The 288358-nt window shown below is 40.0% G+C and overlaps 5 protein-coding genes and 3 long non-coding RNA genes across 22 annotated transcripts in view; 3 read left to right on the plus strand and 5 right to left on the minus strand.

Annotated features, from left to right (window-relative positions):
* The window catches only part of LOC148184775 (uncharacterized), a 5024-nt gene extending 4767 nt beyond the window's left edge, over positions 1-257 (plus strand). Inside the window, exon 2 of the long non-coding RNA XR_015771989.1 lies at positions 1-257. This exon is cut by the window's left edge and continues 382 nt beyond it. This is a non-coding gene — a long non-coding RNA (uncharacterized LOC148184775).
* A 10728-nt stretch (positions 258-10985) lies between these two features.
* Positions 10986-13932, minus strand: LOC148184776 (uncharacterized). 2 transcript variants are annotated; one of them, XR_015772061.1, is made up of 3 exons: positions 13708-13932; positions 11867-11951; positions 10986-11071 (listed from the first exon to the last, which is right to left on the minus strand). It is a non-coding gene; the product is annotated as an uncharacterized LOC148184776 (long non-coding RNA). The 2 variants fall into 2 exon arrangements; XR_015772060.1 differs by lacking the exon at positions 13708-13932 and adding an exon at positions 12873-12927.
* Positions 13933-14649: 717 nt separating this feature from the next.
* Positions 14650-205085, plus strand: CASK (calcium/calmodulin dependent serine protein kinase). Of its 10 annotated transcripts, none has more exons than XM_088068968.1 (27): positions 14650-14799; positions 64552-64664; positions 94671-94776; positions 101267-101344; positions 102648-102720; positions 120734-120836; positions 130628-130803; positions 132897-133019; positions 135390-135473; positions 136914-137013; positions 142136-142153; positions 149770-149891; positions 165215-165292; positions 166669-166749; positions 171172-171360; positions 172268-172346; positions 174674-174759; positions 175783-175851; positions 181354-181422; positions 182801-182836; positions 185616-185812; positions 187081-187196; positions 191955-192035; positions 192126-192206; positions 193630-193832; positions 195619-195702; positions 201375-205085. In XM_088068968.1, the coding sequence occupies exons 1-27, from the start codon at positions 14741-14743 to the stop codon at positions 201549-201551; spliced, it is 2781 nt and encodes a 926-aa protein (XP_087925094.1). In that variant the 5' UTR covers positions 14650-14740; the 3' UTR covers positions 201552-205085. The 10 variants fall into 10 exon arrangements, with proteins under 10 accessions (XP_087925094.1, XP_087925095.1, XP_087925096.1 ...); XM_088068969.1 differs by having other exon boundaries at positions 191970-192035; XM_088068970.1 differs by lacking the exon at positions 182801-182836.
* Positions 108021-110330, minus strand: GPR82 (G protein-coupled receptor 82). Its single transcript, XM_088051921.1, has 2 exons — positions 110274-110330; positions 108021-109093 (listed from the first exon to the last, which is right to left on the minus strand). Exon 2 carries the CDS (start codon positions 109062-109064, stop codon positions 108021-108023), a length of 1044 nt encoding a protein of 347 aa, XP_087908047.1. The 5' UTR covers positions 109065-109093; positions 110274-110330.
* Positions 114281-119160, minus strand: GPR34 (G protein-coupled receptor 34). 2 transcript variants are annotated; one of them, XM_005526500.3, is made up of 2 exons: positions 119045-119160; positions 114281-117238 (listed from the first exon to the last, which is right to left on the minus strand). In XM_005526500.3, the coding sequence occupies exon 2, from the start codon at positions 117222-117224 to the stop codon at positions 116079-116081; it is 1146 nt and encodes a 381-aa protein (XP_005526557.2). In that variant the 5' UTR covers positions 117225-117238; positions 119045-119160; the 3' UTR covers positions 114281-116078. The 2 variants fall into 2 exon arrangements, with proteins under 2 accessions (XP_005526557.2, XP_087907704.1); XM_088051578.1 differs by having other exon boundaries at positions 114281-117233; positions 119045-119149.
* An 11262-nt stretch (positions 205086-216347) lies between the features above and the next one.
* On the minus strand, positions 216348-236862 carry NYX (nyctalopin). 3 transcript variants are annotated; one of them, XM_088051569.1, is made up of 4 exons: positions 236787-236862; positions 223202-223294; positions 222947-223019; positions 216348-218772 (listed from the first exon to the last, which is right to left on the minus strand). In XM_088051569.1, exons 3-4 carry the CDS (start codon positions 222966-222968, stop codon positions 217373-217375), a joined length of 1422 nt encoding a protein of 473 aa, XP_087907695.1. In that variant the 5' UTR covers positions 222969-223019; positions 223202-223294; positions 236787-236862; the 3' UTR covers positions 216348-217372. The 3 variants fall into 3 exon arrangements, with proteins under 3 accessions (XP_087907695.1, XP_087907696.1, XP_005526662.2); XM_088051570.1 differs by lacking the exon at positions 236787-236862 and adding an exon at positions 223430-223507 and having other exon boundaries at positions 222972-223019; XM_005526605.3 differs by lacking the exon at positions 236787-236862 and adding an exon at positions 223430-223507.
* Positions 236863-248667: 11805 nt separating this feature from the next.
* On the minus strand, positions 248668-265964 carry DDX3X (DEAD-box helicase 3 X-linked). The gene is made up of 17 exons (XM_005526494.3): positions 265790-265964; positions 263642-263699; positions 262630-262680; positions 257864-257987; positions 256558-256698; positions 256372-256471; positions 255742-255877; positions 255300-255385; positions 254513-254611; positions 254277-254437; positions 253954-254098; positions 253697-253841; positions 253203-253384; positions 252995-253112; positions 252423-252579; positions 251497-251624; positions 248668-251191 (listed from the first exon to the last, which is right to left on the minus strand). The coding sequence occupies exons 1-17, from the start codon at positions 265832-265834 to the stop codon at positions 251109-251111; spliced, it is 1959 nt and encodes a 652-aa protein (XP_005526551.1). The 5' UTR covers positions 265835-265964; the 3' UTR covers positions 248668-251108.
* Positions 265965-266082: 118 nt separating this feature from the next.
* Positions 266083-267315, plus strand: LOC148184778 (uncharacterized). Of its 2 annotated transcripts, XR_015774746.1 has the most exons (3): positions 266083-266758; positions 266839-266881; positions 267019-267315. It is a non-coding gene; the product is annotated as an uncharacterized LOC148184778 (long non-coding RNA). The 2 variants fall into 2 exon arrangements; XR_015774745.1 differs by having other exon boundaries at positions 266083-266881.
* Positions 267316-288358: the final 21043 nt, after the last annotated feature.

A 288358-nucleotide genomic window follows, 5' to 3' on the forward strand; every position in this document is an offset into this window, starting at 1 on the left:
CACAGTTGCCAAATGTTTGGGTTCAACTTTAACCATTCTAATGCTGGGCTGGGGGAAATTCTCATGAGAAACCAAATGTTCTTGGTGAACAAATGTTTTATACCACTCATCTTCCTGTTTTCTGTCTCAATAGCCCCCACTGTTTCCTGTCCCTTAAATGGTCCTTGTAAGAATGTATATAAACATTTTTTGTCAAATGTGTATCTTCCTTCTCAAATTCAGAACTTGGTAGTATTAAAGCACTGATATGCTGCAGATATTAGTTTCAAGGTCTTAACATGTTTAACATAATTAAAGAATCTGAACAGTTTGTTCCAGTATTGCCATTTTAGCACTGTATTGTTTTTTGACTACATGAAGCATTGCACAGTACCCCAACTACAGAAGGTCTGAGATAAATTATACCACTTGAACTTTTAATATATTTACACAGGCAGTAGCTTGGAGGAAAGTTCATAGAAGCAAATCTATTAGGTAAATTAGGGTTGTAACTTTTTGGCAGCTTCATTTAAAATATTAGTCAAAATTAGTGAAGCAATTTAGTCCCATTCAAAATTATGCAAGACCAATATGCAAATAGAAGAGAGAGAGCTTTAGGAATGTAGAACAATTACTATTTTAATACATATGCATTTAAATAAATGCACCACAGAGAGACCAGCCAATGACAGCTGGTTATCCTACAGTGTAGGCTGGCTTTGATCTCCTTATTCCACGTATTACTTTCCTTATTACAGCAGAACTTCTGACTTTCTCTCTGCCAAAGCATCTAAATGGCTGACTTCAGAGCAAACTTTTTCTTTTCTTTTCCACATGCTGATACTTGAATCAGAAAATATTATTCTGATTTTGTGTTATATTGTGTAGGACACAATTCTTCCTTACCTCTGTATGCTGTGTTAAAAACAGATTAGTAATATTGTTTGATCATTCATGCTGAGTTCCTGGCAACAGCCTGTCATATTGTAAAGATAACTTTTCACTTAGTATCTCTCTCATAAGTGTATTAGGAAGACAGGAGAAAAAATACATAGAAATGTGTTTGGGAGTAATAATTTCTTCATGTTTATGTCCAGTCAACATGACCTGAAAGTCCACTCTAAAGGCTTGTTATTCAGCAGCAAGAAGCAGCAGCAAAGAAATTATCCAGGGCAGGCTATATACTGAATTTGGTGGTGGATTCCTCAGTTAGTATTTCCCCTGCATTATCTCCCCCTTGGAGAAAGGTCTTTTTACCGTAGTGGTTGAAAATGAGCCAGGCATGCTTTCACAGGGTACTTGAATTTATTTATCACCATCCAGAGGGCTGACTCAGATAAACAGACAACACAAAGTTTTCAGATACCTAAACACACACTTAGCCCTACGTATTAGAGGTCCCAAGCTTAAGGAGCAGATTATACATGTGATCTTTCACCATGCCACAGAATTGAACCCTAGAGGTTTAGAACTGTGTGGGAACAAGCTTTCTCTGTGCACTTTCTCTGTGTTATTTCTCCTCAAAATGTTTTCCAGAATATTGTGCCTATCTGTCGAAGAATGACAAAGGTGCTTAAAATTGACCTTGAGTCAAACAAAGAGGAAAAAAGGAAGATTTAATTTTTAGTCAAGAACCAAGTTTAATCAATTATTTTAATAAGATTAATTTAAGAGAGTCTCATGAGCAATCTTCTGCTATATTTAGGGCTACTGTGTCATTTGTGTAACATGGAAAATCAAAGAATAAAGAGGAAAAGGTAAAATAAAAAATCAGGCAAATGCATAATCCAGTATCTAAGAAATGGGACAGACAATGTTACCAACTTCCTCTTATTTGAAGGGAGAGGTTAAACTTACAAGAAAACAAAAAGCCGAAGTTCTTTTAAAAACTTTAACTTTTTATTCCAAATGTAATTCTAATAAAAGCATGGTATGCTGAGTAACAGCACAGTGGTGTGCTGAGGGTGACAGCTGCTGAGACCTGTGATGTTTTTGCATTGAAGATGGAAACATTCAAGTGCTGAAATGGAAATGTTTTAATTACTATTAAATTGCCAACAGTTTTTTGCCTATCCTCAGCAAATTATTTCTGTAAACACTTTCAGCATTGGGGAGGACGTTTCAGAGACGAGTGATTAGTTATGAGTGACATCCAGAGACTTCAAAGTGCAAGACCTGAACGTTTTCTGAGCCACAGCCACTGTGAGCCGACAGTAGCAGCTGTAAAGTGGCCAGGGCAGAGAACCACAGCTTTCCAGAGCTCTGGAAAATGCCAAGAGCTGGTGCACAGAGCCAGGTTAAGCCATGGCAGTCAGAAAGAAACTAGACAGGAATGAATCACTCAAACATCTTGGCTCTGCAGGCTTAGAGAATAAAGCCCAGGACCAAAAATAAAACTAAGAGTGTAACTTCACTGAAGACCACAATAGACAGAACAGATATCTGAGGCAATTTGAAATCAGTAATCTTTCAGGGGAGCAAATCAACCCATGCACAGCTTTAGCTTTCATAGACAACTAGCTTAGCATGTGAGCACACTCAGAAATTTTGTCATAGCTGCTTCAGTTTATGAGCTTTAAACTAAGGCATATAATCTTACAGCTGGGTTGTGCTGGATGCTTAGGGACCAGTGAACATCCATTCTGGTTGTAGTAGTCGTGGCAGAAGCTCCTGTGTTCAGTCAAAAATGAGCTGGGTACCTTCAGCAATTTAAATAATAAGTCTTCATTAATCCATCTCATTTTCTAGAATGGTTTAGGAAATGATCACACGAGGGAGGTTGATGTTATCATTAGTATACCTAGCCTGACAGACAAGAAAGGGTTTAAAGATTCCTTGGAGAGACAAAGGTTGCATGCAAATTTGTGCCTGACAGAGCTGCCAGAACCAGCTTTCTAAGCCTGGCACTCTGCAGAGTATAGGACACAGCAAAGCACTCGAGAAACAAGTGCCACTGCCAGTGACAAAGCTCTTGAGAAGCTGAAGGAGAAAGAGGCCTGTGAAAGTAATCACAACATAAAGTTTTCTTCCACCCACTCCAAGAACAACAATGGTGCAAGTTCTCTAACAGTGATGGTGGTGAGGCCCTGGCACAGGTTTCCCAGAGAGTTTGTGGCTGCCCCATCCCTGGAAGTGCTCAAGGCCAGGTTGGAGGGAGCTCTGAGCAACCTGGTCTAGCAGAAGGTGTCCCTGCCCATGGCATGGGAGCTGGAATGAGATGATTTTTAAGGTCCCTTCCAATCCAAACCATTCTAAGACTCTGTGATTCTCTTTGAGCTGCATGTGGGTGTCAACAGTTGCACAACTAAAAAGGTTCATGCTCTCACTCCCCAGAGATAAATTTTAGCTGAAAAAGACATGGAAAAAAGTACTTAAAAGAACAATATTCAGCTACAGAAACATGATTTGCAAGTTAAATGCAAACCTAGGAAAGTTTTGGTGGCTGCAGGCACACTCACTCACTTGAAAACTGTGCTGTGGTTCAAGGTCCAGAGTCAGATTTTACATGAATGAAGGAGATAAAAAAAAAAACAACAGTAAACTCAGAATACAGACTTTGTTTGTCAAACCTGCTCTTACAAACAAGTTTTTTACAAAATGTAATTAAAACTATTTACATACTGTGCCCAGTATTTTATTCTGTCTTTACTGATAATCTTTATCAAGCTCGAATTGGGGGGTGCTCCTAATGTGAGATGGATGATTAAAGAGACTGGAGTGGTCATTTCTAAAATATCATTGAAAAATTATAAAATGAGCGAAGGAAATTCATTCAGGGATTGAAAATGCTAAGAAAATGGCATAGAGATTTGTCCTGATCCTAAACAAATGATTTCATCAAGGAAGTGGTAAGACTTGCCATATGATACAGCAAGTACTTGTTCCCAATGCAAAGGAGAAGCAAGCTTGCATGTCCTGGCTGGAAAGGAAAATCTCCAGTCAGCAGTCCCTTATCCTAGATGTGTATTGAGAATATTCTCATTTTCCTGGAACAGTGTTGCTAGAAATGACAACAGCTTAGAAAGATGACATCCCAAATTTGAGCCCTTATGCTAGGCCTGATACAGGAATGTCTGACATTTATCGGGGTCCTGCTTAACCATTCTGTTCTGAAATACAAATTTAGTCAATATAACCATAACCTCCATCATCTCCAGCCTCTACAGGCCAGCAGAAAATGTTAAAGAATACACAGGAATGGATGCCAATTCTGATCTGTACTTAGTGCTGTTAATAATGGAGTGGTACCATTGTAACATGACTTGTTACTTGCTTATATTTTACTCAACTGAAAACTGAAAACAAGAGTACCTGCACTTGAGTGCTTACGGGGAATTCATGTCAAAGTCATAGCAATCAGCAGATACAGGGGAAAAAAATATGAGGTGGGGGAAGGTAAAAGGGAAGCATAATCTGGGATACCAGGAGCTGTCACCATTTTCTAAGAAACAACTGTGGGAATGCCTATAATGAAGAGCAATGACAGCAAACAGCAATAATGTTGTAAGAAATACCCTGTGGCCAGAGACAAACTTGACACACCAGGTGGACAGGTGCAGAGGAATACGTGACACTTTGTCCAGAGGAAAAGTTCCAGCACTGCCATTTCACCTGAGAAATTCTGACAGCCGCAGCAGGCTGAGATGAATTCGTTTCAGGACATGGCACAAGTGGAGCTAACAGACTCGCTGCCATCTGACAGCAGGACTATTGATACGCTGGGAGATATTTCCAATTCCATGAATCAGTGCAGAGTACCTCAGAGCCTAATTGAACATGTGCTTGTTCATTAAGTTAGATTAAGTTAGGAACTGAACTTCCTTATTATGTTAATGTTTAATTTCATGATGCAGAGGGAAGTTGCTGAGAACCTTGTCTTTAAGAGGTTCTGGCTTGAACCAGTTGTTAAATACATGCTGCAAATTGCACTGCTCTTGTTAGGAGCTCACACTCCAAGTCAGACAGATCCTTATCAAACTCTATGGTGCCTGCTGCTTCCAGAACACAGAAATACCGAGGAGACATTTTTTCATTTCTGTGAAAGCCAGACAAGGAAAAAAATTCCTTTCTCATTACTTTTTTAAAAGTAATCTTCTCCTTTTGTTTTAGGGCATCTATTACTATATTCACAGAAGAGTTTAAAGCATCCCCCTTTGAAAGATCAAAGGAAAAAAAATCTCTAATTTTTTTGAGGGAAACTTGCTGGGGCTCCTTACTGCCTCCCCAGCATATCTAGACTGATTATGCCTCAGAAATGTCTCTATCTTTTGACTGTAAAGGAAGGCAATGCAATTAGCTCAGATGGAGACCACTGAGGTCTAAAGTTTATGAGATTATTTGTATATGATTCTTTGTTAGAAACATACAGGATGAGAAAACAAAATTGACTAGTTTGTCAAAATCTTGGTTTATCTGACCAGCTGGGCACTGGCTGTATCTGTACAGCAGAGGCAAGCCAAATGCATTTCCCTGTACATAATTCATTCCTGGTCTTTGTGCCCTTCACATCCTTGAGCTGACATGCTTCTGGACAGGTACAGCTACTCTGGGCAACATCTGCTCCCTGATTATCGTCATACTTCCAATCAAAGGCACCTAAGGAAGGACAACACAACCCAAATCACACCTCTCAATATTGTGAGTCACAGCTTTTCCACTTCAGGTAGGATTTACCCACTGATCTGACAATTACTAAGTAAATAAGTACTTAGAAGATTTTTAGACTTCTTCTGAAAGGAGAAAATACTTGCCCCTGCCTGGCTCTTGTTTGAAATAATAAATTATTATGACTGAACTCAAGCTTCCAGTCTAAGAGGTGTCCTTTACTGACCTCTGTAATGACTGAGCACAGGCACAGCTGAAGTCTGTGGGTATGGAGCACAAAATGGACACAATGGCACAGGAAAATCCTCAAAGAGAGCTCAAACAGCAAGGGAGCCTGAGGGATCTGAATGGTGGACACCATGGGAAGGACACCAGTGTGCATTTCTGCTCTGGGCTGGCCTCAGAGATGCTTCTCTGTCCCTGTGCCTCTTACAGGACAGAAGTTTGGGTGGACTGTCAGCAACAAGTGTTACTTCTGGCTATTTTCTTCACAGAAAAAATAATTATTCATAAAGTTTTGTCCTTCTTAAATTGCTGTAAAAATATAATCCTCAGAACTTAGCTCTGCTAGATTTTGGATTCTTTGTCCTAAGGACATCACCAGCATCAGACAGAGCTCCTGATTAGGAGTCATCATGAGTGAGATGAGGTTAGAAGAGGCATTTGCAGCTCTTTAGACAGTGTTTACATATTTCCATGAACCTTGGTTTTCCTCTCTTTCTATGATAACATATTTTGCATTGGTGAAAGACCAGAGAGATGTTTGATGATGCTGTACACCTGGAGCTGAGAGAAAATTGAGGGCAAGTCTTGTCTCCAGATGAGCACTGATGGCCCAAAAAACCCTGAAGCTGAGCATATTGGCCTGATGTAAAAACACCGAGCAAAGCATCACTGGGGACCACACTTCACTACAACATAAATAACAATTTGCTCACCTATGTGTCGCTCTCCTGTCCCTACATCAAGATCCTTCTCCCACTTCTTCCCACCTTCTGTTATATTCTCCACTGACATTCCAATAGTGAGAGCAAATAGGGCAGCAATCACAAAAACAGTCTTGCACTTAGCACACAAGTGCCTTTTCCCAAGGAAAAAAAAATTGCCTTTATAGAAGCATTTCTTTCTTCCAAATGAAAAGGCCCCAAGGACTCACTGCTGAGATTTGGACCATGTGCAGTGCACAGGTGATCATCAAGGGAGAATGGCTCAAATTGATTCAAAATAAAGGAGAGCCCATGAAGTGAGTGATCAGAGACATGCATGTACTGGGTTTAGAGAGAGCTGTTATAAAGTCTGGCAGTCTTTTTCTCTCTCTGCTGTCTCCAAACTTCACTTTCACAACAGCTTTTCAGCTGCAGCCAGAGAGTCAGGCTCCCAGCACAATGTGAATGCTGTGGACACTGCCAGGGATGAGCATGCCCGTGGCCAGTCCCCTTGGATGGCTGTCAGAGTGCTGTTGCCAACATAAGCAAAATTGGCATTTTTCTCCCGGTTTTCCCCTCTGACAGACCTGAATAGAATTTCATGGCACATGGTAAACCTTACACCTTTGCCCACCAGGAGTTTTCCTCCTGCTAAATTTCAAGGACCTATTGCAAACCATCTATGGCTTGGATTCCGGCAGGTAAAAAGTTTACAAGAATTTTCTCAATGGTTACTTGGGCAGTCTGAATCAGGAAGTCAAAAGCAACTCTTTCCATTGCAGGTGGTTTGGCTCTTGAAGTATAAAAAAACCTTGAAATTTGGGTGTGAATAATCATGTAATGCCAGCATAATACTCCAGAAAGGGAAAGCATAGGAGGGAGAAGGAAGCAGGAAGTAACTAAATGGTCAGGCAGAGGGTGTTCACACTTCTGTGAAGGTATTCCCCACCTGAAAAAAAAAAGTAGGTTGAGAAAACCAGGGGAAAAAGAAAAAAGCTGGATGGAAAAGATGATGAAATAGTAAATAATTATTTACAGAACTAGTATTCTCTTCTAAAGTTATAAAATGTGGCAAGCTTAGCTTACCCTGAGCCTATAGGATAAGTGGTAGAGCCATAGCTGTGTCTTAGAAGCCTTCAACTGTAAATCTTGTCAGCTTTGTATTGCATTACTTGCACATTAATAGAATAGTGATCTGGGAAATGCAGTAAGAAAAATTAGGTATCTTAAACCTCATAAGTAGCGTTTGGAAAATAAATTGGTGGCAGAATGGGGACAAAATAAAGGACAAAGTTTGGAATGAAAAATGAAACATGGAATAAAACTAAGAGGCTGAGAACATAAGAAATGCTCTAATAGGTTCACCTAGCCCTCCTTACCCAAATGGAAAGACTGAGATCAATAGCATGGCCTTCCTGGGTAATGATATGATTTGAATTCCAGATGTGCTGACTCTTGGGATTCACCTGAATGTGGAGAAGCTGACTGTACAATATAGTGAACTGACTGTACAAATAGTGAAAACTGAATATTTTCATCTTTGAAAATGAAAACAGAGCAGTGGCAGTAGGAGACAGCATGAAGGCCTGGTCACAACCTGCAACCCTTGCACTTCCCCAGCACCTACTGTTGTTGTACCAAGCCTGCGCCACAGCACACCCCTGCCTATTCCATCCTGGGGTTTTTTTTATAATGATGTGTCATCCCTGAAATTCTTTTATTCCTTTTTAGCCTCCTGATATTACTGGTGTCCACAGCTTCCTGTGGCAACAAGTTCTCAGAAAGTTTGCTGTCACAGCCTGGGCAGTGGTCCAGGCGCCGTGACCTTCCCAGAGAAACATCCTTGGAAGGACATGGGGTGCACAGGCACTCCCTGCCCTGTGGAGTGATCGCAGCTCTGAGGCCTGGAAGGGGCTGTTGAGAGATTGCAGCTCGTCAGGCAATCTCTGAGCAACACAGGATAGGAGCCTCGTGTTGTGTTCCACAAGAAATCTTTATTCTTGGTCCAGGAACAAGGAGAACTCCAGCTACCATGAAGGTATCAGGGACAAAAAACTCCAGATAGCAAAATGGAAACGGGGGTTTATATAGGAGCATCAGGACCAGTCAACTGAGGGTTTGGGGTGGAGCAAAGGGGAAGGACCAACAGGATACACAGAATTCGCATGCCATACATAAAATTTGCATGGACTGTAAGGCATGCTGGGGGCAACTCCTTTTGTTGCCTTAACAAAGAACTCATCTAGGAGCTTTCCCTCCAAGGGAGAGCTGTGGATCCTTTGTTAATCAGCCCCCTGGCCTCCACAGTTTGCTATCTAGTGTGTGCATATAGTATTTTTTTGAAGGTAGGGTCTGTCTTAAACTACCTTCCTACTTGCTTCATGGGTCATCCCTCAGTTTCTGTGGTGCAGGGTTTGAACTACAATTCTGTTTTCACCTTCATGCTTTTGTAAATGTCAAGTATACCTTATCTCAGGTGTCTTCTCTGAAAATTGACAAGTCCCAGCCTTTTGCCCTCCTGGCAAGGCAGCTGGCTCATCCCTGGGTTGTCTTTGTTGCCATTTTCTCTCTGCTCTTTTGCAAACTCCTTTGCCATCCTCCTGGAGATGGGAATGCCTCAAACATCCCAGCCCTCCAGTTGTAGGTGCACCAGAGTTTTATGTGGAGGCAAAATGACACCTTCTGCCTTGTTTTCATGCCTCTCCTGACACACTCAATACTGCCCTGGCTTTTTTCCTTTACTGTCTCTGTACCCTACAGCAGTGCTTTCAGTTTTGCCTGGCTGAGTCTGAGGGATCTTTCCAGAGCTGCAACCACCAGTTCCAAGTTCAGCATTCAGCATGGATAGTGTAGATGAGGATTTCCTCTCAATGAAGTTTTCCCTGCCATTTATCTACACCAAAGCTCCTCTGGGCATTTGCGCTGCTTTGTGGGGCCCTTCTAGAGTTTCTATTAGGGTGGCACCTGTCTAGTCAAAAGAGCTTAATAATCTTGTACAAAAGACAGGAGAGTGAGAAATGCAAGAAGGAAAGAAAGACATGAAAGGAAAATAAAAAGGTCATTACTTTCCATATGTTTGTGCTAGTACTTAGCATTTTAATATTGTCTTTATAATGTGTTTTTTAATTATTTTTTCTCTATACAGGTGCATGACTGTAGCATATGGTTGGTTGCAAATGATGAAAAGATAACTGGAATTTTCAGTTGGTTTTATTACCTGGTTTTAACCTCTCTTTTTAATTGTAAAAAGTTTCAATAAAAACATCCTGGAGAGATTTCCTCTACAGTTCTTATAATTTAATCCGATCAATGAGGAAAAGCTGCAGCTGGAGAGAAAAGAAATAAACACCTCCAGTAATGCAATCAAGACACAGATACATGGTACACAAGGAAGGGGAAAATCAGCAGAATGGCAAGGAATAGCTAAAGAAACTATTAAATAAGGGTTTGTGTAATTTTAAAATATTCCTCTCTCTTTTGATGTTTTCAAACTTACCTGGGACTGCTTCCCCTTTGGAAGTTGATTTTGAAAGGTAACTTGTGATAATTCTGACAGTATCAGATTGGGTCAGCTTTGGTTTAGTTTAATGCCCATCTTCAGTAGTGTTACCATAATTTCTGTTTAATTATGAATACAGTCTAATTACAGATGAGGAAAGTGACTCTTTCCCTCGACCAAGACCTGTCTGGTTACTGGTCAGTGTGAGCTAAGTGTCAGAGGAAAGGGATGTGATCACCATGTCTCAAAAGGGCAGTGAAAGCAAATTCCTCATTCCAAAGAGGCACCTCTCAGCCTGATGCTCAAGGAAAAGAGGTTTTTCCGTGTTCATACTACATGTAACTCTCCCAGGAACTTTTGAACCTGGCAGTCAACTCCAATAGAATTAGTGAGGGGCAAGGTACAGATCCCTGAGATAAGTTCCAACTGCTTTTTGAAGAGAAGTGGCTTCATTGAAGAAAGGTGGCAGTGAGAGTCCCCATCTAATTGAGCAATGGAGAATTGACACTGTGAAGGAACTTAAAAACAATTCCACTGGGGAAAAAAAATGCAGTGGGAGATCTATCTTCCCAGACAAACATCAGGCACCTGTTAAGATAAGCATTCGTGGGAAACCTGGCCTCCCTAATTACAGTGTGGCACAACTTGTGTGCTACACCTGAGCTCTGCAGCTGCAGCCTACCCTGCAACATGGTAGATTCCAAGCTGATTTAATGACAGACTTTTGCAAGAAGTCATCCAGACCTATTCCAGGTCAGCTAATGGCTTTTTAGGGTTCTTTTCACTGCCAGTTTTTAGAAGGAGTGAAAATGTCTGTGCCTGTTGTGATCAAAACACGTTCTCTTTTCATTTCAACCAAAACAAATTTCTACTGCCCGAAGTATGAACTATTTTCAGCTCATAAACAATATGGCAGTTTATCAGAAACCTGGTAGGCCTGCAATATTCTCCCTTACAGAATACTAACAGCTCATACTCACCTTCAAGTGTCATTCTCAAACTTTGTAAGAGGGAGGGAATTATTGCTGGGGTTACAGATCAAAGCACCGAGGGTCCTGTAAAACTGAAATCAGAGGAACAGGATTTGGTGCTTCCTACATCTGTGGGATAACAGAACACTGTCAAACCACTGAAATTTCCTGTTCTTCATCATCGTGTACCTTTTACATCAAACTTTTAAATGAACACAACATAAAGACTCTTTGGATAACTGATAACTACTGTTCCAAAACCAACTTTTGAACAACTTACCTGCCCTGTGGTTCATGCTGTGCAGACTGTATGAGTAAACCCTGAGAAGATCCCAGGCAAATAAAACTTGAAAATTCCACAAAATTTTAAGAAATAAGTTTTCTAGTGCTCAAGCTCACACTCAGCTACTCCTCAGCATTTTTTTAATGCAATAGTGGATAATCTAAACATACACAACCTTAACCAGCCTGTCCAAAATGTGGAAGACAGGCAGGTCAAACACATGCAGTGCTTTGTGGAAGGCTACCGGGGGCTGTAGGGCATTTCCTCATGTGAACACTCAGTGTACTTCTCTTGCTCTTTCTTGATCAAAAAGTCCCTCTCCCAGGTCTGAAATGACTGATGCCCTGATCTGTTTTCAGGCCATTACCTTGCCAGGAAATCATTTCAGGTCTCAAGTGCAAAGTTTCTTCTCCTCGTATGTCAAACATCATGGTTACACATGTTTTGATAAGATGTTACATGTATGTATTTCAGAATTATTAATTTAATCCCATAATCTATAAGGATCCATACTGGATACATGGGTGAAAATCAAGAATGCTTGCTTATGAAAGGGAAGGATTACTTTTGAACTCGTGGCTGGAATTTCTGATCACAAACATACCTGTAAATGCTCTGCTTGGATTATCATGCTACTGGGTCCTGGCTGCTGGCAGACTAATGCTCATATTTTCCTGAGCCCATTCAATCTGAAACAGAGTTACAGCACAGTTCTCAATTGTTCCAGTAACTGCTGATGCAGTGATGTCCTTGCTCACTATGCAACTTTGTTTGATCCAGATCTACACACAAATCCTGTTTCAGACAGATTCTTCTCATGCAATTCAAACGGGAGGCAGCACCCGTGCCCACTCTGCCCCTGTGCTGAGTGTGGACAACTGACAGGTTTGATACATCCACCTTGCTTCTTGTGATCCTAGTTAATGTTATGGCTGCTCTTAACAAGTGCATTATTTTCTCAAGGATAGGAAAAAAAACCCAAACCAAACCCAAAAGAACAAAAAAAAAAAAAAGGAAAAGAAAAAAGTTCAGCCTATAAAAAAGCAGCCACTACCCTTCCTCCTGCCTGGAAGGTAAGCAGGACCCTTCAAGTAGGCCAGATGCCTACTGGCATTTCCTGGATGCCAGGGAATGGACCACCTTTCTTCAGCAAAAGCCCATTTCTGTTTGGTGTCTTCCAAGAAACTTCCTTATCAGGACCACAACTAACCCCCAACCTGTGCCCCAGGATCTTGTCCTTTAGCAGAAAGCCATGCTCACATGCTGCCTAGCCCCAAAACCAACCCAAGTATCCTCTCAAGTTCTTAAAGGGTTTGCTCTATTACAATATTTTGGCACAAAGGCCACCATATTTTATGCCTGGTAAACTTTTATTCAGTTTAAGCTGTCACACCTGGGCAATGTGGCCTTGTGTGACACCGAGCACTTGGCATCCAAAGGCAACACCACCATCAGGTGATGCTGCTGGAGTAGCCAAAGCATTTGCCCCAGCTCAGGAAGAGATCCATCACCAGCAATTTTCTTCCTTGTGCACTTTTTAATTGCTTTTATGTTAACTTCTCACAATTGTTTTTTAGACTATTTCAGCTCAAAGCTAAGTGAACACTCACCCATATACTAAAAATTCTTACTGAGTGACCTGTGTGGGACTCAGCCTCGCGGGCCCGCAAAAGGAAAAGATGGGTGCCCACGTTTAGCTGTGTGAAATTTAGAGAACAGTTTAAATTTATCAGCTTTTTGTTTGCAGTCCAAAGAGCACATGGTGGTTTAAATATTTTTTAAAGGTTGGTATGAGATGGAGCACAGACCCACAGGAATGTTTCTCACCCTGTAAGACAGCACTGTGCAGTGATGTAATTATTAGGCATAATTAATTAGATGCAATTATTCTCACTGTTTTTCTTGATTTTTTTCCTTTTAAATTTGTCTGGAGACAGGAACAAGGTAAAGTGTTGTCAGCTTTCATGTTTTAAAGCCAACCCTTAAACCATTTCATCAGATAATTCTGCTCTGACAGTTTTTTTCTCTGTCTGGGGAACAATTCCATAACTTACCTCTGTCAATGAGTTTTAAGAAGCTGAATGTGTGCTAAAGTAGCTTGACAGACTACAAGAAAAAAAAAAAACCTGCCAGAGTTCCTGCCTAATTCCTTCAGGAGAGCTATGCTTTCTTCCACAAAACAGCCAAGTTTCCATAAACCTGGAAAAGCACACACGTGCAACGCGTTAAAAACCACGGAACAATGAATCAGGTAAGCATTCAGGCGTTTCAGAATTCACCCGGTGTCTCGCACATGGTTTTTAGGCGCTGCAGCGAGAAACGGCAGCGCCTGGAAGAGCGTCTGAAGGCGCGCTCCCAAAACGCGAATTCACTACTTTTAGGGACAAAAAAACCGGTTTTCCCAATAACAAAGGCGGTTCAGATCGTGCCGCAGAAAATACTTACATCCTGTTGGAATATACAGAATGAAAAATAAAGCACTGGACAAAGCTGTGCGTGCCCGGTTCCCGCAGAGGTTCTTTATTGCCACAGCCCGGTTCGTGCAAACGCGGGTCCCACCTGTGCGGCGGGCCCCCCCCCGTCCCTGCCGCGGGTGCTGCAGCCGCGGGGGCGATGGGGCCCATGGGGCTGTCAGGGGCCATGAGGGCCGTAAGAGCGAGCGGCACCCGCGCCCCGGCCCCCCCCCCCCGCCCTGGCCTCACCCACCCTCCCCGCGCCGTGACGTCATCGCGCCCCGCGCCTGCGCGGGCCCCCACCCCCCTCCTCCCCCCGCGCCTCCCCGGACCCCCCGAGCGGGCGGGTTTGGGGGCGGGGGTCCCCCGGGGCGTGGGCCCCCCCCCGCGCTGGCGCGCGCGCCCCCGGCGGCGCCCGCCCCCGTGACGGGTTTGCGTGACGGCGGCGGCGGCGGCGGGAGCGCGCGCGCGCCCGCCCGCCCGCCTTTCGATACCGCGAGCGCCTATCGCGACCGCCTGTCGCGACCGCCGCCTCTCCGCCGCCGCCTCCTCCTCGCGCCCGGGAGCGGGATCAGCGCCCCCCCCTAGACTTCCCCCCCCCCCCCCGCCCTTCCCCCTCCCACTATTATCCTCCCTCCCGGCGCTCCCGCCCGCCCGGGCACGCGCTCCCCGCTCCCGCCCGGCGAGGGAGCGACCCGGCGCTGCCGCCCGCCCCGATCCCCTCCATGGCTCCCGCGCCGCCCCGCTGAGCCGGAGCCGCCCGCCGGGAGCCGCGGCTGAGCGCGGGAGGGAGGGGGCGGGGGCGCGGGGGGTGCGACACGCGCGGGGAGCGGCGGCGGCCGCGGCAGGAGGCGGAGGAGGAGCGGCAGGAGCGGGGAGCCCCGGCGCGGCCGCGGGAGCCCCGGGCGGGCGGGCGGCGCTGGGAGCGGCCGGGATTTACCGTGGTGGCGGTGGGCGCGGAGCGGCGGGGGAGCCGGGCGCCCCCGGGGCCGCCGCCTCTCGGGCTGAGCCCCCCCGCCCGGACCATGGCCGACGACGACGTGCTGTTCGAGGACGTGTACGAGCTCTGCGAGGTGATCGGCAAGTGAGTGCGGCGGGGAGCGGGCTGGGCTGGGCTGGGCTGGGCTGGGCTGGGCGGGGGGAGCGCTGCCCGGCGCCCCCCGCCCGCACCGGGCACGGTGATGCTCCGCCCGGGACCCACCTGAGTCGCCGCCGCCGGCGGGTCCGTGCGGGGTCCGGGTCCCCCCCGTGGCCGGTGCCCACCGTCCTCATCACACGGGAGGCGGAAGGGGGAGAAGTGACCCCATGTTTCCTCAGCCACCATGATTAACCACTTCGCCATCGCTCAGCCTGGCTGCAGCAAGCGACAACCACTTCCCACCCCTTTTCTTCTCCTCCCCCCGATATCCCATTCCTGGCACACCCATCAAGGATTGCCTATTGGGGATGGGAAAGGGAAGACAGCTCTCCGTAGATCCACCTATTCACTGGGTGTCCGCATATTTGTGCGCCAGGTGTTGGGTTTTCCTCTGTGCTGCATGATAACCAGCTTGGTAGTGGCGCTCGGGTAGTGCTCGGTTCTCGTCCAGATCCATCACTCTCGTTCGTGTGGAAATGGAGATGTACAAGGCAGGAGGAGTGCTTGGCCTTTTGAGTCTTATTATGCAACTGCTGTTAAACCGATGCTCGAGGCTTGTGTGAAACCTGGGAGTTGAGGCAGTGGCTGGCGTTCCCCAGCTGCTGTTTCGGGTTACCGCTGTTGGATGAAAATGACAATTCGAGTCACCAAGAAAATGCAGACTCCCCCAAATCAGATGGTGATAAAGAATTAAACCTGAACTCCATTCTCCCCTGCCCCCGTATTTCTGTGACTACTCAGTTTTGAAGTCCTTTCTTTATTTCTTCATCCTCTTTCATGTATTTTCTGTAGTTTTGTCTGTGTTACAAAAAGGACACGAAAGATAACAGTGATACTGAGACTGCCTAATCTTCTGTGTGTCTGATTCTAAAGCTGAGATTGTTCTGCAAGCCTTAGTAGTATCACTGTTCAGTGTGCTTGGAGTTTTTCTTCGTGACAATGGATTTTATGAGAATAATTGACCGTGTTTTGATTTTAAACAGTGTTTCCTGCATGTATTCTCTTGTCCACTCTCTACCCCGATGCTTTTCAGTGTATATGGAGTGCTGTCTGCTTCTAAAGCCAGGGCTAAAAATATTCTAGAATTAATCTTTTCTCGGGATTATACTGAAATGCTGGTCTTGGACATAGCAGGTGGCTTTGTTGTTAGCAGAAGTTTCAGCACTCATTTCTGTCGTTTCACAAAGACACTACCACCTTGCTCCTAACACAACTTTTAAAATTATTAAGCTCCAAGGGCCTTGTTTGCCGTCATAAATGGTATATGATTGCTTTAACTTGATGCTGGTGAGTAGCTTCTGTAGGAGCAAAACTCTTGCTAGTAAAGGTATTTTGAAGACAATTTTTGGCACACTCCTTTCACAAGTGGTTTTATGCTAACCACTGCAGTTCACGCTCGGTTTTGTTCCTGCCGATTGCCATTAGAAGGAAGGTGCAGTGCTTATGCATGACCGCACACCCTTTCAGAGGACGGATGATTCACAGGGGGCCAGATGTTTGCACATCTTCACTGACTTTGTTCTGTGCCTGGAGAATTTCGAAGGGAGAGCTCAAAACCGGTGGGTTAGGTGTTAGCCGCAGAAGTTCCACACGAGATTTAGGTAGTATAGAGAGTGTTGTGATGTAACTAGATCCAACAGATAAATATTGAATCACAGTAGCATGATGATGCCAAGAGCACTGTAGCGAAAACAGGGTGTATCACTGAAAATAGCAGTGCTGGTGTGAAGGGCTGATAGCTGGTTGTGATTACTCAGGCTTTTCCACACAGATGTCAAGTCAGTCCTCTAAAAAAACCCAAACATTTAAAATAAATACACAACTTTCATGTACGATTTATGAGTGGTATTCTTGTTTCTTTGCAATGCTACACAGGTAAATTCCAAGGGGCCAGAGATGCAGCATCTTTATTTAGCTTACAGATTCTGGGTACCAGCTTTTCTGTCCATAAGAAACTTGAGGAAAGCTGCTGTATATCTGCTTTAAATTGCTAAGTATGCAACTGACCAAATATCTTTCAGTGAAACACACACGAAATGTCTGCGTGTTCCTGGGATTTGTTATTGATTGTTACAGTGATTTAGTTCTTGGAAATAGCACATCTGGCTCTGATTTGCATTTAGGACACATGAAATACTAAAATGTGTAATTTATCTTTCCTAAATAGGTAGTTACCACTGTCACTTAGGGTAGTAAAACATATTTTCATAAAGGGTGTGGGAAAGAGGTCTTTGCCTGTAAAATATCTGAGTGTTTAGTCAAAGTTCCCATATAGTTTAGTAGAGAAACCAGGAGATACTTTCTTGGCTGACAGTAGACAGTCCAATTTGTTGAGGCATATTCTGATCTTTAGGATAAGCTTTAAACACTTCTAAATACAATAAACTGATAAGACCGACTTTGAGTAAATGCAGCAATAATAGCTTTTGGTGAGGAACAATTACAGGGCACTAGTATATGAATGAATTGATGGGAATGACAATGATAAACTGTTTATTATGTGACATTTAGTGTGTTTAAGTTCTGCAAGTATGCATTTTTCATTTTTAAGGAGTGTGGGTGGAAAGAAAGGCTAGGAGGGATAGAGAGAAATTTTAGTTCATGTTTTCATAAGAAAAAAATGTTAGGGAAAATCTTACTTTGCATATATTTTCAGTATACCTTTCATTGCTGAAAGCTGTATGAAAATACAAATTGAAATAACAATCCAAATTTCTCATTGAACTTTTTAAAATGGCATTTATGACAGTAACATTAGTCATATATTTTTACTTAACCAGACATGTTATGTTTGAGGTTATTGTCTTTTCAACTTGGCTGGCACAAACATTTTTCAGCAAGAAATAAATTGAGGATTTCTTTATTAGTCTTCAAAAATGTGTGAACATATTTCAGGATAAGGGATAGTGACGAGAAATATGGGTGTGCCATTTTTTTTGTTTTAAAACTTGCTTCCAGGTGGCTTTGAAGAGATTCTCCCTGTGCATTGGTTGAGAATTACACAGTCTAAAATCTTTAAGGCTGTTACTATGTGGATCAGACCATGTGTTTGATTGACAGCTCACAGATAGTAGTGCTAAGTGTACTTGTTTATTTTTTATTAGATTTTTCATTCAAAATGCTTTGAGTAGTTTATAAAACGTAGTAGGTGTAAAATTGAAACATCTTGGCTACTCACCCGAGGTGCAGACTGTTCTGGGTTTATCATAGGAGCTCCACATAGACATAGCAGGAGTTTTCTTTATGCCAAGGAGAGAATGCCTGTCTTTAGTAGGTGTTGAAACTAGAAGAGTGAGGCAAGGTTTTTATGATAGAGCCTTTTCATGCAAGGACTTTATTTTATATTATCTGGTTTTACATTTCTGTGCCTCTTAAGATCCATATCAGTTTATGTTAGCATTAGAGGAGAACCATAAAGATTGTCCGACCTTTCTAACAATAGGGCTGGAGGTTGCTTAAAATTTCTCCAAATGTTTAAGTTGTAAATACAATGAGATAAAGATGATAGACATTTATTTGTGTTTAAAAGGGCTTTGGTCACAATTGAAGTAATTAATCCTGGGGTGTATTAGGAAGAGCACTGCCATCAGGTTGTGGGATGTGATCCTGCCCCTCTGCTGAGCCCTGTGAGGTTCTCCTGGAGTGCTGTGTCCAGCTCTGGGCTCCTCAGGACAGGAGAGACACGGAGCTCCTGGAGCAGATCCAGCAGAGGGTGACAGAAGATGGAGGGACTGGAGCATCTCAGTGAGGAAAGGCTGAGGGAGCTGGGCCTGTTCAGCCTCGAGAAGAGAGGGCTGAGAGGGGCCCTCATGCCTGTGTGTCAGTGTCTGCAGGGAGGGGACAGGGGATGGAGCAGGCTCTGCTCTGTGGGGCCGTGGGACAAGAGGAATGGGCAGATGGATGTACAGAGGATCCACCTGAACATGAGGAAGAATTTCTTTCCTGTGCAGAGACCGAGCACTGGAACTGATTGTCCAGAGAAGCTGTGGAGTCTCCCTCACTTGAGATACTCCAGAACCTGCTTGAGCAGGGAGGTGAGACCAGATGACCCATTGATGTTCTTTCCAGCCTTGTCCATTCTGTGATACTAAGGGTCACTTAAACTGTACATTTCTGTAATTTTTTTCTTCAATTTGTGGGCCACATGTGCCGTCATTGTGTGCGTAGTAGTGCAGTCATTGGCATTTCCAGTACCAAAGCCTAACATGATGTTTGGTGCTAATGCTGTCAGAGCTTTCAGGATGTTCTCTGCAAACTTGGTTAAGGCTAATCCTCTTCTGTACTGCACACATGAGGATTTTACTTTGTTTTCATCCCTCTTTCCACTGCGATGGGATGAATCTCTCTGCCTGGGCCCTTCTATCTAGTAAAGAGTAAGTAAAGGGTAAGAGCCAGCAGGCATTGTTCGCTTCTCCCTTCTTCCAGACAGCCAGCACTGCTGGAACACCACAGATGTGAGCTGAGGATGCAAAGTCATGGGACAGGGTTTGTTTTGGTTTTTTTTTTTCATTAAAATTTGAAGGCTTCTAGCCCACTGAAGTTAGGGGTGGTGGTTGAAATTTCATCCTAAGCTGTTACATAGAGTTGGAGGTGCTTTAAATTTATGCCTCATTCTAGGAGTGTTCAGGAAAAGGACAACAGAGCTCATGGATTCAGTGTCTAAGAAATACTTAAAACTTTTAATAATTGTAATTACTGTGGTAAAAAAAACTACGTAGAGGTATTTTGATGCTTTCAGTGGTATTGTTTTTCATTATTGCTTCCATTTTCACTCACAGGAATTAGAATGCTGTTGACTCTCAGACATACTTTTACTTTAGTACACTGTTGAGATTTTGCATTTCCTGTAAAACCAATGCAAATAACTGATGGGTGTAATTAATGACAAATCAAATGAAAATATGAAACAACTGTAGTATGTACTCAGTGTTTGAAAAGGGAAGAGTGGGAAGGGAACTTTTTTGGGATATGGCAACTGATTTGTCTAGTTTAACGTTTGAGTTTTTTAGTGCTGTTTGAAACTCTCTGCTAATAAAACATTCTTGGCTGTTGTCTCTGTTACAGTATGTAAGACAAACAGATTATAATAAATTTTTGATTTAAGCATGAGGTTATAATGTGCATTGCTTCAGGAAAATAGTGGTTGATTATTTGTAGCGTATAATTGCTAGAGTATATCCCTAGCTAAGTTATTCTGCTATTGATTTTAGCTGTGGTAGTGATCTGTTCCTACTTAAGAGGCTCTGCCTATTTAGGAGAAGCAGCTGAACACAGAATAGAATGAATAAACCTGGTTGCAGAATACAACATTTCAATCACTACTCTCTATTTGCACATCTTTTTCTAATATTGTCTTGATAACCAGCAGCATTCTGTGTACATCCTTCTTGAGGAAGAATTCCTTCACAGAAAGGGTTGCTAAGCATTGGAATGAACTGCCCAGCGGGGTGCAGGAGTCACCATCCCTGGAGCTGTTCATGAGATGACTGGATGTGGCACTCAGTGCCATCCATGGTTGAGTTGACAGTTGATCAGTCAGAGGTTAGAGTTGATGATCTTGGGGTTTTTTTCCAATATAAATGATTTTGTGATTCTTACAACGTGAACAAGACAGCTGTAGTGATTGGGAAGTTGAGACTTACTTGAGAGGGGAGTTTGGAGGAACTTGATCTGGGAAAATACAAGCTGAGAAAGATTGTGCAAAGGCTTTGCAAATATGTTTATATGTTTAAACACCCAAGAGAAGGAAGCCCTGAAAATGAGCAAATCTGAGCAGACTAGTCCTGTGTAATTTCAGCCTGAAAGTTTGAAGATTTTAGACCTATTCACTACTGAGATTCTGGATCAGATGTCTGTGAGAAGTTGTGGGATGATAAAAGTGACCTTGACTTGAAGATTTGCTAAGTTAGGAGTTTGATCTTTTTATTAAAATAGTGTGAAGCTTTGTTGCCTTCAGAAAAATGGGGGCCAGGCTTCAGGACCCAAGTGATTCCTGATTCAATCTTTTGCATTTCAGTTCAAACATAATACTTAAGATAAAATGCTTTAGGATAAAGAAATGTTAGGGAAAGAAGAGAGACACATTTTATGTCAACAGCCACTCACCTACTTAGCCCTCTGTCTGATACAGTGCACTTTTTTATAATCTTTTATACAGATGTCACTACTGAGAAAGGTAATCAAGCATTATTAACCTCAATATGATGTTTCCAAAGATCACTTCTCAGAAACTTGTAGTCATATTAAATGTGTCATCTAAAGAATGATGACTCCAGAAATGAGTGGTTGTTATAAGTAGGTATTTCGTGCCGAATTGTGGAGTTGATAAAAATAACTCTGATGAATGGAGTACTTTTATTTTAATATGCTGCATGACTATCAGCATAGCCAGAACTATCATCCCTACCTGTTAAAATAATTAGAGTTACCTCTTAAGATAGTGTAGTAAGCAGCTATTCTCACCTAAAGAACCCCAAGAAACTTTTCTTTTTCTTTGCCTACATCAGATAAGTGTGTAAGAGGATACCTTGGTTAGGCATCTAAAGCATGGTATGAGAGTTCAGCATAGCTGTAAACCGAACTGTGTTTTGTGTGCCAATACCTTCTCTTCACAAACTTGTGCTGCATTCAGAATGGGTTACAGTGTTCCTTGGGAGGCATCTGTTGGTGCAAGGAATGCTGCCCTTGTTGGACAGTGCACAGCAGAACTGTGGCATTGCAGTTACCTTTGTGTTAATGGGTATTTAAAAATGTTAAAAAGCTCCCTTTTACCAGTATCATTTCTGGAGGTGAAAACAGTGAAATAAGGTTCAAATAATTTTTGGAGCTTGACCATAAAAGACCTTTACATTGTAATAAGGGTTTATTTTTCACTTCAGTTTGTATGAGAAGCAAAGTCTTTCCAGAACTATTACTAAAACACTTTCACAGGATACATTTGAGAATAAAAGGACTGAGGACTACTGCCTAATGTATTCTCACAGGACAGAATTGAATGTCCCTTGGTTAACAAGTGCCTTGCTTTTTTACTTTCATCCCTTTTTTTCTAGAATAGGATAAGAAGGGGTAGCCAGAAAGTTAGTCCATACTTTCTGTCTTTTGTTGTAGTGTTCAAGGTGCAGTGGGGCTGTGCTTTCATTCCAGGCTTAGGATTTGTCAGAATTCTCATGTTGTCAATATTTTGCCAATTTCTGTATTGACTTAACGTTTTCAGAAGTCTGTAGTTAGAACATGTCTTCAGCACCTGAAAACATTTATAGTTGATGCATAGTTCTTACAAACTCATAAAGTTCATTGTTTAAGAAATTCACAACATTTGCCTTCCACCTGGGATTCTAAGTAGCGTTTGGTTGAATAGATTTTACTTGGCTCCTTCACCTGTTTCTTTGGCTACCCAGTGGCAGGTCACTGTTTGCAGAAACTCTGCTTTAATTTTTAACTAATGTCTCCATTTTCTTTTCTGTATTATTTAGACATAAACAGTCATTCCTAGCATTTAATATTGAGTAAAGTTCCTGGCATATATGAACTAATAAAGCTGTACAAAACTTTCCTCTGAACAAATTTTTGAGAAGTAAGAGCTGGGGTGTAGGTCCTGTACAGGTTTTTACAGTGGTTCAAAATGTGTTCTGTTCAGTTGTTTGGAAGCACTTTAAGGTAAGTTACAAAACTAGTTTTATCTTATCAAAGTGTCAGTTCTGCTGCAGCTGAGATTAAGAAACCCTTAGAATTTCAAAGTGTGCCTTTCTAGGGAACACATTATTCTTGGGTAACTTGTGACTTCATATAAATTCAGTTATCAGAGTTTGGAAGGTCATTGACTCTTGGAAATTTTTGATCCAAAGATCACTAGGAGTAAGGAAGGAAGTCTTAAATGTAGAGAGGTTGAGGCTTCTCAGGTACAGTGGTCTTAAAGATATTCAGAACTTCATGAAATCTTTTTCTAGGTGTCTTGTTATGTGGGTGAAGTAGACATAGCCACCAAAACACAACGACTGAAGAACTCCTAAAAGGAAGTTCAGCTTGTGCTGACCATCTCAGAACTTAGGCATGTTCCTCTATCTTCTTTTTTCTCACATTTCAATTTAGGAAGAGGGTCTATGAGTGAAACTTTTGGCTGTGTCCTTGATGTTCCAGTTTAGAGAAGCCAGCCAAAGGAATGTGTTAACTGCTTTACTTCCACACTGCTCCAGGGAAATCCTGATAATCCAAATGGAGTTGTCAGCTGCACACTTTCTCCTTTTTTTTGGCTCCAGATGTTGTTCCTGATACTGAACAGAGGGGATCAGTTCTGAACCGTGGGAAAGCACTCATTTACACTCAATTAGAGGGATCAATACACCTGTAAATGGAAGGGATAGTGAAGAGGCAAGTGAAGTAATCTTATCTCCCTTCTTCAAACCACTCCTCCACCCTCCTACTTCTGGTTAGGAGAAGATGATAGAGGAGGTGGGGGTTAGGGTAGCCTGTGAAGATGACAAACAATTTAGGGTATTATATATAAAGTGGTAGGATCTTTCCTACATCAGTAGTTATCAGAACTGGTAATTTTTCCTAGAAAAGAGCTTTTCGAGCTCTTTTTTTTCCCAGGTTTGAGCTTAAATGCAGCAGCAGCAGCAGATAGGTTGAGTTTGGATGGGTTTAGAGAAGAGACCTGTCTGCTCAGCACTGGTCTGGGTGCATGCAGAGCAGGAACCAGGGAGAGAATTGAGGTGAAATCCTTCGCCTTCGTGATCCTGCAGCCTAAGTATATCATGATTGGTGAAGGAGAGCTGTGACAAGTTCTAGCTGTGCTGTGGTTGTGTAAATGTGACAGCAGTAGCCTTCATCCTCCTTGTGCCCTGTGTGAGGAGTGTGTGAGGGCATCTTGTCTACAGGAGCTGAATCAAGTTTGCTGCTGCTGGAAGAAGGAGGTGTTGCTCTCAGAGATTCTGCTCTCTTTGTGTGTTTCCATGCCCTGAGTGATCCACTCTTCCCCTGTGCCAGCTGCTGTATCCATCAGATCTGTATGAGCCAGGTGCTCTACAGAAATCCTTGTTGGATGGTTATTCTGCTCTTTGCACAGGCTGGACCAGACCTACAGTGCAGTCAGGGCTTGCTCAAGGTAGGGGACTCGGGGATGGAGAGAGATAGTGTGCAGGCACCTCTCCCCTCTTCTCACCTTTGATAACTGTGAGTTGCTAAAACCGTATCATAAAATGCTTTGTTAGGGTTTTTTTTTATGGTTTTTTGTTTGGCTTTTTTTGTGTAATCAGGAAGTTAGCTTCCAAACCCCTTTCTGCAGTAATCCAGACAATGGTAAGGAAAGGGCAAGAAAAAAGGGAAACAGTTTACTTTTTTTTGAGGAGAAAGGAAATGTTCCAAATTAGCATGCAATAATTAACACATGCACGCAAAAAAAAAAAAATCAGTTGTTTTTATGGTCTTAATTTGTTTTTTCTTTCTTCTTATACACATAGACATTCCCTGTAATTAAAACCAAGCACTAACTTTACATCAGGATCTCACTTCATTCAGGATTTTAACTGGCAACACAGCCAATTAAAATTAGGAAGGCAACTTAGTCTGGAATTTTTATTTGTTGACTATTTGAATTAATTTTTTGAAGCATATTGACTTCTGACATGGTTAGATGTTCTTTGAATGTGCATGTGCCTTGCTGGGTCTTTCAAATGTTCACAGTTGAGTGTACTCTGAACAGCAAGAGTGCTTGGTGTTTGTGAGTAATTCTGATCTTTATAGAAATCAAATCTGTTACTTCTGGTTCTGGTGTGATTGTGTGCAAAAGCTCTGATAGCATGTTTAGGAATGTTCAAGAAATACAAAACCATAGTTTTCCCGAGCCACCTATTTTCAGATTTCGTTTTGCTCTAAACTTAAATGTAAATGTATTGTATTGATCAAGAATTTGTTTCAGTTAAAATATTTGCCTTTCTGTCTATTTTTTTTTGTTGGGGTTTTTTGGTTTTTTTAGGAAGAGTTCTGTATTAGTGCATCTAGATCAAGTTTAGATTGAAAAGTACCAACTTCCATTTACAGAAAACACTGTTTTCTTTTCTACAGCCCCAAACTAGAAGTAACCTCTTTCTTAGTGTGTTTCTGCAAGTATCTTAATTTCAGACCTTCAGCACATGAAAGGAACAAAAGGGGCTTTCAGAACTGAAGGTCAGACAGAACTGTTTTGCTCAGTTAGAACTATTAGATTAAGATTATTTTTCTTACTTTTTCCTTTCTGGAAAAAGTGGTTATCTGTTGGCCAGGTTTCTCGGATGTTCAGCCCTTAAGATTCAATTATCTTTAAAAACATAAAGTAAACAAGGTGCTTAAAATATCAGAAGTTCTTTCCCTAATCTTAGATCTCAAGTGTGTCAATTTTTTTTATCAGCTGCAGGCACTTGTAATTGTAAAGTATTCAAAACTTCATAGCTGCCATTGAGATACACTCTGAGGATACATTCTCATCTCTTGCAGATGAGTCTTACTTGGATTCTTAGTTTGAAGTTTTCAAAAGTTCAAGTTGTCTGTTTGCTGTGTTGATAAGGGATGTTTTCAAATAGATTGCTGACTGTAGAGTTGTTTTGTGTTGTATGTTTGAAATACTTAAAATTTGCTCAGAATAGTGACTGGGAATCAGATTTTTTTTTTTTTTTTTTTTCCTTTGGGAAGATGGTCATCATGGATGCTTAATTACCCTTCTTAGTGGATCTGGTGGCTTTCAAATGATTCCATAAAACATCAGCTGGGAGTGCTAAGAATACCTTTGTTTCCCATGTCTTCCAGCCTGGTGAGTGCTCTCGCAGGCACTGTGTGTTAGGGAGGGATTTTAATATGAGTGTGCTGACTTTGGGAGGATTGCTCCAAGCACTGATGGGTAGCAGCTGTCACTGCACTGGCACGGACTGACAAGTTCTGAGAACATGTCCCAGGTAGTAGCTAGCCAAAATCCACAGCAAAACTGTTGGTTTGGGTATTCTCCATGCTGGTGAGTTACAATGTCTCTTGAAATGATGATTTTCAATATCCAGTATCCCTTCGGTGTTGTCTTAAACAGCAAACTCAGAGGCATTATCTGAAATTATTCTTAGGGATGCAGTTAAGCAGAAGGGTGAGGTCACTCTGTGAAACTTTTGTGATTCTTTCCCTGAATGTTTGTCGTATTTCAGAATGGGACTTAGTTTCTCATATTGTTATTGTATTTTTTTTAAACTTAAAGTATTCCATAGAACTAATGTGAGAAATTCTCTTCTCCAAACCCAGGCTATATCCAGCTTCTCAGTATTTGTTACAGTTGCAAAGACAAGGACATGTGTAAGAATAATACCTTCCTGAAGTGTGGTTTCAGATATATGGCTGGCACATTCAGAAATCCGCGGTGACTTGTGAGAATATTGATGCATGTTAGAATTTCAACTTGTGTTTTGCTGAAAGCTGCTTAAAAATTCTTTTTCTCATATGTGCTAAAAAATGATCTGTGAAGTTTTTGCATTTAAAAATGGAAACTCACAGTGGTTTGTAGCTGTCCTTACTGATAGGTTTCCTTTTTTCTGTCAGTGTTTGAAAAAGGGAAAAAAATGAAAAACCAACTTGAAATGTTTACCGTTTGGACAAGGCTGTAAGAGTTACTCAGAACTTTCCTTTTTATTTAACTTTTCCCCTTACACTCAGATGCTAGCTTGAGACTTTGCTGCCATCTCTAGTTTCTTGATGAAATTTATCTTGAGCTGCTATTTGGTCCTGCGTTTTCATCTGTATTCTTAAAAAGACACATTTTTGTTGGATTTCATGACTGCTGTTAGAAGAATTTGTTTTGTAAAGCTTGTATCAGTGAAGAAAATAGCTGTCTCCTGTTTTTTTTTCCTCTGAGAATGCATTAGGGAGTTTTGCTGAGGAGAAATATCTTGTATTCTTTGTTTCATCTTCAGATACATATGAAGTTAATAGGCAAACTTCTGCATTTTTTGCTCTCATTTTGGCTGTTAAAATTTGTTATTCATGCTCCTGTTACTGTGTTTACTCTGATAAGGATGGTATATTCTGTTGGTTAGTAATTGAATATAAAACAGTTTTGGGTTTTGCTGGGCTCTTCAGTAGCAGCATTTCACTTCCAGTTTGCATGTCAATACACCTGAATGGTTTTTAAATGTTTCTTTGCCAGTTTTCATTCTTTTAGCATTTCTTTTGTAATGTGACGCTCCTCAGTAGCTCTGCCAAGGCTTCATTCTGGATTTTTTTTTTCCCTGCTTTGGATCACATTTCTTTTCCTGTCAACTAACAACTTTTCCTAACAACTTGTATATGTTGTTTCATATGGTGTATTCTGGCTTAGACTGAGATCTCCTTTAGTTCTCTTCAGACTCACTGGGCTCCCAGCAGACTGTAGGATGGCTGTCAGTCAGAATTTTGTGCTTCCATGGAAACTGGCTTGCTGCAATTTCAGTTTCTGAAACCTGAGCTAACAAAAGGTTTCTCCTCAGAGTTACGAGAAAAAGTGTCATCATTATAGTTTTATCTTTGAATCTGCAGCCAACTGAGACTGTAGTGTTGAGACCTGTGTTTGTTTTCTGGAGAGGGAGTGGTACAGGGTAACCTGTTCTGTTGCTGTCTCCTCAAAGTCCTGATGACAGTTCAGGTACTCAATGTGCCTTTTTTTTTTTTCTTATTTTTTCTTTTTTTTTCTTTTTTTTTCTTTTTTTTTTTTTTTTTCTTTTTTTGTTGATTCGTAGGGTTGGGTTATTTTTTTCCCCATAGTAGCTGTAAAAGCTGTAGGGGAAAGTGACTTTCTTTTCACAGGTTAACTTTTCCTCTGCAGCATGGAAAAAGTAAAGTTGTGTGCCTTCAGTGCTTCTGCCTGGAATTTAAGGAAGAGAGGTGGTTCTCTGCAGTTGAATTGTGTTCCTGTGAGCATGTGTGGAAGAAGGAAGTTCATCTGATCTCTTCTCACCAGGGGGAAATAAGATCTTGGCCTACTTGTCTTAGCAGCCATGCTTCCCTACCCAATCAGTTTCTGGGAAGAAATAAGGGTTTTTCAGTAGCAACACTTAAAAAACAAGTGTTTTATACCTAATAAGTAGAAACCTGCTCCACTCTTTCCTTTATGCTCTAACTAGAAAAAATGCTTTTTGTATTTTTCACATTTTTTACTTTATCTAATCTCTGTGATTTTTGCAGGGAATGGGGAGTGGTCCTCAAAAAATGATTAAAAAAAATTTGTTTTGTTTTGGTTTTTTGTTTTGTTTTGTTTTGTTTTTTTCTTGCTACTTACTTTAGGCTGATGTTGTTTTACAGGATAATTCCTGAAGTCCCAGGAAAACTTTCATACCTACTTACATACCTGCTCAAGTTAAAGACTTCCAGAAATACAAATCTCCAAGAGAAAGTAGAAAGTTGTATCTCCAAAGTCTGAAGCATGTCTTGTGCAGGAGTTCATGTTTTGTGGAAAATGTTGCACCAGTAAACTAATTTTAAGGGGTGTGTGATCCTACCCTGTTAGTATGTCAGAGATGATATCAACCCTGTATGTTGGGTTGGGTTTTTTTGAAAACATTTTTAAACTTAGCCACATGTAAATGGGCTGGTAAAATGCTTCAATTTTTTTGCCCATTCTCCTTCACTTCTAGCAAACATAAATATCTTCTATCAGCTTAAATGCTCTTTGGAAATGTGTTGTTTATAAAGCTTCAGAAAATATGCTGTTCTTTAATGATGTGCAAAATCTTTTAATCAGCGTTCCTTCGGAGGGCTCAAATGCACAGAGGTGTTCTAAGTCCAAAATCACATTTGACTAAATTCTAGTTAAGTATTTAATTTGTTTAGAGTTAAGACCATGCAAAACACCTATATTTTTGTCTGCTTTAATGGATGGGAGCTGAGTTGTTGTAGCCAGAATCAGGAGCAAATTGTTGATCCTGGCATACTTACTGCATGCAGTAGGAGTGAGAAAGTGGACTGTGTGGATCTGATGTGAAAGGATTATCTGTTTTTGTGGTTGTTGTTTTGTACCTCAAGTAGTTTCAGATGTTTTCACAGTCCTCCCTAGTCCTGTTTCTCAGTAGAGCACGTTCTATGTTACTCCTCTTTTTCACAGGTAGCTTGGGAAGGGCTATTATTCAGTATTAATGAGCTAGTAATCAACAAGGTAAATATGATGGTCTGGTTTGGAATGATCCAGTGTCCAAAATTCTCAGTGTATTTATATATGTTTGGTGCTATTCAGAGTGGACTGAAAAAGGGTTATGTTCAGTTTCTTAGTATTACATTGAATGTGAGTTGCTAATTAAAATTGATTAGCATATGCTCTTTTACTGGTTAAAATGGTTTCTTGATTTAAGTTCTTGAGAAAATGTGTCTTGTAGTAGAGATTCTAACTATAACTAAAATAATCCAAATAAAACTTATCAAGCTGTGTCCCTTGAGATGTGCTCCCCCACTATTTGTCATTTTTGTCCATGTTCTTGCTCTTTTGTGGGGGCTAAACTAGACTGACAAAAAAAAACCCCAGAATTAAAAAGTGTCTTTCTCCCCTCACCCCTTTCATAAGTTTCTCACTCAGTCATTCTCTTCAGGGATTTTGGCCAGTTTTCCAACTACAGTGCAATTACTCTTAAAACTTGAATCTTCGCCTGGATGGGAATTGAGGAGGAATGGAAGCCATGAAAACAGCTAAACCAGGAAACCAGTTTATCAAAAAAAATCTTTGGAAGGAAGGCACAGATTATACAGATTATAGTTTGGGTTTTTTTTATCTCCCAGACAAATATTTTCAGCTTCTCAGTGGATTGATTACATGTGGTTGTTGTGTGCTGGAAAACATTAATGGGAGAAGAGGCCTTTCAGTGATGCTGCCTTAGTAGTACTTGGAATCTAGTTTGTCACAGAGTATCACATAGTTAACACAATTATCTATTCCTTGAGTGTCACATGTAGCAATTCATTTGTTGAGAACCAGATCAGCACCTTTCTTGAATGATCAAAAAAATAAAATAAAACATGTAGAGGAGGATCAGGAGCTCATTAGTAGTTTTGAATACTCTTGATTTTTTTTTTAAAGTGCTTTTAGTTTGGCGTAGTATTCCTCCACCTTGAAGTCACATTTGGACTAAACCCTTGACAATAAAGCAATTGTTTTAAAGCTTGTTTGGGTAGGACAAGACTGTAAAAATGGAATATCCTAGCCATATGAAGGGAGTCCTTTCTCCTTAAGAGATGAAATGAGCAAACAGTTGGAAATAATCCATCTTGTAAGTGTGGCTCAACCCAAGTGCTGCTATTCTGGATATATAACTGAACTGTGACATTTGTGAACTATCTAAAATGATTCCTAGATACCTTATAGCACTCTTTTCATGGATTGTTTTCATTCTAGTTTTGGCCATATGATCTGGTTTTGGCTATAGCAGTTGGTATTGAGTAAGATTCCCATAATAAATTGGGGTTGGGAATCACCCTCTTGGAATTTGGAGAGAACAGATCAAGGCTATACAGGAGATTGTATTTATTTTGCATTCCAAATCTGCACCCAGAGGGAAGAAGCAAGATCTGAATCAAGAGGTGTCCAGTATTACTTTAGTCTTTTCAAATGAACTTCAACCTAAAAATGGGGAAGGGGGCTTTGATTATTCAGTCTGTAGTGTGTGTCTGCATTGAGAATCAGGAATGGGATCTCCATTAGTAGAGGTAGTTAAGGTGGCAGCTCTTGACCTCTTCAGCTGCTTCTCACTTGAATGTGGAGAGAAAAAGCAGATAATTGTAACCACCATTCTTCCTGGTTCCTTCTCAGATGTCACTGGGTCTTCAGGTAGGAGTGAATCAGACTTGTTTTTTTGCAAGGTAGGATAGAATTGAAATGAATGCTTTAACAAACTGATTAAAGAAAACCTTGCTTAGCTGCTGCAAGTCCTTATTTTAATTAGTGCATTAAATTCTGAAATATGGCCTAAGCTTACCCAAGAGAGTTTTATAATAAGCTGATAACTGTCTGTGGCGGCAAAACTGGGTTTGTTCATTTGCTTATTTTTAAGGCATGTGCATGGCATAAATTTCAGTATGTTGAGGAAAAGAAACCTGAGTCTTATACAAACTGCTTGGCCATAAATCCTTCTTTTCAGCATTCAACCTTGCTCCAGCTGAGAAGGTTCATCTGGTACAGCCTTGAAACCTTTTTCTACTTGTTGTAGTGGTACTGAAGCTGCATCTCTGCTGAAGGCTGTGTCAGATTTATCATCTCCTGCCATGTCTATGGAAGTCTTTCACCACCAGTCACAGTGCATATTTCAGTTGTCTTTTGCCAGTTTTTCATTGCCAAGACTGAGCCTTGTCTGCACCCAAATTTGAGGCAGTTTGATGCATTTACTGTAGCATCTGAAAGCCTCTTTATTTTTTGTCTATTATTATTATTATTATTGTTGTTGTTGTTGTTGTAGCTGGCTATTACATTTTGTGAGAATTTAATTCCATTTCTGGGACTTCCCCCCCTTGACTTGTCTTCAGGTCTCAACAGTGACTGAACACTGTCAGATACCTTACATCAGAAAAACTAATCTATATTCAGAGAAAACCACCTGCTGAAATACTTTCATGCTGCTCTGTCCAGGCTAAAGATGTCATTTTTGCTTTTTTTGGACCAATCACTCATACTGAGCTGCCAAGTTTTATCTTAATTAGTATTTTGCCATTGCTGCTTTAAGATGAATAAAGCGATTATGTTTTTCCAAATATCCCCAGTGCACATGTTTTTGGAAGATATTCACATCTCTTATGGGTTATTACACATAAAAGCAAATTAAAAGTTTGAGCTTTTATACTGTGACAAGCCAAAGGGATCCTTATCTGTGGTTTAATGGCATTGAGTTAGTCATTGGGCTTTTTGTCCTGATAGGAATGAATAGACAGTTTCTAGGGATGAAGTTCTACATTAAAAAAAAAACCCAAACTTTATATTTCTAAAATATCATTTCATTCTTTTCCCCCCTCAGAAGTAGCTTTAGTCATATAATGTGTCTGCTGAAGTCATTGGTGAGTTCCAGCCACTGCTTTTGTCAAAGAAGAATCTACATCTGTGTATTAAATGAAATTGATTAAGGGTTATGTTTTGACCAAATGTTTTGCCCAAATTCTACTTCAAGAAGCCTGGTGGAGCCTTGGCTGTAGGCTGTGGTTCACTTTGTGTGTTTTGATGTCATTATGTGCTGATTTAAAGCTTCCTGTGTACCTTAATTTTAATTGTGTTTGACTGTTTTGAAAAGAGTTACTAGTTACAGTCTGGAGCAGTAAGTCAGATGTGGAGCTCTGCAATCTCAGTGTTCTAGCTGGGTGATTCTGTACTCAAAAATACAAAATTCTACAGGTAGTGGGGGATTTAGGTTGTGTTCTTGCCTGTGAAGGAAACTGCAGTGCACAGGTTGGAGCTTCTTATGCTGTTTAATTCATCTTGTTCCATGCTGTAAGGGAGAGCACTTCAGTCTGTTAAAGTATGATGTGCTCCTTCTGGCTGTTTGTGTACAGTTCATCCCATGAATGCTGGTTTTTGCTTTGGTGCTCTGTGGTTTGGGTTTTGTTGGTTTTTTTTGGTTTTTTTTTTGCTTTTAAGAGTCAGTTTAGTTTATTTATTTTTCCAGGTGAACTGTCTTTTGTGCAATAATAGAAAACACTGTTTTAGCTTGTCTAAAATGACATAAGGTATATCATAAGTAGTAGAGGTAAAAAATGAAGAATGTCATTGAAGGTCATAAAGAGAGCTTTAACAAATCAAAAGAAATTGTAGGAAAAGGAAGAAGGAGAATAGGAGAATAGATGCCAATATTTAAAGAAAACTGACCTAGAATTCTGTGAAATTGATTATAGTTGCATAATAGATCCAACATACAAAACTTCTCTAAGGAGGATAAATACAAAGAAATTATGACTGTGGAAAAGTAGAAGAAAAAAGGTTCTAGAGCATACTAGCATAAAAACCCCTTTGTTTTCTCACTAAGAATGACTGTATTATGTTTTATGGAAAAGGTATGAAAAAGCAATCATTGGTACAGACAATACATTGGAAATATAATAATTTTAAAAGTTCCTGCAGCTGCTTTTAAATACATGACTGATTCATTGTTTATGTGTGTTTGGTAAGTGAAAGATTTCAAGGTTTAGGGCTTTTGTAGCAATCTCTGAAAAATCTACATATTTAATATAAAAACTAAAGCCTAGTTAAAAAAAAAAAAAAAAGTGTAACTTCTCAATGTTATTATGCCTTTTCTCTTTATTTCTGTTATTCCTGAAGGGGAGGGAGCAGAAATCATTGAAATCCTGGCCAAGTGGATTTTTGGAAGCTTTTTTTTTAATTGGAGCTTGGTCCAGCCTGCTTCTGCTGATGCTGCAGGATGAGAAAGGAGAGCAGAAGTTGGAATAGGAAGCTGCTGAGAGGAAGATTCCTACTCAGGGTGAATGTGGGAGGAAGAGAGAGGAAAGAAGATGAGTAAAGTAGGTTCACAGGAAGGAATAAGGAACAGAGTTTGAAAAGTGAAATTGTACAAACAAACAGATGATACCTTGTGATTTCCAGCTTGCAAGGATAGACAAGGTGGGTTGAGGGAGGGAAAAGCAGCAGCAAGTAGAAATTTATTTACTGGTTAATAACAGGATATTTGTAAATGTAAGAGGGAAAACATCCCAGATGAGCTAAAGGTTGTGGAGAAGACATTGCCGGTGCTGGATAAGAGGAATGGAAGGCAGATGAGAATCATGAAAGGCAGGATTAGGATTAGTGAGGTGATAATCTAGACACGAGAGAGACCATTTTAGCAAAGCAGAGTATGCAGAAGGATGCAAAGACTGATTCATGAGTAGGGGTGGAATGTTTGACAGGGTTATTGCCATCAAGTCTTCAGTATTCAGTGGCTTTTAAGTTGAATATTTTTTAATTGCAGTGATTTATTTCTTTGTGTGCCATTTAGAAGAGCAAAGAGTGTAGAGGTTCTTAGTTTGTTAAAATAAGATAGGAACAGAAATGTTGACTTCAGAAAACTGTACTGAGCTGAATCACAGGTAATTGTGTGTGGTAATAGTTGATTGTTGTCAGCCATCTCAGGTTATATTTTCCCTGTTTCTTTATATTTTACCTGATTCAATTACTCCTGCTAAATCTTCATTCTTGTTCTTCCTTTGTCTCCAGTGCTTGTGGCACAGCTCCCTTCATTTTAAATGAACTAGGTTAATTTAAATGTTTCAAAAATGCTGTGCTGTTAGCCTAGCTCATTCAGACTAAAGCAGGTTAGGGATCAATTGCAGGAATCCCAAGGTGAGGGATGGAATTGTGTTCATCTCCAGTAGAGGAAACAGCATTTGGTTATTGCTGTGTTTGACAGCTCTCTGCCAGCTTGGATTACCTGATCCTGTTTACATGCACTGTACTGCAGCTGGCTTGTGAATGCATAGAAATTCACAGTTCAGCAAAAGTCATTTGGGCCTTTTTTCTTTTTAAATGCAAACTTGCTAACATTATATGAAAACATTATTGGCACAACTGACCTTGAAGACATTCCCTGGACAAAATTTGTCAACTCACACGCAGTTAACAGACTTATTTTTAGTCAGTGTAGGAAATAGAGAAGAATCTTGTACCTCTTGACAGACTTTTCTTAAAATCTTGCTGTCAGAGCAGACCTTTCCTGTGTTTGTTTTGTTCACTTGGGTTTTGGTGGTTTTTCTTGGGGGTTGTTTTGGTGTTTTGGGATGGGGTTTTGTGTGAGGGTTTGGGGTTTTTTTTAGTCTCCTAAAGTTGAATGATCAATGTATTCTCTATTAACATCAAAATTCTGAATCCTGGGGATTTCATCTATCTACCTACTTACTGGTATTTCTTCTTTCTTATGAAAGAATAAGTTTCACCACTTTTTGAAATTCTTAGTATTTCGTTCTTTGTTAACATTTCCATATGACGCATGTAAGTCATTGGTTTAAGAAAAAAAACAAAATAATCCTGCTAGCATTGCAAACTTAAAAATTATCCAGGACTACTTAGTAAGTGTGACTTTTAAAATTAGCAAGTGTGACACTTTCTTCATTTCCTGTGATGTGCAGTGTGAATACTGTAACCAGACTGGCTTTTTAAATCTAGTGTCTAGACTTAAATGAGTTGCACAGGAATCAGCATAGGGCTGTTGACGTGGCAGTAATTTCCTGTGTCCTCTCCTCACAGTGTTCCTGAGTAAGGGTGGGATTGTACAAAGTCACCAACGGGCAGAATTCACCTTCTGCTGCTTTTGGCATCTTACAAAGAGAATTGATTAAACATTCTTAGAAGGATGTTGCCATGAAGGAATGCTTATTTTATGAACATAAACCTGAAAATTACCTTTTGAAGGGCTGCTTTTCTGTAAAAGAACCTTCTGTATAGGCATAATAAAAAATAGCTTTGCTCATATAGTATTTTTGTATAGTGGCTTAGCAGAAATCAGGCATTGTAGTTTTACATTTCCTTCTTGGAAATATGCAAGATACTGTGATGCCATTCAGGTTTCCATGTCCCTGTAGAATTGTGTGATGCTCTTACCTGTAACTGACAAAGAAGATTCCAGTGTATGGATGTAGTCAGAAGATGGGTTTTGTGTCAATCAGACAGTTATTTATATTCAGTCAACAATAGAAAATGGTGCTCTGTCCGTCCTCCCCGTGGATTTTTTCTGTCTTTTATGCTGCTGGAAAGAAGCAGGTCATTGTCACCTCTGCCTCAGACTAATAAGACTGGAGATGCTTAATGTATTGTATAGTAGGAATGCAGTACAAACTCTCTTGCTGCTGGTCTCTTTCAGTGTCTCAAGATTTATGGGTGAGAAAAAGAAGAATATCCCTTTAAGCCTTTGTTGCTCTTGCCATTTTCTCTCCTGTATAGTGACCCATCATTCCAGAGGCAGTAGAATGGATAAATAAGATTTTTGTTGCATTGTTCCTTGGGCAAAACAAACAGAAAACCTTTAGGACTCAGATAAGTGAATGAAGTTTTGTAAATGAACGAGTTATGCCATGCATGATCACTATGTGTGTGTGGTTGGACCAAAGCAAAGAGCTTGGCTGTGTCTTCCTGATAACCTCTTAGTTGCTGAAACCTTAGTGCCAGCTAGTCCTTTACACTTCCTCTTCTCTAGGCTACACAAGCTCATTTTCCTCACCTTGCCCTTGATTTGTCAGTTGTTTTTAAGGATCTTTGGTCCTTACTTGCAGCTGGCACATCTTTTTTTTTTCCTATTAAAAAAAAATAAATCATGTAGATGAAGAGAAAGCAAAGGATATTGTCTATCAAGACTTCAGAAGGGCCTTTGAAAACATGTCCCATAAGATTCTCAGAGAAAATAAAGGAATAGGGGTTGGTTGAGCACACAGCGAGGAGGATTGCAGACAATACTTACCAGTGGCACAAAGTCCAGGTGGAGGCCAGAAACCATCATTGTACCCGGGGGGTCAGTGCTGGGTCCAGTCCTATTGAACACACTCGTTCATGGTCTGGGTGATGGGACAGGCTGTGCCCTCCCCAGCTTTGCTGATGACACCAAGCTTGAGGAGTGGCTGCTACCCCAGAGGGTCCTGGTGCCACCCGGGGAGTCCCTGGCAGGCTGGAGCTGGCAGGAGCCTCACACTGTTCCACAAGGATAAGTGTGGAAAGTGCTGCACGGGGAGGGAAAACCCCAGGAACCAGAAGGGCTGCCTGGCTGGAGAGGGTGTCTGCAGGACAGGCCTGTGCTGGTGGGCACCAAGGTGAACAAAAAAGGGACAGCGGCATCCTGGGCTGCCTTAGGAGGAGTATCACCAGGAGGTTGAGGAAGGTGAGAGGAGTGACAAACTGAAACACAAGGCTGCCTGAATGTGAGGAAACATCGGGGTTTTTACTGTGAGGATGACTGAGCACTGTCACATATTGCTCAGAGGGGTTGTTGAGTCTCCATCCCTGGGGATGGTTCAAAGCAGATGGTTCTTGGCAGCTCACTGTATGTGGCCCTGCTTGATCAAGAGGGGTGGACCAGATGACCTCCAGGGTTTCCCTCGAACCTCAGCAGTTCTCCTATTCTGTGTATATGACTTAGAGAAACATCGCTCACCGGTTTTATAAGCTCTGGGACAGCTTTCTCAGCAGGAGGCTGAAGCATTGAGTTTTTAGTTGGATGCAACCGAGGTTTGCATGTGGCAGCTGCTTTTGATGTTTCTGAGGAGGAATGGCCTCTGATACTTTCAATACCTCACAGTTTATAAAATCAGTGGGAGTGGGAGGCACAATTCTACAGGCTCAGATTTGCTGAGATCAGAAATATGTTGAAAATCTGGCTGTAATATACCTTTAAGTTTGTCATCTTAAGTTGGATCTTTCATTTAGTACTACAGGTTACTAGATAGCACTTCAGACCTCGTATCCTTCTAAGCCCAAGGGCCATACACAACTTCCAGAACATTTGGAACTGTTTCTTATGATGTCTCGGTTCCTAATTGCTGTCTCATTCACTATGTGTATATGGCAATGCTTTCTCCCACAGTGTGGTGCTATTGTGTTTAACTCTGTAAAGCTGGTAACAACTGAAATAAATCATTCTTTAAAAGGGTGCAAGACAATAAAGCTACAGCTAACAAGGATCCTAATGTTTTCCTCCTTTTGAACACCACATTCCAGTTAACGTTTCTTGTAGAAGCTGTGAGAATGGACAAGGTTTGCATGGAGTTATGTGCTAGTAAACCTAATTATTTTTAAAGTTTTAGTGGCTTCTCAGCCTTCTCTAATTTTGCATTGTAAAGAGAAACAAAAACCAGTGTTTTTCAAAGCTTGTCTTAAACTGCATCCATCAGAGAAACATGAATGAAGATGCTTGTTCCCCTTGGTTTTTCCATGTGGACTTGTCTCAAGAAGGAAAATAACAAGATTAAGTAGAAGACCTGGGTACAAGGTAGCTTTTCCACTTAAATCTCTGCTAAATTAATGTAGACATTTGACTAGGCCATTGGACAACCGTTGCTAAAGACTATAAGTAAATAGTCTTCTGCATAGGAGTGGAAAAAAATGAGCTTAACTTAAAATAGTTAAATAATTATGGAGTATATTTCCCCTTTCCTCTGCTTCAAATGATAGTGAAATTTAAACTGAAATGTTAAACCACAGGTGGATGTTATACAGAGATACACTTCACATTGGAAGTCAGATGAAAAAAAGGAAAAAAGGGTCATCGTTAATTGTTTTATTTCCTGTAACAAAATGTGCCCAGCTGCTTGCAGTTCATACTTTGTTCTGCTTGTTCTTTCTTTTTGCTTTTTTTCAGCCTTAATTTGAATCAGGAATTGGTGTTTCCTAACAGGAAGTTGTTTCTTATGACTGATTTACACTAATGTGTCCATGAATAATTCTTAGAGCTTTCTGTTTACGTTTCTGGCATGTACTTCAAGTACCTTATTTTCACTCCATTGCCTAAATTGAGTTCAGATTATTTTTCTTTCTTTTTAAAAATCTGGTCATCACATTCTTCTTTATCTGAGTTGCATCCTTCTATCTCAAGTGACATCTGTGCAGCAGTAGTGTTTACTCTTCTCTGTTTTAGCCACGTGGGTCTGTGATTTTAAGTCTCTCTCCTGTTACTGAGACCTAGTGCCAAAGACCAAAATTAGCTTATTTAAATCCAGTTACAAAAAGGTATTAGTTCTTGAATTTGTCTTGCTGATTTAGTATGCACATGTAGGCTTTTACTTGAAGGTGATGTAATGAAAGGCTTGTTTGCTGTGATTGTTCAGTTTGTTGGAGCTCATGAGGTCCTTAATGCAGCAAGATCCTGCAGTTATTAAAGGTGTGAAAGGCTTTCAAGGATAGTGTTGCTAACAGCCTTAACAGGGTGTTGCTTAAGCTTTAAAACATTTTGAAGAAACGGAAGCTTATGCAGTTATTTTTAAGATATTGCATCTTAAATAAACAAATCTTCAAATAACTGTTAAATAGGCTAATAAGACTTATCTGGCCTTCACCATGTTTATGCTATAAATAGATCTAAAGCCAAGTCCTTGGCAGCAGGCCCCTTAACAGGCTTGTGAGTGCTTTATAGCCTGACCTGTGTGTCTCTGGGGGACCCACCTGGCGAGTAAGCTCACTTTTTAAATGGACCTTTTTTTTCAGTGGTTGAAAGTAAATAAGGAGTAAAATTTTTAGTCATGGGAAAAGAGGGAGGGGGATGGATCCATCTAGTGATTTTAGCTCTTATAATCTTCAAGAGTTAGCAGCATTCCTCAGTAATAAGTTGAATAAATTCATTGTCAAATATCCAGGGATTGTTCAGCTCTTCTCTGAGTATACCACGCTTCACCCATCACAACTAATATAATTTATGATTTCCTCAGTGATGAAAAAAGTTATAAATATAAACTGATATGTAAAAGAGCATAAAGGATCACCTGCTCCAAACTTGAAGCTCCAGAGGAGTAAATGTAAAATATCTTTTCAATAGTTAAATTATACTTGAACTTGTGTGGTAATTAGAAAAAATGTCCTCAAAATTTGTTACACGAGAATGGGAGACCAGAGATCGCCTGAACTGTTTATTTATATAATTTAATTTTTTCTAGAAATATTAAGGTAATAGGGAGGTTGTCAGATAGAAATAATTGTCTTGCCAAGAGAAAGAATTTAAAAATCCTTTTCAGGAATCTTTTTCTCTCATTTAAATGACCTTGTAGGCATTTGATGAGTAATTAGATCATTAGATCTTTAAAGAAGGACTGTTTAGATTAATTTCTGAATCTGCTTAAAGTGGTTAAACACACATGCACACAGTGTGGCTGAAGTGCATCAGAATTTTGTCTATTGTGCCTTTGCCATAGAAAAATGTATTTGTGATGATATGCTGTGCACTGTTATTACTTCATGCAAAGCAGCATGTCTTGCTTTCTGTACAGTACAGTGACACACAGAGGGAGGAATTTCTTGAGGGGCAAAAAAGTTTTTTCATTAACAGGACCAAGATTTGTGTTTAGCTGCTAGTAGTATTGAAACCTGTCAGTTATGTGCTGTCTGTAAGCTGTTTTTGCTAAATAGTGGAATTAGTTGTAGTAGTCACTTGCTTGAAAATCTTGACTGCTTAGGAGATTAAGGCATGTTTTTGATTTGCAGCCCAGTCACAGAGAAATCAATTTTAAAACAAAACTACTAAAACTAACAGCTAGAAAAGTAATAATATCTTATTATGTTTGTGAACTGAAAAATAGTATGGTAGGAGATTACAGGGAGAAGTTGGGGTTTTTTAATCTGTGCTCCTTTGTACAGTGAGTGTTATTAATGTGTGCTTGCATTTCCTCTGAACGTAATTTGTTTGGGGTTTAAGTGCATGGTTATAGCTTTAGTGCCAGCAATGATATAGAAAATAATGTTATTTTATAACAAAACTGTTTTATAACATAATTGTGGGAAATACTTTTAATATCAGTACATAAAGACAATTAATTTCAGGAGCACATTCCCCCCGCTAATTCTGACAAGTCCTGCTTTGGTAAGTACAGAGGGAAATAAAGAAAATAATTTCACTAATAATTGGAGAATGTATTATTAGGGTATTTTATTTAGAACCTTAAATTTTTTCTAGTATAAAATAAGTGAGAAATAAAAAAGATCCAGTTTTCTCAGCTCCACATTGGTATCTCCAAGCACAGTATTCTAGAACTGTGTTTGTCTTGTGTACTGTGTATACATGTAAACATAATTTATAGGGTAGCTAATCTGTTTCTTTGAAAAATGTATATAAATTTGTCAGAAGGTTCATCTTACAACTTTATTGAGAAAAACTAATGTTTGTCATTGCAGTTCTTGCGTGGTCTTGGGAGCTCTGTGTACCTCTGTGTCTAAGAGATTCTTGACAAGGAGCATCACTAGCAGAGGCAAATGAGTGTTACAATTAATCAGATTCCGTTGTTTTGGAAATAGTGTAGCTTATTAATATGGACACTGTTTAAGTGGCTTTGTTCTGTGTGTGGTAATGCCTTACACAACAGTCCTTGGACAGTAATTTTAGTGGTTTTATTTCTTGTGTTTAAGGTTTTATAAACCCAAGATTGTGGCCTGAGCAGATGCTACTTATGAATGGTGAGATTGTTTTCAATTAAATGCAGACAGAAATGAAATATTTTCCAATTCAGCTACCAGTGAGCAGTGTTTCTTTAATATAAATCAACAGTGCTACTGTTCTTGACTGCAAGCACAATGGTGTAAGTTAGACACACAGTGACAACTTTCTTAACAACTTCCTTAGCTCTAAATTTTTCTTCCTTATAACCTTTCCTGGAACAGCTTTTCTTATATTCCTTATGGATCTGTTAATCTTTTGTTCAAAACTGAAGAATAATTTGTCATACTGCATAAAACTAGATGTGGATATGTAGCAAAAAAGTTAATGATCATTAAAGTGCCTGTGGAATTCCTCTACAATTTCCAGGTAACTTTACTGCATGCTGTAAAAATTTCTGTACTACTACTTTTTATTAAAATAAACTGATCTCCCTACATCATCTTCAATGGCTAAAAGTAGTACTAAAATTGTTTTCTAAAAGCAAAAAAAGTTTGTCCTGTGCACAAACACACGCAACATACAACCCTCCCAAACCAGTCTGCGTTTTGTGTTGAAGAGCCACATTGTGTGTTTACAGAAGCTTTGCAATGATTCAAGTAATGAAATAACATTAAGTGAATTAGGTGACCATAAGGAATATGTGCAGAACTTAGTTCTATCTATTTAGTTTCCAGTGTGTCTCAAATTAAAATATCTAGCTCTGCAAGGGGCTTTGTCTTGTTGTGACTGTTGAGAGCAGCATATTATTGTCTGTGTTAGATATGCAGACTCCTGTTCTCTAAACTCCTCTTTTGTGTGTGGCTTTTCTAGCGTGTCCATGCACCGACAGATGGTTCTAACTGGACCAGAGGAGAGAGTGCCCCTCTTTGTGTCATTTAATGTAATCATTCCTGTCTATGAAATTGTGTGAGTGAGAGCTACTTAATTTTGTTTCTGAGACAAAACTGGCCTTTTTAATAGTTGGAACAAGGATTTTGGACTTCATGTGTGTTTTGGGAATTGAATATTAGAATTACTGTTTGTTCATGATGAAAGATTCTAACCGAATTGGAATGTAATCAGTAAAATGCATGTTGTTACAGAATTAGAGTTATATTAAACTCTACTGTCAGAACTCATTAGAGGAAGTATTGTCTACATGATTTTTCAACCTGTATGAGTAAAACTTGCATAGCTTCTTCCTACAAACACTGTTCTTCCATAGCTACTATGGCCTGGACATTTTACAGTACTTCTAGAATACTTGCTTTATTTCTTTAATGTTGCTAAGTCTATCATTCATCTAAGCAGTAGGACTGTAATACAGGTACACAGACATTTAAGAGATTTCACCGTTTCTGGACTATGGCTTGCTTTCCACCTGCACTTCACATTCTTTGGGTAAACTGAGTTACATCTTGCTCAAATAGAATTCTGTGTTGTATCTGCTAAATACATAGAAGTAAATATCATGTATCTCAAGGTTGTATGAATATACCTTAGTGTTGACATTTTCATTATAAAACATTCTTTAAATTAGTTGCATTGTTTTAAATAAAAACTGTGCCCTGCCAGTACTAATAAATTGAGAAATGTTACATCTAGCAAACTTGGCTTATTGATTTTACTAGCAAAACAGGTCTGTGTTTTAAATTTCTAACATCTAACATTATTCTGTTTCTAGTATTATCTGTACATAGCTCTGCAGTGCAAAGCTCATCGAGCATTCAGAGAAATACTTAATATTTTGTTCTGAGCGCTGGTTACAGCAGCTTGCTCTTTGCTTGAGTCTGACTTTTCAAACTGAAGAACAGAATGAGTTGTGTACTAATTTTGTTGGTTTTGTGGCACATCTGAAGTTGTTTTCTAGCTGAAAGATCTCTCTTGTTAGCAGATTCTTACATCCCAATGTTAACTGAGGGGAGAAAAAAAGCACATCAAGTCTGTAACTTGAGCAGCAGTGCCTAGGACCAAAACCATTTTCTACAAACTTCTGTAGTGTACAGCTAAACAAATTCCACTTTCTACGGTGTCATTTTTGGAAAACTTCTTTCTGCATTGGTCACTGCTCCAGGTTCAGCTGGGATCCTTTTCCTCCTGGAGGCTGGTACAGTGCCATGCTTTGGATTTGGGATGTTGGTGTTCAAGTTGTCGCTGAGCAGCACTTAGAGGGAGGCAAGGCCTTTTTACCTTTCAACCCATCCCACCAGCGAGGCTGGGGCTGCACAGGGAGTTGGGAGGGGACACAGCCAGGACAGCTGACCCAAGGGATATCCCAGACTGTGTAAGCTGCTCAGAGTATAAACCAGAGGAAATAAAGTGGCCGAAGGCTGCTGCTTGGGCTGCTGGATGTCAGTCAGCAGGTGGTGAGCAATTGCATTGTGCATCACTTGTTTGGCATGTAATAATGATAATTATTATAATATTATTAATACTGATTTCCCCTTTTGCTTCTGTCCTATTCAACTGTCTTTATCTCAACCCACAGCCTTTCTTTTTTCTCTGCCCCATCCCACTGGGGCTGGGGAGTGAATGAGTGTGTGTGGTGTTTGTTCTTTGCTGGGTTAACCCACAACAGTTACAACATGGTGCCATTATTAACTGGCACTGAGAATGTGAGCCAGTGAAAGTAGTTTTCTTACTTTATCTGTATTTTAATACTGATACAATAATTGTGGATAGATTTCATATAACTTGCATTCATCTTGCCCTCCAGATACTCCAGCTGTATATATTATGTTTTAGGGCATATACCCATGATCCTAAAAAAAAGACTGTTTGAAATAAGTTCAAATAACACTGGAAATGTGAAAAGGAGTGTAACTATTTCTGCCCATAGGTTACATGGTGTGTCTCCTAATAGAGTGTTTTTAGAAGATTACTGCCAAAGCATTGAAATGTTGAAGTTAATTTAGCATTCCATTTGTGAATTCAGAAGAAAAAAAAAAGAGGGGAAAATCAAGAGATTAATTAGGCAATGTAAATTTGAGAAAGAGCAAATTGAACTCATCAGTCACGTCTTATATTAATTCTTCGAAAGGGAAACAATTAAATTTTTAATGTGTTAAAATTTTTAATTTGTCTGATATTTTTTACTTTTAGTTATTGTTTTTTCCAGATGTCTGCCTAACAGTGGTATGACTTAATGTTTCCAAGTCACATCAGTATATATCTTAATTTAATTCTAAATGGTGTTTGAGAGGAGGATGGGTATTAATATAGTGCTTTATCAGAACAATGAAAACCTGTTTTCAGGACTTTCTTGGCCTTTCTCAAAGTATTTTTAAACACTCCAAAATTTACCCATCTAGTGCTTGAAAATGAGCTTATCTTTCCCTAAGAACAAATGTGCAAGAAAGATATAAGTGTTAATCCCATTTTGTTTTCAGTTTAGGTTGTTTTGAAATATGTGATGCATTTTTCTCTATATTTACCAATGTGAGATTTAGATTTCTTTGTAACAGAGAAATATTTTTAAAACCAGCAGACCTGCAGTATGGATGTGTCTCCATTGCTGTTTTTTCCTTTTTTCTCGGGTCATGAGTGCTCTTTTGAATTAAGCCCCTTGATCATCCAACCTTAATGTGCTTTGCTGCATTTCATATGGTAGAGTTATCCCAGAATGTGAGAACTGAATTAGTTTTGTATTAAACTATGTTGAATTATGCCCTCTGAAGGTGAACATAATGATCTCCAGCTACTACTGTGTGTTTAGTCCATGGGACTAGAGTAACCCTTGTTCAGAGCAAGACCCCTGAAACACTTCCAGTGTGAATGTTTGGATTCTCGATACTTTATTGTTCTGCCAGTCTATTCCTAATGCACTGCACCTCTTGCTAATGTAGACTTGAGCTCTGGAACAGAATTGGAAGTGATTTTTTGGCTGGACAGGAGTTGCAGCAAGTTTACAGATGACACCAAGCTGGGTGGGAGTGTTGATGTGCTGGAGGACAGGAGACTCTGCAGAGGGATCTGCACAGACTGGGTCCATGGGCTGAGGCAAATTGTGTGAGGTTTAACAAGGCCAAGGGCTGGGTCCTGCACTGGGGTCACAACAACTCCAGGCAGTGCTCTAGACTTGGGACAGAGGGGCTGGAAAGCTCCCTGGTGGGCAGAAAGAGCTGTCAATATGGCAAGGAGGCCAATGGCACCTGGCCTGTGTCAGCAATAGTGGAGCCAGCAGGACCAGGGCAGTGATTGTCCCCCTGTACTGGGCACTGGTGAGGCCACACCTCGAGTGCTGTGTCCAGTTCTGGCCCCTCAGCTCAGGAAGGATATTGAGGAGCTGGAGTGTGTCCAGAGAAGGTCAGCAGGGTTGGAGAAGGGTCTGGAGCACAAGTCCTGTGAGGAGCAGCTGAGGGAGCAAGTGGGGCTCAGCCTGGAGAAAAGGAGGCTCAGGAGAGATCTTAGTGCTCTCTGTAACTCCCTGCCAGGAGGCTGTAGACAGGCAGGGGGCTGTGTCCTATTCCAGGCAACAAGTGAAGACAAGAGGAAATGGCCCTGAGTTGTGCTGAGGAGGTCTGGATTGTTTTAGGAAACAAATCTTTACCCAAAGGGTTGTCAAGCACTGGAATAAGTTCCTCAGGGAAGTGGAGGAGTCACCATACCTGGAGGTATTTTAAGACGTAGTTTCAGTACTTAGGGGAAAAGCATGTGGGTTTGTCTTGGTTAGTGTGGACAGATTTAAGCCTTACCACATTTTGGTCATATCTCAAATCAGAAGAATACCTTTGAAGCTGCTCTTGCGTGCTTTTGTAATTTCAGGGAAGAGTTTTCAAACTGAGTCTCCTTTTGCTGGCATTTTGGACTTCACAGCATTATCTCAGTGCAGCATCCTGTGCTAGCCAGACTAGATGTCAAAAAGAGACTAAGGAATTTTGTTCTTTTGACCCTGGAGTTTTATCTTGACAGACATAATTAGGGTTACCAAAGGGTTTTACAATGTGGAAAAAAATTGGTGGGGATGGTACCTTACTCTTATTTCTTCAGAGAAACTGTTCTGCACTCTGTCTGCATGTAACTGAATTTTGCCAGGATGAGAGAGCTCTTGACAGACAGCTTTTGATTTGTGATAGCCCAGATGTTGGTTGTGATGTGTGCCAAGACCCACACAAACCTGATGGAGTGACGTCAACACAGATATGAAGAGACAATTTAATGTCTCCTGTTAACAGAACAAAACAATGTGGTTTGATGTACTGTGCATTATATTGTGTAACTGCTGTGACATTACAGTAGAGCTGGGCCTGTTGAGCCTGGAGAAGGGGAGGCTCAGGAGGGATCTCACTGATGTGTACAAATAGCTGGAGTGGGGGTTCAAAGAGGACAGAGCCAGGCTCTTCCCAGTGGTGCCCAGTGACAGGACCAGAGGCAGTGGCACAAACTTCAACACCAGGAAACACTTTTTAACTGTGAGGGCCCCCAAGCCCTGGCACATATTGCCAGGGGAGATTCTTGATTGTTGGAGATACTCAAAAGTCACCTGGACATGGTCCTGGGCACTTTGCTGTAGGTGGCCCTGCTGGAGCAGAGGCTTGGACCAAATGACTTCCAGACATCACTTCCCACCTGAGAAATGCACTTTACAGTAAAAAAACAAATATGGAAACAAATGTGGAAAATGCAGGTGGTCTAAAATCTGTGGGAAGTAACACTGGATTGCTTTAAATAGTTGATTCTGTTCTAAATGCAGGGGTTTGTGCACATCATTTAGGAACTTGTTCATATGTACATATTGGAAAGTCTGCCAAATACTGCTCACTTAAAATTATTTTCTATTTGGCTTGTGACTAGGGAGATTTTTTTCAGGTAGGTGTTATGTGTTATGCCTCTGAACTTGCTTAATTACACAAGTGCAGTGTGGGTTATCTAATTGATAGTGAAATATGTGTTTTGGAGAGCTTCTTTGTAGTGACCATCTGTTTGTATACTAAAACATTAAAATTTCAGGATTTTTAATAGCTGTAGGAAGAGCAAACAGGTTTTGTTTCAGCATTTTGTGTCCTGTGATTCTCACCTAATTTAGGTGTGTTTTTGAATGATAGGTTAACTCTTCGAATCTAAACTTTAGGCAAAAGTGAATTAGCTTTTGATAGAAACATCATGGGATGTGAATTTTGCTTTCATGAGTGAGATCTTAGCTTTTTTTTTTTATAATTAAGCTTCTGGCTGGAATAATCTTAGTGAAATTTGAATTAGTGTAAAATAGAAGAGTATCAGTATAAAAGAGAAGAGAAAACTGTTTTGTAAATAAAATTCTTTAAGTGTTTGTGAGACCTGTCTGATTCTGCTAACAATCTTTTGTCCTTTAACATTGGCAAGCACTCAAGTTATGCTCTCCTTTCCTTGTTTCAAGCTGATTGAAGTAACATCTGTTTCTGAAGGTGATCCCTTCTAGGAGCCAGAAGAGAACTGAAAACTGACTCATAAAAGCCCAGTTCTTTCTGCTGGGTTGTTTTTCACTAGATCCATTTCTTACCTGTCTCACCCCTGTGGCCACACCTCTGCCCAGGATGATAGGAGGAACCTGGCAGAAGTGGAAGGACAGGATTTCCTCATTTCTTGATTACCTGTATAATAGTTCTTCTTAAAACACTCATCCAGCAATGGTCCAGGTGGCAGCTGGTGTCACTTTTGGCATTTTCCCAACTTTTCTGCTCTTGTAGAATGTCCAGAGGTGCAGTAGAGCACAGAAAAGAGTCATTGAAGTCTGGCCAAAATAATCTGCTTGCATGTTAAGGAGGTACATAGGAGTGGAAAGCTCTCTGCTTGTGCTGGAAATTCATGTTAAGTAATAAGGTTTTTTACTGGTGGTATTTGGTTTTGACCCAAAACAGTGCCTAAATTGCATTTAAATTACTTTAAGGCATGTATGAAAATGTTTATACTATTTTTTTAGTAAATTTGTGTTCTGTTTGTTATTTTAATGCATTGAGGGCAGCTGCTCCTACAGTCTGTCCAATGCACAACCTGTTCTCTGGGTGTTCCTGGGAAGGAAGGTTACAGGGAAAGTAGCCAGCCTTGAAAGACTTCTGTTCAGATGCTGTGTGAAAGTTTTTGTGCCTTTAGCTTTGTTTTGTGCATTTAACTTTGTCATTCAGTCATAGCTGTAATGTTCAAGCACTTTGGTGTGAACTGTGCGAAGAAATATGCTCTGTGCAAAGCAGAGGTAACTTAAAATTGAAAGCAATGCATTTCCAGGAACTGCAGTTGATAACCTGTGACTAATTTACTTTTTTTTAGTGTTTAGCTTTTAAGGATAGCTTTTTGTGTTACAAATATGAGGGAAAAAACATACACTGAAACCGTGGCTCTTGCATATAGGAAGTGCCTTCATTAGAAAGGCATCCTTAGTCAACTACTGAAGGAGTTTATCACTAAAGATTTCAAGAGAATATGGTAGCTTTGAGTGCTGCAAGGAAGTTTCGTGTTAAGCTTCGTGACCATGGAGAGAAGAATTTTAAGAGCTTACTACAAAGTTCTAATATAAAGAAAGTCCAAGCAGATTCTCATCTGTTGCTGTGTTGGCAGTTCTAGTTGTTTTCATAACTTCCAGCATAACTTTTTGCAAACAGCAGAAGACTAAAATGCTCTGAAAAAAGGAGCCTCATCCGTTTGTATTTTCTCTGTTGGTAAACCTGTGATATCTGTATTTCTTCACTAGCATACATGAAAGCACAGGAGATACCTTTTTCTCTGTTGCTATCACAGGACTGCTTGAATTCTAAATTAAAAACTTCATATACTGCTTTTTTCTTCTCCCAAAATGGCCTTATTTGTTCTCAGTAGAGCAATTGTAAACTTTAATTTAGGCAGGCTATGATGTGGCTTTTAAGATCTTTGCAGATTTTAGGGAAATTTTTTAAAAGTAGGGAAGGGGCTCTCCTATGTCATTTTGGTAGATGGCAAGGTCCTGTAGCTCTGCATTTCACTCTCAGCTCCTGAAGAACTGAGAGGTGAAGGAGGGATGTCTCCTGTAATTTCCTTCTGTAGCTGAAACCAGGGGTTTAGGCAGGGAGAGGGGATGTGAACACCAGATATCATTGCATACCTGCAGTGAGCTCTTGTGAATATCTGTGCGTATCAATGCGGAAACATAACCAGTTTTCAAAGCCTTTAGAACATCTTTTCTGTAACAACTTTGGAAATGAGACTTTTGTGGTACTCAGATAATTTGTCTCTGGATTTAAGTAACTCAGCTGTTGCAAATAGTCTTCATTCTAAATGTGTCTTTCTGTTTCACTTCTGCTGTCTGTAGAGGAATTTTCTTTTAACTGAAATTCAGGGCCTGTTGTTCCCAGATAAAGATCTGATACACAACTTAAAAATATTGATTAAAATATTTGTGTAGGACTGTCTGTTGTTAGATTGTTATCTGAAGCTAAACCTTTGTCAATAGGTGGGAAAGACTGATAGGCAAACAGAGGAGATGGACATAACTGTGCATTCTAACCAAAAATCCAAGTCTGTGCTGGATTAAAGAAACTCTGTATTATAAATCATGAATATAAATTTCACAAAACTGGAGTGGGCTTCTAAATTGCTCTTCAGCTTGCAATTTGCAGTAGTAGAGTTTTCCATGTGCTAAAGATAGTGATTTCTACAAATTACACATCAGTAATTGTCAGGAAGAGTGGTAAATTTTAGCAATGCACTGAATTTACACTTTCATTGGGATTTGACTTTTTTAACTTTCCTGAAGAAACCAAAAAAGTCTATCCTTGTTTTTCTATTTGCACTAACGTGCAGATTTTAGCTAATAGGTGAAAAGAGCAAAGAACAGACAACACTAATGAAAGAGCTTTTAGCAGCTGACAAGAGGTATCAAAGTCAGTCCTGCTGAACTGGATTTTTGCTGTTCTCTGAAGTTAAATCTTGATGTGCTTCACAGAGGTGAGCACTTCTCTGTCTGTTAGTCAACTGAAGTCTGTAACTGCTGAATTTTGCTCAACACTAATTTTTACAGGAAGGCTCAATTTGTTGTCTGATCAGCACTACATTGTTGATAAAGGCTTCCGAACACTATCACATTTAATATCACTTAAATTACTGGGGTTGTTGTCATTGTTGACCCATTGTATGAGATGTTTTTATGCTGGTATGCTATAAGAATTAAAATATCTAAGGTAGGGGAAATTGATACCGCAGATATGGGTTTTATGCAAGAGTAAATGAAACCGAAAATTTATTATGGTTGTTATCAGGCTTTTTTGTTTGATTTTTTTTATCAGAAGGCAATGACTTGGTCTGGTATCTTGTGTACTTGGTCTTTGAAGAATAGGAACTTAAGTAAAATTAAATTTAGAAGAATGATCTGAGATACTTAATGATGGCCCAGTAATACAGTCTCAGATGCATGTAATTTTCAGAGAAGAAAAGCAGATTTTAAAATGACTTCGAGAGATTTGACAGGAACATATATTTGAAATGCTTTGCTATACTGCATTTTCATTATGTGTGTATATATGGGGAGAGGTGTGGGGTGTGAATATACACATAATATATATCTATGCCAATATATATTATAAAAAATGTATTCGTTGGAAAGGCTAAATCTGGCTTGGGTGTCTCCTTGAAATTGGTGTTGTTTTGAGTGAGTTTTGAATATTAGAGCAGTTTTACCAGGGAATTTAGTGTAGGAATTTCTCATGGCATGCAGGAACCACTGCTTTAAGTATGTTGCCTTGTGTTCATTTTAATTAGAAACTTACTTCAGTACTGTCAGCCAATAAAGTTTCAGTCTTCAGGGGATTGCTGAGGTTTCAGTGAAGTCATAATTTGATGGAGGAGTTTATCTGGGGACACCTGACCTGAAGTGCTGCTTCCAGCTCTGGGGTCCCCAGCATGGGAACAATGTGGGCTGTTGGACGAGCCTAGACGAGGAGCATGAAGATACCCAGAGGGCTGCATCATCTCTGCTGCCAGGAGAGCTGAGGTTGTTCATCCTGGGGACATTGTTGTGGCCTTGCAGTACTTCAGAGAGGGTTGTAAGAAAGATAGACTTTTTACCAGGCCTGTAGTGACAGGAGTGAGTGTAACAGTTTTAAACTTTAATAGAGCAGGTTAAAATTGGACATAAGTTTGGACATTCTTTGCAGTGAGGGTGGTGAGACATTATGCTATGGTCCTTGTTTCTGTCTCAGTCCCAAAACATAGCCCCATATTAGCTACTCTGAAGAAAATTAACTCTCCCCAGCCCATAAACAGCACATGAGCGTAAAGTGCTCCTTTTCCAGGGTGATCAGCCTGTTGGCAAAACTGGTTTGCCCTCGTTTTGAGGAACCTGTCCCTTCCTAACAGGGCTTAGCTGTCACTTAGCTTGTGCTCCTAAAAGCCAAATAAACCCTTGCTGTCAGCTTCAACTGCATAAACAGTTGCCCAGTTATTGGCTCAAAAAGTGTTGGATGGGTGTTTGAAGGGACTAACAACTTGTAAGCTTTCTTACAAGTTTTGAAGGTTGGTTGTGGTTGGATTTTGGTTTTCACTTTGACGTGCATCACCCAAAGTATTGGATGTTCCGTATTTATATTTTTGCATCTTTACAAGCAGTGTTGTGTAGTTATTTAAAAAGCATGCCAGCAGGGAGCTGTGTTCTGTAGTTGAGCAATGCTCTGTATTCTCTGCAGTCTGTAGCACTTGTCTTTCTCTTTTGCTCCCTCTTCAAATTGTTTTGACTAGAGAAGCATAATAAAGAAAATATAGTATGATAATTTGATTTCTTCTTCCCATTTCCCTCTCCCCCATCTTCAACTGTCAGCCTGTTTCTCCTCATTCACTTTTTCCTAAATGTTGCCTTTCTTAACAGTTAACTTCTGGTTCTGTTTTGTGTAGCCTTCAATTCATCTAAAAATATGGTTAGACTTGAATTTTCAATGCAATTTCTAGTATAAAGCAGCAGGCTGCAATGGTAGGGTTCCATAATGTGGATATATACTATTAGTCCAAAAGCAATTGACACTTTTAAATCCTGGTTTTGTTCACATTTGTAACCCTGTTTTTTGATTACTTGGGATTCTTCATAGCTTCAAGAATGCGCCATCATTCCAACCAGATGAGTACTTGAATTCTGTGGTTTTGCCTTTTTACTGCCAGGGAAGCTGGTGTCTAGATGTGCTTGTTTCTCCATGTGTGTACAGCCTGGAACAAAGCTGGAAGCTGCATTTCTGCTGCTGGTCTCCTTTCCAGTGACAGCAGCACCAGCTGCGTGTGGCAGCCAAATGAGCAACGCTTGGGAATGCCTCAAATAGGCAGCAGCAAGTTTCTTATTGAGCAGTCTCCTAATTCTTCTTTAGGACTTCTGCCAGTGTCACTGGATATTTTTAATTTTGTTTTATTTTAAGAATTGGTACACAGGTGGTTTGGTGCTTTGAGACAGTAACTCAGGGAAGGAATTTGATTCTGTGGTCCAGATGAGGAACCACAGCATTTATCACTTCAGGTGAATTCACTTTGATTTGAATTTGAGGTGGCATCACTGAAATACTTCGACTTACTGCTTTTTTGGTGTAAGCACATAAGGAAACAAACTGAGATCTTCTCATGGACCCAAGGTGTTGCTTGGCTGCCTCATTTCACTGTTCAGCCCTTGAACATAAATAAAGGGCAGCTGGAACCTGGTGAAAATGTCAGATGCTGTTCCTGACCTGGACCATGGATTTTACTTCCTATTTTTGTCTGTGTCCCAAAGGTCAGATAATCACTTGCAGGAGTGTGGGATGTTTCAGCATGAGCACTTTATTTGGTTGTGCACCAATGGAGTCAATGCTCTGGTTCCTGCTAATTTTGTATTTACAGGAGTAATCTGTTGGTTGGTCTTTTTTGAAAAGCAGTAGTAAAACCCTTGTCCTCTCCTGGCAGGCTGCTGGCACCCTGTGCTTTCCTCACAGTGGTTCTGGCACAAACTTCAGTACAGCTGTGCTCAGAGCTCACTGGGAAATCCATCCAGGCAACTTTCTCTTTTTGTAATGGAAAAAAAAGGAAAAATATTTTATGCGGCTTTTAAGTAAAGGCTTTACTTAAACTAAATTAATTTCAGCTAACAGTTCTGTTAAATGTTTAACCATTAGAAAACATTGTGGGTTTTTAAATAAAGGAGTTGTAGAATCATCATGTGATGCATTATGCTGCATGTGTACTAATAATTGTCACGTGGGTGGTTACAGATCACACAGGAATAATTGTCCTGCAGTTAATATGAGAGATTCTGTGTGGCTCAGTCTTCATGATGGCAAGATTTTGCTAAGGAGAGACCTTAACCTTTACTAGGCACATGAAGAGAAGAGCTGAATTTAAAATTCATGAACAGTTATTTTACAGAAGCTGGTATTTTATGTTTAAATACTTAGGGAGGGTATTTGTTACCATCCAGATGTTTAGTTAGGTAAATAGTTGTTTTCAGTTTCAAAGTGTTTTCTAGTAGTTGCACTAGCTTTTCCCAGGACTTGTAGAATCATAAAATAGTTTTAGTTTAATTTTTGAAGTTAGCAAGAGAGATGATGCTTCCCAGAATCACAGCATATTCTGTTTTGGAAGGGGACCCATAGAGATCATTGAGTCCAACTCTAAATAAATGACTGAAAATTAACTTATTTCAATGAACGAAAAGGCTGAACTAATACAGATAGTGTATAGACAAATATTTTTCTCTTTTTTTTAGACTAGTATTAGACCAATATTTTTATATTTTCTAAGATTCCTAGAATGTTAAAATATAATCTATTCTTAAAAAAAATTCTAATCTATACTTTAAAGAAAATTTAAAAACCCCACCCCAAACCAAAAAAAATAGCGTTGTTTCAAACAGTAATTTAAATATGTAAAAATACAAGGAACGACTGTTCCTTGATAGAGAGATCCAGATAGAGAAACTACATTTTCCTCATCTGTGACAGATTTTTCATTTCATTACATTGTTGAAAACTTCAGACCTTAAAAGGTCAGAATTCATTCATTTCTCCCCTGGAAAGAAACCTTCTATAAATATCATAACGAGAAAGTTTTTTCCCAATATTCAGCTGAATGTTCTTAATAAATTCCATAATCCTTCCATAATTTAAAATGTTAGGAATGACCCCAAAGGCTGATGATTTGAATAGTAAATTCAATTTCTGAAATACTGGAAGTTTTCCAATATTTTTAAAATAAAACTTCAAGTGTTTATGCTTTCTGTCATTTCATACATAATTTTGATGACAACTTATGAAATTTAATAGTTTTGGAACACACAAGGCAGACTTCATCTTCAGAATACTTTTCCTTTTCCTAGCACATTGGCAGTTCAGAGGCCACACTCCTGTAAGAAGTACAGGAAAGTCTGTGTGGATCAAGATGTTTCAGATAATTTGGCTTTATTGATCAGTGCTGCAATGGAGAACTTTCTCATTTAGAAACTTGGTTTCTCTTACTGGCCTCAATAACTTCTCTTTATTGCTTCCAAAGGGTCTTGTGAATTGATATGCACATAGAAATATCCCTGAGCCTGTGATTAGTTATGTTAGTGACAGCCAGACTGAACTGAGTTGTTTGTTTTGGTTTGCTTTTGTTGGTTTTTTCTTAAAAAACAAGAATTAATACTGAGCTATACAGGAAGCAATTTTGATTAAACTGACTATCAGAGTGAATTCTGTTTAGCTCTATGTGTGTGTTATGAAAATATTACTTTGTTTGACCATTGCTGTCTTTCAAGTTTTAGGCTTTACTGTATAGTGGTAGGAAATTAAACATGACTTTTGTTGTTAGTTAAATATGGGGAATGGAGAGGCCTTTAAAAAAGTACTGATTTTTTTGCATATAATACAGTATAAAGGTGGTACATTTTCAGTTTTTAGGAACTGTAATATGTTACCACAGACATAATAGCAATATTTAAATGAGGTTTTTTCCATTAAAAATGTTGAGTTTCTTCTCTACTTTTGTATGTAGCCTATGCCAGTTAGGTCTACCTTTGTCCTTTGTAATGAACGTGTGGGAAGCTTCTGATTCTGTAAGGCAGTAGTTTTGGGGCAGCTGAATTAGTGCTGGTGTATTCCAAGCAATGAGAAAAAACACTTTTATGAATCAGATCTTCCAGTGCTTCTCTGTGACTTTGCTTTTGTACTTTGAGTTGCTGGCATTTTTTAAAACAAACAGAAGGATAGTAATATCCTAAATCTAAGTAGTCTGTATTGGATTGAAAAAAAAAAAAAAATCAATACAGGCCATTCAAAGAAACAGTGTGAAAATGAAGTCTTGTCATTGGCCAGTTTTGGATTAGATGTCTGTCAGATTATTTTAAAATTAAAAAGTGCTAAATTGAACTATACTATTACAGTTAAAGTACCCTTCTTGCAAGGAAACATTTGAGGATAATGCAGAGGAGGATCTGGACACCATCCAGAAAGGACTTTCGTAGTGGAAATAATGAACTTCTAAAGTTTTCACCACTTGAGAATGGAAAAAATAACAACCTGTGGGGTAGACCAAGGAACAGAGCTGTGGTAGATGGCTCAATGATCTGTGTGTCAACAAGGCAAGTACAGGGTTGTGTATCAGGCACAATATTTTCAGCAGAGAAGAAAGTATTGTTAGCATTGTGCAAACTCTTGCTAAGACCTCATCTGGAGTTCTACTCACAGTTCTGGTTGCATTTGTTAAGAAAAACTAGAAGTGGAAAAGCACAAGGAAGAGATTCTGAAATGAGAGACCCTGTCATTAGGGATAAAAAAGCATATTGTTAGGCTTGCATAAATCTGTGAGGGAGAGTGGAGGAAACAGTGTTTAAGCTCAGTTTTGTTAACAGGACTAATGGATTTCAAGTGGACATTAAAAGTCATAAAGGGGAAGTTTAAAACACAAACCAGAATGCAGAGGGAGAGATGGTGTAGGGAGTGGTTAATGCATGTACATTCACCTGAGGGTGTTAATTTCATGGAAGAGTTTTTTGGCAGCAGTGGTGGCTGACGTATTCCTGTTTTTATTACTCATCTTGCTGTGTGCACTGCATGCAATCAAAACCAGTTGTAGTTGCAGCACAAATGACACAGTGGAGGCAGCTGTATGTGGATTTACCCAAGACTCCCAGATCAGTTCCTCTGCTTCATTGCATGAGTGCAGGTGTGAAGGACTGGTGCAGATCCCAGAGGGAGCTGTAGGACCCTGTGAGAGATCATTGTGATCAAGACAAGATCATTGTGATCAATATTCTGAGATGAGGTTCAGCTTTAGCAGCAGCAGTGCTGCTGAAGCACCTCCTGTCCCAGCTGTTCCTTCCTGGGTCTTCCTGTCTGGACAAAGCTCTTTGCACAGCTGTGCTTTAAGCTGAACCAAGCATCTGCCCTGACTGAAAAACAACACAGTAAAAAAGGGAGAATTGGTTTGTCTGGGGTATTTCTGAGTAGTTTTAGTTTCTCCTTGGATTTGGTTGAGTGTAACTGTGCCCAAGCTGTTCTGGGGTGACACAGTAGCCAGAGGGACTGCTCTGCTGAAGAAATGCTGGTGAGGCCACAGTTTGGGATGGAACAAGGCTGTGGTACACATGAATGAAATAAAAAAGTTCTCTGAATGGAAAACGAGAAAAATAGCGATCATCATCTCCACCTGATGAGCCGAGCCTGAAGGTGCTCTACAGCATCTCTTCTTTTTAAGACAAAGCTATTATTTTTAATATAATCCCTTTCGTTCCTGTAATTGAAGAGCTTTTTTTGACACATTTGTTCATTCTTGCTGCTTTTCTTCTCGTTGTTGAATGATTTAATACCTAAAGTAGTTTTCCATTTTTTTTGTTTTCATTCGCTTCTTCCTGATCTTCTGTTCTTTTTGTTTGCAAGGAAGAGAAACAGGCAAAACACTTGGTCACATATTAAAGAAGTCTGCTAGGAGAACAGCAGTTTTAGTTTTTCTGAACACTCTTGAGCTGATGATTTTGATTCAGCTGCTGGCTTGTGATTTTCTGTGAAATGTTACAGAATGTTTGAGTATAAAAATAAAATTTTGAGGATTTTGTTCTATGCATTTATTCCAGTACTCATGGTAGAAATGTATCAGTGGACAAGGCTCCTCTTATTTCTCCCCTCTCCTGTTCAAGTACTAGAATCTGTGCTTTGAATACCAGTCTTTTCTGGCCCAAAATAATTTCTTGCATGACGTACAGATTCGCATCTACCTCAAGGTGAACCAGAGAGAAAGTTATATTTGTCATCAGTTTCTTGAGTTCTTTATTGCTGAGGGGGCAGAATGTTTCATTTTAGCTTAATGAACCAATTTTGATTCTTCTTTCATACCAAGAGTTAAAAAACTAGTCAAAAAACCCTTATTGGAAAGTTCCATGTTCTGAGATCCTCATAATTATTTATACCTCAGGGAAATGTCTCATCATTTACCTGTGTATGCTTAGTACATACATGCCTAAAAATCATTCTTGTTCCTCCTTTCATCCATCTGGAAATGGGACAAATAATCAGTCACTTCCTTGAAGATTAATTCTAGAATCATAGTTTTGGACCTATATGCTGTTCTAGTGAAAAAAGTGCCCAGTGTGTAATCTTGCAGCAAAAGCAAATTAATAGTGAATCATTGGAAACGTATTACCAAGGAAGAAATGAGTTTAAAAAGGAATCTCTGGAGCCAAGAGCCTGAACTCTTTAAGAAGTCTACTCAGTAGTTACTTGAATTAGAGGTCTTGACCCTTCGCTAGGAAATGACCTTTAATGAGTTGAAAAATAGGAAGTGAGGGGAGATCTGAGGACAGGCTCTTGTAGGGTTGCTCTGTGTCAGCAGTAGCTGTTGCTTCTGTTTGGAGCGGTCCCCAACTTCAGTGTCCGGCAGACATGACCTCGAAGTGCTGTGCTGTGACCTCCTGTGCTGTGCCATGTGGCCCTGCCACCCTGGGAAGCCACCCAGCAGCTCCTGGTGGACCTTTCTCCAAAAGGCCTTGACAAAGTGCCTTTCTTATTTCTGTACCTGCTCTACTTACAGTCTTCAGAACAATCCTTTTAAGACCATAAAACCTCTTACTACAATATTGATTGAAAACGGATTTTGCTTGTCCGTATGTTGAAATAAATAATTATTGGCTAATGCTTGTTTTTGAAGAGGAAGATAGTTTCTGTTTTCTTAAAAAAAACCAACGAAAATGGAAGTATAATTTTTGATAGCAACAAGTACATGTTCTGATAAAATTTATTAAGCACATCCCTTCAGAAGGACCCTCCAAACCCTTTTGTGACTCTATGAATAAAATAGCAGAATTGACAAGGGTAAGGTCAGTGTTAACAGGTAATTGTGGAATTCAGAAAATGAAGTATATGTGAACATAAAAATACTTTCTGAGTCCTTTGTATATGAAGAATGTTGTAGGTGCCTGGTGCTAAATATTTATTTCATGGTAATAGTACAGCAAATTTAGTGAGCATCTTATCTCAGTGTTCTTCCTTTACCATCCCCACAATATCCCAGCCAGTCAGTGTTAAAGAAGAGTTGTTTACAAACTATAGATACATTAAAGATACTTTTACATACCAGTATCTGTTTATAATGTATGTATGCCTATAATGTATGTATGCCTAAGAGATTTGGTAGGTATACAGAATGACTGATAAAGTGATTCTGATTTTTTTGCTCAGTAAGAAGAAAAATCAGACCACAAATCTGTAATTTTTATTGGTTGAAGTGGCTGATCATTTAAGGATAGCTTATCCCCCTTTTAGCTTGGAGATATGAAAGACAGGACAGCAGAAGAAATCTTTCTGTGTGTATTTTGCTCTTACACTGACAAAACCATGGAAAAAAACTTACAAATTACTTCAGAGAATCTCTAAAATTGAAGGTAAATAATTTTTCAGTTTGCTGCATGAATTCCAAACATAACCTAAGGTTTTCTTGGGGAGCATTTCCCTTTCACAAGCACTGGAATGCTGCTGCTTCTCTGGTTTTCTTGTGGATGGAAAGCAATGGTTAAGATTTGGTGTTATATTACATATTTTTTTTATTTTTTTTCTCTTGGATTAATATTAGAAAGTATCTATTAATATATATTAGGATGGGATCCAGTGAGCTGCTGCCTTGTGCATTTTTCTTTGTAGGTTTCACTCTAAAGCTGAGTTTAAACACAGACTTGGTTTCAAAGATGTGAGCTGTTGAAAAGTAGAAATAGAATGTGATAGAAATATTGCTGTCTGGGAGCTCAGTTTTGTGACTTGTACTGGGATATCTAATTTTCTAAAGTATCAGCTCTTCAACCCAAATGTTCTTCTGTGCCACAGTCATCATAATGCATTGTTTTAAATTTTCCTTTGAGAATAAAACAAAAAGTGTCAAGCCAGCATTGCCAGTGATGGCTTTCTAAATGTGGATGCCCTCTAATCTGAAGTGCTATTTCACAGCAAGGCTCAATCACTATTTTAAGCTGCAGTGCCATGTGTAAATGAGCTGATACAGTGACTAATTGGAGGTTTAATTAATTTTGGGAATGCTTAATTTCTGAAAGAGGTTCACTTCAATTAAAGGCAAAGGGAAAGTTAAAGAACAAATATGTGCTATAAATTGTGTGGATGAGTGAAGAGAGAAGAAGATATGTCTCTTTAAATGTAGTGGTAAATTGCTCTCTTTGCAATAATTGTCATCAATTTGAATACAATTGTTTTGAAAGTATTAATCATGTTAGGACAAAGCAGTGTTTGCTGCTTAGGTAAGCAAATGTACAACCTTTCAATAAAAAAAGAAATAAATGTCTTCTAGTGTGTATACAGCTATGGTATCTTATTGCATCAAACTGACAAAGCCATTCTTAGAGAACACTGATGTTGATCTGAACACTTGATCTAAAACGCTGAATTAAGGTGGCTTTAAGACCTGTGTTGCATGTTTCAAGTTCTTAACTATTAAATCTTGTTAAATAAGGAAAAGGAGTCCCAGGTGTTTTACTTCTAAATGGAATTAGTCAATTTTAAAGGATCACTCTGTTCAGTGGAGGAGGTATTGCTCATTATTTGGGTTTTTTTTCTATCAAAACGTTTAATTTGTTTTTCTTACTTTTTTTTTTTAACTTAATGAAAAAGAAGTGGAGAGCCAAAGCACCTTGTTTTATATTAAGTTCCTCAAAAAATTTGGACTCACTTGGAAGAGATGTTGAGCAAGTTCATGATGATCTGATATGATCTAAGGCTCTGAAGCAAGTGTGATCTAAGGAAGTGTGTGTTTACAGGGATTCCATTCCCATAGGTTGGCTCAGTTCATTGAGGGACATGGGAAGAAAACAGGCTGTGGTTTATTTCAACCACAACCAGTTCTCCTTGCAGACCACCAGGGATTGAAGGGAAGGAGACGGGAAGCAGAACAGACAGATAAACTGACAAGATTTGAGTATAAAAAGATAGTTTGCAATATATCAGTTTATGATCATTGTCCTTGAAGTCCCAATGACACACAAAGTAAAATAATTTAAAGTGAAGGAGATGATAAAAAAGGCTTTCATGTTATCAAAGTTTTAGGGTTTTATCCTAATTCAGGTGTTGTACTCCTGAAGGAGAAAGTAATTAATAATTGATTTTCTTCAAGTTTGTGTCTGTCTGATAGAAAATGAACTGCTCTGTGCTAGACAGTAAAGTTATCATCAGAAAATAGTTTCAGTAGGGTTAAGGTTACATCAGGCTTGCTCTGGTAATTTGAAATTTTGGGCTCATGAAAAGACATGAAACAACCTCTTTAACATTTCAGTCCACATTTTCTGGCTTGTATGTACTCACTAACTTCCTCAGTAATGTAACACTTGGATTTCCATCTGCTCAAGAGAGCAAAATCCATCATGCATCCCAGCTTCAGATTAAGTTCATACATTTTGGATTTTGGCATACATTGTAGGTGGAATTCTGAGTGTTCCAGGTGTTGGAGTGTGCTGCTGCCAACCCTGATAAACTATCAGTGAAGGAATCATCTGTCCTTACTGCTTGCTTGCATGTTTTAAGGCTCCTCATATTTGAGCTGGTCTGCAAGCTGACTGCAGAGAAGGATTTTGCAAGCTTGGGTTATGTTTGTTAAAGGTAGCATAGAGAGAAATCAAATAGAAAGCACATAACATGATTACAGTTTGCATGACTTAGAAAACGAAGTCTTATACAACTTAATTCAGTTACTCTTAAGAAATAAGCAGTCTTATCTATCCCTAACAGCTTTGATGATCTGTGTCTGAGGTTACAGTTGTTCCTTCCCCAGTCTGTGTCACCTCTGTACTTTAGACCTGTAAAATTCGAGCTGCAGGGTTGGCAAAATGAGCTTTAGAAATTGTCATTTAGCAAGAATGTGATACTCATTTCCCCATCTGCAGGCACAACTGTTGAACAGCTCCTCATATCAGCTGAGAGATAAATTGTTGTGGTTCCTTTCCGCACTGGATGGTTTCAGTGCTGAGACTCAGCATGACCTGCAAGACTTTTGCTACTCAGCTTCTAAATAAGGCTTCAAGCTCTTGTGCTGGGAAACACAGATTTTTGTTTTCTGACTCAGGTTATACAGCATCACTGTGAGCTGTTTTAACTTAATTTGTAAACTTGCTGTGTGCCATTGCAGCTGGAGAGGACTAACTGCAACCGTGATTTATTTAAAAGTTCCTTTGTGTTACTTGGCACGTGGAAGTGATGATGTCTGCTTAATTGATCAGGGCATGTCTCGTGAATGATTTAAAATTTCCTACAGTTGGACTAGTCAAGCTTTTGTTATGATGCTATTGTCATGGGATGCATTCATCTGATATAGTGTCTTAACACTATTTTGAGGCTGTGTGTAGCTTGGGTATCAGAGAGAGTGTTTTGAAAAAGTTGGAAGTCTGAAGTTTGTGAATAGCTGAGTCTTTCTTCAGATTGTGTTTAAAAGTATTTTTATTTCTGTGTGAAATTGCTGTATTGTTTCAATAGAATGAGTTAATTGTGGGTGTCACTGAATTCACAGAATAATAAAATGGATTGGTTTGGAAGGGATTTCAAAGATCATTTAGTTCCAACCCCAATTCTTGTATTCTGTGCTGTACAGCACATTTCTTTTACTTAAGAGTCTTTGGCATTCCTCAATCCAAGTAGAAAAGTCTCTGTCATAATCATAGTGAAGTTTCAATATGGCCATAAATTCTGAAACTGTAGGGGTGTCTCTGTACCTTTTCTGTTACAGAACTGAATACGGTGCTCTAAATTTTTTGTCCCAGATTTAATATGCAGGAAGGAAATGACTCAAGTCAGGATTTTAAAATGTTAATGGAAGGAGAAATCAGGGCATGGCTGTACAAGATAAAGGTGGGTTACACACAGATCTGATCGTCTCAGAGCTGCAGTTTGTAGGCTGCTTTTTGTTTTATGATTCCTCCGACTCTCTTTGTCTGTTCAAAGCACATACACACACTGTGGTGGCTGGGCAAGCTCTCCTGCCCAGGCTTGGCAAAACCAGATCTAAAAGTAGCTCAGCCAACATTGAGAAATATTAATTTCTCAATGTTAATCATTGAGTTTGGATGAATTAACAGAATTTGGGGATCTGCCTGCAAGTAGAAATATGGTCTTGTGAGGTATCTCTGCACTCAGGTGATCTGCTCTTCCATATCAGAATATGTTAAGAGCATTATTTAATGTCTCCAGAAATGCTTGGGGGGGGGGGTGTGGAACAATGACAGTGGAAAGAAAAAGGATTATTTGAATGAAATACATTCGATTTCTAGTAATTTATGACCAATTAGGAATGAAAGGAGGTGTTGCCAACATTATTCCAAAGCTGCGGTTTAGGTTTTGAAATGTTTTTAGATTAGCATAATCTAAATGTATTTATACTATGGTAAAGGAATTTTACTTTGAATGCTAAAAGAGGAAGCAGGAACTTGGAATAAGAAGGTGACACTGATCAATATAAAGTGGAACATTTTCATAGAAGATCGCTTTTGAAAGTGGAGAAGGGATTCTGAGTCAATAGCTGTATCCTTCCAATGCCAAATGAAGTCAGTTGAACCTTTTTCATTTAATGATGAAGGTGGATTTTTATGTTTTAGAGTCTTAATTGAACATCTGTTTAAAAATATCTGGGGTAGTTTTTGGTAAAAGACCAAACACCAGATAATAGTGGGGTGTGGATTCAGAAGAGAAAATTGCCATCAGTATGGGGGATTTCATTGTGTGTTTGGAGCAAGGGAAGAAGAAAACAAACATGCATTTTCTTGACTAGTTTCTTCTGAGTACATCACGTGTCCATCATTGTACTAACAAATACCTTCCTTACTTCTCAATACTTAGATTTGGATTCATTGACTACTTTTGGTATTCATGTTCTTTGTCAGATATAATCCTATTTCAAGAAATCTTTGCAAGTATGTTGAAAGAATACAAAACCTGGATTTTAGCTATGTGAGTACAGGTCTAGTAGTGTGATGAATTACACACTTCATATCATCTGGTGTGTAAAGGAATACCAAAAGTCAGTTATTAAGGTTTGTAAGTGCCCTCAGAGGGACATTTCTGCTTCCTCGGGGTACCTTTTATTTTGAGAATGGTGTTCCTTTGAAGTCTCATTGCTCAGAAACCTGTCAGCTAACTTCCAGTTCATTGTTTGAATGGAAGAATTTGTCTTTCAAGCTATATTAAAGCATTTATTTCACTCAGCAGGTGAATGCTCACTCAGTAGACAAACTTGTGAACAAAGGCTCTTTCCATCCTCAAATTTTCCCTCACATCTCTTTGAGAAGTCTTCAGCTGGGATTTCTTTAGAACTCACATGTCTGTCATTAAATAAGTAGCAGTAGAAAAGGATTGATTTGCCACAGTTAGTGCACTCTTGAAACAATCTTATTCTATTTTCATAACTTACTAATATTTCATGTTTGAAAGCTTGACCTACCGTGTTTAGCTGACGGTACTGGTTGTTATTAACATTGAACAGAAGTTTCATACTGTAAGTTAAGGCACCAAGGACTGAAATTGTCTACTGAAAGGTGCTTCCAAAAATACATATTTGTGCTGGTGGTTTTCAAAAGGTTGCCATTGCTCTAACTGATGTTTTGGCAAATACAACTTCAGTTTCAAAAAACAACTACTCTTTTTTATTTGAGTGCAATAGTAACATTTGTCTGAACTAATTCTAATATTTTCATCTGTAACTTCTGGGATTCTCTAAGTGCTGTAGGTGAAAAAATATTATGAGCTTTTGTGGAATTTCAAAGTATTGTAATGGAGGTTGGTTATATCTACTGATACCAAACTTGAAATAAACCAAGTTTATGTAAAACAGACAGACTGAAACAGCTCAGAATTCTGTTACTCTTGTCATTGTCCATTATCCTTTCTGATTAGGACTGAAAGAAGGAATGGGTTTCTCACCTCTATTTTTCCCCCATTTGGATTTTGCATCTAAATAAGGCCCATTTAAAATTTAATAATATGATAAGTTACATATTACATAAGGTGTCTAAGAGTAGTTCTAAAGGGGCAGGGTAAGAGAAAATGTCATTAATACAGGAAAATGCAGAACTCATGCAATGTTCTTTACACCAGTCTATAGTCAGAGCTATTAATTTTACATTCAATGGGCAGCAAGGACGAGAGGTATATTCTGTGTAAATACTGCACTTAAATGCACAAATCAAAACCTTGTTGAGAAGTAATGGAATGTAGCACAGTGAGGAGGAGAATGGTAATTCATTGCTGGTTTCTCTGCGTTGCAGGGGTCCCTTCAGCGTCGTGCGGCGATGCATCAACAGGGAGACGGGGCAGCAGTTCGCTGTGAAGATCGTCGATGTAGCAAAATTCACTTCAAGTCCTGGATTAAGCACAGAAGGTAAGAATTAATAATTAAGCAAACTCCCAGCAGACAGGTTTTATTGATTTGTCAGCCTTTCCTATGTTTGTTCTCTCCATGATACTTTCTGTTTTATATTTTCTTTTCTAGTAGTTTTAAAGCAAGGTTGCATATCTCAAAATTAGCTTAGTGCTTGAATCTCTAATCTTTAGTAGTTTCTACAGATCTATACAGTGGTAATCATAAATATTAGAAAGATAGTTAGGTCTAAGCTATTTCTATTTCTGTTTGGATTTTTTTCTTAAGAGTGTGAATTTTGTAAAGAAAAAAATAGTTCTGAGTCAAAAAAGCATGCACAGGAAGTAAACCAAGAGCACATGAGTTGTGTTTTTACTAGTCTAGATTTAGCAAGTAATTTTCTATAAATAGATGAAGGCTTGCTATTAAAGTGCAAAATTATATAAAAATATATTTTTCATACAGTCAAGATTACAGGCAATGCTGCAGAACTGCTACAAGTGTAAACACAAGGCTGTAACTCTCTAACATATCCTATTTTAGAGTGAAACAATCTATTTTTTACAAGTTGAATACACAACTTGTGTGTGCATAAAGTTCTTTTACCCTATATCGAGAAGAGTGTTGCCAGCTGAGTGATATTTGCTGTATTCTCAGTGTCCTGTATTTATTTTCTGAAGATCATATTCTTTTGTACAGTAATGTTTTTGGGTGATCCACTGATGATATCGAAGTCCTCATGAACCCAACTTCAGCAAAAAAGGCTCAATGACTTTTGTTGGTTTTTATAACAAATGGTACCTTGAACCTTAATGACTAGCTTGATTTGCAGGGTAAATCATAGCTCTTGCTTCAAATTTTACTAGATATTTTCATTTAATAATGCCTTTTTTCTAGCCCTCTAACAAATTATAAGCCACATTTTCTACAATATTCGTCTTCTGATTAGCTCCATCATGGTTTTGGCATGTTATACCAAAACCATTGCATTCTGAGCTAGCTCATTAAAATGCTTTGATATCTTTTAAATCAGTTGTGTCCATATTCTTTTTTTTTATTCTAAATCTCATTCAAACTGCTGATGATAAGACACATTTCTGCCTTTGGTGGAATATTGCCTTCCTGGCTCCATGACAGTAAAATTCAACCTTTTGGAGCCATGAAGAATTTCTGAAAGGGAAAAGTTACAGGCAAAAGAGAAGGGACTCATCAGAAGGAGAAGAAAAGCCAACAGTAATAGTAGATTCACTGAAAAAAAGGGTAAATGTGGGTGGTTTGAGATTTCTGTCTGAGTCAAAAGAATAAGCATGGGAGTGTATTAAGAAATCTTGGGGTTTTCCAATTCTGCTTTTGTTGTATCATTGTAATTTTAATTCAAGGTAGCAGGTCATTGAGGTACAATCATAAACATTTTCTGGGTTTAGTGGTGCTTTGTTTTGTTTTGTGGTTTTGAATTGTTGTTTGGGTTTTTTTGTACTTGTTTTAGGGTTGGTTTTTTTAAAGGTTTTGAATTGTTATGCCTTAGATTTGTAATATTAAGACACAAAGACACATAAGTATGTAAGTGGGTGTGGAGTGAGTTCTCACCTCTACATAAAAATGTGAATTTTTCATTGATTCTTTCCATCTTCTGCGCTCTTTGTTATTCCTCTGTTTTTCATTTGGCTTGTTTTGTAGTTGGGTTTTTTATTTGGTTGGGTTTTTTTTGCATATCTACTCTATTCAGGTTCTAGGGGGTGTTTAAAGATTTTTTTTTTCCAGTTTGTTCATTTCTGAAGTGGCATTCCTTAAGAACATTGGTGGGCAGCCATGATGGTGGTATTGGTATAAAGTAAATATACCTGTGAAGAAGCTGTGTTTGTAAACTGTGTTAAAGTGTGAGCTGTAATGAATTGATAAGGTTAACCCTTGGAGGTATTCTTTACCTTGAAATTTTGACCTCTGCAAGTTCAGTTTGCTCTTAAAGGTTATTTTTGCACAACTCTCCACCTCCAGGCTTTCTTTGAGACACAGGAGTGGGAGAACAGGGCATTCTGCATGTAAGGGAGCTGATGACAATTCCTTCCATTAATTCATATATATCTAGAGTGCTCAGAGTAAAGATCCCACTATGCCTTCACACTTCCAGATTAAATCTAAAAGGTCTTTGTTCTTGAGTGCTTTTACATAAATACCCTTGTAGGATGATGTGTTAATGGGTAAGAAATTCATTTTTGTTTGTCAGCAGTGTACTCTTGTGGCAAAGGCAGCCAACTGCAGAGCACTGCAGAGGGGTAGCCAGCAAGGCAAAGCAAGTGATTGTTCCCCCTGTTCATCCCTTGTGAGGCCACACCTGGAACGCTGTGTAGTGCATAGCAGAGCTGGCCTCAGTTGGTCAAGCCTTAATAAGAGAAACTGAGATGAGATCTGGTGCTGTCTTCAATTAGTTCATAAAAGGATGTAGAACAGATGGAGCCGAGCTCTTGATTTGGGCACATAATGAAAAGACAAAAAGCCATGTGGACAAATTGCAACATGAAAAAAATGCTAATAAGAGACAAAGAGAAGAAAAATCTGTCCCTGATTGCATGGAGAGTTCGTGGAGAACATCCTCAGAGATGCTCAGAAGTGAATTGCACAAGGCCCCAAGCTGCCAGGTCTGTTTTGACCTGCTTGGAGCAAGAAGTTGGACTAGGTCACCTCCAGAGGGTATTTTCAACCTAGCTGATTCTGTGGTGTTTGTAACAACAGTCTGTGTGTAATCTGTGGGCCAATATAGTTGCAATATTATATAGGGAGAAAATCTAAATTTTTCATTTTTTAGCATAGCAGTACTGTGCTAAAAAAGAGATAATTTAAAATTAGTTTGGATTGAGTTTTTAAAACCAGTCTTGGTTTCTTTAACCTGTGAGGCAGCTGGGTACCAAATATGTTTTTTCAAGGGACTATTTTCTAAACAATTCATTTAGAAAAATGCATACTGGTGTCTTACAATAATGGTATCTCCTTACCCCAGAGTAAGATAAACTCAAAAGCTTCTCTAGGCTGATGTGTTACCAGCTGGTGTTATTGTGGGCATTTGTGGCATATGATGGAGAAGCCACTAGCTCAGAAGACAAACTTCAATCAGGTATGGTGTTCTTTCCTTAAAGCTGCTCAGTACTCATAGCATGTATAGACACAGACATCTCAAGTGATTTTTGTGTCTCGCTGCATCTCTGCAGTGGTTTGATAATAGCAGGGAAAATTAATGCTATGTAATGATGCCTGACAGCTAGCAAATCTAATCTAGGCTAAATTCTATTGGATTTATGTATTAGTATTCATGGTCTTGCGTATTGTGTATCATCAATCCCTGTAGTGTTGTAATTCAACCATATTAATGAAGTATATTGACACCTTGTCACTATTCAAGTGGCCACGTGATTTTGTGTATGAATGTTGGATATTATATATGTTGACAGATTCTACTACAGTTCACTCATATCACAGAGAAACAAAAAAATCAAAAATAAGAAAATGTGAAGGTTGAGTATTTTTAGCCATAAGAGTCTCTTTTGTACGGTGCAGCTGAGAGAATCCATGTGGAAGAGTATTTGATGCTCTCAGAAGCCAGTAGTAGTAGACTCATTGACTATAAAAAATATCAGTGTAAATAAACTTATTTTCAAGTGCAGCTTTTAGTTGCTATACTCAGAACATTTGGTATAGAAAACTGTGAGAAGCACGTTCCTTTATACTGAATTTGTTGCAGCTCACATCTTAGTTTGACTGTCCATTTCCTCTGCTGCTCTCTTTACATCCCATGCATTTGCTCTTGTCTTTTGTTTTTATCTGCACAGCTTGCTTGTCTGATGTTTAGTTACCTGCTTTAACACAAAATATCTCTTAAACGCAGGCACCATTTCTCAGGAAGAGAATGGTGATCAGTCCTTACTACTTAGTAAAAGCCAACACACATTACTTATCTGCCTTTTTTTAAATCCAGATTGCTTTCTTCTAACTTGCTGAGTGTTTTTTGCAGCAGTTTAAAGGGCAGTGTTTTGTGCTTACAGTGCATTGAAGTTGTTTTTTCAGGATTTAATTCAACATATATTGGATTCTCTTGCCTGTAGTTTGTTTCTATAGAAATGTCCTTACGAAGAAATTGATTCTAAAGTGATCCAGCCTTCTAAAAGTCTACACCTTATTTATTAGATTGATGTGTGTGGTTGACATACAGGTTTGTATGCATTCAGGCCACTGTGAGACTGAATAAATAAGCTGATAGGGAAAGACTGAGGTTTCCTTCAGAAGCCAAACTGGTTCTTCTGGAAGCAGGCTATGAAGACAGTCTGCAAAATGCTTTTGTCTATGACAAAGAGCAAAACTGTAGCCAAGAAAGCAGTGTTTTAAATACAGTTCTTGAACTACTTCTAGCACAGAGGGGCAGGATTATTGAATCAAAACTGGCCTTGCTATGGATCATCCACTTTAGGAGAAGAATTCCCAAATTATTTAATGGGGAATTGCAATAAAAACTGGGAAGGTTTTGTTGTGTTTTAGTTAGTCTTGTGGGTTGGTTTTTTTTTTTTCCCACAGAGGGGCCCCCAGATCTTATCCCTGATTAGCTTTCAGATTGTGAGTGATTTTCTTAAAGTTGAGAGCTTAGTTTTGTTCTGCTTATTTCATTAAGCAACTTACCCTTGTTGGTTTTCTTATTTTTATTTACGTAATTTATTTAGACTTTAATTTTTTAGAATCATTTTGTCAGGGCAGTGTTTTCAAAAGGCTTTATTGAGTTCATTGTGAAGTTGCATGACAGTATGTTTAAATTTTGGTACTGGAAGGCTGTAGTGAATCATAAATTATTTTTCACAAAAGTATCTGTAAGATTCTGCACTTCCTTCTCTGTGTGTTTTCAAGAGTTCCAGAAAAAAATGTGCTGTCAGCTTTAAGCTCATCTCTTTTGAGTACAAAATACTACAAATCTGTATGTCATCATATTTCATGGTACTGTACCATATATAGACTGGATTCAAAGGAAGAACGAGTGACTCATTGCCTTTGATTTGGAAATACCAACTAATCTGGAATTTCTGGTCGTTGTCAGGTCTGTGTTGCACCATATTTCACAGATCAGGAGCAGTGACTTCCTTGTGTGTGACATTATTGTGCCCACATCTGAACTCTTGTGCCCACTTTGGGGCTCCACAGTCTGAGGGATGCCACAGAACTGGAAAAGTCCCTGCAAAGGACAAGATAATCAGGTCCCTGCAGGACATGATGGGCAAGGAGAGGTTGAAGAAGTTTATTTAGTGTGGTAAAGAGGAGGCTGAGGAGGTGTTATATAATGTGTTCTTTAACTACTTGAACAGCTACAAAAATGTCAGAGCCAGACTGTCCTCGAGTGGAAGCTACTGAACCACAGAGAAATGGCCAGGAATTGTTGTTTGGAAGGCTCAGGTTCAGGTTGGACATGGTTTTCAAGAGTTTTCTCAATACAATCACACCAATCTTGACCCAGTGTGTGCAGTAATCTCACCCTGAGTGGGGATTGGAGCCAATGTCCATCACAGGTCATTTCCCACCAGCTTTTCTGTGACCTAATGGAAACAGGAGGAAGGCATCATTATAGGTTTCATTTCATTTAAGGTACAAAATATGAAGATATTTCAGAGTGTGAAAAGCTCTGGAGACCAGCTTGACTTTGCTTTTGAGTTACCATTTTAATCCTATGAGAAGCCATAATCCAAGTATTTAGTGACTGTGGTGTTGGAGGTATAGCTATTAAGATTCATCTACTGTGTGTGCCTCAGTAGTGAAGAGTTTGAGCCATCTTTTTATAGACCACAAAAATCACATGGCATTAGTGACACCTCTGGTCATAAGAAAATGCACAAATGTGGAATTTTGAAAAGAAACTCTCTAAGGTTTTGATAGCTGACTGTTATGGAGTTTATGTTGCTGGTACTTTAAATACCACTATAGTTTCTGTGTTTGCTGTACAAACAATAAAGCAAGTAAAGCGGGTAAAGAGGTAGGAAGAATCTGAATTAACCTTGTACCTGTGGTAATATAAAATCAAATATAAAAGTAATGCTTTTTAGGATTTTTTTTTATTTTATTTTTTTTTAAAACTGTCTGTGTCATGATGGGAGGGACCTGTAGTAGTTTGTGCCTCTAAGAAAGACTTGAACATTGATACTTGAAGTCACTTTTGATGTTTGTAATTTCAAGAGTCTGCCTTTCTGGGGAATGCATTGTTCCTATCTCGGTTTGCCTTCTTTCACAAAGGGGTAGAACTGGCCCTGTTTTGGTCCAGGGAATGTTACCTGAGCCCTTTTTGCTTGTTTTAACTTAATGAAGGATTTGAGGTTTCTTTGTTTTTCTGGAGAAGCTGTTGGCTGGTTCAGTTATAAACATAGTTCTACTCCTTTCTATGAGGAGTACAAATTTCATAAATGTCTAACATTTATAGCCCTCCTGTAACTTTCATAAACAAAGCATCATTAGTACTAAATACTTGTATGTGGAAATGTAACATAAAAGGTGGAAGCAGGCTTTCACCCCAGCAGACTTTTCTGTAAGTGTGGCAGCATGTTAACCATATAACAGAGCCAGTGGATCACAGGCGTGCATTTCACATTTCACCTTTATTTTTTTCCCCAGTGTAAAATACAGCATTTTACACTGGGGTGTTTTTTGTGGGGTTTTTTTTTTTTTTTTAGGATTTCCTGGTATGTGCCCAGATACAGGTTTCCAGGAATGAGATACTAAGTGTCACTGACCAAATTATCATTGTTTTCACCTCATTTGGAGTCACTCATGCAAATTTGATCCATCTCAGGAAGCAAATATGATGTTCTGTAGGGAAATACAGGCTATTATGCAGATCATAAGCAAAGAGTTATAGAGATCAACTATATGGTATTACTTTACTTCAAGAACATAAAATTTCTGGAAATATTGATGCAAGCATATTAACAGCAGTGTTCATTAAGCATTTTTCTTTGCCATCTTCAGCAGGGAAAGCATAGCTTGGGAATTTATTACACGCACTTTAAAGCATAAAAGGATATTTACCTAATATTTTTATGCACTGTTGCTTAAGTAGAAGGAAAATCATTAAGTTTTTATGTGTTGCAAGCAATTGGTTCTTTATTCCTTCTAATCTGTCTCCAAAACAAGGACAGCTTTGTTTGCTGCGTGACTTCAGTCCCTTGCCTTTAACATTTAAACAAAACCTGATTTTGCTGGGTTTAGTGCAGCACTGAACACACAATGGCTCTGCAGGAGTGCACCTCTTCCTCCCTCTCTTCTAGTCTTTACTGCTTGGCTGCGTGCTGGCTCTGACAGCTTTGTTCTTCTGCTCTTGGTTTCACTGTGATGCCAACATTGTGAAAAATGACTGTTGTGTCCAATGATTGAAACCACTGTGGACTTGTTGCCAGATCTTTATGAAACATTATCATGAAGCTCCTTTTTGAGAAAGGTGTCATGCAGCTGAGCAGCAAGTGCAGGCAACATTTCCCAACTTTCTAAATGAAAATGGTGCACTTTACAGGTTTCAAAATGCAATTACATCAAGTGTATTTAACTGCCGTTTTAATAAATATTCATTCTAAGAATAACATATTAGAGGGCTAATTAAAAAATTGCTGTGTCTTGGAATTCTTAGAACACATATCATAATGGAAATGATTATGTAATTAGCACTAAACAGAATTTATGCAGCAGATAATAGATAATTTAACTGTTACTTTAGTTACATAACTGAGTATTCAGTTGGCCTCATTTGGGGTTTTTAAAGTAATCATAATTGACTGAAAAGTGCTCCTATAGTAACATCTCTGTAATCCTTTTTCTCACTTTATATGAGAGGCACCAGAACAGGTTACCCGGGGAAATTTTGGATGCCTCATCCCTAGAAGTGTGTTTAAGGCCAGGTTGGATGGAGCTTTGAGCAACCTGGTCTAGTGGGAGGTGTCCCTGCCCATGGCAGGAGGTTTGGAGCTACCTGGTCTTTAAGGTCGTCTCCAACCCAAACTATCCTATGACTCTATATCACACTTCCATATATGTGAAATATGAAAATATATTCACATTTGTGATCAAAAGCATAGGAGCCAATAATATTAATTAAGAATAAAACAATAATGCCAATAAATATTATTATGAAAATTTCCTTTAAATTTTATGTAATTTAACTCAGCGAAATAAGGTTTGTCACTTAGAAGTTAATTCCTCTTTATACATACAATATAGGGCTTAGGGACCATTTGATTAAAGTCTTTACTGAGGTAACTAGTGAATCTATTTGGGTAGTGTAAAACATTGAACTATTTTTCATGGAAATAAACATAATTTATGCCCGTTTTGGTCATTTCAAGTGTTAACAGGATATTTGCTAATTCAGGAAAATTTCAGTGAAGACTTGTGTTTATACATCACCTCATCTGGACAAAAACTGACTGGTCCTTGAAATCTGTTGTTTGAATCCCATCTGTTCCCAGGAGTTTACAACATTTAGAATGCAAGTTTCACTGAAAACTAAACTTTAAAATACTTTAACTTAGTAGATTTGGCAAAAACATTTTCAGATAGTGCTTGTGATCCAGCATGAATCACAGAAGTGAAAAGGTACACTGCAGTTAATACTACTTATTCCAAACAGAGTGATGCCTGTGGGTGTACTGAGTACCGTACAAAAGTGTTGGAGGTGGCTGTCCTAGGTCTGTTTTGTGGGGGTTTTGCCAGTGGTAAATCTGTCATTGAAATGCTCGTGCCAGTCAGCTACAGGTGCATCCTCAGTCAGTCACTCTGGATGTGATTCTGCTTTGCAAATCATATCTCCCAAACCACAGTGTGAAAGATTGGAGTTTAGCAGGATTCTAAAGAGCCTAATCTTTGCTCTACCCAGAAATCAAATATCACAGACACACTTCACTATTACTGAAAAAATACTTTAAAATCTCATACTATTTCATCCTTGTCTGTCCCTTTACTGAATATTTAGTTGGATGCATAGGGCTTTTAAGAGTACAATAACTTACGTATTTGCATTTAGTATTTAATTATGTGTAGTATACAGTAAGAGATATCTAAGAATTCTGTGTTGTGTCAGTCCAAAACAGGCCTGAAGCACCTGAGGAGAATGAATTGTTAAAGTGTATTTACACAGATACACACCCAGAAGTGCTGATGGAGCGTAGAGATATCACTGAGGGGACATTCAGGATAATCTTTGAATGAACAAGGTGGCTGGGAGAGATGTCTAAGGACTGGAGGAGAGCAAATGACTCTCCTGTGCTGGTCCTGGCAGGCACCAAGGTGAACACAAGCCAGCCGTGAGCCCTCGTGGTAAGGAGGAGCCAGTGGTATCCTGGGCTCCCTTAGCCCAGGCGTTGGCAGAGCTGGAGGGAGGTGGTCCTGGCCCTCTCCTCAGCACTCCTGAGGCCACACCTGGACTGCTGGCTCCAGTTCTGGGATCCCCAGTGCTGGAGGAACATGGAGGTGCCAGACAGAGCCCAGCAAACGGCTGGCACTAGGGTGGAGGGACTGGAACATCTCTTCTGTGAGGGCTGTTTAAGCCTGGAGGAGGAAAGGTTCAGGAGGGATTTGTGGATGTGTACAAATTCATGGAGAATACTACAAAGAGAACAGAGCCAGCCTCTTCTCAGTGGTGCCCAGTGACAGGACCAGAGGCAGTGGCACAAACTGAAACACAGAAGGTTCTGGGTCAGCACCAAGAAACACTTTTTTAACTATGAGAGTGACCAAGCACTGGCACAGGTTGGCCAAGGGGGTTGTGGATTGTTGGAGATACTCAAAAGTTGCCTGGACAGAGTCCTGGGCAATGGGATCTTGGTGGCCCTGCTTGAGCAGAGGGGTTGGACCAGATTCCCTCCACAGGTCCCTTCAGCCATTCTGTGATTCCTCACAGGCAGCTTCATAACTTCCTGAAGGGCTGGTGGCTCTCCTGTGAGGACCTGTCAGCAGCTGATCAGGGTGGAATTTGGGCTCTCCCCTGCCCTACATGCCATTGTTTCTCTGTGCTCCTTCGTGGGTGCGCAGATGAGGTTTTATCACATAACCTAATGTTTTTCTTCTCTAAAACCCTGCTTTGATTATAACATCCTTCTTGCTTGGCAAAACAAAGTGTTTGAGACAGAATTTAAGTAAAGCAAATTTGTTTCAAAAATAAATTTAGGTTGGAGGGGTAAGGAAAGATATTCCTGCTCCAGCTGTCCTGGGGCAGTAAGCAATGCCTGGAGCTTTTACCAGTATAATAAGCCAGATGACAAAGATGTGTTTCTTCACCCTCTTGGAAAAGCAAAGTCATAATTAAATTTATTTTTAGAAGTCTGGAAGTACGTTTTTAAAAAGATTTATTTTATAAAATTTATTTCATAAATTCTCAAGTCTTCATTATCAAACATAGTTGTCTTTAATTTCTGCAGAACTCATGAGGTATGTCCAACTCCTCTTCTGAAAAATTAAAATGCTTTCCAAAACACTTCTGTCTCTGTACACACTCTGTACTCATCTAACAAATCCTGATTTTTGCCAATTGTCCAGAAATAGGCTCTAGCTGTGCTTTCTGGAATTCAGTTACAAACACAGGGAAGATAATAAGCATGAGCTGTATTTTTAAATATTTTCTGTTTGAATGCTAGCGTGTATTCTGTTCTGGTTTGTGCAATCAACAAAACTCAAAATTAATTGCAGCTGAGCTGCTGTTTCTCCTAATTCATTGATCCAAAGAGAACCGTTTTTGACTCTTAAATGCTGGGGTTTGTTCTTCTGTGAATCTAAAAATACATGTCACCGTGGTATGATAAATAATGATCCTTGTGCAATAGCACTGTTGGAATGGCAAATCTGTGTCCTGCCATAGCAGTAGGACATGGGTAAAATCCATCTTTGGGTTGTGTGGTTTTGGTTGGGACAGTTTGAATCCTTTGCAAATCTTGCCTAAAATATTTATTTTATTTATTTTATAAAAGCAAGATTCATGGTTTGTGATCCACAGATTCCTATTCTTTTGTAGTGTCCAGACTTTTCTGCTAAGTTTGGTAGGTACATCACAGTCTTGGGCAATTTCCCCATCAGTCAGCTCCAGACATTCCTCTTGGAGCTTTTCTGCATGTACTGGTGTTTTAATGCGGTTGGAGATGAACGTGGTTTTTGAGCTATAGTCAGTGGAAATTGGCAGAAGTACAGATGTGTTAACAAACCTTAATGGACCCTCTAAATAATCAGTTGGAATGAGAATTACAGAGTTCAAAATGGGGGCATATTTTTGATCTGTAGTGCATATATGTCAGTATATTCATAATAAAATGAATACACATAGCATAATCCTCCTCCTATGATCTGGCTGGTCTTCCAGCTGAAAAATTAAGCATGGAAAAAAGAGTGAAGCTGAAGAACAGTGACAAACTGCCACAATCTGTACTGCAGTTGTAGAAACTGCACACTGACCTCCATGGAAATTTTCATTCTAACATCTGCATCACCAAATACTTATGAGTAATAACATGAAATATGTAGAAGCTGAGAGGTCTCCACAGTATGTCATTATGTGGGAGAGTGTTTAGTCCAGTTGTACGTAGTGCTAAGCCATGGCTGTTTCCCAGGGTAAGAGCTGCTTCAGAAGGGGGAAAAATAGATGTGTAGTCTTTTTGGGTAAGGAAAATCTTTGAGAAAAGACAAATATTAAAGGAAACAATTAGGTCTACTTGATATGAAAGCAGAAGGAAATACTTGTGTTTGGAAGCTGTTGTAAAAATATATCTTGGCTAACATACACAGAATACTGAAGCTTTTTAGCTGCTCAGTCAAGAGAAGCACGAAAATTTAAATAAGTCTAAGACCTGAAAGTCCTGAGGAGATCTATGAACTTGTTTCTTCAAGACTTTCTACATTTTATCTGCTGTTCTAGTTCTACCATCTCTACCATCAGTTTTCTTCCAGTATATTACTTGTTTTAATGACTGAAAGAAGTTAAGGTACAAGCAATAAATTTTTGTCTATATAGTTACAGTTTTTAGGTAGAAATCCAAAAAAATTAATAAATGCTTGAATGAACATACTTTATGTTAATTAAATTTTATCTTTAATAGTGCATTGAATATTTTTCTAGTTCTGTGTTTTAAAACTACTATATGTATAAGCAGTAACTTAGCAGAGACCTGTGTTAACCATCTCTGTGTGTTACAGCTCTGTGTTACTGAGCACTTTGTGGCATGGCATTTTCCAGCTATAAGCCATTTATTTTAATGATGACATTTATCAGGGACAGTCTACTCAAACTGAATATATTGTATCTATTTGATTTCCTAACATGAATCCAACCAACAAATACACACAGTGACAGTGAGTAAATTGGCAATGTAAGTAAAATCACTGTGATCTATGGTTGGTTTACTTAAAATCTATGCCAGATTTTCATGGGAGGTTGTTTCTTAAGATCACTTCATATGAGTAAGATTTATGGTGTGTTTCTTGGCTGGGGGAGAGGGTTGTCCTATGCATTTCTTTTGCCTAAAATATTCAGTGTCAATTTTTTTTCTGTCCTTGGAAGTTGCTGTGGAAGGAAAAGCCCAATTGCAAGAGACTGTTTCTAAAAAGTAATGTTCTGTTGTTTCAGAGTGTCATAGCATTTGTTAAGGCAATTAAATGGGAACTTAATTTTAATACATTAAATAACTAAAAAATTATTTTACAGATACATTCGAAGTTCCACTGAAAGCTCCTAGCAGAGCCAGCAGTATAAACCCCAAGCTTCTTGATTTCCTTTAGAAGACTAACTAAATAAAGTTAGATTTTAAAAGTATAGTTTTATCTACTGTGACAGAACCAGTTATTGTAGATTTCTTAACGTCTGTCACTTTTAACATTGCCTGTGATGAAGTGACAATTTACAGTTGCAGATCTTACTGAAAATATTGCCTTAGTTTATAGCATTATGAGTAGTGAGAATGACTTATGCAATACTACTTTGCCTGAACAAAGTAGATTTTTATTTTTCCTTTGCCAAATCAAATTAGGATTTGAATCCAAGTTGCCACCACAAAAATGTTGCTTACAATATGTACACGTCACACATCTGTTTTCAGGTCTGTACAGATCATCATTGCTGTATCCTTTTGTGTCCTCATCATTGTCTTTGAAAAGCTGTACCAAACCGGAGCCTGTGTTTCCAGCACAGGGCTGGACAAGTGGGGCTGACAGGTTTGCAAAGAAGTTTTTCATCTCTGATGTTTTAGTTCTACAGGTTTGCAAAGAAGCTTTTCGTCTCTGATGTTTTAGTTCTACAAGAACTAGTCTTGTAGATTGGGCACCCACCATCTCCATCTCTTAATAGCTCATTTGATTGAGGGGAAAACCAGTAAAGGAACCGGGATGCCCTGGAAATGTAGAATGGTAACATCTAGCACTATTAGATGCCACTTACCATCTGTGCAGTGTGTGGGTGAGTATCACTGCTTTGCATCTCCTCCACTTTCCCCCTCAGGAGGACTGAACAGCTCCTGGCTGCTGAAAGGGGATGGAAAGCCCTATTTCTTTGCAGCTTCATTACTCTGCCTCCTGTGGCTTCATTTGCATTTGCTTTGGTACTTTTTATACCTTTTGGCTTATTTATTTTAACTCAAGTTGGGGAAAAAAGGGAATAGAGGACTTGCACCTTAAGTCTCCAAGTCTTACTGTCTTGTTGATTGGCTTGCTTCCTTTTTTAAATGCACCTTATTTAGAAACCTATTAGGATTGAAGAGGAATTATCCTGTTGAGGGGAAAGCACAAGCAGACAGAGTTTGAGTTTATTCCGTTGAGAATTTTGATATTCCCTTTAGGGGACGGTAGTTCTGTCTGCTGTGTGTTATTGTGGAGTCTGAGATAAACTGGTGTGAGAGGGTCAGAAAATAGAAGAGACTTTCCCTTCTTCTGCCAGTGACTGTTTAAAACAGAAATGCAGTCTGAGGTTGGAGTAGGAACTATAGGACCATGTATTGTAAATAGCCATGGCTGATACCTCAGTTCTTTCCTAAATAGCTTATAGGCTATTCTGGGGTGGTTTTTTTTTGCTTTAAACTACAAACACCCTAGCTGGAGAAAGTGCTTGGACAAGGTAACACAATGGAGAGAGAGAGGAGAAAGCCTCAAATCTTATCAAAGCTGCAATGGCAGCTTATCTGTGTTCCTGTCTACTTGGTAAGACTGGTCAGCAAATAAATACCAATTAAAGATTAGAAAATATGCACTTCATTCAAGAAATGGTCTGGCCTACCAGGCTTTTTGCCACCAATTTCCTTGTTTTGGTCATGTTCTGTTTAGTTGGTGTGGTCTGTCTGTAGGATTAACTCCTCTTACTCTGCATTACTGAAGGCACTTATTCAGCTCCTTTTGTATCATCATCCCCTCTTTCCCCCATCACATACCCAAATGAAGAGTTTACTAATTTGGGGGGAATTTCAATCAAATTAATTATTTGTCACTTAAAAGACTTTTAAGTACTGATTCTGGTATTGAAACAAACACATTCAAGTTTAGGCAGAGCATCTCTTGTCTCCCTCTCCCTGGTCGTCATCCCACACGTTGGCTTTTTCACTCCTGTATGAGGATTTGGTCATTTGTTGATACAGGGCAGTGCTTTGTTCATTGCTTATCCCTCTGTGTTTTATAACACAAGAGAATCTTCTGCCTTGGTTCTTTTGTATTTAGTAACTACTGAGGAATTATGGGCTGTAACAGTCAGAGCAATTCACAGCTTCAGGGCATGTTAATCTGCGTTGCAAATGCTGGTCTGAGGACTGAGGGCACTTACATGTGCCAAGAGCTTTGGAGGAAAATAATACTTTAATATCTATTCTGGAGGGTTTATTTTCTTTTTATAAAAATAATTTACATTTTGAAGTATTTTTCTGTCTTCGGTGTAGGAATAACTACTGGAAAAAAAATTGGTTTCTTCAATGTTATCAACCCAGATGGGGAGAGAAGGTCTCTTTATAAAATTGTGTCTCTTCTGGGTTAGTATTTAGAAATGTTATGTTGTAGAACAGAGCTTAAAGCTGGTCATGCTGTGGTGTGACAGTTTGTTTGCTGATTGGAAGGCAGATTCATATCCTGAATCAAATCTCTATCCTTATGTGGCATTTCAGTAATTTGATTCCCCCTTGCTCTCAGGACTACACTTCACTATGATCTTTGCCTCTTGCAAACTGATTGCTGGATTTGCACAAGAGAACTCGCTCCTCTGAAGAATGGTGTGTCAGGTGAAGAGGATTCTGCAATCCTTTGTTTTGCAGAATTTGTGATTTATCTTCTGAATAACAAGCCTTGGACCTTCTGTACCTGTACATGCTTTGTTGCCTCAGTTTGAATTTGTGTTTGTGATTGTCCTGGTTTGTCTTCTGGCCCAAAACAGAAATCAGTTACAATTGGTTTGGTTCTGAGGTTACTTGTAACAAGTAGGAACTGATAAATGTGGGGTTATAAATGTGGGGTTACTGGCTTTGCTGAGATAAGGCCGATTTCAGGATTTGCTTCATATGTCTTCGAAGACTCTGCCCTCCTTTATCAGTCGGTACAAAACATCTTAGTTTTGCATCACCCCTCTCTTGTTCCACTTCTGTTTTGTTGGTTCTGGGTGCATGGTTGTGCATGTGTGCATAGTTTCGTTTTGCCCTTGTAATTAATGAGGAGAAGATAAGAGTTCCTTACTTCACCAAGTGAACCAGATTCTGGTTTTGTGTTTCTACAGATTGAACTTTCCACTGCAGTTGTCTGAGATTGTGACAGCTTAAGGAATTTTGTTCTTTTCTTAGTTGGATGGAGCCTGTCTGGCAGCAGAATCTTTGCTGTGTTAGTAGTAAGTTAATTGATGTCACTTTTACATTTGCACATAGGAAAAGTTGAACTGACTGAGGAAGAGCCCAATTCCTAACAGGATTTAGTGATTTTAAGGACTACAGTGATGTAACACTGATTTTCTTTGCAATGTGGTATGTGTTATTTGTTTGTGTAAATGGAGATCTTGGTAGCTGTTGGTTCTCTGAAGTGCTCCGGGAAGGTCAGAGGAGCAGTTTTGTCTGTTCCTAAATTACAGAGGTGTAAATTGTCATTTTTGTCTGGTCTGGAGGCTTTTACACAAAGGCTGACCCAGAAAAGTTCTGGGATCTGGCAGTTGGCTTTGGTGGCATTCTCCCCACCTGATCTGTTTCCAAAAAGGACGGTGTGTTTCAGGGATCAGGACTCAGGAAAGCTTGTTTAAACAAGCCAGCTCTGTTCTAGGCCTTGCCTGAGCCTCCTGTCTGGGCAGGGCTCTGGTGGATCCTGTTGCAATTCCATGGTTCCTTAGACCTTGAAAGATGATACAGTTTTTACCCTTTCATCTGATACGATCCTGCTGCATTATTTCAGTGTCCAAGTCCACTCTCCAGCAGATTTTGCCCATTCAAAAAGTGATCAAACTTCAACTCAAAGATCAATTATTGCTGAAGGTTTTGTAACTTGTAGTATCAGGTGAGTACACTGAACATGTGTTATAATAGTGAGGAAAATCTGTATACTAGAAAAAGAAGATAATTATGTAACTTTCAAATTTAAAAAATTGACTCTTGTAAATTTTCTTACGTGGTTGGGTGTTTTTTGTGCTTGCTAGTTATAATATGTGTATATAAATCTATTGATTTGTATCTCAAAAGTGTTTTCCAAACGAGTCATGAATCAGATTTCAGAGCAGGCTACTCGTTTTGTGTAATTTTTATCATGTGAATCTTATTAGTATTAGAAATTTGCAGTTACAAAACAACAGAACAAAGAAAGTACTCTGTAGAAGAAATGGTTGCTACATTTGTGCAATATTTACATTTCTACTTCCATACAGTTTTCATTACAATCCATTGTTGTAGTCCTCAAAATTTAATTTGGTACATGTGTTTTTGCAAAAGAACTCTTAAAAATTGGTTATGACAGATGTGTTGTTTGTTTTGATTCCAGTATTCATTGCTGACAGCACACAGTTATTTTGTATCCATGATTGTTCTTAAGTTGGCACAAGTATCACTTGAATAATATTGTTTGTGGTAACAAAAGGTTTAAATGGATTCCAGTTTCATGATTTTCTGTAGCATTTGGGAAAAAAAAGAGGAAAGCAAATTTAATTTAATAAATTTTCAAGAAGGCAGAAAAGCTCAAAGCTTTAGGCTCAGGTTCAATGCTAAAGGCTCAAAGCTGTAAAAAATGTGTTGAGCTTTAATTATTTTTTCAGCTTAAGAATGCTGTGGTACAATTTAGTCTGTTTTTAAATCCTATTTACCTAGGAATTATGAATAGGCTATCCAAACTAACTATAATATGTAATTTATATATATAAATTGTATTAATTTCTCTGTGCTCTGAGGCCATTTTATTTCCTTATTTAGTTGTTCATGACTGATGATTTATGAAGCAGGATGATTTAAGCAGCCAAGTCTTAATTCTCCATGGTAAATGGAGACTAAGGTGTACTGTAGCTAATAAGAAAAAACAGGTGCAATAATACAGCTGTAGTTAGAAAGCATTTGGATGTGCAAAACATGTACATTGTGTTTTTATTATCAGTCAAGGTTTGTGAGCTCTACCGTAGCACCAGTCCAGAACTGACCCTTTGGAGAGTGTCAGCCCCATTTTCCTGGCATTCCATTTCAGGGGGTGTTCATTGGCATTTCCACAGCTTGTGTTTAACTGGGCTAATAAATCCTCAAGAATCAGGGTTCCTGTGACTTTGAGGTGACCTTACATGGTGCTCACTCAAGTCCATCATGGTTTATTAATCCAGGTATTGACTGGCAGAGCCTCTTCTGTATCATCATGCCCTGAAGCAACAGAACTGCTGTGCATATCCTGCATTTAAGCTCATAAATTCTGCTGGAACCTGAGCTGACTTTTAATTCTGTTGCAGATGCATATACAACCTGCGTAAACAGCTCATGGGTTTGCAAATTTGAGTTTTTATATCAAAGTCTCAGGTGTATAATTCATCTCCTTTCTAGAGTGGAGTGTTACACCCCTCCCTGCCTTGGTTTCTTGTCTTCTTGCTGGAGCATTCTGGGAAAGAGCAGGTTGTGCAGCCCGAGACACACTGGGTAGGTTGCTTCACCAAAAGAGGTTTGTGAGAGGAGGAGGTCGAGCTCAGAAATAGTGCTTGCTTCTTCCCTCAAGAAAGGGCGGGGAGAACACCTTGTCCTTCAGATTATTTTCAGAATTCAGACAAGGCTGCATTCAGCCTGAGAGTCATGCATTGTCGTGTTAAGAAATAGTTTTAATTTTTGTTGTGCAGACAGGAAAGCTGCTCTGAAAGGTCTGTGTAATGGGTCAGGGCCTTCTTTAACTCAGATGACTGATGTGTCACGTTTTATATTTCCATGTACCCTATCATGTCAATGATGTTCTTTATCCTTGACAGGCATTTAACTTGAGAAGAAAAGAAATGTGGGTTTCTTTTAACAAAAGAACCCTGCTAACACTTTCTTACAGTGCTCTTGCAAAGCTATTTTGCAGAGAGGATGCGAATTACTATCAGTTGTTTTACTAATGTGGACTTTTAAAATACAGTTCTGGATATATGTTTCAATAATTTCATATATATGCAAGCTTATTGAACTTTTGTGCTCTTGCACTTTAGAGTAAGAAAAATGGGCAGAATTTATAAAGGTTTGTTCTTTGTCTAAAGTATTATCATTTCAGATTTGGACACCCATGAAAGAAATCTGAACAAATTTGAGTCAAACCTTTTAGCACCTGAAAAACGTTCATTCTGTTTAAAAGGGGTTTATATGCAAGTACTTAAACAATCTTTGCTCTCTCTAGCAGGAGGAGTAATCCATTATTCACAGCTGGGTACTAAAAGGCTTTGTATAACCATGTCAGCTCCTCAGAATGCCCTGTGACAATGAAGGAAATTGTTGTGCTTTACAGTGTGATTCTTGCTGTTGGCATCACATGAAATTTCAGAGGCAGTGGGAAACTCTCCCAAAAGTTAGGTAAAAAGCCATGCAGGTGTACTGCTTGCAAGTCCAGTCTCCTACTTTGATACAATTTCCAAGTTCACAGATTTTTTAGTTGATCAAACTGTTTCTAACTCAACTTTCACTAGGTATGAATTTTAGGTATTTTTTTGCTTATCACCAGATAATACAGAAGGGAAATCAAATATTATTTGCCTATTGCTTGGGTGAGATTAAAGAAGAAAACTCTTCCTCTGTATTGGTGAAGAGAAATTGTCCTTTAAATAACATGAAAAGTGTGTGAATATTATGAAAGCAAATATTTCTCTGATGACTTGTAATTGTGCTAGGACTCAATTAATAGTCAGAGTTGTCACTGGATTGGTTCTTTATGGGGATATGTTACCTCTGTCAGTTTAATCTGTTTTACAAAGGAAAGCATAAGTGACAGTTTGTAAAGATTTGTGGTGTTTTCAGCCTGTTGTAAGATCAGAGACAAGTCAGGGAAGTTAAAACTTTATTCCTTGAGCTGTGACCTCAATGTTGCTAGAAGCAGGTTTGAGCTCAGTTGCACTGCTTACATCATTAACATCTGATTTCTGTGGAATGAAAGGGGGGAGGATGTTTTAAGAGCATTAGTTTCAGAGGCTTGGAGGAGTATTGCAACTGCACAAGCAGAACAGGGACAATGTACTTCTTAAAAGCATTACAAACTGGGTATGCAGAAGTACTTTATGGATATTTGGCAAGTAGCAGCAAGTCTAGTTAAAACTTTGTTGGTTTGTTGGTGTGGAATCCTGAAAGTGTTGCTAAAAAATTCATTCTGTAGTGAATTTTTTTAATGGCTGAACTAAGATGCATGCACACCAGTTTTACAAAACTTGCTTTATAACATGTCAGCTAAAAAAGAAAATAAAAAAAAATTCTATGACTTTTGGTAATAATTGCAAAGAGAAGCATGTGCAGAAGTGGAACAAACCGAAATTAAATTTTCTTATATCCTGGATTATTGCTGCTTGAGAAGAATTTTCTGGTTCCTGACATTATTCTGTCACTGAACCAGAAAACAAGTTTTGCTAAGGTAGTTGTTCTCCAGCGTTCAGACATCATTCCACTACAGGATTTCCAAGAAGAACAGAATTGGCATCATTCTTACATTTGCTGGGTTGTTGTCTGTTACTCAGGGCTCACTGTAGGTGCTGTTTGTGCTGAGTTCCATGTGCTGTGCAGGGACTTTCAGAATTCAGCTGTCCCTTACAGCAGCATTTACTGCAGCTTGTACTATTTTACCTGAGGAAAACTGTAAATTAACCTGAGCTGTTTGCCAGCTAAAACACTGTCAGTCAGTGAGCTCTGTGGCACTGTGGAGTTGGAGTAATTTTTAGATGCTGCTGTTGTTTGGTTTGTCTAGACTTGGGCAAAGTAGATGATTTCCTTTCTAGCATTAGTGTGCAACTGGTTTGGTATTGGCTGTGCAGAGCCCAGCAGTTCAAGACCATAGAAACTGTGATCAAAGCAAACAAGTACATTTTGTCTGTATGAGAAGCATCTTAGGCAGTTTAGGCAGTCAGTTCCCTTTTTGGGTGCCTTTGGGCTGTTCCTGACTATTAGTATTCAGCAGCAGGAGCAGTGTAATGGATTATTTAACCCTTCCTTGAGTAGGAGTTACAGACAGTTTGTCTAGACTAGCTGAATATGTTATGAAGAGATTTTCTTTGTATTTAAAAATACTAGAGTTTTTCCCGTAGAACTGAGATAAGTTTTTTAATATCAAAAAGTGAATTTGCCTGTCATTACATTTAGGTAAAGGCTAAGTCACATAAGAAAAGACATTTCAAACAAAGAAAACCCAAAAACCTTCAAGTGTTAGAATGATCAGCAAGAGAAATCACTTAATTTTTCAGAATCAGCTAACATCCTCTTCTTGATAATGTTCCATTGCCTCCAAGGGCACTTACTTGATTTAATGTCATTACATTTTAGTGCATGAGTACTAAACACTCACTTAAAGGACTGCAGTGTCTATAACCTTTAGTTAACCTGATCATCCTAAGTGAATTCCGGCCAAAAGATGTCAATGCTTGGCGTAAGAATGTTGTGCCAATCTAAGCATAACATTGGTAATAATGCTTTTAGCACATTCTGAGATAATACATTGCCTCTGCTGCCATGGCCAAAGGCTGGAGAGAAACCCTGAGCACACACATACATAGACACACACCTGCAGCAAAAAGAACCCACCAGAAATGAAAAAATGTACAAAAAATGAAATAAAGAACTTCACTCTGGGTGATTAACCTTTAAAAAAGGAGAAATTCAAGTGATTTAAACTGAACTACTTGCAGGTTTTAGCTTTCTAAAGCTTTTTGCAAGACTTCATAGCAATAAACACAGACTGCATTATAGCCTGTGGATTAAACTGAGAACTTCTAGTTTATGAGAGCAAACTAAATGTATTCTAATTGTGTTACACAACCCTCAGTGTGTGCAGTGTAGTAGGATACTGGTGTGTGACCATCAGCTCCAAAGGGGCTGGTTAGAAGAAGAGCAGAGATGGGTCTTGCACAGAATCTGGATAAAAAGGCGCTTGGCACTCGATGTATCTTAATTACTTCAGAGTGGCATCTTCTCTTTGTTCTTAGGCCTGAACTGCACTCGTGGTTAGTCAGATCAAGGGCTACAGAAGTGGCCAAACACAAAGCTCTCTGTGGCTGAATCAGTGCAGGCTCCCTTTGTGTTCAGCTGCTGACTCTGAACAGATCAAAGCCGGAGCTGCGTTGCCACCTAGTGAGAAATCTGCAGGGACACATGTCCAAGCAGGACACTACAGAGGGAGAAAAGAAACATCACCTGACTCACAAGTTAATGTCTTCGTTTTCATTTGAGGTGCAGTTAAACATATGAAAACATAAAACTAAGGCAAGTTAGCACTTCCTGATAATATTGTGAAATCTGGTTTTCAGGCTTCTTGACTCTTCAGGAGAAGAGTCAATGTACAGACTGTTGAGATTTGACACGTTGTCACATGTTTTTTGCTGCTGTAATCTGGCCATTCGTTTCTATTGCCAGGCTGTCAACACTGTCGTGCTCAAAGGTGTTTGTGCAGGTTCCCAGAAGTCACCAGGACCAATCTGGTGGAAAAACAGCTCCACCAGGGAGCTCCACCAAGGGAAGAGGGAAAAGCATAAAGGGAAAAATGGTGCAGGAGGGGAGAAGCAGCTGACATAAAAGGGAACAATTGCTGCATTTAATGGGGCTGCTACTTTAAAGTGTTAGTTTTCACGACAAGAAAGCACAATCAGTGTAACTTTATGAAATCACAGCTTTCCAATTATTTCAGTGAAGTCCACTGTGACCATACAGCTGAGAATTTTCCTAGTTCAGTGCTCCAGCCAGTGTGTAGAGTTGTTTTATTAAATACACACCTTATGGCTAATTGTTTCTCTGTTTTATTTTTGTTTGTTTTCAAAAGAAATTTCACGGCATCCTCTTGACAGATCTGCTGCTGCACTTCCTTCTTTTAAGGAACTCATTGTATCACAGAGAGTTTAAAATTGTGGTTTGCAGTGTAAAAACCTGTGGTCTCTGGTACTTGGGAAGGTGTTGGATTTCAGGCTTTAACACAGTGCTGGGAAACAGGTAGGAACATGGAATTTAATAAATGTGGTTATCAGTAGTGAACCTGCTTTCATAACTTGATTGATCACAACTTGTGAGTCAGTGACTATTTTCAATTTCCTTTCATTAATTATTGAAAACAGTTCAACATTAGAAGTGTTTCAGATTTTACAGCATGGGTTGCAAAATATCTTCAGCAACAATTCCATTTATATTTGGAAGGCCAACCTCATGACAGAGAGGACCCTTCTTACTCCTTTTTTAGTTAATTTATGGAGTTTGTAACCCTGCTTCTGATTAATATATTCATTTGTTTGTGAAGCACTTCAGAAACTGCTACTTTGCTGTAGAGAAAAGACAGACTGTGCATATAATTAACTAAAAAACAATAGCAACCCAGAAAGCATTGCTTTCACATTCTTATGTTTCCTCTTTCCCTTTTCTGCTACCTCTGAACCTGGTGTTGAGTACTCACCAAGAAGACATAGAATGTGGAAAGTCTTAGATGAAAGATATCTAATCTTTGTTCTTCCTTGAAAAATGTTAGATTTTTTTTTTTCCAGTGTGGTGGGTGCTTTGTAAAAAGTTGCTAAGAATTACCATTTAATTAAATTAAATGGGTTTAGATTATCTACAGTAGGCAGCTGTTAAATACTCTTGGGCATTCTTAAACATTTTTATTAGTTCAAGTTGATTCATTTCCTAAAATACACCATCTTATTTATGAAACATTGCTTATTTGCATGTCAGTAAAAATGAGGAAGTGAATAAAAGAAGAGAGAGTTGTTTTCATGGACAAAATCATGCAAACCATCTTACACTGTCAGTCAGATACTTGATTCTGGACAAGCCTTGTGGATGTATCAGAAGTTGAGAGAAAAGTGGTATTTTTTCACACCCAGTTTCATGTTCATCATAGCTGATAGAGTATAAATTGAGGAAGGAAAATTGCCTTTTAAGTCTCCCAAGACACCTAGCTCCAGCTAAATGTGTTTATATTCATGTCCAAACACTGAGAAAGAATAGAGTGGCAAGTGAAAGTTACTCAGAACTTGGTGAACATCTACAAAGTCTAATTCCACAAAATGAAGATTTCCATAGGTTTCTCCATGGAGGTCTCAGAAGGGGAAATACTAGCTGTAACTGCATTTTGTTGTTCTTGTTCCATGCCAGCATTTTGTTTCCAAACAAAAGATTCTGACGGGAGATGGCTTCTCTCACATTGCCACTGTACTTGTTGATTCCCATGGCATTTTTATCAAGGGCCACTCACAGCTACATGCATTTATCTTTTCATGGTGCATGTTTCAGGCATGTTTGCTAAGGTGTAGATGGATTATGCAATAAAGATTTGGTGACTTTCAGGGAAAGGTATACTTGCTTTTTGTAACATCATAAGCAGCTTTAGAGGCTGCTGTTCCCAGCCTTTCTGTCTCCTTCCATATTCCTTCTTTTTCTTTTGAGTCAAGTTCTGTAATTGAGGTTGCTCATGAGCCATTTCCCGTGCTAAAACTGCAAAACAGTGGAGCCAGTGGAGCCAAAAATAAATTTATACTTTTCTTAACTGAGTTAGCACTGAAACAGTTTTGGTGTGTGGTGTGACAAGCTGCAGGCTGCTGGAGCAGAGGGCAAGAATGTGTGTGGGATGAAGGGGGAAACAGCCAGCAGTTAAATCAGCTTGGCTAACCCAGAGCCTCAGCCACCCCAAAATGAGTGGGAGGAGAGGCAGGAAATCTTTTAGTGCTTGTTGAGGCAACGAGTCATTAACTGGTCGGATGTGTCTGTGCGATGAAAGTTGCTCACATATCCCAGAAAGACAGGAAGTGCTGTTTTAATTAAGGGAAAAGGGAATACTCTCTCGTGGAAGGAAAAAAAAAATACTTAAAAAGAACAAATCTTTGGGGCAGAAACATTGCTGTGTTTCTGTAGGATAGGAGTTTCACTGCCAGTGTCAATACAGGATGTTCCCACCTCCAGCTCCTTGTTCCTGTTGCAGTGTGTTGGCTGCACTGAGAGCTTTTATGACTTCCCTGATGTATTATTAGAATAATAAAGCCTAGAAGTAATTTATACAGAGCAGCAAGAATGGGCAAGGAGAGGAGATAGGGAAATTTCCCTGGAAGTTCACCAGTTTTGGAAGTGTGACCTCAGGTAGGGTGTGATGGGTTAAACTGGAATCGGGTGTTGAGCAGGATGTTCCACGGGGCTGCTGCAGGATAATTTGAAGCAGAGGTGTGTAGTGTCTACAGCAGAAAGGGAATTAGATCTGGATTAAATATAAGTAGCAATTTTTTGATAATGGGAGGGTGCAGGGACAGCTTTTGTGGGAAGAGGCTTGGGGCTGTGGGTTCCCAGACAGCTCCAGTGGGCCAAAGCTGAACCCATCAGCCTTATGTGTGGTGCTTCATTGAAAATGCATTTAAGGATGGGTAGGAAACACTGGAGCAAAGTGTAGGGAGTGCGGAACAAAAAGAGGGCACAGCAAAGTCAGGGAAGGAGGAGATTTACCATGGCAGAGCAGATGGAGGAGGAGGAGAGGAACCTCTGCAGTGTGCTGAGCATGGCCCTCACCCCTGCACCCCTCACAGCTGGGGCTGCAGTGAAGCAGTGGAGTTAAGCCCATGAAAGGGGGGAGGAAATTTCTTGGTTTCATGTTTATCTTCTTGATTCCCTCTACCCAAATCAATAAGTACTCGTTTTAATTGGCAAAAAAATAAGTTAATTTCCTCAAGGCTGCTAGGCTGAAAATAGTAGCTGATAAACAATCTCCCTGTCAAAAAAAAAAAAAAAAGCATGAGTTTTTTTGTTCTTGTTACTTGTATTTTCTACCCCTGCCTGTCTGAGCGGGAGCCTGAGTGGGAGTTTAATATCTAGCAAAGGAGAATACTCCACAGAACAAAACCCAGTGTGTGTAGGGTGAAACTGCTGGGTCTGAGATCTCAGTGTCTCCCTTGTCTGTGCTTCAGGCTGTGCATCAGGCACATTTCCAAGGCACACAATTCAGTTCAGCTGTTTCTGGAAAAATTCCATTTGGGTGGTCAGGAGCTTCTCCATGATGCTCACCAAAGGGTGATTGGTGAGAATGGCATAACGAAGTGAACAAAGCGTATTGATTACCCTTTAAAACTTAGTACTGTCACTTCTATTTAAATTACATATAATCATATCTTGGTGTACAAAACACATAGAAGCATTTTAAGCAAGAAGCTTACTGATGCAGATACTTCCTTTCAAAATACTGTCATACCCAAGCTGTGGCTGGAAAACTAATCCTTTAAGGGACTGAACCTGGAAAATCAGAATGGTGTATGTATAAAAATTAATTGTGTATACATAAAAATGACATGTGTCTTCTATCTTGCTAAGAAACTTGGAGCTGTCTGTCCCAAAAAAAGATGGGGCTGCTACAGTCTGTGCATGTCACTTTTAAAATAACAAAATGGTGCTATCATGTAGGCTGCTAGAGATCATCTAATTCTTCCATGAACATACTTTGAAAATATGTTCAATATTTGAGATGTTTTAGAACCTTGGTTATCAGATTTTGAAAGGAAATTAGGCATTTGCCAGAATTGTTAGAGATGTGTAGGATATTAGGTTGTTAATTCCCATGGGAATTTTAAGTGATACTCATGTTTTATGTTTTCTATCAAAGATATATATCTTTCTGTGCAATTACATAGAGCAGTTAACTTTTTTTGTGCTTCCAGCAATTCACTTTCAGTGTTGCTGTCCACACACGAGGCTGCATTTTCTCTGTGTGGTGATTATGGCTGAGAATTCCCTTTTCCATCTTTGAACATTTTTCTGTTACTGTAGTCTGAACTTTCCTGCCATTTTAACAACTTTGATGCCTCTCTAAATATTTAGCCAGGTCTAAAATGGTAACTTTGACATGTCTCCAGTTGCTAAAAAAAACCTCAAAGTTTTGTAAACAGACTGAAATTCTGGAACATTTACTGGTAACAGTTGTGTAAAAGGATAGCTTGTAAATGCTTTTCAGATTATGATGGAAAGTATGAGCCTGTGTGGAACACAAGTCTTTTTCCCTGTTCCTGGTTGTGGGACAATACCTTTCATGCAGCTGGCAGTGAAACTTCTAAAGCTTGTGCTTTTAAAACTTGCAGTTCTATTTATTATTACTGTTGTCAATTATGTTTAATTTTGAAAAAAATGCTGACAGGGAAGGCTTAAAGAATGAACCAGAAAGTAATTTCTTCAGCCATATCAAGAAGAGAAAAATGAATAGATGAAGGGTTCAGAAGGGATTCAAATGAAGTTAAATAGTCCAGCCAGTAAAGGATGAGTTTGGTTTAGATTCCACGACCTTGTCTTGCCTCAGGGGTTATGTTCCTCCAGCTGAATTTTGTTTACTAGTGAAGGAGACTGCTGTAAATATGGGGCATATGACCCACATTGGTAAATGACACATCACCTCTTAAAGGCAGCTTACTCCACTGGCAGATTCTAGAGTTGTCTTGAATCTTTTGTAGGTGTCTGGAATATGAAAGGCTAATTTGAATATGGGATGTGTGTCTGGGACCTTTATTACTACACATGTCTCAAATACTCAGCAGAGGTTTAGAAAACTTAACAGAAGGTAGCAAATTGTTCATACAATGTTTTATGCTGAATGATAACACAGATAATAATACGATAATAATGGGATTTTTCTCAGGAAATCCTCAATCACCTGCTGCAACCAAACATCTGTTTGGGTTTGTATTGCATTTAAAATTGGAATGGTGTCTGTGGGTACTTGGGATTTTATTTACCTCTTGAACCTGCAGAGGTAAAATTTCATTCGGTCTGGAAAAAACATTTGATAAAGGACTGAGTAGATGCTGATGTAATTTTTTTCAAGTGAAAACAGTGAAACGTATGTGTCATCTCTGCCTTTCGTCCTCCTCCCCTTTCCTTTTTACTGGTCTTAAGCATGACTTATTTTGACCCTTGGGTCACGGTCCAAATGTACTTCAGAATCCATCATCTCTTTCCTGCCCTGTGGCTTTGTTGAATCAGTGTGGTATGTACTTGTCTCTCTCTTTATACCTTATTTTCTTTTTCTTAATAGGCCTACTGTTGAACAAGTCCCTGCTGTGTTTAAAATAGGACTTTGTTCTGCTCTTAGCCCCAAGACCCCTTAGTCATAAAAGTCCTTGTTCTGTAACTTCTGTTCATTTGTTTTCCTGTTTGGAGATTTTATTTTCCGCTTTGTTTCTCCCTCCTCTTGTGCTGGTGCTCAGTCTGTGAGCAATTGTTGAACTCATCCAATATTACACAGAGGAATGAGGGAAATGGCACTGTATACTTTCTTCCTTTCAGTTCTAATTCCTTTCAAATAAAGCCCACAAAATATTAATAAAGGGAGCAGCCAAAATAAACTATTTTGAACACAATTTTTGCCTGTAAATAAAGCAGAATTTTCCTGTAATTTCCTGTTGGATATTTTTACTTGACTTTCCATCTGAAATAGATATTGGATGCCACCAATACTTATCCAATACCATTTGATAAGTGTGGTGGCATTAAAGTTGTTATAAAGCAAGAGACAAAAGAAAAGCTGCCTGTTTTCTGAAGATCATAGTCATTCACAGAATCACAGTTTTTCTTTCTCTTACACTGCTCCTCCTCTGTGTGCTCATCACTGATCCTGGTTAGGAAGGACTGGATGTGTACTTGAGTGAACCTCTCTGCCTGGAAAGGGATGGGGAACCATTTAGTGTCAAATCATTGCCTATTATGATGGAAGGGAAAGCTACAGTGTGGCTTTAGTTGTAATTCTGCATTAAGGTGGTGTAAGAACTGATAATGTATTTTCCATAGTGAAAGACATGCTGCTATTTTCTTAGGTTGTAGAATTTCATCTGCATAAATAGATGGACAAATAAAGGCCAAATTTTACATTAATTTATCAAAATTTGTCTGCATCACTGAATGATATTTCTGTTCGCAGTTCTGCTTGCACTTCCTAAGGTGCCATTACATGATGGTTTCTAAAGGATTGCTCTGTCATTTTGCTTTTAGATTGTATTTGCAAGGTTGTGAGGGAGGGGAAATGTAATGCAAGCATAATATGAAAGTTCTGGTAACAAAATTTGCATTTTGTGAATCTGAACATCTTTCTTGGATTGAAATTCAGTCATTTCCAAACTCTCAGCTTTTCATCTGAATTTATAGATGGTTGAAAGATCCAGAGTCTAGCATAAATCTGAGTTACCTGTTAAATGCTTCACATAAAAGAATGTTCATCTTGGCGCTTGCATATTTCAGTATAATTGATTCATGTGAAGAATGTAGGAGGGCACATGTAAAAATAGTGCATTTTAAATTTCTTTCTAGTGGAGCCCAATTATATGGTAAATATTCTCATATTTTTATTTCTCCATAAAGGCATGTGTAGGTCATTCTTGAGCAATGATCAATTGTATGGAAAGAGAATAGAAAATTTCTGCTTCAGAATTCAGACTGATGTTTTCCTCACTTACCAAATTATCATCAAAGCTATTCATTCAAGATTTTATCTAGAAATATCTTTCTAGAGTACAAGTAGATAAGTTAAAAGAAAAAAAAAGTTTAAGGATGATTAAATAATAAAAATACAAATAGTTTCAACAAAGAAGAAAGAAAATTAATTCAGTGTAGTCTGATTTTTTTTGCATTTCTTTATCTGCAGAAAGATTGATTTGTGATCAGAAAAGGAGTGTTGTTTAAAACAAAATTTCTCAAGCTTTGAGATATTTTAGAGTGGTTTCTGCTCTTCTTTTAGTTGCAGCTCTTTCCTGCTTTATTCACTCTTCTCTAGAGCAGAGATGCAAACTAATATATGCTTATTAAAATTTATGTTAGTGTCATTTCATATAATGTGACTTTAAAATAAATAGTATTAAAGAAGTAAACTGCAAGAAATTTAAGCATAAGAAAAATACTTCTTTGCTTATGAGGATGATCAGGAACTGGTGTGAGTTTTCTGGGCAGGTTGTGGAGTTTCCACACCTGGACATGTTCAGAGCTCAGCTGGGTGTGGGCCTGCACAATCTGCTCCAGTTCACCTTGCTTTGAGCAGAGGATTTAGAGTAGGCACCTCCAGTTATTAATCATTCTCTAGTGTGGTGAAAGTCTTGTCTTCTGCATTTGGAGGTGATTCTGCAGTGTTGTTAAATATTTAGGATGAAAATCTCAGTGTAGTTTGCAGCTGTACGTTAAAGGAACTTACTTCTGTAGAGTTCTTCAGGCTATGACCAAGGAGATCTATTAGTATGTGAATTCAAGAATCTGTTAAGTTTTGAGAGATATGTGTGTATTTGAATTAAGCATAATTAAATATAATCTTCTCAGTGTTCTTTGTAAAGATTAATGAATTTATTAGAAAGTTCAAATGTTTATGTCTTTCCAAACATTGTGTTCTAAACAGCTTGAATGTATAGCTAATCTGCAACTACCTTCTTATCTTCCACAGATCTGAAGAGAGAAGCCAGTATTTGTCACATGCTGAAGCATCCTCACATTGTTGAACTGTTGGAGACATACAGCTCAGATGGAATGCTTTATATGGTCTTTGAGTTGTAAGTTTCTCTCCTTGATTCTACCTTTCTGTGTTGTCATTTGCTAAATAAAATCCTAAAAGAATGTCTGCTCACACCTGTAGGTTTTGTAGCTCAGAGGTCTTGAGTGCTTTGAAAATAGTTATTTCTGGCAAGTCCAGGTTGTCCCAAATAAAAAAAGAAAGTTGTCCCCCTGTCTAAGTGGTGAACACCAGGGCTTTCTAAAGACAGGCATAACCTTTTTTGATGGCTTCAGGCTAAGAGGACAAGTTGAAAATCTGCTGGTAGATCTTTGTCATCTTTGGGTAACTTGGGGGTATTTTGTTGCAGCTGTAAAATTTTCTTTATTTTTTCCATGCTGTTGTTTCTTTAGCACTGCTTTTCCATTATTAGATAAGAAAGCAAGATTATTAGTCTATTTAAGTATTCCTCTAAATCAATATACCTGTTCACAATATATGAAAAGAGGCTTTTGTCTAAAACATTTGTTTTGGAAATTTGAATGCAAGAGTTCAGTTGTAAGAGGGAACAAAACAAAACTTTTCAGCAATGGACATGTATTTTTATTCAACATCAAGAAACAAAGAAGGGGGCAGCCCCAAAATTACCACATTCTTTCTTTGAGAGAAAATTATTAGTTCTTCCTGAGTTAGGTTTTATCTGAATGGGAAGGATAGAACCAGACATGTGAAATTATCTTTTGTGCATATTCTTTCTTTGATCTTCTCTTCCTACCAGCTCTTCTTTTTATGCTCCCTAGATAATCATTCTTAGTCAGTCTGGGCATATGTATTTGTACCTCTTAAATTCCTCTGATCCTCCTCCATTATGTTTTCTGATGGATTTGAGCTGGTGATGTTGGAGTAACCACATCATACTGGCTTGTTAGGTAAAACTGCTTTGCCCACTAGAGCCAAGAATTTGATTTGAGATGTCCACATAAAAAATACCACATTTTGACATGTTTTACCATTTTGGTAGTAGAAAAGCCACAACAAAAACATTAGGTAAAGCAGAAAATTGTTGTTTGCAAGTCTTCTGTGTTTTTTAGATGAGTTTATAAACTTACAGTTTTGTGAAATAATTGTTTTGTGCTTTACATTTTGATTCAATACTGACTTTGCTTTTTATTTTGAAAATCCCAAAGCATGAACTAAGGGACTTTAATTACCCTATTATGAAATAATTATATATACCTTGGGTAGTCATACTCAGATAATTAACAAGATTTTGAAATGGAAAAAAAAGGGTTTGCTTCTATTTTTACCATGCTCATAGCTCAGAAATATGAGACAAAAGCAGTAATTATTTTTTAATGGCAACCCTATTATAATTTATGTTTGTATATATAAAAAGCAAGTCTGAACAATTAGAATTACTACACAAATACTGCACCTGACTTCAGGCCACATGAAAGAAGGAATTACAAAGCTAAATTATTTGAGGGATGATGATTGTTTATCATATGTATGTCCTTGTCTCCTTTGTACATAACAATCGTCAGTCTTTTGTAGCCCTGATAGAAAATGTGGCAGTGGGAACACCTGTGCTCAAAATGTGGGAGGGAATAAAAGAGCTGTGGCAGGATGTGTTGTTGTGCTGGAGGGGATGCTTTGGTAAAGTGATTCAGTAGCAGACTGGTGTTTGTGTGGAGTGAGACTGGGTCTGAGCAGTTAGGGGCACACTCTGTAACTGTGACCACAAAAACAAACTTGGAGTTGGCAGAAAAGCATCTCTGTACATGTAATTCATTTCCCCCCATACTGCTTTCTGTTCATTATGCTGTTATTGTAAGCAGCTCAACTGATTCACAGCAAATTTCTGTCTACAGCAATAAAATACATTTCATAGGGTCTGGTTACTCTGAGGTGACTGAAGGGGAAGACAACACAGATCTAGAGAGGAGACATAAACCCAGCTGTGATGGGTGATTTGTGGGCTGGCAGGTGATTTACATGAAAACCAAGGCAGGTCCAGCAGATGAAATGCATGGAATGACCAAACCTAAAACTTTGTGCCATCAATTCGTACGTAAATGATGCATCAGTTCACTGTGGTTTCATAGGCTGTGAGCTGCATGGGGCAGCTGCTAGGGGGAGGACCCTGAATCTTGCCAAACCTACTGATACAGGAAAAGTACAAGTGAAATAAGAAAATGTAGCATGTACCTGGTAGCAACTGGTTGAAGCACTCGGGAAAATGTACAATTTGTGCCCAATTTTGAAAGCTTTTGTGAAAATACACATTTTAAAAATCAAACCGTGATTCATTGAAGCACTGATGAACAGTAGCAATGAGGTTTAACACCCAAAAAACGAGCTCTGTTTTGAACCCCTTACTCATACACAAACTCAAGTGCTCTCTAGAATGGCCTATATCTCAGATTAATAGGCTGCACGGTGCTGCTGTAATAAACTGCAGTGAAGCAGGTGCTCATAAGAGACAAAGTGTATGTGTAGAATAAGAAGCAGACCCTATCCCAGGAGGTCTTATTGCTAAGGTGAAAATATTATTTTAAAAGTATTTATAAAAATAAACGCATTTGTAATGCATTGTTACTGCATTACCGATGAGAGAAGATCTGCCTGTGCAAAACGATTTCCCTCACAAACATCTCAGCTGCCCCCCAGAGGGACTCTTTACCCTGAAGGAAATGATCCCTTGGAGGCTCTGGAGACACCTTACAGCTGAGAAGGGCCAGTTCTACTCTCTGTAATAGAGTTGCAATTTTCTTTCCCATTCTTGGTGTTATTTGCTGGCAGCTGTATCGAATCATGGGGTCATTTAGGTTGGAAAAGACCCCATAAGATCATCGAGTCCAACCATTAACCCAGCAGTGCCAAGTCCACCACTAAACCACATCCCTGAACTTCACATCTACACATCTTTTAAATAACCCTGGGGATGATGGCTACACCATTAACCTGGGCATTCTGTTCTCATGCTTCACAACCCTCTCAGTGAAGAAATCTTTACTGCTATCCAATGTAAACCTCCCCTAGCACAAATTGAGGCCATTTCACCTTTTCTGATTGCTTTTGTTACCTGAAAGAACAAACCAACCCTGACCTGGCTACAACCCCTTTCAGGCATTTGTAGAGACTGATGAGGTCCCCCAAAAATCTCCTGGATTTATTTGGTATACAGATGTCACTTAATATACTCTATTGCTTATTACATTTTTCCCTATCAGTGAGAATACTTTGAGAAGGGTCACAGCTACTTGGAATATTTCTTAAAGAAAGCAAATACTCATTTTGAAGGGTCTGAAAACTAGATTTAAGACTTATGAGTACATTATTTTCAGTTTATCCTCAGTACATATGGAGTTGAGAGTATTTCCATGCTGAAGAGCTCAGATACAGGAGCAGTGAGTGCATTCCAAATGTCTTGCTGTCTGGTCATTTGCAGAATATTGTCTCACCACTGTACATAGGTGGGTTTGTTTTTCTTGGTGCATTCTAAGAGAGATTTGTATCTTGGGACATTAGAAGAAGTGATCTGTTAAGATTTAGCAGTTAGGATATATAAATAGCTTATTTAAATATAAATATAGTTGTATGCATATAGCTTTGCTGTTAAATGTAGCTAACATGTAAAAATGTTTCAGGTTTAAAATCTCAAATTCATAATAGCAGTAGTTAACAGAGTTGCAGTTGGCTTATTTGAGGTAAGTGAAGATGACAAGTATAGAAAAACTGTCCCATTGAAGGGGAAAATGCCATCATGCACACGCCTTGAACATGCATGGTACAAAACTCAGTAACTCAATTATGAGCAGCATGTCATCTCTGAATTTTTTATCTTATTTTTATTAAGTAATAATTTACTTCCCTAAATTTTAGCACTGTTTCTAAAGCTTTCTCATTCTTCATAAATAAATTAAGTTGTAGGCCACATCCTATTAGGTCTGCAAATTCACAGCTATCATACCCCAGTATGAAAACACAGATCTCTTATGCAGTGTGCTGTCTGTTCTTCAGTCACTGCTGGTGTCAGAGCAGATTTCTGTGTACATACATACATAAATATTTATATTTACTACTGTGTATGTATATATATATATTTAAAATACATTGGTCCTGGACAGTTCATGTCCCTTCCATGAGCTCCCTCTACTGGTGTCAGGGAATTCTCTCAGGTTACAACTGTTCTGATTTTTCCCAAATTTTTTTGCATCATCCAGTCGTACCTTCAGCATGAATATATTTGTATGTTTACTTCAGTGGATTTTAACTTATTTTTTTATTATTTTTGTGGTTTTCACATGCTTATGCTGATAGTTGCAAAGCCTTGAGACTTCCTGAACTTCCATTCTATCAGTATTCTAAAACTTTATTGCTCTTATATCATACAAGGCTTTCAGTTTCTGCAAAGTCATCTTGTAAGTGCTTGAGCTATTGATGAGTTTTTAGTCTGTTGGTTCACTGAATTTTCTGGGATTTCTTATAACTGAGGTTGACTCTGCCTTTTTTTCAGCCTCAGCTAGACAAAAGTCTCATGATTTTCAGGTAAAATTCAATATCATGTATTAAATATATTGTATCACACGGAGTGACACAAGCCCTCTTTACACATCAAAATCTACTCCTTAAAGAAAAGATTTTGTCTTGAAAAAAAAAGTGAATTGAAGTCAAGTGTTAAAATACACCTGACTCATATTTGTGCTTGGTAAGCCAATAGAGTTCATCTTAATGGAGTAAAACTTTCAAACATATTTGCCAAGAAGAAATTCAGACTGGCACTTACTGATACAAAATTTCAATGGGAAATGCTGGCATCTGTAAGTGGGATGTAGAAATACATGTTAAAGACCATGCTGATTATAAACACCTTGTAAAATAGAAAAGTTAATGTAAAAACATTACACTCCTCCCTCCGTGTCTCAGAAACTATTGATGCTGCTAAAAAGCTTCAGTGCCTCTGGATCTTTAATTTCACTGCCTTGTTACAAAGTACAGATAATTAGTCTTCTAAAGGGTTCTGCTGCTTCATGAGAATGACATATCCTTATTTTCGGTTGCTGATCATATATTTTGTACATTCTACATTTGAGAAAGGGTTGAGAGGTTGACATGAGGGATTTTTTCCAATGAGACCATGAATTCCAGGTTTATGCTACTCTCAGTGAACCTGCACCATAGCTGCTGTATGATCTCTGTGATATTCTCTGAGTGATACTTAGCCCTGTATGTGGACCTGGCGTCGGGAAAACTGCTGGGAAAAAAACCTACAGATGAATGCATATTGATGCAGTGAATAGCAGATGTGGTTTGGCAATATGGAGTTCTTTGCAATCTTCAGTGTGCTTTTCTTCTGGTCACCAGTCCCTTTTCTAGTTGTCAGTGCTCTATCCACATGACAGTGTATTTTGCATGAGGGAGACCTTTGGGATTTATTTGGGAATTAACGCTTCTGCACATGGCTTGTGACTCCCTGAGCAGAAGTTTGGCATTGCAGGTATGTAACAAAGCAGAAGTGATGATGGTATTCTCAATGGCTTACTGAAACAGCCCTGGGGATGTTGGCTGTTCAGATGCCCTGGAAATTCTGCCTTTTGGGGTTTTCCCCCCCTTGATTCTTTGTGAGTAAAAAGAAAAGGTGTGAAGGCTGAGAATGTAATGTTACATTCAATATTCTTGCAAGTGCTTTATTAAACATGAGTTATGTGATTTCTATTGTTCCTGTTAACTCTTGTTACTCCTTCTTGCCCCATCAGGCTGTGAACATTTTTAGATACCAATCTGCCTTAGGTCCTTTTAGGAGAGGGAAAAGGAGGGCAGCAGCAGGCTGCTTTCATTTTATAGAAATGGCAGCCTAATTTCAGACTAAGGTCTATGAATATATCTGCATCTAAAGTGTTATGCTGCTCATTGTGGGAAGTTAGGTGTTCAGAAAGATGAGGGAGTAGAGGAAAATGGTATCAAATTTCAGAGCTGGTGATACAGTTTGTGGACTGTCAGTGTTCTCAGGTGTCTGTGAGCTGTAAAATTGCCTCTTGGCTGCTTAATTATCCAGAGGAGAATGCCAACTGGCAAGAGTGCTGTATAGAATATTTTTTTAAGTCTTCATTTAAAATTCAAATTGAATAACATTTTTTTATCACTGCACTCATTAGTATAGAGTTGCACTTGTAATGCTTATAAGAACACACTTAACCTAATATCAGAAGCTAATTGTTAAATTGCAGTGTCCATTTTGCAGGGCATTGACTTTTCTTGCACACCTTGTTCAATGAGCAGTTTAAGCAATAAAGTAAATGTTTGGTATTGGTAATGCTTTAAGAGAACTGCTACATGACTGGAGGGACATAAAATGGTTAACCTGTGGCAAACCATTTTCTATTAGATTACCCATTAAATACTGTTTTAGTGAGTAATGCACTGTACTTGTAGCTAGAGTACTTTATATAAGATTTGTGTAAGGGAAATATATAGATTTTATTTAAGCATTTTTATGAAATTGATTATAGTTATCAGTTTTAAGCATTTTTGCCTCTTTTTACCCGCAGTATGGATGGAGCAGACCTGTGTTTTGAAATTGTGAAGAGAGCAGATGCTGGATTTGTCTACAGCGAGGCTGTAGCCAGGTATTTATTATAATTTTAATTAATCCCTCAGGATAAATAGAAAAGAATGGAATATACTGTTGTACAATCTGTTAGCTAAAAGTTGAAAGTTGGAGTACTATAAATAATTCTGTTTCCACACTCTAGATGTTTACTGCAATAATTAGCACAATCAAAGTAGAATTTTGGAGCATTTTGCCATTTACTAGTTACAGATTTGGATGAAATTACTGAGTAAAACTGTATTTCACATCCAATACCTAATTGGCTGTGTTTGCCTTTATGGATCTCTCATATGATGGCATTAAGTGACTTGCCTGACAGGGTGAGAATTTTACTGGTCTTTTTAGATGGAGTTGGTTTGGTTTTTTCTTTCTTATGTATCACTGTATTTATGGTCACTTCACCTTTTCACTTATGTGATTAACTAAGATGAAAGAATCTATAAGATTGCAAAAGGGTAATGAAACCCACTGTCCTAGTGGCTTGACAGTTGAGCCCAGAGCCTGCAGAATTCTTTCTTTGCTTTTCTCAACATTGTAGATTTTCTAGCATCACAGAAACCAGGTTGGACAGACATCAATGTCTGTATTTCAACCTGCTGCTCCAGGCAGGGTCTGCACAGTATCTGTGTCGTGTTGCTCAAGGCTTTGTCCAGTGGGGTCTAGAATACCTCCAAGGAGGGAGATTACACAGCCTTCTGAGCAGCTTGATCCAGTGCATTGTTACGTTCCTATGGAAAAAAACATTGCCTTTAACCAGCTGGAGCCTCCAGAGGACGAGGATTGCCTCTCCTAGCCCACAGGAATGCTCTGATGCAGCACAGGATGCTGTTGGATGTGTTGGCTCTGCTGTGGTCAGTGATCTGTTAGGGCATCCTGGGGACACAGTGGAGAAAGAGGTTGCTCTCCAGTCTGCATCAAGCAACCCAAGACCTTGGTGCAGTCCTTTTCCAGATAAATTAGGCACTGATACTCACTTTTTTCTTTCTTTTTTCTTTTGTGTTTTGTTGCTAAAAAAAAAGTGGAGGGTCCCTGACTTCCTTGTCATATCAAGCAGAATTATTGAACATTCGAAACCTTTACAAAAACCTGAAAAACACTGATTTTTCTTTTCTAATTTCCCTCAGCTTCAATCAGAATAATTCTCAAACTTTAGATTGTATTATTATAAGCATAAACTCCATTCTATTGAATTCTGTATGTTTGAGGTTAAATTGGTTGATTAATTTTATACAGTTAGACTCTTAAAACTTAGATTGTTAAATGTGTTTTTAGTAGTTTTTCCTGCAGGTTTGTCATGCATAATGTGTTTGTTTTTTCAGTCATTACATGAGACAGATACTGGAAGCTCTACGTTACTGTCATGATAATAATATAATTCACAGAGATGTGAAGGTAAGGGGGCTTAATTACTTTTTTTTTTCTCCACCATAATAATGCAAACTACTGAATTTCAATTTCTGTAGTTTAGAGAAGGGAGGAGCTATAGAAGAGGAATCTCTATTTGCTGAGTGTTTCTTTACTCTTACTGTGTCATGTAAGATTAAATCCCACCCTAATTCCATCAATACAGAACATTTAGGAGGTCTGTATTCACAAATTATGCATGCATTTGATTACAACTTGCTTTGAAAGTCAGTTTAATTTCTAGTTTTTGAATATTCATATGGAATCTGCTTGCATTTTTTTCTTGTTAGGAAAATGTGTATATAAATTAATTGCATAAATTAAACTAGAATTGGTAGTTTATTGGCATCAATTTGAAAGCATAATGACAGCCTTCATTCACACTAAGATTTCATAGAGATGCACACACTTAAATGCTACAGTATTAGTAATATTATCTACTTCTTGGAGATAGTCCAATAAACATTTATTATTATGAAAACTTCTTTAATATAAATAAGTTTGTGAGGAGAAATGCAGTGTTTAAGACCAGTGTGTGTACATATTGTTTTTGATCTGGTAAACTTTGTACTGTTTCTATGGATATTTATGGATGTAGTTTATCCCAAAGTACTTTAATGTAGCAGTCTGGGAGTTTTAACCCACTTGACTCTCTTCAATTTGAATATGCATATTTTTTGTTAATGTCATTGCCTTAAGAAGCTATTCCCACTGCTCCAAGAGTTTGGTTTCACCCAAAGAGAGTCAAGCACTGTAGGAATTAAGGAAAATTCTAGCAAGCTCTTATGGTGCAGTTTGAGAAGTGACTCTTGGATTTTAGTTAATAGAGAAGATTGAGAGAGTGTTTACTGTGTTCAAACTCCTGCAGGTGACCTGCGAGGGGAAAGAGTACAGACATTGAACTGGTGTTTTTTATAAGGAGTCGTTTGGTCTTCTGTATCCAGACATTACAGACTATTCCCAGCCTCCTACTCCTTCCTTTTAAAATCAAGGTTATTATGTAACACACTTTAAGTTTCATGTTTTAATAGTCATTTCTTAAAACAGATTCTAAAAATGGGCTCTTAATTGCTGGTAGAATATCTCATCTTGTTCTGTATTGATGATTCTAGGTACTTTCAATTGTTTGGTTTTGGTACCAAATGAATTTCAAAATTAACCTCACCTTGATGTTGCTGTGTCTTCATGAAACCTCCATCTGTCTTTCTTGGACCATATTCTTGAAAACAAAAACCAAGTTTTAGCTTCAAGGGCCTCTGAGGGAGGCCCATTTCACTAAGGGTAAAGTGGGAATTTATTTCAGTGCTTATCCTGCCTCTTAGAACCTCAGAATCACAGGGTTTTTTTTATATCCTTATAAATGAACCCGTTCAAATTACATGGGTTAGGAAAAATGTCTGAGGTATCAGTCTAAAGCAGTGTAAAGCAAGTTTTGTTTTGGCAAAAGCAGTGCAGAGCTGTAGGGCTTGGGAGTAGAACACATTAAACTAACTGCAGTATCCAGGCTCTAGATGTCACTGTAGACATTGTTTTGAAAGGAAGTAGACTAAATGACCTCTTTAGAAATTACGAATGGATGAAAGTGCTTTAATAAAATCTGTAAGGCTGATACAGTCAGGCTACATTTTTCTCCCTTTTAGACTTTCTGTGAATGTTATTTTGAAATGTGAAATGGCTTGGTTGTTTTCTGCTGCACAGGAAAATCAGCACCCTATCGCCCATGTAAGGTTTAGGTGTCTTTCAGCTGGTTTTGTACTCCCTTAGCTCCTGTCTGATTAGAAAGTTAGGCAGTTTAGGGTAGACAGAATTCAAGTTTGCTGTTGTCTGTTGCCAGAAACTTCACCTGACTTTTCCAAGTGACTCCAGTCTGGGACAAACTCCCTGTGCCCCACATTCACTTCTGATAACAGAATCAAAATGTGAAAGCCTTCACAAGATGACCTGTACTTGTCCTAATTGCTCTCACTGCTCTGTGAGACCAGGTGTTTCTTGATCCTGTGCACATCATTTGACCCCCTTCACCATTGCTTAAAGGCTTTATAATCAGTGACAATTGCACATTTGCTTCACCCTCAGTTAATGTGATCCTGCAGTGCTTGGCAGCTGGATATGGTAAGGAAAACAGAAGATGCAGGAAGGTAGAAAACTCAAGACAGCTGAGAATCAGAAATGCAAATGTCAAGAACTTTTTCCCTCACCACAATATTTGTTCCTGTTCAGCCAACCTACTGATAGAGGACTCAGCCATTCCTTTTATTCTGTCATAACCATGCTGTGTCAGGGATACCCAGTGGTGGCTGTTGAAAGTAGCAGCATTGAAAGGGAATCTTTTCCATTACCAAATGTTATTACAGAGCAGTTTGTGTACAGAGAAATCTTTATGTAAGAGAACAACAAAAGGGAAGGGGGAGAGATGTGGGTCTGAAATGAGATTCTTGTCTTTTCTTGTAAAACTCTTGCCTCAATTTGAGTACCATTTGTTACTGGCTTTTTTTTTGCAGAAACTTTCTCAGAATGGTTTTTATCAGTAAAACATCAAGAGGTTTTGCAATCTTTTGTGAGCCTCTATTGTTATGTAGAACTTTCCATAGTTGCAAAAACCCTGTTACAAAAATACCTTTTAATATAACGGATGTAAGAATAATTTAATCACATCAAGATCTTTAATTGCTGGGTTTTTTTCCTTAATTCATTCCAAGCACTCTAGCTTTGTTCTGATTTCCATGTAGTTTGAGTATCTGTATGTGTTACTGATTAGAAGACTGGTGTGCAGATGGGGTCAGAGTGAGCCTGTCAGCAAAATGCAGACTTCCAAAGTTTTCATTATGGCTTTATCTTAGTAGGTATGAATGCTTGTTTCTTATATGTGATAATCTAAATAGATAAGCCTGCTAAAGCAAAAATGCACGTATTCTGCCTTCTCTGTCATTAAGATTAATGAATGTTCAGTAGTTCTGTGACTGGGAGTCAAAACCAGGGAGTTTTTGCAAGGAATGGGACCAAGAATTATTCTCTGCACTGTGTGTCTTATACACATCTGAGTTGGTCCAGGTGACCTGAGACTTGATCTGTGGATAGATTTGCATGGTGATTTTTGCACTGTACAGAACTTAACCTGTGACACAAATTCTGAGAGTGCACTCAGTTACCACTTCTGTCTTTCATTGCCTGAGCTGCTTGTAGTTCAGCATTTCAGATTTTGCTGGTAGACTTCAATACTCTTACACTTCTGCTTTTAGGCATATCTAAAAATGAGTAAAAGTAGTATATATATGTTTATGTGTGTTTATGTAACTTTATACTGACTATTTAAAAGATAGCCAGAGTGGAATCTATTCTTTAAGACGATCTTCCTGTTTCAATCTTTGAATACCCAAAACAAGAAATCTGTTGCATGTTACTTTCCTTCCACTCTTTTCACTTTGAAACTTCTTTTACACTTTCTGGGGACATTCAGTAATAATTTTTTTTTTTGTATTTGCTAGAACTTACTAGATCCTTGAGATCCAGTATTAACGTCTTGGTGAGGATTTTGTTACATATTGAATTGTTGCAAAGTGATTAAGGCTGCAAAATCACTATCAGAGGTGCAGTTGAAGTGTCCTACCTGGCCACATTTTTTTCTGAGGAACACTTCCTCATTCAATGGACAAGAGACTACAAAAGCAAAACTTTCAGTACTTTTTCTCAGTGTTTCTTCAGGCAGTGCTCTTTTCCCCCTGTTTATTTTCACTCCTGTGCCTCTGCTTCCTGTCTCAAGGTCCCCATGCTTGTTTTGTCCAGCCTTTTTCCTATTGACCTGTTAGTATGTTCCAAAGCAGATTTTCTGAGAAGCATATTTATTCTGCTTGGCCTGTCTGGAGTTGAACATTTACAAACTTTCTGGTCACTAAGTTTATATGTTTCAGTCATTTGCTCACACAGTCAAAAAACTCATGTCTTCTGATCAATGAGCAGGCTTCCCATGCAGCACATTTGAATGGCTTAACCAAAAATTTGAGAGATACTTGTGGTCTCTAACCTGCTTTGCAAACCAGGTGCTGTGCCTATTTGCCTTATGATTTTGTGCTCACTGCAGTAGAAGTGAATTGTTTTATTGTTTTTATTAAACAATTCATGTGTCACCTGCTAACTTCTGATTTTGGCACCAGCATGTCTAAGCAATGCAAGAAGTTTGCCACATGAGCTGTGTTTTGCTGTAGTGTTTCTCTTACTCTCCCTCATGCCTTTAAATTTTGGGGGATTTTTCCTCCATTAACTTTTCTGTCAAATGCTAGACCAGTGCAGGACTCAATTTGTAGTTTCTCAAATTGCCTGTACTGCACAAAAGTTTTTTCACTATTTGAAGCAAGAAAAGCTTTGATGCATATAAGAACTTTACAGGACATCATCTTGGGCAGATTATCTAGGAAAAAAGTCGGGCATATGTCATGTTTTGGGGCTATTTAGAAGTGTTGGAGTGGGATCTTGCTCACAGTCTGTCACAAAGTTATATTTGATTAATAGTTCTCAAAGTTTCATTCATTTTCTTGCCTTTTTGATAAGCAATGGGGAACAAGTGATTATGACTAGGAAAGTGTAGAAGGAATGACTTCAGCCTATGGTGGCCTCAAAAACTGTGTTTAGAGAAGCAACCCCAGGCAGGCATTGTGCTGAGATAGCTGCAGCTACATTCCCTATGAAATGTACTTCAGGAAAGGACAGAAGTGGTTTGGTTTGAGTTTGTGTCTGTGCAAATTAGAAGAGCACTTTGGTAGTGCTCACCCAGACTTGCAGCTGATGATCTAAAACCATTCCTGCCAGCAGCACTTTGCCATCTGCAAAACTTGGACTGCTCAGTTCTGTCCTGCTGCAGTTACTTGGCCACTGGATGTGTAGCACAGTTATGGTTCAGCCATCCCAAGGAAAGTGTCTGTGCTTTGTTCAGTATTCTTGTAAAGGGAACCTGTGTCCAGAACACCTACTGATAACAAGAGAGACATGGGTCCTCAACTTCAGCCTAGATTTTGGCTTCTTCCTTGACTCTTTTAGGTAAAAGGAGCTGTCCATAGGTCAAATGTAAAATGTCTTTTGTATTACGTGGATGAATGGGTATTACACTGTTCACTGTACAAACTCCTTGGATTAGTTTGGGTAAACACATTGGATTTATTATGGCTAATGTTGGTGTAGCAAGTAAGATTATATGAAAAGAAAATACAGTATGTTACCATTTTATTTAAATATTTACCATTTTATATCAAAGCCTGCCTAAAGGTAGTTAGAATTTGTTTATTATTATTTACAGTCTATGAAAATCTTTCCATATGCCTTCCCATTTCAGTGAAAGTATCATCGTTACCTTTTTGATGTTCTGGTGTGGATTTTGTAAACAGGCCATAAAGACTTCTCTTAAATGTTTTATCCAACAGAAGGGTTATAACTGGATCTAAACTGCTTTTAGCAGCAGCAAGACAAGTAAGGAAATTTTTAATTTCCACTAGATAGTTTAACCTTGGACAGTCATTATCTGTAAGCAGTGCATAGAAAATTGGCCTAAAAATATGGTGTGGAAGAAAGCAGACAGTTAATATCATCTGGATGACAAGAATGTTTCTTTTCACTGTTCTGTAAATTAGATGTTTTTCTCCAATACAGGTATTTTTTTGTATTCTGCTCAGATGTCTGGTAAGAGAATAGTACGACCACAAAACGGTCATAAAAGACAGAAAGAAGCACACAGTGGCAAGGGAACCTGCAATCATTGCAGGACGTTCACCAGCTTCTACCCTGATGTTGTAGCACGTGGGGAACTCCGCAGGAGCCCTCTCCTGGACGTTGTACGTGATGGCTGTGACCGTTATGCACATCACAATCAGCCAGATAACCACGCACAAATATTTAGCGAATTTTGGCCGCCGGAACTTGTGCAGCAGGTGCCCGTGGAGGTTTCCTGGGAGAGCTGGGGACTGTTGTGTGCCGCTGTTCCTCTTCAGCGTGGCGTACTGGCTGAGGGCGATGGAGCACAGGATGGCGATGGTCACGTACATGCTGACGTGCATCACCAGCGTCCCCAGGTGATGGGCGATCCTGCACGCCACCGAGCCGTAGGGCCAGCGGTGCCCGTCCACAAAGTAGGCAGCCAGGAAGGGCATGGTGCTGCAAACCAGCAGATTTGCAGCCACGAGGTTGGCCAGGTAAATGTACTGTGTCCTTCGGGTGGGCGCTTTCCGTGAAAATATCCAGGCGGCCAGAATGTTTCCAAAGATTCCAGGGGGAAGGAGGCAGGAGTAGATGATGGGGAGAGCTACGGTGGTAGCTGGCGATGGCTGAAGACACGATGAATTGTTCATTTATGGCAGTGTTTCTTGAGTGCTCAGAGCTGAAACGCAATTTAAAAATTAATATTTCTGTAATGTGCATCTAACATCTCTTTGCTCTTATCTCAGCTGTTTCTTTGTCTCCCCAACTTTCCAGTGTTCCTTTGATGCTGTTACCTTAAGTTTACATGAAGTTACACTTTGGGCATTCTCTTCCACTGAAATTTCATGAAGAGAAGTTAAATCTCAAAGCTTTTATGTGCATAGAATCTAATGAAATAAATTGGGAAGCTGAAGGTTCAAGCTAAGGTCTGGTAATATCTTCTGTGATCTTGGTTTATTTCTCAGTCTTCTGAAACATCTGTAACCTAATTTGGAAACCACTTACAGACCATTTAAGATTAAATAAACAAATTAAGGGCAAAGAATTACTTTAATTCCAGAAATGCAGAAGAGTGTCTGTACCTCCATTTAACTACAAATTGGTCTGTATGCTGCAAGAATCTTGCTGTTTATTTATTCTCACTGTATTTATTCTGTGCTCATGTCTGTATATGGTGTTACTTTATCACAGCTTAAATGTCAGATGTACAACTCAGCAATACTTAGCAACTCAGTCTGTGATTTTTAGCATATAAAATGCTTGTTAAAAACTGCAGTACATTAATTTTTTCCAAGTTAGTTTTTCAGTCTTTTCTCAATTTCCAAACTGAAAATAAGAAATGAAAGGTCTGTGCAATGACTCTGTAAAAACTGACATTGCAGCTTACAAGCCTGTAATGGAGATTTGTTACTGCTGTATGCATACATATGCATACATGTTTTAGTGGAGTGTATCCTAGTTAGCTTTTTTTTTCATATCAAATCAAATGGAAAAAAATACGATTTCAAACACAGATTGATAATATTCTTGTTTAAAAAACTGTAAGCAAATGAACTCAGATGCTAAAGAGGATTCAGTGTAGGAATGATAAAAAGCCCAGACACCAAGCAAAAAAACTGTGCTGTATGTGGTGTTTGACAAACTTGCAAATTAACCTAACTTTCACAGCTCTTGCATTTTAGCCTACACTAAGTTCCATATGTATTGTTGAACTAAAACGTATTAAATTATTTTATTATAATGAGTTAAATGAATAAAGTTGCTGCTGAATTTACTCATTTTAGCAGTCTAATGAAAATTTTTGTATCATTGACCAAATTTCATCAGGTAAAAAAAAGAAGTTGTAATTTTAAGCTTACCTATACAAGCTGCAGGCACCTTCCTTTGCCGAGAGGAAATATTTCTGTCTGGTGTCTGTTTTATCTCCACTGCTGCAGTGAAAATGATGGCACTGGAATCTGGAGTACAGTTAAAAATTTATCTCTGACATAAGTAGGTTTACAGAGTGTACACTTTCCTTTTACAATGTCAGGAGGCAGGTAGGCATTTAAAGTTCAGAAAAGGTGATGTCTGTCCAAAAAAATTAAGTCAGGATCAGCTCCATTAAGGAAAAAAAAGAGATAGAATAGAAGAGCAGCTGTAACAGTCCTTAGGTACAGCACAGAAACACCTTGCAATCCTTTATATAGTGCTTCCCTCTTTGGAGGGGTGGAGGGGTTCTCTTTAGGACTGCCCACTTTCCATCCTGCTGCTATTTTATGCCTTAAAACTTGTCTTTTCAGTGAGATTTAACAGCTCTTGAGCATCATGAGCCATCACCAAGCTGTCTGTTCCCAAAGCCCCTGTGCAGTAGTGCTGTGTCTGTGTCTGTGCTTGCATGAATGACCAAATGGACACACCTCTTCTGTCTGCTCAGGTGTTGGGTTTTGTGGAAGCAATTTACAGCTGATGCATCCAAGGGTTCCGGCAGGGAAAATGGACTCAGTGTCCAAGAAGTGCATTTTACACAAATCAGCCAGAGTTACACACAGGACAGTTTCCTTCCTCCACAGCATAGGAATGATCACAGGTCAAACTCTGTTTAGCTCTGCAGAAGTTGAGACTTTTGGGTTTTCTGCTTTCTTGTACGTCTGTGGTTGTAAGATAAGGCTTTTCAACACCTATAAATAAGTTCCTTTATGAGAACAGAAGTCTGGTAAGGTTCTTGTTTTGCTGGTTTGGCTTTGTTTAAACATGGACTATGAGAATTCATCTCATGACCTGTTATCATTGTTCAGTCTCATTATTACTAATTTTTCTACTAAAATAATGGACATGTAAGCTGGCTTCCTATTCTGAATTCATAGCCAAACTCATTTGCAATTACATTTATGCTGTGGAATATTAGTAATTAGGCTGTAAAGCTGTAATTAGTTTTCATGTACTTTAATTCTAGTTCTTGTTAAATTTAATTATACCTTGTTTTCCGCTTTTGAATGTATAGTTATATTAAAAATCATTCTAACAGAGAGTATTTTGCATTTATTACATGTTTAATAGTTTCTTAATTAATGTTAGAATTCCTTGTTACTGTGGTTGGTGTTCCACTGAGGTTTAGATACAAGAATGCATATCCTGTAAAGTTACTGAGAGTGGTGTGAACAATTCCAGTTAGCAGGTTTTTTTAAATTACTATTATTATTTGGTTGGTTATTGACTGTTGCCTGTAATATTTATAATTTAATGATAATAACTCATGCTGTAAGAGATAACTGCTACATTTTTTTTCTACATTATTATATGATAATAGATTGTTGTAATGAATTAGAGTCTATTAGACTTTATTTTGTAATGGATTACTGAGAGCAATAGCAATGTAATGAGGTATTACAAGTTTTTAAAAATGCCACCTGTCCCAGGAATACAGTTACAATGGGTTCTAAGCTGTAGCAAGCACCTTCCTTATTCTTTTAGTAGTCTATTTCCATTCACCTAACTTAAAAATGGTGTTTTATCTAAAATGTATTTGAAGATACTCAAATAGAACACACATTTTTATATGCCATTCACCCTTAAGTTCTTCATAATTTTTTTTTATGTGCATCATTCACCTCAATGATTTATATTTTCTCTATTCTCAAACCATGTTCACTCTTAATTTATACATGTACTAGATTTTATATTGCCAATAAGGTAGCATATGTTGCATTTCATCATTATATGCAGACAGCTTGTTTTCTGGCCCTAAAAACACAAAACCCAGGAAATTCTCAGTGGTGAAATTCCTCGACTTCAACAAGGCTTTGACACTCTCTCTCACAGCCTGTTATGTGCTGTCAGAGCATCAAACTAAAGCTTCCATTTGTGAACTTCCAGTTCTGGAATAATGTGATTCTTACTTGTTTTTCAGTGACATAAGTTGCACTCCTCTTTTATGGTTTCATTGACCAGTGTTGTAAGGAAAGTGACGCCATTAAATGTTTCCATGTTGTGTTATCAAAATAATTGCTATTTATCTGCCCTCAGAAACACCAGTTTGCAAGTTAAAACCATAATTACTTATATTTTCAGTGCAAAAATGAAAGTTGATGTTGTGGTTTAACCCTGGTAGGCAGGTGAGCCCACACAGCCACTCACTCCCCCTCAGTGGGATGAGGAGGAGAATCAGAAGGGTAAAAGTGAGAAAACTTGTTTATGATTTTTACCTCTTCCCCCTCTTGTTCTTGTGACTGCTGTGCTGAAGAACAGACCTCCCTGTCTGGTGCTCCCTCCTGCTTTGTCTGACACACTCTGATCAAATCTGCTGGTATCTGGATGCCAAAGTATGTGGTTGTGGTTTTATCCCAGAAAGCACCTAAATCACTCACGTTCACTTACTTCTTCTGCAGTGGGCTGGGAGGGAGGATTGGTAGGGTAAAAGTGGAAATTCATGGTTTGTGATAAGGAGTTTAATAAGCTTAAAGAAAAAGATACAGGCAGAAACAAAAAAAAACAGTGATAGAAAACAACCCCATCTGACCAGTGCCCAGTGAGTTCCTGAGAAATGGCAGCATAGCCAAGCTTCCTTCTTGGCTTTTGTTGCTGAGCATGGCACCACGTGCTCTGGGATATCCCTGGGGTCAGCTGTCCCTGCTGTGTGTCCCCACCATGTCCTTGTGCACCCCCAGCCTCTCGCTGCTGGGGTGTCCTGACAGACATTGAGGTCCTGCTTCTTGTGCAGGTGCTGCTTAGCAATGGCTGAAGCTTCCCTGGGTTGGCAACACTGTTTTGATCACAAGCCCAAACCACAGCCCATATCGTGAAATCCATCCCAGCCAAAACCAGCACAGAACTGGTACATTTTGGTACACCAGTTGAAATTCAAGTATGTCTTACAGATTTGAGTACAGAGGAAAATTAGGTTTGTGCTGTTTTATGGGGATGTGTGTTGAGTTAGCCTTTAAATACAGAAAGCAAAATAAATAGAATCACCTTCATGTTAAAATTCACCTGAGGACTCAGGTAATTGGGAAGCACTGGGAAAAGGAGAAGTAAGACACACTATTTGAGTGACTTGATTCTATAGTCATTTTACATGTCACAGTGTGACTTGCAGCAGATCTCCCAAGATGTTTGTTCTTCAGTGGTATTTTTTGTAAGGCCTAGCATTTTATCCTCAAATTTCAGAAAACTGATTGCAGAAAAAATACGTAAGGATTAAATGTTTTTCTAAAAGAGTAAAGAAACCTGCTTTTGTTTCTTGGTCAGTAGTAATTGCTTCCTACATGGCAGTGCTGTCTAGTTTAAAATCCCTTTCTGAGCCAGTTGATACATCTGCCTTTAGCATCTTGAAGCTTGAACTTAACATCTTGAACTGATTTATACAGTTGTAGAAATCCAACAGTATTTTCTGATTGCTTTCTGTGGTAGTTTCTTTGTTCTGACTGCTACTCCTTTAATGCTGCACTTTGTCAAGATCATATGGTCATTCCTATTCCCCTCTTCTGTGCTATGCCTGTTCTTAGAGGTTTTTTTATAGACCTGGTCCCTTTCAGATTTTAATTTCTGGGCTGGAGAGTTGAGTTTAATGCAGTTCGGATTTTCAGTATCAAAACCTTGTACTACTATTTGATTCTCTAGAGAGATCTGAGGGAATTTTGGCAATACTGCCGTGTCCATGAATTACAAACCTTGTAAATGAAAATTCTGATCTAACACTTTTTTCAAAAGAATTTTAGAATTCACATTTTGTTCAAGCTGGTGTTGTTCATGCCTGTCCTCTCCTGAGTTTCCCAGCCCACACCCTCACCCCAACCTGCTGTTCACAGAATAACCAACTGCTCACAGAATAAGCATAGAAAAGAAAGAATGATGAGATAATACATACATCTTGTGAAATTGTGGTTTATAAACTCTGCTAGATGTACCAGAATTCATGTAACTACGTAGAACTACAGCATTACATAATAAAATTGCACTGTACAAATACAAAACCAAGAGAATAATTAATAAAATAGGATGACAAAATGATAGATAAAAGATCATGAAATGCAATTGCTGTGAGACTCAGAAATTATTGTACAAACACCTCCATTGTATGCTGAAATGTTCAAGAAAAAGGCAGTTACCATCATATCTTTAAGAAATTACATTTGTGGGAATCATTCTTTTGAAGATTAAGAAACAACTTAATATTACCCAAAAAAATAATAAAAAACTAGACTGGCTAGTCATTGTAATTTGTTTAACATGTTTATATCCAGTTCCATCAAATCTGAATGATGTAAGATCGCATCAAAATTAAATCAAGTTTATATCTAGAAGTCTTACCCTTACTTTGTTCAATCAGAGTATTATGAGTATCTTCTGTAAAATCAGTATGGAATTAGTAAAAATCCACACATTTTGGCAGATTTGGCATTAAAAATCACATGATCCATTAGAGAAGTTACATATTAAAACCAACTTCTTTGCACCTGCTTACTTGAGCAGTATTTGTATGTGTCAAGATAATAAATCCTTATTTTACAGAGCTCAATGTCTGGCCTCTATTTCTTTCGACTTTCTGGTCTGTTATGCCAGACATTTGAGTTGTTCATGGTTGTGCTGCTTTAGTCATCTTTGTGCCAGACATCCCCCACCTTCAGATCTCTGTTTTTTGAGAAATGTTACAGCTTGAAATCTGTTTGTGCCTTAATAAATAAAGCTGTTTAGTTTTAATCTGAGAATATAGCTGCAGCTATGAAACGTTGCTGTTGCATTGCTGTTCACATGGCATCAGCAATTTTCAAAATTGTTTTAATCACATGGAAAGAAAAGTCTCCTGACAGGGAAGAAGCATGCAGCTGGAATGAGTGGCTTTGGAAATCTAGGAGCAGACCAGTGGCTGAGCCTGGCTGATCTTTTTGGTTCTGTGAGTTTATGTTCCTTGCTGAGCTACTTTGTGTAGCTGCAGTAATCAAATTTGTCATTTCGAAGGAAATCTTAGGAAATACCCACATATCATCTCTCCTTGATTTAGTTGAAATTTTCTGAGAGCTGTGCTTGCGTTTCCTCAGGTGTTTGACCTTGACACTCATTAAAATGTTGGAAATACAAGGGTCTTAGTAGGATTGAATACTTTAACTTTGCTGCTTAATAAAACTTAGAGTGTCTTCTGTACTTAAAACTGAATTGATAGGTGTTGTATTCTTTACCTCATTTTTAAGACTCGTGTTGCTAAATTCTCAAATATATTCTTTAAAAATTTGTTTGTAAATGTAGTTAAAATACCAATCTCTTGGGAACCTGTTAAAACAGAGAAAACCATAAAATACATAAAACCTGCAATGTTATCTGGACTTTTCAAATAAGACAGAATTTACTTTTTGTAAAATTCATCTATTATTTACATACACAAGCTACTAATATTAATGTGTATATACAAATTTACTTTTACCGGTTCAAACCCCTTCATGGAAATCTCCCTAAAGAGTTAGTGTTCTAGTTTAGTCCAACACAAAATGTCTGAGAACTTCCTAATTTGTTTTCTTGGATAAACAAGAGTGAAAAAATGCTTCTGAGAAGTAAGTTCTCATTTGCACAAACAGAAGTAAGACTTCTCATTTTTCTTAACAGGAGGAAAAATGCAGAATTAGTAGCTGTAGAGTAGAGGATTTTGTGATCTGAAATTGGTGACCTGGAGGGACAGAGATTCATTTAAACATTCAAATCATTGACTTCTTCCTTGAGTAGCTGGAGTGAGGAGTGGTTGTAGATAATCGCTCTTGAGCGTATTGGCCAAGTTTTATGTCTGAGGTGCTCTCCAGGTTTAGGCTTGACTCTCCATGAAGTTTTCTGCAAATCAGTTGGAATACAGTCTTACGGACACTCCTGGACATTAGGAAATACATAACTGGGTCTAGGCAGCTGTTAAATGATGAAAAGATGAGCATCACCTCATTGCACGTGTGAATGATCTCCATCCAGTAACAGGATGGGGTTTGTAACTGTGATGTGATGTAGACAAACCTGAACATGTGATAAGGTACAAAACAGATGGTGAAAATTATGAGAACAATGAAAGAGTTTCTTGCTGTCTTGGTGTATTTTCCTGCATTGGGAAAATTTGCCCTTCTCCTTGAAATTTTCAGAAGGTTCTTGGCAATTTTAACATAGGAAAGTATCAAAAGGAAAAAAACTATCCAAAAAATCAGTACAGTGATATAATTTAAAATTGCTTCTGTCTTCTCTGCATTCTGTTTGCTTCGGTAATGAAAGCACTTGGTAGAGTTGCTGTCCTCATTCTTAAAGAAAGATGGTGCAACTATGACTATAAATCCTGTCAGTGCAATCGCCCACACCGTGCAACAAATCTGCACACTCCGGGTAGTGGTCAACATCTTTGGACGCTTCACAGACTTATTTATCTTTATATAACGATCCAGACTAATTAGTCCTAACAGTACTATGCTAATGTACATGTTCATGTAAAACAGCGTTCCCACAACCTTGCAAAAAATCTGCCCAAACATCCAGTGGTTGGTGGCATGATAGAGTATCCGGAAGGGGAGACAGAAGATCAGCAGAAGGTCTGCAACAGCGACGTTTAGCAAGTAAACTTGGATAGAATTCCTTTTCTGATGAATGCACAGGAAAGCAAACAGGGCTATAATATTTCCAACTAATCCAACGACAAAAATAATGGAGTAAAAAACTATCAAAGCAAGTGACAGTGAGTTGTTGTCATCCAAGGAACAGCTGGCATCATTGTGGCTTTCTGAGGCATTTGTGGTCAGGTTGGTTTGGTTACTCCAAAATTCTTCCTTGTGTGGACCAATGGTTGGTAAATCAGCTGAAGTTGCAGCCATCATTTGCAAAAGCTGTTCTGCAAAGAAACAAAAAGAGATTTTAAGAATTAAATCTCCATTCATGTGTCTGTTTGCTTTATTGCCTACAGTCTAATGTGATACAAACATGAAAGGCAGTAGCTAAAAGGAATAAATGCCCCAAAGTATTGGTGTAGCCAAATAAAAGGAGCTCTTGCCAGATATCATAAAATAATGTAAGCCTAGGTAATGTGCAGGCAAGAATGATTAGATAGAGTACTCACACAGATAACTATTCCTGTAATTACAGCATTATTACTGTCTTCTGTTATTTTAAAAATTAACTATTATATTTTCCTGAAAACTTAAGAATTTTTTTTTATCCATATGAACAAGTAATTTTTTTTAAGTTCGAGTTTTAGTACCAGCATTTCTCGTGCAGAAAAATTTTTACCTAAAGTGCAGGGATATATAAACATAACTAAGTATTCTCAGTGCTGATACAAAGTACATAGACATATATTAAAAAAAGTCTTAACTCATCTGTGTTAATTTTAAATAATTCAGATTTTTCATGTGGGACTCACTGGTCTTCAATTAAAAAAGCATTCATTGATTAGTATTTATTTGGCTATGTACTGTGTTAAAAGTAACCCTGTGGGACAGTGTTATTGCAGTAGCTTGTCTTTAATAATCTGTACATTCACATAAATTTAAGTGGTTTTTTCCTTTTCTTGACTATTCACAAATCAGTATTACACAGATAAACTTCTGTTAGCTGGAAATCACATTAATGCAGTAACAGGTTGTTTACAAACCTTCCTTGTGTTCATGGTTTTCTTTGTTTTCACTGGATAGTTTTTAATTTCACTAAGCTTACTGCTGACCAGGAAGGCAGAATGTGAAAGACAAAGGTCAGCCTTGACCAAGGAAGGAAAACCAGAAAAGTGTGTGGTTTGGAGAGCAGTCATGTGAAGGCATTTCGAGAGATGGCTATCACTGATAAGTAATGATAAAACTTTACTCTTCAACTTGTTTGTCATAGCAACAAAAAATGCTGCAAAAAAGTTTATTTAAGATATTTTTGTTTTGCAAAGGAAACAGGTTTTTTCCTGGTAATCTCACAAAATTTTCAGAAGTGGTTTTGGCACTTAGTTATCTGGCAACTGTCACAAAGAAAAATAAAACAACAAAAAAACACTGTTGTATATGTTATCTTAAAAAAGCTTTTATGCTCGATCTTTGTCTAGGCCGTGCAATTTGCATGCTGGGTCTTAAAAAATACAAATTTACATTTAGTTCTGTGATGCAGCCACAGCAGTAAAAATTACGACACACTTCAGGTAAAATTTTTAAGAAGACCTAATGTCCTTACAGAATCTGAATCCTTGAGAGAAGAGTCTAAAATATTTTAATATCCTATGTTTTTTGACCCTACAATTGCATTAAACTGGAAGGGTACATTAGCAGTTTCAAAAACAGCTGTCCTCATACTTGCCACTTTGTCAGGGCAAGTAATTTTGAGAGGTTGATTTGAAACTGCGATGCTTTCAAATACATCTTGAAACCCATCTCCTGCTATGACTTCACATTTAAGTTGCTTTTCTATGAAAATGTTTGATATGGGAACTTGTATAAGCAATGATAAGTTTAGATCAATGAGGGAGAAACTTGGGTTATGCTGCAAATGGTTTGGAAACAAAACTTTTCACTGTCCTAAGTTGTGTCACCTCTAAGGAAGCACACACACTTAAACCTGGGTGTGCTTAGAAAAGGATTTGGAGGTCAGTAACACCTCTGCAGTTAAGAGAAACGTTAGTAGAGATCCATTTCACAACAGCTTAAGTATAAAAGAAGCTGCTTACCATTTATGTGTTAGGAAGTTCTGGTTCTGAAAACTGCTGGTGAAGACAGGGAGGAGAAATGTGCAGGTCCTCTTATTAGAAAGCTCCAGCAGCTTCTCTCTGAAAGTGAGCTCCAGCTGACTCTACAATTGGCAACAAGAGGAAGTTTTAGCTGGTGTTGCAACTGGTGTGCTTTGGTTTTTTTTGTGTTTTTTGTTTTTTTAAAGGCATATTTAACTACCCATTTTATTTGGGCTCTGCTGGGAGAGGTTCTGTAATAAATTTTTCTCAGTTTTGCTCTGAACTGGAGATTCAATTCTTTTTTCTCAGAGAATTTGTTTCTGGTGAGCAATGCCAGTGGCTTTTTGGGTGATAATGATGCTGGTACTGTCATCTCTTTAATACTTCATGAAAATAGTGCCACTTTTTCCAGTGTAGGATAAAGATAAATCAGCACCACAGTGGAATGGCATATTTTGTTAAATTTTATATAGTTCTCCCATCTACCTTTCTCCTTGCCTGGGATTAGAATTGTTCTTTCTCACTCAAAATGACCATGTCGAGAGGATGTGAAAGTACCCAAAGTATGCACTTAACCATTTCACTAAGGCAGAAGTGAAATACTGTATGCAGCACTAATGCCACCTGGTAATACTCTTTCAAGTGGGGCATAAGGAATTGCAAAATTACATTTATAAATTTAAAATTTAAGAGTGGATTTTAGAAGACCTGATATGACAAAGCCTAAATTTAATGAAGATCTCAAGAACATTATCTTGAAGGTCTTCATTCTCATATAATGTAAACTTTCACAAAGAGATGTGGGTGGTTAGAGATTATGACTTTACAGGTAGTCAGATTGAACTTCTGGTAGCTCCTGTGCACTCTTTGAGTTCCTAGTTTTGCAATTTAAGGAGTAATGTATTCTTGGGAAGTCGTATACAAATTTGAGGTTTTTCATTTTAAATAATATGGTATTGAAAAGAGAGACTTTGGGCAAATGCAGGAAGTTCTAAATTAAATGCAATTGTTCAAGTATGTGTGTTTAATACCAAATTGTGTTCTAATAGATTTTGTGTGTATGTTGCTTCCTCCTACAGCAGTCAGTACCCATCTGAATTGTTGTATATTATTTCGCTTTTGTATGTTACACTTCGTTCTTATTTGTGGAAAATCAAAGGTATAGATGACTGTGGCTGGAATCCAGTTTAGACACCTAAAGAATATCCCTCACTGGAATATCCCAGGGGTATTCTGCACTTGAGAAGTGCTGTGTGAATTCTATGATTAAGACTCAAAACAGTGTTTTATGTTCTCTGTGGGAAGGATAAGACCCCCACAAAACGTATCATAGGCAGGATATTTCAGCTGGGGAATTGAAACAGTGTAAGGGTTAATAGGATGAAAGACAAAAAAGAAAAGTAATGCAAGGTAAGAAATTATAGACATGAGTTTTTTATCTCCATTTTATCGTGATTCACTTTGTTTTCCATGCTAGTTCTGAAAGGATTTTGGTAAGCCTGGGGCAATGAAAGGGAAGCTAATGTAGAAAGAGGAGTCCATGCCAGAAAAGAAGATAACTGAAATTAAAAGATTATTTAAACAAAACAAAATCTAACTTCTGCTCAAAGATTTATGAAAGTAAGTTCTAAAATACAGGTTGTATTTCTCAAACAATGTAATAATTTGTCTGGATTTTTGTCTTTTCAGCCACACTGTGTACTGCTTGCCTCAAAGGAGAATTCAGCCCCAGTAAAGCTTGGTGGCTTTGGGGTAGCAATTCAGTTAGGAGAGTCTGGGCTAGTTGCTGGAGGTAAGAAATTTTCCTTTCAAGTTATTTAGTATTGTGCATGTTGTACTGCAGAGTTCTGTTCTTCTGACACAGCCTGGCCTGCAAAACAAAAGCTCAAAAATAATCTTTCACTAAAGGCTTTGTTAACATGGTAAATGCACAGAGCCAAGCTAAATTGGTAGTGGAATGTAATGTGCATTCACACATTGAGTATTAAATCTTTGTAAATGTTACTCAACAGGAGCTCATGCTGGTTTGATCAAAATAAAACTGAAAAAAACCACAAATAATTTTCCACTTTAATACAAGTTTTGGCTTAATTCTTCCATGCTTTGTAAAGCAAAGAAAATAAAAATGCAGTCATTGAAGCACTTGAGTAAGAACTTAGTGCAGCATCATCACTGCTCCCCTGTTTGATAGGCAGATTCTGTCAGAATGCTGTGCTGTTTAATAGCAAAACCTTACTAGTTTTCACAGGTGATTCTTTTCTGTGTTTTAAAATTTCATTGTAATTATTGCACAAGACATCAATATCTTGATACGTATGTATATTTTTTGACTGTGTTTTGTTTTCTGTGGATTTTATTTCCTCTAGCTGCCTTCCATATTGTTCCAGACAATAGGGTTATGCCTTAATCAGCCTGCACAGATGAAGACCCAATCAATTTTCTGATGTTTTCATTGCCAGAGTAGGAGACCACAGCAAAACATTTTGTTAGCTTTAATATTTTTTCTTCAAAATTAATAACTTCCTTCAGTACCATGCTACTTCAAAAACTCAGATTTCCTAATTTAATCACTTAACATTCTGTGTCAATTTGACTTTTGTATGTTTTTTAAAATAAAAAGCAAATCAAATTTAACATACCAACAGCTTCCATTCCCTTCCAAATATTGCTGATACCTTGGAAATATCCAAGTATCTTATTAACTAGAGACATCTTTTCCAAGAAAATACCCATTCAGTTAAGCTGTAATAAAAAGGTCATTCCTTTATTTACATTCCTTGTGTTACTCAATTTATCTGTACTTCAGCCGCTGCTTTTTTTAGTGATAGTTTCTACACTTTTGTTTATAATTATCTCATTTTTCTTCTTTATGTTCTGCTGAGCGACTTTACCCACTTCTTCTGTTTCAGCCACTCTTCTGGATTTAGTCAGATGCACTTCTTGTACTTTCACATTACCAATTTCACATTACCAATTGTCTAGCGAGAAACATTCAAGTTCAACTTTGAAAAACAAAAAATTACTGCATTTTTCCCAAAGTTTGCCGTGCCCTTCCTTTTGTGTTACTGTTCCCAGTGCTGTGATCCCACTCACTGTTCCTGTGCTCAACCTCCATGCAGTGATCAGTGCTGGGGGTTCTGTTTGCAGCTCTTGCAGAAGATCTCAAAGCTCCTCACTGTGATATTTATCAGTATCTTGTGCTTCCTCCACCTCAACTTCTGCCATGTTGGTCTGCCTTCAAACACTTTTTTGTTTTCCTTTTTCTCAACTGGGATTTTCAGTTTGCAACCTTTGCATTGGCACTTGTTGCTTTCAGCTTCAAATTCCACTCATTTTCAGGGATACCCAGAGTAATTCCACTTCATTTATATACTGTGAAAGTCTCTTTAAAAAACTCTTCTCCTTCTTCTCATCTTCCATTCCAGCCTTTAAAGCACAAACTACCTCTGTTATCTGGCAATTCTTTTCCCTGCCAGAATCCTACCTGAAGACAAATTACTAGACAGTTCCCTACACATAATTGGCAAGGTCTTATTTATTGTTTTACAATATAACCCATGTGTGTTATATGAAAGCTGTCAGTACTGGCTATTTGAACTGGGCTATAAATTTCTTATAAGTCAGTGTTTATCTACACATTTGCTTAAGGGTGTTATTCACATGCCCTATGCATAAGTTTTGTCTTAATAGTAACAATAATTTACAGGCACTTATTTAGTAGAAGCTCTCCAAATAGAGAAGTCTGAGCAGTATCATAACCAACCTGTTCATTTTCACATTGCTCTTCTAATTTTTAGTGAAAAACATAGATTCCTCTTGACATAGTAAATTGTTTCCCTCTTAGCATGGCAGTGCTTGTGTTTGGTGGTTAGTACATCGAAAAAGAAACTCTGTTAAATAAAATCTATCATGGCATAAAGATAATTTTACTGATCTGAAATCCCCCGTGCTTGCTTTGTGCTGTTTTTCCTACTTCTGTACACCTTGACACACCTGTGCCTGGCAATCCCAGATTCTGTGTAGCCCCAGGAGAACAAACTAAAGGGAATTTTCTCCCTCATTGTGTTTGAAGCCTGCCTTCAAGCTTACAGCTTTTGCTTTGTTTGGGACTGTAACATTTTTTGACTTGACAAAGGCATTTTTATCAGAGTGTGCATAAATTGCTGGGGAAGGAAGTCAAATTAAACCCTGGGTATTAAAATCTTTTGATATAAGTCCAAAGACAGATTTGTGAAGTTTAGAAGGATTGTAACTACAGGGTTCTTTCAAGCAGCTAGATGGCTGTTTTAACAGAAGTGTAAGAGAGCTCATGACAGCAAGCTATGACATCATACTAGATATCATTAATGAAAATGTGTATGGAGGAGAATTTAGGAGTGACTGTATTTTATAAGCTAGCAACTCTGTTGAGATTATTTTTAAGAAAGTTTAATTATGAATTATTATTTACTTTATGTAAGTAAAATAAAGTACCAAAAAAAAGGATGTAGCCATAACTCATTTCTTCATAAGGCCAGAGGGTGAAACATAAGGAACTATTCTGTTCCACTCCATTTGCCCATAAGCTGAAATAAATGGGCTAAGAATCATGTGTTGTCATCTGAGCTACAGGGAACAGGTTTCATGAGCTACCAATCTCTTCTTGCTTCAGTTCTTATGATCAGAAGTGGAAAATTGTGCTAGAGGCTTCACTTGAAGCCTTGAAATAGGTACTTTTTAAAGGAACTCTGGCATTATACACAGGAGCTAGAGATCATCATAATTTATAAGTGAATTCCTTTATGGAACAGCATGTTGGACAATAAACAGTCTGTGTTGCATTGTTATGATGCAGCTGGAGTAGTGGAACCTCTGGGAAGTCATTGATTTAATAGACTAATCTCACATTATGATCTCTGTCTCCTTCCTTGGAGATTTTTTCTTGCAGAGCGTAGTATGAATTGTCACAATATTTTCTTAAATGTGACATCAGATTTATCTGGTATCAAATATCTTAGATGCTAAATCTTGGCATTTTTTAGCTAGTATATGGTATAAAAGTCTGAAGGAACAAAAAAAACATTGAGTTCACAACTGGTATTTCCTTCACTTAATCTACTTAATTTCTCCTGGTTTTAACTAGTGCAAAAGAAGTGAACTGTATAGACCAAGTAGGGTGAGATTCTTTATCTGTGGATAGTTAACTGCTTTTCACATTTTATCTTCAGCTGCAAAATGTCACAGATACCATAATGCTAATCCAGTCCAGTATTAATTTTCATGTATTATAAGTTAGATGCCATAGGCTGCCTCAAAGTCCTGTAGTATCCTAATCTAAATTATCATTTTATTGGAGAAAATCTTATGTGTTCTTAATACAGCAAATAAATACCTAGTGCTCTTGGTTCCTTGTGAGCTGTGTTTTTAGACTTACTGCAAAAACAGCAAAGAAAAGCATTGCCATAAATTTCCCTCCAAATGAGACTATGGAATGGCAGGGAAAGGGAGCAGAATCTTTTAAGGTCCTTATTTTTTGTTTTGTTCTTATCAAAGTAAAAATGATCATAGAATGGTTTGGGTTGAAAAGGGACCTTTAAAGGTTGTCCAGTCCAACCCCCTGCTATGAACAGAACACCTTCCACTAGATGAGGTTGCTCAGATCTTGAATGTTTCCAGGGATGGAGCATCTGCCACCTCTCTGGGCATCATCTTCAGTGCTTCACCAAACTGGATCTTGGTGGTTTTATAAAGCTCAGGTTAGAAAACTCTTTTTTGTGTGGGGGGGTTTTTTTGTTTGTTTTTAATGTTAGAGGGTTTTTGTACTGCACAGAATTTTTCCTTTTCATCATCAGTCTCTGGTATTTTGAAGCTTTCATTTGTTTTCCAAGGAGAAGTAAAATTTTGAAAGCAGAGGTCCTATGCTAGTATTCTTCTTTCTCTTCCAGGGTAGTGTTTTCACTTCCATTTTTTCCTGAAAATTAAAAGAATGTGAGTCCCTTCACAGCTTTGCCTTTAAAAGACTTTGTTTTCTTTAAAAGATATAGCTGTGGTTTACTGTCTCACAGAAATTCCACTTCACATCTGAGCTGATTTGAGAGTGCTTACAGGAGGCTAATGTGTTGAGAAATCATTTAGGTTCACTTCCTCCATCATAGTTTTATGGCAGAAAAGGCCATTGAATTAATTATAATTCGTCTAATTAACATGTGAGCTTTGCTTTGTTTGTTTTCTGGACACTCATATCCAGTTGTCCAGTTGTCTGCTGATGCATCTTTTAAACACATTTTCTTCAGACAATCTTCTGTGCTGAAGCTGAATTACTCCCCCTCCCCTTTTTTTTTCCTATTTTTTTTAATCTACTCATCTTCTCTGTACACCTGCTTTAAACATCTCTATTGTCTGGAGTAATGTGGAAAGGAATTAAGAGTAGTAAAGTACTGCCCTATCTGATCTGTTGTGTGTGATTCTTTGATTCCTTCCACATTATTCTGGACACCCCACTCTTTTAGAAACACCTTAATTTATGAGCATATTTCTTATTACACTATTGTGAGAGGTCAGATGGTGATGTTGATTAGTACCTTACATTTTTTTTCCTAAAAATTATTTGTTCCAGTTGTTTCCTTATACATCGTTCAGATACTACTGCTGTTGAAAGACTCTCCTTCTGATATCTTGGTCATCAATCCCCTGCCTTAGGGATGACAAAATCTGATTTGGTCTCTGTATATACTCTTCTTCTTGTGGAAAGCATAGCCCTATTGTCTGGAATAATATGGAAAGAGTCATAGAAACTAAATTATCAAAGGTAAGTCAAAATTTATCTTTAGTGCTTGTAAATGATATCAGATTGACAGCACCTGAAGACTGAAGCTCTCTGTTTCTTCACAGGGAAAATCAGCAAAATTAGCAACTTTATAAATTTACAGGCAGCCAACATGCCTTAAAAACTGGCTGGTAAGAAAGTTTACCTCTAGAAATGAGGTATCCTTACCAATGTAACCTGCATGTCCGTGTCCAGGCACTGAGTGCTTCGTAACTCAGCAAACACTGATGTAGGCATTTACAGTGAAATGGATGGAGGCAGGTATCACATGGACTACATGCCACTGCTGAGTCCTTGTATAGTGATAATTTTCAGTTAATGCCACTCTAGAACAGAGAAGAACCTAAAAACACTCAGACAGAAAATTGATTTCAGTCTTCCACATGATTTCTTCTCTTATATGGATACAACTAAAAATCCTCTCTGTGTTCATGCATGCAATCTATATTAAATTAAAATGTTGTTTTTTCATGCAGTCATTTGAATATATCTATGAGTGTGCTTATATTCTGAAGAACAAAAAGGCTGTGGAAGGCAGAAGTTACTTGTTCCAGAGAAAAGTGCCTTTGCTTACTGTTCTTTCTCACACTGCCTTCAAAAAGATGCAGTTTCTCCCAAAATACCAAAGAAAATTCAGGAACTTCAAAAAGTATTTTAAAACTGAACTGTTGAGAAGAATGTTTAAATTTTACACTGGACATGTTTAGAAGGCAGATTTTCTACTAAATAATTTTCAGCAGAAGTGATATTTGGTCTAAAGGGCAGTGAATATCCATGGTTTTAGACAACTTTGCTGTCTTTTGACTGTATTTATGCTGTTACAGATATTCCTTACAGTTCTTGTAGTTGCAACATAGAAAACTCCCCATCTGTTTAAGTTTTTGTGTGCACTTGGTTCATTTTGCTCAGCTAAGTGCAGTTCAAAGGTGCAGCTCAATAGTCCTTGCTCAGGTCAGTTTTTAGAATAACTTCAGAATCATCATTTACTCCTTTGATGAACACAGTCAAAGGATAACACCTGGCCCAGAAATTACTCTTAAGATTTCAATACATATGTACACATATATATGCATTTTTTAATCCTGTTTAACTAGACAATTCAATCAAAACCAGTTAAGTTTTGGCTTCTTCTGGGTTTGCTTTTTCATGGACATAAAATTATGATTTCCACCACCATAAGTATCCACCTCATCCCTCTCATCTGAAGTATCAGGATCTTGTGCTCAGCATTAACAGGGTTACAAAACCAAACCTGTATCTAACTGTTTCTACTAACTATAATCAAGCAGTGGTAAATGGCAGGATTTCGTTAACCTAGCCTAGTCATCTTTTTCTTTTCTTTTGTATTTTTGGAGTTCTCATTTTAAATTTAAAAGTGAGTATTACGGTTTAGTAGCACTGATTTTTCAGTTTAAGTAACATCCATTTTTCATCTGGTTTATGGCAGCAGCCTGGTGGGGCCATAAACATCTGTGCAGTGTTTCCTTTTACTAAACCACTCTATTCCTTCTGCTCCATGACATGCAGTTCATCAGAGTGGGTTTTTACTGTGTCCTGGGTTTGGACTGGGCCAACAAAGATTGTGTTCTTCTACCTGTGATAGAAGAAACACCTTCTAAGTTGCAGGGGAGCAGAAAGATGTGTGATGATCAGAGAGGAACTGGTTTTTAACCATCACTTGTCTCTTTGTAAGAGCACTTGAGTGCTAAGTGAAGGTGCAGCCTCACATTCTGATCTGAGGTCACCAGATGAAGCAAAACAGGAACTTGGAAGTATCAAATAGATTTGGATAGCAGGAAACAAAGACAAAAATTAAACCACCTCCTCTCCTCAGCTTCACTCCCTCATTCCTGACTTACCCCCCAAGCCCAAGTGGCTCAGGGAGGATGGGAAATGGCAGTTCCCAAACTCCTCACTTTGCTGGGCAGTTTTTCCCTTTGTTACAAACACTTTCCCTGACACCACTCTCCTGACTGCTGGGCTGAGCAGTGATCCCATTGGAGCTGTCTGTGTCTGGCATGGGGCAGCTCCAACCCCTCCTCACAGAGACCACCCCTGCAGCCCCAGTGCCAGCACCCTGACACCTAAATTCCTACACTCCATCATGCTATTGGACTGCTTTTACAGCATGTATTGCTGAAAAATGTGCTATTTACACCAGGAGAAAATGTAACTGTTTGCAAGGATGCAAGATATTCTGTAGGTTACCCTTCACTGTACTGAAATGCCCAGCAGACTTAGGTGCATTGATAGAAAAAGGCCAAAACTCAAACCTTTAAGCGTTGTTCTCACAGCACATAGTCATTTTTGTACCATGTTCACATTTGCAACTTCTCATTGAAACCACAAAAAGTTCCTGAGCTGAGAGGTTGGCACATAATCGTTGAAAATACACATTAAATCAACTTAGATATCATTTGATATTAAGGTTCATGGTTTCATTAGCTACTTTATCCAGACAACTGTACCTTAATGCCTCTTTTAAATTATTGTTACCCCGTGTGATATTTTGGCTTCTGCTGATTTCTCCTGTTTGTCTTTGGAGTAATCCCTCTTCTCCACACTTGTCAGATTTTATAACAGCAATTATAAAGCGTGGTGGGAAGGCAGAATTTTCAAAAGACTTTTTTTTTTCCCAACATGTAAGAAAGGTTGCACCTGCTCCAAAATTGCAAACGGGTTCCTCTAAACCTAAGTCTCACTGAGACAAACAAGACTTGGGTAAGCCAGGCTGCTCTGTGGTCTCTGATGATCCCCTGAGTTAAAGGTTTCCAGTCAGTGTTAGGCACACCACAAACATCACATGAGCTGTCTAAGGGATAGAAAAATGCTCTTTGAACAGGCTGGTATTGCTGCTTATGCACAGGCATAGCCTGATACAGAGCTAGAAATGTTGATTCTTTTCCTGTCACCAATGATGGCATCCAGAGGGGAAAAAAGTGATGAAACTTTATGGATATAATTTCTTTAGGAAAAATCACAGCAACTTACGTATACTGGATGTGTACATGATTTCAATTTTCCTTGTCTTCCCTACCACCAGCCATCTAAAAGAGAGAGGGTTATCTAAGGAGATAATTCTTTACCTCATATATGAGATCTTGAATATTTGGCTTTGAGGTTTCTGAGTCAAGCTGAAATTACTCCATTCACCTACCAAGTGTGTACAGCCCACAAGAAGAATGAGTCATCTTTCCCCATGTGCATCTCTTACTCTGTCCAGACTAAACATCCTTCATCCTCCCCCTGTGATATGAGGGATGAGCTGGACTTTTGCAGCATCTTGATGGCTTATTCTTTTTTAGCTGAGGAAGGAGCTGCCCTTTGCTGTCAGGTCAGCCTGGACTACAGGGACTTTTTAAGATGCCAGTCTAGCTTACTGATGAGGCAACATCCCTCTGTCCCAGACAGATCCCCAGCATTTATTTGGAATAGAGGAATTCCCTGATAAAGTGGGAATGAAAAGGTTTAACAGAAAACCATGTAGAAGAAGTTTGACAATGGTGATGTTTCTTCTTAAGAGTATGGTTAAAAAGCTGCTGTCTTTCTGACAATATTTTAATCCTTTAGATGCAAAAAGGACTAATTAACAATATGGTCAGACCATATTCCTGCATTAGGTGGGATGAACAAATGATGGTCTTTACTGAGGAAGCTACTTCTAAATAGTCTCCCAGGTGTTTGTTCCCCATGCTGTGACTTAGCTGACTCCCATGCAGAGGGTGAGCAGGTTAATCAAGTAAGAGTCTCTTTACAAAGACAAAACTGAGTTAAATATGTGCCCTGCAAACGCCTCGGATTTTCTGGGCTGCATTTTAGGCTCTCCTAACCAACAGGTGCTGCAAGCCTGGAATGGAGCCTCTGAGATACACTGCAGTAAGGAAGAGTAATTTATGAAGGGGTATTAGTGGTGACAGTTTGCTACACTGATGTTCTGTTTCTTCTCTTGGTACTTAGTAGAACCAAGATAGTCCAAAGACTTCAGTGTTTGTGTCAGTGATAACCTGAGCATTCCAAGCTTAATTTTTGCAATAGAAATAAAACTCTTTACAATGGGAAACATTTAAAAGGAGAGGTAAAATGTTTGTTGCTTTTATTTGGCTTAATGTGCTACATAGAAATTTAATTAAGTTATTCTAATCAGTTTTATCTGCTCAAAAATCAGTTGGTACTAAATTCATTTTGTTTTCATGGGAAAACATTAATTAAACTGAATGAAAGCAGTCTGTGAAAGAAATTAGCATTATCTTTTCATCTGCAGTAAGATACTGCCCTCTTCAAATAAATTAATAACACATATGCTGGCATTTTGCATTTTTGTTGGCAGTTTCAGTAGACCAGCCAAGGTATGGGCAGAGCGTCAGACCAAACTCTGCTCTTGCCAATTAGATGTAGCTTTTTCAAGTTACAAGTGTGGACTAGAACTCTTCAGTATCTTTGATTTGCTCTCTGAATAATTCCTGTTTCAAAGATTTTCCAAATTGATGGGTTTACTTTTATATGGCAAGTTTCACTGAAGAGTCTTAATGCTCTTACGGTCTGCCAGCTAGGGTAGAATATTCCTCAATTTATAGAAGTAAAAATGAAGCAAAAGAGAAAATGCTGATTTATCTCACTGCATATATATAAATATATAAAATTTAGGAAAAAGAAATTGTGTTAAGCTTTAAACCATGAACAAAATTTATTAAAACTGTTTTTGTTTAATGCACTGATATTATTTATTTCCATGTTTGACACACATCACTTTGACTCAATTTATTTTTATTTCCATTTAGGACGTGTAGGAACACCTCACTTCATGGCTCCAGAAGTGGTAAAAAGAGAACCATATGGGAAGCCTGTAGATGTTTGGGGTTGTGGTGTGATCCTGTTTATCCTGCTAAGCGGTTGTTTGCCTTTTTATGGAACCAAGGAAAGATTATTTGAAGGCATTATTAAAGGCAAATACAAGGTAAATGACAGCATACATGAATCCTTTTCCAGTGAGATGAGCCCTGTTGGTAAAATTTCTGGAAGCTGATTTTTATATTTAGCTTGACTTAAATTTAAAGCTTATGGAAATCTGTCACACAGGTAGAGAGATGATTTTCCCTCCCCGGTGTGCCTTGTGCCTGATGAGTTTTGTATCATTGCTAGGAAATAGAATATGAAAATATTTACTCAGATGAAATAATAAATGGGTGCTACAACCAGCTCCTAACTGTACATTGAGCCCAGCAGGAAGGCAAGAGGTTTAGCTGTGAAGAACATACTGCAACCTCAGATTTATGGACTGCTTAAATTTTTTGATCAACTAACAGAGCTGTCATAAACATCATTATATTGCCTTGATTTAAAACAAAATGCATGTCATTTTACAAATGCAGGCAGGCATTTTTCTTCTTAGTACAGTGTGCAGTAAAATGCAGCTGTTGATTCAAAAGGAGCCACTTGCAACCAAGGGCACATCAGTGTGCACACAAGAGAAGCTCTCACAGCTTCTCAGCACACAGACCATTGTGGAGACAAATTTAAAGCTTCAACTTCACTGTTTCTGCGGGTTTGTCCAACATCAGCTTTGCTGTACTTTGAAACCAAGGTCATACAAGAGTTCTGCATTAGCAAATTAGAGATGGAAACTCCCAAAGCTGTCTGATAGTCTGATTTATTATATCACCTTAATAGCCTGCTAGAATGTAAGTGACAGCAGTGTTACTGTGCTTGGTCTGGAGCATGTATTTCATTTTTTAAATTTTATAATCCTAGAAACAGCAGCATTTCTTCATGGCACTAGTTTTGGGATTGCACAGACTGACAGATGTTCCACTTTATGTAAGATTTCTTTATGGAATCTCGTAAGCAGCTAAAACCTTCTGGAAGGATACTAGTTAACTTCTCTTTTTTAAAAAAAAAAGTTACAGCCAGCACATTGTGTCTTCTTAGTTCTTTTTCCGTTCCTGTTTCCACAATAATTTGTCTATTCAGTGAAAATCCTGTCAAATTTGCAATTACCTTCATTTCATTAGAGCTGAAAAAGAAATTATGAATGGCAGCTTTAAATGTGCATTTCATAGCCAGATAATGTTGCTGAGTGCCCCGATTCAAAGTGATCATTTTTTGTAAAAACTGATTTTAAATAAAATGAACCTGTTTAAATGATCAGAACGTAACATTGAAAGGAGTCTGGTTATAATTTTGAATTTGCATTTAGTACTTTGTAAAGTTAGCTATCATCTAATAAAACTTAGCTTCTTCATAAATTAAAGAAATACTATCAATATCTTAAAGATACAATCCTTTATATCGCATAAAGAATTTTCTTACTTTGGTATGGTTTTATCAGGAGTACATCATTTTCACTGGTTGGGCACAAACCTGCATATATGCACAAAATGAAAATATATTCTGAATCATCCTTCCTGTTGTATCTCCTGAAGATGTAGTTCTGCTCTGAAAGTGTTACAATTCCTGGTATTGTCTTATCCTTTTATGCTTTCCTAGTGGAAAAACTTTTCCTGTTGTGAAGTTGAAAGGAATTTATTGGGAAGAGCCATTGTCCATAGCACCTTCAGGACAGGACCAGAGTAGTTTGCAACAGACATTCTTTTAGTCCCTTCTTACCCAGAATCACTGCTGTGAAACTGTGGGTTGAAACAGATAAATTCTCATGTCATATATTGATTTCAAGAGTAGATTTCATTTCTGCATTTATTATACACATAATTAACAGTTAAACAGAGCTTAATTGTTTTTTGCTTTATCTAGTGAATGGTCACTTTGATTTGAGCAGAATGTAGACCAGACAGAAATTATACTGTGATTATAACATAGTACTAAGGACATGTCAGGGTTTATGTTTTCAAATTTTGTGCCGTTTCAGTAGCAAATAATGTTCAATTTTTACAAGTTATTAAAAAACTTCGAAGAAATTTCTTTTACATTCATTACTTGGAAATGTTTTCTAGCACCAAGCACTGTTAAGTCTCTGCAATAATTTTACATAAACACTAGGTTCTTTTCTACATCCTTATCACTAATTTAATTTTTTTTCTTGTTCATAATCAGATGAATCCTAGGCAATGGAGCCATATTTCTGAAAGTGCCAAAGATCTGGTGCGCCGCATGCTTATGCTGGATCCAGCAGAAAGGATAACAGTGTATGAAGCACTGAATCACCCCTGGTTAAAGGTAGTAAAAGCAGCTGTTTACGTGCTAGTTTCCTGTACAAGGGATAAAAATATGTATTTCTTTGTTCTCCTGAGCTTGTCAAAGTAGACATGAACTGTACAAAATGTGGGATAATGTGCTTTAAATGCTTCGGAGGATTTGAGCCTGAGATTTTTAGAATTGCCAGGCTTAAACTTTTGCTTAAAAGCAAACTCAGTTGAACATCTTCAGCAGCACCAGAGTGCAGGGAGTAGGGCTGTATAATATGAAGCTTAAAGGTGGTGTTAAGGTGTCTTTCTGTGGCTCTCAAACTTCAGAGAAGTAATTTCTGATGTCCTTTTCACTCAGTCATATCTAAACCTCTTTCCTGTTACTCAGAGAGCCATGCACTCTGCTGCTGTAGGTTGTGCTACTGGGCTGTGCTGTTTCCTTACATTAAATACTTGAAAATATCCCAGCAAAAGGGAAGGAAATGGTGGAGTGTTGCTCCAAGGCCATTGTGACTGCGTAAAATTATATGACATCTGGTAATCAAACTATTTTTCAGTGATGGCAGAATTTACAACACACTTTAAGCCAGTGGAAGAGCAGTTGCTGCACACTGAAGGTTTACAACAGGAGCAGAAGAAAATACGCCTGTAGCTTCTCAGCAGTCCATCACTAGTCTGTGCTAAACATTGGGGTTGGAGAATGATGGGTTGTGCTGAAGAACTAAAAAGTGAAAAGTACTGGTTCAGAGCATTGTATTTTCTTTGGCAGAAGGTGATGAATTAACTATTTTCTTAGTTATCCTTTGCTTCTTTTCTATAGTGGGTGTCCAGGGTAGAAAGAGTCATAATATCATCAGCTTAAACAGGGCACTTAATTTGAAAGGGGGCTAATCTGGTGTCTGCTGCTGGACTCTCTTCATGCTCTACATGAGACAAAGAGAAACCCACAAAGAAAGAACGTGGGAAGAACAGGATCATATAGTCTTCTACCTCTAAGTTAATGGTGTAACCACCAGTGAATGGAGTTGTTTTTCCACTTCTCTGCTCTCTTTCTGCCTCTGATTCTTGTATTCCAAGCTGCAGAATGGTCTAATTTTTAGAGGAGGTCAGGGTCAGGAGTGTCCACCTCTCAGAAATGACAGTGGTTAAGGCAGGTCATCTGGGTGCTGGGAAACTGCAGGTTCAAGCCATTCCACTCAAAAAGAGGCCAAGTTCTGCCTGTTCATCTGGGTCATACACAGTGTATAAAATATCGAAGAGTATGGAAATGAACACCATTATTTTGGAATCCCAGAATATCATACAAATACAGGTGATCTGCTTTTATCTGCTGGTAACTGGAATTTTTCTTCACTTTGGGAGCATATCCACATTGAGATGCCGAACCTAGAGTTTGGTTGAGGGTCATTTTGGTAGAAAACCTGTAATTTTTGTTTTTTGAGCAACTGAGCTAATTAGGTTTGTTAAAAAAGACAATTCTGTAATGTGCATGTAATCAGATGAAAAAAGCAGCCTGTGCAGCTTTGCACTTTTGGCATCTGTGGTCTCTTTCTGATCAAGTTGTTACTGGTTGGAAGTCACATGGATTAGTGTACGACAACTTTATTTGCAAGCTCAGGACAGGCATTCTACCAGTCAGTCCTCTCAGTTTTGCCTACAATAAACTGCCTTCTCTGCTGACTCAGAACTTTCTAAACCATTTATAGATAGGAGTAAATGCAGCATGAGGCACAGACCTCTTTAGTGCCATAGAGATAGTGCTGTGATTTCACTCTGATTCAGGAGAAGCATGTGATAAACACATTAAATGAATGATTTTATGTAGCTTCAGGGGGAGAAGTTAGTTGGCTGCTGCAAGTTTTGTCCCTTCTGTCACTGCAATTGTTCATTGGCAAATTTTTCATCTGCACCTGCAATGGAGAATTCTTCCTGTACCATCCCCTGACTGGCGTTGGGTTAGCACTTCCTGCCCTGTTGGACATGTACCCCACCTCCCAAACTTACCTGAAGTATCCAGAACCCTGTAAAAGAGTGCTTGAGCATGTTGCTTCACTGAGGTTTGTGAATTCCAAAAAGCAGAACTACTTTCTGCTTGCCAGCTTCAAAGTTCAGTGCTAGACACAGACTGACAGCACAACAGTAAAACAAAGGACTGGGGTCTTACTGCAAGGTGGGAAACAACTGCAAAAAGAAAACATCTTTGGCCCAAGTTAAGAGTTCTGTCAAAGTACTTGAATCCCTCTTAAGTTCTTGAAGTTTTCCTTAAGTTGCGAAAAAGTCCTCATTCTCCTTAGGATATTTATGAGCTGGTACTTTTCTAGTCTGGTTTCTTAGTGTCAAGAGGATACTAAAAGCTTGTATTTAATGTTTTTTTGGTTTGTTTTTTGTGGGGTTTTTCAAGGAGAGAGATCGCTATGCATACAAGATTCATCTTCCAGAAACAGTAGAACAATTGAGAAAATTCAATGCAAGACGAAAACTAAAGGTAAACTGAATGTAGTGTTAAAACAGTATAATTAATTACACAGCTATAATTTTGTGTGATACCTGATTAATTTAAAAAGTGCTAAGAGAAATCCATGCTTTGAAGTTGGCAGTAAAACAAAAAGTTGCAACAGGCCTTCACAGATGTTTATTGAAATGATGTCTTAGAAAGGCTGTTTGTCCTTTCTTTCTTTCTTTCTTAGTGCATGGTTTTCAAATTTCAGTGCAAATTGTCTGGTAACAACCAAGGTGTATATGAGGTCTCCATCTTCAGTCAATTCAGTAATTCTGTGTAATATGAATTACTGGAGAGAATCGTGCAATCACTTCTGTTATTATTGTGTTATATTTTTATTATAAAAGGAACAGTAATTTTTAATGTCATGGAGTCTTTAACATAAACATTTCTGTATTCACGGAAAGGATCACAAAATTATGACACAAACATGGAGTACAGTTCATGGGCTATTTTACAATTTGTAATAAATCAGAATCAGGTATTCACACTGAGCTGCTGCTTTGCAAAAATTTCATGTAGCTGATGATGAGGATGCACAGTTGCCACAATTCATGAACAGCTCTTTTTCTTAGGTGGTTTGTATGTCTAGGTAATACTTCCATTAAAAATGCTATCTAGTACATTTTGATTCCTGTTCTAGATGCAATTTCAGGTATTTCCCAGATTTCTTCCTGGGGAGGCCTCTATATTTAGTTTCCTGAGCTTTTATACCTTTTTTTTAAATTTTTTTTTTTATGCCATTTTATCCAAAGCACTGTTCTGCAGTATGCTTCGTTAAATTTGTCCATGCTTCCATAACTGTGAGGCATTAAAACCTCAGTGATTAAAGTGCAATTTACTCGAATAATTATATATATGTCAGAGCGGGTAAGCATTTTTCTAGGTTTGTAAATTCTCTGTAACACTCATTCTGGGACTCTGCAACTGTCTGTATAACTCTGTTATTTTTATATTGATGCATTATGGGTGTCAAAGTATTCTAGTGCTGTCGGTGTCAAGTTATGACAATTTCTAAAATAAAAACGAAGTGTTTTGCTTTAAAGAGTGAATTTTTATTCCTGCTAATTCACTCAGTCTAAGTAAGAGGAAAAGATAAAGAGGTTAGTTATTTTGTTTACATTGTACTGCAATGTGAATTTATGCCTCACAGTTATTATTTCAAAATGCATTCACATAAAGAACTGCTCTGATGAATCCTCTTGCAAAGAATATTTTTACTGTTTATTAGTGTATGACCAGCTCTTCTGTGAGATATGGTCACTGATGAAAGGGAGGCAGAGCTGAAGACTGGAAAAGTTATTTGCTCTTCACTGAAAAGGTCAACACACAAGAGACCTCAGGAGATTGAGTGATCCAAGGTGTCTGGAAATGTTTAATTATCCTTCTTTGTGTAATTGAGACTGTGTGGGTGTTTTTATTCAGGGGGCAGTACTAGCAGCTGTGTCAAGCCACAAATTCAACTCCTTCTATGGTGACCCCCCTGAAGAGCTGCCAGACTTCTCTGAAGACCCCACCTCCTCAGGTATTTTAACTGAAAGTCTGTTTCCTGCAGCCAGCATGTCTTAAGTCTGTACTGACCAGAATACCACATGTTTACTAATTTACTGAGATTCCAAAAATTGACTCTTAAGTTAACATTTACATGTGAAAGGATAAATAATTTTCAGTCACAGTGGCATTCACAACTGGCAAAAATGAAGAGAAAATCTTGCCACAGTTTTAAGCTTCTACAGAAATTCTGATTTTTTTTTTTTATTTTTTTCATGTATGTGCATTTATTTACAAATAATGTTATGATCTCACATATCTCTTTATATTATTGGAGTATAAAAGCTTAGTGAAATTTTGTCTTGAATTCTTAGGCAGGAGCAAAGCTCTAATATCTTAGTAATAGTTATTTATAAAAAGAGGCCCTTATGTACCAAAGTCTCCTGACTTGTTTTAGAGAACAATGTTATTAAGATTTGTCCTGTTTAAAGCACACTGGACAGTATTTCTGACCCCCAAATTTTAAGAGAGAGATAATACATGTACTCAGGGACCTCCCAGCATACCTCAAAGGGGAAGATAATACTTGTGCTGTGACCTATGCCTTGGATGGGACAGTGACCTTACTCAGGGAGTCCTTTTGTCCATAGCCCATATTCAGAAATTTGAATAACCTGTCAATCTCTAAACTAACACAGCCCTGTCTTAATTATGTATCTTAATTTTGACATAGCATTGCTCAAAATATTTGCAGTGCAAAAGCCTGGGTTGGTCTGTCTGATCTAAAACTAGGATTTAGGATCAATTTAAATGAGCCTTTAAGAAAACCAGAGACAGAGAAAAAGGACTGTCTTTAATTTTTCTAAACAGCTTAGGAGTATTGGCAGAATACTTTAGCTGTATACTGACTTTTCTAGAAGACATTTCAGGAACTAAATTGTATGTGTTGATTTCCTGTGTGATAATTCTCTGTCCCAATATTTTTATAGGTGATAAAATTATGTATTGACTGCATATATTAATTATTTCTTTCCTTCTATTTCATATAAGCAAGTAATTAATAGAAATTATTTCAATGTCATTAATATAAGAATTATATGTCCCATAAGAATGAGGGTAACTTTTCTTGGTTGAAATTCTCCAATTTCTTTTCTTGGAATCCAAGTTCTAGTACTAAAAAAGTTAAAAGATTGCCTCATCCTTAGACATGAACACTGTTCATAATTCCCTTAGAAATCAATGAGAATCTCAGATCATTTATTGCAAATTGCCAATTTATTGCAAATAAATCAAAGCCTCATGGCTTAAGTTCAGCCAGACAACTTTTGGATACTTGTACTTGCAGTTCAGGACCACCTATTCTTCTAAAGAAAAAGTCAGTTTTGCTTCACCTAGAACTCCTTGCAGTGCCTTAATTTTTGTTTCCATCGACTTCCCCCATTTCAGTGGTGAATGGCCACCAGCATGACTGGCAGTGGCAACTTTCCTAATCTGGAAACAGCAGTTCTGCTTTCCAGTTTCAGTCTCACATCAACAGGACATGTGTCTTCCTCAGAGTGATGTAATTGCAGATATCACTATACAGGAAAGTTCCAAGTTCTATTTTTTTCTGCTCAGAGAATACTCGAACCCAGTGCACATGTAAATTGTACAGAATATCTCTGTTGGATCCATTGTTAGCTTGTGTTAATCTCTGAAATAAATGAAACAAAAGCTTTGAATTCTCAGGAGAGCAAAGTTATTCTCTAACCTGACATTGTTGATCAGACTCTGATGGGGGATCACAGTGATCAGGAAACTATGCTGAGTGGGTCGTTTTCATTATATTTCTCTGACCCACTACTTCAGCTGATAAAATATTTAATACCGAACACTGAGCCTTGCAAGAAAAGACTCTACAACTCTTTCAGCTTCTTAAATTCCTAGATACGAAAATCTATTTTGTTTCCTCTTCAGAAGTACACTAATAATATTTTCAAATATTTCTAGCTTGTAGGATGTTCTTGTGAGGATGCTAAACCAAACTAGTTTGGAGAAATTAAACATAAAACTCAAGAATTGCAGTAGAAACTTGATTATCTTAAGGTTATTTAAGTTTCCTTCCTAATATCTCATAATGTTATTCCAGATCATAAACTCTTAATGAAGAGCATTCAATATTTTAGATGTGGTTGCCAATTATTCCTCCCATAAAATTTCATGAGGCTTTTCATTGTAATTAAATGGTTTGTCAAAAACAGGCAAATACAGAACTCCTACAGAGATAAATATACAGAAATAATAGATTCCTATGAGGTTATGTAAATTGCATTTCCTGTCTTCCAGGGCTTTCCAAACACAGAAACAGTAAATTTCAGTTCTCTCTTTTCCCTCAATTTAGAGGTGTTCTTCCTCAAAGTTCAGTTTGGAAACCTGGTGTTGCTGGAACCCGGGAGCATCTTCCTGAGCTACCAGAGTATTATCCTGGGATAGGAAGGCACTGAAGGCAGCAAGTCAGATGACTTTTGTAGATGCAGAATCACAAAAGATATTCTTTTCCAGTGATAGTCTGCAAATTGCATAGCTAAATTAGATGGGAATGAACAGAGAAATTTTGTTTAAGGTCAACCAGGTTTTTTTCTGTACACATCTTCCTTTCCTTTGTACAGTATTAACAACTCTTGGTTCCAACCACTTACTGACCACTGGGTAGTCTGTTTCCTCTTCTGTCATCAACCATCCTCTGAAGAACTTGAATTAATCTTGCTATCATCCTGTGGGTAACATGGCAGAAACCAGTCTTGCTGAATTTTGAGTGTGATAAAACCTTTTAAAATACATTCAAACTACAATGCTGCTTTATTGCTGACAGTCTATGTTCAGTAACTTCCCCAGTAAAGCCACCAAGCAGCTCAGCTGACAAGCTTTCTGCAAATGGTCTTCTCTAGAATGTAAAACATTTGATTTTCAGGTTGCCTGTCTTCAGGGCATTGTAAAATGTGTATTCCCCAAGACAACAAATGTTTTGGATAGTTTTAATATGCTGAAACAAACATAAATCAGAAGTTAGCAATCAGCAGCCCTGAAGGCTAAATCTGTCACAGGAGAAAAAGCGGCCCAGGAAAGTGGACCATGAAATACATAAAGTGCCAGGGAAATTCAAAGTGTTTGCTTTCTGCTGGCCTTCCCCATCTGCCTCCCTCCCCTTTCCTGCCCAGGGCCTGGCCCTCCTACCTCCTGATTGTTCATCAGCTCCAGACAGGATTTCCTCTCCTTCTGTCATATGCTGGCCACTTGTCCCCTAGCAGAGTGTACAGACACAGTTTTCAAGTGTTTTCATAACAGTGCCTCAGGCTGGGAAATGAACATCACCACCATGAAAGCTTTTAATTTTTCCTCCTTTTGCTTCTTGAGGTTTGACTTGAGAAGCTGAATTGAGGACTGTTTCATATGGAGTGTTAAGTAGATTCAAAATGGTTACATTTTCAGGCCAGCAGTTAGAAAAACTGATAAATTGAAGAGGTTTTTTGCAACTTTATAGTTTCAAAAGCTTTTTGTAGCCACATTTTCAGATCCGAGTCAAAGCTGGAGTTAAGCCAGTGGATAGTCCATAGTGTTTGGAAAACTGCCTAACTTTTAATTAAAGCAAACATTACCTTTTGGTTAAAGGATGTTACTCTCTAATGTCTGCTGGAATTGCTTGGTCTGTGGCACACATTTCTGAACTGTGACTAAGAGGTTTCAGAGCGGCTTTTTGCCACTGGATTCCTGTAAGGGATCCTCGAGCTGTGTTTTGGGGAAACCTCAGAGCAAAAGAAGAGCCTGAGTGGCCAAATGTGCTCCTGCACCTGTGCTAAGCAGTGGCACTGCTGCAGTACTTCCTGCATTCGTGTGAGTGCTGAGCTCTGTGGTCACTCTGGAAGCAGATGAAAGTAGAAGCAGAGTTTTGCACTGCACACAAAGCAGCCACACTGAGGCTCCTTCAGTGCTTCTGCCTCGTTTTCTCCAACTGCAAGGCACAGATTCCACACACAGCATTTTCACAAATGCTTTTTGGTATTTTGTCTCAGGATTGATGTGTGCAAATTGAAATTTTCATCCTGTTCTATTTTGTCAGGCTCTTTGTTGTTGTGTCAAATGAGAAGTTTTCAACAGCATGAGATCTTGATTTTCAAATTTGATGATAATAATAATGGGAATGAAGCTAAATCTTTTAGTCTTTCAGAGTAAGGTCAAACAGCATAGATAGGGACAGCAAGTTGTAAGCTTGCTGTTTCCAACATGCATGGAAGTAGTTGAACTGGTTAGAATGGTTAGTTGTTTCATGGTATTTAGAATTCATGAAATATTGTCAGTTCAAGCCCGTATCTTAAAACAAATCAATTTCATCAACATAAGTAAGAAAAAAAAACCATTTTTGTTATTCAAAAATTACCACTGATTTTGTAAATATTTGTAAAGGGTATTGTGTAATATTTTAATACATGAATGCTTGGGGGAAAAAAAGTACATTCACCTTATAATTATTGTTAATTCCTTTGTTAGTATTACAAATACAGCTGTCAGTTTTGAGATCATCAGTTTGTGTGTTTCCAATATTTAATTATTAACTTTATGATTTTTCAGCTATTGATTCTTTGCTCTGATATGTTTAAATAAAAAAAAAGAGCATAAACACACTGTTAATTGAAAGCTGTAATTGAAAGTTGTATTTCTAAATGGTTTGCATTACGTTTTTCACTGAAACTTTTGATTTCAATGTAAAATTGCTAAATTTTGCTTACTAGGTATATTAATATGATACTATGCATCATTTTAATATGTTGAATTATTTTATTATTTCACCTTTTACAGTATTTTTTACTGAAAATCACTTTTTTTTCATGAGTTTTTTTAAATAGTTTAATCAATGTTGGGAAAAGTCTGGTATTAATAGATCTCTAGCACCGCATCCATGTTCTGCCTTCCCAATGCCAAGTGTTTGTTTTCCTGCCATCCCAGTCTGCCAATGCCATTTGCTTCACACATAGAAAAACCATATTAAAAACTGGGGGGATCCTTGTCACTTTGGGAGTATTTTGTGGCTAAATTAGTCTGCTAGGTTGCAGCTTTATAAATCGCTTGTTCTGAAATCTTCATACTGTTTGTTGTTTGTCCAAACGCTGCCTTCCTTCTAGGACTTCTAGCAGCAGAAAGTAGGTATCCCTTTGTTTTCCTTTAAGGCATATCAGTCAGCTATGGTGTGTGTCTTTGCATGTTCAAAAATCCGCTTTCTTTTGCTTTTCTTTGCTCTTTTCAGTTTTAATACTGCCTGTTCAAATAAAATTATGTGGTATTGACTAAATCTGTCTACAGTATAATACATAATCAACAGTATAATTAAGTAGAAGGATGATTTCCAGGGAATACTGAAGATTCTAATTTAGAGGCAGTATTAAAATTACCCAAGTTTTGGGTTTTTTTCCCAGTATTTAATATTTGCAAAACAACTGAACTAAAATTTAATTTTCATTGAATGAATAAAGCATACAATATTTTTGTTTTGCATTTTCATTCTGAAATTGTTTTCATGGACTAATGCTTTTTTTTTACTTCCTACCACCAAACATATACTGTAATATTAGTCAAATATTATATTCTTGCTCTATGCTTGCATGAAGTTCCTTGATCCTTCTGTGTTGATGTGATACCTGATCTATGCATATGCACTGTGGGTATGCATACACCTGATTTCAATAACTATCCAATATGTGTCTCCTCAGTGAAGGAATGTTGTTGGTGTGTAGGGAGGAGGTTCTGCTGCAAGGTAGCTGCTCACTTTGTGAGAGGCTGGGAGCACAAGCACTTCTAAAACCTTCAGACTGTACTAGCAGAGGAGGTGTGAAATTTTAGATCCTTTGATACAAACCACAACCATTTCAAAAACAATTCAGCATCTCCAAAAACAAACTTTAAAAAGTGGGGGTTTCCTGCGGCATTTTAAGACTTGTAGGTTAACAGCACTACTTCTGTCCTAGATCAGGACATGTCAGGAAGAATGTGTCCATGTCTCCACTTCTGAACAGCCATGGATTCTGTGGTTGTTGCTTTTGATTTTACAGGTTGTGGGGGAAGTTGTTCCTTGTCTTCCTATTTCTCCATCTCAGAATGCCTGTCCAGTAACATGAGAGTGAAAGTTCTGAGGATTTTGGTATAAAAGTTTTGTGATAGTATTATTTTTAAACAGTTTTAAGGGGAAAAAAAAAACCTCATACCCAGCCTGTGTCATGATTTTTGGGTTTTTGTTTGTGCATAGAGACTTCTGCAAACTGACTATAAGAGTATGTTGCCATCATGCTGGTCAGGAGGGGGATTTTTGACAATTTTGTAATGAGGAAGAAAGGATCTAAGGAAGGGATAGTGAAGGGCTTTCATCTATTAAAATATTTATTTGTTAAGTTGCATGTGAGTGCACTTACATGTAAGCTACAGATCTGGTCTAAAAAACAACACTCGAGCATATTTCTTTACCACCATGCTAGACTGGCTTCTGTCATATCTGTGGTTGGTGTTACAGTGAGGGTAGCTGGGAAAAAGAGTTAACAAACTGTGTGAAGGTGCCAGGTGTGCAGACATGAGAAAGCTGGAGCCTAGACACAGTGCCCCTGTGTGTTCAGGACAAAAGGAAGTCTCTCTTCAAAATTAAGCATCAGTTGCTCGCTGCCCTCTTTGTTCTCCTCCCCCACCAGTTCCCCTTCCCCCCTGTCCTTTTCTGTTTTCCATATGTGGTCTGTCCTCTACATTCCTTCTGCTGTTTGGGAACCTTAGTCTCTTCTTTTCTTGTCTTTTTTCCATTATTTTTTTTCCTTTGTTTAGTCTCTTTCTCCCTGTTTTTTTTCTGCACCTATTTAATTTAGTTCCTTTTCTGATTTGTACATGTCTTTCTCTTCTTTCTTGTATTCCTTAGATGTTCTTACCTTCTTTAATGTAGTTGTAAATTACAATACCCTTACATTTCACCAGCTGTCTTCTTTCTGAATTTTTACCATCATCTCCATAAACCCCCATCTTTTTAGTTCTCTTACTACACTCTTCCTGATTGTTTTATATATGTATAGTGATTGTATATAGTTCTGTTTATATTATCACTGCCTTATTTGCTTCCCAGTAGCATTCACAGAACTGTGTGTATGTAGGACCTTATTTGTAAATTTGTAGGGTGTCTAAACTTTACTGTTTGTTTTCAGTCCAAGAAGGAAGAAGTCATGAAATGCTACATAGCTCAAATTTGAGCAGGAAAGAACGTTTACTTGACTTACATTTTAATTACACTGCTGTGCATATGTGAAACACACATCTTCCACCTTATTTTAAACTATTACAGTTATATATATACACCTGCTTTGGCTGTCATCTGTTCCTGCAGAGTCAGTTGCTCTGGAATACAGTGAACAGCAAAGAGCAACAAATTACTGTGTGAGGTCAGAGGCATCTCAACTCCAGTGATTTTTGCAGATGTTGTTTCAAGTGATGAAGAGCAGCTGATGCTCAGCTGGCTTTCTCTAAATCTGAGAAGTTACATCAGTTGAAGTAGTGGGAAGGTCTGCACTTTATAATAATACTCATGCTTGTTTTTTTCATGAAATTGTATCCTGTGACTTCATTTTGTGATTCTAATATTTGATCTCTCAAAAATTTAACTATTTCTGGTGATTCTTCATCTTTCCTTGCTGGATGTACTACCCTCAGACCTCTTCACAAAGTAAAATGTAAATCCTGCCTTCTGAAACACCTGTGCTTTAAGAGCCAGGATTGGTTTTTTAATTTCATTTACAGCAGCTGCCCATGAGAAGGCAGCCAAGAGATGAGGCTGAGAAAAATCAGATTCTGTTTATTGTACATCGGCTGGCATAGGGACTGCGCTGTGATATATAGAGAAATTGCAAATGACAGCAAAGCCTTGCTTAGTCATTTAAATACCACTGTAAAATCTTCAAGACACAATTACTTACCTATTTACACAAAAATAGTTGAAAAGCCAATCAAAAAAATGCAGTTTATAAGATTGAAAAGGATTAAAATGAGTGGCTGGTGTCATGAACTTCATTTTATGTGGTTCTACACATCTAAGAGATTTAGATTCTGCCAATGTCTCTTTAATAAAAACATGCTATTATTATAGTGGTTATTATAAGTTCTTCTGCAGAGTTATTTCCTGGCAAGTAATTGCAGGAGTCTAGCAAAAAGGTCACGGGTTTTTAGTTTTGTGTTTAAACAACATCAGGCTTCCTGAGTTTTGGGTTTTCATTATTCAGAAGCAGGTTTATGACTGACCCAAGACTTAAATGGGCATTTGTAATCTTCTGTGTTAAAAAATAAATCAGAGAGTTATTTTGCCCTCTGTCAGAATGTGTTTGCAGTCAGGATGTAATCTGGGTTTGTCGCAATATCTGAGTCTCTTTACCTAAGCACGTTATTCAGTCGTACGCTGCTGCAGATCACCTGTCACATGAAAAGAGGTTCCTAATTCTATTTACTGCCTGTTACATAACAGAGATATAACATAACACCTGCCTGGTGTGCTGAGAAGCCACAGAAAAGCAAATTTTTGGGATGTTTTGCACTGGGGGACACATGACTACTGCAGAATATGTAGGCAATTCTTGGAATAGTATTTAAAATTCTCTTCTATTCTGTTCTGGGGAGAAGTAAACAACTCCTCCCTACATTTAAATTTCAGTTTCTCTAGTCAAACCACCTGTTCCAGACTAGAATAGCTGGACGTTGTAGTAACAACCCATTTTACCAACTTTGCCTTCTTCCAACCTGATGTGCCAGTGTCCATAGCAACTTCAGGTGCACTGTATGAGAACTACAGAGACTCTAGAGACAGAATTCTGCTGTAAGAGAAAACTATTTCTGACTGGCCATCTCCAAAAATGAGGTAACAGAACCTGCACAAAATACCTGTGGTAACTTTCACTATGCAGTGCATAAAGAGAAAATCCCAAGTTTCTGCCTCATAAAGCAAATACATGTCTCTGATAAATAATAGATCTGCCTCAGTAGGCAAAAAACTGCTCAGTTCATCTCTGTCTTCTCAGAAGTAATTCGGTATCATCCTTGAGAAGTCATTCCACTAACTACAAAAGCATTTTATATATTAATACTGACTGCAGGAGACTGTCATAAGCATTCTAATGTGGTTTTCTTCTTTTTTATATGTGACAGTCCATAGTTTTCAGCTTTTCAGAACTGGCAGTCCCCAGGAAACTGAATGGCTGCAGCCATCCTTTCTTAGGTATTCATATGGGAATACAAGAAAGACAAGGTTGTGTGCATGGCCCAGAGTGTCACTGCTCATTTGGACACTGAGGTCATTTACTGTGCATTTACAGGAGGATCCAGAGTCTTCTCACAGAACCATGTTTGGTGTGGATTTTGTTACTGTTTCTGCAGAGTCTTCTATTTATATCACTGGAATTGCAGCCTTTCCTGTGCAATTGGATCTGTTTTTATAGTAACTTAAGGTGCAGGGTGAGATTCATTTCAAAAGTTGGGGCTACTTGAAAATTCTGGGACAGTGAGCAGCATTTTTTAACAAAGTTTACTTTATGGAGTCTTAAAAAACAAACACAGCCAGTCAAGTTAGTCAACTTCCTGATTTTTCCTGCATTACTAATACTTATGCATCATTTTAATTTGCCTGTTTCTAGATTCTGTCTGTAACTGCTTGTCCCATGACACTGCTACAGACCATGAGAACTCTGAGATTTTAGCTTATATGATTGTAATAATTCACTTAAGTCCTTCCTTATAATCTGCTGAGGCTAACATGGGTGCACTTGCAATGTTGAAAATAAGTTAAATCCTATTTCAAGAGGATATAAGCTTTAATTATAAATATTGAATGCCTTTACACTTTCCCCAAAGGTTAGAAATTTAGCTTGAATATGAACCTTTTTAGAAACAGGTATGCTGTAAAGGTTGGTTAATTTTATTTTATGTAGTATCTCTTCCCTGAATTTAAAACTCTTCCAAAAGGAACTTTCAGATTTTTTTAACGGATGTCTGTAACAAAGAGAGTTTAGGTGTTCACAAAAATGCCTCTAAAATTGTTCTGACACTTTTTTTAAGTACTAACATACTGTCAGTATATTGCTGCTATGCCATTTTCTCATGCAGGTGCACAATATTTGTAAATGAGTGAGGGGCATGGCAGTAGGTGAAGCATAAGATTATAGTTTTTTAAAAAAAAGCATAAGGTAAAGTTGTCATTTGGGAGATTAACAAAGTCTCTGTCAGAAAGTCCCCTCAAATTTCTTAAGGACATTCTTGGAAACTTCATTTTACAGCCTTCTATTCAATGTGACCAGTGAGCAGGAGAAAAAAAGACCTAATGATCAATCCCTAATTTTTTTTGAATTCCCAAATATTGAAGAGGTTATTGAGATACAAATATTGAAAAACCATAACTTTCATTTCCATTTCAAAGCCAGCAAAGCATTCCACAAAAAAAAAGTTTGTCAAATAAAAAATGTGATGGTCCAGAGCATTTGGTGGTTCACAATAACAGCACTGCAGGCAACTTTGAACACACTTCTTACTGGTTCCAGATTTGGCTCAGGTTTTGGTGATTATGGGCAACACTGAGCATTATTAGAGTCTCTTAAGATACCCAGGCCTCTGAAGTGAATCTTCTCTTGAGTTTTTCTTAAATACTCCAAGTACACAGAAAGGGCTTTGAACCCAGAAAAAAGAAGCTTTCCTTGAAAATAAAATAATTCAAACTCAGCATGAAAAGAGCAGAACTAAAAGAGAATTTTAACAATTTGTCTTCTACCAATTGCATCCTGGAAAGTCAAGCAATTTCCTTCAGGCTTGGAGATCTCTAGGTCCATCCACCTTTAACTGATGTGCTGAAGATGTAAAGGCAACAGTGCAGTCCTTTTTGGGGTCCCTGGGTAGTTTGTTTTCCTTGCCTTTGAGGCTTAGCTGTGATCTCTCCATCCTCTTAGCAGCACATCCCCAATCCTTATATTTTATATTTTATCAGCTTTCCTGCTAGGTCTCAGAGGGTTTTGAATGGTTCCTTTCAGCTGAGCAACCTTGTTCATTATCAAAGAGGAAGCAAATTTTTCTCTTTTTCAGTGCACCTGACCTCATGCACCACAACTACTAAAAGTCAAACCATTTGTTTTATTTGCTGGCAGCCACAGGTTTTTAAAATAACATAAATTAGTACATCAAGTAGGTATAAGTAGTCCGACACACTTGATGGGAGAGAACTAAGAAGTTTTAGTGCTCCTGAGACATGTGAGTGAAGGGGATATTGTGGTTCTCAAACCTTGTTGTACAGAGAACTGTGAGGAGAATCCTAGGCTGAGGTTTGTACTAAATGAGATGCAAGAGTTTCTAGATTTGTAATTTATTTCTCCTCCAAAGCCATGAGGTTGCAAGTCTTGTATAGTAGTTTTTGTGTATTTTGTAATGCTTAATCCAGTTTTTCAAGATTTTCAGAGAAATAAGTTAACTTCTTTCCGTGTGTGGTTAAGAGGCAGTCTGGTGTATTTTTTTTGTATTACATTCTGAAAATGCAGTACAAAATGCTTTGAGTTGAGGGCTGGTAAGAATTGTTCATGCAATAGAAGATAGAATTTCAAGGAATGCAGCAATTTATTAGATATTATCTATCTTGTCAAAAAGACAAAGGTAAACAATAAGTAAACAGAATAAACATATTGATGAGAAATTGCTGAAATAGAGAATGTGTAGAATCCCGTGTCCAGAATTAACAATTTACTTACAAAAAAGCATTCAGTGGTTCACTTCCAGACCACCAGCATTGTTGCAGACTCTCACTGGATGTGCTGCCTTCTTACCAGATGCTTTTGGCACAGTGGAAGAAGTGAAGACATGGTCAGTGGGTGTTCAGATAAGCCAAAGTTGGCATTCTAAGGTGGCAGCCACCACTGACACAATGATTTTTAAGCAAGTTGTTTCACACAGAACCACTATGGGCTGGTTTACTTGGTGGATTTGTGTTGTTTTTGTCCTCTGGTGCTGAGAGTTCAGCGTTTCCTCATGGACTTGCACCTTCCACAGTGCCTCCCATTTCTCCTTTCTGTCTCCATAGCTCTCACTTCTTTCTCACCCCCATGCCATATAAAAATCATCCCCATCATCCTATGACCCAAAACAATGCCCTGGTGAAAAAGCAGCAAGTGTAATAGCTGGGTAGGAGATAACCAGGCAAGCAGAACAAACAGAACAAAAACACATTACAGCCTTTTTTGTCCCCCAGAGGATTCAGCAGTCCAGGTGTTTCTCCCTCTTCCCTCCTTTATCCTGATACTGATTTTAAAAATATTTGTGAAAGCATTGGTTTTTCCTGATTTTACTGTTGTTTTGGATTTGATTTCAAAATAATTCTTACTGATGCCCCAAAATTTTACAATATGTATTTGAAATTGTCCAACAGTTCAAAAAGAGAAGTGGAGGTTGGGGTGGGAATGGTGAGGACAGGTACTTCATAAGACATTATTGGAAGCAAGGCTGAAATAGAACAAAGGTGAGCTTAACAAAACCAGGTTTTAACCTCTCTCCCATTAAGCCATTTCTTATGTATAATTGCATTATCTGTGAGCCCTTTTGATATGTGTAAAATTTATTCTGAGTTTTCCTATTAAAACTCCAGCTTTTTTAAACTCCTGTCTCCTGTTCTAGTTGTACCAGATGAATTTAAAGTTTCCTTTTCCAAAGTTCAGTTTGCCATGAGTCATTGCTTTATTGATTTTTTTTTATTCTTTTTTTTTTTCCTGTTGCCCCATAGGAGCAGTTTCACAGGTGTTGGACAGCCTGGAAGAAATTCATGCACTTACAGACTGCAGTGAAAAAGACTTAGATTTTCTTCACAGTGTTTTCCAGGATCAGCATCTTCATACATTACTAGATGTAAGTTTTCTGTGATAAAAATTTGAATGTGTTCCTGTATCTGTTGTTCATTGGATAATATTTTGGTTTATCCTGAGCATACTGCTTTCTTTTGTTTGATACCAAAATCAATTTCTTTAGTTGTAGAATGTAAGAATCATCCAGTACTTTATGCAAAAATACATTTTTAGGACTGTACTATATAGTATTTTAGAATAAGTAAGTGATTAAGAGTTTGAGTTAAAAGGTTTGGTTTAAAATAATTAATCAGAATAGCTTTTTTTTCTTTTAATAAGGGCCAGATTTCAGTGTTTATTTTTATTAACAGATAAAAAGAAAATTGCAACTTTATAACTGTCCATATTCTATTACTGTTAATATTAACTGTACTGATCCTAGGCCAGTTCTTGGGATATTCTTACAAGTGGGAATTTTTTTTTGTGAAAGGCCAAGGTATGCTCATTTCTTTTACACTTGGACACAGTATGTAATAGGCTCAGTCATGTAAAATCTGTATTGCACTGTGGTTCTGGAGGGCTGTTAGTCCATAAGGCAGCAGTGTCTTTCTGGAGTGCCAAAACGCTCATTGAATGACAAATTCAAAAGCACATCATGCTGTCAGTGACTTTGTATATGCACAGCGCTGAGGTCTAAAATAAAAGTCAAAAAAAGTACCTGAAAAAATACTTTCCCTGATGGTTTTTTTTCTGGGTTATGTGGATACTTAATGTTGAAGACAGAGGACTTGCTTTTCAGACCAGCTTTTTCTATAAAGCAGTCTACACCTTGCATTAAGAAAAAGCTCCAGATGGACCCAAATGCACAGAGGCACCTTGGCACAGCAGTGGCAGATCTCTAGCACAAAGCATCTGGCACTGAGGAGCCCGTGCTGACAGTTCTGTGTGTTCCTTAGAACAGGCTTTCACTTTATGCCAGTTGTACTGCAGTCCTGTGGACTGAGTAACCACTGGTAGGTGAGCAGCATCTTTTATTTTAATATTGTTTGGGAGTAAATATGCTCTGGTAACACTGTGCGGTGAAAAAGAAAGAATGGCATGTAGGAATAATGAGATTAATTTTAAAATACACACTCCTAGATCAAACCAAAACGCTGTGTGACCACATGGATGATGACCCTTTTCATACAATGTCTTAAACTCAACAGCTCAGTGAATATCACAAATCTAACAAGATGTGTGTGGTTTTTACCCAGTGAAAGAGCCACAGGAGTAGGAGTCACTCCAGCTGTCTGGTCTGCAGGTAGATGATTATGTTTGTGGAGACTTGGGAGAGTTTCTGCAAAACTCTTCAATGCTCTGCTTCCTCTGTGCAGCTTTGCAGGAGCACGAGCTGAATGTAAACAGTTCCACGGGTCCTTTGGTGTCCAAAGCCTTTAAAATGTAGTGAATGATTTGTGCACTTGTTACAGTTTTATCAGTCACTTGAATTCTGTTCATTCTTGAAGTTCAAGGGATTCCAATGCCCACATCCAGTCTGGCAGTGGCCCCAGCTGCTGCTGGGTTCTGAGCTGGCCTGTGTGGGAGCACAAAGCTGCTGGCAGAGCTTCCCCACAGTGCAGCTGCCCCTGGACTGGAGGATCCAGAGATGGGGAGTTGGCTGCTAAGATGATGGCATTGCTCTGGCACAACACTGCAGCTCTAATCTTTGTTCTCTGATAACTGTTTATGCATTTTACATCAACAGTCATTGGATAAAATATATATGAAGCGCACAGCGGGAAGGGACAAGGAGCTCATGACTTTCCTGAACTGCATCTCCATCAACTCATCTTTGCAATTTGCATTAAAATATGATTTTTTTCCCCCAATTTAAATTTATCTAGCTTGTGTCCCAGATGCTTAAATTGCTTTTTATGTGGCATGCTGTAGTATACAAAGGTGATCAGTTAATATGAATAAGAAATAAAAAATCTGGAGAGGAATAGAATAACATGAGTGTAGTAAGAACCAAAACACTTGTGTCACTCATGCAGAAAGGTTTTAGATATTTATTAACCATTATTATGTTACCATATAACTTCTTGGGCTTTGGGTGAAAAAACACATGGCCTTAGTTTCAGTATTTTTCTGGATGACAGGTCTGCCAGACATTAACTCATGCTTCTGCAATGCTTCTGCTTTTTTCTGTCCTTGACAGTACCAGTCTGGTTCCTAGTACTTCATTCATAACCTGTTATTGCTGTAATGGTCTGTTGTAGCTTTTCAAATAAGAAAAACCAGCAGTGAACTCATACAATTTTCACATTCTTCATCACAGTCATTCTCGTAAACAGAAAGGGATGCATTTAATTGCACTTTATAAAGATACCTGTGAGAACAAAATGCTATCAAAAAGCTTTTTTTTATTATTATTATGCTATGTGGAAGGGAGATGATAGAATCTGACAAAAGATACTTTGATTAGAAAAATACAAAATAAAATTCTGAAATAGTACAGTGTCCTGAAAGACATATTTCAAAGCCTTAAGCAAGTTACTGACAGTATTATTTGAAAGGGTAGCTTTCATGGCAGTAACTTGAATGTGGGAGATTGGTTTCTGGTTTTGTATCAATGCTATTCCAGTTTCCTTCTCAGACTTCTGAAAAAAATCACCACTTGTACCTGGATGAAGTTCTATCAGGGAAACTGTTTATTCCTCTCAGAGTATTTGGGGTTACCAAAGCCATCAGACCAATTAACCTATAAACCATTATATCCCACTAAGTTGGAATTTTCTGTTCCGTTGGAAGTTGTGGATGTCACTTTGCATTAAACTGCTGTTCCTCTTCTGTGGCCATTTTCCACAGTTAAATTGGTTCTTGTGTTCCTACTCTTTCTCAAGAGTTATCCTTATTTTTAGATTAAGCACATGATGGTAGATCACGCCTGCTGCTGAAATACCTTATTTTGCCTCTGAAATAACTTTTTCTGAAGGCCAGAAAAGAAGGGACAATCATTTTGCTAAGGGTGCAAGTGATCCATGTGTTGGGTTTTTTTTCAGATCACAGAATAGAAATATTCTTTCTCAGCATTTCATTAACTTGGGTGTTACAAGGACAGGAACATCTGAAGGCCACAGAAGGCATCATCCCATTAATTGTTTTTAATCAATTTGTTTAGGTAACTGTCTTAAGACTCCCTTCCAATTTACTTGGTGGCCAAAGGTGTTCAAAACAAGGTGAAAAAAGGTGCCAACTACTTAGAAAGTAGTTTATATTCACTCTCAGCCAAATCCTGCAGTAGAGAAGCATAGAAGTGGATTTATTGAATAGTTTCGTTGTGTGTTTTTTTCATCATTTTACAGAAATCTGTTATTTGTGTTGATGGGATTTTTCCTGCACTGAAGTTACACAATTTATTATTAAAAACTTGACTGTGTTTACTGCAGATAGTAAAGAAAAGGGCCTTCTAGAAACAGGCAGATAGAAATATTCACTGCCCCAAAAAAAATTATTGTTTAATGATTGATTTTTTTTATTATTGTTTATTTAAGTAAAAGAGTAGCTTTGGTTAGGAGAGATTTTTCTTTTTTCTTGCTTCTGTTAAATGTGTGATGATCAAAATTCTGGTGAATGCTGTAGGTCATTTCTCTGTGTAACTTAGAAATGTCTGAGTTTATGACTATATAAAGCTTTATAGACTGTTTCATTCCAGTATCCAATTTAGATGATAAAGAATGCAGTACAGTATATAAATAACTTTGTGGAAAAACAGAGTTAAATTTAAGTAGTGAAAGCAGTTTTTTATTACCATAGACAGTTTTTTTAGAAGCTTTATCAAATGCTTGAATTAAATTCTTTTTTACTGACTTTCATGGAAGACATTCTAGGAGACACTGCTGTCCTGTGTCAGCAGTACTGATAAAGAACTTGGAAAGAAATGTGAAGAGGTTACTAATTTTGAAGGTCACAATAAAAGATTTTACTTCACTAATTATTTGTTTTGCAAACTATACTGGGCTTCAAGGCTGTGCTTAGCGGGGAAGAGTTTTACACATTATGTTTCATCTCTAACAGTGCATCAAAGGAATTTTGCTTAAATGTAAACCCAGGAGCTGCTGATTTGTGCAGCTGCTTGCGCTGAAGGAGATAAGAGAAATCATTCTCCTGTTGAGTGGAGTGCTTTGGTCACCTCTGCAGGGCCCTGGCTGGGCTGATTCTGAATGCAGATGTCGCTCAATTTACAAGCGAGATTTTTCACCCAGCAGGAGAACAATATCAGCTTTTGTGTGACTGGGGCCTCTCTGCTGGCTTTGTCTGCATCTGTCTGTCCCAAGGCAGGGATAGTTCTGTAGGCTGATGTCTTTTGGCTGTTAATTTTAAAAGTTTGTTACATTGTTTTCATAGATGGAATCCTTGAGGTAAGTGTTATTTCTGTGATAGAAATGATACACACTTTCAAGAAAGTTTCTTTTACTTTTTGCTGGTTTAACACGTTACACACTATGGTTTTAACTAAATGAGGTTAAATTAATTTTGCAGTGGCCATTTGGATCATGTCTCTGTCTGCAGCCACTTCTTTTTCGAGTTTGATTTATATTCACAGTGCATATATTTAAGGCATACTGATTTCTCAAGAGAATCTCACTTCTGTGTCTGTTATCCCTTGTTGCTCATGGTAGTGTTTCACAGGAACCTGCATCCATGCACACTTCAGAGTTTCCTTAGGATTTCTTTTGAACTCTCTCATCCTAACAGATTTGGTCCTGAAGTCCAGACTTTTAAGGAAACATATTTTCTCTTTTGCTAGAATGAATGTTGTTGGAACCTCAGTTTAGCTTCTCACATGGTTGGCTAAAGCTTTCTGCTGGATTTATTTTGGTTTGTTCTGTTTACCCTCCCAGTCTGGATGTTGGCACAGCAAATTTGAATGTCCTTTGTAAAAGTTGCAATTATTCAGCAGTGTCGAGGCATGGCTGATACTATAGTCCTCTGTTTGACAATTTTTTAAACTCTACATGCATTTATCCCTGATTTGCTCTTTTTTGAGCAAAGTGTATTATTTTACTGATTTTAATGTATACTTTAGAAATGGAAAAAAAAGCAGGGGGGAAGCAAAAAACATTTTGATTTTTCTCTTCAGGATGCTTTCATTTCGTTTTTTCTTTTATTTTAAATCATGAGCAGACTGGTGGAATATCTATCATATGATGCAGAAAATAAAACTAGCAGATGTGTATAAAAATCTTAAATATTTTCCTAGGTCATCCAGTTTTACTGTGTTTTGATTTGAGTGAGATTGTCTTTTTATGTGAATCACACAGTGTGGTTCGAGTTTTTTTGGATGCACATTGGTCCTTACCCTCTTGAATACTGATTTTGTTAACACTTATAGGGGAAAGATGTTTTAGTGAAACCTGAATGCCTTTCTTTTGCAAAAACAGATCACAAAGTGTATTATGGATGTCTTGCTTAAAATCCTCAGAACAAGTTGTGCTTAAGTGAAATAACACATTATCATTTTTAAAACACATTGTTTTCATATTTTTAATTGTCCTTTACTTTGTATCTTTGTAAAACGAAAACACATGGAAAGTATTTGTTAAAAAGAAGAAACTGTGTTGGCAGGAAGGCACCTTGCTATTTGGGGAATCAAATCTGGCTTTTATCCCAGTGCAGAGGCAGCGTGCTCAGCCCCAGGGAGTGGGAGGGACTGTCCCACACTGCAGTGGGAACTCCTTTCCCAAGCAGTGTAGACAGAACAATGACCAAGCCTTAGGGAGAATTGTGAAGAGTTCCTTCAGCAGGTGGGCTGGTTCATCACCACCAGTGCAGTGCATTTGTTCTCTAACAGGTAACTTCTTTCTGTCTGGAAGAATACAAAAAGCAGAGGCTATCCTGGAACTTACTCTTTATTACTTCATACTAATTCTCTAAAATACTTTCCATTTTTATCTTCCATCATACCTTTGCATTTCATTTTCTCTGCTACTGGGACAGGTGGATCACTTTGCCACTCAGCATCGTCTCATTGTTTCCTTGTTCTTCCTGTTCATCTGCCTTATTAAATGGGGGATTTATTTTATATTTAGTCTTCAGAGCAGAAAGCGTTGTTGTTCCACATTTTTACAATATATAATAGTGATAAGTGAGTGGGTCTCTTAAACACAAGGCTAATGCAAATATGAGCCAACAGTTACTTTTATATTAATTGGGAGTAATTCTTGAGAAATTTATGTATCTACCACCTTCCAACAGTATAAAATTCTGCCTCAGTTTTCATGACACTGTGAGAGTTACTTTTTTATGCTTAACCTGTTTTCTTTTTAACTAATATTCTGTCATTTTGTGTATTTTTGTAAGCTTGATACTGATGTGGTGAATCCTCAAGTGAAACTCAGCTCAGATAGTGTACTTGAAATGGGAATTTTAGTACTTAGCCTATTCTTCTTGGCCTGATGTCATCTCCCCTGTGTAAAAGGTGTGTCATTGTGTCTGTGTGCACCAATATCTCTTATTATCTCTTATTCCAAAATCCATAGACTTCTTTTTTTTGTGGAACTAAAATTTCCCATTATTTCAGTGTATTTTTAAGTTACTGGGCCCTGATACATCAAAGAACAGTAGCATTGTATTCCAGGCTCTTGTGGAACATTTAATTATTTTAACTGATACTGTCTTGGGATAAAGAGGATCAATTTCATATTTAACTTTCTACTTTTCTTCACTTCTTGTGTTGTGTGTAGTTCAAGTTCCTTTTTAACCATAAGGGCTACCTCTTGTGTTTGGGTTTTTTTCCTTATAAACCTTCAGATTCTTAATTTTATTATTTCTCCAAAAGCTTGGGATCTACTCTGAGAAATGACAAAAATAAAGAAATGTTGCAGCACCTGGGCCACAAATCTTGAATAATGCTTCAGCTTTCTCAGTGCTGGGAGCTTAATTTTGGAGTGATACTTCAGTGTGCACTTAGTTTAAATTTAAAAACCCAAAGACAATGTACAAACAGCTCAGTGAGCTCTGCTCCTGTGTCTGAATGCTGCCTCCTTCTTCCAGTCTGCCAGGTAGATGGCATGTCAGCTGTTCTGAGTGCTGGTGAACTCATTGCAGTGTATTTTTATTCTCAGAATACATGAATAGGGAGAAACAAAAATAGTTGTTAATTCCAGCATCAGTACCTCCTGGTGCAGGGTGTGCTCCATGTCACAGAGCAGGAGAGGAGCTGTGTTCTTGTTAGCTATTGTGAATTTAACTAGTTTTATGGGTTCTGTATCCCCCTGGAATGAGGTTCGTGGTCATTAGCATTTTCTCTTCAGGGTGATGATCCGACCCTGACAAGGTTGGTACTTTGGCCAACAGGATTGGGAATTAAGCCCATTTAGGCCTAACCTGACTCTGTTAGTTCCTGTTCTTGGTTATTAGTCCATATTGAAAGGTAGGGGAAAGAAAGGAGCAAAGGTGTAGCAAGGTGTTGTCCATGCAACAAACCTCTTTATAAAATCCTTCTGTACTGAGGGAGTAGCTTTTCCTGGTGCTTATTTAAGGTCATCGAGTCCAGCTGTAAATCTAACACTGCCAGGTCCACCACTTCACCAGGCAGCCTGTCACAGTACTTGATAACCCTTTTGGTTAAAATTTTCCCTAATATCTAATCTAAAACCTTCCCTAGCACAACTTTAGGCTATTTGCTCTTGACCTATCCCTTGTTACTTGGTAGAGGAGATCAACCCCAGCTTGCTACTCCTTTGAGTGAGTTGTAAAGAGTGATAAGGTCTCCTCTGACCCTCCTTTTCTCCAGACTAAACACCCCAAGTTCTCTCCTCCCCCTATTTAGAGTCCTGCTCCAGACCCTTTATCAGTGTCTTTATCTAAACTCTGTCCAGCACCTCAGTGTCTTTTCCATTTACTTCTGTCTCATCAGCTGCATGTTGTCATCTCTAAAAAGTGCTTTGCCTTGGTTTTGTTAAGAGCAGCTTCAATTATATCTGATGCAGTTTAAAAAAAAAAAAAAAAAAAAAAAAAAAAAGTGACTCTGTTATTGAAATAATGGGATTTTTGTGTCCTTGAAGTCACTAGCATGTTAGAGTACCTTGGGAAATCATGCTCTAAGCCCAAGTTTTTCCCAGTGCTACTACTGGTACATTCCAGAGTGAGAGTGCTTTGATTATTTTAAATGGGACCTTTGAATTTTATTCTGTTGGTTTTCCAGCTGCTGTGCTGGTTTTGTTGGTACTGCCATTGCAAAGCAGTACCTTTATCTCATCTTAGTTTGGCATATTTCATCTTTGCAAAAGATGTTAAAACATTTGCAGTGTGAACAGAATAAAGTCTGGTTATGTCTGTGTAGTGTCTAGCATGTCTTTTAACATCTGCTGTCACTTGTGGAGAATTGCAGCTTCTACACTCAATAAAATTTTTATGATGAGCATTAATACGGGTTTTCCTTAAAACAGAAGACAAATTACTAGGTTAGAGTCCTACTTTGTAAAGAAATAAAATGCTATCAAACACCGGAGTCTGAGTTCATCATACATGAATGAAGCATTTAGGGACACCTGAAATTAAACAGAAGAAAATGTCTGCTGTGATTCTGAGGAGTAGCATAACCTTCCATTATCAGTACTTCTGTGAGACAGCTTGAAATACATAAATAAATAAAAGTCTTCTTGGTAACTGTGAAGCGAATACAGAGGCACAATGGGGGAAGAAATGTACGCATCTTGGAGTTTATTTTTTACAAATATGCTCCTTTTCTTGGCTCTTTTGCCTCTGAAGTGTTAAGGCTTTGATTTATGGGCTAAGTGCATAGCACTTGATAATCTCTGCTAAAAAGGAGTATGTTCTACAGCAGAGTTAAAATTTGTTTGTAGCTCATGTACACTGAAGGTAGAAACTTTGCCCCTTGCAAAGAAATAGAATATGCAAGTCAGGCATTACTGAATATCTGTGGAGTCTGAACCAATGTAAGCATAAATGATTCCTTGAATCTGTTTTTCACTGTATCAGTGTGTGGAGCTGCAGAGATTTGTATAGTCTTTGTTTTAGACTGAACTTCGTGTGATTTCCCCGCGGTTCATGACTGCCTGCAGTTTTGCTGCAGCATTATAACCTTTTAGATAGACATACAGAAAGATATACAACAGATATGCCAACACTTAGCTACATAACAGGATGAAAAACCTCTTCAGTGTTCTTTACCTTAACCTGGTTCCCTTCATGTTTCCAAGCATACAAGATATGTCAATAGAAGATACACATGATAAAACATTGACTGGTAATGTCTGATGCCGCAGGGCATCTCTCCCTGTTGCTGACACAGGTGAAGGGCTGTGTGCTTTCCTTACAGCTCTGATGTCACCAGAGTGTCACTGACAGACCCTGTGAAGGCAGTGAAGAGGATTTCTTTCTGGGATCCTTTTTACCCTTTGGATCACTGCAAAGGCAATACATGCAGAGTCCTTTGGCTGTGGGCTGCTGGATGTCAAAGAATCTCAAAGTGATTCTACAATCATTTCAGGGTTCCACCTTGACTGAAGACATACTGTATCTCTCACCTGTCATTTAATTTATGTTCATCTTCAGTAAAATAAACCTTTGTAATTTGTGTTTTACTAAGATGCTGTTCTGGCAGCTCAGTAGGAGCACATCTGACAGGCAGTTTGTTGTCATGTGTAACACACTGAAGGGTCAGGAATTTTATTCTGTCAGTTCTTGAAGTAGATCAGTTTATAGATCTCCTTCTCCCATAGCAAGGCAGTGGCCCCTAAGAAACAGGTATTATCTTCTGTGTGCCTCAGAAATGTGGTCATTAACAACCTGTTAATATGTATTAAACATTCTCCAGTTGGCATTTAGCTTCACTGGTGTGTCAGGATTTCAGGGTTTGTGCAGTGAAGTTTCTCATTCTCTAGAACACACTTGTTTGCCAGTCACATGCAGTGGGAACTGAACTAATGCACAGAGAAAAATGGTTTTGCCCAGTTGAGTTTCTCTCCTCTATTCTTACCTCCAAAAAGTTTAAAACAAAACAAGTAAAGGAGCACAGATGAGGAATGATTTAAAAAAAAAAAAGCTTCAAGTAAAAGCTGAAATTTCATAGGGCTGACTGAGTTTAGCTGGCATCATTTTCTCTTACTTCTAGTAGGTAAAGGTGTAAGAAAATCTGGTTTTGTGTTTATTTCTGATACAGATAGCACCAGCACCAAGTGTAACTCTGTTCTAAAAGACACATTATGAATATGTAAGAATATAGATGACTTCTAAAACAAGGTACAGTTGACCTGCTTTTTGCAGATAAAAGTTCCTCTAAAAATTTGAAGAGTATGTATTTCAGTTCTGTCATGTGAGTGTTCAAACTTAAAATTGAAATTCAGAGTCCAGTTGCTACTGCAACGTTTTTTACTGGAAAGATTATTCTTGTATTGCTTGAATGTGAATATGCACAGAGGAATTGAGTATTTCAAATCTGCATAACCCTTGTCAGGGTTACTGAAAGTCTGAGTGCTGCCAGTAACAAGCTGCAGTGCTGGCAGCTGCCAGTTTTGGAGTATGACAGAAACACTTGTTTGTTCCAACAGAATTAATGTTCTGCTTCAGACTGTCTTCTGTGAACACCGTCAGGGAATCTTGATTTTAGCTGATAAACGGCTTCCTGAACCTTTTTGTTGAATTAGTTTTGTTTCCATTGCTCAGCATTTCACTGGGTGAGGAACTGGAATGCAAATGTTGATTATGCTCCTCTTCTACAGCAAGTGTATCACAGAGTAAGATTTGAAGCTGTGGAGGGCTGTAAACCTATAATGTCCTAGCAGGCACAAAGCAGAGTCTGAAAGATGCTTTGAACTTTGATGGAACTGTAACACGTTCTGTAGAATTATGTTGGGAAGCAAATGTTAGGTCTCTGATGCTAAAATGGTAAAAATGAACTTCATGCACAGTCCTTAAAAGTGGAGAACAGAGGGTTTGAAAGAGTAAACTGTCTTTAAACAAAGTTGAAGATAAGGCCTCTGCTGTGACCTTGCTACTCTGTGTTTTCCAGTAGGAGTTTATAGCTTCAGGGATGCGTTTCCTTGAGAGCTTAGAATCCCAGGGAAAGAGGCACCCATGGGAACATTATAAAACTTTGCATGGAAAAGGAGATGTGAAACAGAACTGGCAGAAGAAAGAAAGAAGTGATCTAGCATTTATCTAATTGTCCTTTTAATTTTAGCCATTCTTTGATACTGCTACCTGTGAGTATTACTTATTCAGTGGGTGGTGAATTTCTTTCAGTCTCCAAACACATAAAACCTCTGGGGTGGATGGAGAACCAGGATAGGGAGCTGTGGAAGGTAACAGAGCAAAAACCATCTGTTAGTCAATGCTGCTGTGCAGCACCTCCAGATGAGAATTTTTTAGATGATACAAAAACCTAAAAGTGGTGAAAAACAACCCTCTAAGATCACTGAGTTGCCTGTGGTTAAACTGTTCAGAAAGTTAAATATATAAGAACATATTTTAATAATTATTTTTAGATGTTTCAGTGTGGGGGTTTACTATTTGAGGTTGGCAGCCAAGTATGTGGTCTGAATTGCAACTGGATCCCCACAAAATGTGTATTGGTACTGAAGGACCAGGGGACTTTATGCTCTGGCAGTTCAGTAGCTCTTGTTTTAAGAAGTTTCTCATTTGCCTCACAGAAACTGAGGTTTGGGTAGATAAAATACGTACTGATTTCACTGTGTGATCTGATCTTTATTACATTAAAGATCAGACCAAGCAGCGAGGCTGAATTTCTGCTACTTGTGACATATCTAAATTTTTCAGTGTGACATTGAATGGGGGTTGCATTGGGACAGTATTCTGACTCCTCTTACAGGAAATGGTTAAAAAGGAATTTCTGCACATCTGAAAAACTAGTCAGAAGAGAAGAGTTTGTTGTTTTGTCTCGCCTGCCTGATTGTGGATTAGGCTTTGGGCTGTCTGCTTTAAATATCAGAAGAGACGAGTTCCCTTTGTACAGGCAGAAGACAAAAAGTCTCAACACTGCAAAAGCTGGTCAACTGATAGAAACTCAACTTGTGGGTATTCTCTTCATAGCTTTTGTGTTCTAGCATGCAAAATTTAAATCAAAACTTACGTTTTTGATAAGCAGTACTATTCTGTTTATTAGCTATAATGTCAATGTATGTTTGTTATATCAAGTTTTGTTAATACATTTGGGATTGGTAATTTGTCTAAAGCAAGCTCTCAATTTCAATTTTCTTTCTAGAAAATGCAGAATAACTGATGCTGAGGAGTGAGACTGAGATGCAAAGTATTCAAAAGTCTGGAAATGCCAAAAGTTACATATGCTGTGGCATTTTACTTTTTTTTTAATTATTATAATTTTTAATTGATTTGTTTATGCTTATTGCTGATTGAAATAGTTGGAGGTTGGGTTCCTGGACTGAGGGGGCAGAGTTATTTGCTGGAAAATACAGACTCCCAGCAAAAAGAAAGCCCATGATCAGGGCACACATTTTGTCCTGCTGTAAGTCTGTTGGTATTGCATAGAAAGGCTTTATGTAGAGGACAGTGGAGAAATGAGCCAGTTCATTCTGTTCCACAAGAAACCACTTTTAGTATGGTCCTGTAGGACTTAGATTTGCAGGGCTGGTGAAAGATGACAGCATTGTGAACAGGATGGGTTTCTGTGATTAAAATGCTGTAGCTAACTGCACAAAGTAATGTGTTCTGTACCACAGGGAGCATACAGAGCCTGGCTGTAAGTGTAATTAATGTTCATTTTTAACTATGATGTATACAAACAGGTTGCATTCCAAGTTTTCTTATATACTTTGTGAAACACTCATGTAAAGGTATATTAGATTCTTACATCCAAGGGAGCAAATGTTCTTTAAAAGTGTCTGAATGAAACCTCTACATTCAAATACTTTCATAAATTAATTATGTAAACTGTAAATTCCTCAGTTCTAAATTGCTTTTGCTACAGCTAGTATTTAAGTGCAAAAATACTGAAAAGTATTGCAAAACCAGTCTTTTTTCAAAGATTGCAAAGGAGATGGGACTGCTTCACCAGTTCTGGTGCATTAATGCACATTATAAGCTTTGTTCCTCCTGCCTCTTGTAAAAACAACTCCATGAACTAATTTGAATTAGAGTATGTCATTTGAAAATGAAGAGATCTCCTCATGCTAATGAATCTACCAAATCCACATCCTTGCTCTGGGTGAGGCGGTGTTCTAGCTCCACAAAGAATAGATCTCTTGCCTTGGGTAATGTATCATCCTTAAACCTTTAAGCACATATGAAGGTTTTTATTTTAAGTGCTGTCAGAGTTCCTCCTAATAGTTTGGTGCCTTTAAAGCAAACCTCAGTAAGCAGAAGTCCTAGAAGTTGAAATTTAAGTGCCATGCCTCAGCATGAAGGCACTGTGGAAAAATAAATGCACCCTTGTTTAGTCTGAACTTTGCCTTGATTTTTTTTTCTAAACATTCTTTGAGGAACTCTGCTCCCTAATTTTCTCTTTGCCTCCTTCCTAATCTCAGAAGATAACTCCCCTTGTTAGTGGGGAAAAAATTGTTTCTGTAAACTGCTGGTTGTTTTGGGTCACAGTAATGAGGGCAAACAGCAACTTCAGTGACTTAGCTATTGAACCATTGCTAGAAATAGCTAATAAAAATATTTTCAAGGTAACTTTTCTTTAATTTCATTACTCTTAAAAAGGAAAAAGACATTCAGTAATATTCATGGTGGGTATATTGAATTTTCTGCTGTGTTTTGGTCAGTACACAGTGCTCAGTGCAGTTTCTTAACAGACACAGAAGGATGGTACTTTGTAATGTGCAGTTGCTGGAGTTTGGGTAGATTTTGTTAATTTCTCTAAGAAAAGGTAAAACAAATAATTGTATACACAAATAAAATATCTCCTAAACTACAAGTTAGCAGAAAGCTTTTGACTCAAAGCTTTGAACAGTGGTAAAGGCTGCTTAAACTTGCGGAGTTTAGTGGTGTTTTGGCAGCACAAGGTGAAGTTGTTGCATTGGAAGAAATTTAGCTTGACTTTTCTACTTCTCTTTCCCCAAGAGAGTGGTGTAACTGTCCTGCAGAGAATGTTTTTCTGGAAGTGACACTGCTTGCTGGTTTTGTGCTTATTTGTGTTATGGACATGAAATGTTCAACATGTTCATTAAATTGTTCTGGGAAAGTGATGGTGATGTTGGATTGCATTTATGGCAGTTTCTGTATCTACCCAAAACTGAATGGTATTTCATGTTGTGTGAGAAAGAGAAGAGGGCAGTTCTGTGTCCTGGCAAGATTCCCCTTTTCAAACATCCAAGGCAATTCTAAGCCAAACTGTGGAGCTGTGAACTTCTCAGAGGAAGCTCCTGAGCACTCCTTGCTGAGCAGCCTAAACAGTGCTTTCTTGTCACCTCACCCTTGGCAGTGTTAGGATTTGCTGAAGGTTTTAGAGTTGGTTTTGTACTTTGAATGCTTTTTTACATCGAGTATTTTGAATTTCAGTTAAATTTTGAGTATTTCCAAAGTTGAGAGATTCTCCAACTTCCCTGGGCAATTTGTTGCATTGTTTCACCACCCTTGTTGTGATGAAAATGTCTCTAATTCCCTAAAAATGTTATTTGTGTCTTTTTTTCTGTCTTACATATCAAAGAAATAGTGTAACATAATTAGAAAATAATTACAGGCATGGCCATCTTTATATCACTTGAAATGTAATCTCTAATTTGAAACCTGAAGAAAGATCTTCCATTGTGCTTTGGATACTTGAATGGTTTTTAAAAGGTTTTTTTTAAAAAAAATAATTAACATGGAAGACCTGTTTAAATACAGTGACATTCTTCTGTTTAATAGAAAATGCTAGTAAAATAAGGTTGCCCTTTTTTATGAGTATTCATTCTTGGAAGGTTTGTTTTTCTGTTCTCAGAGTATTAGGCTTTTGTAACGTTCTATCTTCAGGAGCATTTTCCCATATCCCAAGGTTTATTTAAATTACTGTTCAGAATATTTGATGGTTTGATTAATTGAGAAAAGGGAATTATGCAGGTTAACTTGATTTTATAGAAGAATGTTTGGTTTATAGATTCACAGGCTCACTTCTGGTAGAAGAATATAGTTTCTGTAAATATGTGGCAAAATCATGGGAGGTTTGCAGAAGCCCTTAACCTCTTGAACTTTCCCATGTCATTCCATGAACTCTGAATCTATGGCACTGTTCAAATCAGGAAATGTTTAAAAATGAAAAGCCAAAACCCTAGGCTGCTAGATTTTGTATATAGAACATCTGTGGATTTTGCAGTTTAATAATCATCCTAATCCTGGTAACATAAGCAGGCTATTGTAAACACTCATTAATTTATATAAAGTAGCATATGATTTCAGTAGTTTGTTTTCTTGTTATTTCAGCTTTATGACAAAATAAACACAAAATCTTCACCACAAATCAGGAATCCTCCAAGTGATGCTGTACAGAGAGCCAAAGAGGTAATGGCTTTAAAGTATGTTTTTTCTTACTTTGAAAGGTTGATTGTATTTAAACATAACTTACTTTTGTTCATTAAGATGTGTATTCTGGCTCATTATCTGAATTACTTCTGGAATGCTACCATTGCTTATTAAAGTTATATAATAAGTTGCATAAACTTGCAGAATTCCATTATCTGTGTAAGGATTATAAATATTACTCAGTGTAATCATTTAACCTTTTCTTCAACAATAGTGGTGTTAAAAGGAACACTCCTGCTGGGTAATTGCAGTATCTTTCCTGTTCAGGTTATTTATCTGCAGCAGAAATCTGATGCTTATAAAATTTAGTCACAAAAAGAAATATTTTGAAGTATCAGCTTTTTTAATTGAAAAAACCCCAAGTTTATCGTAGATCGATATATAGATAGATCTCTAAGAAGAGCAGAGTTGGAAATACAATGAAGGTGGCCCACTAAGACCAAAGATAGACAGAGATGTTATTAATTCTTATATCTTGCAAATAGTATATTATTTGCTTATTTATGGAAAGTAGTAAAAAACCCAAGCCTGTTGTATTATGTATTATCAGTAAAAATTTGTGCAGTTGTTAGGGTTAGGAAATAATAGGAATAATAATAATAATAGGAATAACAGGAAACAGTGTTTATTGTGCTGTTAAGGGGGGAAGATTTTAAAACTCTACATAATAACTAAAGTCACACTGATAGATACTCTCAAGTCCTATTCTGCAAAATTTGCTGTCAGTTAATCCTGGGGGTACTTGCAGGATTAAATACTCTGGTTTCATTGTCCAGCTACAAGCTGCAAGTGAAAATTAAGGTGTAAGAATCAGGTTGCAGGCAAATGAGTTAAAGCTTCTTTACTCCTCCTTCCCCAATGATAAAGTGTCTGAGATTTTAAAAAATCTGGAGCCTGGAGGGGGGGTAGCAGATGGCCCACCTAGACTTGGTGTCTTTAACAATTGGCTTCGTGAGTGTTTGTAATTCTGCTTTTAAACCAGTTGTTTTAATAAATGGAGGCCATGTGTGAAAGCAGCAACTGGTGGAGGTCACCTGTTACCACTCCATTCCTGTCCCCATATATTTAGCTGCTGGAGGAATGCTGTCAGTTGAAAAAAAAAAAAAAAAAAAAAAAAGCAAAACTGTTTCCTTCAAATTTCTGCTTTAATCTCTTTTGGAGAGAACATTGGAACAAGGTATTTTAATCTCTTGGAGCGGCTGGGTGGTGGCACGTTCTTTTAAACCCTTTCCTGTGTCAAAAATGTTGGTTTGTATAATCATTTGGGGATATTCTGACTGAGCAGTGAGGGATTTTGTTTCTTCAATAGCTTTAAAGTAAGTTACTATGGGGCATTTCTCCTGCTTATTTTGCAGGTATTGGAAGAAATTTCATGTTACCCAGAGAACAATGATGCAAAGGAGCTAAAGCGTATTTTAACACAACCTCATTTCATGGTAAGGAGGTCCTACTCTTGTTTGAGCTATTATTTTAATTTTTCTTTTTTTTCTTTTTGTTAGAAAACTTAAGTTCAGTAAGTTCTTAAAATCTGCAAGTGATGGAACTGCATACAATACACCTGTTAATAATTATTTCTAACCTGCTGCTCTGGCAAAAGAATTAGTATTTCTGCTACTATTAGACCTCATTACTGTGGTGAAAACGTTCAGCAGATTGAAGTAATGTAATTATGGAGCAGTTTCACTGTGTTTTTGGAGGTCTGTGTTGCTCATGGAAAGAAGAATGAATCCTTTTGGATATCCATAGATAGAGCCGGGATCCTCCTTTTTCTTTTTCCAACAAGCATTGCAAAATAAGTGTTTATTTAATATTATTTTACAATAAATCAGTAGTTTATACAGTCTGTTGAATTTGTGTTACATATCAACACTTACTGTACCTGTTTCCCAGATCTGATTTGAGGGCATTAATTGTCCTAAATTCAGGGATGTTACTGCTGTGTAACTTGGTTCAAGTTGCTGAAGTCCATTACTTTGAAGGATTTCTTTGTTTATGCTGTCGGTGAAGTTCATAAGTTGAGAAATAAACATGTTTTCTTAAATCTGCTATACATTATTGTCAGCTTAAAATCATGAATTTGACTTTCCCTAACACGAGGATTATATGCAGGGGGCTTTGTGGAATTTGCTCACCTGAAAGCTGAATTACTCTAAGTCTGAAGGATAAACGTAATTTCCAGGAAAGAGTGAGCTGAAACCAAACTCCTGTGCAGGTATAAGATGAAATCTGGGTAGCTGCATGTCCCAGTGTGTTCTTTTGATGGCCCCTGTAGCCTTGGCTACATTTGGATTTAACTTTAAATCACATCAGGAGCATGTTTTTAAAGTGTATCTCCTGATTGCCCCTTAACAGTGTTTGGTTTATATCACATAAGGGTCTTAGAGCATGCAAAACAACATTTTTCAGTTAAAATTAAACTGAAATATGTGCCAGGAGCCAGTGTAATCCAGCAGCTGATGGACACTGTCCACAGGGAGAGCTGGAAGCTGGTCAGAAGAAAAAACTCCTGCAATGTTCAGTGTGTACATCAGGTCCTGACTAATCCAATTTTTTTCTTTTTGATTCAGTCATATTTCACTGTACTAATTGCTAATGCAGACATGGACTTTTTTGTGCCAATTCAGCAACACTGAACACTGAAGTGTTTTTCCCTGGAGATGGTATCTGTTCTATCCTAAAGTTTGTAACAGCCCTGATTCAACATTTAACAGGATTGAAATAGAACATAAAACAAGGTGGAATGGTACTCAACCATATTGTAAGAAAGATTTTTAAGAAGTCTTTTTTTGATATTCAGCTTCATTTAGAATCTGACAGCTTCATTTAATTTACTGTTTTTGTGTGTAATTACCCCACAGTGCTGCTAAAAAATTAAGCACTGTGGAGAAAAAACATTTTTTAATTACAATTTTTTTTCAGAGTAGGCATCAATAACAGTGATTGTCATATATAGAATCAAGTGACAGGAAAATTGAGTTGAAAATCCTCTTTTTAGGTATCTCTGTTCCCTGATACACTCATAAATGTAAAATTTGTTGGCATTATGTTGCTGCAAATCTATGAAAAGTATTTTCCATAAGGTATAAGCTGCAATTCCATAACAAATACTTTTGATGAAGAGTAATTTCAGCAAGTGAGTCTGTGGTATCCCAGGCTAAATTGCCCATTGGTGAAGTCCCATCATCCCTTTTTTCCATCTTTCATCCTCTCCCTCGTAGTTCTGGCATTCATCTAGAACTGCACTTTAATGTTGCCCTAGGCTGAACTAGCTGAAAATTGCTCAAAAGAAAAAGTCCCCAACTAATCATTTAGTAAAAAGAATTTAGGATAATAGGGATGCTGCTAGAGCCAGAATGAGCAGGGGAACAGAAACAGTTGGTGTTAGGGAGGAATGTAAAGTAGCAATTAAACCAGCATAAGTTGGTGGGGATCCACACCTGCAGATACCACAGTCTACAGATGCCAAAGGGACAACTCCATCCTCTCCATCATTCCCAGCCTGCTCCCAAAGGCATCTTTATGGGCTGCAGACATTAATAAAATTATTCTTACATTTGTTGCATTGTGCCAGACTCCTTCAGAGCAAAAGCCTTTATACTTTAAAGGAAACTATTAGGAAAAGGAATAATTATATAAAACAATATTGTCAGCCCACACTCCTTGTGTTTGCCAGGTGTTACAGACCAATAAACTGGTTATTAATGCACATTAATTCAGTAATCAACAAGGTGTAATAAGTAGGAGTGTGCATTAACCACCTGTAGGATAATGGACTATTTTAGTACTTTATTTTTTAATCTAATGTGTATCCCTAATCAGATGAAAAAATAATATAATCCGTCTTGTTTACTTAACCACAGTGTTAGTGGGTTAAACTGTGTGCAGGCCTTTACAGAACCAAAGCCAATAAAGTGTGTTTGTTACAGATCTTCAAGGTGTTCTGTTGTTCTGATTTTCTTTCGCCCTCATGTGCCTTGTGGCTACAGAAATAAATTATCAATTTCTTCTGTGCATGTTTAACATTTTAATTTAAAGAAATGTATGTAAATTTTGCATGAAGGTCTTTCAGTAGATAATTAATTTAAGAATTCTTAAAGCATTGTCAAGTACCTCATTTGTTATGTAGGTACACATTTCAAAGAGCTTTTATTCCATTACACAGCTTTCAGTAGTTTTTCGAATATGCCAGTTTCATATGTAAAAGATTCTATTATACAAGTTCAGTATGTTGTAGCAATTAAAATATTTTCTAGGAGAATTTTGCTTAATGACATATTGAAGTTTTATCCCTCATCACATGGTTTTTCCTATGCTGTTCTCTGCAGACAGTGATCCTGCAGTACAGTAGAAAGCAGTTGTTCTCATTAAATTTATTTTTAGCAGGATTATCATGTTCTGCAAAGGAAAGACAGACAGAAAAAAAACACATTATCAAAATTAGCAGAACTGCCTGAAGCAGGCATCTTTAAGTAAGGTCCAATAGGAATCTATTTATTAAATGTTTTCAATATTAAATTGAGCTTGCTGAACTTTAATGTATTTCTGAATTAGTGTTCAATTTTGTGAACATATTCAGAAGTCATTTAGTATAATTATGGACCTTTAAAAATGCTGGAAGTGCCGTATTTTAACCTCCTACAAGGTGAATATTATTGCTAAAAATAATATAAAGCAGGGAAAATATTTGTGATAAAAATGTAAGGACCTGGATTATATAAGAAATGTAATATTAAAGCGTGTAGAGTGTAACAGATACAACTAGGGGCACAGAATGACTTCCAAAGTTACTGTGTCCAACCATTAACCTACATTGGAGTAACCACACATAAATGGACACACAAATAAATCAAATTTTAATTAAATATTGTTAAAGTAGTTAACTTACTTGTGTGGTCCAGGTCTCTAATATAAAATGTTGCTCCAGTAGTGCAGACCGATGCAGAAAAATTGTTGTGAATTTGAGCTTATTGGTTGAGAAAATAAGATGAAAAATAGGAAGTGCAGATGCAGGTTAGTATTTAACTAAAAAGAGTATGTGTGTACATGGGCTTGAAACACTGGAAAAATGGGAGGGAATGTGGACAAAGCATTATTAGTTAAGGGAATTTTGTTCCATCATTATAGTGCTGACTTCCCAAGTATAGTTTCAAATTGATTTGAGAAATGGGAACATAAAGTGTTTAAGAAATTACCTTTTATAACATGGTACACTTTAGAAGTGCTTCTAAATTAGCTAATGAAAGCTAATGAAGCAGTGTTTTAGCAGTTTGTTGGTTTGCACTGTAATTTTTGTCAAGCATTTGGAACTCAGGGTGGTAGTGCTGGTCCACGTCCTAGGGAAAGGGGAGAGTATGGAAGCAATTATGATAGTAAACAACAAAAAAACAGCATTTCCTTCTTTCAGTCAGTATTGATCCACAGTCTGCCTTTATGACAGCAAAATACCATGGGATCTGAGTAGCTTTCCATTTTGCTAGAGTAATTATTATAGAGTGGTTTGCACAGAAAGGTAGATTCCCGATTCTCTGTCTATGCACATGAAGATGGATTCACTCTGACACCCTGCAGGTGTCGAGAGGATGAGGGGAAGGGAGGCAGCATCGTTCTCACTGAAGTACCTACAGTAAAAATCACATTAATTCATGTAGGTTTTAGAGTCTCAGCCTGTGTGTAGGAGTTTGCAGTCTGGAAGTTTCTCCTAGACTCCTTTAAGGGAAAAGTTTTTCAGTAGGAAATGGGGCACAAATATCTTGGATTTCCTTGACTTTCTTAGAAGCTTCAGAAACACTTACAAGGAACGAGCGAGGGACATGAGAGATGATGGACACCTGACATTTTGTCGCTGTGCTCTCCTCCAGGCCTTACTTCAAACTCATGATGTAGTGGCACATGAAGTTTACAGTGACGAAGCGCTGAGAGTTACCCCTCCTCCCACCTCTCCGTACCTGAATGGGGATTCCCCAGAGAGCGCCAACGGCGACATGGATATGGAGAACGTAACACGGGTCCGGCTGGTACAGTTCCAGAAGAACACAGATGAGCCCATGGTATGGAGGCAAGCTCACTATTTCCCTTGGCTTCGTGCTGGTAGAGACCAGCGTGGTAATGCTTTGTAATGTGTCGGTTTCCTCACTTTGAGGTGGGGTTGTCGATTAACTGGAATATGGATGCTAGCTATGAGTAAGGCAGGCAGCACAGTGCCTGTGGAACAGCAGGCCACATAACTTTCTCAGTCTCGCCTGAGAAAGTGGCCTGGGAAATCCTAAGGAGGAATTAAGACAATCCTCAGAGATAGAAGACAGCCTTGCAGGTGCTGTTTGTCAGTTTCTTGTTTCCTTGCAAGAGAAGGTCGAGGAGTGGTGTACACCACTGACCAATGATGGTGATGTGTTAGTTTACTAGCCAATAAGAGTTCTTCTTTTCTATTCTTTCACGTATCGGTCTATAAAAGAAGTCTGAGGTAATAAACCTTAAGGAAGGAGGAACTCTCCTGTTCAACTCACAACAGAGTCTGTGTCGTTCTTCTCGCCATTCCTAATAGAGCGACACTGGAATGGTTTAGCAGCCACTGGAGCTGCTTATCCTCCTTGAAATGCTTTGTGTGCACTCACACTGCTGCTGTGCCACTAGGGCTGGGCTTCTTTAAAAGCAGCCTTGTAGTAGTTATAGCAAATTAGTCCTTAAACCCAACTGGAGCCTTTGCACTTCAGTGTAAAATTACATTTTTAACAAAACAGATCCTTATATGCTCATATGTTGAAGTATTGCGTTCTCACTTGTAAATAGTATCTGGTTTTATTGCTCATCTTGAAGTGAGTGACAAAGTTTTTATTTTAATTTTAAACTTTATACCATGCCTTCAAGCTTTCAGGAAACGTGACTATTCTTAACCACTCAAGAATCACAGTGCTTAATATTTTATTTTAAAAGTATAAACATTTCTTTTTTTTCTAGGGAATCACTTTAAAAATGAATGAGCTGAACCACTGCATTGTGGCAAGAATTATGCACGGAGGAATGATTCACCGGCAAGGTAATGACATTTCATGAAGAGTTTTGTCTTCAACCACAGTTATTTTAGATCCTTTTGTACAAACTGTGTACATTCTCCTGATTTTGATTGCTGCTATTCGTAGCAGTGTCTCTCTGTGCATGGACTCCTGCTAACTGCTTAAGTTACCTTCCAGTTGCAGATGTCTACCAGTGTTCTGAGATGAGGGCCCACTGTGTTTCATTTAGGTCATAATTAGGATAATTACTATCTTATTACTGAGTATAGCTCAGCAAGAGATGGAAACACCAATAATTCCTGGAGCTGTAATTACTTAATCCTCTCTTTTAAAAAAATAAATCTTTACACAAGTAACAGTACTTTCCCTTGCAAAAATGAAAGAGCTTTGTCCAAACAGTTCGTGAGGATCTTTATATTTTTGGTGTTAAGAATCACAGAAATGGGGTTTGAAGTAAAAATGTTACATGTGCCTAGATTCTAAATCTTTGTTTTTAGTTTTCACTACCGTAACAAATCTTGCAAACATGCTTTTTTTTGTCATCCCCAGCCTTCTCCTTTTTGTCATTGTGTGTGTTCATATCAAATGTCCAAATGTAACCGGGTTTTGTCCTGCTTTAAACAGATGAACTTCCCTACTAGGTTGTTGGTTGCAAGTTTGGATTGCAGCCATGAAAAGGTTACTTTAGTTTTTTCAGACTGCCATGTTTTTCTTTTGATGAAAACAAAAATTTTCTTCATTTTTCAGACCAAAGTTCCCTCTAGCCTATTGTTCTACTTCAGAGGAAGCTAGGAACATATAATTGGGAAGAGAAAACATATATTCACTTTGTCTCAATGATATGGTAAAATCTGTCAGGAAGCAGGAAAGACAAAAGTTTTAATACAAGCAAAGATGCAATTCAGAGAGAGTTCTATATGCCTTTGGAGGACCTCCTGAATTTAAATTCATTTGGCTTCTGAAAGTCAGTTTAAAAGGAGATTGCTCAAAGATTCACAGGAAGAAGGTTTTCTCTCAGCTGTGCTTAGGTAGTGGAGATGCTCTGCACAGTATTGCTTCACACAACTGTGTTCCATAATGGGGCTAATAAAACTTCTAAAACCTGCTAAAAATGGGTAAAATATCCAATTGTGCCCATTAAAACTCTTTTTAATTATTCAGGGTCTTTTCTAAAGATTTGGGAAATCTAACCTATTCTCTATGTGTTTCATCTAGCTAAGGTAGTGCTCTGCACTAGGTATAGTTTGAAAATGAGCTGTACTTCAGTGTTTCTCTAGTATGGTCATCTTTTTTTTAAATGCCTCTAATTAATTTAAATGCTTCTGTTAGTGCTCTTGATGCCTCTTAGCTTTACTGCTTTGTTCAGCATACCTGTATTTAGAATATTTTTATTTTTTATTTTACACAAGTGTAATTTGAGAGTAATCTCAAGCACCATCTTTGAATCCTATTGGTAGGACCTGTGCTTTGTATTGGTTTTGGGGTGTGTTGGGTCATTTTTCTCTTCTCTCTCTTTTTGCTGTATGAAAAACTGCCAGGCAATATCCTCAATGTCTGGATAGTAAATCTTCTGTGAAGGTTACAGGAACTGTATCATTTCAGGTCCAGCAGATTAAACACAAACTCTGCAATTCCCAGTGACAAAATTGTAGCTACTGTGAAGTTGCCTCCTGTCTCTAGACCAACTGTGTCTAGTCCTGGCAATTGAAATTGTTCTTATTCCAAAGGTGGCAGAGTTGAAATGGGAAGAAAGGCTTTAAAAGATTCCATCTACTCACACCTTCCAGAGCATTCAGTAAAAATGAAACACCAGTGTCAGTCATTAAAAATCGTCTGTTTGTTGTTGACATGTCTGCCAACTGTTCATTCTTTATTCCTAATTTTTATGTATACTTCTCCTTACAGTCATGAACGTACCAATATTCACTTCTGTCAGAGTGACAGAAATGGGAAATGCTGCAGAAAAGGGGATTTTATTTGATGCAGGGATGTTAATGAATCTGATTCTCAGTCTAACATGTAATTCTATCAGTTTGATGTAATGAATAATATCAAAGAATCTTTATACTATTCCAGGCCATATGGTGGTTTTGATTCAATATTGTTTAACAACAAAAACATGTTTTTCCCATTTACTTAGAGAATGCCTGGTTATCTCTTGCTGTGTATTCACTGCACTCTGAAATACAGATTTGTAGCTAATGCAAAGTCCTTTTCTGAATCTAGCAAAAAAAATTATTTTAATGTTGTTTTCTGTTTATGCCTCTGTATGAATATTAGTGCTGTGTTATAATTATTTCAATTTGTAGAAACATGTCCTGAGGTGATTATGTGTTTGTTAACTCTGCAGGTACGCTACATGTAGGGGATGAAATCAGAGAAATAAATGGAATCAGTGTGGCAAATCAAACTGTAGAACAACTACAAAAAATGCTTGTAAGTGCCTGCAATCTTCCTCATGTCCTCTATAAAAGTGCCTGTCTAACTTAGTCAAAAGTTCTGTGTAATTGTGTTCTAACTTCCCCTTTTTCTTGTGCTCTTGATAGACTACATGTCCATGCAACTAAAAGTTATTTCAATTTATAACTGTTGGGCTCACAGTTACTGAAGTTACAAATTTAAAAAACATTACTTGGAGCTCAGTCAGTCTGTCTTTTTCCAGGAAAGCTCTACCTTTGGCCTCGCTAGCAGAGTTTGATATTTCCATAACACTTGTTCATTTTTCTGCATACAGCCCTAACCTTGAGATCTTGGATAGTATTGCTAATCCTCGACAAGCTTAAAGGGAAGTAGCATTTTTTTGGGGTCACAGTAAGCCAGCCAAAGAGAGAAAGGGGGGAAACTCTGAGATCTCTTGAAGTGATCTGCTCACATTTCTGCCCAGATCGAGTTCTGCAGTTGTCAGCCATGTGGTATTCACGAGTATTCTGACTGCCATTTAAGAAAAGAAGTTGTCACAATCTGCTGCTATTCTGGAGTTACTCCTTGTTATAAATATACAATAGTAGATGCAGAGTAGTAGACCCCATGTTCTGTTTTGATGAAAGACTATTTTTGACATTCCTACCTTTAGTACCGTAAAATGCAGCTTTCCAGAAACTGAATACAGTTTTGCTATTTAACATGTATGATGAAAGGGAAGAAAATGCCACTTTAGTAGAAAAGACTGCAGATGACAGGAATATAGCTACAAAAAAAAAGGTTGACATGGAGGAAACCTACACATCTCTGAATCTCTCACAATAAGATACTATTCTAGATTATAGGCATTCAGAACCTGGTAAGGTGAACAAACTGATAATGATGTTCATCCTTCAGATTAATGAAGACAATTTGAATGTTTGTTTATAGGTGATATGACAACTTATCCATAGCATTTTGGCTTTTCATACTTGGGCTGTGATGTTTTCCTTTCCAGCATTAACAATTTGGAGTCACAAAGTGCTTTTTTTTTCACAGAGGGAAATGCGTGGAAGTATTACCTTCAAGATTGTGCCAAGTTACCGCATGCAATCTTCATCCTGTGAGGTAATGAATTTAATGACCCATCTCCTTTCTTCCTCAGTCCTGTAACTAACTGCCTGCTGATGGCTGAATGTTACTGCTTTCTGGGAAATTGTTTCTGCCTGTCCTGTTAGATCACGCACACCAATTTTACAACAAAGATAACGGAACACGAGTAGGTCCCACCTACCTACTCAGCCCTGCCTCCATATTCATCTCATCAGCACCTTAACTAACTCTTTACAGCCTGTTAAAGAAAAAAAAAAATAGGAAAGGGGATTCTCAACTTAAGCATTTAGGAAGCCCCTTTAAAATATCATTTAAACTCATACTTTTAGGAAGTCTGTTAAAGTTCCTAAACTGAGGAATGATCCTCCTCTTTTTTAGGCTTTAAACGTTGTGTTGCTGCTTTGGGCTGTTAAGGGTTAATTGAAAAACCTGTTTCTGTATAACCCTGTTGAGGTAAATTTGTGATGGTTGTGTGTAACAGTTACATGTGGCTTAATATTATGTTTCCATGAAAAAATGGTCTTTGTTACTACAGAAGAAAAACAGATTTTGAGTTGTTGCTGAACTAGAAACTTGGTATTACAGCTTTTGCACAGCAACGTTTAATTCCCTTTTGCTCCCAAAGTTCCATTCCAGATTGCAACTGAAGGGAATTAAATTGTAGAAATGGCTACTTGAGAGCCACTGTTGCAGTCTGAGCATACAGATGGCATTTGCAGTGTGTGGATGATGCCAGTCCCTCCATGCCACATGCTTAACTGCGCAAACAGCTCCCAAATTAGAACTCCCCGAGTGAAATCACAACCCCTGCTGAAGTCAAGCACCTTATCTTAATTAGAGCTGTGATTTCACCCTAATTGTTCTTGTGTCTCAGCAGATGCTAGAACACACAGAAACTGCTATTGTGGTCGTCAGAACAGTCTGTTTTGCAGGGAAAAAAAATTATGGCTTCTCGGTTGCCTTCAGTACTTCTAGTAGAATTCAACAAAAAATGAAAGGTTTTAGAGGTAGAAGGTTTGACAGATTTTCACCTGTGAGGCTAATTCTCTTAAAATAAATATGAAACCAGAAGCTTTTCATGAAATGCAAAGGCTTTTTAAAAAATTACAGTGTGCTGACAAATTCGTGTATTGACTTCTGTGCTGCAGAGAGGAGTAATAATAAACGATACCTCACTTCCCAGTAGTGAAATACAGAAACTGGTGAAACTGCAGATTTGCTGGGAAGCTGATTATTTGGAAAAACTCAGCATACAGCTTTAAATTAGTACTATTAGTTGTCATTTTAGTAGTAGCAGATCATCTCTTTTCTTTAGCTTTGTGTCCTTAGGCTTTTCATGACTATTTACTTCACAGAAGAATGGAAAATAGACTCTTACTTTCCTCTGGGAAAAAAATGGCTAAACTAGAAATGTGTGATTAAAGAGAAAAGGTCTAATTATCCTACTTTGTATTTATCATTCATTTAGTCAGAGATGCATGAGTCCTTTCCAGCTGCTCAGCCACACTAAGATTTTGGGTTGATTTTCATCAGTTACAGGTGTACACAAAAACCTGGTGTTTTTAAATCATGCTGTTAAAGCATCACTAGTCCTTTGGTACACTGGGAACTTTTTTCACAGAATTTTCAGGAAGCTGATTCTTACGATGAATCAAATTCTTAACCATTGATAAAGACTAAAAATAAATGTTGACTGACATTGCTAACACAAATTACTTTTCGTGCCCTCCATCAGGATAAATAGAGAGATTTTTGGTATTCACTAGTATAATCTTCCTAGTTAAGGTATTTTTTGGCAATATTTCAGTCTAAATTTATGTTTGATTTCCCCCCTCCTTCAGTCATGGACTGGTGCTTATGTTGTGTAGTTTATGAGAAGAGGAATATAAAACAGAATGGAGGATTGAGGGCCTTTGAAGATTCTACCAGGATCACATTACTGGGTTGCAAGACATCTTGTTAATCTTTAATAAGAAAAAACTATATATTAGTAGAATCAGAAATGATGTGCTTCTTATTTACAATCTTAGGCCTTCACAAAGGGGAGGCAGGCATGGAATGTTTTTCTTTCAATAGCTGGGATTTGAATTTCACTTGCCATATTTGTCTTCTTTTATGCTAATTTAAAATAAGTGTTATTTTCTAAATATTGAGCCATTTCTGCATATATAGGGAAGTCTTTTTCCTACACTTTGCAATTCAGGATAACGAGGCAGTTTTCAAAATCTCAACAGAATAATTTCAGGTTTTGTAGTCATTTGTGGGTTTTCCTGCACCCATGCCTTCCATTCACTTGCCAGACCTTCCATTTCATGGAGCAGACCTTGCTTGAAGACATAGTACTTTTGAATTCCCTTGTGTAAAATTTGGATCAGCTGATGTAGTGTGAGATGACCAGTTCAGTCACTGGCATGGCAAATTACCTGAGTTAATGCAGATATTTCGATAACAAGGGGCCAGGATGTTGTTTTCTTCATCAGATACCAAAAAAATTGCAAATTTACATAAACATGAACTTAAGTATCTATTGCAACACATCCTTTTTATGGCTGATGGCTCTGTACGCTGTTTATATGTTTCAGTTTTATCCCAATGAGTAAGCATTTTGCTCTGACTACATTTGCATTCCTACTTTGTACTGACACAACACCCCAAGTAACTTTTGATAGTGTCAGATATGTGAGAATGGTAAGAGAAGTTCTTTTTTTTTTTAACAAAAAAAATCCTTATAGACATTCTTTATGTTTCAAATAACCCTTAAGTTGTTTCATTAAGAAGAAAAGCGTTTATACATATGAGATTTTAAAAGCCTGGTGTTAATCACCATGGATTTTTTTCCTTTGTCTTCTATGGTTTCCATTAGTGCTCAAACATCAGGAGTTTTTATTGTCTTAAACCTTTCAAATTTGCATTAAAAATACTGACAGAAGTGTTCCTGGAGCAAGACAGAAATTTAAAAGTATTTTTAGAATTTTGGAAAGTCTGGTTTTGTTGGAGGTTTTGGTTTTGTTTGCTTTCTTGTCTAATTTTTTTTTTTTTTTTTTTGTATCTGGCAACAATATCATTGATCCAGCTGTTTTTGTCAGTATCTAATTTGATCAGGTCATATTTATTAGACATCACTGAGTTCTATATAGCTTTGTAGCTTAAATGCATTGTTTATCATTCATAAACCTAAAAACAAGGAGACAACAGGAAACTGGGTTTGCCATCATTTGGAAATAATTGTGGTTGTTTCCTCTAAGGCTCTGGCTCTGTGGTTCTTAGCTGAATAGTGATGATCTCACAGATTTCTGTTGTTTTTTGTCCTGGGGCTGGAGAAGGCTGGGAAGTCCAGACAGTCAAGTCTACTAAAATATAATGGTAATAACCTTTCTACATTACTGAGAATCACTGGATCCTCCAAGTGTTTTTCTGCCCCTCTTCCCAGGAAAAGTAGGTTTTTTACTGATTTTTCTGGAGAAACAAATTCACAACCAAAACTTTTTCCAGGTTTTCCAGGCCAGTCCTAAGCACTCCTGTTATTCTTTAAGGATCTCTGTACTCATTGATTTGTCTCATTAGATTGTTCATAATACAGTTTTTCTCCTAACTTTTGAGTCTGGTATTTTTTAAAAGAAAGACTTGTCCCTAGAAAATTAAGAATCTAAATGCCTTTGAAAATGTGACAGAACAGAACAGCCTAATTATGTAAAAGTCATACATAAAAATATGTCTCTTGACTAACTTGTTAGATTATTTCTGACAGTACTGAAATCATCAATAGCACTGAAAATGTCTATTTTCCTCAGTATGTTGTGATGAACATTTGCTTTGAATAATATGCTGTCTTGTGTTGAGAATTGTTGGAGGAATAAAAATCAAAACATTCTCAAACCAAGAAAATTTCCTTCAAAGGCAGAATCCTTCAAGACATTCCAGAAATAGTGGCATTCTCTAAAGTTGTTTTTCTCCAAATGATTTGGGTACTTGCATCAGTTTCCAAAGCTTTCCCTTGGTCTCCTGCTAAACCATCACCAAAAACAGATCATAACAAACCAGATTTAAAAAAAAAAAAAAAAATTACAATTGATTTTTCACCTCTTGAAAGTGAGAAAATAGCAGAGACAGAATTGCAGAGCAAGCAGAAAATCTCTTTATAAAGCCAGGAAGTCACTGCCTTTTTGAAAAAAGTTGTTCTGGTTACAGTTTGATAAAGGTGATGCTGATAATCCATACACACACACAAAAAAAGGAATACTGATTTCTTTAGGCTTTTCATTTTTTTATTCTTTATTTTATTTTTTTATATTTTTTTCAGTAATGAGTGGTTTAATTGCTTTCATTTGAATATTTTAAACTTGTTGTGCTGAACTGATTTTGTAATTAGAATTAGAGCTGATTTCCCCTACTCCTTTACACATTGCAAATATTTGTGGGAGACAAGTTTTGTTCTTACATATGTGTCATTAATCCATGATTAATATTACATGAACAGTTTAGCTCCAGGTTTTTAATTGTTCACAAAAGATAGTTATATTGATAAAATATGACAGCATTAACTTTGTTTGCTTAGAAAACTGTTTCAGCCCTTTTTCTCTGCTGTCCTTGATGTTACACAAAATGACCAGACATTCCTAAGCTGACCTTTGACATGGAATATTATATTCTAGAATTCTTTTGAGGGTAAAAGGGATTTGTTTTTTTAATTAAATTTTTTTACAATGTATGAGTGGATTATTTTATTTTCAGAAGAGATGGCTCAATTATCTGGACCTCATGGAATTAATTAAGCACAGTCAAAATGGCATGTGAAAAAGATTGCTCTGAAAAACCCAATCAGAAATTCCAGTTATCCTTCCTGTAGAATTTCCCAGTGTGCACCCTGTGTCTGCACTGAACTGTAGGGCCACACTGGTAGTCTGGGTCAAGGGAATTAGCTTTTTTAAGGTGCTATATTTTGGCAAGGTTTGATACTCTCAGGCCCTTACAAATGTTGGAGGAAAACCCGCATTGTGCAGTAAAATGGATGAGAAGGGAGGAGAGAGAATCCAGCTTTCTCCTCAGGTCCCAGCCTCAGTGTCTTTGAGGCACTGCTGGGAGGTGCATCTTGCTGAGTAGAGACTGATCAACCACCACATAGCTGAAAAAATATTCAGAAACATCTTTAAAACAGGATATGGGCCTCATTCTATTCCAAATACTGTTCAGAGTGTAACTTTCAGGTCCTTGAACAAGACTGGTCTATGACTGAGGGATGGTGGCATCGTCAGCCTTTTGAGATCTCAGAAGTCCCAGTTATTAAAAAGCTGAAGGCAACATAAAAATAGTTATTACCTCAGATAAATCAAAATGTCAAACCTGAATCTTAAGCTATGGAAAAGCTTTTTAGATTTACAGAGATTGTAGTGTGGAAGCTTTCACAAATGAAGCAGCTAAGCAAATGGTTATAAGGCTGTGGATGTAACTGTTCTTTGAAATATATCTGTGTTCCTGTGCTAGTGTTGTGTTGTTAATGAACCTTGTGTCTTATTTCAGAGAGATTCCCCCTCTACATCCAGACAGTCCCCCGCTAATGGTCATAGCAGCACTAACAATTCTGTTTCGGTAAGATTTCCAGTTCCACACAGAGAAAGTGTGAAAGTTTTGTTGGTGCTCATCTGCCATTACTGTTATACTTATTGTGTGGTCAGTGGAAAATTCTGTCCTGCTGAGAGAACCCAGGTTATTGCATATGTAACTCCCCGTTTTCTTTTCTTTTCTTTTTTTTTTTTTTTTTGAAGGGCTTTTTCCAACATATTCTTCTCATTAGAAGCCGTACAGTGAATTAAATGTTAATAACTGTACTGTGACACTTCAGTCATCCTTAAATCATTGTCAGCACTTTCCTCAAAACTGAGCAGAGGGTTAAAGTGGAAGCTTTTATTTCCATCCTGAACTTTGGAAGCAGAGTTTGAAGGAAGAGTAACCATGCAGTTGGTATCCCAAGACATTTTAGATTCTTTTTTTTTTTTTAAGTTTTGTGTTTTGAGAGCCCTCTGGAACGTGTACTGGTTTCCGCTATCTGAGTTAAGGAATTGGTGTGCTCTCTGCTGTCGTGGTACGTGCACATACTGTGTGAAACATGAGCCTTGCCTGGATATGGAAAGCAAAAGGAAGTGGCTTTAAACTGCACTACAAACCAAGCTATTACCATCACATCTTTAACACAAAGTACTTCTGTTTTGTATGTATTCAGGTAGAAAGGTGCTGTCGATCTCCTGTTCTTCCCAAAGTACATTAATGTAAAAATTCGTGTTGTTTATCATCTGTTGTTGTTTGGACCAATGTAGTAACTACACACAAGTTTCTTCAGTGAGTGCTGTCAATATCATGAGTTCCTTGGACCAGCTAAAAACAAACAAAAAAGAACCAAAACTGAGTAACTATTTCTTTAACTATTAATAAAAATTACAGCTTAGACATTATTTGCCACAAGGTAAAGTGCTTATTAATTAGTAGACTAAAAAGTAATTGTGTGAATGAAAAATTTAAGACATTTTTGTTAATTAAATTAAATTTATAATGTGAAAGTAGTGGTAACCTTATTTCTTAGCACAATTATACATTTTTAATCATAGGTTTTTTAATATTTAAAATAACCTCTCTCTTTTAAAAGCAAAACTTGATACTTAAGTGGAAAAGGCATTCACATAAAGAGCCTCTTTCACTTGGTGGTGCTTTTGTGTTGAAGATGCTGAATTATTTATTAAAAAGCACATTCTCTATCTGCTTAAACTTTTTACCTGCTTTCTTCAGCTTGCTGCTAAACAGCCTGGGTTTGATTTTTCTTAAAGAAAAAAGTTATTTCTAAACATGGGTCAATGCTTTATACTTTTGTCTAACTTACCATTTTACTGTAATGTAGTATGAATCACTAACAGTGTTATGTACCCTTAAAAAGTAAAATGAAAATTTCTTCTCCTGGGTTGGCTTTATTCTGCAGGACTTGCCATCGACAACACAACCAAAAGGACGACAGGTGAATAGATATCCTCCATGGGAATTATTGTAAACTTAGCTGCTAGCAAACATCCCTGCTTACCTTTTCCCCCCTCATATTCTGTATGTGCTGGACTAAAACATTTAAGCTTGGAAAATTTGTTCCATTTTTTTCATTTTTCTTTTTAACTCATTTGTGTGTGGCTAATTCAAAATAGTTTGTTTTTGTTTTTTTTTTTAATGTGTACACATGTGTGAGAGTTACAAAGTCATTGTGAATTTAACTGGAGATGTTGATTTAGTTCAGAATACATTAAATAGACTTCCTGTAGTGCAGTGACCTGTACAGATTTTAATCTTAGAGGAAAGCTCAAATTTCTATTTTACCTGGAACAGAGACAAGTCGGGCAGGTGTCTAAAACTCTAAAACATTGTGCTGACAAAGATTGAGTTTATCTGAAACTAATTATTAACATCAACAAAGTATTTCAAAGAAAAACATTTAAGGATGGTTTCTGTTAAGGTTTGATTAATCTGAAGATGATCTCTTAAAATTTCAGTCCTAAGTCCCATATTCAAAAACCTCACTTAACCTTGTAACGTTGACCTGGTGGTTGTGCAAGCCAGCACAAACCAAAGAAAGATCTTCCCTCTCCAGAAAATTCCAAGAAAGCACATGGGGCTCCTCAGAGGATTCCCTATCTTTCTCTTTGCAATTTAAAGAATTTTTTTAAGAAAAAAAAATTGAAGAATGTTCTTTTACTGCAGCCTCCAAATGAACATATATTGTCAAGTGATTTGTGATTCATCTCCAGTAACTGTTCCAGTTATTTATAATCTTTCTAAAACCTACCTCTGAATTTTTAACTGTGTACTCAGCCTCCTTCTCTACCATGAATTTTTGTAATAGCTCTTGAAATTCCATTCAAGAAGTCAATCAGCTGCATTAACTCTTGTCTTTGAGAATCTTTTTATGCTGCTGTCTGGTTGAGCTGGCTGGAACTTCTATTACAAGAATAGGTTTTTTTCACTTCCCATTTTTAAAGCCTCTCTATGGTTCTTTCAACTTCCCATTTTCTTCTGAAGCTGCCTGAATGTAAACCTGGAAAGGCTCCATGAAATACCTTCCAGACATTCATAGGGGGTTTTCATTTGCTTCTCATAGGGCTTTTTCCCCAGGAGAAGAAACTTCATCCAAGGCATTATCAAAATAATTGTGTTTTTCTTACTCACACCATTTATAATTACCTGAGTTTTTCAATTTTACCTGATTTTTCCCATTGAACCAGCACCTTTTTCTTGTCATCCTGGAAAACAGTGAGGACTTGGCTAATTCTCATGTGTAAGGAAATCTGTAATGTTCCATGAGCTGCCAATATATGGTGGATAATGGCTCAAACTGGAGCAGGGACTTGAAAAACAGGGAAGTTTCTAGATAGTAAAAATACTGCTGATGTTTCTAGGCCTATATGAATAAGCTTCAGGCAAAATAAGGGATTGGCTCAATATTGATTACTTCATGGAAAACAAATAACTAAGTAAACATAATTGGTTTCAAAAAATCCTATTTCTCAAGTAATTAAAATAAGCTGGATTGCTTTTTTAAACTTAATGCACAGCAGAGCAAGGGTCAAATTTAATGTATTAAAAGTTGAGTTCTGTATTGGTACTATCATCTGATACTCTCACTGCAAACCCATAAAAATACATCAAATAGAAGATAAAAGTGATTAGCCATTTTAGTTAATTTATTCATATGTTGAGGTGCAGATTGGATTACTTTTTTAGGAGCCATGAATAGTGCTAACACTGCATAGTTAGTGCTATTATTGGAGCAGAATTTGAGCAGAGTTGAAAAGTGATTGTTACAGTCTCTAAGAAGGATATTACTTTGCAATGTAATTGTTTGGGATTTTTTAATCTAGTCCATTTTTAGTAAGAAAATCAGCAGTATGTGTATACAAGGGTGTCTGAGATGCTGTAGGGGTAGCGTTTGAAGTTCATGAACTGTAGAGACTACCCTTCTAGGCCATGGCACTTAATTTTGATTTTAAGATCCTTGGATGCATCAGGGCTCCAGTTAACAACCAAAATTGGGGATCACTTTTATTTTCATTTTCTAGGGTTGAGACCTCAGTAACACACAAGGAAAGGATTGGTATAATCTTGTATATTGTGAAGTCAGAGTTTGGCTTCTTTCTGTACATGTTCCTTAGAGAATAACTTGCTCAGATTTACACAGGAGCAGACTTTTACTGAAAAACCCATACAGAGAATTTCCACATTCCTCCTGAGTAATTTTGTGATAGGTACAATACAGAACTTCCTAAAAAAGATTTTTTTTTAGTGTCTTAAAAGTTCTCATTCCAAATATCACTAGTAAAGCCAAAATCTTTTATACGATCCAGTAAAATTCCCTGTCACAGAAATTTTTAAGACATACCATGGGACTCCAATTGGAAAGTACATTACAAATTGAGTTGTAAGGTGCTGGCTTGTGTTCTGTAATGATTTGTGTTAGTTAATAAATGTTTGAGGGACTCTATGAGTTTTATACATTTTTGCTGTTCAGGTTCCATAGAATGTAGAAACCATGAACTGTTGAAACGACATCATATGTCTCCATCATTTGCTGGAGGGGGCATTTTCATTTTCAACAATCACTTACACTTTGGCACCTTCCTTTTATGTTTCTTTCTTTGCTTGTTGCAACCTATATGTGTAGCTGCATTCACAGATCAGATTTTCACCTGTTACTCTCAATACCATACCAGTAATGATATTGCAGTGTCTCTTATAAACTCTTTTTTTTTCCGTAGATCTATGTAAGAGCACAATTTGAATATGATCCAGCAAAGGATGACCTCATTCCTTGCAAAGAAGCTGGCATCAGATTCCGAGTTGGTGATATTATCCAAATCATTAGCAAAGATGATCATAACTGGTGGCAGGGTAAACTTGAGAACTCCAAAAATGGTACTGCAGGTCTTATTCCTTCTCCTGAACTTCAGGAATGGTATGACTTAAGTTTTCTATAAAAATTAATTTAGTTTTGATTTTATTTCTGTCTTTCATGCTTTTCATTGTTGTATAGCTAGCCTCTATCTAAAGATAGAATTCTTTATTCTATTTCTTTTTTTTTTTCCTAAGTCTGTATATTGACTCAGTTTGTGTGGTATTGATTTTTTTTTCTCATGTATGCATAGAAGTAAGGGTTACATGCAATTTCATATGTGTGATTACATTATAAAGATAGATTCCTATGTTAAACACTGTGCTTTCTGGTATACTGTAGGAAACCAGGATTAAAAATGGCAACATGCAAATTGGTTATATAAGAGAGTTAAATTAATTTCTCTTTCAACTTCTAATCAGGGGTTTCATTAGTACTGTTTACATGCAAGTGCTAGAGGAATGGGGTTTTTAGCAAGTTGTCAAGCAAAAAGGTCATTGAAGGAGTTTTAGGGTTTTCTTTCTTTTTCATTTTTCATGTGAATGTCAAAAAGCAGAACCAAATCACAGTGCCAGTGGCAGGTTCAATGAACAGCAATGGCACTGAGCAATGCAGAGCCTTTAAACAGCCTCTTGCAGGAGCTGTTTAGAAAAGAATTTAAATACATCAGTACAAATTCTGGCAAGCGAGTCCTGGGCCTTGGAAGGCATGGCCATAACTCAATAAAGCTTATAAACATGGATAATCTAGCCCAAAATACTTCATAGAGGAATTGCTATGTAAAAGAGTTGGAGTTGTGCACAGCTCCTGTGCCTCCTGGACTGGCTAAGGGAGATTTTGCCAGAAGAGACGGAGGCAGACAAGACCTTTAGTTCCATCTCCTGAGCTCTGTGCAAGCCCTGATGTAAGGGAGGCACAGGTGCAGATTGCAGCAGGGTCCCTTGCAGTGTTTCAGTCTAAAGATCAACTTGCAAACAGTCCCCCAGCACAGCACCACTTGCTCTGGAGGAATTTAAACCGTGGTGATCTTTCCAGACCTTGTGCTCTTCCATTCTGATCTACTGCAGAGTGTTCTGGATTCATTCCAGCAGCTGCCCTTCCTCCCATGTTCACTTCATCTGTGAGCTTCCATCATCCACTTCTAAGAAAATATTCTTACATCAAAATATCCCTGTATATGTGTTCTTTGAAGTCATTTTAAAAAAAAAATGTTTTTAAAAGTTTTACTGCTCTCTAGCTCTAAAAAAGTCTTGCTTCTCTAATTCATTCTGTGCAGCTTTTTAAAGATCCTTGACTACAACAGAAAATGTTTTTTCTCCTCCTTATGTCAGGCGTGTTGCTTGTATTGCCATGGAGAAGACCAAACAGGAGCAACAGGCCAGCTGTACTTGGTTTGGAAAGAAAAAAAAGCAGTACAAAGACAAATATTTGGCAAAGCACAATGCAGGTATGAACAAAAAATGCAGGTATCTGTCACAGGTTACATTTTAAGCCTTGCCATTAATTGTTCAGCTGGCACTATTATAACCTAATGAGTTACTTAGGAAAACATAAGTAAAATTCTAATTTTGCCAGCATTACTCTGCTTATTCTTTGCTATGTAAGCAGAGAGCTTAGTCAGTGAGAGGCAGGCTGCCACAAAATCAATGCATCATAGTATATCCTGATAGAGGCTTACATAGTTTGGGGGTTTATGTTTAAAGCAGCATTAGAAACAAACAGGATATGATTTTTGCAACCTATATAACTCTGTGCTCTACAAAAGACTGTTCAGTAGCATCCTTGTTAATACTATGTATTTATAGTTACAGATTACATACGTGAAAACGTCATGAAAGAGCATTTTTATTGAAGTGATACAGCTGGAAGTGGAATAGGAGCCATTGCATAGTCAGTGTGTTATTTACAGTTACCAAATAGAATCAGCTGTGGAGGTTTATCCTCCTTGCAGTGATTGCTGCCTGAATCCTGAGTTTGGGGCTTCTGTTTAGACTGCTGAAGAAATGGTGTTAGAAAATGTAGAAGTGTAGAGTAAAAGATCCTTCTCAAGCAAAATTCATCAGTTTTAGTAGTAAAGAAGACAGACTCCATCATTTATGAGCTGAATTTGCTTCTTTTCTTCTTTTAATATAAAATACTTAATGTGCTGAAACTGCTTTTCAACACTTTTCTGTTGCTTCTGCATTGGTAGCACATTCTGTGTTGCTTATGTTGTTGTGGTCTCCTGAGAGACTTGCAGAGATTTTTATTAGAATCAGAATAGATACCTGTCCAAGCATTGTAATGGAAGTATTTTATATTACATTAATTTCTGGGGGTTTTTTTCAGTTGCATTCTTGAGCACACCAATTAAACAATATAAATCCATATTTTCATGTATTTCTCTTTACTTGCACAGTGTGTGCAGTATCAGAGCTCATAATGTGTCACTATTAATGAATATGTGTTTCCTTAAAAGTAATTTGAAAGTAAATTCTAAGAAAGTCAAAGGACACTAATTGTTGTTTGCACTCTTTAAATTCAGTGTTGCATTTAAGGTGTTCACAGGTGAATATATAACTATTTGTTGCCCTGAAAGCTCTCACAAGCAGAGATTTAAAGCTTTAAGTAGGTTCCTTCCTTTTGCTGGTGTAACACCCTGCTTGTTCCAATGTTCCCCCTTCACTGTAGTAGTTTTAACAATTATAACATTTTAACAATTATAACAAAAGCTGTTGAGAGTAAAATGGATTTTATGAGCCAAAGTCTTTCACAATACTGATATCAACTGCTCCCAGCACACATTCCCACAGCCTTGCTCCTCCCTTCTGTTGTGGCCCTGCTGTGAACTGGATCAAGAACAACCCAAAAAAGACATGGATTTTTCTTTCTTTAGGGCAGATGCATTTCTTGATGCAGCTCTCAGTGGAAATCCAGAGATAAAAATGTCTGTGTGAGTAAGCAGGGCCAGCTACAAGGGAGTGAGCTAAAGGAAGGATAGCCAAGGGAAGAAGGAGCAGGAGCAGGCAGTACTGTAGGAGCAGAACTAGCTCAAAGATTTTCTGTCTGTTTAATTCCTGAAAGGAATCTAGACTTTGCACTCTTGACAGAGGGGGACATTTTGGAGTAGGTTGATGGCACTTTGATTCACACAGTTCACCTGCCTTCACCAGCAGTGTTATATCTTTATTTGCTTTATATCAGAGCAGGTATTTGCCAAAAATTAGAAATACAAACATTAAAAATTATTATTATGACCATAAAAGAAACTGTTCCCTTCAGAATACAACTTCCCCTTTCCCCTTAGTCAAAAAGTTAATGCAAGCACAGATTGAAATACAGATTTCTTGTAGAAATGTTATTGATCTTAGTGTCCCTGAGGTACTGAAGGTGATGCCAGTAATATTCCAGGGAGTGACACCAAATGGAGCATATTCCATTTATGAATATTACTAATTGCTTTGGTGCTCATGTGAGTTCAGGTTTAACTGAGGTGGCACTGAATTCACATTCTCTGAAGTGCCCTGTCACATCCAGGATTGTTAGTCAGAAATATGACAAAACTGGCCCTTGCAGCATTTCAGTGCTTCTGTTTCAGAATAAAAAACAGATCTTTTCTCCCACTGGTTCCAAAACAAGTCTAATCATTCTCAAAATGTTGCTCTTACAGGAAAGTAGATTTTTTTTCTCTTATATCTTAATATAAAATTAAATAAATTGATCAGCAGTGTGTAATCTATTTGGACTTGTGTGTTATTTTCTCTTAGGGGTGAGACTGGAGTGCTGAGAAATGACCCAGTAAAATAATTCACAGTCAGCTCAGATTTGTGTGGCCAGCTAATGATTTGAGAGCTGATGTGGAATATTTGGATATTGCTGGAAGTAGAAATGAGATTATTCTGCAAATCAGATGTAGTTTATGAAGTAAACAGGAGATGATTTCAGTTACTTTTTAGAATTAGAAGCAAATACATTCTCCTTTACAATATAAATGTAATCCTGTTGTTCTTTCCTCCATGCTTCATATCAGAGTATTAGGCAATTTCATGATCATGTTTTATCAGTATAAAGTCAGTTTTAAACCAAATCCCACAGAAAAAATGAAATATCTTTTCCATTATTAGATTCACTGACATTTTTATAAATGCTCTAGAGATATGCTGCAGTGATATCCAGTTCTATTATTTATTTATTTTGCTGAAAAGTTATTGCAGGGCTTCAGAAAATAACAGAACATACCAGAACAATGCTTCATATTATGCATAATGTAGAAAATTGCCAAGCTTTTATAAAATACGTTTATCATTTCTTAATGTGATTTATTTGCCTTGTGTTTAGACTATTGCATGGTAAAGTTTATTTTGTGCATATACTTTTTATTTTACTAATATATTACAAGCCATATCTCAATGACCCCTGTACATTTTTCATGCTGTCTTACTCCCAATGGCCTCTGTGCATGTAAGTAACCTGTCAAGTGACAATGCCTCTTTATTTGCTTCTTACTGTTTCCTTTCAAGAACTCCTTTTCTTTTATTAGCTAGTAACACAGAAGCATTGAAGTTCAGTCTTTAAGTGTGCCCTGTATTCCTCCTATCTTTGTATATTAAGAAATTAATCGTTTTTCTTTTGCATTTGAGAACCCCACAATCATTAGTTAAATCCATGTAGACTGAGACACATCTCCATGCTACTTCTTTGTGATGAAGGCATTAATATGTGTCATTTCTGATGTTTGTTCCTGTTGTTTGTATCTAACATAACGTGGTTTTGTTCAAGAAGAAAATAAAGGATTGATTTTTTTTTTAATTATTATTTTTCAATGGAGAAAGAAACTTGCAGGCTTCAGTGGTTAGCATGGTAAAGCTGCTTAGTGTGTTGTAGATCCTTATTACAAAATGAATTACTGATTTGTTTAAATACTGTGAAGTTGAAAAAAAAACAAGAGTAAGAATTGCATTGTGGAATGGAAGTAAAATAGGAGTAATTTCTTGCTTGTAGTATTTGGGGAAAGGTTGAAAGAGATTCTTCTTTAGGATGAAATTCAAAATGCTTCAAATGGACTTGGAAGTTTTCATATCTGAGTCTTTTCAAGGCCTTAAAGAGTTGTCAGTTGGCTGATTTGTAATTTTAACAAATTGAAGCCATTGGACTTTTTCAGATAAAAAGACTGCCATCAAATTAAAAAACTGAGAGATAACCACACTCATCCTAAAAGATGGATTGGATATAGCTGAGGTGGATAAACAATCTTAAGACTTGGAAATTCACAGATATTCCATGGTGTGGATGGAGTCTCTCCTCCCTCCTTTTCATAGCGTACAAAAATACAGAACTGAAAACTCGTATTCGTTATTCTGCTCCGCAATTGCTGGTTGCTGTAATCTTTACAAATATAAATAACTCCCTCCTGGCTGCTTCTTTCATTAGAATTCAGCAGGAGTTACCAGAGATGATGTGTTACTGGGCACAGGAGGAATAAGCTGTTATTAATGAACAAAACTTGGTTTGTCAATCATTATATTCCCTGGCAATTGGCAACAGATTGATAGGCATGATGGAATTCATCCAATTTCAACTGCAGTTGAAATGATATCTGAAATAATACTTTTACAATTTTTCCCTAAATATGGTCGAGGTTCTTTTCTGTAATGCCATCACTTTTCATTAGAATTCTTCATTCTGTCACAAGTTTTAAAAGCATGTCAGTTTAATTACCACGTGTGTTTAAAGAGAACTCTAATTACAAGTAAATGGTGTGGTTTGAAAGAATAAATACCACAAAGTATTAACACTGTGCATTTCTCATAGATATTGTTAAAACATTATTATGAAAGTATCTCTATCTTCAGTGTAAATAGATGTTCTCATACTGTATTCATGTTGGTCACTGTGTACAGATTTTTCTTTAGTATTGCTATTTCTTAGGAATGCAAACGTGAATGGCATGCTGTTATAGCTGATTTTTGTGGTCTGCTGAACACTGCATGAAAGGACATGCAAACTTTGCTGAGCATCTCAGTAGCTTTGTTACTGCTCTTAACAGTTTTTTAAATGAACACTCTTGTTAAAATTGCATAAGGAATGAATGGTTTTATTTTCCATAACATGTTACTTTGTATTAGGAACCTAAAACTAGATAAAATTTTAATTTGTAGCAGAATTAATTGCTACCCTTCATATGCCATTTTTTTCTTATCCTTTGGGGTTTTCTTTTGTGTTTTAGTGTTTGATCAATTAGATCTCGTCACATATGAAGAAGTAGTAAAGCTGCCAGCATTCAAAAGGAAAACACTAGTCCTACTAGGTAATTTTCAGTTTTTCTGAACATAGCATCATAGTTTTGAAGCCTTTCTGGTGGAATATTTCTAAATGCTTTTTTTGTGTTGCGGATCAGGTGCACACGGTGTCGGAAGAAGACACATAAAAAACACACTCATCACAAAACATCCGGACAGATTTGCTTACCCCATTCCTCGTGAGTAGCAGGGTTCCATGTGGTGCAGAATTGTTTGTGTCCTCCTTGAAAACACCCCCCTTGTTCTACTGCCTGTGTTCAGCTCAGCTGAGACAAATCCTGCCTTAAAGGTGGGAGCTGTGTAGGACTGGGTGTGTTTCTTTTGCTTTTTCAAAGGGCAGGGTGGAAAGTAACACCACTTTTGCATCAAATGTTCCTTATTATTCACAAAACTTCTTGTTAGACATACTTCTCTCTACCCCAAATGTTTGTTAATTTAGAATGACGGATAAAAGATTTCTCATTTTTAACTGTGTATAAATCCCTTGAGAAGAAATATGAGCTGGATTTAGAGGAAACCTTTAGTGTTTTAATTACTTCACGCAGCCAAGTCTTAAGGACTGGTATTGCACTAAAATAACTTCCAAGTTTCCAGAGATGATGCTAAGTGAAAGAAAACACAGTTAATTTCACTACTTATTAGTGGTCTGTTATGAAGAGCACAGAGGTGTTTTCCCTTCATGATAACAATCTCTGTCAATACCCTGCAGGAACTGTACATCCCATTACATGATTTCTTGGAGATGCATCACACCAAAACAAGCACATCCAGCCCCTACCTGTCCACTCTATCTCAGAAATGCCATACATGGCTCAGCAGTGACACTCATTTAATTTTCTTCACAGAAACCACCTATTTTATCTGCAGGTGCTTTTAAAATGGACTCACCTTTGCCATGATGAGCATGCCTGAGGTTGCCTGCACTAGGGTCCTGCTCTGTGGAAGCATTGAAATTGTTTCACTGGTTTTGTAAGACTAAAAAGAGGCACTTTCTGCATTCCTTTACAAAACCATGGTGTAGTAGGTGGCTTTTGAGATGGGCCTTAAATTGGGTGAGGAGTTTGGGAGAATGTTTTATGAAGAAATTACCTGCATTCTGAAAACCTGATCAAAAAGATCAGGTCACACGCAATGGCAGTTAATTCTAAAGATTAGAAGTAGGCCATACTTCTCTTACCATATAAGTTTGTAGAAGCCATATTCCAAAAGTATGTTATTCCTAAGTAGCTTCCACCTCTCTTGACCACAGGTAATGAGGTTTTTAAACTGCCTTCTCGACTTATCCTGTTCACACTCATAAAAGCCTCATAATTTTTTTTTTTTTAAAAGGAAAATGCAGAAATGTTTTTAGGACAGAAGAGGATTTAGGAGAAATATGAGTATCTTAAGTTCAGTAGACCCTAGGGACTCTACTTCTGCTTTTCCCAACACATATCCCTCAAACTCCTGCTTTTCCCTGTCATTCTGACTGCCTCATACTTCCTTGCTCTATATGATTTGACACTGATTTATTCAGTGAATAAGTATTGATAAACAAACAGAAAAAAGAAGCCATATATAACCTTAATATTGCTTCTGTACTAAAATATTCTGTATTTTCAGACACAACCAGACCTCCAAAGAAAGATGAAGAAAATGGCAAAAATTACTACTTTGTATCACATGACCAAATGATGCAGGATATATCAAACAATGAATATCTGGAATATGGCAGCCATGAGGATGCAATGTATGGGACAAAACTGGAAACAATACGAAAGATCCATGAGCAGGGACTAATTGCAATACTTGATGTAGAACCTCAGGTAACTAATTAGAAGTGTATAAAAATGGGACTCATCACAAATCCTTCAACGTTATTTCATTTAGATGTTTTTATTGATTGCAGATTAGGTAAGTGCTGCATAAAGTGATTTGAAACAAAAGTCCTTGAACCAGCAAGATATCAATCTGTAGAATTCTGGTAATCATACAGTTACAAGAACACAGAGGAGAAAGAAAAATCAAGCTTTCAAGAAACACTAGTAGTTTATTTATTCATTGTAGAAAATCTGTGGAAAATTCTGATACATTTCCTTTGAAACATCTGTGTAGTCATTACTTTCAATTCACAGGGATGTGTTTATATGTTTTGTTAAGTGAAACAACATGAATATAGACAATTGTGATGTTTATATTATTCTAGCAGATGGAAGGAAATGGGAGGAAAGACAAAATTGTGACTTGGTGTTATCTACTTAAATTTGCTGATTTGTTTCTTCTTTGTGAATGGATTCAGGAAGTTCAAATTTTTCTAAGAATTTCACAACAGAAATGAGATACCTGACTAAATTTTTTGAGACAGAGTATGATGGTGTGGTGTTCTGAAAAATAAACCCCCACATTTAACAGCGTTCAGGGGGAGCAGAATTTATAGTTAGTTCAAAGGGAGCAGCTGTTAACAGCAAACTCTCCTGATAAACTTTTTCAATATGCATTATTCAAGAGCTGTACAGTTCTCAGAAGTGATTTTAATCTTTGTTAGAATGTATTTACATTTGGTAACAGCTGCCTTTGCCACATTTCCTCCAGCTCATGTCCAGCAAGCCACTTTCCTAACCAGCTTCCTCATTCATCCATATCAGCTCATTGAGGCCAACCTCTTTGTCTTATACCACTTGCCTGTTTTCCCTCAGGCACTCTTAGTTTTATGGGTTTTCTTGCATTTCACTTATGGGGTTTGTCTCTTGTTTGGAGCAGGTTGGCAGAGGTGATTCCTGTTGGTGGCTTTCAGGCAGCAGAGATGAAAACCTTTTAGTTCAGGGAAAGGGTGGATTGTGGGGGTTTTGTTTTGTTGGTTTATTTAGAAAGAAAAAGCTTTGGAGAAGACAGGAAATCAAAATAGCAAAACCAGAGTGATGTTTACTAGTCTGGCTTTATCTTGTCCATCCCTTTGAGTTCAGCTGCAATGTTTAACCCACTGTCCTGCACTTCATCAAGCCTGGATTTGGACAGAGTTTCACATATGGCAGCTCTTTGTCACCCAGCTCATTAAGGCAACTCTTTAATGAGAACTCTTCTTTTTTTGCACAGATTTGGTTCAGGAGATTGGAGCTGTATTTAGTGATAAACACTTCAAACTTCTCACATCAGATTTTCATTTTTTTTAAAATAATAATTTTATAATAATAAAATTTATATTTAATCAATATTTTAAAACACAGTTGGCTCTTTTCCCTATTTATGGCAGGACAGATTTTTTTTTACATGGCATTTCATCAGCCAGTTTAAATGTAAACAGAATTCCACACTCTTTAACACTGTATGGGGAGAGGTACTCTGAAAATGCTAAAGCCTTTACTGTCTCATAAACTCATTTTAATTAAGGATAAATATATGTTTTGACCACCATAAATGTAAAATAATAAAAAAAGTTATGTGTCTGTATTACTAAGGTCTTAACTCCTTAACTTAACATTTTATTGTTAAAATTGTTAAAAACAAGTCCAGCATTGTAGATCATGAATTTGTGTCTTTTGCTTGTGTGACTAAACTTACTTCACATTGATTGTTGGAGGTTTCCTCTAAAGTATCTGATTTTTTTTCCTCTAGGCATTGAAGGTCCTGAGAACTGCAGAGTTTGCTCCTTTTGTTGTTTTTATTGCTGCACCTACGATTACCCCAGGCATTAATGAGGTATGACACGTGCAGTGTGATGTCTTGGTAGAGACAGAATTAAGGATGAGATTTAAATGTGCAGACCAGACTCTTTAATTGTTTCCTTGTCTGTAAATGAAGAGGCAGAAAAATAATTGAACAACAGCTTTATTAAGTTGATTTATTGTTTATGAACCGATGATTCAAAATGTGGGCTTCAAGAGGAAGGATCCATGTGCTGTGTTCTAAAAGTACATATTCTTTTATTTCATTCCCTGCTCCAGCTCAAAGATCCATTTCCAAATCATTGGCACAAATTACTCAATTGTGAGTTGCAATGCCAACACTGATCCCACCTTTAGCATTTTCCCTGCACAGCAAATATGCATCAAAAATAGAAATACTCATTTTGACAGCTTCCCTCTAAGAATTGGAAGTTTTGACCCAAGGGGTAGTTGCTTGTGGAACAATGCTGAGTATTCATAGAGGTCCACATCATACATTTCCTGCTTAGTTTTTATAGGATATGTGCTCTGCAGATTGCTGCTGATTACAAGGATACCAAGCAATTCTGGATTTAGCTGACACAAAGGCAAACTCCATTTTCACAAGTGCTTAATTTGCTCAGTCTTCCTTAAACCGTGATACTAAAGTATTTAATTGTTGGATTTGATCGTGAATCTGTTCCAAATATCCTAGATTTCTCCTTGATCATCAAAAGACAGAGTCAGAAGCCGTGTCACTACAGCAGGTTTCTACAGAAATGTAATTACAATATCATAAGCATGAAGCTATGACATCACTGTAGAGACTTGCAGGAAAAGAAGGAGCAAGACAAACATATTTAAATGCAAATACCCTGAATGATTATTCAAACCAAAAGTGGAAAGTGAAGAATTTTGGCCTCTAGCTGAAATTTTACTGACAACTGAGACATTCTGCTAGTTCACTATGACACTTCAGTGAGCTACTTTAGCTCTAAATTGGAATTTTGTCAATTTTTAAGCACCAGTGCTAGAACAAGCAGTGAAAGAAGGATAGGAAGGGGAAGAAGGCTCTGTTCACTTTCACAGCATTAAGTTATGTCATTTCACTGTGTCTTAGTGACCCACACCCTAATGGTACAACCCAAGAGTAAAAACAAAGCTCTCTCATAGCACAGCACAATTTGCCATGTTAGTGAAGTGATACTTGATGTAACTGCTGGTGTGATACTGTGAATCTGTACAGTCTTGATACAATATTAGAATTTTGTCATCTACTCTAAATTTTCCTTTGTGTAAACAAATAGCATTGCATCAGGTACCCTGTAAAATTATATCATTGCTCGGGCTTGTTGCCTTCATACCTGTCTCAGCTCCCAGATAGCCTTTCCTTGGCCTTACTCACTTGCCAGTGGTACTTAAATTTTAATCTTCCAGCTGTAGGGTATAATACAGACGTACTTGAAACAGTTCATATGAGGGAGAAAATGTTTTTCCTCAAGAAGAACAGAAATGTGCCTTTTATAGTAGTGGTAGGGAAGTACTTTATTCCAAAGAATTAATAGAAGTAAACTATTGTCTTCTAAATATTTGCATTCATGTTGTAAAACCTGTCTTTATTTTAAACTCTTGTGACAAAAGTCTCTGTGCCTGCAGGGTTTCACTCAGGCACATGGATTGCTGAGCCAAGGCCACACTTACAAAACATGTTAATTTATTAATCAATTAAAGTTAAGGAAAGGGAGGGGCAGGCTATGGGAATAGCAACAGACCTTACCCAAACACAGGATCCTGTTTTCCAAGGTTTTCTGGGCAGATAAGCAGTGTGTCTGTGTGGTAGCAGCCTGCAGGGCAGCAAACAAGGGTGAGGAGTGCGTGTTTCCTATTTCCCATTCATGCTTCCTTTTTGAAAGGTTCATTTGCATAATGAGTGTCCCTTTCTGTTGGCCCTCTTGCCCTGCCTCATTTTATTTTACTTGCACTTTTTGAGAGCACTTCTGTAAATGACTGTCCTTTTTTCCCTCCCCATGTTTTTCTTAAATTTCATCTTTGCTTTTCTTTTCATTTTCCTGCATTCGTACTAATTGTACATAGCTGCCAAAATGGTGCAGAAAACTGCCTGTAAGTACCAGCTAGGAGCTCACAAGGTAGTCCTGGTTATTGCAGTAGTTCTAGAATGTAGATATGCTTGTTCCCATTCAACATTACTTTTGCCATTAGAGTCAAAATTTAATGTAATAATGACTTTTGATATCTGCACTAAAATTATCTGCTGGTGAAAAAAGATGCTATGGAGTAAAATTTCTGCTCTTAAAGAAGTATATCTGAACTCTGTGGTAAAATCAGTGCAGAGGCCTGATCCCAAGAGTGTCTCTCTTGAGACACTTTAGCCTGTCAAAGACCCCACAAAATGTCACAATAATTGAGGGCCACACAGGCAGGAGACAAAATCCTGTCCTTTCCAGTGAATGTAGCAATGCACTGTGAGCAGTCCTGCAAAGCACAAGAGCAGTGTAAATCATACAGGGAATCTCCCAGAGTGCACCCACCTGTCTAATCACAGAGGAAGCTTAAATCAGATGGTCATTGTGCTAAAACAGAGAGGAGAGAGTGTATCAGAAAACCCTGGGGTAGTTCCTCTTTCCTCCAGCTGTTCCTACCTTCATTGCCCAGACAGCAGCAAAGAGATCACAGGCTCCATTTGTTTGATGTAAACCTTATTGAGCCAAATTCTTCAGACTTTTAGCTGTGCTTCCTCCCTTCCTACAGCCAAAGAATAAAAGGAATTTTTCTTAGGAAGTGTGGAGCTCACCAGCTGTTTAAATTGCAAATTTCTTTCTGTTGAAGCAAAACTGGCAAAGGCCTGATGGTGTTTACACATTGTCCACAGCCTTAGAAGGGAATATTAGTAATTTGTTGGGCTGGTCTTTGATTGTCGCTAGTGGCAGCTGTTTGTCCTATGTTCTTTCAGGCCAAAAAACAACCCAGCCCTCAGAGAGTGAAGATGCCCCTGGTGGCTTTTATGTCCATGGGGGTATTTCGTGGATAAAGCCATGTTTCACTCCTTTCAGCTGCAATGGAAAAGGAGAGACTAGAATAGGAAGAAAAAGTCTGATCCAATAATGGAGACACTGCAACTAGACCCACATAAAATTCCTATTTCACAAGAGCTGAGGGAAGAAGAAAAGGCAGATGTGCTCACAAATGTTAACTTCTCAAGTTGTGGCCATTCATTTGTCTGTCTGCAGCTTGCTGAACATTTTGATAAATATCTTATTTCTTGACAGTATTGAGAGCACAACTGCTGAAGAATTTCCTTCTTGGAACATAATCTGGGATGTTCAGTATGCAAAATTTATTTAAGGCATTTTAGTGAAATTGAGAGGAACTTAATACAGCAAAACTTTGATTGCAGCTAGTTTCCAAGATGAGTTTTGGTATTTAAGTCTTGCAGACTCAGAGAAAACAGCCAGTGTACATGTACAAATAGATACTCTATCACAAACACAGGTGAAATTTGGTCCCCAAATGAAACAAAAATAAAGAACTTTAATCTCTTTTCCTTTTGATGAGCTTAGAAAAGTTTGAGCATATTTGAAACTTGTTGCAGTGGCCTATCCCAAAGTTATTACTGCCCATAAAAGCATATAAAAGAAGTAATGATTTATATTTCCAAAAGGATGGGAAATCTAAATATTCCAAAATACAGATCACTTTGATCCTAATAAAGTTGGATCTAGGAGAAGCTAAGTCAGAAAAACAGTGAAGTTTAATGAATTTTTGAAACACTCAGTTTTGTGGAATCTGTGTGTGCAACATAAACTTTGCCAGTTGGATTTTTTTTAAGATGAGATAGCTGTAAGATTTTCAGATTTTCATTATCAGTCACAGTAAGATAGAAGCTCTAGTGAGAAAAGTCCATACCTGTAGGTAAAAGTAACATAGATGGGAAATCTGAATAATAATTCAAAATCTCCATAAGGACTTAACAGTTCTATGGCTTCCAGGGGCTTTTCAGGTACTGTTAGCCCTTTGTCATGAGATCAAAACTCTTTTCAAGGTGCAATATGATTTGGACGAGACAGACTATAAATACAAAATTAATCTTAGCTGGATACATTTAAAGCACTGAAAATACTCTGCATGACAAGTTATTTACCTTCCTTTGTTATGTTAATTTAAGCAGGAAGGGCTCAATGCTCAGCTGATGCAAATGAGTCTCTTTTGGAATCTGTGAGAAGCTGGAAGTTTACCTAACTAGGGTTTTGGCTTAAAGACACTGGGCCATATGAAATATTCCATAAAAATATTTCACACTAGTATTGATCCACATGGTTCTGTTTGTTATTAGCATAAATTGAATTTGCACACTGGAATTTTCTACAGAAGTTCCAGGAGTTGCTGGTGGTACAAAATGGCCCATGCAGGGAGCATCCCTTGTACAGAAATGCATGTGAGGAGAATTTGCCTGACTTGGAATGAAATTTGTAATAATTTTCAAGTGAGGACGACCACACCACACAGCCCCCTCCCCATTAGAGGCTGCAGCTTCAGGACAGAAGCAGAACTGTAACTTTGGCAGAGAACTTCTCCAGAAGTGGCTGGTTTCGTTGCTGCAGGGAAGGAGAAATGTCTCAGAGCAGGTTGTTTCCTTGAGGGGACCTGAAAGCTGCTGTTCCACAGCTGCTTGTCACTGTAATTACAAATACTTGGGAAGCTGAAACAGAAAAAAATAAAGGTGGAGGTCATCTTAACAGCCAGATAAAAATCTGTTTCCAGAATAATTCCTAGTGAAAAAGCTGTGGGCACTGTGTCTGTACTTCTGCAGCCTAAAACTGTTTAGAAAAGTGTATCTCAGCTGATTGATGGAGTAGAGTGAGCCTATGGATACTGCAGAGCAGCAGGAGTCATTTTGCACCATATCCACCCCAAACCTGTGGGACAGGAAGGACTTGATTGCTTTCCTGTGGCTATTTCAGGGTTCCTGAAAACACCAGATGATGGGTTTGTTGGTTTTTTTAATTCAGAAGGAAATTTGCAGGAAGAGAATTCAAACTTACAATTGCTGCAGAGCCCAGGGAAGAAGCCTTTTGCATCCAGTTCCCTCAGGCAGGCAGACCTCGCTTACAAAGGTCTGATTTCCAGGCTGCCTTGTTCATCTCCAGCATCTCCTGGAGGAGAGGGGTTGGAAATGCCCTGCTCTGAGATGGAAACCACAGAGTGACGTGGAGTGAGAACTTCCTTATCAGTAAATTGTCGTTAAAGGAAGCAGACCCAGGAGATTGGTGTAGAACAGAGAAAACATTACCAAAACTGGGAACAGCTGATACCTGACAGACAGCCTCTCCCCTTCCTCCTGTTTCTCATGTTCTCACTGGGACACAGGCCCAATAGCTCTTACTTGTGCACCTTGTCTGATTTATTCACATGTGGTCTCCGTTGCTGCTTTTCCAAGCTTCCATCCTCTACCTTGCTTTTTTAACTCTAGAGCTGTGTCTTGTCTCCAAGAATGTCAATAACCAAGTGCTGTTTGAGTGTCAGCTTCCAGAGGGAAACTGTGCCCTTTCTTCTGTGTGATTCCCATAGCTGTAGGTGGGAGAGCTAAGGCACCTCGACTCCCTGAGGCCTTTTTTGCCCATTTCCTTCTCAGTTGAGAAGCTGTTGTGGAAGAGCACAAAACAATCCAACTTTTCTTTTCTCCCGTTTTCTCTCTGGGCCGCCAAACAGGATGAATCCCTTCAGCGCCTGCAGAAGGAGTCCGAAATCTTACAGAGAACATATGCACACTACTTTGACCTAACAATTATCAACAATGAGATTGATGAAACCATCAGGCACCTGGAGGAAGCCATCGAGCTCGTGTGTACAGCCTCCCAGTGGGTCCCGGTCTCCTGGGTCTACTAGGCCGCGAATGAGAGAATTGAGGAGAAAAACAAAAACCTGTCATTACTGGGAACCACCTCATACATGGAAAACCTCTTCGTTATTGACCTTGTGTCAACAGGTCTTGGCCCCTAGAGACTACCTAGATGTAGTGTGACCTAAAATATAATTATTGTCATGTCCAAATAGATAGGAGGAGGGGGAAAAAGATTAAACACTAATTTAAAGAGACAGTATCTTTTTTTTAATCATTTCTCCTAAACTTTAATAAAATGTATCTTTAAATATATGTACTACTCAGTCCTTTGGAATGTTATATTTTTGGAAATCATAGCTTTTTATTTCAAGGGCCCCTAAAAACTGCACAAAATAGATGCTGCTTTCTATAATCTATTTTAATAGTAATAATAATATGATTCTGTTACCTTAACTTGGGGGTGGAACACTACATTCTTTTTAGAGTCTGATTTTATGGATTGGAATACTTTGCTTTCTTTTATTTATTTGAAGTAATTAGTCTAGTGGTTACAAAACAAATTCATCAATTTTAAAGGCCTTTCTTTTCCGCGCTTTTGGGGTTTTTTTTTCTCTCCTAGGATAGTATTTTTAAGTACTTTTGTGTAACATCCAGATAATGTGATACTGTCTCTTTGAAGAACTCTGTAAAAGTTTTAGAAATTTGAAATTGGGTCTTGACTCTTAATGCATGTGGACAGTCGCAAGCGTTCATGCCGTTGGTGTATCTGTGTTGATAAAACCTGTAATCTACAGCAAAGTACATTCCGTTCATGGGAACACGTACCCAAGGGAATAAAGCAAAATATTATTCTGACTAAGTTGTAAACCTATGCACATCCCTTGCATTTTGGGCAACTTTATAAAAAAAAAAAAAAAAAAAAAAAGAAAAACCGATTTTTATTAATAATAATCATGTAGTGAAATGTGTTTGTAATTTTGTCTCAATTTAATTTGTTGTAAGGTGGGAGGGGGCAATTACTGGTTTCACCATTTCAGATCTGTGTTGTCTGAGAGTATTAACGTTTTAATTAAGTTGAAGCAAAGAAATGCTGATTTTTAATATGTATGTAATTGTTTAAAGATGCACACATTTTAAAAGAAAATACCGTGCAATGAAGAAACCAGTTTAGACATTGCGATAAACTGACTATTCCAAAAGACTCATCTACAACAGCCCTGTAAATTCATTTAAAAATGGTAATTGACTCTACAGTCTGACCAATTTTTTTTATTTTAAATATACTTCCTTTTGTGTGTTCAACAATTAAATGCTTTTGGGTCCTTCATTTCATCACAGGGAGTTTCAAGAGCAAATCAGTGACTCGTGCAGTGAGGAAGTGAATTAAAGTCTGTAAGGGAAGCCTTTGTAGGGGCAGAGCCTGCAGTCTGTCCCAGGGGCTCTGCACAGGGTCAGCACAGGCTTCCTTCCACAAAGTTGGAATTAGGGCAGAGCCAATTAAAAAAGTGTAACCATGGATTGACCTTGCACTTCATTTCCCTTCTTCATGCTCTCGCTGGCCCACATGATTTGCATTTTCTCTGAAAATGGTTAAAGGCAGCTGGCATTGCTGCCTCTTTTTAGGTGTCAGAAATACACTGTTCCTTAAAATGTCTTCTCCTCAAAGTTTGGCTGGCTGTGCTGTTGCATAGTATGAATTTTAGTGTTGATATTGAAAAGATAGAGTGATACAGGATTTTTCCTCAAAGTTGAACTTTCAGCTGGAATTGTTCTGTGGGCTGTTCCAGTTGTTTGGGACCATTGCACGTGCAATCAGAAAAAGCTTCTCAAGGTTGTACCTTTCTCACAGGGGTAATTCTGTTGATAATTTTCTCCTGCCAACTCCTTCTACAAGTTGTGTGGTCAGATCTGTTTACAATTCTTGTAAAACCCACAGCTGAAATCTCAGTCTGGCTGTGCCTTCTCCCATCCAGCCAGGGCAGGCAAAGGTGTTTATTCCCTGCAGCATTCACAGCCCGGCTTGCAGCCCACAGAAGGGAAGTTCATCCATCACTTTACCCCAGCTGCTGAATGCCCTTAATGCCACAGCTGGAATCACAGTTCTGTGGCTGCATCCCAAAACAAGAGCTGTGCCCAAGTCCCTTGGGTTTGTAGTTTTGTGGCAAGTACTGGATGGAGTCAGCGTGGGCCTCACATACACAAGAGGGAAACAAGAGGGAGCTGTCAGAGCAGTTGTAGGTGCTCATCTGTTCTGGGTTTAGCCCCAGAAGAAGGGGATGGTGCAAACTGTGAATTATTTAGTGAGTAAGAGGTAATTTTTCAAGTGGTTGTGTCGTTTAGTCCTGGGTGAACCGTAGCTGGTGTCCTGTAGGCAGCTGTTGCAGTGGTGAGTCCACACTGGCCGAGCTCGTGGAAGTGACAGGTTCATTCACTCTCAGAACTACCTCTTTTCCCAGCAAAGCACAAAGATGGGAAGATGAAAATCTAGCAGTGGAGTGTTTCTGATGTTAGAAATACAAACTTCTCTGGTGAGCATTGGTGTCTGACTTCAGTGACACGTTTTTCATCTCAAATGTTTATCGCATTAAACAGGTAAAGTAATTTTGATAATTCAAGTATAGTCCATCATAAATGTTTTAACTACACACTTTTGACTCTGTTCATGTGAATTTCTTGGAGTTTCTGTGTATCCAGCTCGTAAGGAAAGAAATCTCACAAGGCCCATGAGGGTGCTTCTGCCTTATGTAGATGACAATAAGTAGTGATTTGATGTAATACCTTTCCTTCTCTTAAGTGGAATTACCATTCAGTTAATGCTACACAGTAGAAAGATGGACCTGGAGAGCTTTGTTTCTTTTGTTGTCACTGTATAACCTTTTATCAAGAGACAAAAACTGTAAAGCACATAGTTAGCATCCTGTCTTTCCTCCTCTTTACCACAGTCTGTTTTCCATGTGTGAACCTTCAGTTGCAAAAGATTAAATTGGAAACCCCTCCTAGGCTTTAAGTTCAACAGATCCACAGCACACAGTGAGCTCCATGAGCAGATTTCAACACAGTTCCAGACAGAGCAAGCCCAGGACTTCTCAGTCTGTCCAGTCCTCCCACCCTGCTCAAACCCTTCTGAAGTGTCTCTGTTGTTTGTGTGGTACATAGAGGGCAAAAGGCTGCAGAAATTGAGCTGGAAACTTCACCTGCATAGGGAAGGCTCGTGCAGGTGCAAAGCTGATGTTACAATTTTTTTATTTTTTTTCAATCTCCAAGTGGAGAAAGGTCCTCCTGGTACTGTAAATATCACTGCATAATTTAGAGCACGCCTCATGGACTTCTCTAAATTTATGCTGAATGTGACCTCAGAAGCAGCCCTGGGATTGGGAAGAAACAAATGTTTCTGTTTGCCCCTTTTATACTTTATTTTTGTACAGGGGCTCATAGATTTGTAAAGAAAACTTGATCTTGTCAGTATGCTGCCTCTCAGTCTGACTGATGCCTGTGATTTCAAGGTGTTAAGTTGGTCCAATAAATGTTCATTAACCTCTGCTTCCATTTACCTAATAAAAATACACTAGGTTACTCAATGTCTCAGAGTGGTAAGATTATTGAATGGAAATGGTAGCCTAGTTTAGACTCCTGGCCTGTCCAGATGGACACTCTTAATCTCATCACTAAAACTGAGATCTTCCATGTGTTTCAGCAGTGGTTTTCTTTTTATATGGTTTGGTCAAGAACAATGCTGTACCACTCACTTCTAAAAGAAAACATCACTACCTACCTCAGTTACTCAGTTGATTTTGAGAAGACAACATAGAAGATAAGGTGCTGTAACCTGAGCAACATTGGGCTGGTGTGTATTCTCCAAAAATGGTACTAGAGCCACTAGGAGAAGTTAATGCACAGAGTAACCAGTATTTGTTCCATTTTTATTCTTTTCTATAAGGAAATTATTTCAGAGTGCTGTTATTTAAAGAAATACTTGGAAATGCTGCCAGAGCTTCCAGGGGTGCTTTGCAAATCTGCGTTGAAATCCTAGATGCAAACAGTTCTGGCCTCATTCTCTTCCACTGCAGATAATATTCTACAGCTTTAATGAAGGTTGTTAGAACTCAATTTCAGGCTTTAAAATGCTTGGTAGAAAAGGAATTTTGAAAACTACAGAAATAAATTTCCTGACTATAGTAAAGAGTTATCTGTTTTTATAAGCTAAATTGGCAGAGGATGAGCTAAAGCAGGCACTATAAAAATTCTTTTTTTACGTAAAGTATATTCATTTTCTTAATAAACCTGTCCTTCAGACTAATTTCTTCTCTATCTTTAATAAGCCCAGAGATAGTCATAACTCTTACCAATGCTGCACATTATGTCAAATACTCACATATAAATCAAGATACCTGCACAACGGGAAGCACATCATTGACCAAAGAACAGAAGTAATTCTGAATAATTGTGCCTTGTGTCCACACCATGGGGATGAGTGCACAGGCCTAAGGTAGAGGATACTACTTTTTCTAATGCTACACATAAAAATACAAAGCCACTTCCAACATCTAAATATTTACAGTGTTTTGGGTTGGTTTTTTTTGCTTGCTGATACAATAAGTGCACCTATATAATTTTTACTTTCTTCCCCTTAAGTGATTTTTAGCAGTCTCCTGCTCTAATCCTGTGAAAGCTGGACTGAAGCAAGTACAAAACACTTCTTGACTCCTTACAATTTAGCCTCAGAGTTAAGCCTCTTTCCCAGACCTGTACATGAATAAATAATTAATTCTTACCTCAGAAATACATTTCTCATTTAAGATTTTGGGCAGAAAGTTGATGGTTTCTCATGTAATCTTAAACTTTTCTAAGCAAAAATAGTGGGAGGGGGAGTGTTCATGCATTTTCATGCATCCTACTGGATCTCTTAGCAACTGCCATGGGACAGTCAAGAATATTTAGTCTGGCCACATCTCTGTGTTCTTATTAAAATGTAGTTTGAGCCTGCATTTGTGTTGTGGAAGATAACTAGTAGCTGTATGCTTGAAAGAACTTGTGTTGATTATTAGCAAAGTAATACTTGCAAATTTTCCCTTGGCAGCAGCCATGGCTTTTTTTAGTGTCTCCATAATGGAAACACCCATGAGGAAGGGCAGAATTTGCTCATTTTAAAGTGTAGCCAATCTCGGAGCTGGAACCTGAATCTGTTTCTCCATTGTTGGCCATCCAGATGAAGCTTTCAGAATTCTTCCCAAAATGTAAATAGATGCAAAATAGCAGAATTGCCTCATACTTGGATCTGTCTGTGTGTAACTGCATGGGGGAGCAGGTGGCATCACTTACAAACTTGATTTTAAGGTGCATTTTCCTACCAGTCAGAAAATGCGGTTTATCCCTCAGTATTCCTTGGTATCCTTCATTTTAAAGGTCTCTGAAGGTTCACATCCATCTTAAGCAAAGGAAACCCTCTGTGATCCATGGCACACACTACAGTGGTCTGGAATTCCAGCTTCCATCAAGGAAGCAGAGCTCTGAAAGGGCTGAAACCCAAGCAGAGCAAGATCTTACAATGACATCTCATGACCAGCCTTCATAACTTCATCAAGGGCTGCTTTAGCACTGCTTTAGGACTGGGGAGAAAATCAGGGGAGGGTTTTTGGCTGGGAGCTGCCATGGGTACAGATGGACACTAGGAAAGAAACAGAGCAGGCAAAGAAAGGCAGAAGAGAAAGGAGGACACAAAGAGCACTGAACTGAGAAGGTGGCACTCTGAAAACCAAAGGGGAATTTACTAAAAAGGAAGGGGACAGAAACAATTCTGAAACTTTTATTTACTATCCAAATACAATTTCCTCCATTTACCACAAAACTCCTGCTGATAAAACAATTGTCCAGCCTGGTTTCCAGAAAGTCCTTGGTTGTGAATGGATGTTGCAGGCTGCAGACACAGCGAAACATGGAATGGTGTTTTCCTCCTCCCAGCAGAGGACATGATGAGGCACCCAGAAGAAAAGGGCAGCTTGCTTTCACCCTTCAGTAGGACATGGAGGGGCAAAAAGGTCTTGTGATCCCTGTGGCTGTTTCCTCAGCGATGTGAAGGCTGATCCCAGACCCCCATGGGTCACATTAAGAGGTGCCTTCATGCAATGATCACTTGGTATTGAAGAGCAGTGTGAATGACAACCCCACAAAAAGTTGGTTTGATTTTGTGGGTTTTTTGGGTCACGTTCTTTGCGGTTTTTTTAGGAGTGAAGTATAACAAGTATTATTGCCCTCTTCCAGCAAGCCACAAGCCAGCTAATGAAAACCTAAGCTTCTTCCTCAATAATTAGTGTCATTCCTTGTTTCAATGATGTATTTCAGTATCAATTGTAGTTTTCTGATAGTAGAAGTTTTATTGACAATGTTAGCTACACTTCATGGAATTCTTCGCAATCACACAGTTTGTTTCAAAGGTCTTACTCTAACCACTAATATATTAGAGAAATCAGGGCTGCAATTTAAAACCTTTCATTCCATACAACAAATTTTGGAGTTATTGCAATGAATTTAAATAACCTTAAATATTATGAATTTAAATAAGATAAATATTATGTTAACAAAATAAAAAATGGATGGGTCTATCAGGTTTCTGTTCACATCAGGAGCTTAATCTCCACTAGCCTTTAACAGAAGCAGGAAATTGCCTTAAGGAAAAGAAAAAACTTAGGTTAAGAAAAGCATACATATGGAAATAAATTATGCAGAAAGTTGAACTAATTGACTATTAAAATACTTCTTTTGGTTTAATTATAAAGCCTTTTTAAGGCTTTTTTAAGGAAAAAGTTCATTTAATTATTTTTATTTAGATTAATTCTTTTTAATTATTTTACTGCAGATAACTGAGCCTGTTATCAACTTGCTGATTTTGCCTTTTTTTTTTTTCCTTTTTCAGATTTTCTTAGGATATTGGGTCTACCAGACTTAGTTTTTAATTCATGCATTTGGTCATTCTGAACAATAAAAGAGTATTTTGAGACCCACAGCAGAGGGCAAGAGTTCATATGTAATGGAGTCAGTTTCCCAGAGAATTTGTGCAGGGTCTGTGCCCAGAGGTTTTAAGAGACTCACATGGATAAAGTCCTGAGCAATCCAGCCTGATGTCAGAGCTGACCCTGCTTTAAACCTGAGAGCTCCAAAGATCTCTTCCAACAGAATTACCCTATTAAAAAAGTCTGAAAAATCAGAACTATTACTCCACTCATCCATCTTCAGTTTATGTGAATTTTTGTGCCAACAAAACCCCATAAATACAAAAAAAATATCTTTAGTTGTAGAGCACTTCAGTATTATTCTACTAACTGTTGAGGAAATCCAGTTACTGGAATGATAAATTCCAGGTAATGGAATTTGTCTCCATACTTGTTTCTATTTCATATATACAGGCAACTTTAATTACTCATTTAGATTATATCATTATGCTACCATAAGTCAAATAGAGACTTGTTCAGAAGCTATTAAAATTTCACCCCAAAATTAAAAATTATGTATACAGCACTGTACTTCTTATACCAAAACTGACTAACTGCAGTAAAAAGTAAATCCAAAACCAATCCACAAACACAGTAAAGCTCAGCAAGAAAGGTCTACAAGGGGGGGAAAGGCAAGAAGTTTGCTTTTGCTTTGACAGAAGTAAACAGAAACTACTCTCATGTGTGACTTAAGAGGTCATTCAGAATTGCTCAAAGCAGTGAAGGACTGTGAACAAAGAATACATGACATTATTCTTCTCTCCAGAGCATGATGGAACGTGATGCTCTTGAGTTCAGAGCAAGGGGATGAAGTTACAGGAGCACTCACCTCTTCACTAACGTAACCGTGGAGTGAGAGATGGGTGAATTGTTGTGTTATTTCATTAATGAGCAGTAAATATTACAGGTTACAGCAGTGTTAGAGCACACACTACTGAGTGCTGAAAAATCCACCCCAGGCTTATGCAAAAATTAAGTTTTTAAAACTCAGTCATTTTTCACTAAATTCAACATTTTCAGTGTCTAAACATCTCCTTACTCTGCCTTACAGCCATTTTTGTTTACTAGGATGGATGTAACAAAAGCAACAAATCTGTGTCAAAACCACAACCCAGTAAAGATTATTGGATAATAAATCAGTAAAGATTTATGAAATTATGCTGTAGGTGAAAGAAGATAAATCCCACAAGGTTGTTTTCTGCTTATTATGAAAACTTTCAAAACTTTTTTTTTTTTTTCATTTATTGTTAGGGGGAAAAATTGCAGACAAGTAAACTTTATAATGGATAAAAAAGATTTGTCTCTGAAATCTACAAGTTACTGATTATGACCACTCTCCTTGAGTAAAATATTTTGGTTCTTCACTCATCCAGATAAGTATTTTAGCAAAGGCTCTAGGCTATTTCCTGAGTGGTAAGAAAGGAAGAGGAGAGAGATCCTGCTTCCAGGAAAATACCTTGTTGATTTGAGCAGCTGCCCCTGCCCAGAGCAGCCTCCAAGGGATTCCAGTGCCGGCCATTTGAGGACTCCACTCTGCCAACATCATCTTGTTACAATTTGTGACTATAAATTAGCAAGGTTTCAGGTATTAAATAAAATGTTTAAACTGTCTTGTGGGCTGCTGGGCTCAATGTTATCCCTTTGGCTGTAATTCGTGATATTGAGCCTCTGAGGGCAATGGAAAGACTCATAATAATTCAAGAACCTTTGACTTTCAGTCTTGGCATGTACTTTTATGAATATGTTTTTAACAGGTTTATCTGGTTTTGGTCATTGAAACAGCTAAAGAGTGAGAGATTACTGGGGCTGTCACTACCTACTTCCCCATTCCTGCCTGCTGTCCCAGCTGTGCTGCAGCTGGGTTGTTCTGCAGGCTCTGGGGCTGTCTGGGGTTCACATGCCAAGTCTCACACTAAAAAGGATTTTTTAGGATCCACAGAATGATGAAATCCTCCCTGCCTGGGTCTCACAAACTCAGTCCCAGCTGTGAGTAGTAATAAGGCATGAGGGAAGGGTGGCACTGCTCAGAACATTCTGTGATTCTGTGGCTCCAGTGGCCGTAGAGTGAGAGATGAGAAATTCCCAGGGCTGGAAGATGGGAGCACAGATGCTTACCAGGAACACTTCACCGAGCCAAGGGAGCTGCCCACAGACCTTAAAATCCAGGACTTCGCAGTCTGTGGGGTGGACTTAGGTCCCTTTGTAGCTGTTGCTTGTAGAAATTTGTGGTTTATTTCCAGTTCACAGGTTTGGGGCTTTGTTTTTCTAAACTGTGTTCTCCAGTGTCACACCAGTCTGCTTCTCCTGCTGACCTGCATCTGCTTCCTGTCTGGTTTGTCACTTGTTTTCCAACTCCTTCTGACAAACACTTTTTTCTTTGTTTGTTTTCTTAAGGGGAGACCTCACCACAGCCTTCCAGTACATAAAGAAAGATGGAGAGGGTCTTTTAACAAGAGTGTGTGGTGATAGAACAAGGGGGAATGGCTTTAAACTGAAAGAGGGAAGGTTTAGATTTGGTATAAAGAAAGACTTCTTTACTGTGAGAGTGGTGAGGCACTGGCACAGGCTGCCCAAGGAAGTTGTGAATGCCCCATCCCTGGAAGTGTTCAGGGCCAGACTGGTTGAGACCTTGAGCAACCTGACCTAGTGGAAGGACCTAAGTGATTTCTAAGAGCCTTTCCAATCCACACCATTCTATGATTCAGTGATTGGTCCTGTATTAGTGATTTAATGAAAAAATTTTCCTCTCAAAAAAGCAGGTTCCATATCCTTGAAGGCTACATGGTGATTTTTATTGGTTAGTGTTGGCATAAATCCCCTATGCTCTGTTAACCTTAGGCCAGGGGGTGTCCTGAGCTGGCCCTCAGGTGTCACAGAGCCACAGTCAAGCCTTGGTTATAAAAGTTGGCAGCACCACTGGAGGAGCCACCACAGACAGACAAGGTCTGAGCCAGGAACACACAAACCCAGCCTGACTCTTAGGAAAATGGAAAAGCTCTGTGAAACAAAATCAACTTCACATCCTCAGAGGACCCTCACCGTGCCCTGTGGCACAGAGCAGAGATGTCTCACCCATCCCTAGAATTTGTGATCATTTGTGTCCCACATCACCCATGACCTGTGCAGCACTGGATATCTGGCTTGCTCACAGGTGCTTTGAACAAAGGGATCTTCACAGCTCCCACAGCACTCACCAGCATCTAGGTCTCTCCTAAACAAAACCATCTTTTCACTCCTGGTTAATGAGAAGTCTTAGTTCCATGACTCATTTATTTCTGCCACCAACTTTATCACTGATGTGCTTTCTGATGTGGCAAGACATAAACTGCACATTTTCCAGATCAGGATGCACTGGTAAAGGTATAATAACCCATGACATTATATGCTGGTTTTCCTATTCCAGCCTCTGTTACTTACAGTGTATTTTTTTTGTTTATGCTAGTTGATCTCCTGGCTCTTCACAGCAATTCCCAGGTCTTCCTTTCCCTAAAAGACTCAGCTGTGCCTGTGAACAGTTCAAGTTGTGTCCTTCTATATATATTACCTTGCATATACCAACATCTATTTTATCAATCCTATTGCTCCAAATTACCTGACTTTCAAGTGATTTGGAATTCATCAACACCTCCTTTAAGCTTTGCTGGACTAAAAAATTCTGCATCTGCCAATTCACTGCTACTTTTTGACTACTGAAATAATCAATTGTCAGTTTCTGCACAGATATTTTCAAACAGCTCTGATTGCAAGTTTATCATTTATTTCTTTGCCCTCTGGCTCTTTACCAGTCTCATACATCAGGAAAGTGCCTGTTCACTTAGAGTCTGATGTATTTCTTATTGTCACAGCACATTGAGGCATAATCATTCAGCACTGAGGAATTGCTGCTGCCAATTCCATCCCAATTTACGTGTGCACAGCTGGTTGTCCTTTGTTACTGATTTATCACATTTGCCCACCCTGGCACTGTGCACTCTGCCTTGTTCTCATCATCAAAAGCCCACAAGTAAAACCACATGTCTTTTTACATATATTTTTGCACCTGCCTGCATGCCAATGTTTGTTGTGAGTCCAGCACATCCTCATCTCTCCAGGGGCTTGGTGCTTCCTTGCTTGTGCCTGATCTGCCCTCACAAAGCCCAAGAACTCCCTGGGCCTCTTCCCAATATCCTTGTGCCTGTGAGTCTGCCCTCAGTCTAAGCAAACTGAGCAGCAGTTAAGCACCATCTTCCCCATTTAGTTTGTCCCCCTCCCAGATATAACAGTAGCATTTTATTCCCATTATCCCCAGTTTAACCCACTTATGGCCAAACACAACTTCCAAAATATTAGGGGAAATAACAGGGAACCTAAACATCAAAGACAGAGCGAAGGGTTGAGTGTTGGTTTTAACTGGAGCATTGCAGTGGTGCAGTTTCAATCACAGCTGGCCCTGCTGGAGCAGCACAGTGAGGGCACAGGCAAGTCCTGGCTTGGAGCAGAAACAAGCAGGTGAGGAGAGGAGGAGTGGAAAAGGGAGGTGTGGAATACAGGGGAGGCAGAACAAGGATGCCTTAAACCTCATTGCAAACCTCCAGCCACATCAAGAAGCTCCTGACACAGGTGAAAACCTACTGAACAAGCACAAAGTGAAATCAGCTGTTAATCCAAACAGCAAATACATAGAACATGCATGAAGAGTAAACCATCAGGTGTGTACAGAAAAACTAATGGTAGTTTTAAGTCTTTTTGAAATGCCTTGATAATTTTCATTGAGAATATAAGATTTATGACTTGCAAGTTAAGAATTAACTCTAAAACAGTCCTATAAAAGACAGATTAAGAAGGAAGTACAACAAAAATCAAAGGATGTGGTGAAGGTCAAAGTCGAGAAGAACTGCAGAAGAAATTAACTTCTCCCATTCAAGGCTAAAACTAACCACAGAGTACAAAATCAAACTGGCTCAACTAACCACAGGAGAGTCAACAAAATCAGGCTTTGGGTGAGAGGCATAGATAATTCTCTGTCCAGAAATATCTATTTTCTGCATTCATCTTTATATTGAAGTTTAAAATAGCAGCCTTGCCCCATGAGAAATGAAACTTTGCTGCTGATCTTGCACATATTTTGGTTTATGTTTTAAATATTAGCTGTATGTTTTTCTTTGAAGTAAAATTTGTTATACCTTTTTTTTAAAGATAATTTCTGGTCTTTATTCCATAGTTATCATTTTCTATAAAGTTCTTTTAAAACTACTTTGAAGATTACTGCAGCAGATTCTTCAAACTCCACCAGTCTCTATCAGATTTGGGTGGGGGAAGAGGCAGGACCAATATTTTTAGTGTTTCTGCAACAATCCCATACCTTGACTCTGCAAAAGCAGGCATTTACAAGCACTGTTTTCTCACCCAAACTAGCCCTGTCTTCTGAAACTCACACTGGAGCAGGAGTGACCATGACAGGCTATTTCTTGCAAGGTTTAATATCCTCCAGAGCAGGCACACCAGTTTTCTGGAATTTAACTCAATTGATTTGGTTCCTCTTGAATTTGTCACCACAAAAATTATCAAAGGAAAACCCAAAAAATTAAAATTTAATTTTTTTAAAAAAAGCTATCAGCCAGATATTGTGAAGATAAGAATTAGCCAAAATACAACACCCTTGAAAACTGGCCATGAAGTGCCTGAGTCTTGGCTGGCCAGCAGCTGTCAGTCTCAGACAGCATCTGATAATCCATAAGAGAAGCAAAACAGCCAGATTCACAGGGGGATACTGGCAATAGCTGCAAATTTAAAGAAAATAAAGGGGACATAAAGGTGTTAATGTTAAAACACTGAGTATGATCCTAGGGGTGCAACGTAGCAATAGAATTCTGAGACTCAGAGGTTATATCCAAAATCAGATTGTTTCTTTCTTCTATTTACATTGGCAACTTCTCCCCACTGCTCCAATAGTAACTCTTGAAAAGCATGAAAACATGCACCAGTGAAGAGCAGTGCAGTGTCCCCAAGTACCACATATTAAAACAAATTATCTTCTCCCAGGACCTCAGGTGCTTCAGTCTGGGAACACCAGACTCTGAATAAACTGAATAAACTTCAGTCAGAAGGTGTATCCAAACTCCAGGCAGCTCAAGACCATCCCTTCCCACAGCTTCAAACGAAATCTCAGCACCTCATGCTGAGAGCAGCGCTGGGAGAACCACTTTGCTGAAAAATATTTGCAGTTATTCCAAACAGACAAAGGTTTGGCATCTTTGGAGCTGTCCCAGTCCAGAGACAGATTTTGAAAACAGCATTGATATGTAAAGAGACTCTGAGCCATGGACTTGTAACCAACAACTGGTTCAGGTTTACCAGCTGAAGCACAATTTTGCAGCGAGAGTCTGGTCTAAAAAAATAAAGAACCCAACTATTTTTTCAAAAAAATGTAATTTTGAGTTGTCACCTGCCCATGCAATCAGAGAAACAAGCCATTTGCTAAGAGTTTAGAAGCAAGAATCATGAAAGAATGAAGCAGGCAGTTCTCATGTCTCCTCAAGGAATGAGCAACACAGAGTAGAGGAGCAAAGCAAGAGCAATCACAGGCTCACAGACCTTTCCCAATCCACTCGGAGTGCCCATGTGCCAGTTGCTCTGTGCCACTGGAAACACACATTGCTGATCTCTCAGCTCAGAGGGAAGAGCAGGATTTCAGAGCAGGAGAGCAGGGAGTGTCCCCATTCCTGCAGGGAAGATGAAAGCCCATTATTCCCAGCACGATGTCAGCCACATGCTTTCCAGACAGCCACGGCTGTGTTAGAGCAGCACAGGGAAATCTTCCTGGGCCAGGGAGCTTTCTGACCACAAGAGACACTTAAAGCATCAATGCCCAAGGTCAGTGTCCCTGTTGTCACACAGCTGAGTACAGTGTACAGCCCTCTTGTCCATCACCTGACAGCACAATCTCTGCTAAAACCAACATTTTAAGACACTTCATGTTCAGATCTGCATCTTGCAGATAAAGCAGGAGCATCTTCGAAGCACTAATTGACTTGAAAGCCACTCAACAATTGCACAGTAAGGCAATCTCCAGCTTTAATGTGCCCCAACATGGCAAATGAATATGTGGGTTATAAAGACAATTCACTCATGAGGCATCTGTACTTATAGGAAGTGAAATACAACCATTTGTGTCCTACCATCTGTGCCAGCCCTATTGATAAACCCCCTGACAGGATGAAATAGTGCTCCTGTAAAGGCATCCTTAACCTAATATGCCTCCACATCACTGGGCTGGACTAGGTTTGAAAAACAGCCTCTTATAATACACAGATGAATTTAGCACTTAAGAAGATTAATGGATTCATAAATAGCCTGGAAATCCTAACTCATTGAATTTAGTTCACGGAATAGGTCAAATAGGCATTTATCAAACCATCTGGCATTTTGATTCCCTGGGGAAACTGTGGTCGAGCTACAGATAACTGAGAAGCCATTGCAGCAGGGAAGGCTTGGTTTTCCCTGTACTCAGCTTTCCTCTGGAAATCTCTGGCACTAATTAGAAAGCAGTAGATCTTTTTGGACAGAAGTGTATTTCTATATAGTCACTTATATTTTCAAGTGTTGTTGCTTAACACAAACGTAAGCATGGTCAAGTTCTAAGTGAAAGTACTTATGTTGCAATAAATAGGTTGTCGTTTGCTCTAGGCCATGAAAGGACACTCATGTGCACCCATTTGAGCAGCCTACAAAAAAAAAAAAATCACCAGAGTTGGTCAAGGATCTCAAAAAAAACCAACTAGGTTTGAGCAGTTAATTTATTTTTGTGAGTAAAATATCAAATTATTTTATTAATATGCTTTGATACATAAAACATCATTCTTTCTGGTATTAGCAGATATATTAGCAGCTTTCATTGAAGATTTCAAAGATAAAACACTTAAAATGCTGTATAAAAGAAGATTATCAGTATGGCATAATATGACACACTACATGGTACATATTAGTGGTGGAAATACAAAATATTTCATAGGGCCTGGTTGCATTTGTCATCACCATGCTCTGCCCCTGCTGCCATGCCATGAAACAACCTACAAATAAAAAAAACTTATTCCTTGAAACAATATATTCACTGAAAAAATAAACACATTGAAATGATGGGAATAAGTAGGTTAAGTTTAAGTAGCTTTGCCTCAGAGGGGACTGTTTGGACAAACACGGGTCCATCTGGTTCTCCCGCACCGGTGCCAGGATAACGGGGGGGGAGAAAGGATCAAAATCCTGCCGGGGGTCACTGCCAGAATACTGTGCCCATCCCAGACCTGCCTGGGGCAGGTGCCTCTCCAGGCACTTTCCTCCTTCCCATGAGGCCCAGTGCTGCATCCCTGGATGTCACCAGGACTGCCCTGCTCCCTCCTGCACCCGAGGGGGGAAATCAGGAATGGTTTCCCATTGTTCAGCAGCATCTGCCGTGGGTGTGGGTGTGGGTGTCTGTCAGGACATGAAGAGGGGTCCGGTTTTGCGGCCTCATCTCGCTCTCACGAAGCTGAGTCACCATGGAACATCTTGCTCTCACGAGTTGGCCTGGTGGAACAAACACCCCACAGAGAGACGCCCTCTTCCCTCCATTCCCAGCAGGGAACATCACACATCTCTAGGCAAAATTCAGTATTAGTGCTGCTCATTTCCCTCTGAGTATCCAGGAGGCTCTGGGGCACCCACAGGGCAGGTTTGTCACCCAGAGTGGGACCCAGATTTCACCAGCTCCCAGGGGAATCTGGAGCCAGATCCAACAAACCCAGCCTGGAAGAGTTTGGAGCCCATTATGTATCGGAGGCTCGCAGTAAAACTTTTCTCTCATGACTAAGTAGGTGCAGGGTCTAAATGCTTAAGCAGAACCCCTGCTCCATCCAGCCCTTGGACTATATGCACAGCAGAACAATCACTGTAAAAAGTGCTGGGAGGTACAAGGAGGAGGAGTCAGCCTTGGTTCTTTCTTCCCCCATGCCAGAAGAGACCCCTTCAGTCTGTCCGTCCGGCTGCGTGGTGTTACTGTACACCTCAGTGGCATTTGCCACCTCTTCGGGAAGGCCCATCTGGAGCAAGAGTTTGGAGATAAGGCTGTTGAACTTGCTCTCTGTGGTGGACCAAGGCTCCTCGCTCGGGGCCGGCCCCTCGGACGTGATGTTCAGCTCCACCGGGTCGAGGCAGTAACCCTCGGGAGACCTCTCGAAGAGCACGTCCGTCAGATCAGTGCCAGCCACGGAGGAGGGGGAGGCACACGGAATATCCCTGACGAGCCTGTAGTTCTCCATCCACTCCTTGAGCCACTCGATGCGGCAGTCGCACTCCCAGGGGTTGCGGAAGAGGTACAGGCGCCCCAGGAAGTACACGGGCTCGAACACCGAGAAGGGCAGCGTGGTCAAGTTGTTGCTGTTCAAGTGCAGCGCCACCAGGCTGGTGAGGTTCTCAAAAGCCCCTTCCTCGATGTAGCTGATCCTGTTGCGGTCCAGGTAGAGGAACTCCAGCTCCCCCAAGTCCCGGAACCAGGTGTTGGAAATGTTCCTGAGAAAATTCCCCCCCAGGTTGAGCATCTTCAGGCGCCTCAGGCCATCAAAGGAGTTTTCTGGAAGCTCACTGATCAAGTTGTCATTCAGGTACAGGTACTCCATCCTCTGACAGCCCTGAAAAGCTCGCTCATGGATGACATTTATCTTGTTGTCCTGCAGATTCAGGTATTTCAGCTTAGTCAGGCCCTGCAGGGAGTTATAGGCCACCGCTTCGATCCTATTTCTCTCCAGGTACACATGGGTCAAGTTCTCCATGCCCCTGATGGCACCTGGGATCCTTCGGAAGTTGTTCTGGAAGCAGAACAGCTCCTGCAGAGCAGGCAGCTCGATGAAGATCCTGTCTGGGATGTTGAAGAGGTTGCAGTCAGCCAGGTCCAGCCTCACGAGGCGCCGGAGCGCGGTGAAGGTCCGAGTGTGGAGATAGCGAATGTACTCGTTGTGGGCCATCTTCAGCTCCGTCAGGCTGGGCAGCCCCTTGAACGCCCCTGGAGTGATGAAGGAGATGTTGTTGTGGTTGAGAGACAGGGACTTGAGGGAAGGCAGTGTCCCAAAGGCCCTCTCGGACAGGAACTTGATGCTGTTTTTATCCAGGTTGATGGAAGAGGCTTCGCAGGGGAACTCGCTGGGGATCTGCCCCAGCCCAGCACGGTCACAGAGCACGGAGCAGCTCCTCTCCGGCGTGCACACACAGCTGGGAGGGCAGGAGCGCACACAGGCCCACACCCCATGGACCTGTGGGACCCAAAGGATCACTGCCATCCCCACAGAGGCGGGGCAGGAGAGAAAAGAATGCATCATTAGCAAATTAGTCACAGCAGCAAAAAGAAATTACACTGTCTTTTCATCCCCTCTAGCCAAGCTAATTGCCACCTGTACACCAGTGCTGACTGAGGAGCTCTTGTGTAAAATCCCTACAAATCTTCCAGGGTTTCTAAACCTGCTGAGAATACATGTCACCTAGAACATAATCTCTGATTAATTCCTGTCCCCAAGAGGGGGCTCACCTAGAATTCAGTATTTCTCAAGTGTCTCTGTTGGGGTCTCTCTGCTGCCCGATAGGTACATGGTTTGGCCAAGGACCAGGCAGAAATGAATTGAATGCCAGCAGCTCTGGGTGGGTTACAGCATTCCTGGGTCTGGAAAACGGGAGGGCAGTGTATGCTGAGTCTGCCAATGGGCAGGGGAGATCAATTAATAGCCCAAAGTGTGTCAAATTCATCCTTCTTTCCTTTCCTTTTCCTTTCCTTTTCCTTTCCTTTCCCTTTCCCTTCCCCTTTCCCTTCCCCTTTCCCTTCCCCTTTCCCTTCCCCTTTTGCTTCCCCTTTCCCTTCCCCTTTCCCTTCCCCTTTCCCTTTCCCTTCCCCTTTCCCTTCCCCTTTCCCTTCCCCATTCCCTTCCCCTTCCCCTTCCCCTTCCCCTTCCCCTTCCCCTTCCCTTCCCCTTCCCTTTCCTTTCCTTTCCTTTCCTTTCCTTTCCTTTCCTTTCCTTTCCTTTCCTTTCCTTTCCTTTCCTTTCCTTTCCTTTCCTTTCCTTTCCTTTCCTTTCCTTTCCTTTCCTTTCCTTTCCTTTCCTTTCCTTTCCTTTCCTTTCCTTTCCTTTCCTTTCCTTTCCTTTCCTTTCCTTTCCTTTCCTTTCCTTTCCTTTCCTTTCCTTTCCTTTCCTTTCCTTTCCTTTCCTTTCCTTTCCTTTCCTTTCCTTTCCTTTCCTTTCCTTTCCTTTCCTTTCCTTTCCTTTCCTTTCCTTTCCTTCTTCCTTTCCTTTCCTTTCCTTTCCTTTCCTTTCCTTTCCTTTCCTTTCCTTTCCTTTCCTTTCCTTTCCTTTCCTTTCCTTTCCTTTCCTTTCCTTTCCTTTCCTTTCCTTTCCTTTCCTTTCCTTTCCTTTCCTTTCCTTTCCTTTCCTTTCCTTTCCCTTCCCTTTTATTTCAACCTACTGTTTCTCCACCAGAGCCATGAGCTGGTGCAGCACTGGAAGGGGAACTCAGCTCTCAAGGAGATGCAATGAAGTGTTTGAAAACACATTCCTACTGTGTACTGGTACAACAGCATGAGTAAAAACAAACTGAGAGATATTGTTCAAATGCTGGCTTTGTCATCTCATCATAGATGAGAAACTCTGCATCTCCAGCACAGTTTTTGCTGCTTTGCCAGTTCTTGAGACAGTCACCATAATGTCATTTGTTTGATGGGAGCAGCCACTCTGTCCTTTATCAGCCTGACGTGGGAGGTGCAAGGCTGTTCTTTCCTCCCAGGTTAGTCCCACACAGGTGGGTGAACAACAAGGAAGAGAAGGCAGCTCTTGGGAGAAATGAGAGAAGAACCAAAAGGAACAAAAGGAGACATCAGCCTCCACAGACATGCTTTTTTGCAGAGAAAAAACATCCAGTCAAAAAAAAAATCTGAAAAGTGGTTTGGTTTTTTTAGTGCAAAATGGTTTTCCCCTCTGAAAGAGAGGAAATTTAGGTTAGATATATGGAAGAAACTCTTCACTGTGAGGGTGGTGAGGCCCTGGCACAGGGTACCCAGAGAAGCTGTGGATGCCCCAACCCTGCCTGTGTTCAAGGCCAGGTTGGATGAACCTCTGAGAAATCTGGGATAGTAGAAGATGTCCCTGCTCATGGCAGGGGGCTTGGAATGAGATGATCCCTTTTGGGTCCCTTACAGCACAATCCTTTTCCTGATTCCATGAAAATAAACTCTTTAGAGAGGAAGAACTGAAGGCAGTTTTTTTAATTGCTCTCCCAGACACATCCTACCTCCTCCTCAACAAAATGAGCAGCCACACCGAAGATCTCCATGCAGTCACAAGCACAAAGTGGTGCTATTGCTGCTGACTGGTTTTCTGCTGCAGTTTATTAGCTCCCATACAAACATAATCCTTTTCTTCTTTTTTTCCAGCAAAACATGAGATACCAACAGCTTTCCCAAACAGACACCTCTATTACTGTGCTGCTGGGATCAGGGGGGTTTCCTCCATATTCCTGCTGAGTGTCTAGAGGGGGAAGCTGCCAACAGCTGGGCTGCCTCTCCCTGTGGTTTGCAGCACAGGGATTGCCCACCACAGCTGTATTCCCATGGGCATTTTCAATAAGACAGACTTGTGAGGTAATATGCCTGGAAGAATCAGCTTCAGCAAGCATCAAGTTTTATTTTTGCGGGCCTTAAGGCTTTAATGTACAGGACAAACAACAGTTTGGGCTACAATTGCTCTGCTTTTCTTCCATCCTTTCTAAAGACAACATGCATGGGACCGTATTTAGGAGTTTGCACTGCCTGTGTAAAGGAGACTTGCAAAACCAGTTGTTGGTCAGGTCCCTGCTGAAGGGCATCAACCCAGGAGCTGCCCTGGAGCCTGGGTCAGTTCAAACCATTCTGGTTATTGCATGTAGGAAAGGTATTTAGATGCACAGAGAGAGCATCACAAAAGGATGAGCTGTGGCCTCTTCATCAAAATTCAAGTCTCATGATGACGGGGCACACTATTGTGACTGCAGAATTAGCAGAACAACATCACTTCAAGGATAAATGATAGTGAAGGACTCTGGGAGGTAGAAAGGATTTTAGACAGCTTGTCATTTTGTTTGTCTGCTCTTCCTCTCTTTCCCATGCCCTTATCTAACAGCCACAGCTATAGGAAAGTCCCCTCCAGTCCCCCTGACAACAGCTGGAGTCTAAGGACAAGAAGGGGAACAATATGCTGATCTCAGATTGCTCTTTCTTTGTGCAGCCTGCCCAGGGGCTGCTTCGTTTGCTCCCCTCTGCACCAGTCCATCCTCTGCGTGCCAACAGGGGCATATGTTGTTTTTGCTAGGCAGTTACATAAACTGAGGGCCAGACAGATTAAGGATTTGCCTGTTCCCAAATGTCTGACTGCAGTTGGTTGTCTGGAAAATGATGGATGCAAGTGTTGCTGCTGGTAGGGAGCCTTGTGTGGGTTCAGGGTGACATCCAGAGGGGCATTTGTGCATAGGCTGAGCTATAGGTGAGGCTGTCCTGAGCAAGCTCCATGCTCAGCTCCAGCTGCCCCAAGCTCAGTCACATCCCTGGCCTTCAGAGCAGACCTCCACCCACACTGCTGTACACATGGTGGGCAGTGTAGGAATGAGCCTGCTGATAATCAAATCCCCTCCTTCCCCCCCTGCTTATTCCCTAATCACTCAATAAAGGAAATGTCTGCCCCCAAGACACATCCATCCTGTTTTCCTTATACACTAGTGCCAAATCTGGGTCTTCTGCTTGTGGCAATTCATAGCAGACTTCTAAGATCTCAATTTACAAGTGCACCCTTGCAACGTGCTGGATGTGGAAAGCAAGAGGGTGAGGACCATTCAATGAGAAAATATCCCCCCAGCAACAGTAGCTCAGGGAAACCCCTCAGCAATGCAGCTTTTGTGGGCAATCCTGGAAAGGAAGTTGAAAAAAATCCTCCACCTGAACCCTACCAAACCCTCAGGAGAGCTGTTGCTCAAGGCAAAAGAGATCAGCTCTTCCCGTTGACAAGATCTCCTCTGGTCAGTGTAGCCTGAAACATTCCCATCTTTCCCACCTTATTCCTTCCCCTTCCCTAAAAAAGGATGTTCACAGACAGGGCAGCAGCTGGAAACTTTCAGCAACTCAGTGACACATTTGAGCACTCAAATACGACGTGTTTGAGCAAAAGGGTGAAATAGAGCAGTAAGGTCAAAAATATTTATGACATTAAAGAATAAAAAAATTTCCTCCCATGGATGATATCTTTTGCTCTTTTAAATACTACACTAACTCAGTATATGGAAGACAGAGTGAGAGACCAAAGGAAAAGAAACAAAAAAGGAAGAGTCTTAAGAAGGGTAAAGAGACAATGATTGCGATAATTGAATATTTAATCGCCACCTTTCCAAATGATCTGTCTAATCCACTACTGGATAATGCAGAATAAGAGTATACTCACCATTTAGAATGATGGCAAACATTACCTTGATTATTTTCAGGCATTTCAGGTCTGGCAAGCAAACTTGAGGGATCTAAAAGCACACAGGAATACTAGAGATGGGTTTCATCCTCTGTAATTTCCCTGCATCATTTTTCCACAAAAAAGATCTATGTTTAGAAAGGAAGATGAAGGAAAATGCTCTTCTCTCACACACTTTCAAACTGAAGAAATCCCCAGCACCTTCCTGGTGAGGATCTTTCTTCCACCACTGACCTTCTCAGGGAATCCTGCAGCTTTGTGCCACTGCTTTTCAGGAGCTCATCCACGTCCTTCCCAGAAGCCAAGCCAAAGGCAGATTCCTGTCATCTGAGGTGGGAAAGGATCACCAACAGTAAGAGACTGGCTCTACCCCCAGGAAACAGGTGCTGGTACAGAGGAGCATAACCATCAAAGAGTGGAAACCAAAATTCCCAACAGAAATCACCCAGACGTGTGGCTTACCTGGCCAGGCAGTGGCTGTGTCCTCCCTCCTGCTCATAAGGCTGCCCTTAGCCACACGAGCCAGTCTCTGAAAAGTTGGCATTTTTTTCTCACAAGCTATCATTTAATGGCAGGAAAATCCTCTGTATCAGAGGAGGATTAGCGGAGATGGAAGAATGTGCCTGTCCTCTAAAGCTCCCAAAGCGAAACAGGGATTGCAGACAAACCAAACGGATGCTTCCTCCCCTCTGCCAACCTGCTCTCCCCCCACCATTAAAAAAAAAAATACAGTCCAGGATTGGACTGCTGCCACTCAAACAGCATTGCTTAAAGTCATTACTTCACTCCCCATTATGTAATGGCAGAAGAGGTGGGAGAGTGCTGCCTAAATGGAATTAAATTTGGGGGCAATCACAGGCTTATGGCTTGCCTGCACTGAGCTCTCCAAACAGACACAGCTTGAGACTCTCAACCCCCATGCACATTTTCCCAGCCCCAGCATGGCTCACACAGTACTAACAGAGTGCCAGTGGGCTTTGCTTCACTAGGAATTGCTCCTGAAGGACAAGGAGATACCAACAGCATTGGGAAAAGGGTCAGCAGACACAGGGAGCTTGCACTGTGTGTATGGCCTTGACAATAATAAATTCTGGCCTATGAGTGTGTTTTCCTTGTGATGCAGCAGCTGGTGCATGGAAATCATAAGGATGGCTTCTGTATGTGGTGATGTTTTAGCATTCAGGATGTGAATTTGAGTTTAAAGCCTTTTCTGACAGAATGATGATGGTTTCTTTGGAGAGTGGGGGCTGAATAAGTGAGTTATCTCAGCCTCCCATGCCTTGGGTAATTGCATTCACCATGTCAGAGGGAAAAATAGCTCCACTCTTTATTTCCAAGTGAATTATTCTGCTTTATTTTTTTTTTTTTCCCAGGAAATGGAATACCTGATGAATTTATGCTTGATGCAGCAAGAAAGATTCAGCTGGGAACCAGCCTGCTGCTGCACAGCACTTCCTGCAAATTAAAGCACCCAGCTACATCAGGTTTATTTTGGTTTAGCTTTCTCTCAGTCTTCAGGCATCTGGCTGGCACCTCAGGAAATTTGTCTGTCCCCAACAGTGTGTAAGCAGGCTGTGCTGGGGGCAGGTTGGAAGGTGGGGGGTGACCCACAGAGCACAGATTTTAGCTGAATTTTAGGTTTTAAGCCTTTCCCCACCACCTGCTGTAATAAACCCTCCAGCTTTGCACTTCAGTGCTTTGCACCGCGCTGTTTTGCAGAGGAGGAAAGAGATTTGCAAAGCCACAGACGGGCACGTTGCAGCCTCCAGCACAGAGCTGAAGCTGCTGGAGACCTTGTGGTGACAGACCCAGCTCCAGCTGGGTCCTCCCTGGTGCTGGGGCAGCTGATGTTTGCCCTGGAAGCCCTGGTTCCCATGAGAATGCCAGGAAGCCACAACCTACCTGATCACAGAAAGCAGATCACTGACCTTTCAGCCATGAAGAAACTGAGAGAGGAGGAGGAGGAGGAAGTGCTATTCCCACTCCTTTCTTCCCCAATATCTGCAAGAGCCTTATCAGGGGTACCAGGAATCATGTCTCTCGTGTCAGCAAGGGGGAGGCAGCAAGGGGGAGGAGGGTGTGCGGGATTTGGGGACAAACTGGTGTCTGAGCAGCTTCACACAGCAACACCAAACCTGCTCACGGGGATGGGATGCTCTGCACTAGGACACCACATTCCTCTGAGATTTTGGGGGTCCCCTGTGCCTCGCTGCTCTTCTTCCATGTGCCCATATTAGGGCTGGAGGGGTGGGACATGAGGGACCACTGAGCCTCGGGAAGTGTTTCTGTGATCAGCAGAACCACCTCCCTCAGAGGAGCAGCTTGCAGGACCGACAAATCATTCCCAGTGAAGGGCACTGGGAACCTCTGCTATGCACAGCGGGTGGGTGGGGGCTGATGGGCTGAGGACTGGCGTGTTTGATAACCTGGAGCTGAGAGCACCTCAGCAGCCCCTTTTTGCAGTGGCAGTAGGTGCCCGCTGGGGCATCAGCAGCCGCCGTGCTGATGAGGCGATGCTGCCGCAGCTGGAGGAAAGCTGGCAGGGAGGGAGCACTTCTCAGAGAGCTGCTACAGCAGGCAGCCTCACCAGAGACCAGCACAGACAGTATTTGCTCCTGCGGGAGCTTCTGACAGCAGCTGTGCCATCAGCATCCAGCCCACACACACAACTTCAGCGACTGCAGCTGGCCCAGCCCCACCCTGGATTTTCTACCATGGCTGGAGGTAAAACAGCTGGAAGAGGCCGTGTCCTGCCCCATCAGGAGCCCTCCCAGCCCAGCCTCACCAGGCACACTGTGCTGGCACACCCGGAGCTCCTCCTGCCCAGCAGCAGCAGCAGCAGCTCCACAGCTCACGGCACTCTACCTCTCTGCACCATCCATGGGCAGGAGCCTTGCACAGCTGCAGCCCCCGGCACAGAGAAGACATTAACATCTCAGCATGTGCTGGGGGAGCTGGGGAGCTGGCACTGGCAGGCAAATGAGGTCCCAATTTCTAGGAAAGCCAGGGAGCGTCGCCCCGTGAGCGGCTCCAGCAGAGCACTGCAGGTGCACCAAGCAGGGCACCTAGTGCCCTTGTGAACTGCTGGAGACTCCTGACTCATTTCCTGATAACCCTTGGCACCGAAAGGGCATGACAGTGTGAGAAGGAGGCCTGAAAAGGAGACGTTTCTAGTCACTTTAGGTAGGAAAACATAAAGGAGACCAGTGTGTATTCTCTAAAGAAACAAACTTGGGCTCTAAACCACATCTCAGCATTATTTAGAGCATGACTCACGGCTGGTTAATGCTGAGGGTTGAGCACACTACAGGTGCTCGGTGTTGGGAAGGTGCTGTGGCTGCCAGGCTGGAAGTAGACTCAGAAGCTACAGACTGTGCTACTGCAGCTCTGTGCTGTTAAATTTTTTTGCCACCAGGAGTTCCTCCTCATGATCTATCCTGCTCTTTTTAATCTCTGGGAACTCAGAGAAGCCAGAGATCAGTGTCTCTCTGTGGAGACAAGACCAGAAAGCTGCAGAGATATGCTGCCACTGAAAAAAAAAAATCAGTAGATGTTTATATCTGATCTTCCACTAAAAGAATTTGGAGAATTGAGTCCTGATTGAAGGAGCCCACTCTGTTCCAGAGGTGTGTGCTGTGGGAACATAAACCTTGGCATATCTTCACCATCTGGCAGTGAGGACAAGTCTGCCTTGCAGGGCAATCCTGTGCAGACTTGGTGCAAAGATTCCTTCTAAAAGCCCATTTCTTCATGACCAGGGGCATTTCATGTGATCATCACTTAAGGATCTGTAGGTAGCTCCTATCTCTAATATACATTGATATGATTTAAAATTGTCTCTGGGGACTACTTCTTGCAGATTAAAATATTCCCATTATTTACCAAGTTTGTTCAAGAACAGCTGGTGGGACTCAATTTACCTAACTGGAGGTGAGAGGTCTCATCTCACCCACTTTAGCCACTTAGCTATGGGAACCACTGTGGCCCTCAGCAGGGCTCACTTTCTCTAACAGAGGATGATAAGACAGCCAAGGATGTGCAGCTTTGGTGACACCAGTGCTGGATTGGCTGGAGCCCAGGCACTGCACATTCAGACACTTCTAGCCAGGTGTTGCCTTCCTCAGAGCAGTGAAGGAGCAGAGCTGCTTGCTTGCCTGACTCTGGTGGCTGAACATCTTCACTCCCTGGTTTTTATCTCTATCAGCTGCTTGCATGGGATCAGTGCTGGGTGTGAGGTCCTCGTTCCATAGAGCACCTGAGCCTGTCCACCTTCCCCAGGCTCTGGTTTCCTGAGCTCGTGTAACAGCGGTCACAGCATGATGCATACTTCCCCTCTTCTCACAGCCACAGCTGTGTCACACATCTGAACCTTTCCTGTGCTCCTAATCACCAGGGTGACCTTTGAAGAAGCCACCTCAGCACTCCTCAGCAGAGCTCCTGTTGTCAGCACTGCCTGTGGGACCGGGCTGCTCCCAGGATGGGCACACACAGTCCTGGCTGGGGTGAGCTTGGGGCAGGGAGCAGGTGTCCCATGGTGGGATTGCAGAGCTGTGAGCAGACAGGACGGACCAGTGTGGCCGTGCTGCGGTTTGCAGAAATAGCACTTGGTACATGTCTGATGTGGCTGCTCACAGGAGACGCAGAAGCAGCTGAGGGGCCAACTTTGAGAGCAAGGGGCTGAAGAGCTCTCCCTTGCTCAGAAGAGAGGACAGATCTCCATCTGCAAGCAGGGGTTTCATTTTTGTGTAGACTGAGGCCACCAAACTTCGCTCAGGCATTGGATTCCAGAGCTTCCTCAGGCTTCCGTGCTGTGTCCTTGTCAGCCTGCCTCCTCCTGGTCCCACCCCTGCAGAAGACCAACTTCAAGACACGCTTTGGACAGAAGAGCTGCTGTGGTTCCCCCCACAGGTTCCCCCCACAGGTTCCCCCTGTGGATCCTCAGCAAGGAGGGCCTCAAGCTCAAACCAGCCCCATTCACCCTCCCACCTGAGCCACATCCCCACCACACACATGTGGGCTGCCATCTCAGAGCTGGGACAGGTTCCTGATGGACCCTTGACTGTGGACTGAGAGCATGTCACAATGCCCAAAGCCAGCCCAAGGACACAGCAGCTGGCAGCTGCCTCACAGTAAGCTGCCTGCAGGAGCAATCCTGCAGGAGGGTTCTTCACCACCCAGGCTGTGGATGAGACAAGGCAGCCAGCAGCAGCACTTGGCAAGAAACAGCCACCAAAAAGCCACTTAACCACATGGAAAGTGATGAATTAAAATCAATAAAACAGCAGGAAGAGGAGAGGGTCAAGCTGGGCACCAGATCTCAGCCCCAGCCCAGGTGCTGCCCCATGGCCAGGCCGTGCTGCAGGAGAGGCCCGGGAGCCTGCAGCTGCAGCAGGAGCATTTTCTGAAAGGGAACAGCACACTCTAGGGTAGGCAGCCTGAAGCAGATGCAGTGCACAGCAAACCACGGGCTGCTCATCTGTCAGCCCAAACCTCTGCCAGCAGCCCCGTAAGACATCACACACACCCCACAGGAAGAGGACAGGGAGACCTGGGGATGGCATGTAGCTCCATCAGGGTCAGATCCTCCCCCTGCTTGGCAAGGGCGGGACAGAGATCCTCTCCAAGTCTGTCCAGGCCACTGGATTTTACATCAGCTCACGAGGTCTCTCCCCGCCCATCCTGCAGATGTGGTTTCATGTCTCTCTCAAGCCAATCAAACATTTCCAGAAGAAAGGAGCGGTGAGGGCTGCTCTGCAGTGAGGGGCTGGGTGTCTGCCATGGAAGCAAGTTCCTGCTTCCCACTGCAGTACATGTGTATGGATGCAGTGCTGAAAAACAACATCATCTGGGCTGCTGGGTAATTCTCCACAATACTCAGAGCAGTCTTGGGGAAGTGAAGGGAAGCTGGGCTCAGATCTGTACTAACTAAAACTGAAGAGGGATTTGAATCCAAGTTTCCCACATTCACTCTGTGACTCGGCCTTGACTAAAACTGGGCAGCCATGCTCAGGGTTCTCTGTTCAGGAAAAAAACGCTGCTGTTGAAGCCTGAACAGGGCTGCATCATCTTCCTCTGCAGGGTGAGGGGAGCCCTGCCTTCCCTCCAGCCCTGATGTGCAGCAGGGCATCACTGCTGTCCAGAGTGCATCAGAGGAGCTCCCACGTCACGCAGCAGATCGGGATATCCAAGACTGGCAGCGCTTGGACTTTCCAGCATGCCCTCCCTGCTGAAGGTGGCACCTGAGGGTGCCAGTGATGTGGGCATGCACAGCCAGGGAGTCCTGGGGGAGCGTGGGCTCATGTCACATTTCCCAGCAGCTGGGGAGCTGCTCTGCTCTGTGCAACTATGGGGTCATTTCTATCCTGTGTAATTGTGGCAGGATGTTTCCCCCCACACCCCCTCATGCTTTGACCTGGAATGTGGTCAAGCAACTCAGTGGAAAATGTCTTATTTGCAAATCTATCAGGCTGGATTGAGAGGGGAGCTATGTGTTGTTTTGGTGTTGTGTTATGCTAAAAATCAGTCTGGCACACCGACCCCAAATCAACATCCTGACAGTAAGGCAAACCTTTGGCCACTAAGTTGCTAAACTGGCCTGGAGGCATAGGACTGGCAGTCAACCCCTTTACACTCTAAAAACCCAGTCCACTTTCCACATAGGAGGTTCTTCTGAGATACCCCTTCCTGGAGTGTGTGTGGAGATTCCCCCTTGAGTGGGGATGCCCCTCAAGGTTGCTCCTCCAGGTTAAGAGAAAGAGACCTCCCCACTCTGAGTGTTGGTGTGATGAGTTACATCAATGTCTACTTAGCAACTGCTTCTTTTTGTTACCTTTAATACAATTGCTTTAATTTAGTGCACTACATTATACTATATAACTGTTAGTAGTTTCAGCTTCTAGTCTGTGTAGTAAGTAATTCTGATTAAAATCTTTTGTCTAATCATTTGTCATCATGAGCAGGTTTTTTTATATAGACATATCTGATTTGCCATCTTTAAATCCTACAGGTCACAATTACTCAACAATTACAATTGTTGACAGTGTGAGGCTAAGACTGGATCCAGCCACCTTCAGGCTTCTCTCCAAGAAGTTTAAAAAGCAAGATTCTCTGCACCTTGTGACTCAGTGGCAGGGTTTCTCTAGTAAAGTTTGTCTGGAGCTCCCACTCCCACCCAGGACAATAAAAGGAAGCTGCTTGTGTCCTGCTGAAGTCCTCATGCCGTGCTTTCCACAGGCTGCTGCCCAAGGCAGTGACTCCCTGCAGGTCCTTGTGATCTAATGGGAAAGGAAGGCAAGGAGGTGGCAGCAAGTTCTGCGTGGTTCCCCCTTAGTGCTCATGGGTCCATTTATCCTGATAAATCTCCTCCACAGCCACATAGAGGCAATGCACAATGAACTTACACACAGCTCTGCAAACACCTTTTCAAACAGTCTTTCTGCACCAAAGGCACAACAAGCCATACCTTTTCCAAGCCAACAGCCCTCCCAGGACTCACCAGACACTTTATTTACCTCATCATAATTAATTTCTCCCACCTACAGGACAGGATCAGTGCCACCTTCTCCCCACAGTACAGAGTCAATATTTGGGGCAGGTTTATCACCTTACCTGTCTTCACTTAACTCAGGCATTTCTGTCAGGATCCTGCTCTGCAGCCAGGTCAAATACTTGGGAGAATGACCCAGAAGCCCTGGGACTCTTGGAGGACCAGACCTGGGGGGCTATATCTGGGCTGGATTGTGATTTTTACTCCACCTGTCGTGACACTTTCTCCTGCCTGACTAACACTCCTGAATGCAAAGTAACAAGGAGCACTGCAACATGCCAAGCAAACATAATTACCTGGTACAGATCTAAAATAGAATTCTGTTGTCTGTCAAAGATGCTGGCAGGCAGGAAAAGAGGAAAATCAGGATCAGGAATAAACTTCAATACCACAATAACCAGCACATTAAACTGGAGGTTAGAGCAGTATACATTCACAGATGATCTGGAAGATTTGTTAAATGAACTTATCGTGCCTTACTAATTATGCAGTGGCCATGCATTCTCTGAATATATCAAGCCCAGATGTGAAACACATCACTGCTCCTGGGCACAGCAGAGGGGGATGGAGCAGTGCCTGGGGTCAGGAGCTGCCCTGGGGTCAGGAGCTGTGGCCATCAGAGCTGTCTGTCACCTCCACAAAGTCCATGTGCAAGGGGTTTAGATCCTCCAGCTCAGTAATGCAGCCACTCAAACATCCTGCACCTGACGTATGCAGAGTTTTTGCACAGATCTAAGATGATTAAAGCCAGCAGAGCTTGGGGGTGGGAGGGGAGCAGCCACTGCAGGAGATAAGCTTACATTTACACCCACATACTCTGCTTCCCACTCGTTCCCTGCCTGTGCTTTTATGGGCTGCTGATACCTCCTCCTCCGTACCAACCCTGGGCTTCACCAGAAAAAGCCCCCATGGCCATGACATGGCAAAGACAGCAGATCCCCCACGTTGGGGTGTATTTATGGATCACAGGAGCACACCACTTCTGCTCATGCAGAAGACTCTGTTTCCTGCCAGCTGCAGAAGGCCTCATTACCTGAGGGACAAGGAGTTCATCACCCTTTTCTGGGACATGAAATTGATGGTGGCAGAGGATGCAGCTCCTCTGCAGCAGGGCAAGTACAAGTACTACACTCCTGGACAGGATCAGAGCTGGCTCCCAATCCTAGTAACTGGCAACAAGAAGAGAAAGCCCCACTCCTGTGAGCTTGACAGCAGCAGCACCGCAGCCTGCTCCTCCCTTAACCATTTCTGGGGTGCATCCAGGGATGCAGTTTGTCTTGGGTTCACGGGAACCTGCAGGCAGGCAGAGGAAACCCTCTGTGCTCTTGTCAGAGAAGCTGTGCCACAACAGCTGGGCTGTAGCCACCAGTGTGTTGCAACAAGCTGTTGGAGATACTGTGCCCAATTTGAGTTATAATGGAGAGTATCTGCCCTCCTTGTATGGTGGGAAACAAACAAAATGAGGGGGCAAATGACACGTGTGGGAAATGTGATGGAGGGCCAGACATTCAGCATTAAAAATAAATCACACTGGGGCTCTGTAAGATACAACAGCCCTCAAAAAACCTGTGTTCCAGCCAGAATTACTCACTATGTTTATCATTTGCCTTTGACTTCAGCAGCAGTTTCACACTTCTCTGAGACTTACTGGGCTGTACAGGGAAGGCATATTTGGTACATGAGGGTGTGGGAGGGGGAAGGAGCTGGTGGGACACACAGGACAGCACTTCTGGGGCATCCAAAACATCCTCTTCCTCCCTGGCACTCTGAGCATTCACAGCAGCCACTCAGGCGCACTTGGTGACAGCCTCTACAGTCTCTCTCACCAGAGCGATGGACTCACCAGTGTCACAGAAATGCTTCCCTTGGGTAGGGAACCTCACTGCTTGGGGCTGCAATTGGTGCAGCTTAAAATTTGCAAAAAAAAATAGAGCAGACAGTGGAAGTAATGAATGAAAGCACCAAGCTGGGATGCTCTCAGACTTTTATTTGGAGTAGATGCTCAGTGGGTGCCTTGACAGAGCATCCCATGGAGTCTGGGGGATCCTGCCAGTGCCTCAAGCTGGCTGTGTGTTGCTTGAGAGTCTCAAAGGGCTACAGCACCAGGCTGTACAGGCTACAGCTCAGGGTGTGGAGAAGAGCACATGGCCCTCACAACTCAATGGGCAGCAGCATCCCAGGGAACAGGATGAGCAGCAGGGCACTGACACAGTACAGAGAGGTTGGCTTGTCCAGATCTGGACACACCTTGCCTGATATCCACCCCTGCAGATTTGGGGCTGTGCCAGGCAGCAGCACCTGTGTTTGGGTGGCTCTGTTCACACTTGAGAGACGTAAAAAGGATTAAGCATATGCCAAGGAATGTCAGCAGCACGGATGCTGAAATACCCCAGAGGTTCTGGACCTGAATGTTTGATCAGAAGTGTTTTGTGAGACCTAGGCAGCACATGTAGGAGATCTAAACATTTTATTTTTTTCAAGCCTGGAACATGCCTATCACTTTTCCATGGCAAAGTCTATGGGGTGTTTGCCTTTCATCCATCATTCCTGTGCATGAACAACCAGCCCAGTCCAAACAGGCTCCGTCAAGTGTCGCTGGGACACTGCTCCCAGCCCTGATTTCTGCAGGGAGCCCAGCCCTGCAGCCTCACCAGCACCTGCTCTGAGCACTGTCCCCCACAGCCTGAATTGAGCCCTTCCTCCCCTGCCCTGGGAGTGTGCAAGGACAAACTGCAGCATGGCAAACCCTTAACCTCAGCGAAATCAGCCACAGGCTGGGCAAGCAGCAGGTTTTCAGAGCTTGCCTGATGAGAAGCAGCTCCAAGAGCAGCAGCCCCAAGCTGCAGGAGAGCCAAACCCACCCCACCACCTCCCCTAGAGAAGTGCCCCACCAACAGAAGCCATCGGGCCAGCAGGGATCAAAAGGGAACTATCCCCCTCTCCTGCTGAAACCATGACACTGTGCAGCAAAATGAATAAATAATGCCAGCAGCCTCTGGCAGAAACACACAGTGAAACAGGAGATGGGATTTGCAAACATTTCCGGGGGGGATGGCGGGGGGAAGCGTCGCCTTCTGTTTCCTGGGCAGCTTCTGCATTTTGCACTGAACAAATCTGTAGATAAAATGCAGCAGCAGCCTCAGGGATAGGGACCAGAGCCCAAGCTCCCCCATCCACCATGAAAGCCCTCGCTTGCAGCCCTCACACTGCATCCCCTCCGGAGGCCACTGCCCCAGCCTTGTGACACTCAGGCAGATAAAAAAATCAACGCTCAGAGACTTTGAGCCCCAGCACAGCAGAAGCTGCAAAGGTCACAGTCTTGCACTGTAATTATTTTTGGGTGGGGTTTTTGTCCCTGGTCTCTCCCAGGCCCATGCAGAGTCCCCAGCAGAAGTAGGGAGGGAACCACCTCTCCAGGAGGTGCTGTGGGCATTGTCAGACCGCTGCCTTAACCTGTGCTCTCTACATAAAAGGGGAAATGTTCACATTAACACAAATCAGAAGGCTCAGGTGTCTCCTTTTGATCAAATCTGACATAAGGCAAGAAAGCTTAACTAGGGCCTAGAAGAGCACTAATTATTAAATGAAAAATTAACAGGTAATTTGTCTCCAATGTGAGCTGATAATTTCTAGAGGAGGAATTAATTAAATGGGGGAATTAAATCACCAAGAATTTGCAGAGTGACCACTTCTGATGGGATTCAGTTAATGAGCTATCTGATAATCATGTCAGGCTTCATTTTCTTCTCCTCTGGACACAAGGGGAGAGACAGAGAACAGGAATTACTGCAGTGCTCCCTCTCCCAGGCTGCAGACATTCTTGCACCTTGTCGAGCCTCACCCTTTTGTCCTGACATAATCTGAGCAACCAAAAAGCAAAAGCCAAAAGCTGACCACTAGCAAAACACCGTTTAAAAAAAAGAAAAAAAAAAAAAATAGAAGAAAAATTATTATGTGAGAGAGAAGGAAGTTCACTTTACAAGAATGGCCCTCAGCACCACAATGTGCCCTTGGGCCAGAACAGTGAACTGGAATCAAAGTCCAGTGCCAGCACCCTCCAGCAAAGAAGGCAGTGAAAGGTGAGTGTCCTGCCCTTGGGAAAAAGAAAACAAACTCATTTTGCTTTGGATTTCAGCCTTGCCCAAGCTGTTCCTCTGTCCTGAGCAATGGATGGGGGAGAGGCTCTTCCACGGCAACCAAGATGCCCCAGGCTGGGTGCAGGCACGCAACCTCACTGCTGTCTAATTAGCCAGAGCAGTGTTTATGTCAGTCATGCTTTTAATGACAGCTCCGTGCCAGCTGCAGGAAGAGAAATGATCTCCAGCCTTGCAGAAAGGCAGAGCCGCATGGGCAGACACCACCTGATCTCTCACAATGCCTGCCAGCACAAAAATAACTTCTCAGAAACACTCGAACACATCTGAACAAGCAGAACGAGCCAATATCAGATCAGCACTTTGTATCACAGGGCTGCAGCACTTGTGATCCAGCCTCCAGAGCCCTAAATTTGGATTTGCTGCATTCCTCAGACCAGTGTCTGAGCTCACCTACTTTCAGTTCTGCCAACTCCTTGCAGCATTATGTGCCAAATTCTCTAACCACCCTCCTGGATGGAAAAACACAAGCATTTACACTTCAGGGCAGTGACTAATTTGTGGCACCTATATTGGGTGAGGCTCTGAAAGTAAAATAACATGGTGAGATCCGGGTGGAACTGAGCAGGGAAGTTACATTATCCATGTCCTACGCAGGCTGTGTTTTTCCACATGTGAACAGAGGTCAAAGGAGGCAAACTGAAAGCAAATGGAAATCACTGCTGCTGATTTGTAAAATGATTCTCCAAGTATTAGGATTTTCCCTGATACTGCACATACTTGCTGCAGTAACATAAACTGATAGCTCTGAGACATCTACAGTTTATGCCTGAATGACAACAACAAAATAATAATAATAATAATAATAATAATAATAATAATAATAATAATAATAATAATAGTAATAATGCAAAACATGAGACCTGTCAGCACCTGCTAGCCAGTTCACATTACAGAACAAAATATTCTCTCTTGGAACATGCTGGGTCTTATGCAGATTCAACTTATCTGGGTGACGCAAATGCTGTAAAAACAACTCTGAGTCATAGAATAAAATCACATAATTCCCCAAAGCCAAATAAGGACAGAATTCAGCCCACACAGCTCTGACTTCCCATTTTCCTGGTAGTAGAAATTTTGTTTATCTTCCCCTGTAAACAATACCGTTTCCTTGCTTTCACAGAAAATCTTGCATTTCTTTTCACTAAAGCCCACAGTTGGTGTAAATACTGGTATTGTGAAAAATAAAGTAACATCCCAGTATCTGCCAGGCCTAGTGAAAAAAGCCTGTTATGTGCTCTCTGGGACTGGCTTTGCTAATTGGTATGAAGTCTTTATGGGGAACCTGGAAGGCATTCTCCCAGGCTGCCTGTAGTTTTAGTTTGATATATTTTTCACCAAGAGTTCATTTACAGCCCATTAGAGCCAGGCTTGGGTATTTTATGAATGTAATACAGCAGCACGCAAAGAGCACTTAATGCCTTAAGTCTTTAGAAGGCTTTTTAATTTTGTAACACAACTGAATTGTTTCACTGCCAGATATCTCATGCACCAAAGTGAGTAAGGCCTTGTGCAAACAGCTTTGTGCATGTAAATAACTTTCAGACTTGATCTGTGAGTGGTATAAAGCACCATCACTCTGCTCTTGTCATTTTGCATCAGCAGCTGCTGAGTTTTCCACTTTGAAACCTTACGGACGTTTTATTAATAGGGTGGGAGGAGTTGTATGCAATAAACAGGATGTGATGTATTTACAGTACATGCAAGCATATTGCTTTATTTATTCTCCTCCCTGGCTTAACAGCACCTGAGCTGAGCTGGAAATACAGGGTGCAATGTTCACGTGGCAATGCACCACAAGCATGATCTAACTGCAGACAGCAATGAGAACCTCTTGAGTCCTTTCTAGCTGCTGACTGCTCTCTCTAGGGTCCCATTTGGAAGGCAGTGACACAGCCCTGGCTCTGCACTTTGCAAAGCAAAAGCCTTTTCGAGCAGGTGAGAATGCAGCAGTGTGTGCACAGAGTTGCTGCCCCATGACTGACACTCGTGCTACACAGATCCCTGATAAGATAGGCACACACTCCTGGGCACTCGAAGCCATCAACACAGCAAAGCCAGGACATGCTCAAAGTGTGGGACTCGTAAATCAGAAAGAACAAACTGTGCTGTGACCTACCAGAGCCTTAATGCTGCAGCTCCTGCCAGCCAAGCCATGCTTGCACAGCTGCACCCCTTGTCAGCTTTCTGCTCAGTGATCCTTCTCTTCCCTGCTCCTAAATGTCTTCCAAGTTACCACTAGTAACTGAATATATTTACTGAGTATAACCAAGGTCTCCAAGAACCTCATGCACATTTGACATTTTTGTGCTGAACAGTAACATTTATGTAATTGAGGCATGGTTTTCCACTGCTGTGTTTTAAACACAGTAAATTCAGTCTGGTTTTAATGCTGTTTTTTTTCCTGAAAGGTCTACCAAGTCTCTAACAGAAGCTTTATCACCAGCATGTCACTTGAGGAAAAGCAAAAGTAGTGATTTATTCAGCCCCTTTAAAACTCCTGTGTCATTAAATCCAATGTAACTCAAATTTTTGAGAAGCATTTAGAGGAAAATATGTCTCTATTAAGACTCCAAGACTCTTGTCTTTCTGATTAAGTAAAAACAATCAAATACTTCTGAGACCTCCCACACCATATTCTTCTGAGAGGAAAGGCAGGAAACAGTCTATATGAAGTTCCCTATTTGGGGAGAAATGGAAATACTTCAGAGTTCCTTTATCTATCATAAGCTAGCTAAGAAGAAATTGTTGGGTTTTTTTTTCACTTTCTTGCCAGCTTTAATCCACTGATAAGCCTGGGCAACTCAGTGCTTTCACCTAGGACTGACATGAAAGGACAAGTGAAAGTTGCAGATAATTGTCCCTAAATAAGAGAAGGAGCATCATTAATACCCAGCCATCCTGGCACAGCATCTGTGGTGCCGTGTATGAGGTAAAGGGGCACGCAGCAGTGACTCCACTTGGACAAATGACACATGTAATTCAGCACTGGCTATTGTAACCACTAAGCAGCTTACAGAAATTTCCTCTAAATACTGTTATTCATCTGCCTAACTTGTGCTGTCATAAATATGCTACACAGGGGTTTGTTGTAAGGGCTGGCCTTTCTTTTCCATAAAGTCAAATATTGAGATTTAACCAAATGGCCTACACAGCAAATTGGCAGCAAGCCTTTTGGCCCAAACATTTGATTCTATACCTGTGAATACCATGATCCACTCTGAGGTTTACAGTCCAGGAAGGTCACTGGAGGACTCTGCCCCTGTTAAGCTAGACATAGACATGTCCTATTTTAGCCTTGTACATAGAAGACTGCAATGCAAATACTGCAAGGCAATTCCAGGCTGACAATGGATTTCATTTCCTTTCGTCTTTTATATCCTGGAGGAAGCTGCACCTCCATCTCTCAGCTGCGATAGATGAGGGGCTATGTGTTCATAAATGTCCTGGGCTGGAGCTGCGAGCCCTGACACCAGCACTGGCTGTGACTCTGCAGGGGCCACTGGTGGCTCCTCTGGTCACTCATCGCCCCACGGGCGTCTGCAGGCTCACAGCTGGCTCCACGAATATTTTAAACAACTGGGTTTTTGCCAAGTCAGAACACATTCACAAACCAAGAGATCGTCTCAGGACAAAGCCTGCCCAGGAAAAAGCCTGTTTCTAATTTGGCACTGCAGCTTGGAGCAAGAGGGTTCAGATCCCAGGACTGCCACAGCTGGAGTCTGTTTATGGAGGAGGTTTAAAACACAGCCTTAGCTAATCCCTGGATTTCCAACAGCAAAGCATAAAACACTGCTTGTTTATTCCCCCAGACAGGAATTTCACCAGCTCAGGCCTGTAACATCTGGTTACAGCTTGCCAGCCACACTCTCACAGCTCACAGGTGAGACCAGGAGAGAAGACCTAAGAGACCACTATGAAACAACCTCTCTAAGAAGCTCTCATTAGCATCACTCTCTGAATTACAGAGTTAAGCTTCCCTGCTCCCATGACTAATCCTATGGATTTGCATGGCAATTCAGATAAGATGCTACTTTCCTAGATGCTGTACAAACATGGAGCAAAAGGCTGCAGGACATAACAGATGTCCTGATACTGTGTTCCTGCTTTCCTACGAGTTTCCCCAGGTTTCCTGTTACCCCATGAGCCCATTGTAAGGAGTGGCTGGCATGTACACTGGCACCCTCCAGAGGGATGATCCCAGAGAGGTTTGCCCAGAGAGGTGCAATTCCTGTATCTGGAAGTGTTCAAGGCCAGGCTGAATGGGGCTCTGGGCAATTTGGTCTAGTAGAAAGTTTCTAGCCCACAGCAAGGAACTGAGTGATCTTTAGGGTCCCACCCAACCCTAACATTTCTATGATCCCATTTGGGCAAAGGAGGTAAAGAATGTAAAGGAGACATAACCCACAGCTGACAAAGTGAGATGAAGTATGAAAAGATGGTCCAAGAAAGAGTTTATGCAGGAATTCTGTGGTGTTAAAACCAAAGTACCTGGCAACAAGGTGAGAGACAATGAAACAGAAGTTTGGAGCCTGGGAGCTGAGCAGTTCTCTGCCTTACACTCCTGTGTGCTCTGGGGCTTCAGATTTCCCCTGAAATTGCTTCAGTCCATTGGAACACACAGGAGCACATGAGCAGCTGTAACACCCATGACACATGACTGTACACCAAAACAGGAAAAGTGGAAGGGAAGAGTGAAAGATTGTAATTGAATGTACAAAATCCTTGTCCAAGACAAACTGAAGTATCCTCAGTTAAAAAGGAAGGACTGTTAAAGAGCCCAGCTCCCAAACTAATAGAACATCCAGTTTCCAATCCACAGGCTGTCAATTTTGAGCAGACTGAGCAATCTGAGCAGACAGGTCTGTCTCTGCTCCCCTGGGCAACCATATGCTGTGTGTGATTGTAGAGTGTGAGGGGGATACAGCCCTTGAAGAACAGCACCTTTAATCAAAACAGCAGTCAGGAGATGCTGAGCTCTCAGCTAGATGAAGAGGCACTGGGCTAAATTAAAGATTAATGTTAGAAATTTAAGCATAAATTAAGCACACTATTGGCTGTACAGTGTTGAATTTGAAGTGAATTAATTTCCCATCACATGAAAGGGTTTTGAGGACTATCTCTGGGATTTTTAGTGTCTCCCACTAAAGGAAGGTAGTTCTATGTTATTTAAGTAGGCTAGGAGAAGCCTGGCTCCTCTCTAGCCTGGTTTACTGACACTTCACAATGCAAATATGCATCCTGCAGCAGCTGGGCTGTGGAAACTTGAGGCGACGTGGGAAGGAATGTTCTGACACTAATGCACTCCATGCCTGCCCATCAGCAATCACCCAGCCATGCCTGACATCCTTCTCTACTGTACTGAAATCCCTATTTCCTCACTCCCTAGCTGCTTCTTTTCCACTTTGATCTGCAAGAACCTCAACATGTTTCTTTCCTGCCTGCTCCTCTGTTAATGCTGTCATATTATCCTACAGGTAAGCTTCACAGCATACCTGAAAATGTGCTCTGAAAGTCACTGGTGACACAAGGTACAAGGACAACAGAACCAAACCCATCAATACATTCATTTTAGCTGCTGCTTTGCTCACTCTCCCATGCCCAGCACTATTCCAGGCCAGAACTCCAAGGACCCCTTAGTGATTCCAGAACCATAGAGGGAACTTTCTGCTGGGAGAAAAGGAGAAGTACAACCCACTCCAGATTAATTCTGAGGGCAGCACCACAGGATAATTCAGGTTGGGTGGGAGGTGTCACCCAATAACCGCAAGGTTTTCCTCACCTCCCAGTCCAAGGAAACACAAATTTGAACTTCAAAGGGGATAATGGGAATAAAGGGCAACACCAGCCACTCACAGATTAAATGGCTAAATAACCCTCACTATGAGAAGGAAACAGATAATTTCTGTACTGAGAGGATCAATTCAGTGATGTTCAAAAGAAAAATATGTATGTGCCTTGTGAGCAGGGGGGGCAGTGGAATGCTCTGAATGGAAAGACAGAGAAAGACTCACATCCACCACTTGAGCCTCAGTATTTTTCTCACTTTGTCTCCTGCCAGCACGAACTGATCCAGGACATTTTCTCTACCCACAAAGCTGATCAAGCACATCCTCCTGCCAGCCTGCAAGCGTCAGCAGCCAGCCTGCACCAGCGCCAGCACACACAGCTGCCGTCCCTCCTCCCTCCCCCACGAGCGTCTCTGCTGCTTCCAGGCAGCCCCCATGGCACACAGATCAGGACACAGACTGGGATCTGTCCCGTGACTATAAGCAGGAAGATCCAAAGCTTTGATCTCATTCCCAGTCTGCTTTTGACGTCGGAGGGCAAAGCCTACGCTGCAATTTCTGAGCAAGGCTGAGCTGCCTCTCACCAGCAGGTGTCAGACGCATTGCAAACCTCACTTAGAGCAACCAGAACCAACCCCATGACTGAGCAGCTGCTGCCTTCAAGGCTTGAGAAAGTCCCCTCCTTGAGACAAGCCCCTTGACACAGCAGAGGAAGGATCATCCTCAGCTGCCCAACAGGAACTCCCCATCAGCAGTGGTGAGAGCTGCTGAAATTTCTTCCCACTCAACATCAGCAGGAAGCTTCCCTTTCAAGAAAATTATGGTGAAGGTACAGCAAGAACAAGGGTGAATCCAGGACCTGGAGTTTGCCCCGACCCAGGTGCAGAACCTGGCACTTTGCCTTGTTGAACCTCATGAGGTTCTCATGGTCCCACTTCTCATCTGCACCTGCACAGCTCCCTTGCGAGGCACGGCAGAATTCCCCTCTGTGATCCATGGCATACACTACAGTGGTCTGGAATTCCAGCTTCCGGCAAGGAAAATATATTCCTGCCCTCTAAAGCAAAGTTCTGAAAGGGCTGAAACCCAAGCAGAGCAAGATCTTACAATGACATCTCACGACCAGCCTTCATAACTTCATCAAGGGCTGATTTAGCATGTGAACTTGGCAAAATGATGTGGTGAGGCTCTTTGGCTGGAGCTGCCATGGGTACAGATGGACACTAGGAAAGAAACAGAGCAGGCAAAGAAAGGCAGAAGAGAAAGGAGGACACAAAGAGCACTAAACTGAGAAGGTGGCACTCTGAAATCCAAAGTGGAACCTACTGAAAAGGAATGGGACAGAAATCAAGAATTCTGAAACTTTTATTTACTATCCAAATACAATTTCCTCACTTGATCACAAACCTCCTCCTGATAACAAGTAATCCAGCATGGTTTCCAGAAAGTACTTGGTTCTGAATGGATGTTGCAGGATGTTGAGGGGCAGCATGGCAATTTTATTCACTGGCTGTTGTAATTCTGCCACAAGCCAGGTGAGTAGGCCTCAGCCTCCCGGACACAAAGATTCTGTGATCTTTCTTTTTTTGGGGAGAAAGCCAGGCCATTCATAGACAAAGCCCAGTGCCCACAGGTGACATTAGCAGTGCTCTTTATTGCATGCTAAGATGAGAGGGGCTGTTCACATAAATCTGCTGTTGTTACTTAGTGTGCAGATAGCATCGCTCAGTAGCACCAAGGGAAAGGGAACCTTTTGTTGTATGAAAACCAAAAAAAACCCCTGAGTTTGACACTGATGCCTTTCCCTGGCTGCTGGACGCCTCTCCTGCCCCACTCCCCCTAAGGAAAGTTCCCTTTTTGCCCAGCCTTTGGCGCTATTCTCATCCCGTTGTGTCCATGCTGAGCTGTGGGGCAGGGTGTCAGCAGACTTGTGCTGCCAAGATTTCTTCCCACTCAGCATCTGCAGGGAGCTCCTTTCAAGGAAACAGTGGTGAAGGCACAGCAACAGCCAGGATGCTTTGGAAATACTGCCTCAACTGTCTCTTCAGAGCTTGGAAAAGTGCTTTGAAAGAGCATTGATTGAGATAACACTAGTGTTGGCCTCAGCAGAATCAGCCTTGCACAGTGCACAGAAGGAGACAAATTAACCCGGAGCTTAAAGGACCACTTTTCCTCTTGAAAATCCAATAGAGGTTCCCTACATTTCTGATACCAGGGTGGGGCTATAAATCAGATATATTCCACAATCCACACACTGAACACATAGGCTGTTGAGGCTGTACTTTTGTAAAATGGTGCTAACTTTGTAAAATGAAAATACAAAACACTACCGTGAATAGTAAGGCAAAACAGGGTCCCTGCTACTCACTGGAGCTAAAATAAGGTTTTTCTTGTCAGGTGTAACCCACACAGGAGCCCTAAACCTACAGGACCCAAGGCTGAAGTGGTGACAGGCACTACAGCTGTTGAGTCAGAAAATAAAGAAAATAAAGGTTTATCTTGTTTTTATTATTATTGAATAAAATATTAAATTAAAATTAATATAAAATAAAATAAAATAAAGAAAATAGTGTCACACATTGATATGAAGTGACCACAGAGCAGGACAGCAGCTGTTCAACAAAACTCTTCTGTGGCTGTTAGAAAATGCTGATACTTTAAAAAACATAAGGTGGGGCCATTGTGAAAACTGGTTCAGAATTGTCAAAATGTCAGTTCTTTAAAAGGGTATGTTTTGAGAATTGGATTCAGAAACTAAAACCATTTTACTGCAATTTTCAATAAAGGAAGAAGTAGAACAAAGCCCAGAGCTATCAAACTTTATGTTACATCAAAGACATGCTATTTTGATCTATATTGGCAAGGAGGAAAAAATTTAAAGTTGAAAGATTCCATGGAAAAGGAAAAACATTTAATCCATGTCTAATTTTAATAACCCAACATGCTCTAGTAAACAAAATTAAATGTAAAATGTAAATAAAAAACAGCCCCTTCCTCATTTTGAAGGTTTATCAGTCACTGCAGTCTTGTTATATTTATGCTATTGGTAAAATAATAGTATCAAAAACCTAAAATGCTGTATCTTCTCCTAAACTGATGAGAATCCAAATACCAAGTAGTTCATAAAGCAGTTTTTGAGGAGCACATGCAAATTTGACAGCCATATCCATTGACAGCTCTGTCAGCTAGTGCTCTGGGCTGGAAGAATTCAATGACCCAGCAGAGCTATGCTTAAATAACCTACAGTAACAATTCTGCTGAGAAAAGCTTTGCACAGCCATATTCCTGCAGCTATTACTTATCAGATGCTGCCTGAGCAGCAAACTACTCCTCTAGAAACAGGCCTGTGGGAACAGGAACATCGAGGGAAACAACAGTATGGAAAATTTCTGACTTTCAAGAAGGCAGGCGGATCTCTGAAATTACCCAAACCAAGCAGAGGTTGCAGATGGTGGACAGTTTGGGAATAAAGGAAGGGTTACCTTCCTCAGAATTAAGACCTGAGTTTTATAGCAAGTGAAGCAACAGTAAATCACTCTGGTGCTAAACCAAAGACCAAAGAGCAGTAGCAGAAAACCTCCTAAAACCCTGGTGAGCACCCTGAGGCTCATCCTGCATGGGGAACTCTGATTCCAAGGGAGTTATTACTAAAGGGTAACGAGTCCCACGGCACAGGCAGTGGCTGCAGTCTGAGTGGAAGATCCCATGCTAAGACCAGGAGCCTGGGCTGCTCCCACATCCCCAGGTCATTGTGAGAGGAAGCTGATGTTTGTGCTGCCAGAGCAACACAGGGTCACTCACTCAGGAGAGCTGGCTTCCACTCTTAACTCAGCCACTGGCCTCTTGCTTGGCTGCTCTGTCTCCCCATTTCCTGGCAAGGCTGACCTCCTTCTTAAAAATTGCTGAGATTTACTCCTGAGAAGTCCTGTAGAAGCACCAGTGGTTGCAATGAGCCCATCATTTTAATTTATCCACATAAAATAGGCAAGTACTTGAGTCCCTGGAGGAATTTTCATAAAGCACACTGTGATTTATCAGTAGCCTAATTACCAGATTTCTCAGCTGTTTAAGGAGCTGTGAGAAGAGGATGCATCCTTCCTTGGACCAGCTGATAGTTAGAAAAGTCAGGCAAGCTTTCAAGTACATGATCCCACTATGTCTGTAAACTCACGCAACTCATATAACGAAATTAAGTACAGTCTTCACCCAGAGAGTCCTGGGCACATCTTCATGCATAAATGCAGAGAGCTGAAAAAGATCAGCAATGTGGTACTCTGTTTCCATAAGCCAGTTCTCAGCTCTCAAATGCTTTTATGTTTCTTCAGAGAACACTTCCCTTAACCTGCATCTAATCTCTGACTAAGCTCAGCACACAAGTGGTATTTAACAAACAGCTTCCATTAAGATTCCCAGACCACTTAATTTCTGGCTGTTCCTTCTTTGTAAATAACCCTGAGCGATTGCTTCCCTTGCTGCACAAGAAATGCTTTTAATCACACGAGCCTCTGAGATCTCAAGTGCCATCAGAAGCAATGTTTGTTTTTTACTGCAAGAAGAAACAAGTATGTACCAAAAAAAACAAAACAAAACAATGGAAGTTGGGTTAGAAAAAACGAGGGTAAATATTTAAGAAATGCTATCAGAAATCTCATTTAATCTCATTTTTCTCGTTAGATTAGAATAATCAAGGAATACACCAGGGTGTCCCATGCTCTTACTGGGCTGTCATTTTTAAAGCTGAAACTACCTGCAAATTACTGGTTTCAAGTAGAACCTAGAAGTCCCAGGTGAGATGAGACTGGATATTGGTGCTGCACTCGTTGATTGAAAAAGTTGATGCTTTTACACTGACAGGATGAATAAGAGACAAAGTGAACAGCTGCAGCATGGTGATGTGACTGACCCCAGGTAACCCAGAGCAGCAGCACAGCTGAGAGCAGATGCTTTGTGCCTTTGCCAAACCTTTTCTGCTTCCTTTTCAAATTTATCACTACTCCTTTCCCAGTGAGTCATCAACTGAAGATTAGACAAACTCTTTAGCCACTGTAAAAAACCCTGGTAATCACGTCCCTCCTTGAGGCAATAGTTTCATTTGCTGCACTGAATACCTTAGCATGTAATGCCAACACTTGCTCCAGACTGTACTTTAGCCTTCCCTGCAAAGCCTGTAGCCCTGTGACCGTCGATGACAAACTCTAGTTGGCATGAAAGTCCAGTGGGAGCAAAGCTTTCATCACATCAAATACATAATTTGATGCTGTTGCTGTACTGAAACTTCAAGACATCATTAATCAGGCCCAGCATAGTGTAATCTGTGCTCTGCACACACAGAATCTTTATTTGAATCATGCAATTCCTTCAGCAGCGGTATTTTTTTGCTAACAAATCAGTTGATTGTGAATTTCTCCTGAAGTGGCAGGACAAAGAACAAACCCTACCCTTGCTAGGATGCAGTTTACAGCAGAATTTAAATTGTTTACAAAAACTCTCTGAGGAGATGCAGTGCCCTTCATCATTAAATATACAGCAGAATTTACTTATTCTAAATGGACAGGCCATACCTGTAGATCCATAGCACTGACAGCCTTTCCAGACCTTTCCCTAAATAAGGCCAGGAAAGAGCTAAGGACAATAGTAGACAAAGTCTCATAGTACATCAGCAGAAGCCCTCCAACCACTTAAACTTTTGCTAGTCTTGGCTCTGCTCCAGGCCTGCCTCATTAACCACCAGCAGGTGACTTTAGCTTGTTAAGTGTCATCTTTCTGTGAGCACAGGATAATTACACAAACCACTTCCCACTTCCTGAGACGATTTACACAACTGCTGCCCATGAGCAATGTTATGCACAAGGCCACTGATTCTGTGAAGCAACCAGCCAAGGGGCTGACAGAACCAGACAGGATCTGTACTGCTGTTTTCTGACACAAAGTGGTAACCAAGACAGAAAATGCAGCATGAAACTCACCCCAACAGCCTTGGCAATCTGCCCCTCGAGAACGACCCACTTACAACCTGTGAGGTTGGTTTGAGTGCTGGTGCAACAGCTCCAGCCAGGTTCACTGAAGTGGCAGAGCTCCCAGCACAGCAGGAGTGAAACTCCAGACCCATCCCTTGCTCCCCCCTCCACCTAAGAATGAGCACTAACACCTGGGATTTGTAATTCAATGTGGTCTGTTATTACTGACTGCAGGCTACTTTCACGAACACATCGATCAGTATGAGCAACAGTGAACACTGCACCGAATGAGGATTCACAAACTTGGAAGGCTACAGACACACAGCTTTAATGAGTTTATACAGCAACTTTTGGCTGGCCACCAGCAGCATCCTGCTTGTACAATCTGCCTTTCCTGTACTCAATCCTCACACCACACAAACATTAACCAAGTCTCTCTGGTAACTCCATTGCTCTCTCCACTTCTATGAACTCCACACTAGGACATCAATCCAAGTCCCTCCCACCCCTGTCACCAGAGTCAAATAGTTTCAAGACCTCTCCTTATCTGCACCGGTCACAGTGACCTCACTGGCAAAACAAGAGCAGAATTTACTACAACCTTCCTGCCATAACCTCTGCCACTGTTGGCATAGGCACATTTATTGCCCAAAGACTGAATTTACTGCACATTTTGAAGGCCTCATGCAACAAAACTTCATAAAGACAAATTCATAATCATTTTTACTATTTAACTTCTCAGCCTTTTTCTTTACAACTTAGGATGTTTTGCCCACCTCTTCCCAAGTCCTTTTTCATTTACTGTGGGAAAAATGTTGCTGCCCACTATGCCAAGTACTACTGAAATACAAACTTCCATCTCTGTGGGAACACGCTCTGTGCTCCTCTTATCCCAGTAGCTTTGGTCTATCACAACTCATCTCTGCCATTTCCCCAGCCTAAATTCCATCCTGAGATAATTTTCTTCTCCAATCTGTAGAACAAACTTCCTGAGGACCAGATTTCCTCCTTTGTGCCCACTACTGCCTTACATTAGCCCTTCCACCACCTTTGCAAGCCCCAGGGCAGAGCGCTGTGAATTTGGCTGACAATTGACTCCTCTGCCACAGACAAACCTAAAGCACCAAGCACAAACCTTTACACTCAAAGCTGGAGTTCCAGATCCCACAGGCCACCTCCACAGCACACATTTCCCTTGGTGTATCCATCTCCTAACTGTGATTCTACTATTTCTAGATACACAGGGGAGGGAACACTGCCTTTGGAAGATAGTCAAGTGCATGTTGCACATTCAGGGACATCGCATGACAACACAAAGCCCTGCACGATGAGGTTGATAATTAATGCAAGTCTAAAGCAGGTAAATTTAGTGTGGTCCACAGTCGGTGTGCTCAGGGCAGGTGCTCCAGCATGCTATCCTGGGAATCAGAGTAATCTCCATCCTTTCCATTATTCTCCAAGGCCCATACACAGCACTGGATTGGTGGTGTAGATGTCATTTCCTATATGGATCCAGGATTGCAGGGGCACATCACACCTTTACCAGTCTTTACCCCATGCCATTCACCTGCACCACATTTTATGGATCAGAGGACCCAGGCATTACTTTTTTTTCCCCCACCCTCTTCCTTACTCACCAGGAAATCACAAGTTTCTAGTCATTTCAGCACCAAATTTGAAACCCAGGCTCTTTCTAAATCCCTTTCTCTCAAATGAATCAAATTTCTCTCTCTTCAAAGAGATGTGAGACACCTGAATCTGTTCCTTCCACTCTATTCCCTTGGATATTTCAGTATTTCACCTCATTTTGGCTTTTCAATACCTAGGAACAATAAACAGATACGACATCAAAACTTAAAGCTCTCTACAAGGCACTCCTGTGAAATTCAGAGGGACAACTGTGAGGTGAAGTCCAAGCAGTCAGGGGCTGAGGAACCAAGCCTAACTTGACAAGGTTTAATTAGGTTGTTACAGCCAAACTCAGTTCTCCAAATGGACAAACCAAGGTGGTTTCCTCCCCTCATCTGTCCCACCTCTGCTCTGCTGGCACCTGATCCTTGCCCAGTAACCCTGCACTGTGGGGCACAAGCCATTTTAGGTTCTTTCAGCTACAGCCCTGAGCCTGGCTGCCATCTGTCACCACACTGACATGTGCCACACTAGAGTCACCTGCTTCCAGAGCTGCACGTGAATGAGACTGCTGGGGCTACAGAGCTCATAAACCAGGAGTGACGCTTCACAAATGAATAGACTGTGCAGTTCAACTTTTTTATTTTAATAAAATCAAGAATATGCACAGCACATGCAGTGCTAGCATCTAAACTAATACAATAAGCAATTCTAAACCTACAGTGACTTGAAGTTCAATTTTCACATTCAGCAAGTTTAAATCCATTCTTGCATATTGGTTTGAATCCTTGTATCTGAACTGAAAATATTGCTGGCTGATAAAACTTGCTAAAATGCACAAGTCACTGATTATGCCAATACAACAAAGATAACCACATGTTTGAGGATTGCAATGTGCCAGACATTCACTGAAAAAAAAAAAAACACACAACTAAACAAAACTCACGCAACAAACATCTGAGAATCTGGACACTTCACATCAGTGTTTAGAAGTGTTTCATAAATATCTTAAGACAAGTGTATCAAAACCTTGGCATGTTTAATTTTAAGTTGCCAATTTTTGTTTTACTATCAGAAAGTTATGGCTATACTGCCAATGCCGGGTCTGCTTAATTTGACTTAAGAGTTTAATATGACTTAAACATTAAAAGCTCACACTACCCCGAAATATATAATTTCACGCATACGGTGACATTCAACATTCAAGTGCCAGTGTTTTTGTACTGTCTTTTGGTCAAGTTTCTTTAAACTTTCAAAGAATCACTTTTAGGCTTACAAAAATAAATATTTGTCAAAAATGTTCAATAAATATTACACAAAACTAGCAGCAAAAAGTATCTAGAAATCTGTCGTGTGCAAATAGTTTTCTTCCCAGCTATCATTCCCATGGTCCCAAATAAGTTTTAGAATCTATTTCCTTCTCCTTAAACAAGCTGCGTTCAATCTCCAAGAGACAAAATAAGATTGGAAGTTAAGGACACGCACACAAGACATATATAAAATTCTCTGAATGTGCAATAAAAGAAGTATTTTGTAAAAAGTTATGGGCAAAATGTACAAGGGCCTAAACCTAGACTTGAAATAGCACCATAACAAATGACCTCAATACTGTCAAGTGCACCTACTTAATAAAAGTTTTAGAACAAGGCACAATACACTTGAAAAAATCTATTGCACTTTAGGAGATTTTTGCCATTTTCCTATGCCACTGTAGATTAGTTGTTAAATGCTCTGGCCGCGAAGTTAGCACAGAAATTCCAAGTGGCAGAGGCATTTTTCTGGTGGACAATACTCATCTTTGGCCAGATTTAGCATAACAGACTATAAATACAATGGAAACCTATGCAACTAAAACTGACTAAAACTGCACTTTAATAGCAGAATTGAAACCTTGTGCAGTTTATGTACATTTCCAACCTCTGTGATCTCAGGTTTGTTTGTTACTCTTCTGGAGCCATTTTACAAAGTCTACAGTAAGCCAGTTTAACATCTCCACGCAGCTTGAACAGAGTAATGTGAATCTGCATTAAAATAAAGCCTGCTGCATAATTCTTCCTGTTCATACCCTCTTGACCAAAAAACATCAACACTAGCATGCGTTATTAGACCAAAAATTCAGTCAGGCCCTTGAGGAGGACCAATCACTGCCATGGTCAGCCATTCTACCATTTCAATTTCATATGGCAGGCATTTTTAAAAAGTCTAAATAGATGAATTCTCCTAAAAACTATTTCAAGTTATCAGACCTTTAAACGTTCCCTGTAATGTTCTGCCCACATTTGGCTAGCTCACATTAATGATCTGCCTAAATATTGAAAAAGGAATTGCTGTATTTACTTGCATTAACTTCAAAAACAGTGCTTTTAATGTATGCATGTATCCATACATCATCTCATCATGACTGGAATGGCTTATTAAAGGCTATCAGGTTCTAAGTACCTATCCAGGATAGAGTGAGCAAATCAGAACTTTAACTTAGTACAGTTTTGCCACATTAGAAACTAATTGCATTGATATGCTTCAAGATGTTTTATTTTTCAAATCTGCAGATACCAAAAGCCCTAATGCAGGCTACCGCATAAGTTTTTCTTTGTAATATTATGGATGAATCAGTGATTCCTGTTTAAGTTGTATCACACCTGTGTGCCAAGGTTTGATTTTAGCCCAAGTTCAGTAATTTTTATTTTGTCAAAACAATTGATATCTTGAGCATTACTGAGCCAACAGGACATCAAAATAAAAGTTGTCTAAAGTTAAAGGCACAGTACATTAACAAACAAATGATCCTCAGTCACAAAATTATAAATGCAGTTTCTGGGTGGGGATGGGTGGGAGGGGAGTTAATCCTGACTACAGCAATAAGAGTCTTCAAAACCACCTTCGAGATAGGGCTACTTGTTCCTTTATTTCCATCTTGTGACCTTGAGCTCCCTTAAAAAAAATTTCAGTGGAGAATCACAGCTGGTAATGTACTGCGAGTTCTTGAAGCTACACAAGGTATAGTCTGGCTAAGTTACATGTGGTTTCCATATTAGCTTGTTTGGTGGGATATCTGCTGCAAGCAGATCAGTTGCCCCACCAGTCCACCCCCTGGGAGTTATAGTTTCCTCCATATCCATCACTGTTGTAGAAGCCTCCATAACCACCACCTATGAAAGGCAAGAGAAAGTGACGCTTAATTAACTCTAAAGATTTGCACCTTTACAACAAGAAAGCAATCCAGGTATCCTGTCTATTAAAGAACCCCACCCAGCAGTACTGTCAAATGCACAACATTAAACTAATACTGGAAAGGCAGGTAGCGCCAAACCATCGGTCAGGTAACCTGCATTGGCCTAGATCCAAGCAGGATGCTGAGACTGCATGACAAGCACCAGAGATGATCTCTTCATCAAACATTACATCCAGTTTCACCCCAGCAAGTATCTTAGGTGTACCCTGCCCAGCCCCTCACCTCCAAAGCCTCTGCTGCCGCTCCCGCCGCTGCGGCTGCTGGTTGACCGGCTGCTGCTGGAGCTGCTGCTGCCGAAGCCGCTGCTCGTCCGGTAGTCCCTGGCTCCGAAGCCTCCGCTGAACCGACTGCTGCAGAGCGCAAGAGACAAACACAGATGGCATTTTAAACACTGCATACATTGAGATTCACATACTCACTCTGGGTACCAACCACAGCAGGCCAACACAGCCAGTGCTGAGGTGAGCACACTTCATATACATCCTAAGGCTACCTGGAAAGATTTCACCTAGTGCAATCTCTGCCTCCACAAGATTTCCAACCCTATCTTAGTGTTTAAGAGGTGCATTTTTATGACTACCTCTCATGATGTACAAGGTATTTTACAAGCACACTGCTAGGAAAACAAAAATCTCACACCAAACCTAATGTGGTTGGATCATGTTAACTACATTAGGAGAAAGTGTTCTCTCATCCTACCCCTGTAAGCCAGTAAACAAACATTTGTATTACCGTGTTTTAGGTTTCCACAGCAAAAATGTTTTACAAGTGGCCTCACACCTGCATGGTTTTCTCTGTCAGGAAGGAGGCACTGCATTACCTTCTCCTAAACATCAAAACAGCTGCTTCAGGTACATCTCTGGTACAGGGATTTCTGTGTTTTATAGCTGCTTTTCCAGTTCTAAAATATTTTTTATAACATCATTCTATCTCAGCTTTATCTAGCTGCTTGATTAAGAGGAAAAGACGCCTTACATGTTTACTGTCTTTATGAATAGCTAAACAAAACCAGACAGACACTTTGCACACACCAAGCTCAGCTTATACTGCACTTATCATCCTCTAACTGTATTTTCAGACAGAACAAGTCACAGAACTGGCTCTCAGTGGACTGAACATATACCTCTAGCCAAAGCTGGGCCTCTTACCTCTTAGATCGCCCACGGCTGCCTCCTCCTTTGTGATGCTGTTCATAGGCCATGTTCTCCAGCCAAGAAGGTACTTCTTGCTTAGCCTCCACAAGGAGATCAAGCAAGTCCTTTGTAATATTTATGTTCCTCTCATTGAAGAATGAAGTGGCAAGACCTGAAGGAGATACTCAGTTTTAGCTACACACAATCCAAGTCCACCACAACACTTAACCCCATTCCACATTCCAGCTCCTTACAGCCAAGCCCGAGAACACTAGAAATTACTTAACAGAGAAAGCTGTTTGAGACCATTACTCCACCACAGCTAGTCACAAGATCATGTTTACTGACAGACACAGAAGGTATCAGGCTTACATGTAGTAAGAGAGCCTTTTGACGGCACTAAGAACATCACCCAATGGAACTGGTAAACTTTCCTGAGCAGCTGGACACCAGAGACCAGCTTCTGGTCACAGAGGGCAGCTCACAGGCTTCCCTCAAGTACTTATTTGAAATGTATTGCTCAGCCAATACAACTGCACCTCTCAACTTATGAAGTGCTGTCTGTGAAAACCCTGGCATATACTTACCAAGGTTCCCTACACGGCCTGTACGACCAATACGATGTACGTACTCCTCAATGTCACTTGGCAAATCGAAGTTTATGACATGCTTTACATTTGAGATATCCAGTCCTCTTGCTGCTACCTAGTGGTTAAACAATTAAATCAAATCTTAGTAAGACTCCACAGACCAAGAAATAGGCTCACATGCTCGAGTTTTACAGATTTCACTTACTGCTGTGGCAACAAGAATGGGGCTCTTGCCAGAGCGGAATTGATGCAGCGCTTCCTCTCTGTCCCTCTGGGAGCGATCTCCGTGGATACTCGTACAGGCATAGCCTTCGTGGTACAGGAAGTCCTCAAGAGCATCTGCCCCCTTTTTAGTTTCCACAAACACCAAAGTCAAGGAATCTTTGCCTAATAAAAATTAAAGCCCAGATTAGCAGAAGAAAAGCTGCACAAACAAATACAGGCTGCTCCATGACCTGGTAACAGGCAGCTTCAATTCTCCGCCTGTTTATTCCTTATCACTGGGGACCTCCCTCCCCATCTTTTATTAACAGAGATGTTTACATCAACTTGATAACTGGCATTTAGCCAGTGCAATACTTCACTGCATGTCAAAATGCCCTTTCATTTACCTAATCAATAGAAATTCTTATTGCTTGAGTCATTAGATTTGCCTATTCTGCATTTTGCCTCATTTGCTTATCTGCAGTTGTTCTTTACCTGTGGCATTTAGCAGATCAAGCAGGAACGATCGTTTGTCTGGCTCTTCCACCCATACTACTTTCTGTGTGATGTTCTCAGATGTAGAACCTACTCTGCCAACAGCCAGAAAGATGTATTCATCAAGGAAGTCACGAGCAAGCATCTAAAAGAGGAGATAAAAATAAATCAATCAAGTAATACTTTTTCCCTCCTTTCAAAGATGAAATTTCTTTGGCCTTATGAGCTTTTAAAGTATTTAAACTCTTGTTAAGTACCTGGATTTCCTTGGGGAAAGTAGCACTGAACATCATGGTGTGACGAACCCCCTTTGGCGGCATAGTATCTTGTTCAACAATTCGGCGAATTTGAGGTTCAAACCCCATATCAAGCATTCTGTCAGCTTCATCAAGGACTAGGTACCTAAACAGCAGTAAAAAACCATCCTCAGAACATTTTTCTCTTAAGCTGTGCTCTGGTGTCTGCACTGGATTTCAAGTTTTCAACTGCATGTTCAGACAGTCCAAAAGCTACAATCTGAGGTACTTATCTGTATACCACTTTAAGTCATTTGTACATGGGCAAGGAACACTTTACTTACTTGCAGAAATCCAGTCCAATCTTTCCCCTCTCCATCATATCAACCAGTCGTCCTGGAGTTGCTACAAGCAAGTGACATCCACGTTCTAAGTCACGGATCTGCTGGCCAATGTCTGCACCACCATACACAACGCAGGGGCGAACTCTGGAGCGGTATGCGAACTGTAAAACAATGTAAGTTAGCACCAAGAAAAATTCTACTTGAGCTATGTTATAATAATAAACTGGTATATATACCTTTCTGGCTTCCTCATAGATCTGCACAGCCAATTCTCTAGTGGGAGCCAAGACCAGTGAGATTGGATATTGCTTACGGCGCCCATACCTCCCATTCTCCTGAAGAAGAAAAAAAACCTTAGCATGAGCACCCAAAATGCAAAGGGAAAGAAAAAAAGAAACTATAGAATATACAGAAGCTATATATTAGAAGCTATATACATGTAATACTACAGAAGCTACTACAGGTAATATTTGAGACAGGTCACCAAGCTGAGATGACAAAGCATGCTTGAGAGCTAATTTCAGCATTGCCTCTGAAGACAGCCCCATTACAGTGCCCAAGGTTCAGCTGCAGGTTCCTATGGACACAGCTGCACAATCCTGGTCTCTACAACAAGCACTGGAATCTCAAACTTCAGCAGCAGAGAAATAACAGCCACAGAACCAGTTACTTCCTATTCTGAAATTACTAAAACACAGATGTGTGACCAAGTTGTTTTTTGTAGCAAGGGAAGTGTCTTTTAGTCTTATGCAACAACAAAACCACTCATTAAAAAAAAACTGGACAGTTATGCACATAACTCTTCAGTAGGAAAAGAAGTAACCCACAGCCCGGAATTTTTAAGGGAAACATCTGAAGTCTTCTTGAAGTTGAGATGCTTGCCCATAATACCCAAAATGATGACAACATTTAAGACCAGTTGTTGTGTTCAGCAGCATACATCAGCTCATGTGGGGAGGGAAAAAAACCCGAACCTATGGCATTGGGCATCGCTTTTCCAAGGCTGGGTATTTGAATACTTGCCTTCATTGCTCTCAAGGCATCACCAGGGCCATCTGCATAGATCTGGCTCAGTATTGGTAGAAGAAATGCAGCTGTTTTCCCAGACCCTAGTAGAATACAAGCCAGAATTATTAAGAGTTACTATCAACTACAGCACTAATCCTTACCAGCAGCACATTCCCAGTAACACCTGCATTGGAATATGGCTACTACTTGTGGCACTGGAGTACCCTCAGCACCCCAAAACCCTGAAGCCAATGTGGTTTAAGACATGAACACGTCTCAGGACAAACAAAGTAAATCTAGTCAAGTTACATCTAAAGCAGAGGCAAGACTAAAGCTAATTAGCTTCCAACACACAAGTATTTCAGTACACTCTGCACAGGAGGCTCTACCTCTTCCCTGCAGTAATAAAAATATCCCACTTCTACTGAGACTAAGCAGCCAAGAGTTATTAACTTACCTGTCTGAGCACAGGCCATTAAGTCTCTCTTTTCTTTAATAATAGGTATTGCATGTTTCTGGACTGGAGTAGGACGGGTGTAGCGTGTGAGTTCAATGTTTCCCATTATAATTTCTCCCATGTCAACATCACTGAACTGTAAGATATTTAAAAGGAATAAGATCAGAATCTTTCCTTTCAACCACCCTGAAGCACAACATTCAGTTTAACAAGTAATTTATAAGGTAGTTCTTGTTTCAGTCCTTCATACAGAACTTGCCTAAAAACTTCACAGTCACACAGATACTTAGTCCAGCTTTCTAATCCATTCTTAAAAAGCCAGCCAAGCCTGAAGTGCAGACTGCACTTAGCGCACACACTGTGCTTAGCTTAACACTGCCTATGCCTTAGCAGTTGCTCCCAACTCAGCACCTTCAAAGCACTTCCACTTCTTCATAGGTTCACTGTTTAAGGACAAATTACAGTTAAGAGGTAAGCTAGGAGTGTTACACAATTTCTTCCCCATCTTAGTTCATCATATGCAACCATCTTCTGTTAAACAGCTTAGCTGTACATCAAGACATCAGTCTACCCATGCAAAATAGTCACTATTAAAATATATTAGCAAAACAGACTTTTCAAAAACCTTACACTTTCAATATGTGGAGGACAGTTGCTGCCTGTTGCTTCAACAGGAATATCATCATATTTCTCAAAGTTAATGCCAGTATTGCTTCCTGAAAAGAGTTCCCTAAAAACAGAAGAGGAGAATATTTTTACTTGCTGGAATTATCCAAATGACCCTCTCCCACATATCAGTACTATTCCATGACTTACTGTTCCAGACGTTCACTTGGGGGGAGAGGCTTTGACCAGTCGTCCTCATCCGATTTGTCACACCAGCGGCTGTTCCCACCACGGTCAAATCTGCCGAAGCCACTCCGGTCATAGTCCCCTCCTCTGCCACGCTCTTCATATCTAAACACAACACAAGAATCAGACCACCCTTCCCAGGCAACACGGGGTACTGACATGCAGAATCAAAGCCGTAACAATGCAGCAGTGTATGCTCTGTGTATTACATACACAACTGTGGAACAATTCAAAATCATCAGGTTATCTACACTTGCTTCTTGACCTAAGAACTGGAATTAGTCCTGGCCATCATACCAGGTCACATTTTTCTGTGTCAGACAAGCGAGTTTGCCATGATTTCAGTGCTCAGTTTAGCCTAGCACAGTAAACTTCCTATCAACAGTTTTATTTGATTAAGCATAAAAAATGTAAACAGCCATCTGCCAGTGCAAGCCAAGTTGCTCAGTCTTTTCCATTTCTTTGTAGGGAGCTCTGTTTAAACCTCCTAAGCAGCATTATTTTTTATTCCCTCCCACCCTTTCCTCTGCCTCGTTCTACCACAGGTCTCCCATGTCCAGACAAAACCCTCCAGGTGCTGCAATTTGTTCCTTTAATCCCCCACCGCACATGTGATCGAATACCTCCGTTATGTCATATAATTATTTCATAAAGAGGGAGCTCACCTGTATTACTGACTTGGAAAGAAGGTGGAAGAAGTCCTTACCTCAACTGCTTAGTTTTTGGCCTGGTAAATCATGTTTGAGAAAAGTCTGGATACAGGACTAGGTCAGCTTTACTAAGTAGTCGGTAAAGGTCACTCTCACCACACTTGTGCATACAACGCATGATGTGTGTAAGACTGATCAAGTAAGGCAGAGAACCTGCAAGAGTCTCACCCAGTTTTATTAACTACACTTTTTAAACAAGAAAAAAAATATTGAAATAAAAAAAAAAAAATCCATACTGATATACTGTGTGTGCTCCCAACAGCTCTTCACGGTTCTCCTGGAAGTAGCCACCCACCTAACACTTTTCTGGTGAATGTTGAAGTCAGCCAGTCACTACAGCTGCAGTGAGTGGCTGGTGGCAAACTACAGGGCACATTTTTCAACACATGCAAGTTGCCCATCCTCAACATCATCTAGCTTTAAAGGCAAGGTTCTCTCCCTCTCTCCTCCCACCTCATGTTGTTCATACCTGGAACTCTAATTTTAACATCAAGATTACAGGTGCAGTGCTAGAGCTGAGGCAGACTTCACGTGCACCACCCAGACAAACAAGTACTTGCCTCCCTCCTCTGGATCCAGTTCCACGGTCGAAGAAGCTGGATTTGGCGTCGCGGTCCGAGCGTGCACCGAAGCTGCTGTAGGCATCCTTGTCTCGTCTGGAGCTCCAACCACCGCTATCGAAACCTAGCGGAGAAAGGAATTTCAGCCATACATCACACAATCCAGGCTTCTACGGGAAAAAAACACTTCTGTCCAGGAAGTCTTCACTGAAAAGTCTACGGGACTGAATTCCTTCATGAATGGAAGATGCATGCAATTAAGACTTGCTCAACAAGGGACTGAGCATTTCTCACCACTCATCAGAACTGAAGTTTTTCCCTGCATGTACAAGCATGTTTGTTTTTTAAAAAAAACATGCACTTGCCTTAGTACAAGTATTTCTATTGCCTAGCCTGGAAAGTGGGAAGCAGAAGAAACTTTGAGATGCTATGTCTTGCCAAGCCTCATCTATGTCATCTCTCCCAATACAAATCCTTGACTACACATTTAATTTTTAGAGGTTAACAAGGCCTCTCTAGATCAATAAATGGTATCAGAAATCCAAGCAAATGTTACAATGTTTTATCATACTGCAAGTACACAAAGCAATGTGATCTGCACAGACTAAAAGTAACAGCACCATACACAAAGAAGGTACAGGAGCTCTTCACAACAAATTAACCACACTGAGTTTTTCAACAGCCTACAGCAGGTACCTGCTTACAAATGTTAAAAAAATAACAAAAAAATAAAAAGTACCTCAGCTTGCCAATACCAGAGTAAAACGTCTCACTTTCATTCTGATACCAGGACCTCTGAGGTAACAGAAATGTGAAGCTTTAAACTCTGCTCTGGTATTGGACTAAGAAATTATGAATTCTCTTTCAGAGCTCCAGCCTCCCCAAGTCTGTGTAACGTTTTCAATCTCAGATATGGGATTCCAGCAGAGAGTAAATTAAACAACAGAACAGATAACCAAGTAATGTCACTCTTGAGAGCATGCTTTGCCAGCTCCACAGCACAAAACCAGTCCAGACCTATTCAGGAGACAATAAAAGCAGCCACATGAGTTGGTTTGAGAACAAACTCATTCCAAAGAAAGAGGCTGTTCTAGGCCCTGCCTCTCTGAAAAGGCTTTGCAACCAGAATTACCCTACATTTTTGGATGTTCTCTAAAGAGTGCCATTCACCTCACCTCTGATATTTAAGAAATTCTAGTACCCAGCATCCAGAAATGTACTGGTCACAAGAGAACTTTAAAAAACTACCATGGTAACTCTAACTCTTTTGTCTAGATAACTGAAACAGTCAACAAAAATAATCCACCCATGGAGTTTTTTATCACACAAGATCATGGAATGCACTTCAAGACTTCCAAACTGCTTTAAGAAACAACATTAGTCCTTAAAGATACTAGCTTCCGGAAAGTTATTTTGGCTTGTTTGAAAGATAGCTAAATAAGAGATTTTTATTATGAGTAACTTCCAGGCCACACCACAACTACTGGGATATGTCATCCTGCCAAGAGATCTAACAGCAGCAGTAATGACAGAGCCATTTTCAGGGATACAGATGTAGTTTGTCAAACATGAAAAAACTGAGCTGACACCACACTTAAGATCTTCTACCAAGCCAAGAGAAGCAAAAATAAGAGTCAAAATTTTATACTCCAAATAACCTACAAAGCAACCTCATTCACCCAGCTCATTACAGCACTCCTCTCTGAAGCTGGCACCTTACCATAATTTTAAGATAGCACAGCAACTTCTGCACCAAAGACAGGTGTACACATCCTGCTTCATCAGTTCACCTTTCAGTCTGGCATTCCATTCCTACTCTATATTTTGATCAGCACAGAACACAGGTCCAGGCCATATTAAGTCAATTCTAAGTAAATGACAGGCATAATAGTCAGAATTTCAGACGTCAAATGGCAAATTAAAAACAGAAGTAAATGCCCTGAGAAAACCTGTAACAGACCAGAAATCAACTTCTCTAAAATGAAGAGAATTATTATAATGCTGTGCAAAGACTACTAGGAAATTCCTTAAAACATCCAAGCTTTTGGTCTTTTTCTAAGTAAAAACCTGCAGAGATTTCATCCAGCATGTCTTCCTCACTGCAGGGATAAGAATTCTCGCAAGTTAATCAACTTCCAGAGCTGTTTTGTACTCCTTACGCCTATGAACATCATAACAGTTGTTGATGCATCTCCCTCAACCAGCATTTGAATTCATATTTTGTAACACTCCTAACACAAATCACTGCCAGCTCATTTGAAAACCTTCCATATGCAGCAGCAATAATATTTTTTTTTTAAATGGGAGAAATATAATCATAGATTCCTTTAGGGTGGATAAGGCTTTTAAGTCGAGTTCTTAACATTTACTTTTTGATCTACTATAGATCAGATTACAGTTTAAATATCCAGAACCTGCTTCTAGGAAGTTTAAGAAGAAACTTACATGACAACAAGCTTTAGTATTACCAAGTTGGCCTCATGGAAGCAAGACACTTTAGGCCAGGCAGCCCTGAGCTCCCACAGCTGAGAAATAGAACTGCCATTAAGTAACCCAAGGATATTATTTTTATGCAGGCTGTTATTTCCTGCATTTCTATACTGCCCTTCTCCCCATTTTTAAAGCAAATAGATTACTATTAGGGGGACAGATCTGCAGGTAAATGGAAGATGTTTTTTTCCAGTCAGGTTACTACACTTGTAAGGCTGCATCAAGAGTTTATTGTGTGGTTAAACACTACCAGGCAAGGTTGCTTCCTCATGTCTAAGCTTTGAAATATCTGTCACTAAAAATTCCAAAGAGCAGCCAAAATTCAAAACAGTTTCAAAGCAGCCAAAGAAATCACCGAGTTATATCAACAGAAATAAACATCACTTTAACGGAAGTATAACAGTTTAACAACTGTAGAACAGACTTCGTATCATACTACAAGAAGCTCAGCTTTTTAAGCCCAAACTCTTGATGCTTCCAACAGGGTCCTGAACTGGAACTTTTCCATTCAGCAATTACGAACCTTGTCACAGGGAACAAGGAAGAGGCCAGTAGTTCAGCACTCAGCCAGGTTTAAAGGCAATTTTTGAATATTAGGTTTACCAAGGAAAGTTGGCAGCTCAAGTTCTATTAACTAAACAAGCCACCTATCAGATTATGGTCTCATGACCTATTTACCTTTTAGCACGGTAAACTTTTAAGTCTCCAGAAAAGCCTCATGTAATCATACCCACAATGGCACATCTGAACTCTGGTCTTGCACACAAGAAAGTACAATGCCAGTCCTACACATAATAGGTCATGACAGAACTCAAGGTCACTGCATCTTTCACCCACAAAACTTGGGTACTACACGTCACATAAGAAGAAATCTATGAACAGCAAATGTTCACAACCACCTTAAAGCTGTTTCCTGCTTTTGAGAAACCTGCGCATTCCTCAGATTTGGCATGTCAGTTTCTTGCAAAACTGCTCATATTTGAGGTACAGTGGGACTGGGAACTAGAGTACTGAACTGGCTGCCAACCAGTCCCTCTCCTCCTAAAACATTCAGCTCTGGTAACACACTGGTCATCACTTGGTGCTTCAGGCCATACTTCTTTTACATAAAAAAACAAACAAAAAAACCTAAACACAACAAAATTCAAACAAACAAACAAAAAAACCCAAAAAAAACCCAAAAAACCCACCCTGAACACCCAGAAAACCCACTAGCTTGGACACATATGAAGGCAAAAAAAAACCAGATCCATCTTTCTTCAAATGGCTTAAGACTAGAATAGAGCATTCTTCACCTAGTCAGATTTAAAGTGACATAGCTCCAGAAGCAATGTGAGACATTATCATTTAAGTATTGCCCTCCCACCCACTCATAATGGAAGCCATCCTCTTGCAGTATTGAAAAGAATCTCTTAAAGTTTACTGCTTTAGAAATAGATGAGATTCAAGTCCTCCCATGCCACAAAACCTCAATTCTTTACATTGTAGCACCACATGAAGTGTTTTAGCTGCTGCATTCTGATATATTTCAATATGTTAGAGGGAATGTTTCTCTCATATCCACCCAAGTCAGCAAACACAACAACACGTGCTGCAGCACCTGCCCCCTTGGGATCTTACACAAAAAGGTCATTATTTACTTAAGTATTCTCAGAAACTTTTCTGTATCATGTTCTGTTTAGAGATCCAAATAGAAAATGGAAGGGCCATTTCTTAGTATAAACCCCTGTGTAAACACGTGACCAAAATAGGTCATGTACTTCATGTTTGTTTCACCAACAGCCTGCACTTCCTTCTGCAAGTAATCCCAGGGGCTTCCATAAAAACTGCAGGAAGCTGAATGAGGACATCTCTTTGTGTAAAATACGCATTTACAGAGTGAAACTGTGCCGTTTGTTCATATTAAGCAACTGATTGTTCTAAGTTCCACAACACAGTCACACTAGAAGAAAAACTAGTACCCACAAAATCCATGCAGACTAACACTCCAGATTACATGGCAAATTGAGAGATTTCACCTTACTTCAGTCACAGCTAATTGTTACACAGACACAGAAGGTATTTCTTCAGTCAGATACTGAACTTCAGCTTAGGGTGTAATTGGTTAAGGGATCTAGAAAAGCACACTAAAAGCAGAAGATAAATTTGCCATGCTTTACACACGACAGTCAAGCAGTCTGTGTAATTGCCTTCAGGAGCACTGACAGAGCCTCTGCAGGCTGCTCCTAGAGATGCAAGAACCAGTTAAGTGTTGCCACTGTGTTTCTGATACATACCCTGTTTTGAAGCTTCCCTGTTCCGCAAATGAGGAGGAATGTATCGGCCTTCTAAAGGACAAAAGAAAGGCAGTGTTACAGGCCCGTGGTGTCAGCACATCTTGTCAACAACAGTTTCTGCTTAGTAAAAACATATGCCTTTAAGGCTTCTTGCAGCATTTTAAACAAGAATCCTTTAATACAGCACTTGCTGGCATGCTCTCCATTAAGTCTACAGTTCATGCATACCCATTTAGGCAGCTGGTTTAGGGCACAGATGTTTTGTGTTCCTCTGACCGAACCACACACCCATTTATGGGTGTTACAGTGTCTACAACAAAAGCCATGGCCTAGAAGCCATTAAGGCTTAAGCTGGTGCCAGATACTTGAGCAGCTCAAGATATTTACGGTGACATTCCAGTACTGGCACTCAAAGTATTACTACCAGTATTTTTCCTTCCCCCTAAATTCACCCATCCCCATCCATTCAGCTCAGATCAAACCAGAAGCTACACTTAATTGCCTCTGAATAGCATTCCTCGTTTACAATCCAGAAACATTTGTCTGATAAAGCAACATGAATGAGAACATACCAGCCACAAGCTGAATGTGAATTCCTAGAAGATTCCCCCCTCTTAACATACTTAAGCCTTGCATATCATTATCAGCTTCTATCCAATGAACTGAGATCACTGAGAGTTAACATTCCTAATCTACCTGGACATTTTAAGACAAATCACCACATTACTACAATCAGTGGTCTCAGATGAGAGACAACTGAAAATCTGGGACAGAACTGGAACACTAAGTTCTCACAAGCTAATTAAGTGCTTCAGAAATGCACGCACATACTGTACTATTAGAAAATTAAGTGCTTCTATCTAAAACACACAGTGTTTTCAAAGTAAGCTTAACTGGCAACCTCCTATTTCCTCATCAGACTGTAAATTTTGGCTTTAAGAATTGCTTTTCACAGCTGCAAACCCCCAATTTCTAAAACTGTTTGTAAGCTTGAGAATTTGCATGTACTTACTGCTTGTAGAGCTTCCTTCACTCTGAGAGTCTGAGGAATTCAAGTCTAGACCAGAAAACTAGAAGAAATAAGACAAGTATCAACATGTTTTACCATGAACTTATGCTAAGATACAAAAAAACCTTCTCAGTTATCAGAAGCAAGTTACTGCAATTTTTTTTTTTTTTAATATCCCGCCAAATTAGGTTTCCTACTATTACTCAGGTTGTATCATCTTTAATGCTTTTATACCCGCCAATGAACGCACACCCACACGGGCAGCAAGGCCAGCAGAGTATCTCACACCCACCAAACCACTACCACGGACTTCTGCTCCACACTACACGCTGGCCAAAGAGCCCTTTTCAGTAGACTGAATTTCAGTGCACTCAAACACATTCGGATGTGGGTCAGTGACAATTCTTTTTGCTACATAAACTACAGCACAAGTAATGCCGATTCAGCTGGGCACTTTATTTGCAAAGACTCGAGATATTTTTACCTGCATTAACACTACTAAGACATGACAATTTTCACGTCTGAAGCAACGACTGCTCACAAAACATTAGGAGATGTCAGTAGACATCTGCAGGAAACACAATTTTTTGGTTTGTTTTTCCAAAACGTTTATAGTCTCCAGTCTCATAGTAAAGTTTTCCAAAAGACGTTCAGCTCATGCAGTGCTGGTAAGCTGCTCAGAAGTTTTAAGACAAACACAACATGGACTCATTTCAGAAAGCAGTGGAAAACCGATAAAGCTTAAGAACCAACTTATTACGTTTGTCTGCCTGCATGGCAGGATTACAAACCGGTATCAGAAAAATAGGGAATGTTTAAATACAAATTAATTTTATGTAGTGTATTGCACAGAAGTGTTTTCCAACAAATTCATCTAAAGCAAAGTCTCGAATGCACTGTCCTTTCTGGAGCTCAGCTGCGTGAGCTGCCGCCTTAAGTCGTTCAGTTCCTTAAGAATTCTCCCACGGCTATTCCCGTAACATCCTTTTTAAAGCTACCACTTAAAATGTCATCTTTCTAGTTGATCGAAGCATCAACGCGGGACTTAAGAATGGTTCTTATTTTTAACAGTAAACAAAAACAAAGGCTCTCTACTAGGTCAAGGCGGCTCTCCACTATCAACAAGAAGCGATAGACGAATCTTCCCGCAATAGATTCCCACGGCAGGGGCAACACTTCCCAAGCGCTGCCTCGGGCATCGGTGGCGCAGCCCCGGCGCCATCTCAGTGCGGCACTGCGGGCTGGATTCCCGGCGCAGCAGGAGCAGCTAATCCGGCTGCCGGCGCCCGTCACGTGTGGCGCGGGGGGGGAGCGGGGGAAAAGGGAGAGGGGAGGGAAGGACCGTCTCCATGACCTACTTCGCGGGAGCGGCCGAGGGCGAGCGCTGCCCGGCCACGGTCCCGCTGCAGATGGGGCTTTTCCTGCCCCCGCCGCCTTTCCCCAGAGTTAGATAACCATCGATCTCACCCAGAGCGGGGAAGCGGAATGTAAGAATGAAAAGGAAGAAAGTAATAAAAAAATGTTGCGGACCAACACGAGTCCAGGCCCAACTGCGTCACCGGGGCCCGGCAGCACCGGAGCTCGAACAAAGGCAGCCGCCAGCGCCGCCTCCCCGGGGAAGGGGCGTCACACAAAGCGCCGTGTCGTGTGTGTGTCCCCCCCTTCCCCCGCCCCACACAATGGCGGCAATTGACCGCCCCTTCATCCTCCTCCCCCCGCGTTGCAGTCCCCGCCGCGGCCGCCGGGGGCCGCTGCCGCTCCCGGCGCTCCCACACAAAGCGGGTCCGAGCGCGGCGCGGGGGCCACGGGGCCCGAGCGGGACCGGGACCGGGCCGGGCGGCACCGGCGGCCCCGCACCCCCGCACCGCCGCCCCGGCCACGGGGACAACCACCCCCGCGGGGGGGCCCCGGCGCAGCGCGGGGCGGCCGCACGGCGTTAACTGCGCAACGACCGAATGCGCCACAACAGGCCGCGTTTGGTGGGGAGGTGGGGGTTACCGCGGGGGGAACTGCGACAAGACCACCGGGAAGCGAGGAGCGGAGCCCAACGCGAAGCTTCCCGACCATCCCTGCCGCCCTCCTTGACCCAAGAACCTCCGCCGCGCACTTCCTCCGGGTAACGGAGCGGCCTTTCCGCTCCTCGTCCCTCACCTGCTGGTCTAGACTGAGGGCATTTTCCACCGCCACATGACTCATAACGAGAGATCGGTCTCGGGCTCGTCCCGCTCCGCCTCGAGAAATGGGGATCCGCTGGGCCGGGAGGTCGCTGCCGTGGGTGTCACTGATTCCGCCACGAATCGCTGCCCTGACTGAGCCCCCCCCGCCGCGGGCCCGGCCTTTATATAGGCCCCGCCCCCCGCGCACTCGGCCGCGCGCGCTGACCTCAGCGCGCACGCGACCGTCCCCCCGCCCTCCTTTCCCGGAGCTGTCGCGAGACCTCCACGCAGCTCAGTGGCCGGTGAGGGAAGCGCTCCCAGATGTGTCGCGAGAGTTTGGGGCGCCGGTCCCGCGCGGAGTCTCCGGCGTTACCGCGAGGTTTCCCCTCCCCCCGCTCCAGCCCGGCTCTTCTCGGGAGGAGAGCGGCGGCGAATTCTCGCGAGATCACGCTCCCCCCCTCAACACACAACTTGCGCCGCGTTGTCCTTTTGTTCGCCGCCCTCGCGAGAGCGCCCCGCGCGAGCGCGCGGCGAGACGCCTCTAGAAGGAGGCGGGCCCTGAGTCACGTGGGCGGGCGCCGTCGCCATCTTGTCGCTCCCCCCTCGGCGGGCAGTGGCGCAGCGCGTAATGGCGGCGCGGCGGGAGGAGGGGCTGCTGCGCCCAGAACACATCGGCCTTCTTGCCCCAAGTGCCGGCCCCGACACACCAACCTGCGGCTCTGCAGGCCTCAGACCGTACCCTGTGCTTACTACCCAGCGGCACATGGCTGTGAGCCCCTCATCCCAGGGTGGTGGGTTCCACTAGGCATTGCACATACTCATCATCTCTTTCTCCAAGACCCTTAGCCGTCAAACATACTGATATGCCAAAGGACTACCCTTATTTTCCTTATAGTGTCAGTTTTGTCATCTATCTCGACACTCACATATAGCCCCACCTTGAATTCATCAGAACTTGGAGCCTGTAAGCATCAGTCAAATAGTGAGCACTGAACTGCCTGTCATTAGAAAATATACAAATAACCCCATTCCCTCCTATCACAGCCTGCTGACACAGAGAATAGTAAAGCTGCTTCCGTGAATCTGGGTCAGTAAAAGTACTGACAAACGTGCTTTGGGGGTCGGGACACAGCCGGGGCTCTGAAGTCACCAGGAAAAGGACACGGGGTTTGACCCTACTTGATCCACACACAGCAATTATTCCTCCATTTCTCTCCTCCTCAGGCTCCTGCCTCTTCCGAGAAGAAAACCACAGGAAAGTGCATTCTCCAGAAGGATGATTCACCATGGGAGTTAAAAACAAGACAGAACTTTTCCACACTATTCATGCATTAAACAGCCCATCTTTGCCTAGGTTTTCCTTAAAATTTGAGCTCTAGAACCAGTCTTCCCATTGCAGAAATTGAGCCCCACAATTTAAACATCCCCAAACAAGTCCTTGAATGAGCAGCACATGCCCCTCAGAGACAAACTACTCAATTCTGTGGTACTCTGGTCTTAAACATTTACCAGTCCTCTGCTTTCACCTTCCATAATACTTCTATAGCCAGCTACAGCTCCAGAGTTAAAGATTTATGCTTGTATTTCCTCCCCAGGTGTACCTATTTATATAATATAAAAGCTCACAGGTTTCTTCATTGAGGCTGCCTGACAGTTAAAAGGAAAAAGTTTCTGTGTTTTTTAAGAAGCTATTACTGGATGTAGGCCCAAATTTTGTTTTTTTGGAAAGTAAGTTTCAAATAATACTTTTAATTCTTTTGCTTCTTATAACTTTGCAGACAATTCTAAATTCTAAACAATTCAACAGTTCCCTTTACATCCCTGCAAGGTCTGCAGTGTTTTACAAACAAGGGCACTGTTTGTGATAATTCATATGCACTGGAAAATTACACTAATTAATCCTTTGTGGGCAAGTTTTGGAAGTATCACAGCAATTTAAAGCCTGATCCTGCAGGATCCTGCAGCCTTCCTGCAGGGAAGTCAGTTTTTGGGAAAGTCAGTTTTCCCTCCAAGTTGCCATCTGCACTAGGCAGTACTATTCTCAGTTTCACTTTTAATTCTCCCACAGCTGACTCAGATACAATTCCCTGGAGGAAGCTGAGAAGCTCCTGAGCACTTGAATCAAGACCAGAGTCCTCACAAGCCCTTCTCACTTTAAATTAAGCAACTTTTTGCCAATGGGCTCAACCAAAACTCCTCAAAACCTGACACTGCTGGGTGCTTGAAGACTCAGTTCTTAAATCTCAGCAAATTCCTAAATCTGGTATTCCTTCTCCTGCAGAGTCCCCTCAGGCAGCCATTCTGAAAGGCAACACTGATAGCTCCAAAACAGCCAGAAATGCAGCTTTCTGAGTCTCGAGGATGTTGCTTTGGGAAGCCAATTTCACCCTCTGCCACCAAGCCATGTATGTGTGTTGTGAAGTCAGTGTGTTTATGGAGTTATATCTGACTTTCAGAGTGTTTTTACCCAATGCTGACAGACACTGACCTTGTGTACACGAGTTTCCTTATCCATTCTGAAACTATCAACAGATCCTACGCTACTGACCATCTTAACAAGCAGATTTCTCATTGTACACAACTATGGACTCACTCCTAAGGATAGGAGGTATTTCATAAATGGTAAAGTAGCTCAGACATCCAGAGTGTGGTAAAAAATTAATCCTACCATGGACATAATTCTCCAGTTGCAGTAGTGAAGACTTGTTTCCTGTTCTACACAGCTGCCTATGAGGCTAAGACCCCATAGCACATTTTTGTGAGTCATTCATACTTTAAGATAGCAGGGCAATCAAAATATAAATTTAACATTGTCCAACCACAAATTAGCAAAGGGATTTGGAAACAGTCTTTAGTCAACAGTGAATATCTCTCATTAATATCAGAGATCTGTGTTTAGCAGCATCATTTCCACATGCGCCGTCTGATCAGTTCCCAAATTTCCGTGGACATTTTTAGGTTTCAAAAGGCAGAATCTTAGTGTGCAGGGCAAAGCCACTGCACTGAACCCAACAATTACTAAACTGTGCCTGGACAGCTTTTGACAGAGTATTTACAAAATACTCCTTTATGCTGCAACACTTTGATCTCTCACTGCCTTTGCTGAGTACACCTCTATCCTCAATCTTAGCACATAATGCCTTTAACTCATGTGAAGAATTAAAAGGCAATCTGATTAAGACCTGCTCTGTTCTTTGGCCAGTGTGCTGCCACCCAAGCCTTGCTGGTCCCCTTGTCTTTCCACGCTCCCAGACTGGTAGGTAGAATGCACACGGTTGATTGGAGGGAGCCTAGTGAAGAGTAGATTTATGATGATTCTCTGAAGAGATGCCTAAAATTTGTTTTCCAGCTTCAAAGAAATTCTCATCTTGTCCTGAAAGAAAACACTAAAGACTGTTTACAGAAAGCAGAGACTCTTAGCTGAGAGACAGAATTGGGAAGTTTTATAAGCTATGACTCTAGAGCAGGGATACACACAAAACATTTAGTCACTTCAAACATACACTAGTCCTTATCTGAGCCAGCACTCAAGGCCTCTCTCTCTCTCTTTTTTCTTTCTTTAGTGAAGTCCTATTTTTATTTTCTGTAATGATTTAATGACATGATCAAGTAGTCACAGGCTTCTGTGGGAACTGAGGAAATATAAGCATAGTTTTTGTTCTTATTCTTGTTATGTGAGGATCAGACACAGGGGAAAATGAGGCCATGAATGTGGACTCCAACTTTTAGGGGATGGAAGAGGGAATGTTTTTTGACTAAAATAAAAAGGGTTGTTGTCCCAAGTGGAAGAATGAATGAAGAGAACGTGGCAATTCTCTGAACATTGAAATTTTCTTAGTTGGGCTCTATTTTTTCATATCTTTAGATTCCTTGCTAGCTTGGATTTTAAAAACCTTAATAATTTTTGTTTCTCTGGATTCAGATTTCTCTATCATCCCCACTGGACTCCAAATTATATTGCCTCCTTCTTTCACTCTCCAAGTTTATTCACTGCTTTGTCTTCCCAAATGCTGTTTTCCATGTTCCAATTAGATTAAGGGCTTGTCTGCACAGGAAAGTTACACTACTATTAATTTGCAGTTTGCTTTAAAGAAATTATGTTAAACCTGGGCAGAAGGCCATGTGGACTCCCTGGTATTCCTCTGCAGGAATACAAATGGCTTATTTCAGGTTAGAGCAGGTCAATTAGGAACAGGAAGAACTTGCAAAGCAGTAAGTTTTCCTACATCAGAACAAGGAGTCCAGCAGCTCCTTCTGCAGATTGTAACCTCCAAATGGGAAGAAAGGCTGGAGGCGTGGTCTTGACCTGTGCAGGAGCGACAAAATGCTGGACAGTGGTAGCACAACACCAGGTGACTGCTGCTGTCGCTGCCCTGGCTCGGGCTGTGGAGCAGCTCTCGCCCACTGCAGCCTTTTTTCTACCAGGACAGACCAATCCACAGCACTCACAGGACAGAAGTAGGGACTGCTGCCTCTGTGCAAGGTATTTGCTTCTTCTCTGTTCATGTAGGTATTAAAAACTGAGTCCTTTGCCAAAAAAAATTACACTATAATGTTGTTCAGTACATCAAAGTCATGAGTATCCATCTACTGCCCCTCTTTAAATGAATGCCTGGAGTTAACTATTGGTTTATAAGTAGATTGTAATTTTATGAGTGTGTCTTTCTCTTGTAGGCAAGCCCAAAGAAGAGAAGATGAAGACAAAAGAAGAGAGACATAGCAGCAAGAAGAAAGGAAAGAAGCACGTCAGTAAATCTTGGATTCATATTCTCATTGTGAACTGGTTTGAACTAGTAAGCTTGTAATTGCCTAAATCAAAATAGGCACCTAGTCAAGATGGCTCCTACATTAATCAGCATCAGTTATACTTTGAAGGAGGCACTAATGTTTCTCATTTCGATTTCTGTAAGGCTGTTCTAATTACCATTTCTAAATACGAAGAGTAACTTTTATGTTATGTAACATAAATGTAACATTAGAGTCTTCTTTGAAAGCCCTTCAGAGTGTCACTGATCAAATACCACTTGCCAGCGCTGTCCCCTCTGGTGTGCAGGGGTTTGACTTCAGCTGCCAGCTGTGAGCACCTGGCAAGGCCTGAACTTTGCAGATAATGGTTGTGCAATGTGGTGGAGCTGCCAGGAGTGCTTGGATTAAGAGAGTGGCCTCGGCCACCTGAGGAATGCCCAGTGTTGCCCCTTATTAAGTGAGAGGGTGACTCTGTCAGCTCAGAAATGCCTGTGGGGTTGTCAGGGTCCTGAGGACACCCCCAGCTTCCCACAGCCCTGCCAGGAACTGAAAGGACAAATCATGAAGCCCATGAAGCAAACCCAACGCTGGTCTTTGGAAGAAAGTCCCTCTTCCTATTTTCCTCGCCGTTGCTGCAGTGTTGGTTCTGTCACTTGGCAGGGGAAGGTTCACCAGCAGGGGAATGGGAGTGGTTTAGGGACGTGTAATACAAAGGTTGGTGGCCTGAGTTAATGTCACCAGGTTAGCAGGTCATCAAGACCACAGGGCATCTACCGCTGTCTCTCAGGGCATTCAGATCTGAAAGAAACGTGATTAGTCCTGATGACTGCCAGAGCTGAGACAGGTGGAGATAACTGAACTGACAGTTCCAAAGAGCTACAAAAAGATATCCAAACCCTGAGCATAGTCACCAATCCAAGAATAACCCAACCCAGGTCTTCAGAGCTGGTGTCCCTTGTGTTCTCTATCGCACCACACAGATCCTGGACCCATTAGCTAGGCACAAACTTCATGTTGCCTGGATTTTTTGGTTAAATGGTTTAAACATGCTGGCCTGATGCCTGGTGGCTGCTCTTGTGAGTGTGAGAATATGAATGTGGCTGAGCGAAACCTGTTTTGTTTCTGTTTTTATTTTAATTAAATCAAATCACTTTCTTCCCCTTCTCCCCACACCCTCATCTCTCCTAATGTTTTCTACCTTGTTTATGCCATGCTGGAGCAGTATTTCCTATAGAGGAACAAGGAGCAGTAAAGAGGACCACCCAGAAGCATAATCTTTCCGATGGCAAGAGAGAAAGAACCTGCCATCTGAAAGGCAGGTTTTATTTAAAAATCTACTGTCAGGAGAAAAATGTCTCTTTTTCTAGATGGATCTTCAAAGGCCACCTTGTCCCTCTAGCTGACTTTGGTCACCAGTGCGGGTCACACAGCTGGAGCTCTGGCCCACTCCTTTGTAAGAGGCTTAGCTCAGGCTTCAGTGTGCATATTGCAACCTTTCCACTTAAATAATTAAAGATAAAGGGTTTTGGAGACATCTAGTCCATGCCTTAAGACTAAATATATCCATCCACTCTGTTGGATGCTCATCAGACTGGATCTCCAGAATACCAACTGCATCCCCAAACTGGGGGAGGGCTCCTAACCGTGACTGGCTTCTCCTAAGGGGCAGGGCCCCAGGATGCTGTCACGTCACCAGAGCTACTGCTCCTCAGCTGTGAGGAAGGAACTCCTGCTTCATGCTGAGACTGAAAAGCTGCTCAGTGAGCGAAGGGTTCCCAGCTCCTTTCAGACACCCACAGACATGGTGGAGCTGTAACCCTCCCACCCTTTTCCAAGGCAGGCAGCTCAGTGCCTGCAGTGAGGTAGGAGCTGCTGCTGCCTCTCTGTGAGACAGCAGCTGATGGTGGCTTCCCGATTGTATAAAAGACAGAAAAATGCTGCTGTTCAGCTGTGAGAAGTGGCTGTGCAGCTTGTTGTATGTCACCTCACTGCGGAGTAACTTCAGTCTTCATAGTAAACAGGAAGAATAGTTTATTTCCTTCCTCTTTGCAGAGGATGCATGCATTTTATGTATTTGTGTGCTACTATTTTGCCCCTCTTCAGACTTTGCTTCTTGAGACTGAATTGTTTCTCATTGTGCCTTACAGTTTATGTCTTCTGAACTTCTTGTAGAGCAGCAGTTTAGCATTTAAATGAATGTAGTGTTTATGAAATGAGCTGGACTGACAGGCATGGAAATGGAGACTTATGTCTTCACAGATTAGATGCCACAGTGGTAGGAGGAGTGAGAACTCCATGCCTGCCTTGTGATCTGGAACATCTCTAGAGGCAAGAAAAGGATGTAATGATGAAATCCATCAAAGTGGTTCAGGTTTCCTCTTTAATCAGTAGCCTCTAGGCTGTTTCAGCCTGCTAGCATTCATTTGTGGCAGAGGTGGTGGTGGCTTTGTGATACGGACAAAGCATTGCAATAGCAAGGAGCTGTGTTAACCAACTCATTTCACGTAACCTACCGGCCTTGTGGGGGCAGAGCATCCATGCAGGGTTCATCTCTGGCCACATGGAAGGCTGTCCAGCCACACCAGTCACCTCAGTCCCCTGATACAGCCATAGCAAGAAAAAGACACTGAGGTTATTAATCATCTCATCCTAAGGTAGATATTTAAAATAGATCAGATAAGACATACCTTTAAACTGCCTACAGGGCAACAGGCTCAGATGTATTGATAGACACTGCAGACATCTAAAATTAGGTGAGCTGAATCTCTCTCACTTGTGGAGTCAAACCAGTGAAACACAGGTCAAAAGCCCCACTTCCCATGGTGAAACTTCAGAGCATATCTTCTGCCTTTCTGAATTTACAGCCACCTCCAAACAACCACCTGAGAGAATAATGAGGGTCTTCCACCAAGTGGCTGAATATTTTCACTGATTTTCAGAAATAAAATTTATTATATTTTTCTTTTTTAGTTTAGTGTCCAAATAGTCTAGAACAGGAATCATTGCTTTTTGACTTCACTCATGAAAAGCAAATGTTTGGATTAGGAAGCACAGATATTCATCATGGCTGTAATAATGATATTCTGCAGAGGGGAATTTTTATGTTGATTCATCTGATACAGTTGAACTGTAAAGATTTATCTTACAGATTCTTTGGCAAATAAGAACTTCAGAACAATGTTTTTTTTACTCCCACAGCATTTTTTGCCCCTTCTCTCATTTTTGTTCCTTAGCTAATAGCTCATTAATAAGGAAAAAGGTTCTTTTGATACTATAGCACATCTGCTGACCCATTTCAGTGCGAGTGCATATATAACCACTTGTTTGTTTGCACTTCTACAGGTGTTGCTGCTGTGCAGATATGGGCTGTGGTTAAATTTCATAATGGAAAATCTGACAGGCAGTTAACTAATCCATGAGTCATATTTCGTAATAGCCTAAAGGTCTCTGATGTTCGACCTTCATTTGATACCCTTGCCATCAGGCAGTTTATACATAACCCATCTGAAGAACATTCTTTATATAGATGACTGCATGCTGCCCTTTTATACCTGCAAGAATGGGCACTGCACTCACTGAGCCAGGGGAATCTGCTGGCTCTCTGTGAGCGGGACTGGAGAGCTGCACTGCGCCAGACTCACCTGGGGAATAGGGACAGTGGGAATCTCTCTGCTTAGCTTAAGCCTTCTGCAGGGCCTTGTTGAAAGGTAGGGAGAGGGGTGGGGAGCTGGTTTTGGACTCCACTCACCCTAACTGGACTTCTGGTTGGAACAACTCCAGTAATGAAAGTAGCAGTGGAACTTCCAGCACTAACAACTCTGCTGATTTCACCCATGCGTGGTTCACTTCTGCCGGAGGCAGGAGAGACAGGGAATGAGACATCCTTTTGTCAGACCATCCCAAATGGGGATCCCTCCACTGCAGAGTCCAGCCAGCATTATCAATGCCAGGGTGCTAAAACGAGCACCTAAAGTGGAGAAGGCCCACCTGGAAATCATCCCCTTTATTTTCTAGACCTTTAGCCAAAGGGTGAAAAAGCAGCACAGTGCTTACAAGGGGACCATAACATTGTTGGCTTTCAGAACTTCTCAAGTCTCAAAGGCAGCAAAGGATGTTGGCTTTGCTGCTGTTTTCGAAGCTAAAATAAGGCAGACACATGACTTCAGTAACTGCATGTAAAGTTTACATACTGTGACTCATCGTAATAAAGAAACCTAAACAAAACCCCAGTGTGTCATTGAAGCTGGAATATGTTTTCCATACTAAATTCTTTTAGGCTTGCTTTGGCTTCTTTTTTAAAGATGTAGAACAGTAGAGTATCTCAGGGATATTAACTCTTTGCTGTTGCAGGATAGAAAGTTCAGGTCTTTATGAATAGACCTGTATAAAACACAGGAGAAGGTTATCTTATTTTTTTTAATCCTTTGGCACAACATCTTTTACAGCAGTGCCAAATGCTGGACAAGAGCAGCTGAGAAGACAAATGGAAAGAAGAAAGCAAAGGAAAAAGAAAGGTTGTATCCCAAGATTTAGCAGGCTGTCTCTTTAAGAAGCTCTGCCATTTCCAAGTGACTATTTTATAATTGTCTGTAGGATAGCAGCAGGCACCAGGAGTGATGTATATGTAGCATGTGAGTTGCCTGCTGTATATGGAAAACTGCCTAGGGAGGGATTGGCACAGTGGGAGGGGGAGCATGACCAGGCTGGCTGTAGGCACCCGTGAGGTTTGTCATCCTGCTGAGTCAATGGGAGACACAGCACCTCCAACGGGGCTTTTGCCTGCTGGGTGTTCAATGCTAGGCAGCTGAAGTTACGTGGTAGGAGCCTAGAATGACAGGCTCATATGCATGGAATTCATTTTGCATGGATGATCTGGATTACCAGCTCCAGACCTCTTCATCTGGAGTAAAGCTGGCACTGGATTGGGCAAGGCTCACTGTGGCTGTTTCTCAGGGCTCTCCTTGCAGCCCTTCTCAAACCAATGCAGAAGGTAAGAAAAGCCCAAACAAAGATTTCAGTGGGATTCAGGTTCATTTCAGAGGGGCACTCCAAACACTCCAGTGTTTGGAGTCTGACAAGGGAGTTGCTAAAAAGGGGTCAGGAGAAGGGAAAGGATTACACTGCAGATGTATCCACCCCACTGTCAGCAATTCTACCTCTGCACTCACCTCTGCCTTCCACTCTCATAGGAGCTGATTCTTGGATGGTATTTTAATGGTGAATTCCTATTTATCAGCAGATGATAATAGTTGATACTTCTTATTGTATAGGTCCAGTTGTACAAGTTTCTGTCTAGTCAGTCACAAAATTTCTGGCATCCAGACCATTCCAATTAACAGGAAGAGTTAGGGTTTTTCCATCTTTGCAAATAACTTCCCAAGAAGTCATCATCAAAAGTTGCATAAGCACACAGTTATCCTTGTCACACTCCAGGCCAAATGACAGTATAGCTAAATTCAGAAAGTCAAGAGAGGTTTTTCCTGAGTGGTACTAATTATATGGATAGTACTGAGATAAACCTGGCAGAAACAGTGTGGTTTAAACTGTAGACCTTTAGCCTTAGAGAACTTTCCATCCTGTTCAACTACTCCCTTGTTCCACCAGCTCAGGCCATAGCCTCATAGTGCCTTACTGAAAGATTCTTGTTGCTGTCATTTAGGGTATCAGCAAGAGGAAAATCCAAATCAAAATACAAATCCCACTGTCAGGACAGGGCTGCTGACACAAATGTAATATAATAAAATGCATAAAAGAGTTGTACAACTCTTGTCCAAAGACCTGAGGGATTCCTCTCCCAGTCTGCCCCTCAGTGCCCACTGAACCATCACCCCCATCATGGTATGTGGATCATGATATACATAACAAACTTCTGGTTTAAAGTGATAGGGTAGAGGAACTCTACTGTATGCCTGTTCTACAACATGCTGAACTCTTGCATTGACTGAATTTTTGTCTTTCGAAAAATATTTTTTTTCAAAGTCACCTTAATATCAGAAGATAATTTTAATTTTGTCCATCTTTCCACTTTTTTATTGCAGTGTTGGCTGTAGTTAAACTTTAAAATGCAGGGATATCACTACGTGACATTTTTTGTGTCTTTTCCAAACAATATCTGGACTGAAAATTACTAAAAAGAGATACACATTTGCAGTTCTTTGTTTAGCTCCTCTGGCTTGTTTTCAGTTTTGTACAGTGTTTTCCAGGCTCTCAGTTTCACCTCCTGGCTTTTTTTTTTTGGTTCCCTGAGCTGATGTGGTGTCTTTGATGCTGCAAAAGGGCAAAGTAAAGCATCAAAGGAAAAAAAAGGTAAAATACTGTGATAAAAGTGCAGGCATCACCCCAGGGGTTCATGTACTGAAACATCTTTAAAATTCTTCTTAAAACAGTTGGAAGCTGACAGTGTCCTTTTAAGGACAGTTTATGTTAAGAAATCCTGCTTAGTCTTATGAGCAAGTTTTGGCTGAGCACAAGTGCTAATGACTTTGAAATGAAAAACATTTCTAAAGACAAAAATAGCTAGTACTGAAATCTCTCACAGTCATTACTTACAATTTCTGTGTGCTCCCTTGTCCAGATTTATGATTGCTTGCCGTGCCAGCAGAACTTACAACTTTGTGTATTTGTCTTTAATGTTGTAATTAAAATCAGGATGATTTTCATGGGCCCTGAATAATTTGTAATTCTTGTGAGCATTCTGTCTTTTAAGTGGCCTTACATAAGATGTAATCTTCACTCTCCTAAGCATGCATACACAATTTTCTTAATACTCATTGATGTTTTCATCAAGGAATTGTATACCTTTGGGGTTATATCAACCCAATGTGTTTAAGAACAATTTTCCCAGCCTTTCTCAAGAATTTATAATTTAAGTTATCTGGAAGTAAAATACTCCTTTTTCTTCTGAGGGGTGCCTTCAAATAGCTTGTTTCCTTTAGCCCTTCTATGAGAGCTAAAGACATGCCCTTTAACAGTCCTTTCTTTCCTCTAGAACATTTTCCATTTTGCTGCCCACCCACTGGCAACACATGCTGAGGACCCTGCAGTGGTTCCCCAGCATTTCCAGAGCTAGGCAGTCTGAAGACCAAAACCTTCTTGTTTTCCCTATTTATGGGACATTATGCAGTGTAAGCCCCAAAATCTGATTTCCTACTAGTTCTCCATATTTACTGGACAGGTGGATGTTCCTTATCACGCAAAGAAAAGGCCAGACCAGCATCACTCACGCACTCAACAGGGCAGAGCCGTGTTACAGCAATAGTCAGTGTGGGGTAGTTTTATGGCACGGGTGCAGAGCAGGGTCCTCAAATGTGAATTTCTTCTTACTGGAACACACAGCTATTTTTGAAGCCTAAAATTTCATTAACAGGATTCCTCTATGGATACTTTGTCCTTTTAACTTGTCCTTAAAACTCTTGTCCTGGGAATATCTCATGTAAGGTGTTTTGAACTTTGAACCTCTTTGTGCCTTGTAGTATTAATAACCCAGGGCAGGGAATGTTTATGTAGCACTGAGCACCATGGCAGCACTTAGTAAATAATGAAATAAATCGAAGGCTTTGTTTCTGTTTAAGTATTGTGTTTGCCTTCTGTGGATACAGATCTGGATCCTGCTCAACAACCTCATTTGGGTGAAACTGGATATTGCGACAATGTTATTCCAGCTCCTTTAATGTATGGCAACTGCACAGACAATGCACTGCCTAATGAAGAACTCAGAGTCCCCATGTAAATGCTTTTTAGAAAAGCCAAAATCCATGGAATCTTCACTAAAAATATCCAGCAAGATTCTTAATTTTGATACAAATACACAATTTATGGAGAAAAAGCAAGAAGCGATTATCCAAACCAACAATTGCAGCATACAAGAACCATTAGGGTCCAAATTCACTGCTCCATTCCAGAATTCCAGACATGCACTGAAAATGCCAGAGCTGGGAAGTTACTCTGGCTGCTACAGAGGGGGTGCCCAAGGATATGAGAATCAACATAGAATTAGAAATGTGAAGAAAACCCACACTATTTAACTGCTTTAAGGCACTGAGCAGAGAAAAATTGGAAAGACCAGAGTCACTGCATTCTATGATCTTTGTCTTCCAGACCACACAGGTGCAGAGGATGTGTGCTGCAGAGAGGAGATGTGAGTTTCCTTCAGAACAGCCTGGAAGCTGCTCAGGAATCCCAGCTCTTGGGACGTGTCTCAGAGAAGTCATTCTGCGGTCGACTGTGCCTTGCTCTCGTGTGTTTTTAATAGAAGCATTTAAAATAATTTCAAGATTGAGGCGTATACAAGTTAAACTTTGAGTAGAAGCTGAAGAACAAATAGAGCCATGCTAAATTGGTTTCTGGTACAGCCTGACAATATATTCAAGATGCTACCTAATCCCAACTGATCCCATAAAAAGTAATCTCCTACCACCAAGTCAGTCTTAAATTTGTAAGTGAGGTTACTATAGTCTCAGCTTAATTGAATCTCTTTTCTATCAGGAATTGGCAAAGCCAAGAAATTATTTATGGCTAAATTAATCATATTTTTATGTGTGATATTTGTAATTGTCTATTCTGTATACAAAATATAAGTAAATATAATCCCTATAAATGTGTAACCACGTAACAATTTATTGTGGAATACTAACACAATATTATTAATTATAATTATATAATGATATTATATGAATCAAAGGATTAATACTATTTGTCCATGACTTCATTAATGCAAAGTAAGCTGTACTAAGTGGCCTTGAGATGGGCCAAAAGATACGAAAGGATAAAATTCAACTCCAACGACCAGCGAACAAGGAGTTAAGGTACTATAAACCGAAGCCTCAAATCCAGAGTCAAAAACCTCTGCCAATTCTGGAATGGAAATTAAAGCCTGCTTCTACCACCAGGAAATGACAGCAGCCAGGGGAAAATGGGAAGGGATAAAGGAACGGTGAGGTGAGAGACAAAGGCTAAATGACTATCGGGGTGAAAGATGAATTCACTGTCTTCAAATGAAGGCTGAATGCCCTGTGAGTCCTGATAGTCCATCAGAAGGGGTGAGCTCCAGCAGAGGCTTTCTTGGTCACAAACATGCAGGAGACCAAGCTGGACAGCCTGGGCAGTTTGGGATGTGCAGCTGGAGCCAGAGCAGTGTCTGTTGCCTGCTTTGTGCCACAGCTCTGGGCCAGCAAAGGGCTGCAGGCTGCAGAGCGGTGAATTCTGCAGCTTGTGCTCAGAGCAGGAGCAAGACCCGTGTGTGCTCAGCAGAGCCCAGCAGGCAGGGCTGGGGCAGGGGCTGAAGGCAGCGTCTGAGCAGAAATCTCTGTGCAAGGGGAAAGGCAGATGCCTCTTTGCATGTCTGGGCTGGTGCAAATTCATCAGGCTCTGGGTTTGAACGGGAGCCAGGTACAGCGTACAAGTAACTCCTGTTTGCTGTGCCTGACCTAAATCCAAGTGTTGCTTTGTCAGGTTTTAACCAACACGTGTTCTGTTTGCCTCCTGTGTGGTAATGCTGCTGGAGCCTGGGTGTTAGCACTGGGAACCTGATGATTCAATCACAAAGTATGAGGGCTGTCCTGCAGCAGCAGGGAGGAACTGGGGACACAGAGTCTTGCTGTCTGTTTTGTGGTGGTCAAAGGTTTCAGTTCACATCAAGAGAATTCTTATCTGGAAAGTTTCAAAGGGCTAAATATAGATCAGCCTCACATGCTAGATGGCAGTGAGGCTCTGGAAGCAGCCCACTTCCCTGCTAACAGTGCTCGTGGGGACATCATGCCTTGTTTGTTTGTTTGTTTGTTTGTTTATTAAATAGTCGTTTTTCAGGATCGACATCGATAACAGCCCAGCCCCGCAGCTCCACTGTTTCCCATTCTTTGGCAATGGCCCCCCCAGCAAGAATGCACAGCCAGCACAAGTGCTGGAGCTGCCCCAGTCCTTCATCCTCACTCTCACTGGCCTGGGGGAAGACAGGAGTATTACACAAGAGGTCTTGGGGTGGTAAGATAAACATCTGCTATTTGAGACTCTGCTTTAAACCACCACATTGCCATGAATGACATGTTTTCAGTAGCAGGAAGCCAGGAATTACTCAATAGGAAGACTGAAGACTGCCAGCACTTCTGTGACTCCTGCCTCTGGCTGGGGCATGAGGGAAGTCCCCCTGGTAGGATGTGTGAAGACCAGCTCCCACTCACTGCAGATCCCCAGGTCCATGTGGAACAGAGCAAGTGCACTCTACCCACAGATGATCCCAAGGTCCTTTCCTCAGTGGGAGAACAGCCTTGGTGTTGAAGGCAGAGAGGGTGAAGGTGTCATCAGTGAGAAATGAGAAGACTACAGCAAACTGAGATTGTGCTGTGTAAATCCACTGGGGCCCCAGTCATTGGATGTGAGATTTTTCCAGGCAGTGAAGACAATTTCAAAGATCCACATTTGAACTCTAACCAAACAAGCAATGAAATAAAAAATAAGCAGTAATGAAAAATAAAATCTGCTTACAGGAGATTTCAAGAGGACGTGACAAAAGTGAATTTATGACAACATAGAATAGTCTACACCTATAAGCAATTATCAGCTTTCGTTAGGGCAGCACTGCTGCCCTGCTGGGGGGTTTGTTTCCAGGGCCCTGAGTGCATTTATAGCCCTTAGGAGCCCAGCCTGGGATTCCCATCCCAGCACCTTCTGGCCTGGGAGGACCACGCCTGGCTCTGGAGCATGGTATGGAGGGCACTGCCCATCTGCTGTGCAGAGCACCCTGCTCCCATTGCTTCCTGACATGTAGCTAAAAGAATAAAACCAGAACCATCTCAAAAGCAGAGACTCTATGAATGCTGTCATTCTTGCAAAGGAAAATTAAAATTAGTGCTTCTGCAGAATGATAGACGTGGAATAACACGCCAAAAACTAATTCTTGAAAGAAAGGAAATATGGAAATATGTGCCTCCAGTACCTGAATCAAGGTCTCAGCATACAATGGCACAGGCAGAGAGGCTGTACAAAATCTTTAGATATTTAACCACTTGTGCATGTTCCTGTGGGAAGGGAAATGACAGATTAGTTTTCCTGTGGAGGATTCATTAGTATGCTGTGATTGGTGAGTCAGTATTTTTAGCTTAGTGATCTCAAGATGTATTGTGGTTTAGGCCTCAGAAGTTACCAACTCTGGGTAACAAATTAAAAAGGGGAAAAAATAAAAAGTGTGTTAGGAACAGAAGAGTGATTTTCCAAGCTCTTTCATGAACCATCCTCCTCACTTGTTTAGCATTAAGTGCCTATTAACTCCATTTCGGGAAGGTGGTGATTAAACTGGGTCAAATGGAAGTGATTAGCTTGGATTATCCCTGTCATGGAAAAATTCACTGGAAGATCTAAGAGGGAGGAAATTGCCACACAGATCCCAGCAAGGTCTGCTGGAAGGTGGATGGATTTGCTTTTCTCCCTGCAGAAGAGCTTTGGCCCACACAGGATCCCTCTAGATTCCTCAGCCTTGCTTTGAATTGAATTGTTTTAATCTTGGAAAGCTCCTTAGGAATGGTAGGGAAAGAAGTTGTCTCAGCATTGCTCCCACTTGAATGTCACCCCAGGTTCTGGAGACACTGAAGCTACCTTTCCTCAGGGGTCTTTAAGGGAAGAAAACCTTTCACTTCTGGTGCTAAAAATTACTACGGAAATGTTCGGATGGACAAGGAATAATAACAACAACAACAACAATAAGAAGAATAAGAATAACTAGTACCAACATGCCTGTTGAGAGGGCAAACTCTGCAAGGCCAGCAACAGGGCCCAAAATGAAGAAAATAAACCTTGTACTTGTGACTGGATTGAGAATTGGGAAGACACAAACCCTGGCAAGCCTCTCCCTCAGCACAGTTATGTGATCCTGACACAGAGAAAGAAGGATTTTGTGACTGCTACGAACACTAAGAAATGGACAGTATTTTGTTGCAGGGACTGATACACAGAGTTTCCTGCTGGCCAAGGGGTTGCTTCCTCCTGGTGACATCTCCCAGTGCTCCCTGCAGACCTGGCTCTGCTGCTCTGATTTAATGAGGTTTTCAGCTGACACCATTTGATTGACCCCTCTGCCATAGCTCTTCACCTCTCGTGCTGTCACAGAAGTGCCCTGGGGAGACAGGAGAGTGCTCTGTGTGTGCACAAACAAACGTGTCTGTGCACCAACATGTGCCTGTGCTCACAGCTGTGTTCATTTTATGTCGCGTATAGAAGAAAAGAGGATTATTTATGATCTAATCATGATGTGTTCCCCAAGCAAAACATTCTCTGCTCTGATTTATTGCTCACTTTAGGCCTGCCCCCAAGCATTGTTCTTATATTTGGAGCCAGCCGCATTTTTTTCCCATTTGGAAATGGAAATCCTAAATCTAATGGCATATTTAATGAAAAAAACCCCGCCAGTTACTTGGAGGGAGGAGGAATTTTACTTCTCTGTTTTCCTGTTTTGTATTTGTTTTCATTCTCACCTCTTTCCTTTCATTCTTTCTCTTATCTCTGAAAAAAGGAAGGAAAACCACTGTTTGGAGACAAGGTAGAAGCAATATTTTGTCCTCATTTTCAGTTAAGAGATTAAAAAAGTTCAAAAGTTTTACCCAGAAAAAGTCCACATGAAAAGTACCTGTCATTTTCTGATTAGCACTGTGATACTATTGATCAAAAGTATCCAGCCAACAAACCTGTGTAAATTAAACATGCTTGTGCACTGTATGGAGCCAGCATTTCTTGGCAACTACAAAAGAAATGCTTTTTCTTTTTTAATTCAGAGAGCTTTACAAAGCTTATGCAAGTGGCCTTAGAGCTTGGGTTTCTTTTTATCTCACAAATATCAAAAAAGAGAGGTTCCCCACCCCCTCAGCCTTCTCTTGCTAAAGGACTTCTCGGAGGACCAACAAAATCAAATTAGTTTTGTAGGCTGCACTTAGAAGATAGAGGAGAATGCAGATCTTTAACAAATTGAGCTTTTTTCCCATGTGTTTCTCAGGAGTTTTGATTCAATCAATCTCAGAAGAGTTCTTACACAGTTTGAATAAAAATTCTTTTAAAATCCATTTTTAAACTTTTCTCCCTTCCTCCATTTTTAATTCCTCTCAGTAGCTCAGAATTCCTTTCTGTTTTGAGACATGAAATCCCTTTAGCTCTGTTACCTACACAGCAAAGGAGAAGAACAAAGCAGGAGAGCATGAAAAAGAAAACACCACCCAAGAAAATAATTAAATTTTATTTTTTCAAAAACCTTATCCAACATTATGCCATAAGAAAACAACAACAACTAAATTTTTACCAAAACATACACTTTTTCCCTGTCTTGTGGGTCATATCTATCAAGCAAGAGAGAATCCTGTGCTATTGTATTTGGTTTCTAAGATGGATGCACAAGCTGCCCCGGCTGTAGGCTCCTGGAAAGCTGTCACCAAACAAATGTTGCCATTAAAGTGTTGGTAGGATGACCATTAAGAAATGCAAAGAGAAAACCTTTTTTTTTTCCTTTTTTTTTTTTTCTTTTTTTTTTTTTTTTTGTTGGGGGGGCTTGTTGCGTAGGAAAACCAACTAATAACTAAATCTGGAAGTACAGCTGGGTGCTCTTAAATTAGAAATCTTTAGGAGGTCTCCCACACATCCCTGCAAGTTTGCTAAAGAGTTGTGCATTGCTGCAGATATGTTTCACCTCCTCCAGCTTTTCTGTTTCTTGCTAAGCTTCTCCATGGCTTTAAGCCTCCCTCAGTTAACTCCCCAATGTCTCTCTGGCCAAGGTCTCACTTCTCCATCTCTCCTTCCAATTCTCTTACTTCCTTGGTATGCTTTCAATCCTGTATCTCAGCTGCTCATGAGGACAGAAAATTGGCTCTGGATTTCTCCCCTTCTCCATCAGCTGCCCCTGTTGTTTATCTCATTAAGAAAGAAAATAAGCTGATCCAGATGTATGAGTAAAAACCGCTTATTTTCTTACCCATTTTCTTGCATCACTCTTCCCTGCAGGCAATTTTATTGTTGTTTTACAATACAGGCAGAAGGTAATTTTCCTACATACAGTGTTGTTTGGCCCTGAATCTGGTGGATTGTCCATTTTCCACTGTTTGCAGCTGAGAATAGTTCTTCAGAGAAGATGGTCATACTCCAGTCTGAGATGACCAGCACAGGGTTTGAGCTCTGCCTTGCAAGGACCCAAAAGGCTCTGCAAGGACTCTTCAACTCACACCTAACCCTGGATCTTAAACCCACACGATTTAGATACTTGTAAACAGTGGCATTATCTCACCAGAAAGGTGGGCAGTTTTTCCAGGATCAGTGATTAAATGAGTATATTGTTAACAATTTGCCAAAGAAGTAGTTCCTCTCTTATTGATGATGCACAAAGCAAATTTATTTTTAAAATGGCAATACCTACCACAGCTACTGTGCAGGCTTTGAGGCTGCTGCACACAAGGAATTATTATTACCACGTTTAGTGGGAGGAAAAGAATAACAAGAAAAGAATAATAATGAATTAGTGTTTCTCAATGCCTTCCTCGCTAAGGCTAAAATGAATCTTGGTCTGAAACTAAAATAAAGCAGAATTCTCGTGCTCATTGTTTCAGGACAGATCCTCAGAAATCAGGTGCTTTGGGCTCAGGGCCTCTAGAGGTCACCAGAACCTAATTAATGAGCAGTGCTAAACCCGTCTGTGAAGTGCAAATTGCTTTGTTTTGATGGGGATTTTCCACCTCTGCGGCTCTGGATCTCCCTTCTCCCGAGGAATCCAGGTTGTCACTCCCCGGGAACAACAGGAAAGCCATTCCCTGCTGGAGAGCCTGGGCTGTGCAGGAGCAGCTCCCTTTTGGGGGACAAGGCGCAGTCGCCTAATTGGCTTTTTTCCTCTGCACATCGCTTCGATTTTACCCCGTGTTTCTGGGATAAATCCCTCCCCGGCACAGCCGGAGCCTCCTGTGCCCCCGGGCAATGTCTTTGCCGCAGCCCTGCCAGCCCAGGGAATTCCTGGGGTATTACCAAACTCAGGGGGTGCCAGGTGTATGGAAACTAACTCAAAAGGGAACACGGGCTGAGCCTGCAGCTGGGGGACTTGGCGAGGATTCTTCTGCCTAAATCCCTGCCTTGCAAATTATGATCTGCAAGCACAGGAAACCCTGTAAAGAGCACGGTTTCCTTCCAGGTCACCCTGTGCTGTATTTACAGGGAAGGTTTAGAGGAGAGCTGCAATTATGATGAAGTGGTTGTCATGCGGTCAGGGACCTCATCTGCTTCATGCAAGAGCAGAAGGGAAAACTCAAGTAATTTCCCTGGAACTCCCTCCAGGGTTTAGGAATGAGACAGGCTAGGGAACTCGGTACAGTGGAGGGAGACTGATTATTTCAAGACAGCAAACAGAAGCTGATCCTTTCAGGAGAAATTCCGCTGGAGAAAGCAAAGGTGTTTATTTTGGGAGCAGTCAGTGGAACGGAGGCCTGTGGTGTCTCCGGAGAGGGATTTTTCTCTCTGGAAAGCCAGAAGCGTTGAATGCAGATGAGTGGCCTGTGCCCCAGGATGCTGAGGGTGGTATGGGGGAGCTGCTGTGAGGGGATCCTCACAAAGGGTTCCTCAGCTTTTAGATACAGGACACTGCAAGCCCAGGACGTTTCCTCGGAGTCCAAGGAGTTTTTCTGGATGCAGAGCAGGAGACAAGGCTTTGCCCCTTCAGCAGTCCGTACAGGAGCTCCTGTCTGTGGCCCTCCCTGCCTCAGTGGCAGCAGGTGACTCCCCTGTGCCCTGCTCTGGAGCAGCAGTAATGGGATCTCCCCGAGGGTGTTTGCTGGGATTAGCAGGTGTGTTATTTTTGCGGACTGGAACTGTGAAGCTGCAGCTTGGCAGGAGTCCACGTGTCAACTCCTAATCCCAGGCAAAGCCCCTGAGAGGTCAGTAAAACCATAAACAGGTAAGTGCCCACCTAAAGGAGGTCAGGATTATATTCCTCGTAGCATACCGTTCCCAGAGAGAAAACACTTATAGCCATGCTTTATTTCCTTCCCTTTCAAAAGATGCACAGAGTTAAGGGCTTCCCTTCTCAGTTCCCTTTCAAGGCGGGATCCTAGAGAAACCTTGCTGTTTCTTCCCCTTTTCCAAATAGCAATCTCATCACAATTTGTTGGTGGCTGCCATCTGTTGCAAGCAGAACACCACCCCTTTTTTCTATTTACAGCGCAATTAACCTTCAGCAAATTAGCTCATGACTGTCAATTAAGGCAACACACCCTTGACTTGCTCCCACCGTGCATTTACGCGGGTGCACCCACGGCTCTGCCAAAGCCCTTTCAGAATCAGGGGAGTAGTTTTTATCCTTTCTTTATTATCCCAGCAAATTTGCCAGCCAGGGGAGATGCTTGAGGGGTGGGCTCCAGCAGCCACAGTCCCATGGAAGTAGCTGTGGGGATGGAAGACCTGGCCTTGCCCAGAAGTGCCGAGTGTTGCTGCCCTGGAATCAGGATGTGGGGCCATGACTCAGCCAGCTCAGCTCAGAGTTGTAGTTGAAGCAGCCAAAGGATGAAGCTGCTGCCAATATATCAGGCTGTGATGTGCTGCAGCCGTGCTTTGGAAGCACACCCTATTTTGCCTAGCACCATCAGACTTCCGTCCGGATTCCTGTGCCTGGAGGCGCGAGGCCAAGGCTTCCTGAGAGCCTCAGACTCCTGATCTGTGCAGATGTGCAGGATGTGTCTGGGTTATCCAGACAACCCCGTGCTTTCTCCAGGCTTGGGGAATCCTCAGGGAGATAAGCAAATTCTCCCAGCTCCAGCACAGCCTGAATATGGGTCAAAAAATGGGCTTTGGCCGGAGGATTCCAGCAGGGTGGCCCTGCCTCTGCTTCTCTTCCCACCAGCTCTAACTCCAGGCACAGAGGCAGCAAGAGTGGTAAAGGCTGTAATGTCTTAAAGCAAAGCAGCTTCTTGTTGTTTAATCCTAGATGGTAACTAAGTACCAGCAGCTGCTCACTCACTCACCCACCTCCCGCTTCTGTGGGATGGGGAGGGGAATTGAAAACAGGCAAAACTCGTGGTTTGGGATAAGAACAGTTCAGTACTTGAAATAAAGTGAAAAATAATAGGAAAAAGAGGGATGAATAAACCCCGTGACAGAGAAGTGATGCACTGTACACTTGTTCACCACCTGTTGACCACTGCCCAGCCTGGCCCTGAGCAGTGGTCAGCCCCTCCCAGCCAAGTCCCCCCAGTTTGGATACTGGACAGGACACTCTGTGGTGAGGAATATCCCTTTGGCCAGCTTGGGTCAGCTGTCCTGGCCATGCTCACTCACAGCTCCCCACTGTCACAGCACGAGGCACTGAAAACTCCTGGATTTAGAGTAAGTACTACTTAATACACGGATGTTTTAGTTGTTGCTGTCAGTGTTGTTCTCATACTGAATCCAAAACACAGCACTGTTCCTGCTACTGGGAAGAAAATTAGCTCCATTCCAGCCAAAAGCAGGATACCACTGCCAGAGATTATGTCCTGAAGGCAAAAATCTCAGGGCTCCAAGCTGCACGAGAGCAGCTGCTGCACAGCAGTGCAGATGGCAGGCAGCGCCAGGGAGTACCTGTACTGCTTTTGTTCTGCCATCAGTAGCACCATGGCTCACACTCTCTTACCCAGCATGGGCATGTCCTGCTGTAGCTCTGGCACTGCCACCTCCTCCTCATGCTGTATCCCATGGACTGGATCTGGGAGATGACATCAGCCCAGGGACTGGGGCCCTCTTTTCAAACCACAGCACCACCTCCACTCCTCAAAGTTTAAGAGAATTATGATCACTGCTAGTGCTCAACACTCATATTTCTTTGTCACTGAGATTCCTG

This window comes from Pseudopodoces humilis, chromosome 2, assembly GCF_049639895.1.
Source record: "Pseudopodoces humilis isolate 2021_Gansu_Grassland_sample_001 chromosome 2, ASM4963989v1, whole genome shotgun sequence".
NCBI classification, from domain to species: Eukaryota; Metazoa; Chordata; class Aves; order Passeriformes; family Paridae; genus Pseudopodoces; species Pseudopodoces humilis.

Excerpts from the sequence above, each read along its gene's own strand:
- GPR82 (XM_088051921.1), bottom strand. The coding sequence starts at position 109,064 with ATGAACAATTCATCGTGTCTTCAGCCATCGCCAGCTACCACCGTAGCT.
- NYX (XM_088051569.1), bottom strand. The coding sequence starts at position 222,968 with ATGTTTGCCATCATTCTAAATG. Across the intron at positions 218,773-222,946 it reads GTTTGCCATCATTCTAAATG|TGATCCTTTGGGTCCCACAG; the intron begins GTGAGTATACTC and ends TGGGGATGGCAG.
- CASK (XM_088068968.1), top strand. The coding sequence starts at position 14,741 with ATGGCCGACGACGACGTGCTGTTCGAGGACGTGTACGAGCTCTGCGAG. Across the intron at positions 133,020-135,389 it reads TGAATCACCCCTGGTTAAAG|GAGAGAGATCGCTATGCATA; the intron begins GTAGTAAAAGCA and ends GGGTTTTTCAAG. Across the intron at positions 182,837-185,615 it reads CACAACCAAAAGGACGACAG|ATCTATGTAAGAGCACAATT; the intron begins GTGAATAGATAT and ends TTTTTTCCGTAG.
- DDX3X (XM_005526494.3), bottom strand. The coding sequence starts at position 265,834 with ATGAGTCATGTGGCGGTGGAAAATGCCCTCAGTCTAGACCAGCAG. Across the intron at positions 254,612-255,299 it reads ATGCCTTGAGAGCAATGAAG|GAGAATGGGAGGTATGGGCG; the intron begins GCAAGTATTCAA and ends TTTCTTCTTCAG. Across the intron at positions 254,438-254,512 it reads TCTATGAGGAAGCCAGAAAG|TTCGCATACCGCTCCAGAGT; the intron begins GTATATATACCA and ends ATTGTTTTACAG.